The sequence below is a fragment of the Oryctolagus cuniculus genome, chromosome 11 (assembly GCF_964237555.1).
Source record: "Oryctolagus cuniculus chromosome 11, mOryCun1.1, whole genome shotgun sequence".
In the NCBI taxonomy this organism is placed as follows: domain Eukaryota; kingdom Metazoa; phylum Chordata; class Mammalia; order Lagomorpha; family Leporidae; genus Oryctolagus; species Oryctolagus cuniculus.
The window spans coordinates 54,684,344-54,963,333 of NC_091442.1; the positions used below are offsets into that span (position 1 = coordinate 54,684,344).

The 278,990-nt window shown below is 51.9% G+C and overlaps 6 protein-coding genes and 1 long non-coding RNA gene across 21 annotated transcripts; 2 read left to right on the forward strand and 5 right to left on the reverse strand.

The window, feature by feature from the left end:
• The first annotated feature begins 18,014 nt into the window (after positions 1 to 18,014).
• Positions 18,015 to 22,199, forward strand: DAZAP2 (DAZ associated protein 2). 2 transcript variants are annotated; one of them, XM_002711186.5, is made up of 4 exons: positions 18,015 to 18,190; positions 19,219 to 19,337; positions 19,686 to 19,931; positions 20,764 to 22,199. In XM_002711186.5, the coding sequence occupies exons 1-4, from the start codon at positions 18,178 to 18,180 to the stop codon at positions 20,890 to 20,892; spliced, it is 507 nt and encodes a 168-aa protein (XP_002711232.1). In that variant the 5' UTR covers positions 18,015 to 18,177; the 3' UTR covers positions 20,893 to 22,199. The 2 variants fall into 2 exon arrangements, with proteins under 2 accessions (XP_002711232.1, XP_069908348.1); XM_070052247.1 differs by having other exon boundaries at positions 18,037 to 18,190; positions 19,686 to 19,851; positions 20,761 to 22,199.
• Positions 22,200 to 23,024: 825 nt separating this feature from the next.
• SMAGP (small cell adhesion glycoprotein) lies at positions 23,025 to 48,289 on the reverse strand. Of its 3 annotated transcripts, none has more exons than XM_070052249.1 (4): positions 48,151 to 48,289; positions 47,194 to 47,255; positions 24,695 to 24,778; positions 23,025 to 23,724 (listed from the first exon to the last, which is right to left on the reverse strand). In XM_070052249.1, exons 2-4 carry the CDS (start codon positions 47,225 to 47,227, stop codon positions 23,543 to 23,545), a joined length of 300 nt encoding a protein of 99 aa, XP_069908350.1. In that variant the 5' UTR covers positions 47,228 to 47,255; positions 48,151 to 48,289; the 3' UTR covers positions 23,025 to 23,542. The 3 variants fall into 3 exon arrangements, with proteins under 3 accessions (XP_069908350.1, XP_069908349.1, XP_069908351.1); XM_070052248.1 differs by lacking the exon at positions 48,151 to 48,289 and adding an exon at positions 47,974 to 48,113; XM_070052250.1 differs by lacking the exon at positions 47,194 to 47,255 and having other exon boundaries at positions 48,151 to 48,282.
• A 7,039-nt stretch (positions 48,290 to 55,328) lies between these two features.
• On the reverse strand, positions 55,329 to 98,522 carry BIN2 (bridging integrator 2). Of its 5 annotated transcripts, none has more exons than XM_051845477.2 (12): positions 98,363 to 98,522; positions 91,883 to 91,963; positions 76,999 to 77,053; positions 76,139 to 76,233; positions 75,519 to 75,614; positions 73,706 to 73,813; positions 73,317 to 73,402; positions 71,719 to 71,794; positions 70,828 to 70,910; positions 64,155 to 64,902; positions 56,684 to 56,758; positions 55,329 to 55,797 (listed from the first exon to the last, which is right to left on the reverse strand). In XM_051845477.2, exons 1-12 carry the CDS (start codon positions 98,441 to 98,443, stop codon positions 55,768 to 55,770), a joined length of 1,614 nt encoding a protein of 537 aa, XP_051701437.2. In that variant the 5' UTR covers positions 98,444 to 98,522; the 3' UTR covers positions 55,329 to 55,767. The 5 variants fall into 5 exon arrangements, with proteins under 5 accessions (XP_051701437.2, XP_051701436.2, XP_008254693.1 ...); XM_051845476.2 differs by having other exon boundaries at positions 64,155 to 64,905; positions 98,363 to 98,521; XM_008256471.4 differs by lacking the exon at positions 98,363 to 98,522 and adding an exon at positions 95,439 to 95,585 and having other exon boundaries at positions 64,155 to 64,905.
• A 4,236-nt stretch (positions 98,523 to 102,758) lies between these two features.
• CELA1 (chymotrypsin like elastase 1) lies at positions 102,759 to 117,715 on the reverse strand. Its single transcript, XM_002711188.5, has 8 exons — positions 117,538 to 117,715; positions 116,733 to 116,815; positions 115,000 to 115,100; positions 113,458 to 113,583; positions 112,874 to 113,010; positions 111,050 to 111,195; positions 104,010 to 104,159; positions 102,759 to 102,907 (listed from the first exon to the last, which is right to left on the reverse strand). Exons 1-8 carry the CDS (start codon positions 117,575 to 117,577, stop codon positions 102,890 to 102,892), a joined length of 801 nt encoding a protein of 266 aa, XP_002711234.1. The 5' UTR covers positions 117,578 to 117,715; the 3' UTR covers positions 102,759 to 102,889.
• A 4,814-nt stretch (positions 117,716 to 122,529) lies between these two features.
• GALNT6 (polypeptide N-acetylgalactosaminyltransferase 6) lies at positions 122,530 to 163,072 on the reverse strand. Of its 2 annotated transcripts, XM_002711189.5 has the most exons (11): positions 162,816 to 162,948; positions 150,061 to 150,613; positions 147,970 to 148,142; positions 136,216 to 136,365; positions 135,537 to 135,771; positions 128,655 to 128,772; positions 127,496 to 127,696; positions 126,946 to 127,077; positions 126,288 to 126,389; positions 124,471 to 124,623; positions 122,530 to 123,835 (listed from the first exon to the last, which is right to left on the reverse strand). In XM_002711189.5, the coding sequence occupies exons 2-11, from the start codon at positions 150,549 to 150,551 to the stop codon at positions 123,722 to 123,724; spliced, it is 1,869 nt and encodes a 622-aa protein (XP_002711235.2). In that variant the 5' UTR covers positions 150,552 to 150,613; positions 162,816 to 162,948; the 3' UTR covers positions 122,530 to 123,721. The 2 variants fall into 2 exon arrangements, with proteins under 2 accessions (XP_002711235.2, XP_051701445.1); XM_051845485.2 differs by lacking the exon at positions 150,061 to 150,613 and having other exon boundaries at positions 162,816 to 163,072.
• Positions 163,073 to 173,587: 10,515 nt separating this feature from the next.
• Positions 173,588 to 194,791, reverse strand: LOC103348269 (uncharacterized). 5 transcript variants are annotated; one of them, XR_007919455.2, is made up of 5 exons: positions 194,146 to 194,791; positions 188,928 to 189,101; positions 186,341 to 186,412; positions 185,846 to 185,946; positions 173,588 to 185,188 (listed from the first exon to the last, which is right to left on the reverse strand). It is a non-coding gene; the product is annotated as an uncharacterized lncRNA (long non-coding RNA). The 5 variants fall into 5 exon arrangements; XR_007919453.2 differs by having other exon boundaries at positions 173,588 to 184,240; positions 184,811 to 185,188; positions 185,846 to 186,412; XR_516698.4 differs by lacking the exon at positions 185,846 to 185,946 and having other exon boundaries at positions 173,588 to 185,014.
• Positions 194,792 to 194,895: 104 nt separating this feature from the next.
• SLC4A8 (solute carrier family 4 member 8) lies at positions 194,896 to 277,191 on the forward strand. 3 transcript variants are annotated; one of them, XM_051845480.2, is made up of 26 exons: positions 194,896 to 195,089; positions 210,961 to 211,042; positions 221,259 to 221,405; positions 222,115 to 222,250; positions 224,354 to 224,514; positions 229,912 to 230,100; positions 231,053 to 231,144; positions 232,809 to 232,966; positions 234,167 to 234,254; positions 235,150 to 235,296; positions 236,035 to 236,135; positions 242,792 to 242,966; positions 244,202 to 244,335; positions 245,945 to 246,190; positions 248,978 to 249,083; positions 250,691 to 250,852; positions 252,030 to 252,074; positions 252,470 to 252,583; positions 256,625 to 256,786; positions 257,602 to 257,853; positions 262,272 to 262,340; positions 265,322 to 265,495; positions 266,983 to 267,120; positions 269,071 to 269,162; positions 271,231 to 271,326; positions 272,227 to 277,191. In XM_051845480.2, the coding sequence occupies exons 1-26, from the start codon at positions 195,045 to 195,047 to the stop codon at positions 272,237 to 272,239; spliced, it is 3,324 nt and encodes a 1,107-aa protein (XP_051701440.1). In that variant the 5' UTR covers positions 194,896 to 195,044; the 3' UTR covers positions 272,240 to 277,191. The 3 variants fall into 3 exon arrangements, with proteins under 3 accessions (XP_051701440.1, XP_069908356.1, XP_069908355.1); XM_070052255.1 differs by lacking the exon at positions 194,896 to 195,089 and adding an exon at positions 195,279 to 195,436; XM_070052254.1 differs by lacking the exons at positions 194,896 to 195,089; positions 252,030 to 252,074.
• The last annotated feature ends 1,799 nt before the right edge of the window (positions 277,192 to 278,990 follow it).

Below are 278,990 nucleotides of genomic sequence, written 5' to 3' on the forward strand. Positions count from 1 at the left end.
ATTTATTTGAAAGGCAGAGTTACAGAGAGGGAAGGAAAGAGAGAGACTGGGCCAAGTGGAAGCCAGGAGTAAGGAGCCTCTTCTGGGCTTCCCATGTGAGTGGGTATAGAGTCCCAAGCACTTGGGCCATCCTCCACTGCCCCCCCAGGCCACCAGCAGGGAGCAGACTCGGAAGTGGAGCAGCCAGGACTCGAATCAGCGCTCACATGGGATGCCTTGGCATCACAGGGGGTAGCCTAACCTCTAGGCCACAACGCCAGCCCCTCTTGGCTAGTTTTCATAAAACAAGGGAGTGGTAGTCAGTCTTGGCTGGTCTTTCTGAAGTCCTGGGAGGAGACTGGGCCATGAGGGAGAAGGGCCCCACATGCTGGCCACAACGCAAGGATACACTAAGATGAGAAGCCAGAGACTTGACAACTCACAGTGTAGCAAGGAGTACAGCTGTGCAAGCCCCATTTTTTTTTTTTTTAACATTTTAAGCATTTATTTAGTGAGATAGATGCATAGGAGAGTGAGAGCTTTATCTAAGAGAGAGGGGGTAAATCTGGATTCATACCAAGTACCAGGAACCAGCCACGTGGAAGAGCATCTAGGCCCCGAAAGCATAGGGCGGGTGGCCCAAAGGCCACACGCCCTGGAGGGGCCGGGTTACAGCCAGCCCCCTACTAGCAAGAAGCCAGAGCGAGGGAAAGGAAGAAAAAGGGGCCCTATTTTTTTCTTTAAGATTTATTTATTTATTTGAAAGGCAGTTACACAGAGAGAGAAGGAGAGGCAGAGAGAGAGAGAGAGAGAGAGAGAGGTCTTCCATTTGCTGGTTCACTCCCCAATCAGCTGCAATAGCCAGAGCTGCACCAATCCGAAGCCAGGAGCCAGGAGCTTCTTCCAGGTCTCCCACACAGGTGCAGGGGCCCAAGGATTTGGGCCATCTTCTACTGCTTTCCCAGGCCACAGCAGAGAGCTAGATCAGAAGTGGAGCAGCCGAGACCCATATGGGATGCTGGCACTGCAGGCAGCAGTTGCTTTACCCGCTATGCCATAGCCGCAGCCCCATGGCCCAATTTTTGTGGCCTGCACCCCTCCCCCAACCCCTGGCTCTGAAATGCACTGATAGTATTTTATTCTATTTACTTTAATTATAGCAGTGGTGTAAAATTGTGATGCTGGGCTGCTGTGGCTGTCTCTGACAAATCACCCTACTAGCTCCAAAGGTAAACATGGCTCCTTTTTTTTTTTTCTACAATCTTTGTACAGTAACAAGGTGAGGACCATTTTATCTCATAAATTATTTACCAAATCTCACAGGCATAATGGGCCTTGTGCATATTCATCAGGCTGTCATCCATTATTCATAAGAACTTCAACTGTTGGAAGAAAATGAGGCTGTTGATTGAAATGCTGGAGAAATGTGGGCTTTTGTCCTCGCCTCCCATCTGAATAAGTCTGGAAGTTTCCATAAAAAATGATATAATAGGGAAAAAATGTATCCCTGACATGCAGATGTAAAGGTAGAGGGTGAGAGAGCTTGGAATAGGAGATGAACTGGCAGAATCAAACACCATTCATTCAGCTTGGATCAAGGTCTCTGATTCCTATTTTCCAAGGAGGAGCCAAAGGCATCCCTTTTCTGGCAACAAAAGAGCAGCTTCGGCAGATACCGTAGAGTTGTTGCTTGAATGACCCAAGATACAGGTGGCAGTTTGCAGCTCCAGAAGTATCTGTGGGGCTGGTGCTGTGGCGTAGTGGGTAAAGCTGCCACCTGCATTGCCGGCATCTTATATGGATTCTATCCTATATGGCATACTGGGCATCCTATATGGGAATGGTTCGAGTCCCGGCTGCCCCTCTTCCAATCCAGCTTTCTGCTATGGCCTGGGAAAGCAGTAGAAGATGGTCCAAGTCCTTGGGCCCCTGCACCCTCAAGGGAGACCTAGAAGAAGCTCTTGGCTCCTGGCTTCAGATCAGCTCAGCTCTGGACATTGTGCCCATTTGGGGAGTGAGCCATCGGATGGAAGACCTCTCTCTCTCTCTCTGCATCTATGTAACTCTGCCTTTCAAATAAATAAATAATTTTTTTCTTAAAAATAGAAGGATTTGTAGTGACCCTCTAATGTGATCTTCACTCGCAGGAATACTTTTCAAGATGAGAAAACTTAGGCTTGGATGATTTGTCCCAGGCTCGATAGCTCTTGAGTGGCAGAGGTAGGACTTGAACCTGAATAACCTTCCACATCCCACATTCCTTGTACCATCTTCCTTAGCGCCTGGACGGGAAAGCCCACCACACCCGCATTTCACAATGCTGTCCGCGAACCATTCACTGGATTATTTCCTTCTGTTGTGTCTTCATTACTTCCTTGGAGTACAATAGCAATGTAGGCTTGAAAGCATTGTGTAAGATAAAGCTCTGAAAAATCAGAGAAGAGCAGTTGTGCCCGTGTGGAACCAGGCAGTGACCGCCAAGCTCCACTGCCTCCTCCATTGCCGGAGGAAACAGTGGGTGATGTTAGGCTGGAGTCACACCCAGATCCGGGCTCTGATAAGGACACAGTCACTTGCTAGTGTGTGATACAGGGCAAGCTAAACTCTCTTTAATCCCTAGCTTCCCTGTTTGTAAAATGGGAATACACCAATTCTTTGGGGTTCTTGTAAGTGTTAAATAAGATAGTGTATGTGAAATCCAGGAGTCAGCATTACCGCCCCCCCCCCCCGCCCCAGTTTTTATATAGGTAGTGATGGGTTGATTTTTTTTTTTAAGATTTATTTATTTGAAAGTCAGAGTTACATAGGGAGAGAAGGAGAAGCAGAGAGAGAGAGAGAGGTCTTCCATCTGCTGGTTTACTCCCCAGTTAATCACAACAGCTAGAGCTGCACTGATCCGAAGCCAGGAGCCAGGAGCTTCTTCCAGGTCTCGCATGCAGGAGCAGGGGCCCAAGGACTTGGGTCATCTTCCCCTGCTTTCCCAGGCCATAGCAGAGAGCTGGATCAGAAGAGGAGCAGCAGGGACTCGAACTGGCACCCATATGGGATACTGGCACTGCAGGCTGGGCTTTAACCCACTGCGCCACAGCGCTGGCCCCATCTCCCCTTTTAAGGTTTATTATTTATTTATTATTTGAAAGGAAGAGTGATACAGAGAGAAACATGGGGCAGGGGGGAAGACAGAGAGAGAAAGAGAAGGGAGGGAGAAAGAGGGAGAGAGAGAGCTTCCATCTGTTCCATCTGCCAGGTCTGGGTCAGGCAGAGGTCAGGAGCCAGGAACTCTATCCGTGTTTTCCACTTGAGTGGCAGGGACTCGAGTACTTGGGCCATTACCTGCTGCCTCCCAGGTGCATTAGCGGGGAGCTGGATGGGAAGCAGAGTAACTGGGGCTTGAACTGGCGCACTGAGAGGGGATGCGGGCAGCCCCAGCTGAGCCCCCTGTGCTATAATGCTGGCTCTCTTTATATATTTGAGGAAGTGGAGTGGGAGGCAAGCCGCTTTGCCCTCTGTTCCATTCTACCCTGACCTACTACCTTGGCAGCTGGCAGCCAGAGTCACAGTGGGACACAGCTGTCACACATCTCCCATCACCGTGATACAAGGTTATTCTTTTCTGAAGGGTTGGTGGGAAACCAAAGAGAATTACGGTAATGGAAAACATTAAGCTTTGGCTTTCACTTTTCCCATAATCCAGGTGACAAACTGCCAAGAACTTCTGTCTCTATTTGATGCTGGTCACCTTCATGGATGGAGCTCAGCCCCTAACTTGGCTCCCTTGTCCTCAGGCCTCCCTCGCCTCCTGTGAGCCCCCTCCCTTAAACTTCTGGAAGCCCTAAGCGTGTCTCGCTCTGGGCCCTCAGCTGTCCCCAGAATCTGACTTATTCCATCTAGATTCTGCATTAACACCACAGAAGGGAAAGGGGGGCGGCCCCACCACACAGGTGACCCAGTAGAACTGTCTAGGGGAGGTGGGCAGCGTGCTTCAAGCCCTGACCCTTCCCGGTGTCCAGTGCAGGCTGGGAAGCTGATGGGGCTCAGTTCTTTTGAGTGCCCAAGGGAATGTTCGGAACACACACGTGAACACACGCACGAACATACACATACGTGCACACACACGTTAAGCATGCACGCTCCACACACACGTGTGCATATCCACATGCATGCCCATATACGTACACACACATACATACACACACACCTCTCAGAGAATTAGATGACATCTCAACCCCCAAGCCCACGAACTTCGATGTGTACTGCTCCATTTCATCCGCAGTTTTAATAAGTGTGGGAAGCAACTCGGACTAGACTAAGTTACTGGAATTAAGACTTATTCTATGCATCTGCTCTCCCACAATATGGCGCTGAGAAGGGAGAAACAGCTTCTACACAGCTGCCTCCAGTTCAACCAATAAACAGCAGGACCTGCTCCTGATTGGAGGAGAGCAGCGTACTCGGCTTGTGGGTAGCAGAGTTGGGATTGGTGGAAGAGGACTATAAAGGAGGAGAGAGACAACATGCACCAGGAACATCTAAGGGGAATATCTATCTGAATAACACCTGTGCAGCCCCCGAGAGAGCCGGCCGGCAGTGTGCCGCTCCCCCGCGGAAGTGGGGAATGTGGCAGGGGGAACCGCCCTTCCATGGAGGTGGAAGGGTCGGTAGCCAACCCGGGAAGAACCAGCAGCAAACCCGGGGAGGGCCGAGCAGACGAAAGAACAGTGCAGGGTCCTGTGTCGTTCCTCCACGAAGAGGGGGAGCAACATAATGGTGCCGTGACTCGGATAGGAAACCTAGGAGGGAAGAAACGGGAAGAAGTGGAAAATACCAGAGAGAGAGACTAGCAAAGAGCCTAGGGAAAAGCCGGACAGAAAAGGTGCCGGAAGAAGCTATCGAAAGCCTAGGCATAGACTCGGATACGGACTGTGGGAAAGAAGTTAGGATTTAAAGTGAAAGCAAGAGGAAACTTAGACTCAGATACGGACTGCAGGTTGAAAGTGAAAGTGAAACCTATAAGAAACTTAGACTTGGATACGGACTGTGGGGAGAAGCCAGGAGAAATGAGAGGGGAATATTGTTGTTGGAAGAAAAGTTAGGGAAACATACCGGGTAGAGAAAAATGTTAGGGAAATTGAAGCTGCGGGGGCAGGCCGAGGCGGAAACATAAGCTATCTTGGGATTCTTCGAGTCAGCCTGGGGAGCAAAAGGCGAAAATCTGGAACCAGAGGCAGAGACGTGGGCCGCCAGGTTGGAATCCGTCAGATTAGCCCGGGGAGCAAAAGACAGGAAGCCAAACCGTGAGGCGGAAGCGTGGGCTAGGTTGAATTCGCCAGGTTAGCCCGGGGAACTTGGACTGAATACCGGTGGCGGAAACGTGAGCTGTGCTGTGTGACTCGTGGAAGCCGCCGCGTGCAGAGAGAGCACGGGGCGTGAATAGATAGGGAACGTGGGGCTAGTGCAAGGCCGTGGTGCGGGCGCGCGAAGCCGGGAAGCCGCGCAGATGAGAGAAGCGCGGGCTGAAGCGGCTCAGAGCCGGGAAGCCACCGAGAAGCAGCCTCGGGGTGGGCGCCGGGAAGCCGCAGGGATAAGAGAAACAGAAGTTTAGAAGTAAAATGAGAGAAATAGGAAGGCTGGCAGATAGAAGTAAAATAGGAGAAATAGGAATGCCCAGAGATAGAGAAATAGAGAAAAATAAGGCCTCCCCACAGCACGGCAGTGAGAGAGCTTGGATTCGGTCTACCTGATTAGGGAGGTGGTGAGCACCTGCGGGCGGCTAGCAGCTTATGCGCCGCAGGTCACCGAAGACAGGCACGAATTAACATCAATAAGTCTCCCCACAATACCGCAATGAGAAGGCTTGGATTCGGTCTGCCTGATTAGTAAGGCAATAAGCACCAGTAGGCAGCTCTACTAGAGTATGAGCTGCAGGTCACCGAAGATAGGCACGAATCAACACCAATAAGTCTCCCCACAATACGGCAATGAGAAGGCTTGGATTCGGTTTGCCTGATTGGTAGGGCTTGTAAGCACCTGCAGGCAGTTCTAGCAGAGCAGAGCATGCGCTGCAGGGCACCGAACACAGGCACGCATCAGTGCCTAAAAACCTCCTCACAACATGGCGAAGAGAGGACCCGGATTCGGTTTGCCTGATTGGTAGGGCTTGTAAGCACCTGTGGGCAACTCTAGCAAGCAGAGCAGAGTGTGTGCCGCGGGGCACCGAAGACAGGCGCGTATCAACGCCAAAAATAAAAAGAAAGGGGGATCTGTGGGGAGCAACTCAGACTAGACTAAGTTACTGGAATTAAGACTTATTCTATGCATCTGCTCTCCCACAATATGGCGCTGAGAAGGGAGAAACAGCTTCTACACAGCTGCCTCCAGTTCAACCAATAAACAGCAGGACCTGCTCCTGATTGGAGGAGAGCAGCGTACTCGGCTTGTGGGTAGCAGAGTTGGGATTGGTGGAAGAGGACTATAAAGGAGGAGAGAGACAACATGCACCAGGAACATCTAAGGGGAACATCTATCTGAATAACACCTGTGCAGCCCCCGAGAGAGCCGGCCGGCAGTGTGCCGCTCCCCCGCGGAAGTGGGGAATGTGGCAGGGGGAACCGCCCTTCCATGGAGGTGGAAGGGTCGGTAGCCAACCCGGGAAGAACCAGCAGCAAACCCGGGGAGGGCCGAGCAGACGAAAGAACAGCGCAGGGTCCTGTGTCGTTCCTCCATGAAGACGGGGAGCGACAAATAAGCCCAAGATGATGCTACTGCAGGTGGTTTGGAATTTCGCAGAAAAACTGCTCAAAGCCAAGAGAGAAAGGGCCCTTGCCTCTCAGGCTGGCCCCGCCCCAGCCCCCCAGCCGGGAGGGTGCTAGGACCTCCCTCCCTCCCTGGGCTAGCCAGGCATCAGACAGGAGGGCCTTGTTGGAGCCGTATGTCTTGTAACAGGTGTTCCCTCCATGACACAGGGGAAGCCTGAACACCTCGCTTCCCTGTATTCTTCCTCAAAGCTCCCCCTCCCTCTTTGGGCTGGGAAATAGGTTTTGTTCTTCTCATTGCAAAAGGGACGAGCAGCAGTGGCTGTTCTGTAAGTTATGTGTGACGCAATAATGAAACTGATTGGGGGGGCGGGGGGGCCCAGCAGACTCAGTGGTCAGCTCACCATCTCTAGTGTAGCACCTGTGAATTCTGATCTAATTCTTTCAGCGACTGTCTGGCCTCAGCCACATTAGCAGAATTCCTTAGTCACTGTCTTTGGCTTTTCCCTCTCCTTGATCCCAAAATTATTTTTCAAGAATCTTTTTTTTTTTTTTAATGTGGGGCAGGCATTTGATCTAGCAGGTAAGAGGTCACTTGGGACGTGCACATTCTACATCAGAACACATGGGTGCTGGGTTGCTGGTTCCGCTCCAGATTTCGGCTTCCTGTGAATGTGCTCTCTGGGAGGCACAGGTGATGGCTCAAGGACTTGGGTCCCTGCCACCTACCTGGGAGACCTGGATGGAGCTCCTGGCTCCTGGCTTTGGCCTGGCCCAGCCCTGGCTGTTGCAGGCATTTGGGTAGGGAGCCAGCAGACGGGCAAAATGCCTTCCATCCAATGTTATTTTTTAAAAGCAGTTTCATTGAGGTCTAACTGGTACACATACAATAAGCTGCTCGTGTCTGAAATGTGTAGTTTGATGAGTTGACATTTGTGCACATCCATGGAACCCTCACCACAATCAAGACAAAGAACATATTCACTGCTCCAAAGCTCCCTGGCGTCTGTGTGTAATCTCCCCTGTGCCCCTCCGCTGATCTGCTTTGGATCACCATGTGTTAGCTTATGTTTCCTAGAACTTTACATCGATGGACTCTTATATGTTACATGTATCCTTTTCATTTTTTTAAAATCTGACTTCTTTGACTCAAAATAATTGAGATTTTCCATGTTGCTTTATGGATCCAGAGTCAGTCCCTCTTGGTGTGTGGCAATAAATGTTCTTATCCGTTCACCTGTGGACGGAAATTTCTCTGCTTCCAGTTTTTAGTTATGACAAATAAAGCTTTTATAAATGTCCATTTATAAGATTTTGTTCATTTTTCTTGGGTAAATACCTAGAGAAGATTGGCTGGATCATGTGGTAGGTGAATGTTTAACCCTTAAAGACCCTGCCAAACTTTTCCAAAGTGATTGCATCATGTTAACTTTAATCATAAGTCTGAGAATTCCAACTACTGGAGTCCGTCTTTTTTTAATATTAGCCACCTAATAGCAGGGCCATTCATATAGTTAAAAGATTTTAGAGATCTTCCTTCCTTCATTTATTTGAAAGACAGAGGGGCTGGCACTGTGGCATAGTAGACTAAATCCTATATGGGCACCAGTTTGTGTCCTGGCTGCTCCACTTCCAATCCAGTTATCTGCTATGGCCTGGGAAAGCAGTGGAAGATGGCCTAGGTGCTTGGGTCCCTGCACCCATGTGAGAGATCTGGAAACAGCTCCTGGCTTCAGCCTGGCCAAAACTCAGCCATTGCAGCCATCTGGGGAGTGAACCAGCAGACGGAAGGCCTCTCTCTTTGTTTTTCCCTCTCTCTATCCATATCTCTGTCTGTAAAATAAATGAATAAATCATAAAAAAAGAAAAGAGAGACAGACACAGAGATCTCCCATCAGTTAGTTGACTCCCCAAATATCCACAACATCCAGGGCTGGGCCAGTTTGAAACTGGGAGCCTGGAGCTTCATTTGAGTCTCCCATGTGAAAGGCACAGACTCAGCTACGGCAGCCATCACCTGTTGCCTTCCAGGGTGCACACCAGCAGGAAGCTGGAGCCTACAATGGAGCTGGGACTTGAACCCAGGCACTCTGATACGGAATATAGAATCTCTACTCAGAGTCTTAACCACTAGGCCAAATGCCTGCCCCTAGAAAATTATAAAACATGTAGAGAGGAGTGCACATTTGGCCTACTGATTAAGACATCTGCATGCCATGAAAGAGTGCTGGGTTTGATTCCTGATCTTTATTTATTTGAAAGGCAGAGTTACAGAGGCAGAGAGAGAGGGAGAGAGAGAAAGAAAGCCTTCCATCCCCTGGTTCACTCCCCAAATGGCCTCAAAGTGCTGATCTATTTTTTTTAACAGGCAGAGTTAGACAGTGAGAGAGAGAGACAGAGAGAAAGGTCTTCTTTCCGTTGGTTCACCCCCCAAACGTCTGCTACGGCTGGTGATGCGCCGATCCTGGCAATGCACCGATCCAAAGCCAGGAGCCAGGTGCTTCCTCCTGGTCTCCCATGGGGTGCAGGGCCCAAGGACTTGGGCCATCCTCCACTGCACTCCTGGGCCACAGCAGAGAGCTGGACTGGAAGAGGAGCAAATGGGACAGAATCCAGTGCCCCGACCGGGACTAGAACTCGGGGTGCTGGCGCCGCAGGCAGAGCATTAGCGTAGTGAGTCATAGCGCCGGCCTCAAAGTGCTGATCTGAAGCCAGGAGCCAGGTGCCTCTTCCTGGTCTCCCACATGGGTGCAGGGGCCCAAGGAATTGGGCCATCTTCCATTGCTTTCCGAGGCCATAGCAGAGAGCTGGATCGGAAGTGGAGCAGCTGGGATTCGAACTGTCACCCATATGGAATGCCAGTGCTACAGGCGGCGGCTTTACCCACTACACCACAGTGCCGGCCCCATTACCACATTTTATGGGTATTTTGTGTATCTTTCCAGATTTCTTTACTCAGATCCTAATGAATATTCTTGATTTTCCTGTTCTTTGGCAGAGAAGGCATCCTACTACGCATGCTGTTAGGAACCGTTCCCTTTTTCAGGTAAAACATATCTTGGAGAACTTTCTCACTCTTGGTATATTCTCATACAGTATTTCCTTGGATGAATGCACTAGGGTTTAGTTTTCTGGTTTCCTGTCGATGGACATATGGATTATTTGCAATTGTTTGCTAATCCAAACAACACAGCAATGAACTGCGTTCCGTGCAGTGTTTCTCATGAGTGCAAACGTATCTGTAGGATTTATTCCCAGCCTGGGAATAGCGTATTTGCAGTTTTTATAGATCCTGCCAAATTAACCCTATAGGGCTTGTACCAATTTCTACTCCCACCATCAATAGCTCAGAATGTCTGTTCATCCACAGCCCTGAAAAGAAAGGAAGTCATCGGATGTTGGGATTTCTGCCAATCTGGTGGGGCTTTCAATTTGCCTTTTCATTACTACTGAGGGTGGGGGCCGGTGCTGTGGTGCGGCAGGTGTGGCCGCTGCCTGCAATGCCGGCATCCCATATGGGTGCTGGTTCGAGTCCCAGCTGCTCCTCTTCTGATCCAGCTCTCTGCTGTGGCCTGGGAAAGCAGTAGAAGATGGCCGAAGTCCTTGGGCCCCTGCACCAGCGTGGGAGACCCGGAAGAAGCTCCTGGCTTCTGGCTTCAGATCAGTGCAGCTCTGGCCGTTGGAGTCACCTGGGGAGTGACCCATCAGAGGAAGACTTCTCTCTCTCTCTCTCTCTCTCTCTCTCTCTCTCTCTGCCTCTGCCTCTCTGTAACTCTGCCTTTCAAATAGATAAAATAAATCTTTAAAAAATAAAACTAATAAGAAATACCACTACTGAGGCTGAACATCGTCGGTCTGTTAGGAACTCTCTTAAATGTCATTAGACATTCTTCCTAATGGTTGCTCACGAATTTACTGATTTCTGGGAGTTCTTTATATGCAGGGAGATTAGCTCTTTGTGACATGAATTGCAAATATCTTTTTCCAATTTGTCATTTGTCTTCTGACTTGACAGAGTTTTGACTTCACAGAGCTTTTATTCCTGAAATTAATTCTGTTAATTAACCTTGCTAATTAATACCAATATTAATCTAGCTGTTTCTGCCTCCTAAATCTTTCTATAATCCCACCCCTCCCCCCAACACTTCTCTTTACCCTGCTGCCACTACCCAGGCCAGTCTGCCAACATCACTCACCTAAATGACCACGTTGGATTCTATCTGGGTTCCCAAACACTAGTCGATTGGGGCTGGTACTGTGATGTGGCAGGTAAACCACCACCTGCGGTGCCGGCATCCTATATGGGCGCTGGTTCAAGTCCTGACTGCTCCACTTCTGATCCAGCTCTCTGCTATGGCCTGGGAAAGCAGGGGAAGATGACCCAAGCCCTTGGGCCCCTGCACCCACGTGGGAGACCAGGAAGAAGCTCCTGGCTCCTGGCTTCGGATCAGTGCATCTCCAGCCATTGCGACCACCTAGGGAGTGAACCATTGGATAGAAGATTTCTCTCTCTCTCTTCTCTGTCTGTCTGTCTGTCTCTCTCTCTCTCTTTCCCTTTCTTTTTTGCTCTGTCATTTAAGTAGATGAAAAATAAAATAAATAAACATTAAAAAAACAACAACGGTATGGGTTCTAACACTGTGGGTCAGTGGGTTAAGGCACTGACGTCCTGTATCAGAATGCAGGTTTGCAAAACTGGCTGCTCTGTTTTCAGTCCAGATTTGGGGAGTGAACCAGCATATGGAAGATCTCTCTCTGTCTCTCCCTCTCTCTCTGTCACCCTGCCTTTCAAATAAATCAATAATAAATAAATAAGAGCATCTTCAGCTGCTTTCCCAGGCACATTAGCAGGAAGTGGGATTGGAAGTGGAACAGCGAGGTCTTGAACTGGTGTCCATATGGGATGCTGGCATTGCAGGTGGTGGCTTTACCTGCTACACCACAACACCAGCCTCTAAATAAACAAACATTTTTTTTTTTTAATTTCTTTGAAAGGCAGGCCGGCGCTGCGGCTCACTAGGCTAATCCTCCACCTTGCGGCGCCAGCACACCGGGTTCTAGTCCTGGTCGGGGTGCTGGATTCTGTCCCGGTTGCCCCTCTTCCAGGCCAGCTCTCTGCTGTGGCCAGGGAGTGCAGTGGAGGATGGCCCAAGTGCTTGGGCCCTGCACCCACATGGGAGACCAGGATAAGTACCTGGCTCCTGCCATCGGATCAGCGCGGTGCGCCCGCCACAGTGCGCTGGCCGTGGCGGCCATTGGAGGGTGAACCAACGGCAAAGGAAGACCTTTCTCTCTGTCTCTCTCTCACACTGTCCACTCTGCCTGTCAAAAAATTAAAAAAATTTTTTTCTTTGAAAGGCAGAGTTACAGAGAGAGACAGAAGGAGAGACAGAGATCAGCCACCTGCTGGTTCACTCCCCAAATGGCCACAATGGTCAGCGCTCTCCCAGGCTCAAGTCAGGAGCCACAGGCTTCTTCCAGGTCTCCCATGTGGATGCAGGGGCCCAAGCACTTGGGCCATCTTCTGCTGCTTTCCCGAGTGCATTTTCAGGGAGCTGGATAAGAACTGTAGCAGATGGGACTCGAACCGGCGTCCATATGGGATGCCAGCGTTGGCAGATTATGACTTAACCTGCTACAGCACAGCACCAGCCCCAATAAATCTTTTTTTAAAAAAGGACTTGACTCCTGCCCTGAAAAGTAACGACTCCTTAACTCCACCTGCCAGAGAAGGCAGAGGCCTGCAACCCTCCTGTTTCTGTTGCCAATTCCATTTGGCTCTGCCCTTTCTCAGTGCCCAGGTCCCAGTGTGATATACAACAAACCTACCACCTTGAAGAGCAGGTGCTGGCCAATCTGAGGACAGCTTGCATGAGCAGAAGCGGGTCCTGGAGGGGCCCTGGGTGCCAAGCATTAGCCCTTTCAACGGTGGACCCCAGAGAGGTCCTGGGAAAGACTAGCCAATGGAAGGATTTGAACTGTTAGCTCTGGTAGGGCCTAACCAGAATTGACCAGCCTGTGTCTTCTCAGGCTCCTGTCTGTTCTTCTCTTATCAGCATCTAGATTTAGAACTGGAGGTGACAGAAGCTTGGTGTGACTTTACCGGCAGGTGGAACGGAGGCCTTGGGAGGCAGCAGATCGAAAACAACGAGTGATTTGTCCAAACCTGAGTTTGAACGCTGGCTCTGCAGGTGTACATTTCACTCAGCTACTTGACCTGTCTGAAACACAGTTCCCACACCTGCACCCTCCTCAGTTTGCTATGAACATTAAATGGATGCATCTGACTCACACATACATAGTCGGCAAAAGTAGAAGCAAAGTCAGTTAATTAGTAACAGAGCTAGGACTGGAATAAGTTCCTTGATTTCAAGTCTTGAATTCTCACTGACTTAGACTATATGGTCAGCAAAATTTCTGCATCTCTGAGATCCCAGAAAGAACCGTCAGGGAAGTTTTCTTCCTTAGATTGTGTATTGGTCAGTTTTTTTTTTTTTTTTTAATCGCTGCAATGACATACCTGAAGCAGAGGTTTATGTTGGCTCATGCTCTGCAGCCTCACAGTCTAAGATTCATTGGTCCAGTGGTGACAGCTTACGTGCTGGCAGAGTCCCAGTGTGGCACAGAGTATCACGTGAAGAGAGACAGGGAGCAGGTGCAGAGGAAGGGTCACGTGGCGTGCCAGGAAGCTGAAAGAGAAGCTGCTCAGACAACCCTTCTTCGAGAACTCAAGAGGTCACAGGAGAATGAGCTTCCAAGTGCACGCCTCCCACAAGGCCCCGCCTCCTGAAGGTTCCACCCCTCCCAATAGCGCCGCCCTAGGGACCAAGCCCTTCGGCAGACACCTGAATGAAATCCGACCGCAGCAGGCTTAACCTTTATTTTCTGAGGAACTGAGCACATGGTAAGTGTGGTAACAGATTGGGGACCGCTACAGTTTCAGGCTTAGGAGGGAAATCAGTTTTAGGACCTGATCTGGGAAAACCCACCAGGTCTGACCCCCAAGGAGTTAAAGCCATCCTCACTTACTTGCTGGTTTACCTTCTGTGTTTTTAGGCCCCCGTGGTTGGCCACAGCGTGAAAATATTAATGTTAGTCTTGACTTTTTCCAGACCACATTAATTTTTATTATAAAATATTGTCTTTTTAAAAAATTTATTTTATGTTTCTGAAAGGCAGTGTGATATAGAGGGAGGGAGGGGGGGGAGGGAGGAAGGGAGGAGAAGAGAAAAGAGAGGGAGAGAGAGACCCATCTTCCGTCTGCTGGTTCACTCCTCGTATGGCCCCAACTGCCAAGTCTGGGCCAGGTTGAAGCCAGGAGCTGGGAAGCAGGAGCCCAAGTAGTTGAGCCATATTCCACTGTCTTCTCTGGGTGCATTAGTAAGAGGCTGGATTGGAAACGGAGCAGTAGGGACGATAACCAGAGCTCTGGTATGGGATGCTGGTGCTGCAAGTGGCCGGCACTGTGCCACAATGCCTGCTCCCACCTAATATTATTATAATTGTTCTATTCTTTTTTTTTTAATTTTATTTTACAGGTAGAGTTAGACAGTGAGAGAGACAGAGAGAAAGGTCTTCCCTCTGTTGGTTCACTCCCCAAATGGCTGCTACACAGATCCGAAGCCAGGAGCCAGGAGCCAGGAGCCAGGCACTTCTTCCTGGTCTCCCATGTGGGTGCAGGAGCCCAAGCACTTGGGCCATCCTCCACTGCCTTCCCAGGCCACAGCAGAGAGCTGGACTGGAAGAGGAGCAGCCGGGACTAGAACCTGATGCCCACATGGGATGCTGGTGCTGCAGGTGGAGGATTAGCCAAGTGAGCCATGGCGCTGGCCCCATAATTATTCTATTCTATTGTTGTTGTTAGTCTTTTCCCGTGCCTAATTTATGAACTTTATCATAGGCATGTATGTATCAGAAAAAACATAGCATATGTAAAATTTGGTATTTTTTATTCACTGTTTCAGGCATCAGCTGTGGGAATGCAACCTCTGCAGATGAGAGTAGTCACTGAGATCATTAATATATTCACTAATTACTTCATGCTACAAAGGTGCAGGCCCTGGGGATGACAGTCCACAGAAACAGTGTTTTCCAAGCTACCTGTCCTGACTTGTTAGTGGGATGCCCAACCAGATTTGAAAAAAAAAAAATTTCTCAAGCAGAATTGAAAAAAAAAATAGGAGAGAACAGAAGATACCACAGTCACTGTGCATAGATGGATAAGCACTAGGCCATAACATTTTGTTTTAGTTGCATTAACCTGTGTGTGTGAGGCCTCATGCTTTAAAATGCACCACTGTGGGGATTGGTGCTGTGGTGTGGTAGGTAAAGCCTCTACCTGCTGCACTAGCATCCCACATGGGCGCTGATTCGAGTCCTGGCTGCTCCATTTCTGATCCAGCTTCCTGCTAACACCCTGAGAAAGCAGTAGAAGATGGCCCAAGTCCTTGGGCCCCTGCACCCATGTGGGAGACCCAGAGGAAGCTCCTGGCTCCTGGCTTTGGATCGGCACAGCTCTGGCTGTTGTGGCCATTTGGGGAGTGAACCAACGGATGGAAGACCTCTCTCTCTCTCTTCCTCTCTCTGTAACTCTGCCTCTCGAATAAATAGATAAATCTTTTTTTTAAAAAAAATGCATCATTGTGGATTTGGTCAAAAATGTTTGCAAGCCCCTGAGGCAGGTTTGGCCTAATGGTTAAGCTTCTGCTTGGGATTCCTGCATGCCATATTGGAGCGCCTGGGTTCAAGTCCAGACTACAGCTTCCAGACTCTGAGGGTAGCAGAGAGATGGCTCAAGTGGTTGGGTCCTGGGCGGAGTTCCTGACTCCTGGCTTTGGCCTGGCCCAACCCTTTCTATTGTAGGCATTCGATGAGTAACCAGCAACTGGGAGCTATTTCTGTCTCCCCATCTTTCTCTGTCTTTCAAATAGATATTAATGACTTCGAAGTTTGCAAGCCCCTGCTCTGGAAAGAGAACTCAGAACAAAGCTTTTGCTTTAGACAATCCGTAACATGTGTATGTGTTCTATAAAAAAACCTAAATGTCTAACGTTGTGCCTGCCTTCAAGAGATTAAAGGTTGGTGTTGTGTGGGCTGGCGCTGTGGCGCAGTGGGTTAACGCCCTGGCCTAAAGCGCCGGCATCCTATATGGGCGCTGGTTCTAGTCCCGGCTGCTCCTCTTCCAATCCTGCTCTCTGCTATGGCCTGGGAAAGCAGTAGAGGATGGCCCAGGTCCTTGGGCTCCTGCACCCATGTGGGAGACCCGGAAGAAGCTCCTGGCTCCAGGCTTGGGATTGGCGCAGCTCCAGCTGTTGCGGCCATCTGGGGAGTGAACCATCGGATGGAACACTTCTCTCTCTCTGCCTCTCCTCTCTCTGTGTAACTCTGACTTTCAAATAAATAAATATATATATATATTTTAAAAAGGTTGGTGTTGTGGCATAGTGGGTAAAGCCGTCTCCAGCAACACTGGTATCCCATATGGGTGCTGGTTTGTGTTCTGGCTGCTCCACTTCTGATCCAGCTCCCTGCTAATGGCCGGGGAAAAGCAGCAGAAGATGGCCCAAATGTTTGTGCCCCTGCACCCACAAGGGAGATCTGGTTGAAGCTCATGGCTCCTAGCTTCAGCCTGGCTTAACCCTGGCCATTGCAGCCACTTGGCGAGTAAAATGGTAATCTCTCTCTCAACCTCCATCTTTCCCTGTCTCTCTGTAACTCTGACTTTCAAATACATAAATCAATCTTAAAAAAAAAAGAGTGGGAAATACAGAAAAGATAAATATCACAGGTTTTCTGCTACCAATATGAATCTGAATTAAATTAATGTGAATGCACTGAGAGTGGGAAAATATTAAAAGAATTCCTACAACGCATATTCTTGGATGATCAGACTCTGAGAGCATTTCAGTCATGACAGGCAGCGTGCGAAGAAACAGCAAAATACAAATGACCTGGGAATCGAGCCACAGTCCAGATTCTGCAACCTGTAAATAAAGTGACTCGGGAAGAACCCCCTTAATCAGTCCTCTACTTCAGCCTAAGTGAGTCTGGGCTCTGTTCTGTGCTTTAATTAATTAATCAGCAAATACTGCTCAGGTTCCTAATGCTTACTGGGGTTTTTCTTTCCAAAGCTCTTCCTCTTTCAATGCTTTCCCAACTACTTTTCCTACAGTGAAAAAGACGAACTTGGTGCAAAAACGGTGCAGGGCTGTCTTGTTCAGCTTTGTCCATAGCATGCGCTCAGCAGATGGCTGTGAATGAAGCAAGCCCTTGACTGCAATGTAAATTAAAAATGACATCTCAAAAGCTAAGAAAGAAGGGGCTGGAGTTGTGGCGCTGTGGGTTAAAGTCCTGGCCTGCAGGGCCAGCATCCCATGTGGGTGCTGGTTTGAGTCCCGTCTGCTCCACTTCCCATCCAGCTCTCTGCTATGGCCTGGGAAAGCAGTAGAAGATGGCCCAAGTGCTGAGGCCCCTGTACCTGTATGGGAGACCCGGAAGAAGCTCCTGGCTTCAGATCAGCACAGCTCCGGCTGTTGTAGCCTTTTGGGGAGTGAACCAGTGGATGGAAGACCCCTCTCTCTCTCTCTCTGCCTCTCTGTAACTCTGCCTTCAAATAAATAAATAAATCTGTAATAAAAAAAAAGAATTCTATGAACTAATATCGAGTCTATTTGTATTAATTCCTCATTAACATGAAAACATAAAGTACCGGATGTTAAAGGGGGTTATTTAATTGCTGCCCTAAAGGGTGCCCTTTTTGCCCTGAAAGACAATTGAGTTAGAGGTGCGGAGAACGCATCCCGCCACAGGTGCCAAAGCGTCGGGGTCACAGGCGCCCCTTGGTGCTGTCCAATCTGAGTGCTAGCACTGCGGCCCGCGCCGCCGGCCACAACCCCTTCCTTCAGGTGCGAGACTGCGACAGCCTCAAGCGGACAGGGTCCGATCCAGGGAGGGAGCGCTGTGAGCAGGGCCGGCAAGCATCAGGCCGAAGCCGGGGTCGGTGGGAGGCAAAGGCGCCCCAAACTTGAGCAGCCTGAGGCTTCTCTAGGAACATGGCTGATGAATGAGGTGACCTTGAGTTAACGCGTGTAGCGGGGAAAAAGGTCTCGGGTTTCATCATTCCCGCTTCAAACGCTCAACAGACAGGAGCGTGTTTTCGGACAACACCGGCGCGTGCTGGCTCTTTCTCGGGTTGAAGGACCCAGACCCGGGAATGGCAGATCCGAGCCAGTGGGCGGGGCCTTGCGAGTGGGCGGGGCCACGCGGGCCGTCCCCGGAGCGACCGGAGGCCGGGCCAAGGGGCGGGGCTTCCGGCGGCAGCGGCCCTCGGGCGTCGGGTGACGCTCGGCGGCCGGGTCGTCACGTGACACGGAAGTGACTCCGAACAGGAAGAGGACGAAAAAAATAACCGTCCGCGACGCCGAGCCGAACCGGTCCCGCAGCCACCATGAACAGCAAAGGCAAGGCCACGGGGCGGCTGGGGCCGTCGAGGGAAGTACTGCTGGCCCGGAGAGAGGGGGTTCGGAGCCCAGGGGCGCCGGTCGCCGGGCTTGGGGGTGGGCTGCGCCGCTCTCCTCGGGCGGCTGTGGCCCTGGGGCCGCTCCGGACGTCCTCGTCATCCGCGAGCTTCGATGGCCCGCTTCCCCGCCGGCCTTCTCCCTTCTAAACTCTGTGGCGCAGTTTGGAGCTGCGGGTTTGGGTGGGTGGGTGGGGGGGCTGTCGTGATGGGCACCTGCCAGAGCAAATGAGGCGCTGGAGCAGGGATTTGGGTAGGCCAATGGCGGGCGTGCGGAGGCGGGGCGCCGCTCTCGGAACAACAGGCAGGGCCGCGGGCTTAACCAGTGCGGTGCCGGCAAGTGGACGCCTCCGTCCCGGGTTCCCGCTGCGCCCACGCGTCGCCCTTGGCTGGCGGGGGGGCCCTTTCGCAGCCGTGATGGCGCTTGTGTGTGTGTCTGACGGAGCGTGATGCATCTCCAGCTTCTCCCCGCGAGGGCTTCCCCTCACCCCTTCACCCTTGCCGAGGTCCCACGGGTCACGTCCACGCTCTTCTTTATTTGGAAGTCGACCTCGCGTAGGAATCTGCGAGGGGCATGACTGAGAAGAGCCGTGACCCACGAAGGCGGCCGGGTTGCAGCTGGGCCTGCGGAGCGGGTCAGAACCTCAGGATCCGGGGCCCGGACCTGCTCTGCATTCCGGAGCGAAGCCCGGGGTGCAGCTGGCCCTTGCTCTTACATCACCGTGTGGTGGGTGGGAACGGTGCCGTTCCTGTCCGGTCAGATCCCAGCACCTTTAGCATAAGGGTGCAAAGACAGCACCTACTAGCTCCAGAAATGAGGCCCTGCAGAGCAGTCTGTGCATAAAGCCTCTTCTGCACGCCCCCCACCCCCACCCCCCAGGTTAGCTACCCCGGCCTGTGGCCTGTCCTGCCCCATTGCAGCACTGTCCACAGTAGGCAACCTTCATTTTTTTTTTTTTCCCTGTCTTCCAGGTCAATATCCCACGCAGCCAACCTACCCCGTGCAGCCTCCTGGGAATCCAGTGTACCCTCAGACCTTGCATCTCCCCCAGGCTCCACCCTACACGGATGCTCCACCTGCCTACTCAGAGGTGCGGCGGGCTCGCCCAGCCCGAACTAGTGCATTTGTTAGCTGACTCCGACTTCACTCGCCTGTTCTTTTTCCCCAACACAAGAGGGCTCACGTGAATCACGGGCAACCCTACACAGTTCAGCAGTGGCTTGTGCCATTGAGAATGCATTGTTATCTCTTTATGCTCTGTTATCTGCCATGGGCGCAGGTTAAGAAGATGAGTTTGCATTCCTTGAGCCTAGTATTAGCTGTAGCAGGACGAGAGTAGAATGTTGAATGGCGGGGGCGGCAAGGATTGGCTCATGGAAGGGAACCCAGATAGCACTGTTGTCGGGTAACATTCTGCGCTCTCTCCTGCCTCTTCTAGCTCTACCGTCCGAGCTTTGTGCATCCAGGGGCTGCCACGGTCCCCACCATGTCAGCTGCATTCCCTGGCGCCTCTCTCTACCTGCCTATGGCCCAGTCTGTGGCTGTTGGGCCCTTAGGTTCCACAGTCCCCATGGCTTATTATCCAGTTGGCCCCATCTACCCACCTGGGTCGACAGTGCTGGTGGAAGGAGGCTATGATGCAGGTGCCAGATTTGGAGCTGGGGCTACCGCGGGCAACATCCCTGTAAGTACGCTCTCACCATGGAAAACCCCTGTGTGTGTGTGTGAAGCCTGTGACGTGGCTTCCTGGTCCATCACCACTAGCATTCCGTAGTCTGGCAGAAAGTGTTCGGGGCGGGGGTGGGGGACTTTGGCATGCTCACTGGAGTCCGAGTTGACCAGTTTCCTTTGATTTCCTGTCTTCTGAGTCCTGCTTACCACGTTTCCGGTTCATGTTGGTACAGTGAACTGGCGTGATGCTCTGTGCTGAGTGCAGAAGCACTTAGTGTTTGTCAGCAGCAGGCTGTGGGACTGGGAGCTCTGACGATTGGAAAAGAAGGCCTAGCTCCTCGTATGTAGCTTGTAGCGGGAGACGCGAGGTTTCCGCTAGCATGGTCTCCTGCTTCCTCAGCTCAGCATGTGGGATTTGCAGCCCAAGGGTCCTTGTCAAGGCCATCTCACTCAGTGCAGAAATGGGGTCCCTACCGAGCGCTCAGGTTCCCAGGGATCTGTTCACAAACCACGCAGGCGCCCTGTGGGACTGCTCTGTGGACGTCTTGTTTGGGGAGTGAGTGGCAGAGATCTCCTTCCCTGAAAATGACTGTGGGTCTGGCTTGCCAGTCTTCCCACTGGAGCCGAACCCTTTCAGTCAGATGGCAGGCGTTCATGTTTGTATCCTGGGAGAACATGGTAGCCTTGCTTTAGAACTCCGGTAGGTGGCCGGGCTAGCTGGCTCCTTGGAACGCTGTTAGTGGGCGGCAGATGGCCATCGTCCTGGTGGGCACTCTGTGCCACCTGGGTCACTCTCCCTGGTCTCAGCTGCCCTGTGCCCGGTCTTCCATGTCGTTTCCTTTCAGCCTCCACCTCCTGGATGCCCTCCGAACGCGGCTCAGCTTGCCGTGATGCAGGGAGCCAACGTCCTGGTAACTCAGCGGAAGGGAAACTTCTTCATGGGCGGCTCAGATGGGGGCTACACCATCTGGTGAGGAACCAAGGCCGCCTCTGTGCCGGGAAAGACATCACATACCTTCAGCACTTCTCACAATGTAACTGCTTTAGTCATATTAACCTGAAGTTGCAGTTTAGACACATGTTGTTGGGGTGTCTTTCTGGTGCCCAAACGTTCAGGCACTTTTCAAATTTAATAAGGAACCACGTAATGGCAGCAGTACCTCCCTAAAGCATTTTGAGGTAGGGGAGGTATCCATTCATAAAATGAATGTGGGTGAAGCAGCCCTAAGGATCTTCCTTTTATTCCTCCGGAGTAATACTGTACCATACTGGTCTGTGCTTTTAGTAATAAAACATCAATTAGGTTTGGAGGGAACTTTGATCTTCCTGAGAATTAAAGTTGCCAAATTATTCTGATTGGTCTTTAATCTCCTTTAAGGTTTTGATTTCTATTACTTGTTATAAACGAAATGCATTAGTTGTCAGACTTTTCCCTTCCGTCCTCTATCCACGCCCATGTCCCACGTCCCACGTCCCACGTCCACCCCTAGTCTTCCATCCCCTCCCGCCAGTCTCCACTGAATCAATGGTGCAGGACAGAAAGCCAGGCAGACTAACTTCCTTCTCTCCTTGCACTGCTCCCCGCCCGTCATGTTCTCCCTAGTCTTTCACAAGGATCCTCTGAAACCCCCTCAGCCCCACGCACAGACCCCGAGACGTCTGCTCTCCTTAACTCCTCAGGCAAAAGTGGAGGATACCGTTTGGACTCCCCAGAGGTTATCTGCATATACAGCTCCAACCCAGATTTGCTTTGGTGCCAGGGAAACTGAACTCTGAACAAGAGACGGGTGCAAACCATCCCATAAACCAGTCTGTTTAAAACGTGAGCGGCAAGGAGGGCGCATTTTGGAAGCCCGACTGATGTCTGTAGAGCCAGATTTAAGGGGAGTTTCTGGATCCAAAATTAGTCACCACTGCTTGTCAGAGTGTCCCAAGAATTCCCACACCTGGTCCGTGGGGTCCTGTCGTGAGCGCCTCACTGTAAAATGACTTGAGCCCAGTGAAATCGCGTTAGGGTTAAGAGTATTTCAGGGATCCTTAATATTTTGATTTTTGTTTTTCTGAAATTGGATTTTATTTTATTTTATCTGATAGTTTCAGTTCATCTAAATCTTGTGTTCTGTACATGTGATGTTTGACTGTACCATTGACTGTTATGGAAGTTCAGCGTTGTATGTCTCTCTCTACACTGTGGTGCACTTAACTTGTGGATTTTTTATACTAAAAATGTAGAATAAAGACTATTTTGAAGATTTGAATAAAGTGATGAAGTTGCATTACACCTCACTCCAAGAATTCTTTACTTAGCTTGTTTTTAGGATTTCTTCTGTGCATGCGTCTTTTATATTGCATCTAGCGTGCGGCTAGGTGCAGCAGCTGGTTTGGTTTCCTTTAATGAAGTCTTTGAAATCCATGTAGGAGTACAAGGCTAAGATTTCCATTTTCTTGAGTTCTACTTTAACTGTCCAACTTCACTTCCTGAACTCTTTGGGATCCTGGGGTTCAGAACCTAAACTTAGAAGTAAGAGAACAAAGGGTCGCTTCTTCTAACTTGCTTTGAAATTTGGTTTCAGGAAAATGGTTCAGTGTAAGCCGGTTGTGGATGTTCTGGGTGACCTTTAGCTTCTCCAGAGCTCTGTGTGGAGAAACAGGAAAAACTCAGGGGTCCAGGCTGCCGAGATTGATTCCTCTTGGGTCTCACCTTGGGTGGGCTTGAGTTGGGGTTAGACAATGGAGGCAAAAGGAGACAGATCTAGTTATTTTAAACACTCATTTCGAAACTTAGATGAAATCCAGCAGACTTAGGTGTCAGATTCCCAGAATGTCGGGGAGAGGGTGGGTGGCCTGATTGTTCCTGGTTCTCCCTGTCCCTACACAGAGTAAGTTCGGGGCAAGTCCTGGCCCTCACGGACCAGTGCTGTTGCTGCCGAGGCGCGGCGGGGACAAGCTTCCCTGGGCCACTGTTGCCTCACACTCCTGAGACGGCTCTGGGAACCGCTACTTGTTGCTTGGGAGAGAACACAGAGGAGTTAAGCCAAAGAAAACAATGTGAAGAATCTAAGTAAGCAAGGATAAGTAAAAATGCAAAACCACTGACTGCTGGAACTGAGAGTCTGAGTTATTGAACATTTTAATACAGATAAAAATGGCCTTACGCTTGAGGTTGTTGGGGAATGAGGAGAGGAAGGGATGTACATTTGTCAGAACTAAGGTCTCCATTGTCTCCTCCGCCCCGGCCAGGCTTTTCATGGTGGGATCCTGCCTACGGGAAGCTCCGTGGCCAGTATTTCCTCTGGGGCTATTGCTACGCAACCAGGCAGGACACAGGATGGAGCAGGGAGTGACCCCCATCTTTCTCACTCTCATCAACCTGTGAGAAAAGTGAACATGGCCAGGCGTTTGTGCCAGGGCTCCCTGTTTTAGCCAGGCACGCACACAGGCTCTGTAATGAAGACATCCCAGGCAGCTCTCTCCACGTCCCTGGAATCAGCCACACCAGCACTTGTGCCTATGTCCCGGAAGGAGTTTGAATCTGCCCACATCAATCCGCTTCTCACCGGCTTCACAGAAAACCTTCACCGAATCAACAGGAGACAGGGCTGAGCCTCTGGGGCCCAGGACTCCTTAGATGAAATACTCTTCCTTCTCTCTGTCCTTGGCCGAGTCACTCTCCATCTGGAGCACGGCGCTGGGCTCGCCGCCTTCCGCAGGCTCGTAGGTCACGTAGCTGCCCTTGTTCTTGTACAGGTAGAAGAAGATTAAGATCACCACGGATAGCAGGGTGAGGAAGACCACGGTGATAACCACTTGAAAGGGAAAACAGAGAGAGGTTTCACTAGGCCACGCAGCTTACGGGACTTCCTCACTCTTCCTGAGGGCCCTCTTGTGTAGTTAGCTAGTGTCCACTCAGAAATGCATGATCCAACCTCCCTTGGATGGGATACGCGGAGTCTGTTGGTGTTTGAGCTAAGGACACAGTGCTTTTGACTTCTAACAAAACTCAGCTCCCTCCCAAACCAGTTCCTGATGACTGTGACAGCAACAGGGAGGAGGGAAACAGGAAATGGCTTATCCAGGGGTCAGCGCTGCGGCACGGTAGGTTAATCCTCCACCTGCGGTGCCGGCATCCCAAATGGGCGCTGGTTTGAGTCCTGGCTGCTCCTCTTCCGAACCAGCTCTCTGCTATGGCCTGGGAAAGCAGTAGAAGATGGCCCAAGTGCTTGGGCCCCTGCACCCATGTGGGAGACCCAAAAGAAGCTCCTGGCTTTGGATTGGCTTAGCTCTGGCTGTTGTGGCCATCTGGGGGGTGGCCATCTGGGGAGTGAACCAGCACATGGAAGATCTCTCTCTCTCACTGTCTGAAACTCCACCTCTCAAATAAATAAATAAAACCTTAGAAAAAAAGGAAATAGCTTATCCCAACCAGAAAGGATTTTAAAAACTCCACAGCCTCTCCTGTGTGGGTTTCTCCAATCCTGCTCTTCCTTAGCCACTCAAAAAACCACATAGTTTCCCACCCCCACCCCCAAGTGTAGTATCTACAGACACCAGTGTCCATCCGTGGCCACCTCCTAACCTACCATTTACAGGCAGTGCCTCTAGCAGAAGCCAATGTGTGTGCGATAACCTACGTGCAAGAGTGAGCCTGTTAGTGGTGGTGGTCCCTGAAGTTAGGGTGCTTTGCTAGTGCGGGGACAATCTAGTTCATCTCAGGGGGTTTCAGACTGTGCGGTGAGATGGTCCCTGGTCCCAGCTTTGGCTCAGAGCCTGTGTTACCTGCAATGAGTGCTGTGCTGGCTTCTTCAGCTTCGGGGGACAGGGCCCCAGGGGCTTCCAGAATTGGAGTGGTCATCTGTCCTTCTGCAAAAGGAAATGGGGTGAGCCTTTTGTTCTACAGCACAGGTGTACTCTTCAAATGTTGCCACTCCACCTTCTTCCCTGTGTGAGTTTATCATCGGGCTGCTGATGTGCTGCAGGGGTTATAAGCCACTGCTTGTGATGCTGCATCCCATATTGGAGTCCAGCTGCTCCACTTCCCAATGCAGCTTCCTGCTAATGCACCTGGGAAGGCAGCAGAAGATGGCCCAAGAGCTTGGGTCCCTGCCACCCCTGTGGGAGACCCACATGAAGCTCCTGACTCCTGGTTTTGGCCTGGCCCAGCCCTGACCTTTGCAGTCATTTGGGGGGGTGAACCAGTAGATGGATGACCTCTCTCCCCCTAAAATAAATTTTAAACAAAGAAAAAAAAAAAGGAAAAGATCCTGACTCAAGAGCCTGACTGCAGATTTCCAATCCTAGCTCTGTCAGCTGTTTGACCTTGAGAAAATTACCCAGCCCTTCTGTGCATGTTTTCTCATTGACAAAATGGAGTAATGAGTAGGGTGTGTGCTAAGCAGCTCCGCAGGGATAAGCCTTTAGTAGGAATGCATACTTCTATAAAATCTGATCAAAAGATGAATGTACATGCAGGTATATTTATATAGCAGGTGCATTTTCTTCAATGTTATGAATTCGCTGAAAACACTATTTTAAAATAATGAAATAAGGCTCCTCTCCTAAAAACTCTTTTCTGGACTTCAGGAAAGGCCTTACAGTTTCAAAAAGTCCTAAACGAGGTCTCTCCTTCCCTAAAATATATCCTGCCCCCCACCACAGTTCCTCCTGAATGTTGCCTGCACCCCTCCCCCCCAGCCATGCCCCAGAGTCAGGACAGTAATAAACTGGAGGTCTCCCATGTCCCTTTAAGTGTTTACACAGGAAGTCAGGAAGCCCTTCAATGTTTCCCTAATTAGCATTTTCATAGAGTGGTTAGCGAAGGTAACAATTACACAGAGGTTACTGCAGGGTAAAGGTATCCAGGGGGAAGCAGGCTGGCTGAGCAGGGAACCAGCAACCCCCCCAGGTTCAATTGTTCATCCAATAAATACTCACTCACTGACTGCCTCCTCTGCCAGACACTGGGCACAGGAGCTGCTGCCCGAGGGGGTAACGTGAGCCAGGATCTACAGTGTGAGGGACAATGTCTAAGCAGAGCCACAGCTCTGAGACAGGTGGACTCTAGGGCCTGTGTGACTGACGCAGAATGTGGCAGGTGCAGGTTTCCATCCAAGACCAGAGACTTGAGGTCGAGTGATGGCCTTGGGACGCAGTGGGTTGGGACACCAGCATCCCACATCCAGAATGACCCGCCAGGAGTCCCGGCTGCTCTGCTTTGGATCCAGCTCTCTGCTAGCTAATGCGCCAGGGAAGACAGCAGGTGATGCCCCAACTACTGGGGCCCCTGCCACCCACGGGGGAGGAGACCAGGTGAAATTCTTGGCTCTTGGCTTCAGCTTGGCCCAGTCCTGGCTGTTGCAGTCATTTGGATGGGAGATTTCACTGTCTCTCTCTTTCTCTGAGGCTCTACCTTTCAAACAAATAAATAAATCTTAAGACAAAAAAACAAAGAAACAAGAGAAAGCAGAGAGCAGATGTGGGCTGTCTACATCACTGCCTCTCCAAGGCCAGCTCGAGCCCTTCTCCACTGTTCTTGCTTTTTTTAGGACTGGTAGAACTGTTAGGTAGGAAGTTAGGTATGAGCTTACGTGTGTACGACAGGCCTAAAGAGAAGACATCTATATCCAGCATGTGCATCTACATCTCAAAGTCATCCTGATAATGTTTCAGGGGCATCCTGCCCTGCCCCCTTCTACCTGACAAATCTTCCACAGTCTCCCAGGTGCAGCCCAGTATCTGCATTTCCAACACCCTGCTCCTGTCCCCATTCTCTAGGGGGTCCTTCTCACCCTTCCTCTGAACCCAGGATGGTGCCAGCTAGGCTTCCTTCTGTCTGATACCTTCAAGGGAAAACTCAAATAGAAGATTCTTAATATTTACAGCCATAAATCCTTTGTTTCAGGAGGAAATGTGTGAAGACAAAGATCCATCCCCTTAACACACACACACACACACACACACACACACACACACCGGCCTCCACCGGACTGCGTGCTCAGCCCTCTGCCTCTCTGCTGAGCCGCCCGCCTGGTCAGGTCAGGTATAATCTCTCTACTCAACCATGTAACCTTGCTCCTTCCCACCCCCACCCCCCCAGTCCAAGTGATTGGGCACTCTCAGGTCCTGTCTGGAGAGGTGCCCATCCGTTCTTATGGATGTCCCTACCCTAATAAACCTTGCTATTTTACCTCCCACTACTCTCTGTCTCACGCCTGAATTCTTTCTTGCGCGAAGACAAGAACCCTGCATTTCTCCAGTAACAGAACAGTCAGTCACTTTGTGGCCTTGATTCATGCCCCCTCCTCTGTTACTCATGGGGACTCTACTAACCAACTCTGTAGTTACTGTGCAGGTGAAATGCGTGAACAGGGGCTGGCGCTGTGGCATAGTGGGTAAAGCCACCACCTGCAGTGCAAGTATCCCATATGGGCACCCGTTCAAGTTCCAGCTGCTCCACTTCTGATCCAGCTCTCTGCTGTGGCCTGGGAAAGCAGTAGAAGATGGCCCAAGACCTTGGGCCTCTGCACCCATATGGAAGATCCAGAAGAAGCTCCTGGCTCCTGGCTTTGCATCTCCAGCTGTTGCAGCCAATTGGAGAGTGAACCAGCAGATGGAAGACCTCGCCCTCTCTCTCTCTCTGCCTCTCCTTCTCTCTTTGTGTAGCTTTGACTTTCAAATAAATAAATACATCTTTAAAAAAAAAAAAAAGATGTCACTTGGGATGCCACATCTCATATCAAGGCAGCAGTGATGGCTCAGCTAATGGGGTTCCTGCTCCCCATGTGGGAGACCCGCAGTGAGTTCCTAGTTGTAAGCATCTAGAGAGTGACTAGTGACTGGGGCTCTGTATCTCCTGCCTCTCAGAGAAGTCAGTGTGCAAACATGCAAGCACATGACAGTTGTAACTACTACTTCAGATACGCTGTATGTTGATTTTGCTTAGACACTTAGTGATGACAAAAAAAGCTGCTCGTTTGAATCCTGCCCGACATATTACTGGGGGACCTTGGGGAAGTTACTAACGCTCTTGGAACCTCAGTTTCTTGATCTGTAAAATGGGATTGTGGAGGGCAGGCCCCCACTCAGGTGTGTAGGCTGGACCCAGTGGCATATTTCTACCAAACAGAATACGGCAAAGTGATGGATGTCACTTCTGAGTTCAGGCTGTACGAGATTGTGCCTTGGGGCCGGTGCTATGGCGTAGAGGATTAAGTGACTGCCTGCAACGTTGGCATCCCATATGGGTGCTGGTTTGAGCCCCAGTTGCTCCACTTCTGATCCAACTCCCTGCTAATGCGCCTGAGAAAGCAGTGGAAAATGGCCCAAGTGCTTGGGCCCCTGCTACCCACATAGGAGACCTGGATGGAGTTCTTGATTTCGGGGGGCCCAGCCCCAGCCATTGCAGCCATTTGGGTAGTGAACCAGTGGATGAAGATCTCCTACTCTGCCTTGTGGCGCGGGCACACCGGGTTCTAGTCCCGGTTGGGGCGCCGGATTCTGTCCCGGTTGCCCCTCTTCCAGGCCAGCTCTCTGCTGTGGCCCGGGAGTGCAGTGGAGGATGGCCCAAGTACTTAGGCCCTGCACCCCATGGGAGACCAGGATAAGTACCTGGCTCCTGCCATCGGATCAGCGTGGTGCGCCGGCCGCAGCGCACTGGCCGTGGTGGCCATTGGAGGGTGAACCAACGGCAAAGGAAGACCTTTCTCTGTCTCTCTCTCTCACTGTCCACTCTGCCTGTCAAAAAAAAAAAAAAAAAAAAAAAAAAAAAAAAAAAAAAGCAAATCTTTAGCCGGCACTGCGGCTCAATAGGCTAATCCTCCGCCTGCAGCGCCGGCACACCGGGTTCTAGTCCCAGTCGAGGCATCAGATTCTGTCCTGGTTGCTCCTCTTCCAGTCCAGCTCTCTGCTGTGGCCAGGGAGTGCAGTGGAGGATGGCCCAAGTGCTTGGGCCCTGCACCCCATGGGAGACCAGGAGGAGGCACCTGGCTCCTGGCTTCAGATCAGTGTGGTATGCAGGCCGCAGCGGCCATTGGAGGGTGAACCAACGAAGGAAGACCTTTCTCTTTCTCTCTGTCTCTGTCTCTCTCTCTCTCACTGTCCACTCTGTCAAAAAAAAAAAGCAAATCTTTAAAAAAAAATTTTTTTGGCGCCAACATCGATTTATCTTTTAATCCCATTTTCCTACAAATTGTATAAAGTCCTCTCTTGTTTCGGGGAACAGATAGAGAGTAGTTCTTGGAAAGAGAATTGGGGAGGGAAGGTGATTCCCAGCTGAGGGAGTGTGCACATGACCCCAATCACAACAGCTGCCCTTGACCCAGTTCCGGCTCCCTTGGCTGCAGGGAGAATTAAGTGACAGGTTTCATGTTCACACCCACAGCCACAGTGGCTGCAGCCAAGGCTTGAACCCAAGACGTCCCAACGCAAAGCTCAAGCGAGGTTTTTATACGAAACCCTCCCGCCAACGGGAGGAAGACACAACAGTGCGAGGCAACTGAGGCCACACAGCAAGCTTTCCAGAAAGTTCCACAGTCTCAAAGTCATCAAGCGGGAGGGAAACCAGGTGGGCACCATCCAGCAGAGGCTGTGGTGCGGAGCAGAGAGCTCCTGTGATGACGTGGAAGTCACGTTGGCGGGTCACACACAACCTCCCCCGGCTGACTAGGAGGCCTGATCAGAGACGAGCTTCCTCCCAACAGCAGAGCAGCTCAGCAATACAGGAAGCCCTAAGAAAAAACACCTCAATGGGATGCCTGCCTTGGACGCAGCTGTTGGTCGGTGTCCACTTACGTGACGTCATCTGGTGCAAAGACATTCACTCAATGCTGAAACAATTGATCAGTGAAGAAGGCTGAGCCTACATAAAATTTTTATTTTTATTTATTTATTTATTTAGGAGGAGTGAGGAGCTCCCATCACTGGTTCATTCCCCCCAAATACCGGCAACAGCCAGCCTGGGCCAGGCAGAAGCTGGTAGCCAGAAACTCCATCCAAGTCTGCCCTGTGGGTGGCAGGGACCCAACCACGTGAGCCATCCCTGCTGCCTCCTAGGGTCTGCATTAGCAGGGAATTGGGGGCAGGAGTCAGAATCAGATATTAAAGCCAAGTACTTCAACGTGGGATGTGGGTGTCTTGTTTTTTTTTTTTTGTTGTTTTAATTCATTTATTTTAAAGGCAGAGCTACAGAGAGGCAGAGAGAGAATCTTCCTTCCGCTGCTTCACTCCTGCAACGCCTGGAACTGAGCCAATCCGAAGTCAGGAGCTTCTTCCAGGTCTCCCAAGTGGGTGCAGGGGCCCAAGGACTTGGATCATCTTCCGCTACCTTCCCAGGTGCATCAGCAGGGAGCTGGATAGGAAGTGGAGCAGCCGGGACTGCAACCGTTGCCCATATGGGATGCAGCAATGCTGGCCCCATGATGTCTTAGGTTTCTTTTGTTTTGTTTTGTTTTTATGTCTTAGTTTTAACCAGTATCTTAACTATTACCCTGCCCTGGATTTTTATTTTTATGAAATGATCTCCATTAGAAGTGAAAGCTCTCTGGAACCTACATCTAAAAAGAGGAAACCCACCCAAGATATGAATTGCAAAGGATCACTGGGATTCAAAGTTCCAGTGCTATGCAGATAACTCTGCCAGTATTTTTTTTTAAGATATTCATTTATTTTTATTTATTTGAAAGGCAGAGCTTGAGAGAGAGAGAGAGAGAGATCTTCCACCTATTGGTTCATTTCCCAAATGCCTGTTCAGGCTGAACCCAGGAGCAGCCTGGAACTCCACTCGAGTGTCCCACACTTGAGCCCACAGCTGCTGCCTCCCAGGGTGCACGTTAGCAGGAAGCTGGAGCTGGAAGCCAAGCTGGCTCTCTAACTCAGACATGGGATGCAGGGCACCCCAAGTGGCAGCTTCCCTTGCTGCTCCACAATGCTCACCCTCGGGCCAACATTTTCTATTGGGGTCCTTACTTTATTTATTAGGGCTCTGGTTACAAAGTTTCGTAAGTTTTGAGGGCTTCCAATCCCATTTGTCCCATGTGTTGCCTTCTTTTCAGAATGTGATATTAGACCATGAAACCATGAATCTTTAAAAAAGAAAAAAAAGAAAAAGAAAAAGCAACCAGGGTATGTGGTTGGTGCAGAGGTTAAGACACCACACAGGACACCTGCGTCCCACAAGGGAGTGCCTAGCTCAAGTCCCAACTTTTCTGCTTGAGATCCAGCTTCCTGGGGCTGGCACTGTGGTATAGCGGGTAAAGCCGCTGCCTGCAGCGCTGGCATCCCATATGAGCGCCACTTCAAGTCCCAGCTGCTCCTCTTCCGATCCAGCTCTTTGCTGTGGCCTGGGAAAGCAGTGGAAGATGGCCCAAGTTCTTGGGCCCCTGCACCTGTGTGGGAGACCCAGAAGAAGCTCCTGTGGTTCCTGGCTTCAGATTTGCCCAACATTGGCTGTTGCAGCCATCTGGGGAGTGAACCAGTGGATTTCAAACAAATAGATAAATCTTTAAAAAAAAAAAAAAGTCCACACATTGGCAGGACAGAAATGATTAAAACAAAAAACAAAAACAAAAAACCCAAGATCCAGCTTCCTGCTAACGCACACGCAGGTAGGCAGCAGGTGATGGCTCAAGTTCTTGGGTTCCTGTTACCCACAAGGGAGACCAAGATTGAATCTCTGGCACTCAGCCTGGCCCATCCCTGGCTGCTGTGGGCATTTAGAGAGTAAACCAGTGGAAAGTGGAAGGGAGATTCTTTTTCTGCCTCTCAAAAAAAAAAAAAAAAAAATCAAATGAAAAGTTTTCAATGCACATAAAAGTTTTACAGCAGAGGCCAGTGCCGCGGCTCACTAGGCTAATCCTCCGCCTGCGGCGCCCGCACCCCGGGTTCTAGTCCCGGTCGGGGCGCCAGATTCTGTCCCGGTTGCCCCTCTTCCAGGCCAGCTCTCTGCTGTGGCCAGGGAGTGCAGTGGAGGATGGCCCAAGTGCTTGGGCCCTGCACCCGCATGGGAGACCAGCACGCCAGCCGCAGTGGCCATTGGAGGGTGAACCAACGGCAAAGGAAGACCTTTGTCTCTGTCTCTCTCTCTCACTGTCCACTCTGCCTGTAAAAAAAAAAAAGAAAGAAAGAAAAGAAAAGAAAAGAAAGAAAGAAAACCAAGCAGGGCCGGCGCTCTGGCTCACTTGGCTAATCATCCACCTGCAGCACTGGCACCCCGGGTTCTAGTCCCGGTTGGGGTGCCGGGTACTAGTCCCGGTTGTTCCTCTTCCAGTCCAGCTCTCTGCTGTGGCCCGGGAGGGCAGCGGAGGATGGCCCAGGTGCTTGGGTCCCTGCACCCGCATGGGAGACCAAGAGGAAGCACCTGGCCCCTGGCTTCAGATCGGTGCAATGCCGGCCATAGTGGCCAATAGGGGAGTGAACCAATGGAAGGAAGACCTTTCTCTCTGTCTCTCTCTCTCACTGTCCACTCTGCCTGTCAAAAAAACAAAAAACAAACAAACAAAAAAAAAACAACTCTCACTGTCTATGACTCTTTGTTTCTCTCTCACTGTCTAACTCTGCCTGGCAAAAAAAAAAAAAAAAAAAAAAAAGAAGAAGCAGGAAGTGGAAGTGGATATGGAGTTGGCATGTGGATATGGATTGTAATTTTTTAAAGAGTTTTATTTATTTATTTTAGAGGTAGAGTTACAGACAGTGAGAGTGAAAGACACAGAGAGGTCTTCCTTCTGCTGGTTCACTCCCCAGATGGCCACAATGGCCAGAGCTGCACCAATCTGAAGCCAGGAGCCAGCAGCCAGGAGCTTCCTCTGGGTCTCCCATGTGGGTACACTTGGGCCATCTTCTACTGCTTCCCCAGGCCATAGCAGAGAGCTGGATTGGAAAAGGAGCAGCCGGGACTCAAACTGGCGCCCATATGGGTTATTGGCATCACGGGTAGAGGACTAACCTACTGCGCCACAGTGCCGGCCCCTACAATTTTTTAAACCAAGATATATTTGGTGCCAGCATTGTGTCCTAGCAGGTAAAGCCACCGCCTACAACACCAGCATCTTGCATGGGTTCCAGCTCAGTCCTGGGTGCTCCACTTCCCATTAACTCCCTGCTAATGTGCCTGGGAAATCAGCTTGGGCCCCTACCACCCATGTGGGAGATGGGGATGAAGTTCCTGGCTTTTGGCTTTGACCTGGCCCAGCCTGGCCTTCTGATTAGCAGGGAACTGGATCAGAAATGGAGCATCTGGAAGTCCATTTGGCATGCGGGCATTGCAAGCATGGGCTTAACCAGCTGTGCCACAAAGCCAGCCCCAGGGGGTTGCAATTTTACATTAAGGTCAGGGGAAGCTCCACCTCGGAGGTGACGAAGACCTAAACGGGTGAGGGCACAGCAAGTTCAAGGCAGGGATGAACTGAAAAGCCCCTGTGTTCATGGCAGCTTGGGATGTAAATGGCTCAGCACGGGGACACCTGGAAAGTGAGGGGGTAGGAGAGGAGACGGTCCAGGAAGCTGCACAGTGGGCCTGGGAGCCCACGGTACAGACTTCAGCTTTTCAGGGAGCGAGGTGGGGAGACTTCACAGGTTTTGGTGCAGAGCCTGATCGGGGCATATCTGAAGCAATGCTTCTTAAACTGTGTTGCGCCCAAGAATCCCCTAGCGAGCTTGTTTGAGTGCAGCTCCTGATTCAGCAGGACCTCAAATTCCAAAGACCACACTACCATTGTGAGGAAGCCCAGTCTAGTAAATGGAAGAAGAGAGGCCATGTGGGGGCCAGCACCACGGCACGCAGAGGGTTAAGCTTCAGCATGCAGCGCTGGCTGCACCGCTTCTGATCCAGCTCCCTGCTAATGCACCTGAGAAAGCAGCAGAAGGTGGCCCCAAGTGCTCTGGCCCCTGCACCCACATGGGAGATCCGGAAGAAGGTCCTGGCTCCCGGTTCGTGGCTTTGGTCTGCCTCAGCCTGGCCATTGCAGCCATCTGGGGAGTGAACCAGAGGATGGAAGATCTCTCTTCTCTCTTGTCTCTGTAACTCTGACTTTCAAGTAAATAAAATTTTATTGAGAAGCCATGCATGGGAAAGCTGCACACCCCAGGCCATTGTGGGGGGGGGGGGGACTTCCAGCCCAGCAGACCTGTGGGAAGAGAACCAGGCAAGACCACCAGAAGGAAATCTCGCCAATCCCAGAATTGTAAAAATAACAACCTCTTGTTGTTTTAAGCCACTAAGATTTGGGGTGGTTTGTTATGTACACAATTGATGCAGGGCTAGATTTTTAAAGGGTCCCTCTGACTGAGGTATGGACAGGACTTCGGGAAGTGGGGGGACAAGGGCAGTGTAGGGTGTCTCCTGCAGGCCACAGCTCAGGCCTGGATATCAACAGAGGCACTGATTTTTTCTTTCTATTTTTCAAAGACTTATTTACTAATTTGAAAAGCAGAGTCACAGAGAGACAGAGGCAGAGAGAGAGAGAGAAGGACAGAGAGAGAGAGAGAAAGAGAGAGATGGTGCTTCCATCCTCTGATTCACTCCCCAAATGGCCACAATGGCCAGAACTGGGCTGATCCAAAGTCAGGAGCCAGGAGCTTCTTCTGGGTCTCTCTGGTCAGTGCATGGGCCCCAAGCACTTGCCATCTTCGCTGCTTTCCAAGGTGCATTAGGAGGGAGCTGAATTGGAAGAAGCAGCTGGAACTCAAATAGGCGTCGATAGGAGATGCTGGCACTGCAGGTGACGGTTCTACCCACTATGCCACAGTGCTGGCCCCATTTGCGAAAAAACATTGATTGGCTCCAGCAGTGCCGTGAGACAGTGGTGGGTACTCTGGGGAATACGTGGCAGCAGGGGCCAATGAGGCTGGACTAGGACAAGGTCAAAGGTGACAGGAAACTTTGGAGGCTGAGTAACGAAGAGAAGACAGAGGGAGCCTCAGGAGGCAGAGGGAGCCTCAGGAGGCAGATTGGGAAGGGACACAGTTGTTCATTAGATATCCAGGCGGGCCCCTGCCACCCCCGTGTGAGACCAGGATGGAGTTCTGGGTTCCCGGATTCAGCCTGGCCCAGCCCCAGCCACGGTCACCATTAGGGGAGTGAACCAGCAGATGGATCATTTAGGGAGTGGCCTTAAGGGTGGAAGGTCTCTTTCTCTCTGTCTCTCTCTCAAAAAAAAAAGTAATTAGCATTTTAAGGCCAGGAGAGGGGGTGAGATCACCGGGGAAAGTGCAGAAAAATAAGCCCAAGGACATGGAGGGGGGGGTGGTGGCAGCCAAAGAGATGAAGCCCGAGGGCCACAGGTTTCACACCAAGGTCACAGCCGGCCTCTGCTAGCAAAGTTCTGGGCAAGCGCTGAATATAAACCTGTGGTTTAGGGTGGACTCACCAAAGAAATGGAACGAGAGGAACTGTGGCAGAATATAAATAAACTACTGCAACACAGGGAGCCCAAGCTGCTCCTCTTTGTGTCGTGGGTGGGGGACACCAGTGTGTTTGTGTACAGATGGGCGGGAGCAACAGATGATGGGCAGGAGGGGAGAGTGGCTGGAACCCTGTCTTAGAAGGCATGGGATCAGTGCCTAAGAGGCGGGCTTGGCTGTGGACAAGAGCCGGACAGGACAGTTCAGGCACTGTCTCCCAGCAGGAGGGAGCAGGGAGGAGGTGGGGGCCGGAGCCTCGGGCAGCTCTCCTCTGCGGGGTAAACCAGTTGACAGCGTGGATAAGGAAGGGGCTAAGGACAGCTGAAGATGCCGCGGGAGTGGGCAGTCTCTTGTCATGGATCACACTGTTGAGAATATCTTTGTGGATCAGACAGATAGAAATCAGCCTGGCCGGGGCAGGGATGGGGGTGGGGAGGCAGTACAAGGAATGGAGTGATGTCATCTAGTCAAGAGGCTCTTCCGTTGAGAGTTTCAAAAAATTAATTAATTAGAAAGGCAGAGTTAGAGAGAGAGAGAGGACATGACAGAGGGAAAGAGAAATCTTCCACCTGCTGGTTCACTTCCTAAATGGTTGTAACGACCAGGGCTGGGCCAGGCTGAAGCCAGGAGGCAGGAGCTGCTTCTGGGTATCCTAGGTGGGTGCAGGGCCCAAGCACTTGGGCCACCCTCTGGTGCTTTCCCAGGCACATTAGCAGGCAGCTGGATCAGAAGTGGAGCAGCTGGGACTTGAACCAGCACCCCTATGGGAAGCTGGCATTGCAGGAGGTGGCTTTTACCTGCTACACCACAACGCCGGCCCTTGTTTTGTTTTGCTTTGAAGAGAGACAAAATCGAGAGCTGGTTTACTCCCCAAATGCCCGTGACTGCCAGGGCTGGGTTGGAGCTGGAGCCGGAAGCCTGGAAGTCAACCCATGTCTCCTAGGTCGCATGCAGGGATCCGAGTACTTGGGCCATCACTGTTGTCTCCTTCACTGGTGAGAGCTGGAGTTCCTAGCTGGAGCTGGGAAGTGAAACCCGGGCTCCAATGTGGCAGGCAGGCGTGTCAACCGCAGGCTAAACACTCACTCCCTCTTTAGTTGTTTCTGAATTGATAGTAGGTCAAACCACTCCGGGGAAAATTAAGGCTTTTATGTAATTCAAAATAAAAATATTGGGGCCCGGTGCTGTGGCATGGCGGGTGGAGTTACCGCCTGCAGTGCCAACATCCCATATGGGTGCCGGTTCGAGTCCTGGCTGCTCCACTTCGGATCCAGCTCTCTGCTATGGCTTGGGAAAGTAGTGGAAGATGGCCCAAGTGCTTAGGCCCCTGCACCCACGTGGGAGACCCGGACGAAGCTCCTGGTTCCTGGCTTCAGATCGGTGGCGCAGCTCTGGCCATTGTGGCCATCTGGGAAGTGAATCAGTGGATGGAAGACCTCTCTCTCTCTCTCTCTCTCTCTCTCTCTGCCTCTCTTTCTCTCTCTGTGTAACTCTGACTTTCAAATAAATAAATAAATCTAGACAAGTAAAAAAATAAAAACATTAAATCACAAAACCAGTCTAAGGAAGTCTAATACAGTCACTTTTTCCTATAGTACACTGTGTGTTTTCAAAGTGTTGAGTATCAGGTTATTTGTAAGACGTTCTGCTTTGCTGGGGCATTTTACTGGTGCCTCCTTTAGGAGCATAGTGTGGAAGGGCTCAGCGCCCTTTGAGTGAGTGCAGGCCCAGGGATTCGACAAGCCACAACAGCGACTGGTAAGCTGCCTAATGCAGACGCATTCCAACCGACTGCAGGAACGGGCCAGGTTGAACAAAGAGAATGAACAAAGTCCTCGCTCTTAGGCCCAAGCAAACAACTAACAGGGGAGCATGCACAGGATCCCTGGAAAGCTCCCGCCCCTGGGAGGACAGAGCCTGCAACAGCACCAGGAGCCCAGCCGGGCTGTGGAATTCCGAACGATTTTTACTCTCTTCCATATGCTTTCCTTTAACGTGCAAATTTCCTATAATGAGAAATGCTTTTATAATAAAAAGACACCAATGACTTTAGTATTATCAACATAAATATGTTCTCTAATAACAGAGATTAACAGTGCACCCTGGTTTGTGCATGGGTGTCACAAGATTTTTTAGCTAAATGAATTAATTGTATTTACTTGTTTGAAAGACAAAGATACACACACACACACACACACACACACAGAACTCCCATCTGCTGGTTCATTTTCCATGTACCTACAACAGCCAGGCTAAAAGCCAGGAGCCTGGAACTCAATCCAGGTCTCCCATGTGGGTGGCGTGGACCCAACTATTCAAGCCATCACCTCTGCCTCCCATGGTGTGCACTAGCAGGAAGTTGGAATCAGGAGCAGAGCTGGGACTGGAACCCAGGTACTGTGATACAGGATACAGGTGTCTCCCACAGCCTCTTGACCGCGGTGGCAAATGTGTCCCAGGTGTTTTTTTCTATTTATTTATTTTTTTTTTTTTATTTTTGACAGGCAGAGTGGACAGTGAGAGAGAGAGAGAGAGAGAAAGGTCTTCCTTTGCCGTTGGTTCACCCTCCAATGGCCGCCGCGGCCAGCGCGATGTGGCCGGCGCACCACGCTGATCCGATGGCAGGAGCCAGGAGCCAGGTGCTTTTCCTGGTCTCCCATGGGGTGCAGGGCCCAAGCACCTGGGCCATCCTCCACTGCACTCCCGGGCCACAGCAGAGGGCTGGCCTGGAAGAGGGGCAACCGGGACAGAATCCGGCACCCCAACCGGGACTAGAACCCGGTGTGCCGGCGCCGCTAGGCGGAGGATTAGCCTAGTGAGCCGCGGCGCCGGCCTTGTCCCAGGTGTTTTTTGAAGTGAGCAGGCAAAACACATCCGCTAAAGACAGCTTGCAAGAGAAAAACCTGCGGGGCTGGGTGGTGGTGTAGCAGGGAAAGCCACTGCCTGCAGTGCCAGCATCCCATATGGGCGCCGGTTCAAGTCCCGCTGCTCCATTTTTGATCCAGCTCTCTGCTACAGCCTGGGAAAGCAGTAGAAGATGGCCCACGTCCTTGGGCCCCTGCACCCACATGGGAGACCTGGAAGAAGCTCCTGGCTCCTGGTTTCAGATCAGCTCGGCTCTGGCTGTTGTGGCCATTTGGGGAGTGAACCAGCGGATGGAAGACCTCTTTCTGTGTCTCCACCTCTCTCTGTAACTCTTTCAAATAAATAAAATAAATCTTAAAAAAGGAAAAAGAGAGAGAGAGAATCCTCTTCAGAATCAAAATTTCAAATGAGGAAATCCCAGTGAAATCTGTAGTTCAGTGTATTTCCTGGTCTACACCACCCCCATGCGTCATTACGATGGTGAGTAGAGAACCTGGCTGACGGGTATATGGAAACTATGTACTGTTTTGCAATTGTTCTACAAACCTAAAATTATTCAGGGGTGGGCACTGGTGTGGCAGCTACGATGCTGGCAGAGGGGCCGGTGTTGTGGCATAGCTGGTTACGTCACTGCCTGCAGCCCCGGCATCCCATATGGGCGGCGGTTCGTGTCCCAGCTGCTCCACTTCCAATCCAGCTCCCTCCTAATGTACCTAGGAAAGTAGTGGAAGATGGCCCAATTGCTTGGAACCCTGCCACCCATGTGGGAGACCTGGATGGAATTCCAGACTCCTGGATTCTTTCTAGGCCACCCCCTAACCTTTGCAGGCATTTGGGGAGTGAACCAGTATATGGAAAATCTCCCTCTGTCTCCCTCTCTCTGTCACTCTGCCTTGAAAATAAATAAATATATATATATAAAAAAAAACAAGCTTAGATGTATCTATTTATTTGAAAGGCAGAGTGACAGAGAGAGAGACAGAGAGAACAAGAGAGAGAAGGGGGGAGGGAGGGAGGGAGGGAGAGAAAGAGAGATCGTCCACCTGCTGGTTCCCTTCCCAAATGACCACAACAGTCAGGGCTGGGCCAAGCAAAAGCCAGGAGCCTGGAGCTCCACCGGGTCTCCCACGTGGGTGCGGGGCCCAAATACTGGGCCATCCTCTGCTGCTTTCCCAGGCACAATACCAGGAAGCTGGATCAGAAGTGCAACAACTGGGAACTGAAATGACACTCCGATATCGGCTGCTGGTGTCAGTAGCAGCGCCAGTCCCTGAGCTCTGAGTTTATAAAACACCTATTATTTGATCTCTATCTCCAGCACATGCTGCGGGCAGGGCCTGAGTTATCATTTTGAACGTTCAGAAAATCAAATCTCACACTCCGGTTCTTCCCAGCTGTCTTAGTCCATTTTTCATTGCCAAAGCATCCAAGGCTTGGGAATTTCATAAAGAAAAGAGGTTTAGGGCTGGTGGTGTGGCACAGCGGGTTAGGCCACTGCTTGGGATGCCAGCATCCTTGGCCGGTGCCGTGGCTCACTAGGCTAATCCTCCGCCTTGCGGCGCCGGCACACCGGGTTCTAGTCCCGGTCGGGGCGCCAGATTCTGTCCCGGATGCCCCTCTTCCAGGCCAGCTCTCTGCTGTGGCCAGGGAGTGCAGTGGAGGATGGCCCAAGTGCTTGGGCCCTGCACCCCATGGGAAACCAGGAGAAGTACCTGGCTCCTGGCTTCGGATCAGCGCGATGCGCCGGCCACAGCGTGCCGGCCGCGGTGACCATTGGAGGGTGAACCAACGGCAAAAGGAAGACCTTTCTCTCTGTCTCTCTCTCTCTCACTGTCCACTCTGCCTGTCAAAAAAAAAAAAAAAAAAAAAAAAAAAAAGGATGCCGGTTTGAGCCCTGGCTGCTTGCAGCCAAGTCCCTGCTAAAATGCCTGTGAAGACAGAAGACAGCCCAGTGCTTGGGACCCACGTGGGAGACCTGTGGCGGCCATTTGGAGAGTAAACTGGTGGATGGAAGATCGTTCCTTGTCATTTTGCCTTTTGAATGAATGAGTGAACGGATGAATCAATGTTTAAAAAGAGGTTTGTTTGGGTCACAGTTTTGGAGGCTGGAACTTCAAGGCCAGGCAGCCCTGCCTGTTTGGCTCCTGGTGAGGGCCACAGAACACGGCGGAGAAAATGATTGATGACTGCACATGTGGAGTGGCAATTATTTCTTTTTTTTTTTTTTTTTTAAGATTTATTTTATTTATTTGAAAGACAGAGCTACAGAGAGAGAGAGAGATATCGTCCATCCAATGGTTTACCCCCCAGGTAGCCACAATGGCTGGAGCTGCACTGATCCGAAGCCAGGAGCCAGGAGCTTCTTCCTGGTCTCCCACGTGGGTGCAGGGGCCCAAGGACGTGGGCCATCTTCTACTGCTTTCCCAGGCCACAGCAGAGAGCTGGATGGGAAGTGGAGAAGCCGGGACTCGAACCGGTGCCCATATGGGATGCCAGCACTTCAGGCCAGGGCCTTAACCTGCTGCGCCTCAGTGCCAGCCCCTGGAGTAGCAATTCTTATGAGACCTGGGGGCCTATGAAAACTACAGGAACCCCTCCTGAAGACCTCATCGCCTTGCCCTAGGCCCCACCTTTCAAAGGTTTCGCCATGGCTCAACATCTCCACACCTGCTTCCCACCCGTGCATCCCGGGGGACACGCTCAAACCACACCCACACCACAGCCCCACCCGAGACGACCGACTTGCAAGTTCTGGAGACAACCTGCCTTCCCTCAGCTGAACGTGATACTCAGGTCATCTGCTGGGCTGGGTTCTCTGAGTTTTACTGCAGAATGGAAAGGGTGTTCACGAGGGCACTGTTTGCAAGAGTGACACACACCTGCATGATGACATAAATGACAGCCGTCATCCTGGCAAAGGTTGATAAAAAAATGTGGGAGGGGCCGGTGCTGTGACATAATGGGTAAAGCCTCCTCTGACTGCAGGGCCAGCATCCTATATGGGTGCCAGTTTGAGTTCCGGCTGCTCCACTTCCAATCCACCTCCCTGCTAATGCACCTGGGAAAACAGCAGAAAATTGCCCTCCTGCTTGAGTCCCTGTACCCACACAGGAGACCTGGAAGAAGCTCCTGGCTCCTGGCTTCAGACTGGGCCAGGTCCTGCCATTGTGGCTATTTGGGAAGTGAACCAGCAGATGCAAGGTCTCTCTCTCTCTCTCGCTCTGTCTCTCTCTGTAACTCTGCCTTTCAAATAAAAAAAAAAAAAAGTCTTTTTTAAAAAAGTGTTTTTTAACAAAAATTTCTTGCACCAAAATAAACTCACCCTTTAATTCTATTTTTCTGTGATTTTTTTTTTAAAAAATTACTTATTTATTTATTCATTTGGAAGGCAGAGTTATAGAAAGAAAGGGAGAGGCCGGCGCCGCGGCTCACTTGGCTAATCCTCTGCCTGTGGTGCTGGCACCCCAGGTTCTAGTCCCGGTTGGGGCGCCGGATTCTGTCCCGGTTGCTCCTCCTCCAGGCCAGCTCTCTGCTGTGGCCGGGAGTGCAGTGGAGGATGGCCCAGGTGCTTGGGCCCTGTCACTCCCCCTCTCGCGGAGGAACGACACTAGACCCTGCGCTGTTCTTTTTGCCTGGCCCCTTCCCGGGTTAGCTGCCATTCCCTCACTCGTTGAGGAACGATGCCGTCCAGGGTTAGCTGCCGTGCCCCGCCCCCACCTCCGCGGAGGGGCGGCACACCTGCCACTTTCCCCGCTTCCTCGGAGGAGCGGAGGAGCGGAGGAGCGGAGGAGCGGCACACCGCCAGCCAGCTCGCAGGGGTTGCTCAGATATTCCTCGGTGCATAGTGTCTCTCTCCTCCTTTATAGTCCTCTTCCACCAATCCCAACTCTGCTGCCCACACACCAAGAACACTGCTCTCCTCCAATCAGGAGCAGGATCAGCTCCTGCAGCTTATCAGTCAAATTGGCGAGGCAGCTGCGTAGAAGTTGTTTACTCCTCCCCAGCGCCATATTGTGGGAGAGCAGATGCAGAGAATAAGTCTTAATTCCAGTAACTTAGTCTAGTCTCAGTTGCTCCCCACAGGGCCCTGCACCCCATGGGAGACCAGGAGAAGCACCTGGCTCCTGGCTTCGGATCAGCGCGGTGCGCCGGCCGCGGTGGCCATTGGAGGGTGAACCAACGGCAAAGGAAGACCTTTCTTCCTGTCTCTCTCACTGTCCACTCTGCCTGTCCAAAAAAAAAAAATTAAAAAAAAAAGTACCATCACATATATGCATGCACACAGAAAAGGTCTAGGAGACTATCCCTGAGCAGCCTGTAGTCCTTTTAAAGGTGAAAAAGTAAATCAAGTCCAGGAAGCCTGGCATGAAAGGAGGTGAAACGGCTTGTAGGCTGCCCCATCAACTCCTGTGCCTACCCATTGCTTTCCCAACCTCGCCCATACAAAGGAACACTAATGTTATCATTGGCTTCGGGGAGACAGTGGCACCTTTTTTTTTTTTTTTTTATCATAGGTGGAAGGCCAGGGCAGAGGTCCACAACACGAATCAAGGCTCCACCCAAATCCCCAACCAACAGCAAATGCCCTTTGGATCTATTCTGCCCGTGCCTTTTTTTTTTTTTTTTTTTTTTTGTAAACCCAGATACTGGTTGGTTTCTTTGTGGCCCTTGTTCCCAGGTTGAGCTAAATCCTTTATCACCCAGGCATCAGATCCGTTGCCACCCGAGTCTGCCAACCTACTTATTTGCTCTAGACCTGCCCCACAAAGGGTGGCTCCCTTCATTCTCCTCTCTGTGGGAACCGCGCCTGGAATTCTGCCCCCTTCTCGCTGGCCGAGGGGCGGAGCGAGGCCTGCAGTCGACCATGCCGGGAAGAACACACAGGTGTTGGAGTAAATCAGACTTGGCACAAGACCCTGCCTCTGCCGGGATTAGTGCTTGACCTTGGAGGGCTCTCTTAACCTCCAAAACTTTCCAAATTTCCCCAAACCTTGGCTTTTGCGTCTGTAAAATGAGAATAAGACCTGCTTCATGGGGTTGTGGCGAGGAAGGGGTGCAATGGAAAAACAGACCCGGCTCTCCCCGGCTGGGGGCCGGAGAGCATCGAAGGCAGGGTTCCTGCTGCCCCTACTCCCAGCAGGGTTTGCTTCGGCTCTGGACATTGCGGGGGCCACGGGGACTTTCAAATATTCGAAAGATTTGTAAGATTTTCATTTATTTTAGAATCAGAAGGAAAACAAAATGAGCTTTGAGGTCAAAGAAATAGCACAACTGTTAGGTCAATTCCATGTGAATTATAAAAATCTACGTAATTAGATTATAGCAATGCTATCATATTTTTAAAAGATTTATTTATTTATTTGAAAGGCAGAGTTGCAGAGAGGCAGAGAGAGAGAGAGAGAGAGAGAGAGAGAGAGAGGTCTTCCATCTGCTGGTTCACTCCCTCAATGGCCTCAGCAGCTGGAGCTGAGCCGATCCAAAGCCAGGAGCCAGGAGCTTCTTCCGGGTCTCCAACGCGGGTGCAGGGGCCCAAGGACTTGGGTCATCTTCCACTGCTTTCCCAGGCCATAACAGAGAGCTGGATCAGAAGTGGAGCAGCTGGGACTCGAACTGGTGCCCATATGGGATGCCAGCATTGCAAGTGGCAGTTTTACCTGCTATGCCACAGACCAGCCCTATCATACTCTTCCTTATACAAATGCAGTTGTAAAATATGACTCTTTTTTTCTTTTTAATGGAGGTAGGAGCCCATGAATTCAGAGGCACCAATGGCCCAGGGAAGACCTAATGCAGCACCCACTCTGAACGCTCCCGAGGATACCTGGCTCAGGAAAAGTGCAGGTGGGAGTGAAGGGCTGACCCTCTTAGATTTCTATCCTTCAAAAAATCAGTTTTCAGTGCCGGTGCTGTGGCGTTGCCGGTAAAGCCTCTGCCTGCAGCACTGGCATCACATATGGGTGTCAGTTCGAGTCCCAGCTGCTCCTCTTCTGATCCAGCTCTCTGCTGTGGCCTGGGAAAGCAGTAGAAGATGGCCCAAATCCTTGGGCCCCTGCACCTGCTTGGGAGACCCAGAGGAAGCTCCTGGCTCCTGGCTTTGGATCAGCGCAGCTCCAGCCATTGCAGCCAATTGGGGAGTGAACCAGCAGATGGAAGACATCTCTCTCTCTCTCTCTCTCTCTCTCTCTCTCTTTCTGTCTGTAACTCTGCCTCTCAAGTAAATAATAAATAAATCTTTTTAAAAAAGAAATCAGTTCTCTCTTCCAGTCTGCAAGGTCCGTTCTTTCCTGCATACCTAACTTGGAACTTACATTTGCTTTTACCCAGTAGGCTGGGAACTGCAAATGTGCTTACCTAAAGTACTCCTGCCCTGAGGTGGGTCATGATGTAAACAATAACAATAAACAACAAAACAATCCAGTTATAAAATGGGCAAGGACTTGAGTGTATGCTTTCCCAAGATACACAAGTGCACAAGAAGCATACTAAGATACTCAACATCACTAGTCCTTAGGGAGATGCAAATGAAAACCACAAGGAGATACCACTCCACACCCAACAACCCCTAAAAATAACAAGTGTTGGCAAAGGCGTGGAGACCCAGAAACTTTGTGCATTGCTGGGGAGGAAACAGAATGGTGCAGATGTTGTGGAAAAGAGGATGGTAGCTCCTCAAAAAAAAAAAAGAAAAAGAAAAAATTAAGCATAGGGGCCAGCGCTGTGGCGTAGTGGTTAAAGCCCTGGCCTGAAGTGCTGGCATCCCATATGGACGCTGGTTCGAGACCCAGCTGCTCCTCTTCTGATCTAACTCTCTGCTATGGCCTGGGAAAGCAGTAGAAGATGACCCAAGTGCTTGGGCCCCTGCACCCGCGTGGGAGATCTGGAAGAAGCTCCTGGCTCCTGGTTTCGGATGGGTGCAGCTCTGGCCGTGGTGGTCATGTAGGGAGTGAACCAGCGGATGGAAGACCTCTCTCTCTGTCTCTACCTCTCTCTGTAATTCTATCAAATAAATAAAAATAAATAAATCTTAAAAAAAATTAAGCATAGATGTACTGCATGACATAGCAACTCAGCTTCGGGGAATCCTCACAAGAACTGGACACTGAGACTACAACAGACATGGAAAGCCTATGTCTGCAGCAGCCTCATTCACAACAGCCAACAGGTGGAAGCCTTCCAGGTATACATCAACAGATGAACGCAGGAACACGATGTACCACATACGAACAATGGAATACTATTCAACCTTCAAAAGGAAGGAAATCCTGCCCCATGCGACAACATGAATTCTGGGCTCTTGATGCGCCATGCAAAAAGCCAGACACAAGAGGACATGCATTGTCTGATCCCGCTTATCTGCAGTATCGGGAGCGGCTAAGTTTATAGAGACAGAAAGTAGAGTGGGCGTTGTCAGGAGCCCGGGGCGGAGAGGAGGAATCGGGAGTCTGTGTTTAATGGGTGTGGAGCTTCCGTTTGGGAAGATGAGACAGTGCTGTTGATGGTTGCACAACGGCGGGAATGTACTTAATACCACCGAACTTAACACCAACAATAGTTAAAATAGTAACAGTCAATGGTTAGCCACAGATTGTCAAAAGAAAGAAAAAAAAAGAACAGTTTCCCTTTGTCCAAGTCCTAACCCTCAGCAAGCTGCCAGAGCACCAGGTCTTTCTCTACCCCCCCCCACCCGCCCACCCCACCCCCACCCCCGGCTCAGGGGCAAATCCAGGGGCTTCCTTTATCTGAACTTCTGGGAGCAGCCCTCTGCCTAAACAAACCTCACCCTTGCTGCCCAGAGACCACCTGCTGACCGGTCTGGGCTTCCACTCTCTCTTCTCACACAGACAAGTCTGGATGTCCCGATCTTAGATGGTGCTGGGCTGCCGGGCCATTTCCACAGCAGCAAAAGCAGGGAAATGTTTGTTGCAATGACACCCGAGACTGTGCTGTAAGATCAGGCATTCAGCCCGAGCAGGTAGTTCCTAGTTTCCCTACTGGACAATTGAGGAAACTGGAGCCGAGCTATCTTTAGCATGTTGTCAACAAATTTCATTTCCGTTGTCTTTGGAAGATTCCTTCTCCGTATTTAATTGTGGGAGGTGCTGCCACAGCTATGAATTATTAGAGATGAGAATTAAATCCCCTTTATTTATTTTTTGGTGCAAAAAAAGTTGGAATCCGTGCATAAGAGGGGTATTCATTAAGTTCATGAGAAGTGCATATTATGAAAAAGCTATGCATGAATTTCAACTTCCTTGTACCAATTTTAATTTTTTTTTTTTAAGATTCACATATTTATTTGAAAGTCAGAGTTACAGAGAGAGAGAGAGAGAGAGAGAGAGATCTTCCATCACTGGTTCACTCCCCAGATGGCCTCAATGGCCAGGAATGCCCTTTGCTTTAAGCTTATAAAATAACTCCCTAACTCCATAGGGGCCAGCTCTGTGGCTCAACGGATTAAGCTGCTGCTTGTAGCACCAGCAGCCCTTGTGGGAGCTGGTTCAAGTCCTGGCTGCTCCACTTCTGATCCAGCTCTCTGCTATGGCCTGGGAAAGCAGTGGAAGATGGCCCAAGTGCTTCGGCCCCTGCACCCATGTGGGAGACCCAGAGGATGCTCCTGGCTCCTGGTTTCAGACTGGCCCAGCTCCAGCCTTGGCAGCCATTTGAGGAGTGAACCAGTAGATGGAAGATCTCTCTCTCTCTCTCTCTCTCTCCCTCCCTCCCTCCCTCCCTCTCCCTCTCTTGATAACTCTGCCTTTCAAGTGAATAAATAAATCTTAAAAAAAAAAAAAAAAAAACAACTTCATAAACCAAGGTCACAAAGTTGGAAGCACAGTGCCAGGAATTGGCCCTGACCCAGGGGGACTTCAGGGGCAAACGCCACCAAGACGCACACTCCAGTTGCCTTGTGCTGGGTCTCAGCAGGGCCAGGAGGCTGCCTTTGCTCTCTGGACTCTGTGGGGCGCAGGTGTAACCAGCGCTCTGCCACTGGGATCCGGTGAGGCCGGCCTCTCTTCACCTACCTCCTGGAGAAGGTGTGGCTGGGAGGCCAGTCATCGCAGCTGAAGATCACTCACTCACGCACCTGGAGGGAGAGGCAGATTTGCTGGAGGCTGACCAAGACAGGAATGAGGTGGGTGGGTCCCCGGGGCTGCAGGGCCTGGGAGTCCCAGGAAGTCTATGGAGCCGCATTTCTCTGAGTCCCCTCCCTTCCCGCATCCTCTTTCCCCCTTCCAGCTAAGCTGTAACGCTTCTCTTTGGGTTCCCCCTGAGTATCTGCCCAGGCTCCAAGTGCCATCTCTCCCCCTGCACGTGCTCTGGGGCGTGTCACCTTGGAGACACACCTCTTACTGGGTCACCTCGTGCACCCAAGAGATCTCACCCAAGGCCTGAGAAAGTCAGCCAAAGGCATGATTTAAAAAAAAAAAAAAAAAAAAAAAAAAAAAAAAAAACCGGCCCCGGTTTCCCCAGCAGCGCGATCCCAGGTACCCCGGGCTTCCACCGCGCGGAGCTGGGTGGGGCCATCCACTAGGTGTCAGGAGAGGCCCGGAGGTCGGGACCCGCGCCCAGGCTCAGCTGCCAGGCACGGAGCCGTAGTCCCCGGGCCTGCCTCAGACACCCGGGCGGCCACCGGCCCGGCCCGCGGCCCCGCCGGTCCTCCCTCGGTGGTCCGGGGCGCCGCGCGAGCACCGCCGGCGTCGGCCTGGGTCGGGCGCCCCAGGGTGGTGGTGGTGGGGGGGATCCTCGACGGCTCCGCGCACTCGGGGGCCCCGCCCCGCCCCCTCGGAGCGCTCCCTACTTACCCGCAGCCCGGAGCGGGGCTCGGGGCGCACGCAGAGAGGGCTCTGGGGGCGGCCGTGCGTCCCCGGGCGCCGCGTGCCGAGTGCGCGGAGCCGCGGCCGCTCTCGGTTTCAGTTCCTGGCGTTGTGAGTGTGGGCGACCGGGCCCGCCCGCCGCAGTCCCCTCCTCCGCGTGCTCACCTTTCCAGTCCGACGAGGGCCCCTCCGGCAAGGGCGACGGAGCTCCGCGCGCGCGTCCTTTGGAACTCGACCCGGGCCGGGCACGGCTGCGTTCGCGGACTGGGAGACCGGGCCGAGGGACGCGCGGAGCTCCTGCCGAGGCCGGCCGAGGGGGTGGGGGCCGGGCCGGCTGGGTGGGACAGGAAAAGAGCAGCGAACCGCCCTCTGCAGGTTCCCTGTGGCCGCCGGGCCGCCCCGCTCCCCCGGGAGGAAGGGCTGCCTGCCCTCCTCGGCCGCCGCTTCGCTCTCCATCCGGAGTGGCTTCCTCCCCGGTCCGGAGGCTCCAGAGGGGGCTGAGATCCGAGCCCCGAGCTGGCTGGGATCCGGCCGATCTCCCTGTTCCCCGGGGTGGACGTGATTTGAATTTCAGCACCCAGGAGCCGTTCCATTGGCTTGCGTGGGTGGCGGCCGCACACAGGTGTTCTGTGAGTCCCTGCCGGGGACCCTAAGCTGGCACCCACTGTCGCTGCGCGTCGGCCTGGGGCGGTGCCGGGTGCCAGCTCCGTGCCCGTGGGCTGTGTGACCTCGGGCTCAGCCCTTGACGTCTCTGAAGGCTGCCTGTAAGGACATTTCTTAAGCACCCTTCTCGCCCAGGCCAGGTAACTCCATTGCACCGTGTGTTAGTACCGAACTCCCAGGACCTCCTGACTCACTCCTGTGTGGCAGGAAATGTTCCCATCAGAGGAACTCAGTGACTAAGAGGATGCCATGGTGTGTGACCCAGGCTCTACCATGGGCTTTGCTCTGTCATCTCGGGCAAGCGCCTTCTGGGGCAGTTCCTGTCGCAGGGAATTACTGTGTCCAGGGAATGAGTTAGTGGACTGGTGCTTCAGAATGGACAATTGATGGCATTAAAATGGCATTAAAAGTTTATTTTCTAGCAAAATCTTGGACATCCATGCATAGTTGTTTTCATAATCCACATTTTCGGTGAGCGTTTTAAAGACCCCTCATAGGCATTGGTTTAATTTTTTTGCACCAAAATTTCCTTTTTTTTTTTTTTTTTAAGCTTTATTTCAAAGGCTGAGTTAGAGAGATGAAGAGAGAGACAGAGAGAGAGAACTCTTCCATCTGCTGGTTCACTTCCCAAATGTCTGCCTGCAAGGACTGGGGCTGAGCCAGGCTGAAGCTGAGAGCCAGGAACCCAGTGTGGGTTTCCCAATGTGGATAGCGAGAACCCAACTACTTGAGCCATCGCAGCTACCTCCCAGGGTGTACATCAGCAGGAAGCTGGAACTGGAAGCTAAGCCAGGACTTGAACCTAGGAACTTTGATAAGGGATGCAGGTTATCTCACCTAGCATCTTAACCACTAAGCCAAATGCCGCCCCCCCCCCCAAGGTTTTAAAAGTGCTTTTATACATACTGGTACTAAGCGCTAGAACCTTGACTGATATACAGTAAGTGCTAAATAATTGCTAGCTATTGTTATCTTGGTTGGGTACCCTGTGGTTATTCTGCCTTCCATCCCAGCGAGACTTCCGTACTTAACGTCTTGCTCCTGTGAGTTCTGCAGAAGTGGGAATCAACCTTTATGTAAATCCTTAGGACAGGTGTCACACAGTGTGGGTGTTCGTCTGGGGACCAACCAGTTGGAAGAGGAAGTCTCAAGAAAGAAGCATTAAATGAGAAAAAAAAATAAAGCCTTATATAAAGAAGAGTAGTTGCTCTCATTCTTGAAGTGTTAGTTGGTAAAAGCCAAAGGAGGAAAAAAAGAAAAAGAGAAGTTGATGACATTCATTTTATTTGAATATATATTTTTTAAAGGCATGGAATTGTCAGCGTAGAGGCAGCTCATGGGTGGGAGACCTACTACCCAGAAAGGCAAAGAAAGTGGCACATAGGCAGGATGTGTGCAAGTTACTACAAGGTCGGTCAGCCCGGCCTCAGGTAGGAGAGCATGCAAGAGATAAAGGAAGGGCAGGTGGTCAGAGCTCCATTCCAAGGACGGACAATCGCATCTCCTCGCCCCCGGCAAGGCAGGAAGGCTGGGATCTTCCGTCTGGCTGTCTCTCTCCCATACCACGCACCAGTCCATGTGAAGATTGTTAAGATCACACACTCAAAGGCCACCTGGCCCAGCTGGCTCTGCTGATTTGCTGTCACGCTCAGTCTCACCGGATGGTTATTGCTGATCTCTGATCTCTTATAAGCATCTTTTTTCTCTTTGGAGTGTTACCTTGAAAGGTTTGCTGATACCATTTTTTTTGTCTTCCTTCAGGCACACACCTCATTTTAAAAGTATAAGCCTGCAGAAAACTAGGACCCAATATGCACGTGCATAAAGTAAGGAATGCTGTAATTAGTGTGTGTCCTTTTCTCTTTATATATTCATTTATTTATTTGAAAGGCAGAACATCCGAGAGAGAAAGGGAGAGATCTTGCATCTCCTGGTTCACTCTCTAAATGCCTGCAACAGCCAAACCTGGGCCAGGCCAAAGCTGGAGGCCAGGAACTCCCATCTCTCACATGAATGGCAGGGGCCCAAGCACTTGGGCCATCCTCTGCTGCCTCCCCAGGTACATTAGCAGGGAACTGGACTGGAAGCAGAGCAGCCAGGACTTGAACTGACACTGTGCTATGAGCAGGTGGCGTCCCAAGTGGTGGCTGAATTGGCTGTGCCACAGTGGCTGCGGCAGAGTGTCTTCAGCTCTTTTGGGGTCTCTGGTTCATCCTGGCTATGTCATGTTTCTAGGGTTCTCTGTGTGCCTGCCCCCTGTATCAAGATGGCCTTTCAAATCTTCGGAGGGAGAACAGTGCATTGTATTTGGCTGTGCATATGGTAGGTGATGGATGAAGCTCCTGGCATTCTCTAAGCTTAAAATGCAGAAACTCAGAAACTAGAGCAGGCCTGCAGGGGCCCTGGAGCAGAGAGAGGAGATACTGCCTCCACTCCACACCCCTCCCCAACATGGTACTGCTGTCAGCCCCACCTTGTGCTACTGTCTTCTCAGCCCTAGCCTTTCCCACGTACAACTTTAAAAGCATTTTTTTTTTTTTTTTGACAAGCAGAGTGGACAGTGAGAGAGACAGAGAGAAAGGTCTACCTTTTTGCCGTTGGTTCACCCTCCAATGGCCGCCACGGCCGGCACGCTGCGGCTGGTGCACTGCGCTGATCCGAAGGCAGGAGCCAGGTGCTTCTCCTGGTCTCCCATGGGGTGCAGGGCCCAAGCACTTGGGCCATCCTCCACTGCACTCCCTGGCCACAGCAGAGAGCTGGCCTGGAAGAGGGGCAACTGGGACAGAATCTAGCACCCCGACCGGGACTAGAACCCAGGGTGCCGGCGCCGCAGGCAGAGGCTTAGCCTAGTGAGCCGCGGCGCCAGCCCTTTAAAAGCATTTTTTTAAAAAAGATTTATTTATTTATTTAAAAGTCAGAGTTACACAGAAAGAGGAAAGGCAGAGAGAGAAAGAGGTCTTCCATCCGATGGTTCACTCCCCAGATGACCGCAATGGTCGGAGCTGTGCCAATCCGAAGCCAGGAGCCAGGAGCTTCTTCCAGGTCTCCCACATGGGTGCAGGGGCCCAAGGACTTGGGCCATCTTCTACTGCTTTCCCAGGCCATAGCAGAGAGCTGGATCGGAAGTGGAGCAGTTGGGACTCGAACCGGCACCCGTATGGGATGCTGGCGCTTCAGGCCAGGGTGTTAACCCACTGCGCCACAGTGCCAGCCCCAACTTTAAAAGCTTTGCCCTGTTGTGAATCATGGTGCTCAATCAGGTTCCCAGCCACAGCGTTCCCTCTAGATAAGCACTGTGGTCCTTCCCCTTGCCTCCTGGGAACCTTCAGTTGGCTTGTATGCACATCAAGTTCCAGTCTCACAACTTACTGATCTTTCCCACTTCCGCCATGGGGACTGCTTCTCTCCCCCTCCAGATCCTGGATCCCCAGAAGTCGTCTCTGGCACACTCCGCAGAGAGGCTCGGGAAAGCCCTGGAGAGGAAAGGCTTGAACTGGGCTTTGCTGTGGACAGTGAGGGACCTGCGCTCCCAGCGCTTCCCCTACACTTCCAGTACCCCTGGAGTACTGCTCCCAGCCGTGATTCTCAGGGACAGGGGTGTAGAATGCGTCCTAGGGGAGATTAAAAGTAGGCGGTACGGAGGCCGGCGCTGTGGTGTAGTGGGTAAAGACGCTGCCTACAGTGCCAGCATCCCATATGGGCATTGGTTCGAGTCCGGGCTGCTCCACTACTGATCCAGCACTCTGCTATGGCCTGGGAAAGCAGTAGAAGATGGCCCAAGTCCTTGGGCCCCTGCACCTGCATGGGAGACAAGGCCAGCCAAGAACTCCACCTAGGTCTCCCACATGGGTGGTAGAGACCCAAGTACTTGAGCCATCACTGGCTGCCTCCCAAGGTGCCAAGTGGGGACTTGAACCAGACACTCCAATATGGGATACAAATATTCCACGTGGCAACTTAACTGCTCTGCCATGTGCCCACTCCAGGTCTGTTTTTATAGCTTAAGACATAATTTGGAGGCTGGCGATGTGGTGTGGTAGCTTAAGCCTCTGCCTGCAGCGCCAGCATTCCATGTGAGTGTCAGTTTGAGTCCCAGCTGCTACACTTTTTTTTTTTTTTAATATTTCTTTATTTGAAAGGCAGAATCGGGCCAGCGCCGCGGCTCACTAGGCTAATCCTCCACCTAGCGGCGCCGGCACACCGGGTTCTAGTCCCGGTCAGGGCGCCGGATTCTGTCCCAGTTACCCCTCTTCCAGGCCAGCTCTCTGCTGTGGCCAGGGAGTGCAGTGGAGGATGGCCCAAGTCCTTGGGCCCTGCACCCCACGGGAGACCATGATAAGTACCTGGCTCCTGCTATCGGATCAGCACGGTGCGCTGGCCACAGCGCGCTGGCTGCGGCGGCCATTGAAGAGTGAACCAGCGGCAAAGGAAGACCTTTCTCTCTGTCTCTCTCTCTCTCACTAACTCTACCTGTCAAAAAAAAAAAAAAAAAACGAAAGGCAGAATTACAAAGAGGGAGCGGGGAGAGGTCTTCCATCCACTGGTTCACTCCCCAAATGACTGCAAGGGCTGGAGCTGGGCCAATCTGAAGCCAGGAGCCAGGAGCTTCCTCTGGGCCTCCCACATGGGTGCAGGGGGCCAAGGACTTGGGCCATTCTCCATCACTTTCCCAGACACATTAGCAGGGAGCTGAGATACTCCACTTCCAATCCAGCTCTCTGCTATGGCCTGGGAAAGCAGTGGAAGATGGCCCAAGTCCTTGGGCCCCTGCACCTGCGTGAGACCTGGAAGAAGCTCTTGGCCCCTGGCTTCAGATCAGGCCAGCTGATAGAAGACCTCTCTCTCTGCCTCTCCCTATATCTGTAACTCTGCCTCTTAAAAAAAATTTGACACAATGAACTGTAAATACTTAATGTACATAATTTAATGAGCTTTTATACTCAACCATCACCATGATCAAAATTAAGAACATTTCTCTCATCCCCAAAGGATGCCTTTTTGCAATCTAGCCTCTTCTGCCCTGGTCTCCCTGTCATGAGACACTAGCATGCGTTCCCTCCTCTGCCAATAGTGCCAGCCAGTTACCAGTTTCCCCTGCCCAACAGGACGGGCAGGCACCCAATGACACAGTGGCAGAGGTGGCGGAAGCCGAGTCTCCCACTGGCAGCTGCCTGAAGAGGCAGCCCACATATCCCAGGCTGTTCCTTTAGTGCTAGGAGCTGCTTACTGTCCTTGTAGCGTAAACCTGATTGCTTCACTCTGTCCGTTGCTTGCCTGCAACCAGGGAACCCACAAAAATGCATTTCCTCTTATAGTCACTGTTTCAGGAAATGGCACCACCAAATTGTAGTCTCAGGCCTAACCTAGAATTCCTTAAAACCTCAGTCTTCGTCAAACATCCTCTTCTATCCCATCCCCAAATCCTGTCCATTCCACTCCCTGCTCAAGAATCTATTTTTTTAATTCTAATTTTTGTTTTAATATTTATCTATTTGAAAGGCAGGGTTTCAGAGAGGGAGAGGCAGAGGTAGAGAGAGGTCTTCCATCCGATGGTTCACTCCCCAAATGACTGCCACGGCCAGAGCTGCGCCGATCCAAAGCCAGGAGCCAGGAGCTTCTTCCTGGTCTCCCACATGGGTGCAGGGGCCCAAAGACTTGGGCCATCTTCTACTGCTTCCCCAGGAACATTAGCAGGGAGCTGGATCCAAAGTGAAGCAGCTGGGACTTGAACCACTGCCCATCTTGGATGCTGGCACTGCAGGTGGCGGCTTTACCCGCCAGCCCCAAGTCTGTCTCTTTAAAGACCTCATTTCCCTACTACCTCGTACTGATTGGCAGAGGATGTGCCCAATAAATGCTTGCCAAATGATTGAAGAAATGATATCAGTGCTCCCCAAAACAAGAGCAGAAAAGGGCGGGCATTTACAAGTGTGTATGCATTTATCACAGTGGCCGGGCTGCAGGGTTACTTTGTAATGTTTCCACAAATATTTTCATAGAAAGGAAATAGCAGGTCTTGAATCTAGGACTCTGGACTCCAGATTCCATGCTGTTTCCACTGTTATTGTTATAATTGGCACTCGTTTTGAGTTTCATACCTTCCTTCATCCAGCCCCCTATTCACACACCAAGTGCTAGGCTGCGGACACTAGATGCAGCTCTAAAGCACACCCAGGACCCCTTTCCCATGCGTGTGCTCACGCAGTGACGTATCTGTTAACAGGAGAGGCTCCTGGAACCGTGACGGAGTTTCATGGGCAGTGCTCAGCCGCGGTTAAGATGCCCCCATGCCAGAGCCGAGTACCTGGGTGTGTGTCAATCCTGGCTCTGGATCTCGGTGCAAGGTTCCTGATAAGTGGACCCTGGGAGGCAGCAGTGATGGCTCAAGTACTTGTGTCCCTGTCACCCACATCGGAGACCTCGACTGAATCCCTGGTTTCTGGCTTTGACCTGGCCCAACCCTGGCCATTGCAGGTATTTGGGGAGGAAACCAGCACATAGAAACTCTGTGTCTCTCATATAAAAAAAAATAAGAAAAAGAACTACAGCCAGGAGGTGTGTGAGCTGGGGGTCGGGATGGAAGGAGCCTTCCCAGCCTGGGGCAGAATCAGTCACCTTGGCTAAGTGGAAACCCGGTGCTGGGCTGAGGCAACATCTGTATCAAATAAAGAATCCAAACATAGTCAAATCCTCCTTTATTCAACCACCTGAAAATCCGTTCTTTTGGCTTTAAGTCTTGCAAAACGAGTGGTACGTCAAAGATCCGTTGGCTGGCCTCTGAGTGTGTGTGGTCATGCGTCTGTGTGGATAAGTGTCTGTGTATAGATACTCTGGCTTTTTATAGTCATAATAGCTGCACTTTAACTCATAAAACCTCTCTCTTCTTACAGCGCTAACACCCACATTAAACGTTCCTGGAGTGTAACATCCCCTTCTGCCAGGCCTGCTCGCCCCCTCCCTCCCTCCCTCCCTGAAGGCTGCTCCTCGGCCTCCATGAATGCCAGGTCGATAGAGGCCGCCAGCACTCTCGCTGAGAACCCAGAGTGTGTGCTGGCTCTTCCGTCCTGACCCGCACCCTCCGGCTGGGGAGCTTCTCCGGGGAGGCGCGTGCGGCTCCCTTCAGAGCTGTGCGTTCTGACCTGTGGCCACCTGGAAAGCAAACATCAACAACGCGTCAGGTGCCGACCTGCCCGCCCGCCCGCCGGCCACACCAGGGGGAGGTGACCATCCTGGCTGCTTCTCCTGACTGCACTTCGTGTGCAATCAGTGCCCCGGGCTTCCACGGAGGGGACAACAGGAAACCTGGGCCAGGGTCACGGGAGGGCCTTGGGCCGGCAGCGTTCCTTCCGTCCTCTGCCGTGGCTCTCTCAGCACTTGGTTTTTCATCTTCGTAGCAGCAGGAGTTATCCTGCACTCATCAAGGTTGTCTCACGCTGGATGCTACAAGGTCTGGAAGCCACTCTGTGGTCCATGCGTAGTACGTTTATTTTACAGAACGCATTTCGTAGGCTTGCCTAATTCCTGGCTGCATTTTATGTCACCGTTCTGTCTGATGTGTTTCTGAGTTATTTTGCTATGCTGTGTGTGTGTGTGTGTGTGTTAGTATATTATATATGTGGGTAATTCAAAAAGTTCATGGAAAATGGAATTAAAAGGTGAGTTTATTTTGGGGCAAAAGCCTTTGAAATCTATGCGGTTTTTTCATAAACTGAGTGCATTTTCCTCAAACATTTTGAAGACCCCCTGCGTGTAAAATCTCTAACGTGCCTACAACCTTTTCGTATGGTTTTGCATCCCTTCGCGCCTATGAAGTGCGTACAGACATAATTAAGTGAATACTGAGGAGCGGGTTGGTTGAAAGCTCCATGTTGGGACGTCCCCGTCCATTCTCCGTTTCTCTGGCTCCCACCTGTCTGAGCGGCAGGAGCACGGTGCCCTGCTGGGTTTCCCTTCTCCGTGCAGCCGACAGTGAGGAGCTGAGCTGGGGGCCGAACGCCCCGGCCACCCCAGGCCCCCTGGTCTCTGGTCTCCTTACCTCTTCTGGAGGCTCCGAGGCTGTGAGGGTGTTCTCTCCTGGAGCCGCAGAGGCCGGAAGCTGCAGGTCTTGGCCCTGGAAAGAGAAAACTTCTGCCAGTGAGAGAGGGCTCCACATCCCTGGCCTCTCGGCTCAGAAGGCTCTTGTGTGCCTTCCCCTTTACCAGGGTCCTACATACTGCCCCGCAGAGCCTGCAGGTGTCAGGGAAGGCCTCCCTCCTCCTCCTGTGCCAGTGCAGAAACCAAGGCTCAAAGGGTTAAGAGACTGCTAGGCCAGGAAAGCAGGTCTTCACACTCCAGAGCTGTTTCTACGATCAGACATCATGTGGTTTGTGTGACACACATCAGTAAGATCTTTAAAAAATTTTTTTTTCATTTTATTTGAAAGGCAGAGAGAGATAGTGAGAGAGATTCCACCCGCGTGTTTCCTTCCCACAAGCCCACGACACCCAGAGCTAGGCCAGGCTCAAGCTAGGAGCCAGGAACTCAATTCAAGTCTCCCGCGTGTGCGGTATCTGATACAGAACTTTGAGCAGTATCCTAACCGCTGTGCAAATGCCTGCTCCTCTAAGGCCTTAAAACCACTACCTGGGGCAGGCATTTGGCCCAGGGGTTAAGAAGGCCTATGGGCCGGCGCCGCAGCTCACTAGGCTAATCCTCCGCCTTGCAGCGCCGGCATACCGGGTTCTAGTACCGGTCGGGGCGCCAGATTCTGTCCCGGTTGCCCCTCTTCCAGGCCAGCTCTCTGCTGTGGCCCCAGAGTGCAGTGGAGGATGGCCCAAGTGCTTGGGCCCTGCACCCCATGGGAGACCAGGAGAAGCACCTGGCTCCTGCCATTGGATCAGCGCAGTGCGCTGGCCACAGTGCGCCGGCCGCGGCCGCCATTGGAGGGTGAACCAACGGCAAAGGAAGACCTTTCTCTCTGTCTCTCTCTCTCACTGTCCACTCTGCCTGTCAAAAGAAAGAAAGAAAGAAAGAAGGCCTATGGAGGCCGGTGCTGTGGTGTAGCAGGTAAAGCCGCCGCCTGCAGTGCCGGCACCCCATGTGGGCGTCAGTTCGAGTCCCGGCTGCTCCACTTCCGATCCCGCTCTCTGCTGTGTCCTGGGAAAGCAGCAGTCCTTGGGCCCCTGCACCCACGCGGGAGACCCAGAAGAAGCTACTGGTTCTTGGCTTCGGATTGGCTCAGCTCTGGCTGTTGCAGCCATTTGAGGAGTAAACCAGCAGATGGAAGACCTCTCTCTCTCTGTAACTCTGCCTTTCAAGTAAGTAACAATCAATCTTAAAAAACAACAACAACAAAAAGACTGCTCATGTCCCACATTGGAGTACCTGGTGCAATTCCCAGCTCTGGCTCCTGACTCCAACCTCTCGTTAGTGCAAGCCCTTGTAGACAGGGTGATGGCTCAAGTGATTGGGTTTCTGCCACCTGGGAGACCTGGACTGAGTTCACGGCTCCCAGTTTTAGCCTGGTCCTGTCCCAGCCATTGTGGGCATGTGGGAAGGGTCCCAGCAGACAGGAGCTCACCTTGTCATCTTTCAGGAAGAATAAAATAAAGAAAACACCTCCCTAACCTTTCTCAAGAATGTGCTAAAGGGGCAGGCATTTGGCCAAGCAGTTAAGTCACTGCTCAGGATGTCCACACCCCATATCAGGGTGCCTGGTTGAGTCCCAGCTCCCCCGCCTCTGATCCAGTGTCCTGCTAATAAGCACCCTGGGAGGCAGTAGATGATGGCTCAAGTACTTGGGCCCCTGCTGCCCACATGGGAGACCCAGTGGAGTTCTAGGCTCCTGCCTTTACTCTGGCCTAGCCCTGGCTGTTGGCTGGCATTTGGGGGATGAACCAGCAGACGGCAGATCTCTATTTCTTATCTGTTTCAAAAAAAAAAAAAAAAAAAAAAAAAAAAAAGCACGACACAGCCACTCACACACGTAAGTGATCCTAACAAGCAGTCAGGAGAGGCAAGTGGTATAACAGCTTCTTCTGGGGAAAGTTCCAGGTTCTGACGTGGGAACCCAAGGCCAAGAAGCCTTGTCCAGGAACTGCTATGCCGGGGGAAGACCTGGGCACTCTAAGCTTGAAAACACGTATACTTTTTGACATTGGATTTTAATTCATACACTATACACGTCATCTTTGAAAACAACCAATCTAGGCCGGCGCCGCGGCTCACTAGGCTAATCCTCCGCCTAGCGGCGCCGGCACACCAGGTTCTAGTCCCGGTTGGGGCGCCGGATTCTGTCCCGGTTGCCCCTCTTCCAGGCCAGCTCTCTGCTGTGGCCAGGGAGTGCAGTGGAGGATGGCCCAGGTGCTTGGGCCCTGCACCCCATGGGAGACCAGGAGAAGCACCTGGCTCCTGGCTCCTGCCATCGGATCAGCGCGGTGCGCCGGCCGCAGCGCGCCAGCCGTGGCGGCCATTGGAGGGTGAACCAACGGCAAAGGAAGACCTTTCTCTCTGTCTCTCTCTCTCACTGTCCACTCTGCCTGTCAAAAAAAAAAAAAAAAAAAAAAGAAAAAAAAAAAAGAAAACAACCAATCTGCAAGAGAGTGCTAGCTGGCTAAAATTCTAGGATTTCTCCTCTAGGAAACTTGTCTTAGTCCCCCGCCCCCAGGCCATGAATTAGCTCAAAGGCGGTACCACCTCCCCCAGAACCTTCCTTCTCAGGTTATTCAAATGCTGAGCAAGAACAGACTCTCCCCAGGTCCACTTATTTACTGCTTCCCAGGTGCGCCGTCCACAGTGCTGCTTAAGACATGATTTACAATGATTGGCCAGGGAAGTGGGCATGCACGGTGGCACAGCGGCTCTGAGGATGGGTGACACGGACACGCTCTGTTAACATCATTCTGCAGGCAGCGTCTCAGCTGGTGAGCTAAGCACGGCCACCGGAGAGGAGACACGGAAGCCAACAATCGTAAGCGTGCCAGCTGCCTCAGCAGAAGCGGGTTGTTCGTGCCTCTTTCCCAGGGAAGACAGTACAATGAGCCTGCTCCCTGACGTGCTAAGACAGCATCTGCCCCACCCCAGCTCCCAGAATGCAAATTTGTTTTATTACTCTCCAGAGCCAAACAGGAGGACACTCTCACTACCTCCACACTGAAATCACACAGTACCACTGAGCTGCCCTTTTCAGCGCTAAAGACGAGACGTAACTACACTCGCCGGCTCACAACCCTGCACTTCTCCTGTGCTTATTCACCATCCACGTGTCCTGCATTTTTTTTTAAGAGTTATTTATTTATTTCAAAGGCAGAGTTACAGAAAGAAAAAGAAGAGACACAGCCCTTCCAGCCTCTGGTTCACTCTCCAAGTGGCTGCAATAGCCAGGGCTGGGCCAAACCAAAGCCAGGAGCCAGGAGCTTCATGTGTCTCCCACATGGGTGTGGGGGTCCAAGTTATGTGGGCCATCTTCTGCTGTTTCCCGGGTGCAGCAGGAGTGACTGGACCAGAAATGGAGCACCCAGAGCCCACACGGGATGCAGTGTCACGAGAGCACCTTTACCCGCTACAACGCTGGAACCTGCTTAGCTCTTTGAATTGGCACAGCTGCCCCAGACTAGAAGCCAGCCAAGGGGATTTCCTGTCTTGTTCTGTTAGGGTCTTCTGTGTTTTATCAAAACTGAGGGCATATAATTGTGATAGAGTATTAGAGGAGTCAGTTGAGATAACTTTATTAGTCTCCTCCTTGTCCATCTTCCTTGCCTCTCCAGCCTCTGGAAAAAACTGTGATCAAAGAGCTAGTGTTGGGGCCGGTGCCGTGGCTCACTTGGTTAATCCTCTGCTTGCGGTGCAGGCATCCCATATAGGCGCCAGGTTCTAGTCCTGGTTGCTCCTCTTCTAGTCCAGCTCTTTGCTGTGGCCCAGGAGGGCAGTGGAGGATGGCCCAAGTGCTTGGGCCCCTGTACCCGTGTGAGAGACCAGGAGGAAGTGCCTGGCTCCTGGCTTCAGATCGGTGCAGCACTGGCCATGGCGGCCATTTGGGGAGTGAACCAAGGGAAGGAAGACCTTTGTCTCTGTCTCTCTCTCTGTCTATAACTCTACCTGTCAAAAAAGGGGGGGAGGGGCTAGTGTTATGGTGCAGCAGGTTGAGCCAATGCCTGCAGCACTGGCATCCCAAATGGGTGCTGGTTTGAGTACTGGCTGCTCTACCTCCGATTTCGCTCCCTGCTAATGTGCCTGAGAAAGCAGCAAAAGATGGCCCAAGTACTTTAGCTCCTGCACCTGTATGGGAGATGTGGATGAAATTCCTGGCTCCTGGCTTCAGCCTGGCATGTCTCCAGCCAGTGTGGGCATCTGGGTGAGTGAATCAGTGAATGGAAGATCTCTCTCTCTCTCTCCCTCTCCTCTCTGTCTCTGCTGCTCTCTCCGTAACTCTGCCTTGCAAATAAATAAATGAAACTTTTAAAAGTAAAAATTAAAACGTGAACAATGTAGGGGTGCATGTTGTGGTACAGCAGGCTAAGCCACTGGCCGGTTGCCTCCATCCTGTATCAGAGTGCGGGTTCGGCTTCAGCTACTCTGCCTCCTATCCAGCTCCCTACTAGGGCTCCTGGGAAGATGCAGATGATGGCCCACATCTTTGGTCCCCTGCCACCCAAGTGGGAGACCAAGATGGAGTTCCTGGCTTCTGGCTTTGGCCTGGCCTGGCCCAGCCCTGGATGTGTGGACTTCGGGAATAAACCAGCAGACAGAAGATCTCCCTCTGTCTGTCCCTCTGCCTTTCAAGTAAATAAATGAATCTATAACAAGTGAACAATGTAGGAGGAAGCCCCACACCGTTGAACCCTGGACGCCCCCTGTACCCTTTGTCCATGTTAGCTCTTAGGGGCAGGAAGCTCCCCAGGCAGCATGGTCAGCCTTCAGCCAGGGACAGGCAGCAGTTAGGTGGTGTGACCTGAGGGTACCCGAAATCTCACACTCTTCCTCCAGACACCCCACAGCTCAGGTCCTGGCCTTCATGCAAATATTGCCTTCTCTGAGCGCCCTGTTTAAAACTGCCATTCAACCCCTACTCTCTTTCTCTACTTCATTTTCCTTCATATCTCTTACCACCACTACAGTGAGATTTTTATTTATTTATTTATTTATTTATTTATTTATTTATTTATTTATTCTTTTTCTTCCCTGTCTTCCTTCACTAGTACTGAAGGATATTTCAAACTGTGGGAAAAAAGGCAATGAATTAAAAGGCAAGTGGGATTGGTGCTGTGGCATAGCGGGTAAAGCCGCCACCTGCAGTGTCAGCATCCCATAGGGGCATCAGTTCGAGTCCCAGCTGCTCCACTTCTGATCCAGATCTCTACTATGGCCTGGGAAAGCAGCAGAAGATGGCCCAAGTCCTTGGACCCCCTACATCCACATGGGAGACCCAGAAGAAGTGGATTGATGCTGATCTGTTGTGGCTGACTGGGGAGTGAACCAGCAGATGGAAAACCTCTTTCTCTCTTTCTCTCTCTCTCTCTCTCTGCCTCTCCTCCTCTCTCTGTGTAACTCTGCATTTCAAATAAATAAATATTTAAAAAATAAACTAAAATATGTGGTTTTGGGGCTGATGTAACATAGCAGGTTAAGCCACTGCCTGCGACGCTGGCCTCCCCTATAGGTTCTGGTTTGAGTCCCGGCTGTTCTATTTCTCATCTAGCTCCCTGTTAATGTGCCTGGGAAAACAGCAGAAGATGGCCCAAGTGCTTGGGCCCCTGCACCAAAATGGAAGACCTGGATCCCTTCTGGGCCCAGCCCTAGCTGTTGAGGCCACTTGGGGAGTGAACCAGCAGATGGAGGATCTCTTTCTTGTCTCTCCCTCTCTTTAACTTTGCCTTTCAAATAACATAAATAAATCTTAAAAAAAGAGCTATAGCCAGAAATTGAACCTAGGCACTCCAATATGGGACACAAGCATCTTAATACTAAGCCAAGAATGGGGACTAACAGGCTCACGGGCCACCTAAGGCCCACAAAATCAATTAGGTTTGGGCCTGCAAAGACAATCAAGGCGGGACTTGAAATTCCACAAAGCTGCCGGCGCCCCGGCTCACTAGGCTAATCCTCTGCCTTGCGGCGCCAGCAGACCGGGTTCTAGTCCCAGTCAGGGCACTGGATTCTATCCCGGTTGCCCCTCTTCCAAGCCAGCTCTCTGCTGTGGCCCGGGAGTGCAGTAGAGAATGGCCCAAGTCCTTGGGCCCTACACCTGCATGGGAGACCAGGAGAAGCACCTGGCTCCTGCCTTCAGATCAGCGTGGTGCACTGGCTGTGGTGGCCATTGGAGGGTGAACCAACGGCAAAAGGAAGACCTTTCTCTCTGTCTCTCTCTCTCTCTCACTGTCCATTCTGCCTTTAAAAAAAAGAAAAGAAAAAGAAAAAGAAATAAATAAATAAAAAAAGAAATTCCACAAAGCTGCACAGGCAATAGGGCTCGTGAGTGATGTCCAAGTTGAACTCGTGGAAGAAAGGTCCCCATCCCTGCTGCTAGACACCTGCTCCTCACTGTGTCCTGCCCCCTTCCACCTGCTCCTGTATTTACAAACTTCTTTTTCATCCTACTTTTTAAAAAATATTTTATTTATTTGAAAGGCAGAGTTAGAGAGAGGCAGAGAGAGAGAGAGAGAGAGAGAGAGAGAGATCTATCCACTGGTTCACTTCCAAAGTGGCCACAATGGCTGGGGCTAGGGCCAGGCCAAAGTCAGGAGTCGGGAGCTTCATGTGGGTCTCTCATGTGGGCACTTGGGCCATCCTCTGCTGCTTTCCCAGGTACATCAGCAGGGAGCTAGATCAGAAGTGGAGCATCCAGGACTCTAACTAGAGCCCACATGAGACGCTGGAGTCGCAGGCAGCAGCTTTACCGACTACGCCGCAACACCAGCCCCCCAACCCCGCCCCCATCCCACTTTTTAAACAGAGCTAATTGTTAACAAGTGTCTCTTGTACTAATCCAAAATGTTCTGCTTTTAGAAAATCTGCACACAGAACCCAAGCCCTGTGCTCTGGAGTCTTCCAGAACAGGTCAAGTCTCCCTTGCGTAATATGCCAGTCTGAACAGAACAGAACTTGATTTCCAGTTTCCTCACAGAACAGCCTGCTCTCCGGCAGGTCAGTGCCTCGGAACGTTTTCTCATCTATTATCTTTCAAAAGCCAGCCCTTTGGCTTCCCTCCCTCAGAGTTCTAGGTCCCTCTCATCAAAGATGCACTTCGGAAATTTGCTGCTATTTTTCTTGGGGTCTATATGCCATAGCCACAAGTGGAAGAAATTAGTAAGAATATTCCAATAACGCTAGAGATAAGCCCGTTGTAGGCGTCAGCTACCCCAAGGGTAGATACTACAGCAGCTGCTAAGAAGACATGAAACAACCCCCAGAACCCAAAAGAGGCTTCTAGAGTACTAAGACATCTTACCACGGCCGGCAACCTGACTGCGGCGAAGGTGAGCTACACGGAGGTCACAAAGGGAATCAAGACTCAGCCAGGCAACTCCTACCTGAGACACCGAGGTGGGGGAGGCACAAGGTTCTGCGCTTGGAACAGGGGCGTCTTCCATTTCTCTGGCCCCAGGAGCTCTGCCTGGCTTCTCTGGTGGCTCTGCATGAGGAGAGACCTCCAAGGAGGCCCTAGGACTTGGAGTCCCAGTGCCCAGGACGCCCCCGGGGCTGGCGGGTGAAGCCCCTTCGGAGGCCGGCGGGCTGGGGGGTACATCCCCTGAGGGGGGCCTGGGGCTCGGAGTGGCGCGGGGTGGAGGCGGCCTGCTCGGGGGCGCTGAGGCCCGCTGGGTAGAAGCTCTCTTCTTGGGTTGTTCGGCTCCTTCGCTGGAGGCGCGGGTTCGGAGAACTACTTCCGGGGCAGGAGATGAAGGCTGCACCGACAGGGTCAGGACTCTGTCTGGTGATGCAGGCGGCGAGCGAGGGGGAACCTCCTCCTGGGACGCCTCGGCCTCGGTGGTGGCGGAGGGCTGGACCTCGCTCGGGCCGTTGCAGGCTGGTAGAGGCTCTTCCTCCTCAGAGCTGGCTTCCGACTCTTCCTCCGCCATTTCTTCATCTTTTGAGGGCTCCTGTTTCACTTCACAGTTGTCTTCTCCCTGGGCTGCACCAGGGGCCAGCTCCTCTTCAGTAGCTGATTCAGATTCCATTTCACTCGTCAAGGACCGTGCAGAGGGACTGGTGGGAGAGGTGAGAGGGCTGGAGACTGCAGACGTTCGAACGGGAGCAGAGATGACTAAAGAGCGCCTGCTGCTGCTAAAACAGGAAGGGAATTCAAACTCAGAACAGCAAAGACCGGAAGTAACCAAAACATCCAGAACAAATTATCATGCATGCACATCTAAGAAAACAGAATAAACCAGCTTAAAATGATTTTTAGAGGGGGCTGGCGCTGTGGCGTAGTGGGTAAAGCTGCCGCCTGCAGTGCCAGCATCCCATACGGGCACTGGTTTGAGTCCTGGCTGCTCCACTTCGGATTCAGCTTCCTGCCGATGGCCTGGGAAAGCAGCAGAAGATGGCCCAAGTACCTGGGCCTCTGACACTTGCATGGGCGACCAGGAGGAAGCTCCTGGCTCCTGGCTTCGGCCAGACCCAGTCACAGTTGTGACCATCTGGGGAGTGAACCAGCAGATGGAAGATAGCTCTCTCTCAGTCTATTCCCCTCTCTATAACTCTTTCAATAAATACATAAAGTTTTTTTTTTTTTTTTTTTGACAGGCAGAGTTAGACAGTGAGAGAGAGAGAGACAGAGAGAAAGGTCTTCCTTTTCCATTGGTTCACCCCCCAAATGGCTGCTACGGCCAGCGCGCTGCGCAGATTCAAAGCCAGGAGCCACGCGCTTCTCTTGGTCTCTGATGCGGGTGCAGGGCCCAAGGACTTGGGCCATCCTCCACTGCACTCCCGGGCCAAAGCAGAGAGCTGGCCTGAAAGAGGAGCAACCGGGACAGAATCCAGCGCCCCAACCGGGACTAGAACCCGGGGTGCCAGTGCCATAGGCGGAGGATTAGCCTAGTGAGCCGCGGTGCCTGCCTAATATATAAGGCTTTAAAAATGATTTTACAAAGCTTGTACAATTGGAAATTCTTCTTCTGTTATCAAATGTAATAGAAAAGGCTATACAGTTTCATCTATACCTGATTTTCCTTAACATGTAAAGATGGGTGGGCATGTGGGCTGGTGGTGAAGACACTGCTTGGGATGCCCACATCCCATATTGCAGTGCCTGGGTTTGAGTCCTGGCTTGGCTTTTGATTCCCGTTTCTTGCTAATGTGGACCCTGGGAGGTGGCAGGTGATGGATCAGGTACTTGGGTCCCTGCCCTGCCACACAGGAGACCCACATGGAGTTTGAGCTCCTGGCTTCGGCCTGGCCGACACTTGGATGTTACAGGAATTTGCGGAGTGAACCAGCAGATGGAAGATCTGTCTCCCTGTTTGTATCTGTCACTCTGCCTTTGAAATTAAAAAAAAAAAAAATACAAACAAAAAATAAAATATTAACAAATAGTTATTCTGAGGAAAAAATTGGTGATATGCAGTTGATTCATACAGATTCCATATTTACAAATTTGCCCACTTATTTGTGACCCCAAAGGTCAGTACCCACAGTACTCTCCTAGTCATTCATGGACACGCACCAGGTGGGGAAAGGTGAGGTGCCCGCCCTGCACCTTCTCAGCTGAGCTCCAACAAGTGGCGACCTGCCTTTGTTGCAGCTCTCCCAGTGTACGTAAGTGCACTTTTCAGCATGATCTTTCCCTTTTTGTTGGTGATTTTGCTATTTAAAACTGGTTTTCAGAGCTGAAGTGCTATCTAAGCAGACTCTGGTGTGCCTCACGGAGGAAATATGTGTTGGGTAAGCGTCATTCAGGCAGAGGTTAGTGCTGTTGGCTCCAAGTTCCACATTGATGAAGCAACAATATATACAAAAGAAGGTGTCTTTAAATAGAAACTCACATAAAGAACACTAAGTATTGGTTAATGATAATGGGACCAGAGGCTCACAGGAAAATAACCCTGTGTTCCCCGGATGAGCAACAGTGCAGTATTGTTTGTGGTGAGTTATGCAATGTAACCACCATGAATAATAAGAACAACTCCAGCATTTGTTGAACATCTACTATATGCTGGAGACCATGTTGAATACTTACAGGCTGACTCCTCGAGTATTGCTGGGTACTGCCCACCAATGACTAAGCAACCCACAGATACATACTTGACAGTTTCCAACCACATGCTGTGTCCCAGGCACAAGGATGGGAGATGGGGAGAGGAAAAGGCAGAGGGAAACTTAGGTCTTGCACTCCGGGACTTTCTGACGTGGGATACCTTGTGTGGCGTAAGGTTCTTTACTGCACTGGCATTCCCGGAATCAGGAAGTTTGAAAGGCTCAGGACATGGCAAAGTAAACAAGAAATTTCCTTCCCAGCTTCTAGGACAACTGTGAGTACATGAAGACAAGTCTGTGAAGCGTGGATAGTGATGAAGAACTCTGGCTTTTAAGGCTGGGAAGAGGAAAAATAGAGCTTTCCTTTTGGGGCAAAAGGAAATTTGTCTAGGAAGCCTACTTTGACCGGTTATTCTTTTTTAGCCATCTGTAGCTAAGCGCTAAATGAGTGGCACCAACAGCAAACTGAGCCCTTTTCTTTATCCCAGTCCCAAGCTCAGTTCCACCATCTCCTGAAAGCTGTCTGCACACTGGACTTGCTTAGCTTGCTGGGCTTTCTATCGGCTCATCAGGCACTCACTGTGTGCAAGCTTACATCATTCCTTGGGCACATTTTCTGCACTTCCAACTTTTGGGAAATCACTTGAGGGAAACAACAAGTCTCTCATATCTTTGGATCCCTAACACCTAGCATAGAAGGAGCTTAATATAACCCTTTTTTTTTTTTTTTAAAGATTTTATTTATTTATTTATTTACTTGAAAGGCAGAGTTACAGAGAGAGTGGGAGAGACAGACAGACAGAGATCCTCTATCTGCTGGTTCATTCCCCAGATGGCCCTAACGGCCAGGGCTGGGCCAGGCTGAAACCAGAAAACCAGGAGCCAGGAGCTTCCTCCAGGTCTCCCATGTGGATGCAGGGGCCTAAGGACTTGGGCCATCCTCTGCTGCTCTCCCAGGTACATCAGCAGGAAGTTGGATCAGAAGTGGAGTGGCCAGGAGGTGCCCACATGTTATGCCAGCCCGGCAGGCGGCAGCTTTATCTACCATGCCACAGCACCGGCCCCGCTTAACACACCTGTCTAAGCAAAGGCTTTAGACTGAGTAGTGGTCACATTCTGAGGGACAGTGAATTGCTTACACTCATCAGCAGGAAGAATGTGCAAAGGCAAAATCTATCACAAAGAAAATTGGAAAAATCATGTTGGTATAGGCTGGGAAAAGACACTTGGAATGTATATAATTAAAGGAATAGTATTCAGAATATACCAACCAGCCACCAGAAAAAAGAAAATAGTCACATAAATCAATTTTTAATAAATTGTTGGGGGTCGGTGCTGTGGTGCAGAGGGTTAACACCCTGGCCTGAAGCGCCAGCATCCCATATGGGCACTGGTTCGAGTTCCGGCTGCTCCATTTCTGATCCAGCTCTCTGCTATGGCCTGGGAAAGCAGTAGAAGATGGCTCAAGTCCTTGGGCCCCTGCACCCACATGGGAGAACCAGAAGAAGCTCCTAGCTCCTGGCTTCAGATCAGTGCAGGTCCAGCCACTGCAGCCAACTGGGGAGTGAACCAATGGATGAAAGACCTCTCTCTCTATCTCTCTGCCTTTCCTCTCTCTGTATAACTCTGACTTTCAAATAATATAAATAAATCTTTTAAAAAAATAAATAAATGGTTAACAGGGGCCGGCGTTGTGGCATAGTGGGTAAGGCTGCTGCCTGCAGAGCCGGCATCCTGTATGGGTGCTGGTTCGAGTCCCAGCTGCTTCACTTCTGATCCAGCTCTCTGCTATGGCCTGGGAAAGCAGTAGAAGATGGCCCAAGTGCTTGTCCCATGCACCCACATGGGAAACAAGGATGAAGTTCTTGGCTCCCAGTTTTGGGCTGGCCTAGCCCTGGCACTGTGGGAAGTGAACAAGCAGATGGAAGACCTCTCCTCTCTGTCTCTCCCTCTCCTTTTCTCTCTCTGTAACTCTGTCTCTCAAATAAATATCTAAATCTAAAAAAAAAAAAAATAAGTTTGATAATTTCACATGTGAAGCCATGGGGGCTCTTACTGCTGGTAGCTTGTGAAACTGAGTAATCACTTCAGAGAGCAGTTTAGAATATCCAGGAAGCAAGCTGGTGCTGTGGTGCAGTGAGTAAGCCAGCGCCTGCAGCACTGGCATCCTATATGGATACCAGTGTAAGTCTCGGCTGCTGCAAGTCCTATCCAGCTCCCTGCTAATATGCCTGGGAAGGAAACAAAATACCTTGGGCCCCTGCACCCACGTGGGTGTCCCAGAAGAAGCTCCTGGATCCCGGATTTGGCCTGGCCCAGCCTTGGCTGTTGCGGCCATTCGGGGAATGAACTAGAAGGAAGATCTCCCTAACTCTTTCAAGTGAATAAATAAATATTTTTTAAAAATTCTGGTAATATCCACAAGGAGAAATATAAAACCTGCTTGTTTATCCCAATGCCCATTGGCAGGAAGATAAATAAACCATGGACTAGGCACACAGTAGCATCCATAACAGTTATGGAAAGGATGCAGAGAGCAACATGTAGCAACAAAGATAAATCTCACAGTGATAAGAACAAGAAGTTACACAAGAATATATACAGGGGCTGGCGCTGTAGCGTGGTAGGCTAAGCCTCCACCTGGGGCTCTGGCATCCCATGTGGGTGCTGATTCGTGTCCCAGCTGCTCCACTTCTGACCCAGCTCTGTTCTATGGCCTGGGAAAGCAGGAGAAGATGGCCCAAGTGCTTGGGCCCCTATATTCACGTAGCACACCCAGAACAAGCTGCTGGCTCCTAGCTTTGGATTCGATTGGCCCAGCTCCAGCCATTGTGGCCATTTGGAGAGTGAACCGGCAGATGGAGGAACTTTCTGTAACTCTACTTCTCAAATTAATTAATAAAATCTTTAAAAAAAAAGAATATGTACAGAGTAAGTTCATTTACATCAATTTTTTTCTAATTTATTTGAGAGGCAAAGTTACAGTCAGAGAGAGAGAGACAGAAAGGTCTTCTATCCACTGGTTCACTCCCCAAATGGCCCTAACAGCCAGGGCTGGGCCAGGCTGAAGCCAGAAGCCAGGAGCCAGGAGTCAGGAGCTTCTTCCAGGTCTCCCACATGGGTGCAGGGGCCCAGGGACTCAGGCCATCTTCTACTGCTTTCCCAGGCCACAGCAGAGAGCTGGATCAGAAGTGGAGCAGCTGGGACAGGAATCAGCACCCCCATGGGATGCTACAGCCCCAGGTGGAGGCTTAGCCTACCATGCTACAGCGCCAGCCCCTAATCAACTTTTAAAACATGCAAAACTATTTCATGTGGGCATGTGTGTGTGAGGTAAAAGTAAAAAGACCTGCGTAGAGATGATACTAAATTTAACACAGTGGTTCCCTTTGGTGGAGGCAGGAAGAGAAAGTGAGTATGGGAGGGACACTGGGAAATTCATATATATTTATCCTGACAGATTTCTTCAATTTGGTGATAGATTTATGGCTCTGTTATATTACTTTATTTTTATTTTTTTACAGGCAGAGTGGACAGTGAGAGAGAGAGACAGAGAGAAAGGTCTTCCTTTGCCGTTGGTTCACCCTCCAATGGCCACCGCGGCTGGTGCGCTGCGGCCGGCGCACCGCGCTGATCCGATGGCAGGAGCCAGGTGCTTCTCCTGGTCTCCCATGGGGTGCAGGGCCCAAGGACTTGGGCCATCCTCCACTGCACTCCTGGGCCACAGCAGAGAGCTGGCCTGGAAGAGGGGCAACCAGGACAGAATCCGGCTCCCTGACCAGGACTAGAACCCGGTGTGCCGGTGCCGCAAGGCAGAGGATTAGCCTAGTGAGCCGCGGCGCCGGCCTGTTATATTACTAACACCTTCAGTTATATCTCCAATATTTAATGAAAAGAAAGATCAGTTGTACACAGAAGTCGCATCCCGCACGAGGCCAGGATCTCCAAGCTGAGGGAGCTCCCTGTGGCCGCGCACAGCGCGAAGGAAGCTGGGAGTCTCATGTTGCTCACCTTGACAGTCCCTTCACCACGAAGACTTTGTTGGAATGCTGCTTCTCCAGTTTGCTCATCACCTCGTACAGCTGGTGGTTCAGCTGGAGCCAGCCAGGAAGAAAAGGACAGTCAGATGGGACCCCGTCCCCGACCCCTCCTCCAGACAGTTCCCCAGGAAAACCTCCTCGGGCCTCCCACTCTGCTCAGCCATTCCCCCTCCTCTCTGTAGCAGAACAGTCCGGTACTTGTCCCAGCAACCTTCCTGCTCCCTTCTCCTACCCTCCGCCTCTCCCGTCAGCAGACTGGCAGCTTCTCACGGCAGGCTCCCTAAGCGTTTGGTTTCACCTGCTAGCTTCTTTAGTGCTCCAGGGAATGAAAACTCCTTGTCTAATGTTAGCCAGGCAAATCCAACCCGCCAAAAGACACCGCGGCAAGTACTGTGTGTAGCTGAGTGTGAATATAATTAATACTGTAGCAGCAAAGAATCCGGAATTTCCAGGACTAGGAAAGACCTCATGAGGTCACGTCCCCTGCCAGGACCAGTGGTGTTCAAGCCCCATTACCCGGAGAAAGCTGCCTTGTGCTCAAGTCCTGGCATCCCTGCTCCCCAGCACAGGAGAGACTGCACTTGGGTCTAACACATAGGCCTAACCCCTTTACTCATCCTAAGGCTCAAGTTGAGATGTTCGCATTCAGTTGTTAATGGAGCCGGAGAGGGCTCTCTGAGGGAATTTACAAATACATGCATACATATGTACTTTAATACAGAGTTCACCACAGACTATCAAACGCAATAAGTCAAAATCTGTGATGCCAATATGAATGCTAAAATACATTATGTAACTGAGGGCTACCTTCAAATTTACTAGAAAAGCCCACCAGGATCGCAGGTGACCGGATGCTTCTCACCTTGCTCATCTCCCTGTAGAAGACGTCCCTTAGGTTGGAAATGTTCTGGAAGATGGTCACATAACAGCCAACGCGACTACGAGGAAGCAAAATAACAAATACGGGAAAGGAGGTCTTTGAAACAGGCTTGGAGAAGCTTAAGCTAAACTCGGCGACCACCAAGGCTGCTCAGAGAAAGCACCCACATCCTAGATTCGGGGTGCTCTGGCATCTGGGTTCATCAGAGGAGTACGCCCAGCTGTCAGAAGCAGGAGGGCCGGGGAGACAGCACCAGACTAGGCTGAAACCAAAGTTTAACCGACCTCTAGTCCCAGGAACCTATGTGGTTCAAGCACTTGAGGTACTGAAATAGACATGAAAGTGCTTTGAAGAATTTTTAAAAGGGTTGTATAGGCCGGCGCCACGGCTCACTAGGCTAATCCTCGGCCTGTGGCGCTGGTACTCCGGGTTCTAGTCCCAGTTGGGGTGCCAGGTTCTAGTCCCGGTTGCTCTTCTTCCAGGCCAGCTCTCTGCTGTGGCCCGGGAGTGCAGTGGAGGATGGCCCAAGTGCTTGGGCCCTGCACCTGCATGGGAGACCAGGAGGAAGCACCTGGCTCCTGGCTTTGGATCAGCATGGCATGCTGGCTGTAGCGGCCATTTTGGGGGGTGAACCAATGGAAGGAAGACCTTTCTCTCTGTCTCCCTCTCTCACTGTCTAACTCTGCCTGTCAAAAATAAAATAAAAAATAAAGGGTTGTATAAATATAGGGCCATATAATTATAATTATTACAATAAGTAGTTATCCTTTCTCTTCATGCAATTCAGGATTTCTGTGCCTATGTATACATCAATGGAAATTCCCATAAATGAATTGGAAAACTTTACTTTTAAATAAACTGTGTTAAATCTTGATTTGATTTAAATCAGGAGCCAAATAATTAATGCTTTACAATACATGTAGTCATTAAAAATGCTCCATCATACACAGACTCATATCGAGTGATAATAAAAATACTCTGACTACAACTGTATCAAAGTACAAAGTTTCTTTAAAACATTACTGGAAAAATGGAACTAAGAGATAAGTTTATTTTAGCACAAAAAAATTTCACAATAGGTATTTTCCATGTGCTTTTTTGAAGACCCCCTCATCTATCTTGTGCAATAAAAAGAAAATAGGATACAAATGGAGTTTCTGCTCAGATTTCTCTTCCAGTGTTGATCATTAAAGTCTAAAACACTTTCATCTGCTGTGGAGCAAAAACCCCCTCATTAGTGCACGCCGTCATCCCACAGTTTATCTCCTAAGTGAATCTGGAAGTTTCCTAACCAAGCCTGTTTCAAACAATACCCACTTGGGCATGAGAGCAGACACTCGTGACATGAATGACCACGGCTGTTTCCCTGCCAAGATCTCTCCTACCCAAGAAGCAACTTGTCTTCAAACCCTGAACAGCTGGCAGGGTGAGCTGGACTACAGATGAAGCAGCCAGGGTCCAGAAAACAGGTGGCTTGTCTACCATCAGGCAGCAGCTTAGGGTAGGCTGGGGTGGCACCCCGCTCTTCCACTTGTGCGTGAGCTGCAGGCGTCAGCCCTTTCCTGAATCTTACACATTACCTATTGTAAAGAACAGGCAGCTCCTCCAGCAGTTCCTGGTTCAGATCTTCAAACACAGTCTGGGCTTTGTTGAACTCTTCCTCTGCCTAGGTGGGAGAAAAGACAAGAAAACCACCCTCATCCTCAACCCAGGGCTAGAAGTGCCTCCTTTGTTCTCTGCATTTTTTCTTCAGGGAGGAGGCTGACTTGGAGCCACGCTGCTCCTTCCCCACACCCATGCGTCCCCAGCCTCAACACATGACTGGCCTTGCAGCGTCAGTGCCGGAGGGAACAGGATTCTCTTCAGACACCGGGTGCTTGATTATCACTCCCTAGGTCCATCTCAGCCCTTGCACTTGCTGCCCCTCTGCGAGGAGGAAGAGACGGCAGGTCTCAGCAGGTGCTTTTACCTTGGCAGTCTTGGCCTCATCCTTCTTCTTGGCATTCTGCACTGCCTCCAGGTGGTGTCGGGCACTGTCATAGTCCACAAGCTTCCGGCCCCGCTTCGCAATTCTCTCCTGACCCGGGGTAGTGAGAAAGGGTGTGGGTCTTCGTTTCTCGGTAGTATCGGGATGTAAGCAACACAGCGCCAAGCAGAGATGCAAGATGCCTGCGCCCTACTATCAGACTTCATTTTCTAACAGGGTTTCACGTCCAGAGGGTCCTCACTATCTGGGAAGAATAGGGATCCTCAGGGGAGATGGAGTAAGGGTAGTCCTACAGAGCACATGGAAATCACGTTCAACTTTCAAGTTTTCTATGAGCTCATTATACACCGGGTCAGCCTTCAGGAGAAGTAACCTTGAGAAACCCACTAAATTGAAAGTCTCAGTCCCAAATCTGTCATTCATTAACCTGTGGCCTAGGGCACGCATGACACATCTCTTCTGAAGCCTCAGGAGCCCTATCTGCCCTATGTCAGTGTTGTTTTATGGAATTTCTGAAATTGAAAGTCAGAAAGAGAGACAGAGATCTCCCATCTTCAGTTCACTCCCCAAATGACTGCAACAGCCAGGGCTGGGCCAGGCTGAAGCAGGGAGCTGGGAATGCAACCTGGGTCTCCCATGGGGGTGGCAGGGACCCAAGTACTTGAGCCGCCACCTGCTGCTTCCCAGAGTGTGCATCAGCAGGAAGCTAGAACTGAGAGCAGAGCCCAGACCTGAGCCTAGACATTCCAACAGGGGGTGCAGCCGTCCCAAGGGTGTCTTAACTGCTGCACCAAATGGTCATCCTGATTAATTTAAAAATTATTTTGAGAGGGAGAGAGAAGGAGGGAGGGAGGGAGGGAAGGAGGGAGGGAGGGAGAGAGGGAGGGAGGGACTTCCCAAATGCCTGGAGCCAGAAACGCAATCTAGATCTCCCAATGTGAGTAGCAGGAACCCAGTCACTTGAGCTAGCACCACTGTCTTTCAGGGTTTGCATTAACAGAATGCTGGAGTCAGAAGCGTGGAGCCAGGAATCAAACCCCGGCTCTCTGATGTGGGACACAGGCGTCTTAACTGCGAGGCTAAATGTCCACACCCAAGTGCTACTTTAAAGATCAAATGCTCAACATCAAGTGCTTTGACACTAAGGCATAGTGGAAATAGTGAACTATTATGAGTGCTGTAATCAAGTCCACTCAGTCTCATCTGGACTACAAGGAGAAGCAAATCATGGCACTGGCCTGCCTCATTCTCTGAATCACAGACAGAATTTGAAAAGATCTGGGTGATTATCTTGCCCGACTTCCTATCAATACAACAGCTGAGATAAGAAGCAGTTCAACTTCTGCTGGAGCACAGAGCAGACAACTGTACAGGAGTATGTGGTCTATCCATTTGCGTGCATAAGCGAATTCCGACTCCGCTTCCTGGAATAGGCTGAACTGCGCTTTCACCTTACAGTTTCACGTGTTTGAAGACAATTATGACTCCTCCTCCAAATGTCCTCTTCCGTATAATAAACATCTCTAGTACCATCAGCTGTTTCTCACAGCTAAAACAGATACCCTAACCCGGATCTACTTCAAAAGCAGCCCAAATCTAGCTCACTGACACCTAAGTGGAAACACACCATCACGCCACCTCTGCTCTCCACTGTACCTCCTGCCTAACCCTCTAACCTGTCCCCAGCTTCATTTCTAACCATGGGCTCTAACTCTACTTGTAATGCTTAACCCAACATGTTCTCTCACCCACATGGGCCATCCATAACGCAGCCTTGGTTCTGTAAATTAAGTACCTTAATCTCGCCAAACTGGGCCACATAGTTTTCCATGGTCCTCAAGGCCTGGTCAGACAGTTTCTCTTCATAGTCTTCCCAAAGGAGATCATTATTCTATGGGAGAGAAACACAGGGTGGGGAGGGCTCAACTTCTCAGCCACCTACCAGGGCAATACCCAAATTCTACCTGAAACAAACTCTTTTTTTGTAGTACTATATTTAGAATACCATGTTGGATTCTGTGGAAGAGAGAGGAAGGAGCAAGGAACTGGACATTGGTTCAGGGATTAAGAACAGCAACACATGGGCATAGCCCCGAGCCCTACAGCTTGGAGGACAGAGAAGTGTGGGAGCAAATGACTGCACGAGGAGAGTTTTCAAAGCCAACACACCTTCAGGCAGCAAAACTTCTGTACGGAATTAAAGAGGAGGAAAGGTCAAGACCAGAGGAGTTCACAGATGAGGAAAAACTTGTCATTACCTGAAGAGTCGCAGGTTCTCCCTGCTACCCAGTGACGGGGGCTACATACATGGACAGTGAGCTGTTCTCCGGTCTTCTTGCATGGAGAAGCCAAGCTGAGCTGGCGGTGAGAACAGCAGTGAGGGCGGAGGAGCCGCGCAGCCCAGGCTGCCCTTACCCCCATGATGGCCTTGAGCTCCTCGTGGCCGTCCCACTCGCTGCTGTAGATCTCCTGCAGGGTTTCCGACACCCTCTTGGAACTCTCATGCATCACTGAAAGGAGACAGTTCAGTCTTACTCGATGGTTCCCTGAAAGCCGCTTGTTGTAATCACATGGCTGACAAATCAGTGGGTCGCTGTAGGTGGCTTAGGTAGCAGTAAGGGAGCTGGACTAGGTTGAGATCGGAAAAGTCACTTTCTAGGGCCACAGAGACCCAGGAATCCAGAGTAGACAGTGGTAAAGACAAAACAAAACAGAAAAAACGCTGGCATGGTGTGGGGAGCAACTCGGACTAGACTAAGTTACTGGAATTAAGACTTATTCTATGCATCTGCTCTCCCACAATATGGCGCTGAGAAGGGAGAAACAGCTTCTACACAGCTGCCTCCAGTTCAACCAATAAACTGTAGGACCTGCTCCTGATTGGAGGAGAGCAGCGTACTCGGCGTGTGGGTAGCAGAGTTGGGATTGGCGGAAGAGGACTATAAAGGAGGAGAGAGACACTATGCACCAGGAACATCTAAGGGGAACACCTGAGGAACACCTGTGCAGCCCCCGAGAGAGCCGGCCAGCGGTGTGCCGCTCCCCCACGGAAGTGGGGAATGTGGCAGGGGGAACCGCCCTTCCATGGAGGTGGAAGGGTCGGAAGCCAACCCGGGAAGAACCAGCAGCAAACCCGGGAAGGGCCGAGCAGATGAAAGAACAGTGCAGGGTCCTGTGTCGTTCCTCCACGAAGAGGGGGAGCGACAACATGGATGTTTCCCCCAGCCCCTGGGCCTCCTCGCAGCTGCATAAATACCCTGTGCAGCAATACATACCTTTGACTGCACCAAGGAAGTTCTTCAGGTCCTTGTATAGCTTTTGGCCTTCTGCCTGAAAGGAGAAAGCCTTTGGTTTCCAAATATGCCCCAGATGTCCAGATGTCAAAGTCAAAAAGTAGGTTAAAGGAGAAATAACTCCCAGAATTTCCTCAAATATTCACAATTCTTACAAATTGGCCATTGTCTTAAGATTTGTTTATTTACTTGAAAGGCAGAGTGAGAGAGAGAAAGGGAGAGGGAGGGATAGATTCTACCTGCTGGCTCATTCTCCAAATGGCTGCAACACCCCGGGCTGGGCCAGGTTGAAGCCAGGAACCAGAACTCCAACAGGGTCTCCCACATGGGTAGCAGAGACCTACACACTTAAGCCATCATCTACTGCTTTCCAGATGCATTAGCAGGAAGCTGGGTCAGAAGTGGAGTAGCCAGCACTTAAATTGGCACTCCAATATTGAATGTGGGTGTTGTAACTGGCATCTAACCAATACCACCACATAACTACTCCAGTCTTTTTCTTTTCTTTTTTAAATATTTATTTGTTCACTTGAGAGAGTTACAGAGAGAGAGACAGAGAGAGACAGAGACAGAGACAGAGAGAAGGAGGTCTTCCATCTGCTGGGCCAGGCCAAAGCCAGGAGCCAGGAACTTCTTCCAGGTCTCCCACATGGGCCCAAGCACTTGGGCCAACTTCTGCTGCTTTCCAAGGCACATTAACAGGAAGCTGGATCAGAAGAGGAGCAGCTGGGACTTGAACCGGTGTCCATATGGAATGCCAGCATTGCAGGCTGGGGTTTAACCCACTGTGCCACACACCAGCCCCCAGTCTTTACTTTCTTTTCTTTTAAAGATTTATTTTATTTATTTGAAAGGCAGAGTTACAGAAAGAGGGAGAGACAGAAAGAGAAAGAGAGAGAGAGAGAGAGAGAGAGAGAGAGAGAGAGAGAGGTCTTCCATCCACTGGTTCACTCCTCAAATGGCTGCAATGGCCGGAGCTGAGCTGATCCGAAGTCAAGAGCCAGGAGGTTCTTCTGGGTCTCCCACATGGGTACAGGGGCCCAAGAACTCGGGCCATCTTCTGCTGCTTTCCTAGACGCATTAGCAGGGAGCTGGATCGGAAGTGGAACAGCCGGGACTCGAACTGGTGCCCACATGGGATGCTGGTGCTTCAGGCCAGGGCTTTAGCCCGCTGCGCCACAGCACTGGCCCAGTCCTTACTTTCTTTACCAATAAGCTGTCAGTTGTCTGGGGCCAGTTTTTAAGTTGAGGGATTATACTAACATGTATTCTTTCTTGTTTGTTCTCTCATCTAGTGAATCAGAGCCCACGTCAAGTTCTTCTGTTGAGACTTAAGTGTCCTCTGCATGACAATCTTAGTGAGATCCCCTGACTCACGCCCTCCTTTCTGGGTAAATTGCCACCATCCTCTGCGGACCCGTCTCTTCCTTCTCTGAACCCTCACAAAGGCCTCCCTCGCCTCCTCCAAAGTTCTTCTCTACTTCACCCCACTTCACCCTTTCCTACGTCCCCACTGTTCTTCCAAGGAGCCTCACTCACTTTCCTGTTCCAACCTCAATATCCTCGTCTAGGGTTCTATCTGCCCACCCCTACTCCCGTCTTTGTGCCTGTGTCTGAATTCTCATTACTGAAGACTAGGACCTGCCAAGTGCAGACTAGGTCTCCTCCTCTCTCCAAAAAGGAAAGGTGTAGAAAGACAGGAAGGTATCATTAAGAGTTAGAAGTTCAAATCTGGGGTCGGCGCTGTGGCACAGCTGATAAAGCCGCCACCTGAGGTGCTGGCACCCCATATGGGTGTTGGTTCGAGTCCTGGCTGTTCCACTTTCGATCCAGCTCTCTGCTATGGCCTGGGAAAGCAGTGGAAGATGGCCCAAGTGCTTGGGCCCCTGCACCCATGCGGGAGACCCAGAAGAAGCTCCTGGCTCCTGGCTTTGGATCAGTCAGGCTCCTGCCATTGTGGCCATTTGAGAAATGAAACCAGCAGATGGAAGATCTCTCTCTCTGTAACTCTGCCTTTCACATAAATAATTAAAAAAAAAAAAAAAGAAGAAGAAGAAGAAGAAGAAGTTCAAAGCTCAACCTGAGATGAACTGCTTTTATCTGAACCCTGACATGTATTTGTCTAGCTTCTGCTTCTTAAATGCCTCCAGGAACCAGAAACCAAACGTCTTGCCGGACAGCTCTGCTTCCTTTTAGAACAGCTCTTTCTGGAGTTGCGGCCCAGCCGTCTTGGGCTGGCCTCCTTCCTCTTCTGCGTGTGTCTGAGGACAACCTTCACATGCTTTTCACCAAGCTTCTTCCCCAGGTTTCCTCATTGCTCCCCATGGTGGGGTTAAAGCCCCTTCCCATCCTAGTCTCTTTCCTGTGTGTAAACTCTGATTTCTCAAGTGCAGTGGAGAAGTAGCTGAGTGGCATTTTGGAGTGTGGGACTGAACTGACAGGTGCAGGCCACTTCAAGGTACTTTTCAGGGCCAGCCTATAGGTTACAGGATGGCCAAGATGAAAACCAACATACATTATGCGGTATACCATAAATACACGTCATGAACTTGCTATGACAAGTCAATAACTTTGTTATCTGCTGTGTCCATTCCCAGACAGCCATACCAAGAGTATAAAAAAATTACAGGAGAGAAAAATGAAAATTCCATTCTAATGACCTAAATGTTTTCCCTGTGGAGATCTTTGGGAAAAGTTCACTATTATTTGATTTTAGCAGCAGAAAACCCAATTTACTCAAATAAATAAAGAAAACTAGACTGATTATTTCATCCATCTTCTTGCCTCCAGCACTCATTTCTACGCCAGTCCAAGCTTTTGACCATACTTCATGTTAAAACTCTCTCTTAGCAGCCATTTAGTCTAGCAGTTCAGGGACTGTGTCCCACGTCACAGTGCCTGGGCTTGATTCTTGACCCCGGCTTCTGACTGCAGCTTCCTCTAATGCACACTCTGGAAGGCAGCAGTGACAGCTTAAGTCATCATCCGTGCGGGAGACCCGGATTGAGTTCCCTGCTCCCGGCTTCCGTCTAGTCCAACCCTGGCCCTTGTAGGTATTTGGGAGAATGAGAGAGTAGGCAGGAGCTCTGTCCCTCAGACAAACAAATAAATGAAAATTAAATGGGGACCGATGCTGTGGTGCAGTGGGTTAAAGGTGTGGCCTGCAGTGCCAGCAACCCATATGGGCACCAGTTCGAGTCCTGGCTGTTCCACTTCTGATCCAGCTCCCTGCTAATATACCAGGGAAAGCAGTGGAAGATGGCCCTAGTGCTTGTGGCCCTGCACCCACACGCAAGACCTGGACGAAACTCCTGGATCTTGGCTTCGGCCTGGCCCAGCCCTAGCCACTGCAGCCATTTGGGGAGTGAACCAGCAGATGGAACATCTTGTAACTCTGCCTTTCAAAGAAATAAGCAAATCTTAAAACAAAACAAAAAAAAAAAAAAAAAAAGAGAGAAAGAGAAAGAGAAATGACAAAGGAAGAGGCAAATTCAGAGAGAACTGGTAAAAGCCAAGCCACTGAACTTGGTAAATGAAAGTCACTGGTGACCGGGCCGGCGCCGTGGCTCACTAGGCTAATCCTCCACCTAGCGGCGCCGGCACACCAGGTTCTAGTCCCGGTCGGGGCGCCGGATTCTGTCCCGGTTGCCCCTCTTCCAGGCCAGCTCTCTGCTGTGGCCCGGGAGTGCAGTGGAGAATGGCCCAAGTCCTTGGGCCCTGCACCCCATGGGAGACCAGGAGAAGCACCTGGCTCCTGGCTCCTGCCATCGGATCAGTGCGGTGCGCCGGCCGCGGCGGCCATTGGAGGGTGAACCAACGGCAAAGGAAGACCTTTCTCTCTGTCTCTCTCTCTCACTGTCCACTCTGCCTGTCAAATAATAATAATAATAATAATAATAATAAAAGAAAGTCACTGGTGACCTTGAGAAAGCACTTTCAATACCATATTATAGGGGCCAGCACTGTGGCCTGAAGCACTGGCATCCCATATGGGTGCCGGTTCGAGTCCCAGCTGCTCCTCTTCCGATCCAGCTCTCTGCTATGGCCTGGAAAAGCAGTAGAAGACGGCCCAAGTCCTTGGGCCCCTGCACCTGCTTGGGAGATCCGGAAGAAGCTCCTGGCTCCTGGCTTCAGATGGGTGCAGCTCTAGCCGACACGGCCAACTAGGGAGTGAATCATTGGATGGAAGACCTCTCTCTCTCTCTCTCTCGCTGCCTCCCCTCTCTCTGTGTAACTCTTTCAAATAAAGAAATAAATCTTTTTTAAAAAATAGCATATTAGAGACAGATTCAGTCTGCTAACAAAATTCAGAAATACTGAGCACCCGCAGGAAGGAGGTCTCACTTGCTCCTTGTTTTCTTTCCTTCACAGAAAAAAGTACAGATGTCTAAGTTGTTGAATGTGCACAATGCCTTTTATTTTCTTAAAGATTTATTTATTCATTTGGAAGCCAGAGTTATAGAGAGAGGGAGATACAGAAAAACAGAGAGAGAGAGAGAGTGAAAAAGAGTGAAAGAGAGAAAGAGAGAGAGAGAAAGAATTTTTCATCCACTGGTTCACTCCCCAGATAGCTGCAACAGCTAGAACTGGGCTGGTCTGAAGCCAGGAGCCAGGAGCTTCTTCCAGTCTCCCAGGCTGGTGCAGGGGCCCAAGGACTTGGGCCACCTTCTACTGCTTTGCCAGGCCACAGAAGAGAGCTGGATCAGAAGTAGAGCAGCCGGGACTCGAACCGGCACCCATAAGAGACATTGGTATCCCAGGCAGCGGCTTTACCTGCTAACCACAATGCCAGCCCCCACAATGCCACAATGTCCGTCCGTCCATCCTTCCTTCCTTCCTTCCTTCCTTCCTCTCTCTCTCTCTCTTTCTTTTTGACAGGCAGAGTGGACAGTGAGAGAGAGAGAGAGAGAGAAAGGTCTTCCTTTTTTCCGTGGGTTCACCCCACAATGGCTGCTGCGGCCGGCGCACCGCACTGATCCGATGGCAGGAGCCAGGTGCTTCTCCTGGTCTCCCATGCGGGTGTAGGGCCCAAGGACTTGGGCCATCCTCCACTGCACTCCTGGGCCACAGCAGAGAGCTGGCCTGGAAGGGGAGCAACCGGGACAGAATCCGGCGCCCCGACTGGGACTAGAACCTGGAGTTCTGGTGCCACAGGCGGAGGATTAGCCTATTGAGCCATGGCGCCGGCCCTCAATGTCTTTTAAACATGGGTAAGGTTAAGTGTAAGTTTAAGAGTTCTGAAATGTGATAATCTAGGTTTTGAAAGTTTGAAAGAGTTTTGGGGATTACAAAAATTAAATATTTCTAATTATTTTTAATGAAAAGAATGTGGATTCAGCTTTTATTGCTTCACTATAAAATTTTGATTTAAAATATATATTTGAATAATAAAAGCTATTAAACTATCTTGCATGATTTCTACAATGACAGTCTTAATTTTCTCTCCCATTTGATATTACATAGCCTGAAAAATCAGATCAGGAATCAAGGCTACCATGTATGCTTGTTCACTATCTAGACAAGGGGCAGTATCTACATCATAGCTGAGAAAATGTGAATGCCTTTTGCCCTCCACTGTACCTCACGAAAGTCAATCTCCATCTCTATCTTTCAGAATCACACCTCTTAGGGTCCAGTGCTGTGGTGCAGTGGGTTCGCTGGTTCTCATGATGGACTGCTTGTTCAAATTTCAAGTACTTGGCTTCTGATCTAGCTTCCTGTTAATGCCCAGGAAGGCACTGGAAGAGGCCCAAGTACCTGGGCCCCTGCCACCCATGGGGTAGACTAGGATGGAGTTCCTGGCTCCTGGCTCTGGCCTGCTCAGCCCTGGCTGTTGTGGCCATCTGGGGAATGAACCAGCAGATGGAAGCTCTCTCTCTCTCTCCCTCTCCTTCTCCATCTTTCACATAAGTAGTCCTTAACAACAACAACAAAACCATGCGTCTTAGGCACAAAGTTCTTCCTTTATGTACTTGCTCTTTCCTGTGTGTGAGTGTGGAGATGGCAACAGTGGAAGAGGAGCAGAGGGTAACAGGACATCCCTGGGTATCACTGAATTTCTCTCATCCATCTGTTCTCCCCTACAGTGACTCCCAGCTGAATACTCCCAGGATCTTTCTCCTTGCCTGAAAGATCTGACTCCCACAGTCTAAGGTTCTCTTTTGTCTGGGAGAAACTTGGCTCTACCCCCAACGAGCAAGCTAAACCACTTCTCTGCCTTCAGCTTCCTCATCTATAAATGCAGGGTAAGGCTGTTTCTAGCTTTAAATTGTATGATTTTTATCACTTCTGCTCTCTCAATCCTTGCCAAATTCTTGGCACTGCCATTAAGAGTCTGAGTCAGTCTTCCCACCCATTATGCAAACAGTCCCAGCCCTCAGTTAATGAACCACTCATGGGGAAGCTTGCCCTAAGCATGTGGCTAGTCAGAGCTAGGTCCTAGGACACGGCTGTGCTTAGGATGGGGCAGAAGGTACTTGTCCTGGGCTTCCTTACTTGCTAGTGAAAAACAGACCCAGAGAAACCCAGACACCGCAAAACAAGGATAAAAAGCATGACCTGAGCAAGTGCTGAAAGTGTTCCGTTTCATGGAGACCCAGGACGGGAAGATGGAACTAGAGGGTTAGATCTGATTATAAAGGCAATGAGCTGGAAGCAGTTGTCATTATAGAAATAAGATTAAAGTCCTGCTTCAGGAAAATAATTCTTCCTATACATTTTTTAAAAATATTTATTTTATTTATTTGAAAGGCAGTATGTGTGTGTGAGAGAGAGAGAGAGAGAAACTTCCAGTCACTGGTGCACTCCCCAAACAGCCACAACAGCCGGGGCTGATCCAGGCTGAAGCCAGGAGCCCAACATGGAGCTGGATCAGAAGCAGAGCAGCAGGACTCAAACTGGCACACTGCTCTGAATGCCTGCGTTGCAAGCAGCAGTTCCACCCACTGCACCACACCACTGGCCCACTCTGCAACATGTTTTGAAGAGAGGGTACAGGAGAAGCACGCAGAGCCTCAAAGAAAAAGCACCCATGGAGACGTGATCTGGAAGCTGGGCAAATGGCAAGGCCGTGAAAGCCAGCTGGGAAGTCAGGAGTGACGGCAAGAGCTCCTAGTCAAAAGTTGATGTATGGGATGCCAGCACTGTGGCGCAGCGGATTAAAGCCCTGGCCTGCAGCGCCAGCATCCCATATGGGCGCCAGTTCTAGTCCTGGCTGCTCCTCTTCTGATCCACCTCTCTGCTATGGCCTGGGAAAGCAGTAGAAGATGGCCCAAGTCCTTGGGCCCCTGCACCAGTGTGGGAGACCTGGAAGAAGCTCCTGGCTTCAGATCGGCGCAGCTCCAACCATTTCAGCCATCTGGGGAGTGTACCAGCGGATGGAAGACCTCTCTCTGTAACTCCGCCTTTTAAACAAACAAATAAATCTTTAAAAAAAAAAAGTTGATGCACAAGCTGACTATAGGTGAGGGACAGGCACATGAGCAACTACTTCACTTTCCATCCCTTCACCCTGCCTTCCTCCTTCCTGCTCATCTCAGTCACCCCACATCCAGCCTTGGGACCTCACAGCACTGTCACTGCTGTCCTCTTTAAACTGTGACAGCCTCCAGGGCAGGCGTGCTGTTATTCATGTGGAAGCCCCAACATTAGCAAAAGTGGCTGGCATTCAGCAGGTACTCATGAGATGTCTGTTCAATGACCTTACCAAAAATATCCAAGGCCAGCACTGTGGCTCAGCAGGTAAAGCCTCTGCCTGTGGCGCCAGCATCTTATATGGGCACCAGCTTGACTCCCGGCTGTTCCACTTCCTATCCGGCTCCCTGCTGGTGGCCTGGGAAAGCAGTGGAAGATGGCCCAAGTCCTTGGTCCTTTCATCCGTGTGGAGGCCCGGAAGAAGCTCCTGGCTCCTGGCTCCTGGCTTTGGATCGGCCCCGCTCCAGCTGTTGCGGCCATTTGGGGAGAGAAACAACGGATGGAAGTCTTCTCTCTGTTTCTTCCACTCTCTCTCTGTAACTCTGCCTCTCAAATAAATATTTTTTTAAAAGGAGAATATCCAATAACCATAAAGTTATTATTCTCTCAATAAGATGTTTTCTATATTTCCAACCTAAATGCATTTCATTTCTCAAATATAAAAGATTTCAAAAAGTTCATGGAAAACACTCATTTTGTGTGTATGTGTTTTCTTTTAAAGGTTTATCTATTTATTTGAAAGGCAGAGTTACAGAGAGGCAGAGGCAGAGAGAGAGGTCTTCCATCTACTAGTTCATTCCCCAGATGGCCACAACAGACAGAGCTGGGCCGATTCGAAGCCAGGAGCCTCCTCCAGGTCTCCCACGCAGGTGCAGGGGCCCAAGGACCTGGGCCATCTTCTATTGTTTTCCCAGGCCACAGCAGAGAGCTGGATCAGAAATGGAGCAGCCGGTACCAGAACCGACACCCATATGGGATGCCAGCGCTCCAGGCAGCGGCTTCACCTGCTATGCCACAGCACTGACTCCTACTCACTGTGTTTTAATGCCACATTTCCATGCACTCTCTGAAGTCTCCTCAGGTCTTTATTCCTAGAATGAGGTTCAGATGGAGGGCTTGCACAGGGCATTCTGAGGAAACTTCTTTATTTGAGGCTGGTGCTGTGGCACAGTGGGTAAAGCTGTTGCCTGCGATACTGGCATCCCATATGGACGCCGGTTCAAGTCCCCATGGCTCTGCTTCTTATCCAGCTCCCTGTTACTGGCCTAGGTAAAGCAGCAGCAGATGACCCAAGTCCTTGGGCCCCTGCACCCACATGGGAGACCTGGATGAAGCTCCTGGCTTTAGCCCGGCCCAGTCCTGACCATTGTGGCCATCTGGGAAGTAAACCAGCAGATAGAAGATCTCTGTGTCTGTCCGTCTTTCTCTTGTAACTGACTTTCAAACAAATAAGTAAATCTTTTAAAAAATTATTTATTTATTTGAAAGGTAGATAGAGATCTTCCATCCTCTGGTTCACTCCCAAATCCTTTGGTTCACTCCCCAAATGGCTGCAACAGCCAGGGCTGGGCCAGGCCAGATCCAGGAGCCAGGAATTCCATCCAAACCTCCCACAAGAGTGCAAGAGACCCAAACACTTGAGCCATCACCCGCTGCCTCCCAGGATACACATGAGGAAGAAGCTGGATCAGAAGCAGAGCTAGGGCTTGAATGCAAGCCCTCTGCTATGGGATGTGAGTGTCAAAGCGGTGTCTTAACTTCTGTGCTAAAGGCCACGATTCCTGAAGGCCTTCCCTTCATATCTTACCCTCTACCCACACACTTGCTCAGGCAGAGTGGATCAAGTGTCATAACCTTTCAAAGTAGGTGTCGACTTGCTGATTCTTCTTTTCACGCTGGAGTTAGAAGGGTGATTAGAGGTGTGAAGAGGCGCAAGAAGCCCTTCTGGTGTGGAAGACTTAAACCCCTCACCAGGGTTTAAGTCTGAGTCCCAGTTCTGCAGCTTATACGCTGTGTCACCCTGATTAAATTACTGCATCTTAGTAAGATCCTAGCTCCCCAGGAGTCAGACCAGATCAGTGGTTGTTTAATGCCATTCTCCAACTCACATGGCTACATTGTAATTACCTAGAAAGCTTGATGCAAAACACAGACCCCAGAGCCAGTGAGCACCTATGGCTGTTAATATCACACAAAAAGGGAGACAATCAGACACATTCTTCCTGAAGGAGGAATGACACCCATGAAGTATTCCTCTCCTGCCACTCAAACAGGAACCAAAATCTGAACCTCATCAGGTTCCTCAATCTATCAGCTTATGGTAAAAACAAGAGACAGAAGAACAAATTAAACAACACCATGGTGGGAGCAGGTATTGGCCTAGCAAGCAAGACATCTGTGTTCCATGTTAAAGTGCCTGGGTTCAATTCCTAGCTCTGCCTATTGACTCCAACTTCCTGCCAGCACAGAGCCTGGAAGCCAGGAGTGATGGCTAAGAAGTTGGGTCCCTGCTACACACATGGGAGACCTGGACTGAATTCTTGGCTTCTGGCTCCAGTCCCAGCTATGGTGGGCATCTGAGAAGTGAACAAGCAGATGGGAGTTCTCTCTCCTATTCTTTCCTTCTCACTTTCCTTTCTCTTTCAAATTAAAAAAGCAAAACAACATTATGGAGATTCAATCAGAAAATATAGGCTGTGAACAAATTATTGTGTATGAACAAATGAACTGCAATAAGGGAGAGATTAGAAACGCACAGATCAAGAGAATTAACCTTAATCTCAGAGATGTAAACATGTAAACAAATTGTTCACTTAAACTGTAAACAACTGTTGACATTATAACAGGGAAATCTGAACATTGGTATTTTATGATATTAAGGAATGATGCTGTCTTAAAATTTGGTTTTTTTTTTAAAGATTTATTTTATTTTATTTGAAATGCATAGGTACAGAGACAGAGAGAGGGAGATATATATATATAGAGAGAGAGAGGTCTTCCATCTGCTGGTTCACTTCCCAAATGGCTCCAATGGCCAGAGTTAGGCCAGGCTGAAACCAGGAGTCAGGAGCTTCATCTGGGTCTCTTATGTAGGTGCAGGAGCCCAAGCACTTAGGCCATCCTCTGCTGCTTTCCCAGGCACATTGGCAGAGAGCTGGATTAGAAGTGGAGCAGCCAGGACTCAAACCATGGGATGCCAGCATTACAGGCACTAGCTTAACCCACTACACCACAATGCTGGCCCCTTTTCTTTCTTTCTTTTTTTTATTTGAAGGGCAGAGAGATAGAGACAGAGGCTAAAAATAGAGATCTTCCATCCACTGACTTATTTCCCAAATGTCCACAATAGTCAGGCCTGGGCCAGGAGGAAGCCAGGAGCCCAGAACTGAATCTAGGTCTCCCACGTGGATGGCAGGGACCTAACGTGAGCCATCACCGCTGCTTCCTAGGTATACATTAGCAGGAAGCTGGATCAGAAGCAGAGTCCCAAACCCAGGACTCTGATACTGGATACAGATGTCCCAAGCAGCACCTCAACTACTATACCCAATACCAGCCTGAAATGCTTTGGGTTTTGTTGTTGTTTTTGTTTAAGACAGCACCAAAATGTTTCAGTACAATATTTAATCCAAAATATCTGAAAGGTTACCTGTATCATGTTAACCGAAAAAAGCAAGTTGCAAAAGCATATACATGGAATCATCTCACTTCTATAAACCTCACATTCATTTACTGTGGATATATTTAGATATAATACACATACAGAAGAAAGTAATTGTAGGGGCTGGCATTGTGGTGCAGTATGTTAAGCCAAGCCTGCAATGCTGGCCATCCAACATGAGCACTGGTTTGAGTCCTGGCTGCTCCACTTCCGATCCAGCTCCCTGATAACATGCTTGGGAAAACACATACCACCACAATGCCAGCCCCAGTGTGGTTAAAATTTTTTAAGATTTATTTATTTATTTATTTGAATGAGTCCAGATAGAGAAAGAGAGACAAAGAGAGATCTTCCAGCCACTGGTTAACTCCCTAAATGGCTGCAATGGCAGAAGCTGGGTCGAGACGAAGCCAGGAGCCAGGAGCTGCTTCCTGGTCTCCCACGTGGGTGCAGGGGTCCAAGCACATGGGCCACCCTCTGCTGCTTTCCCAGGCAAATTAGCAGGGAGCTGGATTGGAAGTGGAGTGGCCAGGACTCGAACCAGTGCTCATATGGTGGGCTTTACCCACTACCCCACAGCACCGGCCCTGACAATACACTTTTAATGAGGAAAATAATACAGCTTTTGGAATTGGCTTCATCATAATTGTCGCTCCCCCTCTTCGTGGAGGAACGACACTAGACCCTGCCTAGGTTTCCTATCCGAGTCACGGCACCATTATGTCGCTCCCCCTCTTCGCAGAGGAACGACACAGGACCCTGCACTGTTCTTTTGTCTGCTCGGCCCTCCCCGGGTTTGCTGCTGGTTCTTCCCGGGTTGGCTACCGACCCTTCCACCTCCGTGGAAGGGCGGTTCCCCCTGCCACTTTCCCCACTTCCGCGGGGGAGCGGCACACCGCCGGCCGGCTCTCTCGGGGGCTGCTCAGATGTTCCTTCAGATAGATGTTCCTGGTGCATGTTGTCTCTCTCCTCCTTTATAGTCCTCTTCCGCCAATCCCAACTCTGCTACCCATACGCCGAGTACGCTGCTCTCCTCCAATCAGGAGCAGGATCAGCTCCTGCAGGTCATCACTCAAGTTGGCGAGAGGCAGCTGTGTAGAAGTTGTTACTCCCTTCTCAGCGCCATATTGTGGGAGAGCAGATGCATAGAATAAGTCTTAATTCCAGTAACAGTCTAGTCCAAGTTGCTCCCCACAATAATCAAGACCAGAGAAAAGTGAGCCTGGACACAGATGAAACACAACAACCTGTGAATTGACAAATTACTGAAGCTTGGTGATAAAATACATGTGGCTCATTATATAAGCTTCTCTCCCTTTGGACATATTTGAAGTTTTCCATTTAAAAGATTTCCAGGCAGAGACCTTGCATTTTTAAGTATTTCCCCAAAGTATGTGATACATAGTCAACTACTGAATTAGATGATAGCTAATATCCTTTTACTATAACGTAAGAAATTATTTTCCAATAGCTCAACGAACTGATATTGCATATGAAGAACTGGGCTGGGGGTAGGTGCAGTGGCGTTGTGGGGTTAAGCCGCTACTTGGGACACTCACATCCTGTATCTGAGTGCCTGAGATTGAGTTCCACGTCTACTTCCCATCCAGCTTCCTACTGATGCACCTGGAAGGCAGCAGATGATGGCCAAGTACTTGGGTCTCTGCCACCCACACAGGAGACCCAGATGGAGTTCCAGGCTTCTGGCTTCAGGCTGACCCAGCCCTGGCTGTTGTAGGTATTTATGGAGTCCACCAGTGGATGGAAAATCTTTGTCTCTCTGACACAGTGTCTTTCAGTTAGCTGAACATAAATAAAAATAAACACTAATAAAAGGGAAGTTGGCTGCTCTTTGCCTCTGGTTCCAGGGAAGCAATCGCTAAGACCCATGTCTCATTGTTCACTGTGGTTCCCCAGACCACACCTAAGTTGATGACAAACAAATGACTCAGGACGGTGGCTGGCCAGGCTGGAAAGGTGAGCCATACCGTTTGAGGGCTGAAGCTCAACAAAGATGGTATCAGCCTGATCTTCCCGGGAGAGGAGCGGGCAGGACATTGAGCTCAATCACACGCCAGGGATTCAGTACGTAAAGAAATCTCAAGAGCAGCTCTGGACACTGAGTGACCCTATACCATGTGTATGCGGCTGACAAGGTCCTGAAGACATAGACGCTTCACGTCTGGGAAGCCCCCACCTCATATATCTCTTCATTCAGCTGCTCCTGATTTATAACCTTTATAATAAAAACCATAATTATAAGTAGAGTACTTTCCTGAGTTCTGAGAGTCATTTTAGGAAATCATTAAACTTGAGCTGAAATTTGTAGCCCACATGGCCAGATATGCAGGTGGCCTGGGAATCCTGGAGCAGTTGTAGGGGACTGTGCCCTTAACTTGTAAAATTTGGCCTAACTCTGGATAATGTCAGAATTATATCACAATTAGATGTTCACTTAAGGTACTAAATAATGAGATAATGCATGTAAACCATCCAGCACAGTGCCTTGCACGTGGTAGATGGAAAATAAAATATTCCATGAGGTGAAACCTTTGTTATGTGTTTTTTTTTTAAGATTTGTTTGTTTATTTGAAAGAGTTACAGGGAGATGGGGGAGAAGGAGAGAGGGAGAGAGGGGGAGAGGGAGAGAGGGAGAGAGAGGGAGAGAGGGGGAGAGAGGGAGAGAGAAGGAAAGAGAGAGAAAGAAAGTTATCTTCCATCCTCTGGTTCATTCCCCAAATGGCCACAACAGCCAGGCTGAGCCCGGCTGAAACCAGGGATGAGGATCTCTGTCCAGGTCTCCCATGTGAGTTCTTGGGCCATTTTCTGCTGCTTTTCCAGGAAGCTGGATTGAATGTAGAGCAGCCAGGACATGAACCGGTACCCACATGGGATGCCAGTGTCATAGGTGATGGCTTTACCCACTATGCCACAACACTGGTCCCTATTATCTACTTCTTAAATTTTCTACATGAAATAATCTATACAGCCAGTTGACATAGAAGGAACAGTGAGAATAGGAGGTTTATTGGTGGAAGCTACAGAAGGAAGAATATTATCTTAGAGTTAAGAGCTTAGGTAGGGTAGATGGATTGAACAAAAAGGAAATGAGGGTGGGAGAGAGGCATCTTGGGAAGGTGGGGCTGGCACGGTAGCGCAGTGGGTTAAGCTGCTGTCTGCAATGCCAGCATCCTGTATGAGTGCCATTTTGAGTCCTGGCTGCTCTACTTCCCATCCAGCTCCCTGCTAATGCACCTGGGAAAGCAGCAGAAGATGGGCCAAGTACTTGGGCCCCCACACCCACATGGAGACCTGGATGGCATTCTGGAGTTCTGGGCTCCTGGCTTTGGCTTGAACCAGCCTTGGCTTTGTGGCCATCTGGGGAGTGAACCAGAGGACAGTAGCATGCACTCTCATACTCTCTCCCTCTCTCTATCACTCTTTCAAATGAAATAAACAATAAATAAACAAAAACAAACACTAAGGGGACAGGGGCTCACTTTCACGGGCTTTAAGGACCTGGTGATGCCACTGTACCTTAGAAGAGAACCACTAACAGAAAAGAACACTGCTCTGTCCCCTATAGCCCAGAGGAGACACAAGCAGTGGGCCAGCCTGTGGCGTGGCAGGGAGGAGCTGACAGAGATGTGGGCTGCTGTGTTCTCGGCCACCTGGAGAGCCCTCATGTCTTCTTGCTTCCCCCACACTCCCCTTCCCCAACCTCCAGGTTACCTGTTGTTGGTAGAAGTTGTTGGCACATTGTTCAAACCGTTCGTCTTTGGTTTCTACAGTTTTTCCCAATTTCTGCAGTACCTGGGGATACAAGACAGAAAGGCCCATCAGGTTTTAGTCAAGTCTCTCCCTCCCTCCATATGTGTGTATGTATGTTTCCTTTTAAAAAAATATTTATTTGAAAGGCAGAGAGAGAGAGAGGGGACAGAGAGAAAGATCCATGCACTGGCTCATTCCCTAAATGCCCACAATAGCTAGAACTGGGCCAAGCTGAAGCCAGGAGACTGGAACTCCATCCAAGTTTAAAACTATGTGGGCAACAGGGATCCAAGTATTTGTGCCTTTAGCTGCAGCCTTGCCAGGCACATTAGCAGGAAGCTGGAAATGTTGTAGAATAGCTGGTATCCAAACCAGCATTCTGACATGGGATGCAGGTGCTCCAAGTAGTGGCTTAACCTACTATACCACAAAGCCCGCCCCAAGTGTCTCCATTCTTAATCCAGGGCTTTAGGGCCTTGCTTCTGCGCTTTCTGTGTAGTGGTTAAGATCTAGGACTACTGGAGTTGGACAGATACCGGCTTCCATCTTGGCCTTTCCAGTCAATAGCTAGAAGCCTCTGGGCAAGTCATTTAAACCCCAGAGTCACAGTTTGCAGAACCTCCTTTTCCCTTGATAAAATCACATTTATCTCCTAGAGTTGTTAGGACTAACCAACGTTATGCATGTAAACTGTCAGTGCATGTAAACTGTCAGTGCGGCCCTACAGTGAGCACTCAATACAAATACAATATTGTCATATATAGTTTCACTCTCTTGCATATAAATGCTTGTACTTCCTTTTTGGTTTAGCAGCATCTATTTGTCTCTAACTCCATCTCACTCAGCCTCCAGTCCTGGGTACAGTCTGCCATCTCGCCTGGCTCCACCCCTCCCCCTAACAAAACACTGTTTTCTACCAGAAAGTTGCAAAACCACCTTGTTAAGTGATAACTGCAACTCTTACTTCCTTTCTGTTACCCCTCCCTTCCTTTGCCTCAGATTCGGTTCTTCTTGGAGGGGGCAGAAAAGAGAAAGAAGACAAAACAGCCTACAGTCAAAGGAGGGGGGGTGATGACTGGCACAGACCAATCTCTCCAGTTTCTAAAATGCTCAAGGCTAAAAGGCTTGGAAGGTGTGAAGGTGTGTGCTAAGGGCCTCTGAAGGTGAGTAAGATCACACCCTAGAAACACACCCCAGGGCTCCAGGCTGAGTCATGTGTTAAGGTAGCGGTAGGTCCTTGTGGCGGGTATTTACACCATGCTGAGGGTGTTCTTCTGCAAGGAGACAGCGGGCTTCAGGGAACAGGGTGTATGGACGTTTGTTAGAAGAGTGAATAAATTTTACTTTTGGAGTACTTCCTAATGAGAGTCCACATAACATCACTCCCAATTTGTCTGGCCTGGCAGCTGAGAAGTTGGAATACAGATATTTAGAGGGAAAGAATAAGCGCAAGGACAAGTTAAGTAAATGTGGCAAAATGTTAACACTTAGTGAATTTGGGTGAAAACATATTCTGTTATTGACTAATCTATTATTTTAACTTTTCTGTAGATTGAGATGGGGGAAATAAAGCTTTAATGACTTTCTCCCTATAATCATTTATTACTTCTTTTTTTTTTTTTTTTTGTAAATTTGTATTCTTTATTTGAAAGGCAGACTTACAAGAGAGATAGGGAGAGACAGAGAAAGACCTTCCTTCCACTGGTTCACTCTGCAAATGATCAGAATGTCCAGGGCTGGGCCAGGCCAAAAGCCAGGAGCCTGGAACTCCATCTAGCTCTCCGCCGTGGGTGACAGGGGCCCAAGTACTTGAGCCATCACTTGGTGTGTATTAGCAGGAAGCTGGGTTAATGGAATCAGGCATTCCATTATGGGATGAGGGCATCCCAACCGGCAACCTAACTGCTGTGCCACACACCTGGTCCAGTTGAGGCGATCTGGATAGGGCCTAGCTATGGCACAGTATTGTGGACTCATGTTAAAAAGTTTTTCTGGGGGCTGGCACTGTGGTGTAGCAGGTAAAGCTCCCACCTGTGGCACCAGCATCCCATATGGGAGCCAGTTCGAGTCCCAGCCATTCCACTTCCAATCCAGCTCCCTACTGATGTGCCTGGGAAAGCAGAAGATGGCCCAAGTGCTTGGGCCCCTGCACCCACGTGGAAGGCTCCTGGCTCCTGGCTTTGGTTTGGCCCAGCCCTGGATATTGTAGCCATTTGGGGAGTGAACCAGCAGGTGGAAGATCTCTCTCTCTCTCTCTGTCTTTCCCTATTTCTGTAACTCTGTCTTTCAAAAACAACAGCAAAAACTGGACTATAAGCTTCCGGCAGGTAAGAATCCCTCTCACTCACTTCTAAATTTCCTTCCGAGTCCAACCCAGTACCCTGAACAAAGGAGTTTTTTCTGTAAATATTTAGTAAGCTGAATTCTCTGGAATACAAATTGAATAAAAATCAACAGAGGAAAAGCCCCACAAAGGAGTGGTACACAATGACTCTCCTGAGGGGGAGGGGTGTCTGAGGGTTTGCCACAGAGAAATCACAAACAGATGGTGAAAGCAGTAGTTGGAAATGTGAAGCTATCTCATGCTGTAAAATCACAGTGAGGCCAGCTGAGATCCAGCCTCCTGTGGCATTTGGATGGGAACTGGAAAATGGAACAAGAGGAATGTTTAACAGTCACCAGACCTGCACTCCTGCTGTTCAGGAGAGCACCGAGTGTTTCCGTTCTTAGCTCAGCTCCTTCTAAGACAGGGTCAGCAGGAAGTGCGGAGGCCCAGATGTCAGAGGCTTATCAGGAGAGGATTGGAAAGGGAGTGGCCTGAGGGTAGGCAGCAAAGGCAGGACACCTGGGATTCAGCAACTTTTTTTTTTTTAATTTTTGTATTTTTTTTATTTGACAGGTCAAGTTACAGACAGTGAGAGAGACAGAGAGAAAGGTCTTCTTCCTTCCGTTGGTTCACCCCCAAATGGCTGCCACGGCCGGCGCTGTACCAATCTGAAGCCAGGAGCCAGGTGCCTCTTTCTGGTCTCCCATGCGGGTGCAAGGTCCAAGCACTTGGGCCATCCTCCACTGCACTCCCGGGCCACAGCAGAGAGCTGGACTGGAAGAGGGGCAACTGGGACCAGAACCTGGCACCCATTCAGCAACTTTTTAGAACCTTGTTTCCCCATTTCTAAAACTAGGATACTAATACTTTGCTTACAGGATTGAAGAGATAAGTGAGAGCATATGGTTGGAACGCTGGCTCCAAAAGGGGAGAGAGAGTGTCTCTAGTTATATCCCTGTGCCTGGCCCATAATAGGCACTGGGTATTTGATACATTAGCCATCCCATCTTACTCAGATTACATCCAAGTGCTTACAGAAAAGGCAAAGCCCGTTCCAGGGAATCCTTTCTTCCTAGTACAGCTCTCTCCCTCTTTATCTTGCCCTCAATAACTTCCCAACTCTTAAGGACTCTGACTCCAGACTGACTGTGCTAAGCTCCCTCCCATAGTAACAAGCCATTCCCACCTTACCTTTGCTTTAGGGTGCTGCCTGGACTGCGGCAGGTCCATTGTCTCCCTGAACCTATGTCTAACTCCTAGATTCACAGCACCTTGTTTTCTGTTATCAGCCCTGGAGTTCCCCAGGGCAATTCAAGTTTGTCACTCTAGGGTTCAGGGCTGGAAGAACAGGATGCTTACGCCAGGGAGTGGTTCTTTGGAGGAAGTACTTGACTCTGAGGTTACAGAAGTTCCCTCCCCTTTCAACCCAGTGTCCTTATCATCCTGAATGTTATCAAGATCTCATTTTACAGACGCAGGACTGAAGCCCAAAGAAGGACATTATTTACCTAAAGTTTTAAGAGTTCTGGACTTAAGGGCCAGCACCGTGGCTCACTTGGTTAATCCTCCACCTGCGGCGCCAGCATCCCAAATGGGCGGCGGTTCTAGTCCCGGTTGCTCCTCTTCCAGTCCAGCTCTCTGCTGTGGCCCGGGAAGGCAGTGCTTGGGCCCTGCACCCGCATGGGAGACCAGGAGGAAGCACCTGGTTCCTGGCTTCAGGTCGGTGCAACGCCGGCCGTGGCGGCCATGGCGGCCATTAGGGGAGTGAACCAATGGAAGGAAGACCTTTCTCTCTGTCTCTCTCACTGTCTATAACTCTACCTGTCAAAAAAATAAAAAAGAGCAAAAACCTAAATTAAATAGTAGGTGTTCAATAAAGAAAAAGAGTTCACACTTAAAAAAAAAAAAAGAGTTCACACTTAAAAAGGAGAGAAAGTCCAAGTAACAGCATGGTGTTGATGATTGTCTAGATGAAGACAGAGGGGGCAGCGCTGTGGCGTAGTGGGTAAGGCCACCGCCTGCAGTGCCGGCATCCCATGTGGGCACCAGTTCAAGACCTGGCTGCTCCACTTCCCATCCAGCTCTCTGCTATGGCCTGGGAAAGCAGTAGATGATGGCCCAAGTCCTTGGGCCCCTGCACCTGTGTGGGAGACCTTGCTCCTGGCTCTGGATCAGCCCAGCTCCGGCCTTCGTGCCCATCTGGGGAGTGAACAGGTAGATATAATGTCGCTCCCCCTCTTCATGGAGGAACGACACAGGACCCTGTGCTGTTCTTTCGTCTGCTCGGCCCTCCCCGGGTTTGCTGCTGGTTCTTCCCGGGTTGGCTGCTGGTCCTTCCCGGGTTGGCTGCTGGTCCTTCCCGGGTTGGCTACCACCCCTTCCACCTCCGTGGAAGGGCGGTTCCCCCTGCCACATTCCCCACTTCCGCGGGGGAGCGGCATAATGGTGCCGTGACTCGGATATGAAGCCTAGGCAGGGTTTAGTGTCGTTCCTCCACGAAGAGGGGGAGCGACAATATAAGACCTCTCTCTCCCTCTCTGTCTCTCTCTCTGCCTCTCTGTAACTCTGCCTTTCAAATACATAAATATATCTTTAAAAAAAAAAAGGTTGATCTTTAAAAAAATAATAATAATAAAAAAACAGATGAAGACAGAGGGTGAATGAGGCAAAACCAATTGCTGTGTCTTTTATAGATTATTATTATTATGGGGCTGGCATTTTGTGCAGCGGGTTAAGCCAACTGCGACACTGGCATCCCATACCGGAGTACTGGTTCAAGTCCCTGCTTCTCTGCTAACAATCCACCTTTCTGTTAATTAATGCACCAGAGAAAGCAGTGGAAGACGGCCCAAGTACCTGGGCCCCTGCTACCCATGTGAGAAACCAGGAGGAAGTTCCTGGCTCCTAACTTTGCAGCCTGGCCCAGTTCCGGTTGTTGCTATTTGGGGAGTTCTTATTGCATAAGAGGTTAATTGCCCTTAATCCTTCCCAGGGTCTAAGCCACTTCTCCATCTTTAGAAGAATACAAATATTTCAACAGTTAAATACGCATGCACTACTCAACCAAGTGACTAAATACTATGAACCCTTAGAAAACTACAATCTATCCTATTTCTTTCTCCTCTTCCCTCCTTCTGTCTTCCAGCTTAGTCTTCCCACACCCACCCTGTCAACTAGGGTGCAGGCAGGAAGCAGATTCCAGTTAGACACCAAGAAGATACTAGACAGATGGAAATAAAAGTGCCATTAGGGTGCAAAAGGATAGATTGATGCCCCCTTGAGATGTCCACATCCCATACTGGGAGTGCCTGGGCTCCAGCCCCAGTTCTGCCTCAATCCAGGTTCCTGCTATTGTGCGTGTGGGAGGCAGCATCTGGGTATCAGCTACCCGCATGGGAGAGCAGGATGGAGTTCTTGGTGCCTGGCTTTGGCCAGGGGCAGTTAGGGCAAGTGAACCAGCAGATGGAAGATTCTCTGTCTCTCTCTGTCTCTGTCTCTCTCCCCCCGGGTGTTCCCTTTCCCCAGATATGACACACTGTGTTAGAACATCCACACCATGTAGATGGGCACGTTAACATTGGGCAGCTAAATGCTGGTGCTGGATGGAGCAAGACTACCAGCTGCTAAGCAAAAACCACAATCTTCAGAGAGATTACTCGTTCACATCCTGGCTGGGGTAAACTCCAAAACAGAGATAAGCTACAGCAAGATCCGAGAGCGAGGGCTCCCATCAGCCTGCACCGCACCCAGAGGCCAGCGAGGGGCTAGGGAAAGGGAGACCCACGCAGGGAACGTCCTGGTCCTCAGTGAACTCCCAGTCCGAGCTGCACCTGGGGGCGATGCCCCTCCACCTTCTGCATCCCTGCCATACGGATCGACTGCTAGGACAACACCTGCTGCGCAGCGGGCCGCGGGCACTGTTCGGCCACCCTTTCTCCGTCAGCCTTGGAGGTTCCTAAGAAGAGACTGTTGTCTCGTCTGCTCGGCCTCGCCCTGCCCGGCCCAGGACCGGATGGCGGCCTCGGTCCTCTCCCCCGGAAGCCCACTCCTCGCTCCATGCCCAAGACCCTCCCCACCACCACCCGCGAGGGTCCCCGCGCCCGCCGCCCGCCTACCTTCTCCTGGGCCCTGCTGAACTTCTTCTGCACCTGCTTGGCGAAGAGGCCCGCGGCGCCGCCCGCCTTGCCCTCGGCCATCCTGCCGGCTCCCCAGGGGCGGCTGCCGGGCCTGTGGTTTTCTGAGGCCCCTGAGGAGGAAGTGCGGCTCCCTCCCAGCATGCCTCGCTTCCGGCGCGCGGGCCGCCTCGGGCCTGTCCGCCCGCTCCGGCGGCTCAGCGCTGCGGGCCGCGGGACCGGGACCCCCGGCCTGCCCTCAGGCGGCGCTCACTCGGACCACGCGGAAGCTGCAGGCCCGGTTGAACGGGTCTGCTAGTCAGGGCGTTCCGGAAAACCGGGGAATCATGGAAGCCGCTGGGCAGGCGCCGTTGGGTGCTAGCCAGCAAGGGTCTTAACTGTAGGGAAAATTGTGGCTCACAGCACGGGGCTCCGTGCTGGGCCGCCGAGTAAACGAAATTCAATTTTTTCCCCCAGGTGGTGGTTTAGCCACTCCCCGGAGAGTTGGCTCCAAGAAGCCTGGAACAGGGCAGGTGCTGTGGTGTAGCGGGTAAAGCCACTGCCTGCAGTGCCGGCATCACCGGTTCGAGTCCCGGCCGCTCCATTTCCCATCCAGCTCTCTGCTATGGCCTGGGAAAGCAGTAGAAGATGGCCCAAGTCCTTGGGCCCCTGCACTCACGTGGGAAACCTGGCTTCAGATCGGCGCAGCTCCGGCCATTGCAGCCAACTGGGGAGTGAACCTGCGGATGGAAGACCTCTCTCTCTCTCTCTCTGCCTCCACCTCTCTGTAACTCTGCCTTTAAATAAATAAATTTAAAAAAATAAAATAAAAGAAACTAGCCTGTTGCGGGGGGGGGAGGGTGGCTAAGGAAAACCAAACCTCAGCAGAAGCTAGAAGCACACCTTGGAAACAGCCCAGTATTTTACACCACGAAGTCTTACCCATACATTGATAACTTTACAGGTGGTCTCAGCCTCCCCCACCCCCAAGGAAAGCTCTCCAGGAGAATCCTCTCTACTCAGCGCCAAACTGGTTACTTAGCCCGATGACATTGTGCATAAAATCTTCACAGCCTTCCTGCAAAGGGGGGGGGGGCTCCTCTGCCCGGTCCCAGGTGGGCTGCCCAGTCTGACAGCACTGAGTAGTGAAACTTTGAGGGGAATGTTACCTGATCCACACTCAGCAAACCCTTTGTCCTGGAGAATAAGGAGGCGGGGGGGGGGGGGGGGGGGGGGGGATGGACCCCTTTCCCTTATGAGCCCCAGTCTGAATACAAACTGCAAGTCAGCTCTCAGCTGTTTCCTGGGCCGCCCACCTGCCTTGTCAGGTGTCTTCTCTCCGTTGAACCGTGTAACCTTGCTTCTCCGTCTGAATGACCAGAACCGCGTCTGGAAAGGTCTCGCCCATCCATTCTGACGGATGCCCTACCTCATTAGACCTGGCGGCCTTGCTTGTCTCACGTTTGAATTTGTTGTGCAAAGACAATAACCTATTCCACTCTTGTCTGCTGACAGTTGGAGCCCTGTTTTACTTCTGATCCAGCTCTCTGCTATGGCCTGGGAAAGTGGAAGGTGGCCCAAGTCCTTGGGCCCCTGCACCTGCGTGGGAGACCTGAATGAAGCTCCTGGCTCCTGGCTCTGCCCAGTCCTGGCCATTGCAGCTATTTAGGGAATAAATCAGCAGATGGGAGATAACTCTCCTCCTTTAACGCTGCCTTTCAAATAAAAAAAAATTTTTTTAAAGTCTGGAGGTAAAGAGAAGTTGGTAACTAGATGTACCTAATTCAATTTATACAAAACTTTCAGGTAGTAGGTAATTTGGTTTTATTTTTTATGCCGACTTTGGGGTTGGCCTGGAAGAGGCAGAATGAAGAAAATGTTACATGACTTGATGTTGGATGGGAAGGAGTGAGGAGAAACCCAGAGGATGGTGGTACTGTGGGCCCTGAGAGACGATGGCAGTGAGAATGTCACGGAGAAAAGTCCGTGGAAGCCTTGGGGTTCTTGTATCCACGCAAGAAAGAATTCAGGTATGAGACATAGAGCGGAGAGAGAGGCAGAGGGCTGAGCGGGTGGTCTGTTTGGACTCCCTAGGTTTTTAAGGGAGTCTGTTTACCCACCTCCCCCTCTCCTCCAGGACAAAGGAGGGGGAGCCCTGGCAGAAGGGTTTGTTGGGTGAAAATTAGCAAATTCCTCCCCAGGTTTGCTGGTGCCCGGGCAGAGTAGGGGGGTTTCCCTTAGGAAGGCTGAGAAGGTTTTATTGCCCTGTGTTATCAGGTCAGGTATTTGGTCCTGAGGAGAGAATTCTCCTGGGAGCTCTCCCTGGGGGGAGGGCTGGGTCCACCTGGGAGGTTCTCAGGGTCTGGGCAGGACTTTGAAGTGCAAAATGCTGGGCTTCTGGGGCTTCCAGGTAGGTGCTGGTCTTCAGGCCCTGCACACACACATAGGCTGAATTTCTGACTTCCTACCTCACAAGAACAGGTGTGATACCAGCAGAGACCAATACCTGTCCCTCCCAGAACTTGGCAGCACCCTCAGCAATGCATCCCAGCCACTACTTCCCAAGAAAGACCCTTTAGTACAAACATCTTGGGAATTAAAGTTGATGATCACCGGATTGTGCAGCTACCGGGCAGGAGCCACAGTTAACCAGATGGGGAAACTGAGCCTTCGAAAGGATTGGCAAGTTGCCCAAGGGCTATCCCATTCCTCAGTGGTAAAACTGGGACAGGAACACAGGTGTCCTGGCTCCAGTCCAGTCTCTTCCTAGCCTACAGAATGTTCTAGAAGCTGCTGCTGATACTAGCCTGTCTCAGCCACTGTCTTTCTGGCTATGATGTTTATTACCCCTCGTGCCTTTTGTCTGCCCGTCAGGGATTGCTATGAAAAAGCTGCTTTCCATTTTGTCAGACTTCTCCTTTCAAGCCCTCCCCCTGGTCTCCTGGTAGACCATGCTGACAGTCAGAGCCCTGACCAGGATACAGCAGAATTATCTGGTTCCCGGCTCTCTGTGGTTTATAGAACCCTGGATCCGGTTGGCCTATTTTAGTCCCAGCCCCAAACTGCTGATTCACACTTAGCTTGAGGCCTCCTATTGCTGCCTCTTCCTTTCTGCTCTGTCTCTTCCCCTCACCCCTTCCCTTGCTTTGTTTCACATCTTCTTTTCTTTTTTTTCTATGCTTTTTTCTCTAGCCTCCTTTCTGACTTCTCACTTGCATCTGACCCACCTCCTAAGCCTACACTCTTGTCTGTACTGTATCCCAGTTGTTGGCATCACTCAGAAGCCCAGGATGAGCGCTTGTTCTAGGCACTGAAGAGTGAACCAAGAAGTATGAGCCTACGGTCTCCTCTCAGGATCTTTTCCAAGCATTCTATGCCTTTGATTACAGAAAATAGGCACAAGAGAAGACAGGAGACCAAACAGATTAATGGGTGAGTAGATACTAAAATAACTGGAATTGGATGATATAAAACTACTCCCACTGGGCTTAATTTGGGCCCTGGTAAGGATTGCAGCCTTCGGGGGCCAGTGACGGGGTGCAGCATGTTAAGCCTCTGCTTGCGAAACCAGCACCCCACATCAGAGTGCTGATTGGAGTCCCAGCTGCTCCACTTCAGATCCAGCTTCCTGCTGATACACCTGGGAAGGCAACTGAAGATGGCTTGAATACTTGAGCCCCTGCCTTCCATGTTGGAGACCAGGATGGAGTTCCTGGCTCCTGGCTTTGACTTGACTCAGATCTGGCTGTTGCTGCCATTTGGGGAGTGAATCAACAGATAGAAGACCTCTCTCTCTCTCTCTCTCTCTGTGTGTGTGTGTGTGTGTGTGTGTGTGTGTCTGTTTCTGTCTCCTGTCACTCTACCCACTAAATAAATATTTTAAAAATTATTCATGGTGGGGCTGGTGCTGTAGTGTGGCGGGTAAAGCTGCCACCTGCAGTGCCGGCATTCCATATGGGCACCGGTTCGAGTCTTGGCTGCTCCACTTCCAATCCAGCTCTCTGCTGTGGCCTAGGAAAATAGTAGAGAATGGCCCAAGTCCTTGGGCCCCTGCACCTGTGTGGGAGACCCAGAAGAAGCTCCTGGCTCCTGGCTTCGGATCAACCCAGCTCTGTCCATAGCAGCCATTTGGGGAGTGAACCAGCAGATGGAAGACCTCTCTCTCTCTCTCTCTCTCTTTCTCTCTCTCTGCCTCTGCCTCTCAAATAAATAAATAAATAAAGCTTTAAAAATTATTCATGTATTATAATCTAGTAAGATTCTACAAATGGAGACTGTTAATTTTTTTTTAAAGCAGCCCCCAGAAGAACCAGCCCCTAGGTGTGAAATCCAACTTGGGCCCTCTCCTGCATTTCCTCTAGAGGCCTTAATTACAGATGGAAAGACACAGTAGTTTACTGTATATTCAGTTTTTTATTTGCTTTTTGAGTGTGGCGCAGGAGTCTCTTTGAAAGCTTTTTCCTTGTTGACCTTGAGTCTGTGGCAGATGTAGGAGCCATCTTGGGTAGGCAGTTGGACTCAGAAGAAGGCTCAGTTGGAAGCTATGGCCTGAAGGAAAAGACAGAAAAATCCACAGATAGTAACTTCGGCCCACCTCCCTTCTATCTCCTCAAAGCTCCTAGTTAAACATGATCTGAGGGGCTGGCAGTGTGGTGCACCAAGGCGAACTGCCATCTGCAGTGCTGGCATCCCATACGGGCATTGTTTCGAGTCCCAGCTCTTCTGCTTCCAATCTAGCTCCCTGCTAATGCCCCTGGGAAAGCAGCAGAGGATGGCCCAAGGACTTGGGCCCCTGCACCCATGTGGGAGACCTGGAAGAAGCTCCTGGCTTTGGATTGGCCTAGCTCTGGCTGTTGCAGCCATTTGGGGAGTGAATTAGCAGATAGAAGATCTCTCTCTCTCTCTCTCTCTCTCTCTCTACTGTCTTTCTCTGTCTCTCTCTCTCTCTCTTTGTAACTCTGACTTTCAATTAAATAAGTAAATATTTTAAAAAATAAAAGTTGACTTGGTACTGAGCTTCCAGGGAGTTGAGAGGGGGTGGGGGCAAGAAACAAGGCCGAGTTACACCAGGATATTTCTGTGTTATGGGTTCATACCCAGCAAATGGCCATGAGCCAAGATTCATGCGGCTCGAGAAAACATCTAAAGGCTGGAGGGAACAGTGAGATGCGCTGGGTGACTCTCAGATCGGGACAGGCAGAGTCACCTAACCCTCCATCGAGCCCGGTTTATTTAAGATGCGACAACTTCTCTCCAAAGTCAGAGCAAATTTCCACAAAGGCCCCAGACAGAGGCATGAGAGAGGATGTTGACGCCTTGCTCTTGTACCCAGAAGCGTGCAGGCCTTTCTGAAGCTGGTTTTCCCCTGGCTTTGACTTAGCACCGCACTGATACGTGCTTGGTTCAGAACTGCTGATGCCCCTGTCTTAGTGTATGCAGTAAGTTTGCTCAGTGGGTATGTGAAGAGGAACTGGGGGGGGGGGGCAGTGTTACTGGGGGAAATTGTGCTACAGAGGGAAGGGAAAGAAATAAACTCATGAGCGTGGTAAGGAAGCTGCTGGCTTCCCCAACCCAACTTTTGCTCCCCAAACCAATCAGTGCTTGGATCTCCAGTTGAATCTGTGTCAACCCATCATTCAAAAAGACTCACATTATTTATCCAACTGATGTAAGCAGAGACCCGGGTGAAGACTGTGGGCTTCTTGCTGACGTTGCAACCCAGGCTGGATACGAAGCTGGTCACTCCGTGGACAGCGTACTGGCCATTCACCAAGCAATGGAGAGGGCCCCCAGAATCACCCTGCAGAGAGCAGAAGTGGAGTCCTAAAACTCCAGGTCGTCGGCGCTTTGGGTCTTTGTTTTTGCTGTACAGTTTTAAAGTTCTGATTCAGAGCTCCACTTCCTTCACACCCCACAATCAGAATGAATCTTGTCCTTTCTAAACAACCGCAGCACTTCTTCCTCCCCTTTGCAGCACGTATGTCCTGATCTGGCTCGTATTTTGGTTTCATAATTTGTTTCTACCTCCCACACACATCTTTGAGCTTCTTCAGACAGGAACTATGTCTTACTATCTTTCCCCTCCAGGATGCTAGCGTAGAACTTTGCACATCTTAATTTCAATAGCTTTCACTGGCTTGAGTTTGGGGTTGAGCAGGCAGGAATTCTAGTGACTCTGTCATCCCCAGCATTTAAACCAATGGGTCTACATAGATCAAGGATTTGGGCTCAGGGTAGGTAATCTATACTCTTTAAATGAAAAATACAGTGCAGAGGAGAGAAACTGAGGCATTGGGTTGTGGTTTCACGCTGAGGCTTAGAATCAGAGGAACCTGAATTTATAGAATTTGGGCTTGGCATGTTTCTCACTCAGCTCCCAGCATGCCAAGTCTATAACTCCAAGCATAACATTAGAAGATATTTCTCTGGGACATCTGGCCAGGCAAGAGGAAAGACCCAAAGACACTGACATTGACAGTCATCCACAACAGTGGCCTAGCCAAAGAAGTCTGCTATAGACAAATTTCCTCTAAGGCTCAGAGCTACAACTCCACCCTGAAATAAGAGCAGACGGTGAGGGATCACCAAACATCCGATGACGACCTCTAATACAAAAATAAAAGGTCAAAACGCAGAAACAAAATATGAAGGCAACCAAGCACAGAGAAGAAAACAAGCAATGAAGCTATGATTAAGATTATATCCAAGGGGTCTGGCACTGTGGCATAGTGGGTAAAGCCACTGCCTGCAGTGCCAAATCCCATATGGCTGCCAGTTCGAGTCCCGGCTGCTCCACTTCTGATCCAGCTCTCTGCTATGGCCTGGAATAGCAGTAGAAGATGGCCCAAGTCTTTGGGCCCCTGCACCTGTGTGGGAGACCTGGAGGAAGCTCCTGACTCCTGGCTTCAGATCAGCATGGCTCTGGCCGTTGTGGCCATCTGGGGATTGAACCAGCAGATGGAAGACCTCTCTCTCTCTCTGCCTCTCCCCCCCCCCCCCCCCGCCTCTCTGTGCCTCTGCCTCTCTGTGACTCTTCTTTTCAAATAAATAAATATTTCTTTTTTTAATAAAAAGATGATATCAATGATATAAGACCAGTATGCTATTAAACAGAACATTAAGAGAACAAAAATAACCTTTGGAAATTATAAACTTCATAGCAGAAATGAAAGATTAGAAAAGCTAGGACAAAAAGAACACATAAAATATAGAGAAAATCAGAGAACCTGTTTAGGAAGTGAACGTGTAAATAGCAGAAATTCTAGAAACAGAAAACTAAAGATGGAGGGGGAGACATGATCAAATAAACAATATTTTCAGGACCAAAGATTTGGAGTTTCCAGGAAAAAATGTCCCATAATTGTCCCTCACCATGAATGCAGATGAACCCACCGAGACACATGTCAGCTACAAATGACTGGAGAATGTGTGGTGGAATTAGTGGGAACCTGACCACGCATTAACCAGATGAAAGAGCCCATTACTAACCCTGGGGAAGAGAGTGATGTGGGGAAGGGAAGGTAACCCTAGAATACCACACCATTTGTAAACAGCACTTCACATAATTATAATAAACACCGAATGTGGATCTCACCAAAATGATTTCGGGCGATTGAGAAAGTGATGGGAAAAGTTTATGCGTAGGGGAGCAGGTATGTACGCATAGAAAAGGAAACAGCCCCATCTCCCATAATGCCTGAACTGAAAACTTAAGTAGTAATGTAAATATGTTGTGTTTTTTTAAAGGTGAGGAGTGCCAGAGAATTAGCTGAAAAGAATTGAAAAGTGGTCCCCTCTGGGGATGAGAAAGCTAGACAGCATCATGACAGTTGTTTTCCATTGAGTCTCAGAGACTTACTTGCCAATTCAAGCAATTTAATAGGTATAGAGCTTCAGTAAAAATGAAAACTTAAAAAATAAGAGCTAGGGGCCGGCGCCGCGGCTCACTAGGCTAATCCTCCGCCTAGCGGCGCCGGCACACCGGGTTCTAGTCCTGGTCGGGGCGCCGGATTCTGTCCCGGTTGCCCCTCTTCCAGGCCAGCTCTCTGCTGTGGCCAGGGAGTGCAGTGGAGGATGGCCCAGGTGCTTGGGCCCTGCACCCCATGGGAGACCAGGAAAAGCACCTGGCTCCTGGCTCCTGCCACCAGATCAGTGCGGTGCGCCGGCCGCAGCGCGCTGGCCGCGGCGGCCATTGGAGGGTGAACCAATGGCAAAAGGAAGACCTTTCTCTCTGTCTCTCTCTCTCGCTGTCCACTCTGCCTGTCAAAAAAATAAAAAAATAAAAAAATAAGAGCTAGGGGTGGGCGTTGTGGTGTAGCAGGTTAAAGCTGCCCCTTGGGACACTCAAGCCCCGGTATCAGAGAGCCTGGGATGCAGTCCCATCTCTGCTTCCAAGCCAACTTCCTTTAATGTGAACCCTGGAAAGCAGCAGAAAATGGCTCAAGAACTTGGGTCTGTGCCACGCACATGGGAGGCTCGGATGGAGTCCCTGGCTCCTGGCCTTGTCCCGGCCCAGTCCTGGCTGCTGCAGCCACTTGGGGAGTGAGCCGGACGATGGAAGAGCTCTCTCTTTCTGCCTTTCAACTAAACACAAATAAGTAAACTTTAAAAAAAAAATCTATTCCATAATGAAACAAAACAGAAAGAAGAACTAGAGAAAGAGACCAAAAGTTCAAACTGGGGCTAATTTTCTTCTAAAGAGGAACTAGCTGTACCCTACCCTTAGCTGCTACTTTAGGAAAAGATGGTTTTTTTTAGCTTATTGATTTCCATTCTTGTACTCAAAGCAACCGAATCCTTTCCACCCCAATTCTAACAGAGATTTGAGAGTATGTCCGAACGAGAGGAATGGAAGATAATTGAATTGTACATATTGTAATACAATGATTTTAAGCTATTTGAGCTGAAAAGAGACCCAGGCTCTGGAGAGATGGAGGGTGTGGCAGGATTTCACAGCAGAAGGAAGAGCTGCGAACACTCTCAGTGGGCCTGCACTGATGCTGCGGGAAAGGGCTCGGGGAATGCACTGGGAGCGGCAGGGCGGGGACCCAGAACCCTAGCAGGCACAGCCTTCGAGAAACTGCAGCGGGACGGGCCCAGGGACACCACTGACTCAGAGAACTGTCAGCGAGGAGCGGCAGCCAGGAGAAAGCACTCTAGTTTTTCAGAGAGACAGACAGACAGACAGACAGAAGGGCGTGAATGAGCTCAGAAAGGCTGCACCTCAGGTCAGGTGGAGCTGGCTGTAAAGACCTGGAGAAGGTGGTGTTACCTGTTTACCTGTCGGTCCCTCTCCTCCCCACTTCCCTGGTTTTTGCTGCTATCCCCATATATGTAGAGTCCCTGGGAAAGTCCCAAGAAAACTAGGGTGAACCGATCATTTTATTTCTCTGGGCTCACAAAAACCCTTTAAATTCTTTCACTGGATTTCAGCCAGCCTCCCAGTCTCCTACTGGCTTCTCCTCCCCCACCTGGCAGGGACCTGCAACTCTGTTCTTCTTCCACGCCAGTCATGCAAGAGAGAGCCCAGCCCTGGGTTAATCCATTCCCTTACAACCCAGTCTTTGAGTGACGTGCAATGACACACGTCCACGTGGTTGTCGCCCGGTCCTCAACCTCAGCCTGTGGGCACCACCTTGCAGTTCAGTCCTTTCCCCATTCACCTCAGTTACTGCAGATCTGTGCAACCTTTGTCCCTTTCTGCCTTCAGGTAGATGGCTCCCAGTTCATGAGTAACTAGAAGCAATAACCCAGAACCTGCCAGCTCCCCAGGCTGCAAACTCCCCTCCATGCCACACGTGCTGTCTTCCTGGTCAAAGCCAGCTCCCGCTCTGCTCCCGTCTCTGTCTCTCTCCTCCAGGGATCTCGTGCCATCTACTAATCCCTCTGTCTGGCTCGCTAGGATCCTTTCCTCTCTGATAACCAACTTCCTTCCTCTTTTAAAGATCTACCCTGCCCAAGACTTGCTGTCCTTAAAGCGTCTAGGTCTCTTCCGTTCCTCCGTGTCACCCAGGGTTCTTGGGAGAGGAACGTGCATTCCTTGCTGTAGTTCTAGTTGCCTCTTTACTCCTCACCCTTCAATCAAACTCAGTCCTCAATCCACCAAAGGTGCTCTTGCCGCGATTACCAATGAGTCACCAACTGCCCAGGTAGCCATTGGAATTCTTATCTGCAGTGGCTCCTGGCTGGCTCCTCTGTGTGTTGGGTGATGATCAGTATTTCCTGAGATTATGTAAACTCTTCTTCCATATTTTTCTCTTACCTCTCTCTACTCCTCCCTTCTTAAATCCTAGTGAGTTCTTTGTCCTCCACCTACCTCTGGCCACCCAAACACTTATGTTCTCATAGTTCTTCTCCAACCTACTTTCTCTCTCTCTCTCTCTCTCTCTCTCTCTCTCCTGCAACCGTTCTTGGGAGGGCTTTCATTTGCTCTCAAAGATACTTCTAACCCAAGTCTCTCTCTCTCTCTCCCAGGCTCCATTTTCTTTCTTTTTTTTTTTTTTCTTTCTTTTTTTTTTTTTTTTTTGACAGGCAGAGTGGACAGTGAGAGAGAGAGAGAGAAAGGTCTTCCTTTGCCGTTGGTTCACCCTCCAGTGGCCGCCGCGGCCAGCACACTGCGGCCGGTGCACCGCGCTGATCCGATGGCAGGAGCCAGGTACTTATCCTGGTCCCCCATGGGGTGCCCAAGCACTTGGGCCATCTTCCACTGCACTCCCTGGCCACAGCAGAGAGCTGGCCTGGAAGAGGGGCAACCGGGACAGAATCCGGCGCCCCAACCAGGACTAGAACCCGGTGTGCTGGTGCCACAAGGTGGAGGATTAGCCTAGTGAGCCGCGGCGCAGGCCAAGGCTCCATTTTCTTATCTGAATTTCTTAGTGGTCAACCCACCCATGACTGTCCCACTAGGATCTCAAACTCAATTTGTCCAGAACCAAATTTGTCACCTTCCCTCCCTGAATCCTGTAAGTCTTGTGTCACTGGAGACAGGAACTCCCTGTCCAGATCCCTTAAACCACAAGCCTGGAGGTCACTGGAGATTCTCCTGCCCATTCCTACTATTACTACCCTAACTGAGACCTCCAAGCCTTGCCCGAGCCATTGCAAGAGCCGCCACCCAGTCTCCTCGCCTCTCAGCGCTCCTAAAAGCAAATCTGCTCATGCTGTTCTGTTTCCAAACCTTCAGGGAGAAAATGCATGTCTCCAGGCAAGGCACTGGGAGCCAAAGCCCGGAGGCTCCCTCTGGCCTCTCTACTCTCACTTTGACATTGCGTATATGGTAAGGGTTTCCGTCTAGGTCAGGGTCAGCAACCATCTTCCGTAAACGCCCAAACAGGACCTACGTCAAGCCCTGTGGGCCATACAGTCTCCGTCACAGCGTCTGCATGATGGTGCAAAAGCAGCCACAAACAAGAAGAGGAAGAGGAAGAGGAAGAGGAAGAGGAAGAGGAGGAAGAGGAGGAAGAAGAGGAAGAGGAAGAGGAAGAGGAAGAGGAAGAGGAAGAAGAAGAAGAAGAAGAAGAAGAAGAAGAAGAAGAAGAAGAAGAAGAAGAAGAAAGTGAACAACCAGCTGGGTTCCAATACAGTGTTATGTCTAAAAACTAATTTTTTCACACATCAGGAAATATTTTTATTTTTTCCCCCTCTAACCATTGAAAAATGCAACAGCCACTCTTAGCTCACAGGCCATACAAATAAAACAGGCAGGGGGCTGGATCTGGCTTGTGGGCTTCCGCCCTCAGCCCTGCTGGGGCCGTAGGGCGCGCCCTCAACTTCTCTATGCTTTCCAGGTTGTTTCTTGGCCCCTTGCCTTCTTCTACACTCTTTCTTCCCTCTGAATGTCTGTGCTTTTTTTCTTTTTCTTTTTCTTTTTTTTTCTTTTTTTTTTTTTGCCTGACGTTTTCCCCTTGAACCTTTAGAACTCACAATAGATTCCACTTTCTCAAGGAACGCTTCTTTTCTTATTCAGCAGGTAGAGGTAGGCACCTGTTCCCAGGATCTCGCCTCACTCCATGCATACCCATATCACAACACATAGCCACGCTGAATTACCAGCTCCCATTGTATGTCTGATGATCTGTTCCTGTCTTTCACCTTGTTTGGTTCATTTCGCATCCCTAGTATTTAGCGCACTGCCAGCATGCAGTCGATACAGCATGAAGAGTTGTTGAACTGCATTAGAAACCCTGTAATATGTCTGAATAGAAGAGAATTCACCCTGCTATACATAAAACATCATACAATTATTTTGGGTACTTTCTCCTCCCATACTCACCTGATGTGCTGCTATAAATACTAAACACTAAAGGGGTGGTGATGAAGGAACTATGAGACAAATTGGGACCTTTGGGAGTGGGGTCACCTATCCAATGACAACAACCCCTCAGGCCACCCTCATTGCTTCCATAAAAGATGTAGGTCACATGCAGCTTCCAAAGAAACACACACACAAGGGCCAACACGCGAATGTCAGGGCCGTATGTACGCTTTGTGGGGGGGGGGTGGCACTGGGCAAGATGAATTTCAAGCTTCCTTTGGACTTTGACATTCGTGATTGCCACGGAAGGCTTCTCATTCTGATGCCAGGGTAGGAAGTTGAGTCTGCACCAGGGCGTGGGAGCAGATGTGAGACAGGGGATGAGGGCGGAGGCGGAGAGGGAGAGCGGGACCAGAACGCCTCGTGCACGGGCTCACCTGGCACCCAGAGCGGACTCCGTCTCCGCCAGCACACACCATGGTGTTCTTCACGGTGGAGCCCCAGTAGGAAGAGCTGGAGCAGGTGGAGTAGCTCACACTGGGCAGAGAGGCCTGCTGCAGGGCCTGGGCCAGCTGCCCGTTGGCTGGACAGAACACATAACATCAGGAGTCAGCCCCAGTTTGCTGTCCCGGGGAGAAACCTTCAGCACCCCACCCACCAAACCTTGGGCAGACTCCACCTCCCTGCCTGTCCCTCGCCGGGCACCCCACCACTTTCCTCTTTATATGACAGCTTCAGGCCTCTTCCTTTAGGGAGTCCTCCTTGCTTGCCATTCTGTGCTCCAAACTGCCAATCCTACTGCTGCTTCTGTGACGTAGGGAGGTATCCAGGCTGTCCTGTTTGTTGGTAAGCCTGCCTGACTGCGATTACGCACACTTGTGTCTATTGCTTGGCGAGCTTGATGTAGCTTTCCTTTCCCTGGCTCTTTCTCAGAGCTGTTGCACATGAATTATTTCTTTGGTTCGTTCCAACAACCCTTTCGTGACGTCACATGCAGTGAGCACATTTGATGCGGGGAGAAGCCCATGTCCGCTCAGCTCCAGGTTTTCCCAGTAGACTGACTGACTTGTCTTGTCTCTCCTGCAGAAGCCTGGATGCTTGCCTGGTGAGCAACAGACTCCCGTGTCAGGCTTCATGGCTTTCTGCCCTTCTTCACTCTCTCTGTTCATGGCCTCCTCTGCCCTGACTCATCTGAGTTGCCTAGATCCGCAGCTACCCTCGGATCACTCGCTCCCACTCACTGCCCAGTGCGTGTCTGTGGACGTAGCTTGATAGGACCACGGCGGCAGCCGGGATGCCCAGCTTCTGGTCTCAGCTCTGCACTAACAAGTGATCAAGGGCCTTAATTTCTTTAGGCCTCTGTGTCCTCTTGTATAAAATGAGGGGCTGGGGGCTGGCATTGTGGCAGAGGTGGGTTAAGCTGCCACCTGCGATGCTGCCAGTTCGAGTCCCGGCTGCTCCACTTCTGAGCCAGCTCCATGCTAATGTGCCTGGGAAAGCAGTAGAAGATGGCCCAGGTGCTTGGGCCCCTGCACCACATGGGAGACCTGGAAGAAGCTCCTGGCTCCTGGCTTTGGCCTGGCCCAGCACTGGCCGTCCGGCTCATTTGGGCAATGAACCAGCAGATGGAAGACCCCTCCCCCACTCTCTGTAACTCTGCCTTTCACATAAATAAATAATTTTTTTAAATGAGGGGATTGGGATCAGTGTCGTAGTATAGTGGGTAAAGCCACTGCCTGTAACACTGGCATCTTATATGGATGCTAGCCCACGTCCCAGCTGTTCCACTTCTGATCCAGCTCTCTGCTGTGGCCTGGGAAAGCAGTAGAAGATGGCCCAAGTGCTTGGGCCCCTGCACCCACGTGGGAGACCCGGAAGAAGCTCCTGGCTCCTGGCTTCAGCCTGGCCTGGCCCCGGCCATTGTGGCCATCTGGGGAGTGAACCAGTGGATGGAAGATCTCTCTCCCTCTCTTCCTCTCTCTCTCTCTCACCTGTCTCTCCCTCTCCCTCTTTCCCTTTCAAATAAACGAATCTCTTAAAAAAAAAAAAAAAAAGGAGCTAGTATGGAATCTTCTCTGAGGTCAGTCTTTCCTAAGTCTTTCTAAGAATCTCTGCCTCGACGCCTCCATAACCACCTCCCAGTTCGCTTTAACAATCACGCATTTCATCTGTGGTTCCTCACGTTCTTGGTCTTGTACTCCAGAAACCCAGCTGTCTAGTTAGGGTCCCTGAGGGGATTGACGCCATGGCGGGTGACTTACTCTTGGTCCTGCCCCAGCCTGTGATGTAGCAGGGGTTGTTGTTGGGCAGGATGACTCCCGACTGGGGCAAGACACCCAACTTGACGGAGCTATTGAGGGTCACGCTCTGGGCCAGGCGCAGCAGGGCGATGTCATAGCTGCAGGAGGAAAGTGGGAGGGGGGAGGGGGCAGTCAGGCCTTCGCTGGCCCTCTCTTAGCTTTTATGTCCCCGTGGGCTTGGACACAAATGACAAATGAAATAGGGTGCTCCCTTGCTGGCCCCAAACGAGCAGCCAGCAACAGGGTGGTGGGACATTAAGTGTTTAACAGCACCACCTACTGGTAATAGCCCAGAATTGCAGCCTAGCTCTCCTCTACATCCCAGGAAAGAGAAGGGATTGACTTGAGACAGAATTCTCAAAAGAAGAAACACACAAAAGGCTGCCCTGCTCCCTGCAGGATCCGGTGAGGGTTCAGTGGGGCTCCCCAGCCAAAGGCCAGCCCACCACAGCCCTCTAGAAGAACATGGAGAGAAAGCCGAGATCCACTCCCTGGCTAGGGAGCCCTCCACCCCCGCTCCCTTGCCAGCCCGGCTTTGCCCCTACCCTGCAGCCACGTTATTGCTGTTCCAGGATGGATGCTTCACAATCTTCTGGACGCTCACGTACTGCTCGGTGCCGTCGTTCTGGTTCAGGTTGTGCTCGCCAGCCACCACGCGGAAGGTCAATTGGCTGGAGTAAGAGAAGCCTGGCGTGATCCCTGGGGCTCAACCTCTTCCTTCTCCCCTTTCGGTAAAAGTTCACAGACATCTCATCTGGCCCCGGGCAAAGAAGAGACAAAAAAGACCCTCAAAGATGAGGGGTAACAAGCGCTCTCATTTGCTGAGTTAGGCACTTGTGGCAATGAAGCTAACTATTATCGCCTTAATCTGCACAGTTTATTAAGCTAAGCATCGGGAACTGCATAGTTCCTAACTTGGGAGAGGTTAGTGAGCATAAATGAAATAATGGCTTCTTGCCTCAGAGAGACTTTTAAAGGAAATACACATTTCTAGACTATTAGCTTTCTAAAATTTTTACTTGGGGGGCTGTAGCAGGTTGGGCTGCCACCTGTGATGCTGGTGTCCCGTGTGGGCGCCGGTTCGGGTCCCAGCTGCTCCACTTCTGAGCCACAGCTCTCTGCTGTGACCTGGGAAAGCAGTGGAGGATGGCCCAGGTTTTTGCGCCCCTGCACCCATGTGGGAGATCCGGAGGAGGCTCCTGGCTTCGGATCGGCTCAGTTCCAGCCGTTGCAACCATTTGGGGTGTGGACCAGCGGATAGAGGACCTCTCTGTGTGTCTCTGTCTCTGTAAGTCAGCCTCTCAAATAAATAAATCATTTAAAAATTTTTATTTATTTACTTGAGAGTCAGAGAAAGAAAGTTTCTATCTGCTAGTTCACTCCTTCAATGCCTGCCAAGCTGGGAGCCATGAACTCAATTCAGATCTCCCACAGTTGTGGCAGGGACTCAACTACATGAGCTGTCAGGGCTGCCTCACAGAGTCTGGATTAGCAGGAAGCTGGATTCAGAAGCCAGAGCCAAGTATTGAACCCAGGCACGCCAATATGGGACACAGGTGTCTTAACTACCAGGCTAAACACCTGCCCCCTAGACTATTCGTTCTTAAAACATGATGGCTGGCCCAGCATCATCTGGAGTCTTGTTAGAAAGGCAAATTCTCAGGTCTTGCTCTGGACCTACCAAATCAGAAACTCTGCTGGTTTGAGCCCAACAATCTGCCTTCCGGGTTATTCTGATCCAAGTACAAATGTGAGAACCATTGCTCATGACAAACAGGAAAAAATAGTCACCAGTCAGACCTCGAGTAGGCACTTCAATATTTACTCACTTCTCACAACAACTACAAAGAAGGTATTATGACCTCATCTGAGAGAATGGGGCACAGAGCCGCGCACTTCCAGGCTGCCTGGCCAGAAGACTCTGGAACTCAAGCCTGCCTCACTCCAAAGCCTGTCCTTTTTGTTATACGGGTCCTACCTCCCTGTCGACCCCGCAACCCACTGCCCACCCCTTCACAGCATGCTCTGAGACATCAAAGCCAGCCCCTTCCCCTCCCAGGGCCCAGGAAAATGGATCATTTTCTCACGAGTCCACGCAGTGAGCAGCTGTCATCACCCAGTTACTCTTGATGAGGGTCCCTCCACAAGTATGATACCAGGAGCTTCCCGATTTGTACTGGAGAGAGATCTGGAGGGGGGTAGGGGGAGAGAGGAGGGAAAGACTGGTGTTTCTCAAAAAGGATTTCTCCACCCCTTTTGAGCCTGCTACCTCCTTAAGTCCCGGGTATCGCTCAAAGCGTTCTCCGGCACCCTGGGCTATGATGGTGAACGGGTTTCCTCGGCGCTTGGCAATGCAGTCCGTTGCTTTGCAGGGCTTCCCGGAGTGTGGTGCTGAGAAGAGGAATCAGCAGGAAAGAGCTGCATGGCTCACTGATATCCACTGTGTGTACACACCCCGTGCATGGGGCGGGGGTCTCCAGAAATGCGTATCATGAAAAACTAGCCATGGCTGGCCAAAGCTTTTGCTCCAAGGGCAAAGACTGAAGCTGCCACTCGGGACACCTGCATCCCCTGATAAGAGCATCAGGTTTGTGTAGTCCCAGCTCCCACTTCTAGTCCAGCTTCCTGCTCGTGTGCACCCTGGGAGGCAGAGGCTGACAGATCAAATACTTGGGTTCCTGCCACCCATGTGGAAGTCACAGATGGAGTTCCAGGCTCCTGGCTTTGACCTGGCCCAGTTTTGGCTGTTGTGGGAATTTGGGGAGTGAACCAGCAGACTGAAGATATATCTCTCTCTCTCTCTCTGACTTTCAAATACATAAATTTAAAAGTTTTTGCACCAACATAAACTTACCTTTAAAAATTTGTTTACCTATTTGAAAGGCAGAGCATCAGAGAGGGGGGCAGGAGAGACAGAGATAGAAGGATAATAGGTGAGAGAGAGAGAGAGAGAGAGAGAGAGAGAGAGAGAGATGCATAGATAGAGATCTTCCATCCACTGGTTCATTTCCCAAATGGCCACAACAGCCAGTTCTGGGCCAAAGTGAAGCCGGGAGCCAAGACACCCCACATGGGAGGCAGGGACCCAAACACTTGGGCCATTTGCCTTTGAGAAGCCCCCTTGTTTTTGGCACCCCACCCCACCCCCAGTAACTGCCATGGCCCAGGACCCAGGTTCTTCCTCCATTCCCTCTGGGGAGGAAATGCAGCCAAGGACTTGCTCCTCCAGCCCAGCCCCAAAAGCTCAGATCTGCAGAGCTCACCCCCGCTCCCCACCAGAGGGGCCATCATTCTCGACAGTCCGCGGCTCCTCCTCTCACGCCTCCCACTGTACATTAGCTCTGCTCCCGACAACTGAGGCTCACACTTTCGTAAACGGAATCCCATCTCACATCTCATGAGCCCTTCAAAATGTGCCCCATCACCAGCGATGTGGCCAGCATCGCACACTTACACCTGCTCACACCAGGCTCCAGCTGTCCTGTTACAACGGTAGAAACTCCCTGTGAAAATGCACACGCCACACGTGTGTGTGTGTGTGTGTGTGTGTGTGTGCTGTGTGTGTTTCAAGGTATGCAGAGTCAGAGGTGTGAGTCTGGGTTGCTGAGAGTGGTGTGAGTGGTGTCACTGTTCATGCGGGACCCCTTCTTCTAAGAAAGCACCTTACCCAGGGCCATCCATCTTTTTAACATCTGGACCCTAGACAGGCAGAAGGGCACCTGTTGCTGAGCCGCCTCAGACACGCGGCTGTGTGTGTGTGTGTGTGTGTGCGTCCAGCAGGTGTGACTCAGGGTGAAAGTCCCACTAGAGGCACACCCACCTGAGAGGGCCAGGCATTCTTCTTAGCTTCAGTCCCTCCGACAACCCGGGTGTTGGTTTCCGGAAGGTCCTGGGTACTGTGTCCTTTGTGGGGTAGAAGAAAAGTGAGTGATGACTAAGCACGGGTCAGGCCCGGTGGGGGCGGGTGGCGGCGGCTTTGCTTTGAGGCACGTTAGCCATGTCTGCAAATTCACAGCTCCTCCCGGACAAATGGGGGCACCCCCAGCCCTCGCTGGAAGTGTACTGAGCCCCTTTCTGAAAGCAGGGGTGGGGGCCTGAGTGCCTTCTGCTTCCCCAAGCTGTCCCCAGAGCCCTGGCAACTCTGTGAAGGGCTCTGACTCAGGTTCCGCCTCCCCACCACCGGGGCGGGGGGCCTAGAGCCCCAGAGGCTCCCTGTGGTCTCAGTCTGCTCGAGGTCACCCCTTGGCTGGAGAGCAACTCCCCCCACCGCAACGCCACCCCAGGGCAGAGCAGGGCCAACAACATGCACATCCCAGCCGGGCACCTGCTAAGAATGTCCTCTTGTCACTGGGGTAGGGGGAAACCCAATCCCCTCCCTGGAAAGGGCTTCTCCCTGCTTCTCGGCTCAGGGTCCTGGCACGCAGAGGGGCCTGTGTGGCTGGTGGCGCTGACATGTCCTATCTTCAGCTCCAGGAGAGTCAAGCTTTTTCTGGACTCAGAGGCAGACGTACGCACCCCCCACCCCCACCCCTGCAAGCTGGGTCCTGGGCTGGGACTCAAGAAGTTTCCCCGCCCCCTACTCTGATGTCCTTTCTTATCGAACTCAAGCCCTGCAGCCCACTTACCATAGAGGACCAGGGTCGCGAGCACCACGATTCGCAGCATGTTGCAGACAGAATGCCCAAGGCTCCCTAGCCATGAGCACAGCCCTCTTTTATACTCCCCTTATCAGCAGCTTTGTGGGCCTTCTTCCTGCCAGTTGGCAGGGCTGCCCCGTGGAAGGCAGAGAAAAGCACAGGTGACATGGAAACGCAAATGAAAAGATTTCTTTTCAAGTAAACTCTTTTATCTGTTATTCCAAGACACAGAAAGGTCAGGGCCTAATTAATCATATGCTGGTAGTCGACAAGCATCCAACATGTGTGGTTTCAGAATTTAGCTGGAGAACCGGGACTGCTTTGCCCACAGGGTGCTCCCCTGCTCCTGTCCTTGTCATCTGTCACTGCCTCACTGGTGGCACCCTCCACGCAGAGACCTTCTGTGTGCATGCAGAGGTGACAGTGGGGACAGGAGAGGCAGGGGGAGTGACCGGCAAGAGGAAGGAAGACACTAGTGAGGTCTCCCGGCCCCAAGAGGGAGACTGGGCATCGCCCCAGGGTTCAGACACAGGTGTCAGTGTGGGGTCGAAAGCAAAAGGGATGCAGTACAGAGAATTCCTTACCTTTAAAATGTTTTTAGGGGGCCTGGTTCTGTGGCGTAGTGGGTAAAGCTGCCACCTGCAGTGCCGGCATCCCATATGGGTGCTAGTTCCAGCCCCAGCTGCCCCACTTCTGATCCAGCTCTCTGCTATGGCCTGGGAAGGCAGTAGAGGATGGCCCAAGTCCTTGAGCCCCTGCACATGGGAGACCCAGTAGAAGCTCCTGGCTCTTGACTTCAGATTGGCTCAACTCTGGCCATTGCAGCCATTTGGGGAGTGAACCAGTGGATGGAAGACCTCTCTCTCTCTCTCTCTCTCTCTCTCTCTCTCCCTCTGCATTTCAAATCAACAAATCTTTAAAATGGTTTTAAAATGTACTTACTTATTGTTTGAGAGGGGAGGAGGGAGGGAGAGAGAAAGCGAGCGAGATCTCCCATCCACTATTGCATTGCTCAAATGCCTGCGACAGCCAGAGCTGGGCCAGGCTGAAGCCAGGAGCCCAGAACTCCATCCGGGTCTCCCACATGGGTGGCAGGGGCCCAGGTCTTTAAGCCGTCACCTGCTGCCTGCCAGGGAGTGCATTAGCAGGAAGCTGGACTCAGGAGCAGAGGAGGGGCTTGAAGATGCGGGTGATCCAAATGGCATCTTAACCACTACACCAGCCCGCAGCAGGGGGAACTGTGGTGGAGGAAGGTGCTTGGGTGAACTCTCAGGCGAAAAGCTGAAAAGAGAGCCCCAGGGCTCGGGAAGGCGGGGCAGGGTAGGAGACGGAGCCCACAGCACAGGCTGGCTCTCTGAGGGCTCAGAGGGTGTGGGGGTGAGGAGCGGGCGATGCCTCCAGACCTCAGAGTGGGGAGGGGGGGCGGCAGCCGTGCACCCTGAGCTGGGCAGGCAGGGACCCCGGTTGTGCACAAAATGACCAGAGCCGTTGCTGGCAGCAGAGCAGAGAACTGTGGGTGGGGCAGGAACCCTAGCCCAAGCCAGGAATTTTGATCAGGACAGGGAGGAGCTTGGGAACCCACAGGGAAGCAGGACAACCTCTGGCTTGCCTGGGGTTTTTGTCGCCTGAGGCCCCAGAAGCCCAGCTTCTGGGTGCGGGGGTGGGGGGGTGCTGGGGTGGGAGGGCCTGTGAGAGGCTGCGGGAAGGGGTCCCTTGTTCAGGTAACCTCAAGGGCTCCCTTCCAGGACAGCCTCCAGCATTCCCGAAGTAGCCCCAGAGAAGGGACTGAGCCCAGCCAGGGTGCCTAGGGCCACTCTGGTCATTGTCTTCCCTCTTCTCGCTCGCCTCTGGAGCGCAAGGGGACAGGTCTGGGGCCGGGAGGACATCACACACTCTAAAGTGGCAGCCCAGGCAGGACTAATTTCACACCCATCCCTAGACTCTTGTCGCAGCCCGGAGCAGCCCAATCCCTCTTGGCTTTAAAAACCAAACTCTCAGGGCCAGCGCCACCATATGGGTCTCGGTTCGAGTCCCGGCTGCTCCTCTTCCGATCCAGCTCTCTGCTGTGGTCTGGGAAAGCAGTGGAAGATGGCCCAAGTGCTTGGGCCCCTGCACCCACGTGGGAGATTTGGATGGAGTTCCAGGCTTCTGACTTTGGCCTGGCCCAGCCCTGGCTGTTGTAGTCATTTGGGGAGTGAAGTAGCGGATGGAAGACCTCTCTCTCTGTCTCTCCCTCTCTCTTGTCTGTAACTCTCTCTTTCAAATAAATAAATAAATCTTAAAACAAAGCAAAACTCTCAGACTGCTCAGACCCTCACAACTGTGCCCAGTTCTCTGGCTGGACTCTTTGCAGGCTTAGCTTTGGCATTAGGCATAGCCAGTGGCCTTGGCCTACATCTTAACGTATTGCATTTCTTCTGACTTAGAGATTCCAATGTGAGGAATGCATTTATTTTACAATTTTTTCTTATTTATTTGAAAGCAGAATGATAGAAAAGGACACACACTGGGGCCGGTGCTGAGGTGTAGTGGGTGGGGCTAAAGATGGCATCAACATCCCATGTGGGCACTGGTTCGAGTCCCGACTGCTCCACTTTTGATCCAGCTCTCTGCTATGGCCCGGGAAAGCAGAAGATGGCCCAAGTGCTTGGGCCCTTGCACCCATGTGGGAGACCTGGAAGAAGCTCCTGGCTCTTGGCTTCGGATTGGTGCAGCTCCGGCCATTGCGGCCAACTGGGGAGTGAACCAGCAGATGGAAGATCTCTCTCTGCATCTCTTTCTCTGTGTAACTCTTTCAGATAAATAAATAAATCTTAAAAATTAAAAATAAACAAATAAAAGGACACACACATATCCTCCATCTGCTGGTTCACTCCCCAAATGACTCCAAAGGCCAGAGCTAGGCCAGGCTGAAGCCAGGAGCCAGCAACTCCATCCAGGTCTCCCATGTGTGTGGCAGGGGCCCAAGCACTTTGGCCATCTTTTGCTACCTTCCCAGGAGCATTAGCAGGGAGCTGGATTGGAGGTGGAGCAGCTGGGATTCAGAACCAGCGCCCATATGGGATGTCAGCACCCCAGGCAGAGGCTTAACCTGTGTTACAGCACTGGACCTGAGGAATGCATGCTTTTGAAATAAACACAAAAGTATATGTATGGGGATCTGGCACTGTGGTGTAGTGGGTAAAGCCGCCACCTGCAGTGCTGGTATCCCATATGGGCGCTGGCTCGAGTCCCGACTGCTCCTCTTCCTATCCAGCTCTTTGCTATGGCCTGGGAAAGCAGTAGAAGAGGGCCCAAGTCCTTGGGCCCCTACACCCATGTGGGAGACCTGGAAGAAGCTCCTGGCTTCGGATTGGCGCAGGTCTGACCGTTGCAGCCAGTTGGGGAGTGAACCAGCAGATGGAAGACCTGTCTTTCTCTCTGCACCTGCCTCTCTGTAACTCTGTCTTTCAAATAAATAAATAGATCTTTTTTAAAAAGGGGGGGAAGGTTAACTAAACTGGGTTTATCTCTATTATGGAATATCACATAGCTTTAAGAGAAAATGAGTTAGATTTGAATGAGCTGACATGGAAATACATCCTGGGAGAACTGAGTGACCACAACACGTATTTCATTTGTGTAGTCCTTAAAAAAGGAATGAAGGCCCTGCCCAAGCTGGGTGACTGAGCATCATCCCTGGGGAATGAGTGACTAAGTGGGCCCATGATGATGAATCACACTTTTTTAAAGAAACCTCCTATTTTTCTATACGATTGGACTTTTCTCCAGTGGATTATTTTTTACAACTAGAAACAAGGGGCTGGCATTTGGGGTCATGGTTAAGGAGCCACTTGGGGCGCCCACATCTCGTATCAGAGTGGCTGGCTTCAGGCCTCATTCCTGTTTCTGATCTGTACCCCTGGGAAGCAGCAGGTGATGGCGCAAGTGTTTAGGAGGTCATTGCCACCACGTGGGTGACCTGGCTTGGGTTCTGGGCTCCTGGCTTTGGTCTGGTCTCATCTTGGTCTTTGCAGGTGTTTGGTGTGTATGTGTGTGTGTGAATCAGCAGGTGGGTGCTCCCTCCTGTCTGCCTTTCAAACAAATTAAATAAATAAAACTGAAAAGTAAGCGAGGGATAAGCTCTTGGTTGTTTTTAGCTATTTGGGGCCATGGTGCGCACACGGGAGCCCCTCCGCCGCTGAGCGGTTCCCAGAGCCAGCACCTGGCTGGTGGCTGGGGAGTGGGAAGACAGCCACGCTCAGAGGGGTGGCTTTAAAGCAACAGCATCGGTGCTGAATGAGGGCAAGCTGGCCTCGGCTGCTCCTGCCCAGTGCAGCCAGGGGGAGTGGGGTGGGGTGGGGTGGAGAAGGTGGGAGGGCAGGTGGGGGGAGGGTGACTGCACAGATGTGACCCCAGGCTGAGGGGCCCACAAAATTGTTCTCTAAGATACAATCAAAAAAATAAAATAAAATAAAATGAAAGATACAATCAGCCTGGCTTAGATTCATCGTGGCATCTTAGGACCCCTACTGGGAGAGTTTTCCGGTTGTATTTCTCCGAGCGGCGCGGGACCCTAGGAAGGCAGGCTGTCCTACGACCCACGAAGGCGTCCACACTCACAACCCCTCCCCACAGTGTCCCTTTGGTTTCCAGCCCCTGCCCCTTTGCGCCTCCGCGGCTGGGCTGTGGCATCTCTGCTCGCTGAGCCCTTGGCACCATTGGCGGGCGGGCTCAGGTCACACGGAGCCGTCTCGGTGACGGCCGCGGGTGCAAGGAATGGCTCCTTCGCGCTCGCCCTGCGCCCCAGACATCCCTGCCACTCGCTGGCTCCAAGCACCCGCGTACCTTTGGGGTGGGCGTGCCACGCGGGAGGGACCCCATCTCACGTTCGCTCCGTGCACATCTGCTCTGCCCCCAACACCTGGGAGCAGAGGACGCGTAGGGAACATGACACCGTGGCCCCAAACCCAGCTCTTGACAGCTAACAGACAGCAAGGGCCCACGCCCAGAAACCTTTATTCTCACTGCCATCCCGTGTACCTTCTCTTCCCGACAAAGAACTTTTCCCCTTCCCCACGCCAGATCACATCCTGGCCACTAGCTCTTTTCCTTTTGGTGGGCTTGCCCCCCAACCTCGCCTCAGTAGAGGCCTCTTAGCTCCGGTGGGGGGAGGGCTAGGTGGCCACCTGCGGTGTTGGGGGGGGGGCGGGGCAGGAGGCAGATGTGGTCCTAGAGCACCCCCTTGTGGTGCCAGCCTGCTACTGGCATCACCAACAGCCTCCCTGGATGGGCTTGTCCATGCACCTGGGCGCTCTACTTCCGGTAAAGCAGCCAGGAGCTACCGGGTCCGGCTTGCTCAGAGAAGACCTCGCAGGCACTGCAGATCTCTTAATTTTGCCGAGGCTACTCTGCTTTTTATCGACTTTAAATATGGGGCTTAGGGGGAAAAAAAAAAAAAAACGGTCTGGGACCTAAACTTGACAATCACTGGTCCCAGTGAGCTTTCTTTCAACATGAGCATCCCAGGATTCCCTCACCGGGGGCCACCTGGCTCCACTGTCCTAGGCTTCGTGGAGCCAGCCAGCTGGAAGTGACCAGGGCGGGTGGGCAGAGGGGACAGGATGGCTGGTGGCTGGCAGGTGGTGTAGTGTTCTCGTCGCGTAGTGGAAGGAGCCAGCAGCCTCAGCTCTGGCCACCTGCTGGCTAGGGGCCGGCACACATGTTCTTTTACCTCTGCCTCCGCTTGCCCATCTGTAAAACGGGCATGCAGCATCCTGTCCTGATTTTCTCACAGGGTTACTGCGCAAGTGAAGATAGAAGCCACCTGTCAGGCTGCCTTCTGTCTGAACGGTCCAGCAGACTTCCGGCCACGGGAGCCAGGGAGGCTACCTTGGGCCTCAGCTGCCTCCGTGGCAACACGCGGCTTCCGTGGAGTCTGAGGTGCTGTTGTGTGAGGATTCGGGATGTGGCCGCGGGGGCGCTTTGCATGAGCCCGGCAGTGATGTCCTGAGCCGCCCCCCGGCTGCCCTGTTTCCAGGACAGAAGGAGAACCCCAAGCCAAGTCCCTCGTGTCCTGGTGCTAGAGGGTCGGTCCAAGGACCAGGACCTTGGACATCAGCGGCTCTGTTTCTGGAGAGGCTTGTTGGGGTGTGGGGTGGGGTCCCCCCACTGGGGATGATCAGGGAGGAGCCTAGACGAAGAGCCAGAGCTGGTGGGGGTCGCTGGGATTGCAGGGAGCCATGGCTGGCTTTTTGTCCCTGGATGTCAGGCAGGTACCAGACCCTGAGTTCCTGATGAGCTGGTCCTGAAAGATGCAACAGCGAGGGATCAATTGAAGAGCAACGGGCTGGAGTGGGGTGGGGGGCAGCTGAGCAGGGGCAGAGGAGACCCCAGAAGGCACCAGGAGGGCACTCCGAGTTCTGTCCTGGGCCACCAGACGCAGTCCCAGGGTTCCTCCCTTTAGCGAGTGGCTGCAGTAGAGGCCCCCCCTCCCCCACACAGCCAGACCTAAAGACCCGGGACCACCCCTGCCCTGCCATTCCTCAAGGTCAGGCCTCTGTTCTCCTAAGCCACTCACAGGCTTCACCCAGCTCGTCCGTCCGTCCGTCCGTAGCAACAGGAGCACCGACAGCTAGGACACAGCAGTCCCCGCCCTCCGCCCTGCCCCCAAGTCTGAACAGAACCCCGGGCAGGTGAGAGCCCCCAGCACGTGGCACCTGGCCCACGGGGCAGGCAAGAACCACGATGCCTTTTCCACCTGCGTCTCTCTGAGTCCAGCCTCCAGCCCACACTCACCATGTTTCCCACGGAACCCCAACCCGCCCTGCGCGTGGCGTCTCGGGCACATGATGCAACAGAACAAAGCGGGTGGCGGCGGGGGGTGTGTGGTTCAGAAGTGGCCTTGGGTTTGTAACTCAGCTTTCTGAGCAGCGGTCTCACCTGGGTCAATTCCCATTCCTCGTCCCTGGGGACCTGGCTGTGTTTGCCGGTGAAGTGGCAGCCCCTGAGGCCCAGGGTGCTGGCGCTGGCGTGTAGACACAGCTGCTTCGCGATGTTGTGTCGGAGGTCTTTCTGGGTTGTGTACTCAAAGTACTGGGAGTGGAGACGAGAGGGGGCGATTCTGAGGAGCAGGTGGAAATGGCGCGCCCCCTTCCGAAGCCACCTGGCCCCTAAATGCCAACCCAGCTGGGGAGCAGCCAGCGGTCAAGGCCCTGCCAAGGTTTTTAGTGAGTAAGGTGCCACCTTTGTGATTTCCATCAGACCTGGTTTATCAGGAGATGATTGATGGTTACTTAATATAGCTTTCTGAGGTTGGGGCGGGCTTGTGGCGGAGCTGGTTAAACTCTCCCTTGGGATGTGTGTGACCCATATTGGACGATTCACATCCTGGCTGCTCCACTTTTTTAAAGATTTATTTATTTATAGGCAAAGTGATTGGGGGGGGGGCTAGAAATCTTCCCATCTGCTGGTTTACTCCCCAAATGGCCACAATGGCTGGGGCTGGGCCAGGCTGAAGCCAGAAGCCTGGAACTGCCTCTGAGTCTCCCACGCACGTACAGGGGCCCAAGCACTTCTTCTGCTGCTTTCCCAGGTGCATTAGCAGGGAGCTGGATTAGAAGTGGAGGAGCCAGGACTCGAACCGGCGCCCATACGGGATGCAGGTGGTGCAAGCAGTGGCTTAACCCACTGTGCCACAGCACTGGCCTCATGGCTGCTCTGTTTCTGATCTAGCTTCCTGCTGGTATGCCTGGGAAACAGCAGATGACCGTTCAAGCAGTTAGGTCTCTTCCATCTATGTGGGAGACCCGGATGGAGTTCTGGGATCCTGGCTGTTGTGGCCATCTGGGAGTGAACCTACAGATGGAGGTTCTCTCTCTCTGTTTCTCTCTTTGCTTTTCAAATAAAATGAAAATAAATAACATTTATTATGTCTTCTCCATTTATAAAAGTTTTTTAACATTTAATTTAGCTCCATTTTAAGCAACATCTGGGAAAAATGTGTTTGATGGGCTGGTTCTATTTTTAGTATAAATCACTGTTAAAACCTTCATCAATGTATCATCTAACATGATCTGGCAGATCAACGGACATTGGAGAGGTGGGGTGGGAGTGTGAGGAGAGACGCTTCCTCCACTGGTTCACTCCCCAGGCATCTGCAATGTCCAGGTTAGGACCAAGGCTGGAGCTCAGAGCTCAGACCAGGTCTCCCATGTGAGCAGCAGGGACCCAAGCACTTGAGCCATCATCTGCTGCCTCCCAGGGTCTGCCTCAGCTGGGAGTCAGGAGCCGTGGCTGGGCACGAAACCGAGACCCTTGATATGGGACACAGGTGTCCTAGTCGACCCCTTTATTGCTAGGTCTTGCACACCCCTGCTCTGGGCACTCAGGGAGATGGAGTCCTGGGGAAGGGGCCAGCTGCTGGCGCATCCTTTGGGAAGTGCGTGGGAGCTTCCTGGGCATTGGGCAGCTGTGAGATGTCCCAAGGTGGCTGCCTTGGGGTCACTCCTGGGTGGGAGGAGCAGGTTGGTGGCTCCAGGACAGGGGGTGCATCTCAGCCCCAGTGATCACTGAGTAGCTCACCTCCTCCAGGCAGCCTACTGTGGTTCTCCCTCTGGATGTCCCCACTTCTGACTTCAGCCCTTGTCTGTGTCAAACTGGGATCTTCCTAATGTCTGGGGTGCCACCTCCTCCCATTCTAGTCCCCAGGGAAGGAGTCCCTGGAAGGGACAGGGCCCCCTCCCCTTTGGCCTGGGTACCTGGTTGCCGCCGAGGCCGTGGCACGAGTACATGATAAGGGGCTTCCCTCCTCGGTTGTTCTCACCCACGTCCAGGCATTGGCCAAGGCCAAGGTTCTTGATCTGCAGAACAACAAACACAGGAGTGGGGAGGTGCAGGAGAGAGCAGAGTCAGGAACGTTTTAGGTGGGGCCCAACAGAACCAAGTCCTCCTCTGCTCAGTTCCTGTGCTCACCAGCCCCAGGGCCAGGAGTTGACAGCAAAGTGGGGTGCAGAGCCCCCCAGGCTGGGAAGGACAAGCTGGGACACGCCCCGTCTCTCCCCAACCACAGGGAAGGATGAGCAGCCTCCAGGTGCCTGGAAGAAGCCCCCAGCTCTCCTACAAGGCGTGGTTCTCAAAAGGGCCATCCCAGACCAGCAGTGCACCTGCTAGACATGCAGAGTATTGGGCCCCACCCCAGTCCTGAGTCAGAAGCTCCAGGACCCCCAGTGCACGCCAGTGTTTGAAAACCACTGTGATGGGCTGTTTGCTGCCCACAAGGTCTTTGGCTATCTATCTCTGGGCCAAGGAGGGTGGCGGGGAAGACAGTCTCTGGTGGCCCAGCTGCGGGGGTGCGTGCCCTTGGACTTCCCCAGGGCTGCCGGGGTTACGGGCGGGCATGCTGCTCTGCAGACTCACGGCTCCATAGAAGGTGGGGTTCAGGTCGGGAACAAACATCTCTGGGTAGACGTTGTGCAGGAACCAGGAGAAGTTGTGACAGTGCAGTTGCTCCCTGAGCTGCAGCCGTTCCGAGATGTCCCCAAAGGATTTCTGCCAGGCAAGCAGGGCCCCCAGGGGGCAGTGTCACCCCTCCCCCACCGCCACCCTGACCTCCCCGCGTGGGCTGACATCGCCCAGAGAGCACAGAGCTCCTGGGGTTGCTTCCTCTCCTGCGTAGGACCTGTGGGTGCCACTGGCTCAGGGGGTCACACCCAAACCCCTGGCCTGGCTCAGGGACCCCACACACAGCATCCGCCCACTCCCTCATCTGCTGAGACTCCCTAATCAGTGCTCTCCTGGTCCCCAATTCTGAGCCCCTTCTAGGTAGGGACAGCAAGGTCCCTTCCCCCCTGTAAGATCTTGGTGCTCTGATTCACAGAACCTCACAAAGGGGGACACTGCGAGGCAGAGATGGGGGTCCCGGGGGCCCTGCACTCCTCCTCACCCCAGACACCTGCCTTCCTCTCACCTCTTGGGCCATCTTGGCTGCCTGTAGATTTCTCCTGTAGAAAATCTTCTTGTAGTTGTCCATCCAGACCTCAGCCAGGCGCACCTGGTTGCGGGCAATGACGTTGGTGCCCTTGGGGAAGGTGTGGGGGCTCTTGGTGCGGAACACGTGGCCCACCACGGAGCAGGGGATGATCTCCAGCTGGCCTCCACACTGCCACACCTGACACGGAGGGAGACAGGACGGGCGCCTTCAGGAGGGGGGGCCGGGAGACGCTCTCCCCCCAGGCGCCAGACCCTAAGTCCGAGGGACCCAGGCAGAGGCTGGAGAACAGTGTGGATCGGGTTTCTTCCAGGCCAGGCTGAGACACCCCAGACTCCCCCAGATCTAGGCAGAGGACATTGGCAGGGTCTGCGGCTTACAAGGGCCCACCTGAGAGAAAAGACAGTCGGGCCTGTTCGTGCCTGTCCCCGACTGGAGCCCTGATCGCTCAGCCTCTAGGCCAGCACTCAGCCAGGTGGCCCTGGAAGCTCAAGGTGAGAGCAGCAAGGCCACTCAACTACCAGGTGGCCTGTGGCACAGGGACCTGGCGCCCTTGGCACGCCGGCTTCCTGGGAGCCAGGGGCCCTCTCTCGAGTCTTCGGCTGGGAGCCTGTTGCTCCCCACATTAGCGTGGCCGCCATGGCAGAAGTAGCCACGTGCCGAGTACCCACCCATGCCGGATATGGGCACAGGTGGTTTTGCAAGGGATCTTACTGATCACGATTCTACTGGCCCAGGGATTCATGGAGATCCAGGCTCTCCTCTGGACCGCCTCCTAATCTGCATAACTCCCAGAGTCCCTCAGGGTCCTGGCGACCACTGTCTCCTCTCACAGTCACAGGAGTTTGTGACTCCCGTGGGTGCGGTGGCCTCTAACCTGGGAGGAGGGGCCTCATAGTGGCTTTTTGTCACTTCCGGTAACACTGACAATTACTCCGCCCAGTGATTTGTTGCGAGTTGTCCAATCAGATTGCCACGGACAGAGAGGGGAGCAGAGGAAGAGGGGAGCTGTGGTGGGAAACGGCCACCCTCTCGAGTTCAAGTTCCAGAGGAGACATCCCCAAGGCTGCCACTGCGTGACAGCGCCTCCAGCTTCCCCTGGGATGACGCGGCCCCCCCAAGCCCTCTTCACTCTCACCCGGAAGGACATTTCCACGTTCTCCCCTCCCCAGATCTCCATCTGATTATCATAGGTACCGATGTGTTCAAAGTAGGACTTGGAGATGGAGAAGAGGCCGCCAGCAAACGTCGGGGATCTGCAGAGACAGGGAGAGCCGTGTGCATCTTGTGCCTGTGGGGACACCCGACCTGGCTCCCTGGTCCCTTCCCTGCTCCTGGGACGGGCGGGCCCCTCCTCTGCGGACTCGCTCGCCGCCCACGGGGTCTCCCTGCAGGACCAGCTGAAAGGAGACATGGTCACCCCCCCTCATCCAGGGACATGTCAAGCGCCACCCACCACGCCTGCGTGTGGAACACACAGCCCGAGCTGCGCTCATGCTGGGGCAACACAGAGCCTGGAGCAGGGCAGAAACTCAGTCCATTCATGAAAGCAGGCAGGATTCAAAGCACGAATGAACCAGCAGTCTCCGCTGGGCTGGCCCCGTGCTGTTTCAGGGTCCCCAGCCCTTTGCGCCATCTTGGCAGGAGCTTGACCCTGATGTCTTATATTCCCCGAATGAGAAACTTTAGCTTTGGTTGCTTGGAGCAGGGGTGGGGAAGGGGACGTGTAAGAGGGGGCTCCTGGGACCACAAGGTGTGCCGAGAGGTTAGGAGAAGATTCTGGGTTTCCGGAAAAGGCGGGGCGGCATGGACCCGGTGCAAGATAAAAATAGACAGAAACATCTCATGCAGGGGGTTTGGTTATCAGCTTGGTCATCACAGCGGGGCTGAGGGCGAGGGTGCTCCAGTGGACAAAATGGTCATGGAAAACGAAGTGAAAAGCAAAGTTTATTCTGGTGCAGCAAAAGGTTGAAATCCATTGCCCACGAAATCCGTTCAAAAAGTTCGGGACAATGTGCTATGTAAAGGCTTGTTCAGGTAGTTAGCCTAGCTGCTGAGATGCCCAGACTCCGCTCACCAGGGAGTTCCTGGCTTCAATGCCAGGCTCCAGCTCCTGACTCCTGACTCCAGCTTCCTCTGAATGCAGACCATGGTGGGCAGCAGTGATGGCTCAAGAACTTCCTGCCGCCCATGTAGGAGACCCGGATGGAGTTCCTGGCTTCTGGCTTCAGCCCTGGCCATTTCAGGCATTTGAGGAGCGAACTACTGAATGGGATCTCCCTCTGCCTGTATTTCTTTGCCTCTCAAATAAATACATAAGACAGAAAAAAAAAGGATGTGTGGGAATTCAAAAACAATTCTGGCAGCAAAATAAACATCTTTGAATTCCACTTTCCACAAAACTTTTTGAAGTTCCTGCAAGAGAATATAATGGTGGTGGTTGCTTCCGTTCCTGGGCCAAGCCAGCTTGGATTGGATGGGGCTTTGCTGCCCTCATGTGGTACAACCAAGCAGAAAGAGACCGACACCTTCTCCATCACCCCAGCACCTAGCCAGGTACCTCACACACAGCTTGGGCTCAGCCAGGGGCAGCACATCAAAGAGCCTGCCCTTGGTTACCTGTGGCTGGCCCAGTCACCATGGAGGTGGTTCCTGCAGCCACTTTCTGGGCAAAATTTCTCTAAACAAATCCTTGATTTATTCCGTTTCTTTGAAAGGTACAGAGGCAGAGACAGAGATCTTTCACAAGCTGGTTCACTCCCAAGATGCCCAGAGCAGCCAAGGCTGGGCCCGGCCAAGCCAGGAGCTTGGCAACACTGCATCTGGGTCCCCTGCCTGGGAGATTCCCAAGTGGCATCGTCACGGCGCTGCCAACTGCCTGTTCTGGAAGCAATTTTAGCTGGAAACCCTCCTGTCCAGCCGCCTTCCTGTCCCTGGTTTTGGTCTCTTCCAAGGATCTCAAGTCAGCCCACGCAGAGTCCAGAGAGACTGGGGACAGTCTGGGACTCCAGGTGAGTCCCTGACACCACCAGACTTCCTCTGCAGAGAGTTCCCCAGCAGACCTTTCTCTTGCCTTTTACTTATTTGAGGAGAGAGAGAGAGAGAGAGAGAGAGAGAGAATCTCCAATTTGCTGGTTTACTCCCCCAAATGCCCACCAACAGCCAGGTCTGGGCCAGGCCGAAGCCAGGAGCTGAGAACTCCATCTGGGCTGCAGTAGGGCCGCAGGTACCCAACTATTTGAGCCACCACTGCTGTCTCCCAGGCTCTGCACAGGCAGGGGCTGGAGCTGGGAACCCACCCAGGCCTTCTGATGCGGGACGTGAGTGTCTTAACCACAAGGCCACTTGCCCGCCTGCCCTGGTGTCTTGCTTTCTCAGGTTGAGAAGTCCCGGACAAATTAGCTTAGGATAAAACCAACAAGGAGGGGCCTACACTGTGGCATAGCAGGTGAAGCCACTGCTTGCAGCTGACATCCCATTTGGGCGCCGGTTCGAGTCCTGGTTACTCCATTTTCGATCCAGCTCTCTGCTATGGCCTGGGAAAGCAGCAGAAGATGGCCTAGGTGCTTGGGCCCCTGCACCCACGTGGGAGACCCGGAAGAAGCTCCTGGCTCCTGGCTTCGGATTGGTGCAGCTCCAGCCATTGCGGCCAATTGGGGAGTGAACCAGCAGATGGAAGATGTCTCTCTCTCTCTCTGTCTCTCTCTCTCTGTCTCTCTCTCTCTGTGTAACTCTGACTTTCAAATAAATATTAAAAAACAACAACAGCAACAACAACAACAAGGAAAGCATGCTTTAGATCCATGACAGACAATCACTAGAAAACACCCCGAATTCCTTGCCCTCATTCCTGGATCCCCAGGTTCGTCCCCTGCTCCCCTTCGCTGCCCCATCAACTCTGAGAGTGCAGGATGGGAGGGTAGAGGGGTACACAGTCCCTCTGGGGGCATGATGTGCAGTGCCTCGGGCTGGCCACACATGCTAGCGGGCCACTGGAACCAGAGAGCAAATTCATGGCTCAGACACTAGAGCTTTGTCTTACAGTGGAGGCGGGGTTGTCAGCGCCGGGTGAGAGCCAGGTGCCCCATCTCTGACTGTGCCACAGTGTGCCTGGCCCCTGGTGTCCGGGGGTGGGGGTGGGGTGGGCGGGACCTCTGTGCGCACCGAACAAAAGGCATCTGTGAGCGAATGGAGGGGCAGTGGGGAGATTGAATTTCTTCTCTTTCACCTGCTCTGTCTTTTCTCCCTCTCCTGCGAATGGAGACAGAGCAGGTGAGTGTCCAGGAGCCATGGCATCCTGCCTGGGGCACCCACCTGAGCCCTCCCGACTGAGACTTGGGGTGGCACTTGGTAGGATTCTGGGAGGGCTGGTTGGGGGAAGGAACTCCGGCCCTCTCCCCCTTTCAAACTTGACCTCTCATCTCTGGCCACCATGTCCCCAGCCTCTGCTGTCCTCTACCCCAGATGTACAGTCAAGCTCTCCCTTACATGCGTGGCGGGTCCAGAATTCAATGGCACAAACTACCCAAAGGCCACTCCCCATCTCAGTTTGATTGCAACAGCCGTTAAATTCAAGCAGCCTGCAGAGGGATGGGCGAGGTGTGGGGCAGGGGGTTGCTGAGCCCTGGGCATTGAGCAGGGGATTCCCAGCCCACTGCCCACCCTGCATTCGGAGGCGGACCCTCGGGCTTGAGGGCAAAACCTGGTAAACTTCCTCTTTTTATGAGGCTCGAGATCAAAGGAGGGGTTTTACGTTTTTAGTTATTACTGTAGATTTTTTTTGAAAACTTGATTTATTTTGAGAGGCAGAGACAGACACACAGACAGACAGACAGACAGACACAAGGACACAGCGAGAACTCCTATCTGCTTGTTCATCTTCCCCCATGCCTGCAACAGCTGGGGCTGGCCTAGGCTGAAGCCAGCAGCCCAGAACTCAATTCAGGTCTCCCACAAGGGTAGGCGGCAGGGACCCAAGCACTTAAGCCCTCACTGTTGCCTCTCAGGGGACACGTTGGTGACAGAGGTGGACTTGGGAGCAGAGCCTGGACTTGAACCCAGGCACTGATATAGGACACAGGTCTCCCAAGCTACATCTTAACTGCTGCACCCAGTACCCACTCTCTATATACATATTTATATTAGAGATTTATTTACTTATTTATTTGAAAGGCAATTATAACATGGAGCAGAGAGAGAGATCTTCCATCTGCTGGTTCACTCCCTGAAAGGCTGCAACAGACAGGGCTGAGTCAAGCCCAAGGCAGGAATCGGGAACTCCATCCGGGTCTCCCACCTGTGCAGGGGCCCAAGCACTCGGGCCATCTCCTGCTGCTTCCCAGGCGCATTAGCGGGGAGCTGGATTGGAAGTGGAGCAGCTGGGACACAAACCGGTGCCCATATGGGATGCAGGTGTCATAGGTGGCAGCTTAACCTGCTGTGCCACAAAACCGGTTTTTATATTTTTTAAACTTATTTTGAAAAGATTTAATTATTTATTTGAAAGGCAGAGTTACAGAGAAGCAGAGGCAGAGGTGAGAAAGAAACAGAAAGAAAGACTTTCCATCTGCTGTTTCACTCCTCAGATGGCCATGACCACTAGTGCTGGGCCAGGCCAGGCCAAAGCCAGGAGCCAGGAGCTTCTTCTGGGTCTCCCACACAGGTGCAAGGGCCCAAGGACTTGGGCCATCTTCTACTGCTTTCCCAAGTGCATTAGCAAGGAGCTGGATTGGAAGTGGAGCATCTGGGACTGGAACTGGTGCCCACATGGGATGCTGGCACTACAGGCAGAGGCTTTAACCGCTAGGCCCCAATACCAGCCACTCCAGTTTTTACATGTTTGAAAGACTTGTGGCTGGCTCCACGGCTCAATAGGCTAATCCTCCGCCTGCGGCACCAGCACCCCGGGTTCTAGTCCTGGTTGGGGCCCGGATTCTGTCCCGGCTGCCCCTCTTCCAGGCCAGCTCTCTGCTGTGGCCTGGGAGTGCAGTGGAGGATGGCCCAAGTGCTTGGGCCCTGCACCCGCATGGGAGACCAGCAGAAGCACCTGGCTCCGGACTTCGGATCAGCGTGGTGTGCCGGCCACAGCGGCCATTGGAGGGTGAACCAACAGAAAAGGAAGACCTTTCTCTCTGTCTCTCTCTCTGTCCTCTCTGCCTGTCCAAAAAAAAAAAAAAAAAAAAAAAAGACTTGTAAATTTTTTTAATTGATATTTTTTACCCTCATGTTAACCCTGAATTGAACATTATACAATGCATACACATATCACAACATCACATAGCGTCTCATAAATATGTAGGATTTTTATGCCAATTAAAAAATTAAGAGTCCAAAAAGAAGACTATGCAACAGGCTTTATGTAGCCAGCAGAGCCTAAAATATTTTGCTACCTGGCAATTTACGGAAAAGTTCAGGGAGGCCGGCGTTGTGGCTCAGCGGGTGAAGCCGCTGTTTGCAACTGTTGCATCCCATATCACAGTGCTGGCTCACTGCCCCACCCTGGAACTGCCTTTCAGAAAAACAAAGCCAGCTACCCAGCTTCCAATCCCGCTCCCTGCTAAAGCAGCCATTTGGGGAGTGAACCAGCCAATGGAAGATTGCTGTCTCCCAGAAGAAGCTCCTGGCTCCTGGCTTTGGCCTGGCCCAGCCTCAGCCATTGTAGCCACTTGGGGAGTGAACCAGCGGAAGGAAGACCTCTCTCTCTCTTCCTTAAGATCTCTCTCTATCTCTTCCTTTCAAATAAAGAACTAAATCTTACAACAACAACAACAAAAAAAGATTGCTGTCTCCATCTCTGTCATTCTGCCTTTCATATTAAAAAAAAAATCTTAGAAAAGTTCTGGGGCTGGCACTATGGCAAAGCAGGTAAAGCTGCCGCCTGCAGTGCCGGCATCACATATGGGCACTGGTTTGAGTCCCGGCTGCTCCACTTCCGATCCAGCTCTCTGCTAATGCACCTGGGAAAGCAATGGAAGACGGCCCAAGTCCTTGGGCTCCTGAACCCCTATGGGAGTGCTCCTGGCTTCTGGCTTCAGATTGGCACAGCTCTGGCTGTTGTGACCATTTGGGGAGTGAACCAGCAGATGGAGGATCTCTCTCTCTCTTCTTTTTTTTTTTTGACAGGCAGAGTGGACAGTGAGAGAGAGACAGAGAGAAAGGTCTTCCTTTGCCGTTGGTTCACCCGCCGCGGCCGGCGCGCTGCGGCCAGCGCACCGCGCTGATCCGATGGCAGGAGCCAGGAGCCAGGTGCTTCTCCTGGTCTCCCATGGGGTGCAGGGCCCAAGCACTTGGGCCATCCTCCACTGCACTCCCTGGCCACAGCAGAGAGCTGGCCTGGAAGAGGGGCAACCGGGACAGAATCCGGCGCCCCAACCGGGACTAGAACCCGGTGTGCTGGCGCCGCTAGGCGGAGGATTAGCCTATTGAGCTGTGGCGCCGGCCTCTCTTTCTCTCTCTCCCACTCTGCCTTTCAAATAAATAAATAAATAAATCCTCTTTTTTTTTTTTTTAAAAAAAAGCAGATATATGTATAATATTTTTAAAAAAGGAAAGTTCAGGGTAACTGACCTTAGCAGCCCAGGCTGCTGCCTCTGATGACCATGGCTATTCAACAGTGGCCCCCAGCCAGCGTCTCCCACCCCCAGATCAGGCCCCAGCCCTGTCATTCCACATGCAAGGGAGGGACCACATGGGACAACGGGGGTAGAGCTGGCTGTCCAGCATTGGGCATGCAGTAACTGACTGATGAGAGCAAACCACTAGGCTGGAGGGTGGGAAAGGGGCTTTGGGGCAGCCCAGCGTGGGCATCCATGCCACATGGCCCAAAGTCAGCTGTTTATCACTATAGCCCTCAGTGTTCCCACCTGTAAAATGGGCTGATCGTGGTGCCTACCTCCATCGGAGAGAGAAGTTAAGACAGACAGGTCAAGTGCTTGAGAGAGCACCTGACAAACGCTGATGCAAGACGGCACAGGTCCCCGGAAGCGGGTGGCCCTGGAGCCAGGCAAGGGGTGGTCCTTACTTGATGGGGTACGTCTCATCCTTGCGCCTCCGGTTCTCGTGTGCGGGAACAGCCTCCCAGCCGAAGGTCAGGCTCCAGTCGAAGTTGCCCCGGCTGTGGACTCTGCCCCTTTGCACAGGTTTGGAGAATTCAAAAGTGTTCAGGTCTATGGTGACGATGTCAGGGCTCACCACGACCGTCTCGTCCTCGGCGATCCTGGCCAAGAGAGGTTCCAGCCAGCCGGTGAAGCACTCGCCTGCGGGGGGCGTGGGGAGAGACAGGTAAGGCAGCAATCAGGACCCCGCCCACAAAGCCCCCCCACGCCCAGGGAGGAACCCCAGCAGGGAGAGGGGCAGAAGGAGGCATTTCCCCCACCCTGGGTAGGGGGGAAGGCGGGTATTTGCATCCCAAGCTTCAGCCCCAGCTGCAGAATAAGAATTCCTCTCGCTTGCCCGGGGAACTTCCCCTTGAACTTCTGCGAACACGAGGGCGACTCCAGGAAAAGATGGAATTAAAAGGGATGAGGGTCTGCTTGGGCTCAGGTGTGCCTCCTGAGCCCTGGGATCAGGAGGGAAAAAAAAAAAAAGGTAGAAGCAGCTGGAGTGGACCCCCAGCCTCCTTCTGTGCCGCTAAGAGAACGGGATGGGGCCTCCCCGCACGCACGCACGCACGCACACATACCAGCCGCTCTCTTACTCACAGTGGGCATCCAGGAAGGTGAGCACCTCCGCCTGCGCCACGCTGGCCCCCAGCAGCCGGGCGGTGATCAGCCCCTTGCGCTCCTCCTGCCGCACCACCCGCACCACCTGCAGCTGCTTCACGTACTGCTCCAGCTTCTCCTTCAGGTACTCTGCAAGCACAGGGGCCCTCGTCGGCCACGGCCATTTGCTTGCAAACCTGACGCCTGGTGGGCACCCAGTCCAGGTGGCCCTAGGCTTCCAGGTCTGACTTCTTCTGGATCCCTCTCCAAGTGCCTGCAATGGCTGGGGATGGGCCGGAGCCAGAGCCAGCAGCTGGGGGAACTTCACCTAGGTCTCCCTGTCACTTCAGTCCCCACTTCCTGCCTCTTAGCAGGAAGCTGTGGTCAGGACCCAGGCTCCCCAGTTTGGGAGGCAAGCATCCTAGTCCCCCCGCAGCCTGAATCGTAACCCTTGCACTTCCACCGCCCAAAGCATTCCACAGCAGCAGCCTAGGGTGTGGGGTGGGGGAGGCGGGGGACAGGGGCCGCCAGCTTGGCTCCTGAAGTCCCAGACAGCACCCCAGAACTGCTTCTTTGGTCTTGACTCCAGTACACAACTCTGACAAAGGCTCCCCACGCCTCTCTCGGATGCCCCTCCTCACAGGTGGGGCTGCCAGGTTCCTCAGAGTGAGTCCAACAGGCACAGCGCCCCCAAGTGTTGATTTCTTGCTCGCGGAATCAGCAGCAGGGCGTGTAACTCTAACCCTCCCCATTACCCCTCTGCATAGGAGATCTTTAAGAAAAAGCAAATGCTGGGGCCGGTACTGTGGCATAGTGGGTAAAGCTGCCGTCTGCAGTGCCGGCATCCCATATGGGTGCTGGTTTGAGTCCCAGCTGCTCCACTTCCGATCCAGCTCTCTGCTATGGCCTGGGAAAGCAGTGGAAGATGGCCCAAGTCCTTGGGCCCCTGCATCCACGTGGGAGACCCGGCAGAAGCTCCTGGCTCCTGAGGCCAATTAGGGAGTGAACTCTGACTTTCAAATAAAATAAATAAATCTTAAAAAAAAAGAAATAAAATGCAAATGTGCCAAGCAGCTCTGGAGAGGCCCAACTCTGTCTCTCCCTCTCTCTGTCTGTAACTCTGCCTCTCAATTTTTTTCAAAAATTTATTTATTTATTTGAAAGGCAGGGAAACAGAGAGAGAGAGAGAGAGAGAGAGAGAGAGATCTTACATCAGCTGGTACACCCCCCAAATTCCTACAATAGCCAGGTCTGGTCCAGGCTGCAGTCAGAGTCAGGAACTCCATCCAGGGCTCCCACATGGGTGCAGGGGCCCCAGCACTCGGCCATCTTCTGCTGCCTTCCCAGGTGCATTAGCAGGAAGCTGGAAACAGAGTAGCTGGGACTCAAACCAGCATCCCGATAGGAGTTGAGCCAGCAGCCAGGTGTTGAAACCCTGGTACTGTGGCGTGGGATGCGAGGCAGATGCTGCGCCTGAAAAGTGACAGCCGAATCAGCTGTGCGTGACGCCAGCCCCCAGGGAAAGCTTCCTGAAGGGAGGGTGTCTGCTGAAATCTCCAGCGCCCTCTGCGGGGCTTTTCTGACACTTCCGTCTGGCCATGTTGGCTTTTCTGCCTCCTTAACACGCCAAGCCTCAGGGCCTTTCTCAACGCTGCAGAACAGGGTGGCTGCAGCTGCAGAGGCCTGTGGGGTCAGCCCTGGGCTTGGGCCTTGCTCTAGAGGTGGTGTTTGACAGCCTGGGGGTCCGGAACTCAATTTCCTGGTTGCCATTGATCTCATGTACACACACTCAATGTGCACACACGCACGCATGGACACCCTTGTGCACGCATATGTGCACACACACCTATTGTGGTGATATTATTTTCAAACACTTTGAGCACCTGCAGAATGACAGAGAGGCAGAGAGAGAGAGAGAGAGAGAGAGGGAGAGAGAGAGAGAGCGGTCTTCTATCCACTGGTTGATTCCCCAAATGGCTGCAGTGTCTGGAGTTGGGTGGATCTGAAGCCAGGAGCCAGAAGCTTCTTCCAGGCCTCCCACATGGGTGCAGGGTCCCCAGCACTTGGACCATCTTCTGCTGCTTTCCCAGGTGCATTAACAAGGAGCTGGATCAGAAGTGGAGCAGCTAGGACTTGAACCGGCACCCCTATGGGGTGCTGGTGCCATAGGCCAGGGCTTTACCCACTACACCACAGTGCCGGCCCCTCTGTCCCTTCCGATTCAGCCTCCTGCAGGTGTGCATCCTAGAAGGCAGCACAGGATGGCTCAAATACATGGGTCCCTGTCAGTCACGTGGGAGGTCCCAACTGAGACTTGGGTTCCTGGCTTTGGCCTGGCCCAGCCCCAGCTTTTGCGGGCATCTGGGGAGTGAACCAGTACATGGAAGATCTCTCTGTTGCTTTGCCTTTCAAATATATATATATATATATATATATACACACACACACACATATACATATATATATATATATAGAGAGAGAGAGAGAGAGAGAGAGAGAGAGAGAGACTGACCCTGGGAGGAGAGAGAGAGAAAGGGGCTTGCTTGAGCCATTCCTTTTCTCCCTGTCTGGGAGGATGGTGCTCTCAGCAGAGGAAATACTCTTGAACTTGGAACTCTAGTTCTTTAATTTTTCTGGACAGAGGAGTGCTTCCAAAGTGCCGACCTGTGCCTGGGTTCTCAGGCAGGCATCTGAGCGAGGGCCTGTGGCCCACTTACTCCAGGAATCAAGCCTTTTGTCTCTGGGTGTTGGGACTGCGTGAGTCCACATCAGCTTCTTAGGGCAACTGCAGCCCAGTGGGCTCCTAGCAGGCATCAGCTGACGCACTGCCCGGCGCCTGCCTGCCCTGGGCACGGACAGCCTCAGCATCCTGCCCGCAAAGGAGCTCAGAGGCCCGCCCAGCTCCAGCCCCGAGCGCTGGCTCTGTCCGGGAGGAGGGAGGGACCCAAGCAGGCGCTTGCCCTGAGAACTCGCTTCGCTGGGCTCACAGGAAGTTCATGGCAGCAGAGATAACCCTGGGACAGAACATGATAGGAAGTGGGTTCTGTGGTGAGAGACTGAAGCACTGGGCTGCGAACCCCCTGGGGAGGGGGCGGGGCGCGACACGGCCTCCTCCCACACCTTCCTTCCAGTGTCTTCCAGGTCCAGGTGGCCCAGCTGCACCCCGCAGCCCGGCCTCCTCCCACACCTTCCTTCCAGTGTCTTCCAGGTCCAGGTGGCCCAGCTGCACCCCGCAGCCCGGCCTCAGGCCCTACGAGGGGAGTGTAAACATCCGCTCCTGGGCTCCCTGGATGTGCCATCCGGAGCTGAGCACAGAGCCCCGGATGATCCCACCCACACAATGACGCCCCCCATGGCAGGCTTTTTGTTTCAACAGCCCCACACAGCTTCCTTCGTCATCACCTAGGTCTACGACACCACTGTGAACCCGATGCAGAGCCCGCGGTTTGAGGTCTGACGGCTTCCAGGTCTCTGCTCCTGGTCTTGCTTGGACTAACAGAATCACCCACCTGATGTAGGCTCAAACAGAACCCAGGATTTCCACCCCAGATCTCCACCCTCCGTCACCACATCTTTATGTATTTTTTCTTTAAAGATTTCATTTCTTTATTTGAGAGGCAGCATTACAGGCAGAGAGAGGCAGAGAGAGAGAGAGAGAGGTCTTCCATCCACTGGTTCACTCCCCAAATGGTCACAATGGCTGGAGCTGCGCCAATCCAAAGCCAGGAGCCAGGAGTTTCTTCTGGGTCTCCCACATGGGTGCAGGGGACTGAGCACCCGGGCCATCCTCCACTTCTTTCCCAGGCCATTAGCAGAGAGCTGGATCAGAAGTGGAGCCGCGGGGACTTGAACCAGCTCCCATATGGGATGCCGGCTGTGCAGGCGGAGGCTTAGCCCACTGCAGCACAACGCCGGTCTCCGCCTTGTCAGGGAACAGTGCCAGCTTCCCTCCAGCTGCTCCGCCCCAGAGTCTGTCTGGGTCCTCCCGTATTCACAACTAAGCGCCCACCAGCACTGCCAGTTTGCTCGTCCCCACTGTCACCCCAGGACACAATGTGTGAACTGATCTCGCAGCCTTGACTCCCCAGTCAGGGAGGCAGGGCTGTGACTTCTAGCTGTAATTCGGACCATGCCACTACAGTGGGTTCCAACTGTACTTCAAGACATCTCCGGGGGCAGGCAATTGGTCCAATAGTTGGGTCTCATATCAGAGTAGCTGGGTGCATTCCAAGCTCTGGCTCTGGATTCCAGCTTCCTGCCAATGCAGACCCTGGAAGAGAGCATGTTAACTGCGCCCCCGACAGCTGTCTGGGAGACCCGCACTGAGTTCCGGCTCCCAGGATTGGCCCCAGCACAGTCCCCGCTGTTGCCCGTGTTTGGGGAGTGAATCAGCAGACGGGTGCTCTCGGCCTGTGTCTTGCTCTCTGCCTCTTGAATTTAAAAAAAGAAGAAGAAGAAGAAGTCCAGGGCCAGCATTGTGGAGCGGTGGTTACGCCACTGCCTGCTTTGAGTTCTGCCTGCTCTGCTTCCAATCCAGCTCCCTGCTGATGCACCTCGGGAGGCAGTGGAAAGATGGCCCCAGTGCCTGGACCCCTGCCATCCATGTGGGAGACCCGGATGGAGTTCCAGTCTCCTGGCTTCCGCCTGGCTGTGCCCTGGCTGTTGTGGGCATTTGGGGAGTGAACCTGTGGATGGAAAATTTCTCTTTCTGTCTCTGTTACTCTGCCTTTCAAATTAATAAATAAATGATTAAAAAAAAAAAAGAAGGAAAGTTCAAATAGCACGACGGCTCTTTATAAAAAATTGAACAGGATGACCACATGATCTAACAATTCCACTTCCTGGGGGCCGGTGCTGTGGCGTAGCAGGTAAAGCCACCACCTGCAGTGCTGGAATCCCATATGAGCGCCGGTTCAAGACCCAGCTGCTCCACTTCCAATCTAGTACTCTGCTATGGCCTGGGAAAGCAGTAGAAGATGGCCCAAGGACTTGGGCCCCTGCACCCACGTGGGAGACCTGGAAGAAGCTCCTGGCTTTGGATTGGCGCAGCTCCAGCCGTTGTGACCATTTGGGGAGTGAACCAGCAGATGAAACACCTCTTTCTCTGTTTCTCTCTCTCTCTCTCTCTCTCTCTCTCCCTCTCTCCCTCTCTCCCTCTCTCCCTCTCTCCCTCTCTCCCTCTCTCTCCGTCTGTAACTCTACCTCTCAAATAAATAAATATTACAAAAAAAAAAAAAAAGAAAAGAAAAGGACAAATACCACGATTCCTCGCATGTGAAATAGAACAGCAGTTAAACTCACAGAGGCAGAGAGAACAGCGGTTGCCGGGGGCTGGCCGAGAGGAAAGGCGGAGTTTCAATTTGGGAAGAAATCTCTCTGGCAAAGGGTAGCAGTGATGGGAGTACAACCACGTGAATGTGGTTAATGCCACGAAACCATGCCGCAGGATTTCAGATGGCAAAGCTGGTGAATTTTATTTATTTATTTATTTATTTTGATAGGCAGAGTGGACAGTGAGAGAGAGAGACAGAGAGAAAGGTCTTCCTTTTGCCGTTGGTTCACCCTCCAGTGGCTGCCACGGCCGGCGCACCACGCTGATCCGAAGCCAGGAGCCAGGTGCTTCTCCTGGTCTCCCATGGGGTGCAGGGCCCAAGCACTTGGGCCATCCTCCACTGCACTCCCTGGCCACAGCAGAGAGCTGGACTGGAAGAGGGGCAACCGGGACAGAACCGGCGCCCTAACTGGGACTAGAACCCGGTGTGCGGGCGCTGCAGGCAGAGGATTAGCCTATTGAGCCATGGCGCCGGCCGAATTTTATCTTATGGATATTTCACCACGCACACACACGAGAAACCCGAACGGTGCCCATCAGCCCCAGAGGGCTCCCCAGAGGTCTGTCCACCTCCCTGAAGCTCCCCCTGCACCAGTGTGCTTTCTGCTCCCTTGCTCACCTCCTTTCGGCCAGGCTGGTTGCTTTTCTGCCCCATTGACAGAGCAAGCCCCGGGGCCTTTGCACATGCTGTTCATGTTGAGCACACTCAGAATAACTTTTCTTGGCTACTCTGACTACAGGAGCTCCATGATTACCCACCAGCCTGTCATCCTGTGTTCTGCTCTTTCTTCCCCTCTAATTTACTTTCTTTGTAATGGCATTATCTGGAATTATTTATGCTCTGTCTTTCCGGCTGAAAAAAGTTGGCTCTAAGAAGACAGACACCCAGCCTGTTCGGTGCAGCATCCCCAGGGTCTGACAGAGGCTCTCATACTGAACAGGCAGCTAACAAATATTTATTTACTCAGCAAATCAAGACATTGCTGCTTTCATGGACCCCTTCCTTGGGGGCTGTCCCCCTCTTCCCTGCCTTCGGAAAAATCTAGAAAGGAGAAAACCTTTCTTACAGAGGCGCTTCCTCTCTCAGTTTTCTTTTTTATTTTTTAAAGATTATTTATTTATGAGAGAGGGAGAGAGAGAGAGAGAGGTCTCTCATCCGTTGGTTCACTCCCCAAATGGCCACAACGGCTGGAGCTGTGCTGATCTGAAGCCAGGAGCCAGGAGCTTCTGGGTTTTCCACGTGGGTCAGGGGCCCAAGGACTTGGTCCATCTTCCACTGCTATCCCAGACCATAGCAGAGAGCTGGATCGGAAGTGGAGCAGCTGGGACTTGAACCCGTGCCCATATGGGATGCCAGCACTGCAGGCGGCAGCTTTGCCCGCTATGCCACAGCGCTGGCCCCTTTCCTTTTATTTTTATTCTACTTTCCCATCTGTCTAGTGCTGTCCGGCCTCAATTCTAACTGCAACTTAGAACTTCGTTAATGAATCACTGTGGAAGGGTAAAAGGAGAAGCGCACAGGTGCAACACTCTCTGGGGGTTATTTTGCAATCCACCTGCTCGGGCACAGCGTTTGGATACCGGGCCGTATCTCAAACCCTAATGCAGACTCATGCTTGGCTGCTTCCCAGTGCATGTGTAAGGAGCACATTGGCAGGTGAAACTGATGTGTGGGGGGCCGGTGCTGTGGCGTAGTGGGTAAAGCTGCCGCCTGCAGTGCTGGCATTGCATATGGGCGTCGGTTTGAGTCCCAGCTGCTCCACTTCCGATCCAGCTCTCTGCTATGGCCCGAGAAAGCAGTAAAAGATGGCCCAAGTCCTTGGGCCCCTGTACCCACGTGGGAGACCCGGAAGAAGCTCCTGGCTTCAGCCTGGCCCAGCCCTAGCCATTGTACCCATTTGGGGACTGAACCAGCAGATAGAAGACTTCCCTGTCTCTGTCTCTCCCTGTCTCTTTGCCTTTCAAATAAATAAATAAATATGTTTAAAAAGTACAAATAAATAAAGTTTAAGACAGAGGGTTAATACAGAGCCATTTGCCTATGTTATAAAACAGAGAGGTGAGAAGCTCAATGACTGGTGGAACAGACATCAAAAAACTGTGATCCAGCGAGAACCAGAGCCCATCAACAGCTCCTGATTCGTACGAGGGGGCTTCAAAACGACAGTGGAGACAACGGAAAATCCCCCATGAATTTTCTGCAGCCCTGTTGTCCTCCTAGGGGTCCAGGAGTCCACAAGGGGAACTGCAGCTCACATCGGTCCTGACCAGGGACTACACTCTTCCTGGGCCCCGGTACCAGTCTGACTCCCTCCATCCCACTGGCAACTCCTTGCGTGTGTGCGTGTGTGCGTGTGTGTGTGTGTGTGTGTGTGTGTGGCAGGTTCCAGGCTGCGCAGCCTCCCCAGGGCAGCTCAGGGCTTTGGATATGAGATACCGGGGTGGGGGGACCCGGGAGACCCACTGGCCTGCAAGGCTAGTTTTCAGAAGCTGGTAGAATGTGCCAGACCAGGAGTGAGCCCTGGTGGCTGTGCCCTGGGTCTGGCTCACAGGTAGGTCACAACCTGCAGCCTGGCACTGGCCTGCTCCCCACCCCCAACCCCGGCATCAGTGCCCGTACACTCACAGTCACAGGGCTGCCACTGCGCCTGGACAGGAGGACAGAGAGCAGGGACTGTGTCTCGGCACAGCCTCAGCCTTTGCTTGTGTGCTTGTAACGAGAGCCGCTTAATCTGATCAAACAGCGAACGCGGGGAATTTTATCCTGCAGAGATTTCTGAACTGGCATCAGAGGTTTTTTGTCCTTTCCCACTAAACCAAACCTGCACCTCGGGAGTCTGGAGGCCCTCGAGGTAAGGGGTCTATCCAGGGGTCCACAGATTCCCCCAGAACGCCACACACATGCACACACACGTGGGTGCTGCCGACCGCCGTGGGCGACCGTGCACTGTTCGAGCCAACAGGAGTACAGCTCTCGACAGATGCAGAGGGAGGCCAGAATATGGGAGGAAACCACGCCTGGTTTAGGTTTTGTTTTCAGGCAGGTGTTTCTTTCATTTAAATTTGTATTTACTTTATTCTTTTGAAAGACAGAGACAGACACATTTTGCACCTGCTGTTTTACTCCTCAATGCCCGCAACAGCCCAGGCTGGGCCAGGCCAACACTGGAAGCCCAGAACTCCATCTGGGTCTCCCACATGGGTGACAGGGACTCAAGTAGTTGAGTCATCATTGCTTCCTCCCAGGGTGCCTTAGCTGGAAGCTGGAATCAGAAACCGAGTCAGGACTCAGTCATAGGTGTCTTAATCTGTGTGTGTGTATGTGTATGTGTGTGTGTGTGTTTGTGTGTGTTTAAAGATTTATTTAATTTATTTATTCAAAAGGGAGAGATAAAGATATCTTGCATGCATCAGTTCACTCCCCAAACAACAGCCAGGACTGGGCCAGGCCAAAGCCAGGAGCCTGGAACTCCACCCGGGTCCCCGACGTGGGAGCAGGGGCACAAGCACTTGGGCCATCCTCTGCTGCTTTCCTAGGCACACTGGCAGGGAGCTGGATCAGGAGTGGAAGGGCCAGGACTTGAACCCATGGCATGTGGATGCTTGCTGTTCCACAATGCCCATCCCCTGTTCAGGCAGGTGCTTCTGAGATGCTGGAATTGGCCTTGAGAGAGAGGCCAGAGCAACAAGGAAGAGACAGCTAGAAACAATGTAAGCACCCAATCTGAGCCTGGGAGGGGCTACGGGGCCTAACACACATTCTGCCCTAGGCACAGGCTGCTCTGCTTTGGGTAGACTGTTTTTTGAAAGTTTTACAATTTATTTATTGTAGAGGCAGAGAGAGAAAGAGCCACAAACCAAAGAGACAGAGGACTCCCATCTGCTGGTTCGCTCCCTAAAATGTCCCTAATGGCTGAGGCTGGGCCAGAGCTGAATCTGGGAGCCAGGAACTCCATCCCAATCTCCTTCCTGGGTAGCAGGGACCCAACTACTCCACCCATCCCCACTGCCTCCCCAGGTCGGGGCTGGCAGGAAACGTGGAATCGGAAGCAGGGTGGGAACTTGGACCCAGACACTCTGATGGGTACGCCAGCATCCTCACTGGTGCCACGCCAGCTACACCGATGCATGCCCCGCTGAGCTCTTCCGAGGCTGCTGTTGCCGGCCTGGCCATATGTCACGTGTCTGGTCTGGCAGAGGAGTTGCCTGGCTGAGCATTTGTACCTTGTGGGCAGGCGTGTGGAATTCTGGGTGGTGAGTGCCAACAGATTGGAACTCCCAGCACCTGTGTTCCAGGGGAAGGAGCGTCCCAGGGGATGGGCAGCACAGGGGTGGGGGTGGGGCTATGAAAGGCTGACACAGCGGGGCTTCCACTGCAGGGCCACCAAGATTGCCCGGAGGCCACTCTCCAGGCCCGCCCTCTCTGCGAGCCCCACTTGCACACTCTGTGCCCACCAGACCCTTTCACTGCGTCCCTGGCCCTCGCCTGCCTTCGCTTGCCAAGCACTGCTGAGTGCCTGTCTTCCCTGGGAAGATGGCGGCTCCCTGAGCACAAGGATTCGATGGCGCTCCCACACAGCCCTTCCTCCACATCCCTAGCCCTCCGTCCAGTAGCCCCACCCCGGCCCTCCTGGAGGATCCCTGGGCACACACTGGGGGAGCCCCAGGCATCAGGTGCCACCTGTGGGGAGCTCCTGCACATGCGCAGTCTGCCACTGCCCCAGCCCCGCAGTCCCTCTCTTAGTCCTGGTCCCGACATCGGCACTCTCAAGTGATCCTAAGAACTTGCCTCTCTGGCCTCTGTTCCAGCCAATTACCTTCTTGCAAAGCTGCCACGCTCACACATTTGGTGTAGAGGTTAGGACACCTACGTCCCACAGCAGAGTGCCAGGGGTTCAAATCCCAGCTCCGGCTCCCAACCCCAGCTTCTTGCTAACAGCAGACCTGGGAGGTAACCGTGACGTAGTAGAGTTCCTGCTACCCATGGGGGCAGATGTGTACTGAGCTCCTGCCTCTCAGCTTTGGCCAAGCCCCATGCCGGCTGTAGAGGGCATTTGGGGAGTGACTGAAAAGCTGTGTGTGTGTGTACGTGTGTGCATGTGTATTCATCTCTCTCCCTCTGTGTCTCCCAAGTAAGATTATCTATATACAAAACCAGCAAAGCAAAACGAAGCTGCTATCGTCTGAAACAAGGTCATTTGGCGGCTTAGACCACATAGGCTGGTAGGAATGATGACTGTCAATTCAGCATCTTTGCAGTTTTACTTCCCGCAACAAACCAAGTCTCAGCCACACCAAACCCACCCCCGCCCCCTAACAAACACGAGCCTGCATATGCCCTTTTCTCTTCTGGAATGCCCTCTGCGCCCTCCCCTCCTCCCAGACACTCACCCTTTAAGACCCAGCTCCAGTGGTACCCCCACCGTGGACCAGCCCAGCTGTGTCAGGTACCCGCTGGGGCACGGTTCCCAAGCCACGAGCTAAACCAAACCGATGCTCGCACAGCTCTTTCTCCAAGCCGAGCAAGGAGGGAGCTGGGAGAGGCGAGGCATGGGCTCCGGCTGCCCCCTTGCTAAAATCCCTCAACCACCACACAAGCGAGTCAGCAGTCCTCACTCCAGTCCGTGCCCCCACACACTTGCTAGAGGCCGCTTGGGTTGGCGCTGCTTGCTGCCCTTGGCCGAGGTCGGCGCCCACATGGAGTGGTGTGGGGGGAGCTGGGTGAGCAGCCTCATCTACTAACAACCACAGCCAAGACAGCTTCTAGAATACTCTGCAAGCAGGAAGTATGGTCTAACCGGTCAGAAACAGGGGAAGGCCTGTCCCTAGCCTCCTGCCCTCACCTCTCCCAGCTTGGACATCCAAGACTCAAAGCTCTTGGAGCCCACTGAGTGGAATGTGAACAAAGTCCACACGCTAGAAGAGGGAGGTACTGGGGCTGGCGCTGTGGCACAGTGGGTTAACGCCCTGGCCTGAAGCACCGGCATCCCATATGGGTGCTGGTTCTAGTCCTGGCTGCTCCACTTCTTATCCAGCTCTCTGCTATGGCCTGAGAAAGCAGTAGAAGATGGCCCAAGTCCTTGGGCTCCTGCACCCACATGGGAGACCGGAAGAAGCTCCTGGCTCCTGGCTTTGGATCAGCGCAGCTCCAGCTGTTGCGGCCAATTGGGGAGTGAACCATGAACAGAAGACACCCCCCCCGCCCCGCCTCTCCTCTCTCTGTGTGGCTCTGACTTTCAAATAAATAAATAAATCTTAAAAAAAAAAAAAAAAAAGAAAAAGAAAAGGGAGGTACCCATCCCTGGTCCCCACCTGCCTTCTTTCCGCTCCTGGATGCCCCGATGCTCCATGATGCCAGGAGCTGGTGCCCGCTCCCCTGAGCGAAGCTGCTCCCTCCCCAGAGAGGGCCCCCGTCGCCTCACCCTCAGTGCTGGCATCGTCCACCAGGATGATCTCCCGCAGCAAGATGGCAGGGGCGGTGTGCAGCACGCTGTACACGGTCCGCAGCAGCGTGGACCAGGCTTCGTTGTGGAACACGATGATGACGCTGGTGCTGGGCAGGGGCGGGCAGCGCCGAAACTTCTGGTCCACACATCTGGAAAGAGCAAGGTGTGGGCGCACAGCCTGGGGTGTGTGTTCCAGAGGTGGGGAGGGCTCTGTCCAGAGAGCCCCCCCAACCACCCCCTGCTCCTCTTCAATGCCAGCTGCATTCTCTGCCCCCTGTCTCCAGCTCCTCCTACATTTGCACCTGCTCCTAGCCCCTCTACACAGGCCCTAGCCAACTAACCCCTCACCACCGCGCGGGGCTTGGAGCCCAGCGCCCCCAGCCCTGCCCCACGGGCAGCAAGGAGCTCCCAGGGCTGCCTCTTCCTCTGTGACGTGTGCGCTGCAGTGTGATCCAATCCCAGACCCCAGAGGGCTAAGTGCAAAAGGGCAAATCTGACGTCTGAGCAAAGCTGCCACAATTCTCTGACTCACGAAGCGAAGCTTTATAATTACAAAGTCTTCCCTTTATAATGTACAGCTCCTCTCCCAGCCATTTCCTCACTGGCTCCCTGCAAAGTGACACTGCTGTCACAAACCGCCCATTTCCTGCAAAACCTCTTCTCTATCCCCATGCCCGCTGCTGCCCAGGGGTGGGGGAAGGAGTGACCTCAAGGGTTCACGTGGCCCAACACCCCGTGGTGACCTCTCTGCTGCTCCGAGATTCTCCGTGGCCCCCCCCAGAGATTCCCCTGTTTCGTCCACTCTCAAGTTGGAAAAGACATAGACCAAGGAGGGAGAGACAAAACCTTTCACCGTGGGCAGGTGCTGTGGCTCAGTGAGCTAAGCTGCCACCTGCAACACCAGCATTCCATATTGGAGTGCCGGTTCGAGTCCCAGCTGCTCCACTTCTGATCCAGCTCCCTGCTAATGCACCTGGGAAAGCAGCCGAAGATGGCCCAAGTGTTTAGGCCCCTGCCACCCACATGGGAGACCCAGAAGAAGCTCCTGGCTCCTGGCTTCTGCCTAACCCCAGCCCCAGCCATTGTGGCCTTTTGGGAGAGTGAACCAGCAGATGGAAGATCTTTCTCCGTCTCTGCCTTTTAAATAAATAAATATTTAGAAAAAAAAAAAAAAGACAACAGTCTGTGGAGGCCAGTGGGAACACAGCCATGGCCAGGCTCACAGGAGGGGCTGCAGCTCAGATACTGAAGTGCTACACTCAAGGCCCAGGACTGAGCACCTGGACAACGTCCCAGCGAGGCTGCAGGGAGGGACCTCAGGACCTTGGGCATGGCCTTGGGCCCACACTGGAGGAGGGGTGGGATGTCCCTGACCTCTAGGGCGCCCCTCCCAGCAGCTCAGCCATGGAACCTTGGCTGGTGTCAGACCCTCTCACCCCTGTGCCTGCAGGGCCTGGCCCCGGGGTTCCGAGTTCTTTCTTCTGGATTTTGTCTCCTTTGCACATCTGCTTCACTCTCCTGGTCTCCCTGGGTGTCTGGCCTGACCGTGTCTTCTCAAACCCCAGTTCCTGGGATCAGGGCAGTTGGTCAGGGAAAGAAGTGAGGGCTTAGGGGCTGGTATTGCAGTGCAGCGCGCTGAGCCGCTCGCTGCCTGCGACACCAGCATCCCACAAGGGTGCCAGCTGGAGTCCTTGGCTGCTCCACTTCCTACCCAGCTCCCTGCTAATGCACCTGGGAGGGCAGTGGGAGACAGCCCAAGTGCTTGGGCCCCTGCACCCACAGGGGAGACCTGGATGGAGTTCCAGGCTCCTGGCTTCGGCCTGGGCCAGCCCCAGCTGTTGCGGCCATTTAGGGAGTGCACCAGCAAATGGAAAATCTGTTTCTGTCTCTCCCTGCCTTTCAAATAAATAAAATAATTTTAAAAAAAGAAAAAAAAAAGGAAAGAAATGAGGGCTTAAAGGAAACCCTTGCCTGAATTCGCAACTCCCTGCGACGCTGTCCCTGGCACCAGGCCCGTGGCCGCAGCCTCACCAGCCACCCAGCTCGAGGACCCTGGCCGCTACTCACTCTGGGGGCCGCGTGTCTGGCCCCAGGGCCCTTTGCAGGGAGATGCGGTCACTGGCGAAGGCATTGAAGCAGTGCTTCTTATAGCCCTCGTCCTTCTCCTGTGTCTCCTGGGGAGTCCACTCGCTCTTCTGAAAGGCCCTGCCGTCCGCCCCGGGGCTCTTGGGGTCCTGTGGTGGCCGCTCCCAGAAAGGCTTCAGCTCGGCGGCGCTGTAGAAGCCGGGCAGGCAGGACTGGTTGGCGGAGGCTTGCGTCTGCTGGGGCTCCGGGGCCCGGATCTGCAGCTTGGGCATTGAATCCCGGAGGTTGTTCACGGCCCCCAGCATGAGGTCCAGCACGTGGCCCTTCTGGCCCACCAGCGACTTGAGCCACGGCTTCTCTGTGGCCTGTTCGCTGCTGCTCATGTCCCTTTGCAGGATGAAGAGGAAGAGGAGGAAGGCGCTGCCCAGCACGGCCAGGCGTAGCGGCATGTGGCGTCTGCGGAACAGCTGCATCCTGCAGGGCCGGCTGCGGGTCCGACCCTGCGGGGGACCCACGTGGTGCACTGGGCCTCAGCCTGAGAAGGGAAGGGGGCGCGAGAGAGAAATGAGCCAGGGCGGGTGCGGGGGGCGGCGTGGGGGCGTTAGGGGCTGGGGCTGCCTGCCTGGTGGAGCTGCTTTGCACGGCTGCCCACTTTCCCGTGCCTGAATCTCCCTCATCCGTAAATCGAGGACGCTGGCCCCAGGGTTTCCTCCCTGCCCTAAGGTTCTGACATCTGGAGGAGCGAGGTAACCGGGGGACACTGAAATTCGACGTTAAAATTCTTTCAGTAAAACAAATTATTTATTCAAGAGACAGAACTCCCATCGGCTGGTGCATTCTTCAAATGTCCACAGAAACTGGGACTGGGCCGGGCTGAAACCAGGAGCCAGAACTCCATCCACGTCTCCTGCATGGGTGGCAGGGGCCCAGTGACTTCAGCCATCACTGCTCTGTCCCGGGTCTGTGTTAGTAGGAAGCTGGAGTCGGAGCCAGCACACTCCCCCATTGCATGCAGGTCTCTCGACTAAATGCCTGCCCCTACAGGGAGATAGTCAATCGACAGAAGCACTTTGGAAAACTACTTGGCACCTAAAAGTAAAATTTTAGATGAAGGCCGGCGCCGCGGCTCAATAGGCTAATCCTCTGCCTAGCGGTGCTGGCACACCAGGTTCTAGTCCCGGTTGGGGCGCCGGATTCTGTCCCGGTTGCCCCTCTTCCAGGCCAGCTCTCTGCTGTGGCCCAGGAGTGCAGTGGAGGATGGCCCAAGTGCTTGGGCCCTGCACCCCATGGGAGACCAGGATAAGCACCTGGTTCCTGCCTTTGGATCAGCGCGGTGAGCCGGCCGCAGCGCACCGGCCGTGGCAGCCATTGGAGGGTGAACCAACAGCAAAAGGAAGACCTTTCTCTCTGCTCTCTGTCTCTCTCTCACTGTCCACTCTGTCTGTTAAAAAAAAAAAAGTTTAGATGAACCAGCATGGGGCCAGCACTGTGGTGTAGTGGGTAAAACCACCACCTGCAGCGCCGGCATCCCATATGGGCACCGGTTCGAGTCCTGGTTGCTCCACTTCCAATCCAGCTCTCTGCTATGGCCCGGGAAAGCAGTGGAAGATGGCCTAAGTGCTTGGGCTCCTGCACCCATGTGAGAGACCCGGAGCAAGCTCTTGGCTTTTGGATCCGGCCATTGCGGCCAACTGGGAAGTGAACCAGTGGATGGAAGATTCTCTCTCTCTCTCTCTCTCTCTCTCTCTCTGCTTCTCTCTGTGTGTAACTCTGACTTTCAAATAAATAAGTAAATCTTAAAAAAAAAAAAAAAAAAGGCTACCAAGGGAACTAAAGGATAGAGCAGGTGTCTGGGGGTTCCCAGATGCCTGAATTCCATGTTGAAGTGCTTGGGTTCATGTCCACGTCCACTTCTGGCTGCAGCTGCCTGATGACGTACATTCTAGAGAGAGCAGTGATGGCTCAAGTCCTTGGGTCCCTGCCACCCACATGGAGACTTGGATTGTGTTCTGGGTTCCTGGCTTTGGCCTGGCCAAGCCCTGGCTGATGCTGGCATTTGGGGAGTGAAAGAGTGAATGATCTCCCTCTGTATTTGTGCCTTTCAAGTAAAATAAAAATTAAAAAAAAAAGTTATACAACTAAAGGAACACTACAACTGAAGTCTCTGAAGAGGTGGGAGAGACGCTGGATTACAGACGGCTACTTTGGCTGCTGTTAGCCAAACCACACATTGATAGCATACACATCCTGCTCTGTCTCCTTGTATTTAATAAAGAGAATTTTTAGAAACATCCAAGACTCCGCGATGACACTGGAAGATGACCGGGCAGGGCGTTCACCAGGTTGCACCTGCAGATGTGCGGTCCCAGGCTCGAGGACGGGTGTTGGAAAGCTTTTGGGCCAAATTCTGGAAGGACCAGCCTCCTGGGTGAGCGGGAGGTGTTGGCAATCCGAGACCTGGCACCAGGCCCGGTCTGCCCCTTTTAGCCATAGCCACCTACCTCGTTGGATTGCTACAAGGATTAAGTTCCAAGAAGCAATTCATGCAAAGAGCTTTGGCGGGCTCTGCACACGGCAAGTTCAAGTTCCCAGAAGGTGTTAGTTCTTATCATTAGTGGTTGAGTAACCCTAGGACGACTTACTTAATCCCTCTAAGCCTCAGTTTCCTTATCTACAAAGTGGGCGTAACTAATACCTAACTCACATCAGGTAACATGCGTAAAATACTCAGCAGAAGGCCTGGCATATACCAAGCCCTTGATAAAACAGTAGCATTTTTATCCTTCGATGATAAAGAAATAAATCCCTGCTCAGCTTCCCATGAGTAACCCTCAGGAACCGGGTCTCATCACCTTTGGTTTTGCTCAAAGGTGACTCTGGTGGAGCTGTTATTCAAATCCACAAGCTCCTGCCTGTGGAGAAGCCTGGTGTTGGGGCCACTTAGAACTGGGAACTGCGTGGGGGTTATGATCTCTGTAGGCAGCAGGGTTCCCTCCGGGCTGGGGGGACATGCGGTTTCTTTGCTAACATCACACTCAGCAGCATCAAAAACTCACACAAGGGGAATCTCTTGGAGCATCTTTTTGTAGGCACTGCTGTCTAGGAGGTGGGAGAGAAGGCTTGCTCATTCGGCCAACACCTGCTCATGTATCGGACACCTGCCCACCACCAGGTCCTCCGTACGGATGCAAGGGATAGAGCGACGAGGAAGCGAACAGGCAGAGTCAGATTTTCAACAGGGATTACCCAGGAAGAAGGCAGCCCGAGAGAGACCCTTGGGAGCTAACAGAGATGGGCGGGAGTGGCATGTGTGTGCATTAGTGTGGCGGGGGGAGCTAGGCTGAGCACTGACGCAGGAGCAGGGCGAGGTGGGGCGAGGCGGGGCGAGGAGGGGCGAGGCGGGGCGAGGAGGGGCGAGGCAAGCACATTGCAAGCAGCGCGAATGGTAGGTGCCGAGGCCACAGGTGGGACGCGGTGTGGCCAGGCAGAGCCCTGCACACGGTTCGGTACGATGGGAGTCAGTCTGATGGGATTAGCGGAAGACGGGCTTGGACAGGTGGTTGAGGCCAGATCATGAGGGCCTTGTTCAGTGTGCCACGGAAGTCAGCCCTGACCTGAGGTATGGGGCGCAACAAAGGATTAGCAGGGGGCAACCTGACAGCGGGTGGCAGGTGCACAGGGCATGCACCTGCTCAGAGGCTGCAGGGCCAGGTAAGATGGGGCCGGGATGTGACTCGGTGCCAGGAAGATGCTCTTGGGGGAGGGGAGGAGACAGTTTACCCTGTTCCGAAATTCCGAAGAATTTTAAGATCTAGTTGGAGAACGAGACCTGGACAGCACCTGTCCCTGCAGGCGACAGGAGCAGGAAGAAGGCCTTTCAGTGAGTAGCCATTTGTCCCTCGAGCACAGACCACATGGCCTATTCCGAAGCTAACAGAATTAAACCTAATATTAGCACAGATGGTGAGGGCCACGCTGAGGAAGGTCAAGAGTGTCCATGAGCTCCGGGAAGGCTTCCAGGAGGAAATGGGGACTCCACATAGAGGCAATTTCCTATCCCAGGGGTCCAGCTCTGCTAGGCCCAGCCCAGAGGGCTCTGCTTGAACTAAATTCATCCATTCTGCTACTGCATCTACTCTGAGCCCAGACCTTGCAGAACAGGGAAACGCTTCCCATCTTGCAGCTGGATCTTTTTTGATAGTTTCTATCAAAGCCCAGTTAGAAACAAAGGCACAGTAACATTGTAGTTACTCCCTATTGCTGTGCTCAAGACTCACCGCCTCCAGGAAGGCCCCCCCCCCATTGATTGACTCAGAATTACCCCCCACCCCCGATCACTCCAACACCTAGCACTGGTCTCTCAGAGTGGGGGGAGGGTTTCTCTTTGCTCCTAAGATTTCCCCCTGGAGAAAGACACAAGCGCTCGAAGGAGCTCTTCCCAGGGAAGCTGCTCTCCCACCAGCCTGGCCTTTTTTTCCTGGAACTTGCAGTTCCTCCAGGTACAAACCACATCCTGAAATGAAAGGAGACACCCATGATTAGCCTGGGCACTCCCTGTTTTGTTTGCTCAGCGCAGGCAACCAGAAACTGGAGGCACAGAAGGAAGACGGAGTCCGTGCTCTGTGTAGGAGGTGAGCCCGGTACATGGACAGCGGGGCCCTCAAGTTCAGGGCTTCATCTTCCGGCTCCCTGGCATGGGCGTCTGCGGCCGCCTCCACTCACTAGCTTCCTGCTGAGTGTTCTTTCCTACAGCCACCTTCAGGCCTGCGAGTCGCCGGCTCACCTCTGCTTTTCTCTTTCTCTTTCTTTTTTTGACAGGCAGAGTGGACAGTGAGAGAGAGAGACAGAGAGAAAGGTCTTCCTTCTGTTGGTTCACCCCACAAATGGCCGCTACGGCCGGCGCGCTGTGCCGATCCAAAGCCAGGAGCCAGGTGCTTCCTCCTGGTCTCCCATGGGGTGCAGGGCCCAAGCACCTGGGCCATCCTCCACTGCCCTCCCAGGCCACAGCAGAGAGCTGGACTGGAAGAGGGGCAACCGGGACAGGACCAGCGCCCCGACCAGGACTAGAACCTGGAGTACCAGCACCGCAGGCGGAGGATTAGCCTAGTGAGCCGCGGCGCCGACCATGGTTAAGTTTTTATTCCAGTTGTCATTTATACGCATTCAGAGTGTACCGGAAGTCTTAGCGCACCTTGAAGCTTTACTAGTTTCTAACATAAAAACGCTGCAGGCCAGCGCCGCGGCTCACTAGGCTAATCCTCCGCCTTGCGGCGCCGGCACACAGGGTTCTAGTCCCGGTCGGGGCGCCGGATTCTGTCCCGGTTGCCCCTCTTCCAGGCCAGCTCTCTGCTGTGGCCAGGGAGTGCAATGGAGGATGGCCCAGGTGCTTGGGCCCTGCACCCCATGGGAGACCAGGAAAAGCACCTGGCTCCTGGCTCCTGCCATCGGATCAGCGCGGTGCGCCGGCCGCAGCGCGCCGGCCGCGGCGGCCATTGGAGGGTGAACCAACGGCAAAGGAAGACCTTTCTCTCTGTCTCTCTCTCTCCCTGTCCACTCTGCCTGTCAAAAAAAAAAAAAAGAAAGAAAACGCTGCAGCATGGAAGAATATAATAGGAAAGTTCTACCCATGTGTCTTGTCTCTTTACTTCGTTTTGTGAATTCTGAACAAATTTATCATTGCAAATGATAAACACTGCCTCATACAAAATGAAAATAAATTTTTTTTATTCAAAAGAGGAGCTTGGGGCTGGCACTATGACGTAGTGTGTAAAGCCGCTGCCTGCAGTGCCGGCATCCCACATGGGCGCCAGTTCGAATCCTGGCTGCTCCATTTCTGATCCAGCTCTCTGCTACAGCCTGGGAAAGCAGTAGAAGATGGCCCAAGTGCTTGGGCCTCTGCACCAGCGTGGGAGCCCCAGAAGCAGCTCCTGGCTCCTGGCTTCGGATCAGTGCAGTTCCAGCTGTTGCGGTCAACTGGGAAGGGAACCAGCAGATGGAAGACCTCTCTCTCTGTGTAGCTCTGCCTCTCCAATAAATAAAAATTAAAAAAAATAAAATAAAAAGAGAGAGTGGAGCTGGTGGTCTCCAAACACGAGGGGAAAAAAAGGGGAAATAAAGGGCTGGCTGCCTGGTTTGATTGGTTTATGCTGTGTCTGTGTGGGGGAGATACTGCACTGGACCCCATAGCGATGCACAAGTATCCACCGGGCAGTTAAGAAGCTGTGTGGGACACTTGCACCCCATATCAGAGTGCCAGGGTTCAAGTCCTGGCTCTACTCCTGCGGATGTATGCTCTAGGCAGGAGCAGGGAGCTGGCTCCCTGTGGGAGCTTTTTTTTTTTTTTTTAATATTTATTTATTTATTTGAAAGTCAGAGTTATACAGAGAGAGAAGAAGAGACAGAGAGAGAGGTCTTCCATCTGCTGGTTCACTCCCCAATTGGCAGCAATGGCCGGAGCTGCACTGATCCGAAACCAGGAGCCAGGAGCTTCTTCCGGATCTCCCACATGGATGCAGGGGTCCAAGGACTTGGGCCATCTTCCGGTGCTTTCCTAGGCCATAACAGAGAGCTGGATCAGAAGTGTAGCAGCTGGGTCTTGAACCGGCGCCCATATGGGATGCTGGCACTGCAGGCAGTGGCTTTACCTGCTAAGCCACAGCGCCAGTCCCTCCCTGTGGGCAAGTGACATGGAGTTCCCAGCTCCTGTCATTGGCCTGGCCCAGCCCCATGCGTTGCGGGCATTTGAGGGAATGTAGTACCAGAAGAAGGAAGATCTCTCTCTCTCTCTGCCTTTCAAATAAGATGAAAAATTAATAAATAAAAATTAAAACATCTAAAAATAGCTTTAAAATGAGTTGCTTGAAATTCAGGAAACTAAAGGCCCAAGACATTTAAACGCTTAAGATTGTTTTTTCAGGCAACGGTGGACAGCACCATGGCAAACACTGAAGATTTTAAATAAGAGTTTGTTAGTTTGTAGAATTTATGCCTGTGACGTTCAAAGCATTAAACTAGCTCGTGGGATTCCCTGTGGCACACAGGTGAGTAGCAGGTCTTGCTGTAAAATGTCTTTCATACGAGTTTGAGAGCCAGTGACGCAGTTCAATCCCTGCATTTTACACTGTCGCCTCTTCCAGGAAGCCCTCTCAGATTTCCCCGCCCTGACTGCTCCCTTAGACTCCTGCGGTCCTTCGGAGTGTAGCCTCACAGCCTGCCTTGTGTCAGAGACATGTCTTTTCCCTCATGCATCCATCGGTGAACTGCCGGAGCTAAAAGGACAGGCTGCCTCCACCTTCTCACCACTTCCAAAGCCTGGCACAAGTTTGGGAGTGTAGCCGGTATTGCTTCTGTGTAAGCTCTTTGTTACAGTCACAGGGATTGAACCGCAAGCCCCGGCCTCACTTCGCAATGTCCCCGGAGGCACCTGCCGCTAATTAGGCCGGGATATTCTACCATGACACATTTGCTTGTCACTTTTATTTATTCATTTCATTTCTTTGAGAGGTGCAAAGAGAGAGAGAGAGAGAGAGGAAAGAGACAACGGGAAATTGTATCCACTGGTTCACGCCCTAAATGCTCACGATGGCTATGACTGGGCCCGGGGCCAAAGGCAGGAGGAGCCTGAAGCTCCATCTGGGTGTCCCTCTGGGTGTCACACTTGAGCCAGCACCTGCTGCCTCCCAGGGGGCCTCAGCAGCAGGACACTGGAATCAGGCACTCACAGGGGTCCCAGTGGACGGCGTCACCGCTACCTGTGCCACTCCCAGGCCCCCGTCCTGGGGTGCACGCCCTCCTTCAGCTGCCACCCAAAGGCACAGATGCTTCAAGGATGGGAAGTCCTGGGCAGGCTTTTGTGACGGCCAGGGGCAGCCACCCAGAGCCCGCCTTTGCTCGCCAGGTCGCCTGCTTTGTAACTCAATTTCTTCCTGTTTATCGGCTCAGCCGCTCACCTCCGGGAGGGAGGAGACGTGGCAGCCAGGAAGCCAGCAGCCCCATCACAGGGATGTTTGCTCAAGTAACTCAGGCTCCGGCTCAAGTACAGGTTTCTTCCCAAAGTGGCGGCTGTCCCCACTCTCACTGGGGCCGCAGGTGCGTGCAGCCCACGTCGCGACGCGCACTGGGGAGGGCCCCACAGCTGGGGGAAGCTCCTGAGGACTGGTCAGCCCAGTGGTGGTCCCGCCTCCCTTCCCCTCCAACACAGCGTTCTGCCTACCCCTGCACTCACGCCACGCAAGGCTGGGAGCCCTGTGTGTCTTCCACCTCCACCCTCTTCTGTCACATAGAGCTAAGACGCTTCCAGCTTCCTGCCATGACCCCTATGGGATGGATGCTCCAAGCTTTTTCCACAAGTCTGCAACTGCAACCTTGTGATAGCCAGCCTACCAATTTCTTTTCTTTTCTCTTCTTTCTTTCTTTCTTTCTTTCTTTCTTTCTTTCTTTCTTTCTTTCTTTCTTTCTTTCTTTCTTTCTTTCTTTCTTTTTGACAGGCAGAATAGACAGTGAGAGAGAGAGAGAGAGAGAGAGACAGAGAGAAAGGTCTTCCTTCTGTTGGTTCACCCCACAAATGGGTGCTACGGTTGGCGCACTGCGCTGATTCTAAGCCAGGAGCCAGGTGCTTCCTCCTGGTCTCCCATGCGGGTGCAGGGCCCAAGCACTTGGACCATCCTCCACTGCTTTCCTGGGCCACAGCAGAGAGCTGGCCTGGAAGAGGGGCAACCGGGACTAGAACCTGGAGTACCAGCACTGTAGGCGGAGGATTAGCCTAGTGAAGCACGGATTAGCCTAGTGAGCCGCAGTGCTGGCCATACCAATTTCATCTCCAGTTCAGCCTGTTTCCTGTGAAGTGTGCCTGGGATTTTCAGCTTAAGTTATCCACACGGGGGCGGAGGTGAGGGGAGTCGGGGGGGGGCGAGGGGGAGGTTCGGATGGAAAAAGCTGGCCCATCTTTGTTCATTGCGGTATACCCAGAACAGCGACTGGTACAGGATAGGCACTCGCTAAGTAGCTGTTGACTTATTCCAAGGCAAAGTCACCGAGAAACAAAATTATAGCCAAGCAAGCAGGAAGTTCATCAGCTCCCTGGTTACTGGCTGGACAATCTGCTGGCCCAAGGTGGGGCAGAGGCTGGTAACTGTTCACTCCCAGGAAGCTGGGTGGGGGGAGCAGAGGTGAGGTCAGGTGCGGGATTAGAGGCTGGAGACCCTGGGGACAACTTCTCTACTCTTGAGAAAAGGCCAAAAAAGAACTTGGATGGGGGCCGGGTGGCTGGGGCCGCTGCCTGCAGTGCCAGTGTCCCAGATGGGTGCTGGCTCAAGTCCCAGCTGCTCCACTTCTGATCCAGCTCCCTGCTAAGGCACCTGGGAAAACAGCGGAAGATAGCCCAAGTGCTTGGGTCCCTGCGCCCACGTGGGAGACCCAGGGAAAGCTCCTAGCTCTTGGTTTTGGCCTGGTTCTGCCCTAACCATTGTGGCCATTTGGGGAGTGAACCAGTGGACAGAAGCTTGCTCGCTCTCTCTGCCTCTCCCTCTCTGTAACTCTGCCTTTCAAATAAATAAATAAATCTGAAGAAAAAAAAAAAAAAAGAACTTGGATGGAGTTTTCCCATCTGTTGGTTGGCGATGGAGAGGCAGGCGTGGGGGGGCTGAGCAGGGATGAGGACGGGAGGGAATTCCTGAAGGCTGCCACAGGTTGCGCCCAGGGTTGGCGCCCAGCCACCCCCCACCCCTCACCGCTAGCTAGCCAGATCTCCCCACTGCTGCCAGTAGCACCAAGCTGCACCGACCTGGACCCCTGCCCCCCTCCCAGGCGCTCTGCCCTCTCAGTGCCAGCTTCCTGCCACACCCACTCCCAAATCCTGCTGACTCATCCCTGCCTCCCGGCTCCTCCCCTCTCCTCTGCAGTGGAGAGCCATCCTTTGCAACGGAACCCTTGTATCACCCAGCATCTAGAGGTCGCAGCTGCCCGCCCGCCCGCCAGCCCCGGGCTCTCAGGCCTCCTGGCTCCCCCTTGCACAGTCCCCAGAGCACATTCATTGGCATTGGGATTCCTTTGGTGCGGCTGGATTGTGGCAGACGGCCGGCCCGGGCAGCCCAAGCTTCCTGTTTGCTCTTTGCCCCCGAGCCTGAACAGATGCTCAGCAGCCGCTAGCATTTCCTCCTCCAAGACGTCCCGTCCCCTCGCAGGACGAGCCAGGCTGCTTCTTCAGATTGTCACCCCAGGCCTCCCTGCAGCTCTCAGCGCCCCCGGGGGTGGGGGCAGGAGTACTCATGTATCCCTAAGCTGTGCCCTACCTGGTTCTCCCCAGGTAGTCCTCCCTCCTTAGAGTTTAAAGAGGAAGGACCACCAGCAAGCCTGGGTCTTGTTTTCCTTCTTCTCCCCGGTCCTTAAATCCTGCTCTCCAAACTTCTTTCCACAGTGCTTGTCCTGATCAAAGTGCTGCGCTGTCTGCTGCCCTCGGCTCTCTGTCACCTGCAGCGTGAGCCGAAGGACCAGATGTCCTCCTTCCTTCCCCCGCCCCCCCTCCCAGGGCTCAGGACCAGGTGGACAGGGCCCAAGAGACAAACATGACCCCCCCCGGGGGGGCTCAGGTGGCTTAAAAGAGCCCCTAAGAGTCCCTTTCCTCCCTGCACTGCACCCATGCGAGTTCACCACACAAGCCTTTTCTACACAATCACAATTACAGCATCGAGCTCCACGCAGAGACAGGCACTGCCCTGAACTTGACCCCCTGCTATTCAAATCCTCTCTCTCCTCTCCTTCAAGCCAGAACGGACACTTTGGGCTTCCACAGTGGGCAGAGGGCAGGATGAAGCTCACCCAAGCTGTGGCAGGGCCGGCCATGGCCTGGGTCCTGTGACCCCTCCCCACTCTGGCCTCTCTGGTCCCTTGGGGAAACTGCAGGTGCCAGGGGCCCCGCAATACCATCCTCACCATTCTTAACGTGACTGCTTACCCTAGCAGGTCAGGTTGCAGCCAGCCTCCCTGTTGTATACGGAGGGAACCTTGAAGCACAGAGAGGTTTAGGAACTTGGCCAAGGGCGCACAGCGAGGCAGTGGCAGAAGCAGGATTTGCACTCAAGCCCGTACGTTCTCCAGAGCCTGCTCTCTTTGCCGTGACACTACATTGTCTGACTGGGGCTTGGCGCTTAGCCAAGGGACTTCCACATACACCTTCTCCCTGGGCTCCCCACCCAGGGAGTGTTTATGTGATCTGGCCATGGTTCCCCACTGCAAGCTTAGCCGCGGAGCTGAGTCAGACGGCTGTCTTCATCCTACCCAGCGCCTCCCTGCGGGAGGGGCCTTCAGCTCTGGGGTCAGCTGCCCCTCCTAGCGCTGACTCCTGTGCCAGGCATCCGCTGCCCAGACTAAGCACACGGTCCTATCTTCTGTCTGGGTTCCTCCCTGTTGGACCCAGGCCAAGACGCTGCTGATCTCACAGGGCACCTGCCACGCACCAGGGCCTGCCTTCCACGTTGCTGTGGGAGGGAAGCCGTCTGCCCAGCCGACTGGGGGCAATCACTCCTGGGCCGCCCAGCATGCCTCGCCTCCTCTCGCCAGCTCCACACTGCCCTAGCCTGTCCTGCTCACAGCCCTGGAAACAGTTACCGGTCACTTTCAAATGCATGGTAGCTCCTAGAGGCACCTGCAGCCTGGGCAATGCCTGTCCAGGCACTGGCTTTGGCTAGATAAACATGAGCTGCACTGTATTTCAAACCCCGCACCTCGCCTTGCTCAGGGGCCTGGAGAGAAGGGGCAGCGCAGTGCACACACGCACACACACACACACACACACTCACACACACGTGGATCTGGGTAAGCAAGCCTAAGCCCTCCGAGGCTCTTTGGTGTGTCCAGAGCCAGCAACCTCACCCAGCCCTGGACCCGGTGTTTGGAGCCTGGGGTGAGCCACAGCACAGCCTTAACACCCGCCCTGGGGACCATGGCTATGCGATCCAAAGCTTGGCCGCAGCCTGCCCTCCACCACGCCTGCGCACGAGAACCCTTCGCAGAGGCCTGGGTCTTCAGGACTTGGGGGGTGGGGGGCGGTCACAGGCTGTTTCTCCTTTCTGTCAGCCTGGGGTTTGGAACGAGTGAGAGAAACCAGGAAGTTGGTGACAGTCACAGTCATGAACACCCATCACGCTTCCTCCCCCAACGCGACCACATAGCGGACCACGTCGCGCTCCCCCAAGACCCTAGGAGATAGGTCAGACCAGCAGGGCTCAGAGCGACCCCCACGGGCGGGGGCTTCTGCTCGCCTGCACGGCACTGCCCAGGAGCGCCGTGGCAGCGGCAGGAAGGAAGATTTGGGGCCCTGAGCACGTGGGGTGGCCCAGCGTGGGGAGCCAGGCCTGGGAGGGAGACAGGGGCGCAGGCAGGGTGGGGGAGGGGAAGGGGTTGTGAGCCCCGTCGGGAGCGCAAGGGCCAGTCCTCCTCCTGCCCTCCCAGTGCCGGGGGTGGGCTGGGCTGCCCATTCAGGGTCCAGTTCTCCAAGCCCAACTTCCGCGGGTGAGGGAGGCCCGCGGAAGGAGGAGCCGCCCCCCCCCCATGACCCACAGCTAGAGGGGCCGGCTCGGCCCAGCCCCTCGGTTTTACCGTAGGGGGGCGGAGGAGGGGAGTGGGGGCGCGAGGCCTCGGCGGCGGCGGCGAGCTGAGCTACAGGAGGGAAATCCCGAGGAGCCGGAGCGGGGACACCGAGTGCGAGACCGGGCAGGGGCGCGGGCTCCTCGGCCGCTTACCTGTGACGCCGTGGCCGAGCCGCAGCCCCGCATCCGGACCGTGCGCTGATTTCCCGACGGGACGGCTCGGGGGCGGGCCCGGGCCCGGGCCCGGGGCGGGTCCTGCACCGCCGCCCAGGGCTCGGCCGCCCCGCCCCGCCCGCCGCCAGGTGCAGCCGCCCGCCTCGCGCCGGGGAAGATCGAGGGTCCGCGCCACTCCCACCACCCCGGACACCCACGGTGGCCGCCAGCGGAGCGCGCATGGGGCCGGCTCATTGCAGCGCAGCGAGAGCGCTCCGAGCCCCGGGGCATCGGCGCTGGAGGGGACGCCAGGACCCCCGGGGTCCAGTCCCAGGTTTGTTCCCACTGGCGGGGTGTTCTTGGGCAAGCGACTCCTCCCCGCCCTCCCACAAGAGCTCGTGGTCACCACAGACACCTGCTGTGGTGACCCTGTGTCTCCGAGGGGGGGCGGCTGGGAGTTTCTCAAAGTGCGGTCCGCGGACCAGCAGCGTCGCTTGGGAAACTTTGTTAGACACGCAAAGTTTTCGGGGCGCAGCCACTGGTGTTTTTAAAGTTCAGCGGGTGATTCTGGGGCACGCTCACACTCAGAACCGCTGAGCGAGTAGTGACAGGGCTGGAATTAGAAACTCGGGGAATTCAGTTCCCAAGCTTAGCTCCGAATGAACCTGTCAGGACCTGCAGCAATGCTAGGGTTCTGAGATGTAATCTTTTGGGCCCTTATCTCAGTAATTGAGGAGTAGCGAATGACTCCCAATAACCAATAATTTGGAAACTTTCTCTGGTAGGAATTTAGGCCGCCAATTTAGTTTTTCCTTTGTTTGCCTATTTGAGTTTGAACTTCTCTTTTGGGGGCTTAAGCTCCTAAAGAAAGCCTTTCTTTCTTCCTTTTTTTTTTTTTAATTTGCATTTTATTTGCAATATTTGAAAGGCAAAGGGGGGGGGGAGAGGAGAGAGAAAGAGAGAATCTTCCACCTGTTGGTTCATTGCCCCAAATGTCCACAACAGCTGGGGCTGGGCCAGGCTGAGACCAGAAGCTGGGAACACAATTTGGGTCTCTATGTGGCAGGAACCTAATTACATGAGCCTGCACTGGCTGCCCCCCAGGGTGCCCATTAGCAGAAAGCTGGAGTCAGGAGCAAGCCAGGGCTTGAACACAGGGACTCTGCTGTGGGATACAGGTGGCCCAAGCTGTGCCCATCGCCCGCCCCTGAAGAGAGTTTCTGGAAAGCTTCCCTCTGGGCTCCCTGGCAGCCCGTCCCGGCTCATTCCACCTGGCTGCCCCAGCACACCTGCTAGTTTAGCAGCTGTCTTTCTCAAGGGCGGTTCCTTGGGACACGGCTCCTCATTCATTTCTGTCTACCTAAGGGCCAGGTTTTGACCTGTCTTCCTCTATCTGCTCTGTGCCCTCAGGGGTTGGGCGATCCAGCCTTGAGAGGTGCATGGTCTCGCTTCTTGGCCAGGACAAGGTCATGGCCGCTAACCCCCAGCCTGGGGCTCCCGAGGACTGCGATAGCCTGGTTCCCAGGAAGTAGATCAGTGTGTGTTGTGCGTTTTACATTCCAGGAGCAAATGACTCATCCTATTTCACTTGTGCTGTCTCTGATTTTCACCAGGACTATGAGTCCTGGTTTGGAGGCACAGACAGCAGACCTACCTCTCATGTGTCCCACCCTGAGCCGTGCTGTAAGTCACCGGAAGGAAGGCTCCGCTCCCCTAAGCCCCGCCCCCAGGAAGGGCTGGAGATGAGCCAGGGCAGACTTCAGCCTCCTGGATGGCTGGCCACTTAAAAAAAGGGGGGGGGGTTCTTTCTATGACAAAGTTAGGCAGACACATGGTACAAAGAACAGACACTAAGAAAAGGTACCCACAGCTGCATCTCCCACCTCCCTGGACCTTCGGTTCCCATCTCTGTGCCTGTACCAGGCATCACTGAGTGCTTCTGTGGGATGTACCTGGACTCCCTAGGTGCCAAGACCCCAGACAGCGCTTCTCGGGGAGTCCTGTGAATTTCACCCCCTCGCCACCCCAACCGTCTTTTGTTTCTTGGCCAACTGAGGGTCTGTTTGGAGATGCTCCCAATTTGGCTTTCACATCAGTGTGCTTCTGGGGGGTTTCCCCACCACAGGACAGGAAACACGGCCGCAGGAGAGGTAGGGGCAGTGCTGCCAGGCTGGTGACATCAGCTCTGGCACTTCCGCACACGTTTGTCCCGGAGGAGGCCCCACCGCTGGGAGGGGACAGAAGCGGGGCTGACTTGTCCTCAAGAGGGGGAGGTGCTGGCTTCACTTAGCCGTGGGGTTTGCAGAAGGTGCCAGGAGCTTGCCAGGGTGGTGGGGAGGGAGGCCCGATGGCCGGCCCACAGCCCACAGCGCAATCCCTGCTGTAGGGAGTGAACCTCCTTGCGTCTATAGAATGGGATAACGATGCTGAGGATTGTTTTAAAGCTCCAATGAGCTAGCTGATGTGAAAATGTGCTAGTTCACTTCTCCTAATTTGCATGTTTCTTTTCTTTCTTCTTTTTTTTTTTAAAAGATTTATTTATTCATTTGAAAGGCAGAATTACAGAGAGAGGGAGAGACAGACAGAGAATGAGATCTTCCATTCGCTGGTTTACTCCCCAAATGTTTGCCATAGCCAGGGCTGGGCCAGGCTGAAGCCAGGAGCCAGGAACTCCATTCAGGTCTCCTACGTGGGTGGCAGGGGCCCAAGTACTTCGGCCATCATCAGCTGCTTTCCCAGGTACATTAGCGGGAAGCTGGATCAGAAGTGGAGCAGCCGGGACTCTAACAGGTGCTCATATGGGGATGTCGGCATTGCAGGCATGGCTTAACCCACTATGCCATAACCCTGGCCCTTCCAACTGTTTCTTCACCTCTTTCCTCCCCATTTTCATGCATACTCCTTCTCATATTATTCCTGTGCCCAGAAAAAGAAACAGTCAAATCCAGGCCATGTTTTAGGAGCCCAGAAAGAGCTGCTCAAATTTCTGCCATATACACCTACACCTGATGATTCTTTGTGAGCCTCCGTCTTTTCATCTGTAAAATTTTATTATAAAATAAAGTGTTGAGTTGTTAGACTTAATAGCAAAGTGTCTGACCTGGTCCCAGTGTATAACCAGCACTCAATAAATGTCCAAATGCTATCATTCCTTCCTTCAACAGAGCACTGTGCGAGCCTCTGTGCTAGGAATTGGGTCAGATGCAGAGATCCAAGGATAAATATGTCCATCAGGGGAGGCTGATAAATGGAAACAGGGTTATGGCCTGGGCAGGGCCAGGATGAGAGTGGGACAAGTGAGCCATTTGCCTTGGATGCAAAATTTAAGGAGGCACCAACAAATTCAGTCATCAAGATACATAAAATGCTTTAATGCCATATTCTATATTATTTTTTGCTTTATTTGAAAGGCAGAGTGATAGGAAGAAAGAGAGAGAATCATCTACAGGTTCACTCCCCAAATGGTTAAAACAACCAGGACTGGGCCAAGAGTAAGTCAGGAGCCCAGAGCTCCATCCAGGTCTCCCACATGGTTGGCAGGGGCCCAGGCATTTGGGCCACCTTCTACTGCTTTCTCATGTGCATTAGCAGGGAGCTGGATTGGAAGCAGAGCAGCCAGGACTTGAACCGGTGCTCCGATGCGGCATGCTGTAATGTGGCACTATAAGTGGCAGCTTAGCTCACTAGGCCACATTGCTAGCCCCAATTTTAAATTTAAAAATATTGAAGCCTGTATGTATTTTCACTTTATTTGAAATCTATAGAGACAGACACAGATTGTGAGATAGCTTTCACCTGCCATTTCGTTCCTCAAATGCCTGGACCAGGCTAACTCCAGGAGCCCAGAACTCCATCTAAGCTTCTCACGTGGGTGACGGGGACCCAACCACTTGAGCCATCATCTGCTGCCACTTAGGACCTATTAGTAGGAAGCTGATCAGGAAGTACTAGGAATCAGTAGGAAGCTGGGGTTTAAACCCAGCAGGGGATGTGAACATCCCAGGCAGTGGCTCAACCCTCTGAGCAAAACACCCATCACTGATGCCATATTTTTTTTTAAGATTTATTTATTTCTTTAAAAGTCAGAGTTACACACAGAGAGAATGAGAGGCAGAGAGAGAGAGAGAGAGAGAGAGAGAGAGGTCTTCCATCTGCTGGTTCACTCCCCAAATGGCCGTATCCAGGACGGGATACGGCCATTATAACCACCGTCTTAGCCTCTAGGCTCAATGTCCAGCTTATGTATTTCATTTTCAGTTGAGAGACTCCCATGTTTGACAATTTCTCTTGACCAAGGGATGATCCTAAATCAATATTAATTAACTTAAGCTAAAATAAAACCCTAGTAAGTTTGCTTGGGTGTAAATAAAATATTTAAACATAACATTGTTGTGAGTTTTATTTTTTTCTTCTGTTTTCCATTAAATATTTAAATTTAAAATATATTTGACAGGCGGAGATTCAGAGAATCTCTGCTATGGCCTGGGAAAGCAGTAGAAGATGGCCCAAGTCCTTGGGCCCCTGCACCCATGGGGGAGACCCAGAAGCAGCTCCTGGCTCCTGGCTTTTTGGTTATAATGGCCGTATCCCGTCCTGGATACCTGGGTTTGAAACCTGCCTCTGGCTTCCCACTCCAGCTTTCTACCAGTGTAGACCCTGGGAGGCAGCAATGATGGCTCAAGTGATTGGGTTCCTGGCACTCATGTGGGAGACCTGGATTGTATTCCTGGCTCCCAGCTGCAGCCCTGGCTCAGCCCTGGGCTTTGTAGGCAACTGGGGAGGGAACCAGAAGATGGGAACTCTTTTTGTATATCTACTTTTTTCCCCTCTCTTTCTCTGTCTCTCTGCCTCTCAAATAAATAAATCAAAAAGAAAATTGAATTAGAAAAGAGGCAGATTTTAAAATATATTACCAATGAGTTTATTTGCATTAAAGCCAGGAGTTCCTATTTTCCCTTTTGCATCAAACTCCAGCTGTGGTTCAGCTTGGCACTGGAGACCTGGACAAAGAACTTGAAGAGAACAAAGAGGGGATAAGAGAAAGGGAGAATAAGAGTGGGGGCCCAGGGTTGTGGCTCAGTGGGTTAGGCTGCTGCTTGCACCGCTGGCATTTCATATAGGAGCACTAGGTTGATTCCTGGATGCTCTGCTTCTGATCCAGCTTCCTGCTAAAGAACCTGGCAAAGCAGCAGGAGGTGGTACAAGTGCTTGGACCCCTGCCACCCATGTGGAAGACCCAGATGGAGTTCTGGCTCCTGGCTTCAGCCTGGTCCAGCCCTGACTGTTGCAGCCATTTGGGGAGTGAACCACCGGATGGAAGATAATCTCTCTCTCTCTCTCTCTCTCTCTCTCTCTCTCTCTCTCTCTCCATCCCAACTAAAATCTTAAAAAGAGAATGGTTGGAAATACTCTAATTATACAGACATCCCATTTTCAATAGATTCTGTTCTCTTTTTCTATGCATACGTAATTCATATGCACATATGTATTGAATGACTTCTAGGGCATATTTTTCTACTTATTTAACATCTCTGAAATTGGAATGTCTTAAAATCAACGGTGTCATAATTTTTAGCAGGAAAGTGAGATGTTATCAGTTTGTGAGTTAAGACGATCTCAAAGGAGAAATGCTACACCCCCTAGCGGTGAGTCGGGGAAGGGCAGCCGGTTTTGGTGGGTGGGTTGGGTTGGCTCTCTAAGGCCTGGTAGAGCTGGACAGTGACTGTGATGGCTAATTTTCTGTGCCAGCTTGGCCAGGCTGTGCCGCTCAGCTATTTGGTCAAACACAGATCTGCATGTGGTTATGAAGGTTTTTGTAGATCCACAGTCTACCGCGTGAGTTATAAACAGGTTGTCCTCCTGGCCACGGGCACGGCCATCACACGGTCAGCTGAGGTTTCCTGGGGAAGAGTCAATTCTCCCTCAAGACTGCAACTTACAATCCTGCCCACCTGAGTTTCCAGCCTGCAGGCCTCCCTGGCAGATTTAGGATTTGCCAATCGCCAGGATTATGTGAGCCAATTTCTCAACATTCACACCCCACCCAGAGAGAGTGAGGCATCTGGTAAACTCATACAGACTTGCATACAAGGGGCCTTCAGAAAGATCAGGGGAAATGCACTTTACGAGAAAAATATACCTGGCTTTAAAAACTGTTTGGCACCAAAATAAATTGATCTTTTATTTTTTTAAGAAAGTGTTTGTATGTTTTTATTCATTTGAAAAAGCAGACAGACAGATCTTCCATCCGCTTTTTCACTCCCCAAATGCCTGCAACAGTCAGGACTGGACCAGTAGCCAGGAGCTCCATCTGAGTCTTCCATGTGGATGGCCACAACAGTTAAGGCTGGGCCAGGCCAAAGCCAGAAGACTAGCACTCCATCTGGGTCTCCTGTGTGGGTGGCAGGGGCCCAAGCAGTTGGGCCATCCTCTGCTGCTTTCCCAGGCACAATAGCAGGGACCTGGGTCAGAAGTAGAGCAGCTGGATTCGAACCTGTTGCACCAAGATGGGGGCCCTTCTGTATATCTTGCAGGTACATCATTGCTCCACAGTGACAAGGAGGCAACAGCATTCTAGTGAATAGTCCTATTCTTGAAGTGCAAGCCTGAAAGAGTAGTAGCTTCTGCCATCAGGTACTTCCATTCCAAAATCAGAAGAAGAGTCACTGAGACTAGATCTTTGTAAAAATTGAGAGTGGGGAGGGGGCGGCGCTATGGTGCAGTAGGTTAATCCTCCGTCTGCAATGCAGGCATCCCATATGGATGCTGGTTCGAGACCCAGCTGCTCCACTTCCAATCCAGCTCTCTGCTATGGCCTGGGAAAGCAGTAGAAGATGGCCCAAGTCCTTGGGCCCTGCATCTACGTGGGAGACCTGGAGGAAGTTCCTGGCTTCAGATCAGCTCAGCTCTGGATTTTGCAGCTATCTGGGGGAGTGAACCAGCGGATGGAAGACCTCTCGCTCTCTGTGTCTCCCTCTCTCTGTCCGTAACTCTGCCTCTCAAATAAATAAATAAAATCTTAGAAAAAAATAATGCAAATTAAATGTGGGAATAGGAGAGGAAGGAGGAAGAAGGGTGGGAGTGTGGGCGGGAGGGAGGGTAGTGTTCCGGGAAGAATCACTATGTGCCTAAATCTGTATTATGAAATACATGAAACTTGTATACCTTAAATAAAATTTTTTAAAAAGAACTAGAGTTAAGACTTCACATGGGGCTGGACATAGCATTAATCTGGGTGTGCACATCCTGGAAAGCTAAGGGAGTGTTTCCAGAGCTCTCAGGGATGCAACATGCAGTGTTCTGGTTTTTGTTTTTATTTATTTGAAAGGCAGAGCCAGAGCAAGGGCGAAAACATTCATTCCCCAAATGCCTGTAACAGCCAGGTCTGGCTGAAGCCAGGAACTCAGAACTCCTTCTGGGTCTCCCACACCCGTAGCAGAGACCCAAGTATTTAATTTATCACTCATTACCTCCCAGGGTACACATTAGTAGGAAGTTGGATTGGAAGCAGAGCAGGCATCCATAGCAGGGTCTTAACTGCTGTGCCAAGTGCCCATCCCAATGATCTATTTCCACAAGCGCACAAAGTCCCTCTTGTGAAGGCATCATAGCATCTGTAAGCGCATCTGATGATGACATGAACAGCTAATGAAATTGTGAAGACCGTCAGCCCCATCTAAACGAGTGCGGATGGTACGAATTTAATTCCCTGGGGAATCCAAGAACCGGGGAAACAACCTAGTCTCCATGTCTGGGGCTGGGGGAGGAACCGAGGCAGTGAGGTAGCTCATGTGTCAACCCATTTATAAGCGGGGGCACTGGCAACTGCACCTGTCCCTCCCTGTTTAATCCAGAGGTAACCTGATGTCTCTCATTCATAATTGAGTGGTTACGTTCCTAGCAGAGTTTTTCATCTACCTGACCGGTAGGAGCTGACAGGTTTTGAACCATGTCTTGGTTTATGTGGATTCTGGCATTTGGTGTGGGAATATTGAGCGTCGTAGCTGGTCGGCTTCTCTCTGTTGAAGTGACGCTGTCTTTGTCCAGGTTGCCATGCTGGCATGAGTCTTGTGACAGTACCATCCGGCTGTCATAAGACTCATGCATACGAATCCTTAACCTCCCTCCCACTTCATCTCTTTATGTTTGAGGTTGATGCCCATGACTCCACCTGGGCTTGGAGAACTTTTTTTTTTTTTTTTTTTTTTAAGATTTATTTGAAAGAGTTACACAGCAAGAGAAAGAGAGGCAGAGAGAGAGAGAAAGAGAGAGAGAGAGAGGTCTTCCATCCGCGGGTTCACTCCCCAATTGGCAGCAACAGCTGGAGTTGTGCCGATCCAAAGCCAGGAGCCAGGAGCTTCTTCCAGGTCTCCCACGTGGGCACAGGGGCCCAGGGACCTGAGCCATCTTCTGCTTTCCCAGGCCACAGCAGAGCTGGATCGGAAGTGGAGCAGTCGAGACTCAAACTGGCGCCCATATGGGATGTGGGCACTGCAGGTGGTGGCTTTACCTTCTATGCCACAGTACCAGCCCTGTTGAACAACCTTCATATTGCTCCCTTGGGATCAAAATCGCTTTCTGAAATACCCCTGGATCAATCAAAGAGCTTCTTGTCGCTCTTTGCTAGGATGGACCTATCCTGGTTGTAGGTCTGGTCTGGAGGGAAATGATTGACAGCCAGGAGCCAGTGTCAGAAACTCTTTTAGGGGCCAGGTGTTTGGTCTAATGATTAGCCTGCCATATGGGACCCCCGTATCCCACACCCGAGTGCCTGCGTTCGAGTCCCAGATTCCACTCCCGATTCCAGCTTCCTGCCGATGCACACGCTGAGAGGCAGCAGGCAATGATCAAGTATTTGGATCCTTGTCACCCATGTCGGACGGAGACTCAGACTGAGTTCCCAGCTCTTGGCTGCAGTCTGCTCCAGCCCTGGCTCTTGTGGGCATTCAGGGAGTGAACCGGCTGTTGGGAGGGCTGTCTGTGGGTCCGTTTGTCTCTCTCTGTATCTCTGCCCTTCAAATGAATAAAAAGGAAAGAAAAGAAAAGCCACAGTGAAAAAATCAAGTGATCCTGTTACCTAGGCTTTTAAGACAAAAATTTTTTGTGTCAGGTCCTAATCAAGTCAGAACCAGGAGAAAAAGAGCTTATAGGAGCTAACTATAAAATTGAGGGAGAGTCACTTATATGAAAACTGTAAAAAAAGGAAAAGGAAAAACTGCAATTCAGAAGATGGTTGAGGGGTGGGGGCTGTGGCGTAGTAGGTTGAGCTTCCGCCTGTGGTACCGGCATTCCATATGGGCACCGGTTTGAGTCTCAGCTGCTCCACCTCTGATCCAGCTCTCTGCTGTGGCCTGGGAAAGCAGTGGAGGATGGCCCAAGTCCTTGGGCCCCTGCACCCATGTAGGAGACCTGGAAGAAGCTCCTGGCTCCTGGCTTCAGATCAGCCCAGCTCTGGCCATTGCAGCAATTTGGGGAGTGAACCAGTGGATGGAAGACCTTTGTCTGTCTCTCAAATAAATAAATCTATTTTTTTTTAAAGAAGATAGCTGACAGAAATTTAGAAACCAGATTTTAGAATCAAAGTCACCTTGTTGCTTTAACACAGCCAAACGCTAGGCTTGTGTCTGTGTGTGTACCTTTGGTCATAATGCTCACTTTTTAGAAAACTCTATAAATAGTTCCCTTCTAATCTCGGCCAGCCCGACTGTATAAGATTCATATTCCACAACCTTTTTATAGTCTTCCCACATTCCTTCAGTTATTTTTTCTGTTCTGTTTCTCTTTCTTCTTGTGCAGTGCCAGTCATTCTATGTTGGTACAAAAATTACTCCTTTGCAGTCTTCGCCAAAATGCATCTCTTGTATCCCATGGCTTCACTTACCAAAGCCGTGTCTTACTTTCTCACATATGGAGCTGTTTTCCTTTGTACATCTAGTTTTAGCTTCCAGATATGGATCAGAATATTTTCTTACCATTAGTAATTCTAATTTCTTTTTTTTTAAGATTTATTTTATTTATTTGAAAGACAGAGTTTCAGAAGTAGAGACAGAGAGAAAGGTCTTCCATCCACTGGTTCACTCCCCAGATGGCCGCAACGGCCGGAGCTGTACCAATCTGAAGTCAGGAGCCAGGAGCTTCTTCCAGGTCTCCCATGCGGGTGCAGGGGCGCAAGCACTTGGGCCATCTTCTGCTGCTTAGCAGAGAGCTGGATCGGAAGAGGAGCAGCCAGGACTAGAACCAGCGCCCATATGGGATGCCAGCACTTCAGGCCTGGGCTTTAATCCACTGCACCACAGCGCCGGCCCCCAGTAATTCTAATTTCTATTGGAAATCAGAAAGCAATGATGAACTGTCATGTTCCCGAAGATGTATTTATTAAATCCAAAATACTGTCTCGTTATATAGAATTTAAGAAGTGAAGTGTACATGGATTTATATTTAGAAACAACTCTTCTATTTTCTTAATTTTTAGCAAGTATAGTCCTTGTTTCTGGGGCCAGTGCTGTAGCGTAGCAGGTAAAGTCACCACCTGCAGTGCCGGCATCCCATATGGGCGCCAGTTCAAGTCCCGGCTGTTCCTCTTCTAATCCAGCTCTCTGCTATGGCCTGGGAAAGCAGTAGAAGATGGTCCAAGTGCCTGGACCCCTGCACCCATGTGGGAGACCCGGAAGAAGCTCCTGGCTCCTGGCTGCAGATCAGAGCAGCTCTGGCCATTGTGGCCAACAGGGGAGTGAACCAGCGGATGGAAGACTCTCTCTCTCTCTGCCTCTTCTTCTCTCTCTGTGTAACTCTGACTTTCAAGTAAATAAATAAATCTTTAAGAAAAAAAGAAAGTATACTTAGATTAAGAAAGTGAGATATAAACATGGTCATTATTTTCAGTTATCAAAGAAAAACTCTAAAAGCTAAATTGTTGTACTTAATACATTGTACTGCACCTTCATTGTATTACTTGTTCCCAAGTCAACATTCTACTGTTACAGTTTTAAATATCTTACAAAGGTAAGTGTAATATTTTTCTGGCCAGCAAATATAGGTACAAATGTATGTTAACAGTTCTGTAAAAATCTTCATCTATTTTCTTTTTTTTGTTGTTGTTTTAAAGATTTATTTATTTATTTGAGAGGCAGAGTTACAGAGAGAGAGAGAGGTCTTCCATCTGCTGGTTCACTCCCCAGATGGCTGCAATAGCCAGAGCTGAGCTGATCCAAAGCAAGGAGCCAGGAGCTTCTTCCAGTTCTCCTACATGGGTGCAGGGGCCCAAGGACTTGGGCCATCTTCCACTGCTTTCCCAGTCACATTAGCTGGGAGCTGGATTGGAAGTGGAGTAGCCAGGGCTCGAACTGGTGCCCATATGGGAGGAAACTTAACCTACTATGCCACAGTGCTGGACTCTCCCCCCTCCCATTTTTTCTTTTAGCAAATTTAAGCAACTTATTTATCAAAGATTTATTTAAGTTATGTGAACCAACAGGATTTGGGTTAATTTAATTTTTCTGCACCACTATTCTAGATAGATTCCATTTTGTTTTTTCTATATTGGTTCACTTTGATAGAGAGGTATATAAGCGTGCACATATGGACTTCCTCTCATTTTCCTTTCTCTTCATAAAGCAACTGTAGCTGGAAAATAGTGACATGACCTGCAGAGCTGTTAAGTGTCTGCTTCTCATCTGATCCCAGGGAGAACGGTGGCCGAGTAGTATTACAGCAAAATACCATCTTTTAAAAAAAATATGTATAGGCTTTTTGCGAAAATCTTGTAAAATACACCCTGAGGGGTTTGCAAGAACAGAGCTCTCTGAATTCTCATTTCTATTTACTGCCAGACCTATCAACAAAGAACTATGTTACAAAAAGCAATTATGTTGCCCTTGGTTCTTTCCTGAGCTGCCTGCCTGGTCCATCAAGTGTGTTCTCTCCCTTAAACCTGGTGACTGCTAAAAACAAAAAACAGGAAACAAGTCTGTCAAGTGGCAGGGCAGTTTCGCCAAATTCAAATCCAGGTTTTTTTTCTTCCCACCCAAAAATCACCTTATACCAACAACACCTGTCAGCGGTCAGCAGCTAGTGGCCTGTCTATGAAGGTGACAAGTGTGACTGTCATCCAGGAGTTGTGAGCCACGGGTGAGATGTCCGCTGGGGACGAGAATTCATTCATGGGCACCAGTTTGTCGTAAAACTCCCAGAACATTTGTGCACTCACCCTGCACTCAGCAAGCCAATCACTGATGTTAGGGAGGTGGAGAAAATAGGTATTTATTGCGAAGTGCAAAGCAAAGAGCTGGCTAGCTCTCGCCTAGTTCCCAGACACTCCGAGGAGTTAGGAGTCGGCGAATCGTACACACTGAAGCTGGGATTGAGAGGCTCACGTTCAGCATGTGTGCAGGTCTCTGGTTGGTCCACAGTTCTCATGGCCCATCTTTCATTGGTCAATGGTATTGTGTTCTTTCTGGAATTTTGATGATGGCAAAATGGGCTTTGGTTAGGTGGTCATTACTTCTTGCTTGGGGCCTGAAGTTCGTGGAACAGCTCTCAAAAATGAAAATCAAGGCGTTATTGAAGAGATAAGGGACCCCATGAGTCCTGTGATCAAAGACCCTTGTGGGACTGGCTACACACTGCCTCAATTTAGTGAATTGATTGTAGGAAGAGATGGATTTGCAAAGAGACTTTTTTATTTAAAAAGATTTTAAATATTTATTTGAGAGGTAGAGTTACAGAGACAGGGAGAGACAGAGAGAAAGGTCTTCCTTCTGTTGGTTCACTCTCCACATGGCCGCAACAGCCGGAGCTGCATTGATCTGAAGCCAGGAGCCAGGAGCTTCCTCGAGGTCTCCCACGCGGGTGCAGGGGCCCAAGGACTTGGGCCATCTTCCACTGCTTTCCCAGGCCATAGCAGAGAGCAGGATTGGAAGAGGAGCAGCTGGGACTTGAACCAGCACCCATATGGGATGTCAGTACTGCAGGTGACAGCTTTACCCGCTATGCCACAGTGCCAGCCCTTGGAAAGGAAACCTTAAGGGAGGGAGACTGAGAGACTGGGGGAGGCGAGAGCATCTGCATCAGAGACACTGTTTGGGCCTTGGCTTCAAGGATGCTTAAGATCTGTGTGTATAGTTTGCAAAGGAGAAATTTCTTAATTGCAATAAATACGATATCTGATAAGGCTTCGCTGTGAAGATTCTTTCCGCCCCAAATTATTTCCTTTCATTTAATGTCCCTTTTAAAAAAGAAAGAGATATGCACATTTAAGCTTCCAAAATGAGGAGTTAACTGCATCTTAGTTACCTGATCGTTTTGCCCAAAGGCAAGTAATAAAAGGAACAATGAACTTTCCTCCTGGAAAAAGCTATCCTCTAACTAAAAGCAAAACCTCTCTCATGAAACCACAGAGAATTTCCTGTCTTTGTAGACATTTAAAACATTGTAAATTTCAGTAGAAGTGGGTAGAAATCTAATTCCTAGCATCTCAAGGTTGCTGAATTGAAATGGTTTGGATTAAAAGTGAAGGAGAAGGTTGGCGCCGCGGCTCACTAGGCTAATCCTCCGCCTTGCGGCGCCGGCACACGGGGTTCTAGTCCAGGTCGGGGCGCCGGATTCTGTCCCGGTTGCCCCTCTTCCAGGCCAGCTCTCTGCTGTGGCCAGGGAGTGCAGTGGAGGATGGCCCAAGTGCTTGGGCCCTGCACCCCATGGGAGACCAGGAGAAGCACCTGACTCCTGCTTTCGGATCAGCGCAGTGCGCCGGCCGCAGCGAGCCAGCCATGGTGGCCATTGGAGGGTGAACCAATGGCAAAAGGAAGACCTTTCTCTCTGTCTCTCTCTCTCACTATCCACTCTACCTGTAAAAAAAAAAAAAAAAAAAAAAAGTGAAGGAGAGAGGCCGGCACTGTGGAACAGCGGTTAAAGCCCCAGCTTGGAGTGCCAGCATCCCATATGGATGCCAGTTCAAGTCCCGCCTGCTCCACATCTGATCCAGCTCTCTGCTATGGCCTGGGAAAGCAGCAGAAGATGGCCCAAGTGCTTGGGCCCCTGCACCCACATGGGAGACCTGGAAGAAGCTCCTGGCTTCTGGCTTCAGATGGGCCCAGCTCCGGCCATTGCGGCCAATTAGGGAGTGATCCAATGGATGGAAAACCTCTCTCTCTCTCCCCTTCTCTCTCTGTGTAACTCTAACTTTCAAATAAATAAATAAATATTTTTTTAAAAAAAGGTGAAGGAGATTTAATAGAATAACCCATTGGCAGGCCTAACATCCTTTTGAAACCTTGAAATCTTTGCCTTATTGCTTGTTAATTCCTATGGAATCTTCTTTACTTATTTTTAACAGTTAATGTGTGCATTCGGCACAATCTAAAGTTTAAAAGTACCGTGAAGTCAGAGTGTCCCTCCCACTGCTGTTCCCTAAGCAAATAGTTTGCCTCCCCAAAGGCAGCCACTGTGACTGATTTCTTTTGATTCTTTCTAGAAATATCGCCTGGAAAAGGAGTCACGCAAGAACCCTTGATAATGACATTTTTCATTTCATTGTCTGAAACACTTGAAGCTATTTTATGGAGTTCTGTTAGAATGCCAATGGATTCTCTTGGGTTTTCTAGGTAGTATACGATTTTGGCAAAGGGAAAGCAAGTTTGGAGTGAGACCTGTGTTGAATTTTTTTTTTTTTTTTTTGAGAGGCAGAGTTACAGAGAGAGAGAGAGAAGGAGAGACAGAGAGAGTCTTCCATCCACTGGTTCACTCCTCAAATGGCTGCAGTGGCTGGAGCTGTGTTGATCCAAAGCCAGGAACAAGGAGCTTCTTCCAGGTCTCCCATGTGGGTGCAGGGGCCCAAGGACTTAGGCCATCTTCTGTAGCCAGCACAGGAACGGGAGCCCATATGGGATGCCGGCATCACAGGCCGATTCTTAGCCTACTACACCACAGTGCCAACCCATCCATCCCCTTTTTATTTACTTGTTTTAAGGTTTATATTTGAAAGGCAGAGTTACAGAGAGAGGGAGAAACAGAGACAGAGAGAAATCCTCCATCCGCGGGTTCACTCCCTAAATGGTTGTAACAGCTGGGGCTGAACCAGGCCAAAGCCAGGAGCCTGGAACTCTATCTGGCTCTCTCCTGTGGGTGCAGGGGCTCAAATACTTGGGCCATCTTCCACTGCTTTCCCAGGCACATTAGTAGGGAACTGGATCAGAAGTGGAGCAGCCAGGACTCAAAATGGCATCCATATGGGATGCTGGTGTTGCAGACTGTGGCTTAACCCACTGTGCCACAACACAGATCCACTGTGTTGAACCTTTTTTTTTTTTTTTAAAGATTTTATTTATTTGAAAGACAAAGTTACAGAGAGAGGTAGAGACAGAGAGAGAGGTCTTCATCTGATGGTTCATTCCCCAGATGACCACAATGGCCAGACTGCACCAATCTGAAGCCAGGAACCAGGAGCTTCTTCCGGATCTTCCATGTGGGTACAGGGACACAAGGACTTGGGCCACCTTCTTCTGCTATCTCAGGCCATAGCAGAGAACTAGATCGAAAGAGGAACAGCCAGGACTAGAACCGGTGCCCATATGGGATGCCGGCTTCAGGCCAGGGCTTTAACCCGCTGCACCACAGTGCCGGCCCCAGTGTGTTGAATCTTGAGTCTTGCAGCCACTGGCTCTGTGATCTTAAGTCCAGTCTGCAGGGCCTGGTGCTGTGGTGCAGTAGATTAAGCCTCCACCCCCGGCAGTGGCATTCCATGTGGAATCAAGTCCCAGCTCCTCCACTTCTGGTCCAGCTCCCTGCAGAAGTGCCTAGGAGGGTGGTGGAAGAATCTGGCTCCTGGCTTTGGATCGGCCCAGCTCCGGCCATTGCAGCCATATGGGGAGCAAACCAGAGGACGGAAGACCTCCCTCTCTGTCTCTCCAGCTCTGTTTGTGACTCTGCCTCTCAAATAAATAGGTCAATCTTAAAAACATTTTTTGATAAGGTGTTAGACTGAAGACTTTTAAAAAAAATCCCGTCTTCAGGAAATGTTGGCATTGTCCAAAGGCAGCCTGTATACAAAGTTCTCTCTGAACCTCCAGGTGTGGAGGGTGGGGTAGACAGAGGCCACACAGAGCCAACCACTGTCCCTTGGCCCTCTCCTGGGTGTATTCCACCTGAACCTGAAGATAAATCTGGAAGGCTTTTTTTTTTTTTAATGATTTATTTATTTATTTGAAAGGCAGAATGCCAGAAAGAAAATGAGCGAGAGATCGATCTTCCACCCACTGGTTCACTCCCCAAATGACCACAACAGCCAAAGCTGGGCCAGGCTAAAGCCAGGAGCCCGGACCTCCATCCTGGTCACTCACATGGCTGGCAGGGGCCTGAGCACTTTAGCATCATCCACTGCTTCCCAGGCGCATTTACAGGGAGCTGGCTTGGGAGCAGAATTCTCTGGGATGGAATGCAGGCAGCCCAAGAGGTGGCTTAGCCTGCTGCACCAAAATGCTGGCCCTGGCAGGCTTTGATCTCAAGGAGGAGAGACTGCAAAGGATGCCCTAAAGAAGAACAACATTCCCTTTCCACGAATGGGTGGTGGTTCTGACAGCAGATGAAAGTGGGCTTACCTTTGGAAATCGGGGATGCACAGAAATGTGACCCAGGGCAGTGTCTGCACAGCCCCACCCTAACTTTCTCTTTGAGAACAGGAAGACTTTTCAGCAAGAGTTCCACACCCCCCACCCACCCCAGCCAACTGGTCTGAACCAGTGAGATCCAAGATGGCTGCCAACATGACCTCAAGCCGACTTCAGCCTCATTAGAATCTCACTTCCATGCTAGAAGTCCCTCCCACTGGCACCATAACAGCGGTCATCACGAGCACAGCGGAAGAGACAAAAGGACAAAAGGAAGGTGGCTCCCCGAGTCTGCCTCCTTCCTGCAAAACCCATGCTCTTCCCTCCCTCTTACTGACGTATTCCTCCCCCTCCTCCTGTTGCCCTGTGTCTGTGCCTTCTCAGCCCATAGCAGGCTGAGACGTTGAGTTGCAAGCCAGGCCCCTGCTTCACCCTTTGGCCACTGAATAAAACCTATGCTGCTGCTCTTAGCTTTGGATTCATTATTGGCTTCGTGACTCCAAATGAACATCGGACCTGATTTGGGGGTCTCTTGCCCCCTCCAAAAAAAGGAGGGACAGCAGAAATTCTTTAAAGAGCTACTTACCAGCAAGGCCCTGTGGACGCCCCAGCATGGTGTAATGGGCAAAACCATGGGCCACATGGGCTGGGTATAAATCTCCCTAGCGGAAGGGTCCCCCTGGCAGGCAGGGAGTTGGTGCTATTTGGGGCTGGTGTTTGGTGAGGAGTGGTACCAAGGGAAGTTCAGAGTAGAGAGGGAAAAATACTTGTTCATAGAGTTCTTGGGGCTCCAAACATCTCAGGGGCCCTGAATCCCTTGAAGCACTCTGGAAAATTGATAGGGGTGTGAATTATCTAGTTTGTTTACATGACATCATTTTTTTCCCAGCAGAACCCTAGAGGAGCATGAACGAACTCCTGTGTATCTGATACTACAGGAGACAGGAGTGCCTTGATATGTGTGTGCTCTGTCAGACTATAGTACCATGTGACAGGCATGTGTCACAAGCAGTGAGCTCAGACACTGAAAAGGTGTTGGCTCCCCTCACACATGAGCAAGACTTGAATTTCAGCTGTCAGAATTCAGCCTGGATTTCAGCTGTCAGACCTGCCAAATCACTGAGGGGCATAAGGGGTGCAAACCAAGAACACCTCAAGAATAAAGGGAGAGGGGGCCGGTACTGTGAAGCAGCGGTTAAAGCCCCAGCCTGCAGTGCTGGTATCCCCATATGAGCCACGGTTCAAGTCCCGGTGGCTCCACTTCCAATCCAACTCTCTGCTATGGCCTGGGAAAGCATCAGAAGATGGCCCAAGTCCTTGGGCCCCTGCAACCACATGGGAGACCTGGAATAAGCTCCTGGCTCCTGGCTTCAGATCGGCGCCGCTCTGGCTTGCTTGAGTTTGAGGCTGTGGCTCCAGACTCCAGCTTCCTGCTAGTGCAGATCCCTGGCGACAGTGGTGATGGCGCAAATGATTGCATCCCTGCCACCCACGTGGGAGACCCGGATTGAGTCTTTAGCTCCTGGCTGTCACCCCAGCCCAACCCAACCACTGTATCTGGGGAGTGGACCAAGGGATGGGAACCTATCTCTCAATTAAATACTAAGAAAAAAAACAAAAAAGCTTTGAAAGAAGAACAAGCAGCAGCCCCACTGTGGGGAGCTAGAGATGGGACTTTCAGAACCCTGGTGGGTTCTGTCATGTGTCATCCTTTCATTGGTCTCTTGGTAGTTAGTCTCTGCTTGTCACGATGAACCCATTCTCCTTACCAGTCAGGGGCAGAGAGGTGTGTCCTGGGGGCCTCTGGGAAAGCCCTTTTTCCTTGGAAAGAGATACAAGAACAAGGGTGCCCCTCAAGGGCCCATCTGAAGACAGAGCTTGTCCAGTGCCCTGGGGGGAGCAGGGGGTGACAGAACTGGGCTCCGTGGCCACTGTTTCATCTGGAGCTTATACTGCTGATGGCGATTGTGAGAGATGACTCAGTGGCTGTTCTGGAGCTAAGGGAGAGGCTAAAAGGGAACGCAGGGTACACCAGCCCAGAGGACCTGCACCTCCTTCCAAGGACACTAAGATTTTGCTCTGAGCCTACAAAGCTAGAATTTTCAGCAGAACCTGGAATGCAACAATGGGAATAATCCTGCCAGAGGAGTTTGGAGACAATGAAAACTAATCTTAAAACCTAATCTTTTAGCCAGCGCCGCGGCTCACTAGGCTAATCCTCCGCCTAGCGGCGCCGGCACACCGGGTTCTAGTCCCGGTCGGGGCGCCGGATTCTGTCCCGGTTGCCCCTCTTCCAGGCCAGCCCTCTGCTGTGGCTAGGGAGTGCAGTGGAGGATGGCCCAGGTGCTTGGGCCCTGCACCCCATGGGAGACCAGGAAAAGCACCTGGCTCCTGGCTCCTGCCATCGGATCAGCGTGGTGCGCCGGCCGCGCGCGCCGGCCGCGGCGGCCATTGGAGGGTGAACCAACGGCAAAGGAAGACCTTTCTCTCTGTCTCTCTCTCTCACTGTCCACTCTGCCCGTCAGGAAAAAAAAAAAAAAACAAAAAAAACAAAAAAACTAATCTTTTAACTCCAGTGATCAAGCACATCATGTCTGATGGGAAGTTTAGCCTGCTGTTCCTGGGTGAGAGTGGATCAGAGACCTGTATCCTTGGGGGCCGGTGCTATGGCGTAGCTGGTAAAGCCACCACCATTGGTGCTGGCATCCCATAAGGGTGCTGGTTTGAGACCAGGCTGCTCCACTTCTGATTCAGCTCCTTGCTAATGCGCCTGGGAAATCAGTGCAGGACGGCCCAATTGCTTGGGCCCCTGCACCCATGTGGGAGACTCGGAAGAAGCTCCTGGCTCCTGGCTTCATACTGGCCCAGCTCTGGCCATTGGAGCCATTTGGGGAGTGAACCAGCAGATGCAAGATCTCTCTGTCTCTGTCTCTCTGTAACTCTGCCTTTCAAATAAAAAATAAATCTTCAGACACTTGCACTCTCCAAAAGGTGAAAACCTCGAGCCGGGGCTTGGGTACTTCTTGTCTCTGGAGCCCAGTGAGCACCCTGGAGGTGCCAGGCCAGGCCACCTGTTCTTCACAGGGTCATCCCACACCCAGATGCCTCCTCCGTATGTGGGGCTGGGAGCCGCCTGCCAGGACTGCGTGGAGTCCCTCTGTTAGCCGGCAGTTCTGCAGTTGTGGGCAGGTTGCTTAACCTGTTTTCTCTTTTCAGCAAAGAGGATGTTGATACGGATCTGTTGTGAAATTTAGGTGAGATAATGGATGTGAATCACTGAGAACAGTGCTCAGGGCACAATCAATGCTCTTTGTTCAGCAACAAGAGCTTGCGCACCCAGGGCTGCGCCACCCTGTCTCCATGGAAACCCAGGGTAATTGAAGTTTCCAGACACGCCTGTTCAGGCCGCTGGGTAAGTTGACTTACTGAACAGGGCCAGTGGGGCCAACACGTGGTGTTCTTGACCTATGCCTGTCACTGCACAGGTCAAGTTTTACCTGCTGGTTTCTAGAGTACGGGCAGCCCCGCCGACAGCTCATGGGGGAAACCGTTGCTGAGCTGTAAAGTTTGGTTTGAGTTTGAGAGTGGCCAAGAACGGAGGCCACCGAGTCCTGCTCTCATTTTGGTTACGCCCACAGCAACCAAACGCAGCACAAAGGATAAAAATGAGACAAGGGTGGGGCCGCTAGCCTGCAGTGCTGGCATCCCATAAGGGTGCTGGTTCGAGTCCTGGCTGCTCCACTTCTGATCCGGCTCTCTGCTATGGCCTGGGAAAGCAGGAGAAGATGGCCCAAGTCCTTGGGCCCCTGCACCTGCGTGGGAGACCTGGAAGAAGCTCCCGACTCCTGGCTTCGGATAGGCGCAGCTCCAGCTGTTGTGGCCAATTAGGGAGTAAACCAGCAGATGGAAGACCTCTCTCTGTGTGTAGCTCTTTCAAATAAAAAAAAAAAAATGAGACAAGGGTACATCTGGGCGGTAGCTGCTGCTGTTCTCTGTGAGCTCTTGTACTGAGTCATAGAGACATCCCCCCACCCCACCTGAGTGTGATGGCACCGGTGGTCCATGGGGCTGCAAGATGCCTGGCTGACTGTGGGAGCACAGAACTGCAGCTTCACTGCCTTTATGCCCAGCCACACCACACCCAGAAGCAAAGAAACACCTCATACGACAATCATTCTGTTCCTCGAGCCGTGTCACCAGGTGTAAAGTCCAAGCCTTGAAATTCTTGCCTGGAAACAATCACCCCTTATCTGTACCTGTGCTGTAGGCAGGGCAGGTTGTTAGCCCACAAAGAGCACCGTGGGACGTTGTTTTTCTTTTTAGTTAATTTACTTATTTTCGCTTTATAGAAAAGGTAGAGACAGAGACAAAGATCTTCCATCTGTTGGTTCACTTCCCAAATTCCTACAACAGTCAGGACTAGGCCAGGCCAGGCCAGGCTGAATCCAAGAACCAGGAACTCACGTGGGTGGCAGGGATCTAAGTGCTTGAGCCATCACCTGCTTCCCCCCAGGGAGCTGAAATTGTGAGCAGAAGCGAGACTTGAACCTGGGCAATCTGATATCGGATGCAGGTGTCCCAAATAGTGTCTTTTTTTTTTTTTTAAGATGTATTTATTTATTTGAAAGTCAGAGTTACATAGAGAGAGAAGGAGGGGCAGAGAGAGAGGTCTTCCATCTGCTGGTTCAGTCCTCAGTTGGCCACAATGGCCGGAGCTGGACTGCTCCGAAGCCAGGAGCCAGGAGCTTCTTCTGGGTCTCCCATGCTGGTGCAGGGGCCCAAGGACTTGGGCCGTCTTCCACTGCTTTCCCAGACTATAGCAGAGAGCTGGATTGGAAGTAGAGCAGCCGGGACTCGAACCGGTGCCCACATGGAATGCCGGTGCTTCAGGCCAGGGCATTAACCCACTGTGCCACAGCATCGGCCCCCCAGTAGCATCTTACGTGCTGTGCCAAATGCTGCCCTTTACTGTGGTCATTGGTAAAAGGCCCCCTTTCCTCTGCCACTTGAGGGACCTTTACATGGGGATACTTGGCCTGGAAGCTAAACCCCTGCAGGATACAAGTTGTACAACCACGTGGTGCAGCCATGGCTAGGGCCTGGGAGTTCCCATTTCTGCCCCAGTGATCTCTGCCTTAGGTTAGGCAAGGCAAGGGGTTTGGTTTTACTCAGAGTGAAGCCAGACCTCCAGGCTGTTACAGGACGGTTACTGTGTAGCTACTGTTGCTGCTTGCTGCAACCCAGGAGAAGACACACATATGGTATCAGGGGTTACTTGAAGGGTATGGGAGGTGGGGGACCCCCCCCCCCCCCCGGGCTACCTGGCAACCGAAGATTGTCACTCTGGGGAAGTGGACTCTGAGCAAGTACAGGAGACTGTGGAACTTGACCACGTACAAGGACAGGCAGGGATTGAGGCAGGCCCAGTGCAGTGTCCAGACCTGCTTCTTTCCATATTCATTCGTAGTCCATGCAGTTTAGATGGGGCCCACCTCTCTCCCCAGCGCTGGCGGTGAATCCGCGACACCTTGGTCTCTGTGATTGGCTCTGGGTTGAGCACATTTCCCCAGCCAGGCCACTCCGAGGTTTCTGAGTCATTTCCTGAAACCAGCAAACAAGATGAACTCTTGTTCCTACCTTAGACCAGCCCCCCACCCAAACCCCCACAGACCCACAGGACCACTCATGGAACCATTGGCTGGGAAGGTGATGAGAGCTCGTGGCCCTCTTTGCTACTGCGCGAGGAAGGAGAATCGGCCTGGGCACAGAGCAACACTGAGGGGCAGAGAAAGGCGATGAGTTAAGGACCCCAGTCTTTTTGGATTCCTGGATCCTGCTACACCTGAAGTCATTAATCCTGGAAGTCTCCCTTCTTCCACTCTCTCTCTCCCTCCCTCCCTCCCCTCCCCTCCCTTCCCCTCCCCTTCCTTTCCCTCCCCTCCTCTCCCTCCCTCTTCTCTCTCTCCTCCCCTTCCCTCAGCTCCCTACCCCTCCCTTCCCCTCCCCTTCCCTCCCTCTCCTCTCCTCCCTTTCCCTCCTCTGCTTTCCCTTTCCCTCCCCTCTCCTCCCTCCCCTCCCCTCCCCTTCCCTCAGCTCCCTACCCTTCCCCTCCCCTCCCTCCCCTCCCTTCCCCTCCTCTCCCCTCTCTTTCCTCCCTTCCCTTCCCCTTCCTATTTCTTTCTCTCTTTCTCATTTTACTCAAAACTTGAGTATGTTGTCTGTTTCAACCCAAAGCACCTGGCCAGTAAGTCGAACACTGCACTGAGCTGACTTACTGCTCCAGGAGAGTGGGTGAAAGGGCTGACTCCATTCCCTTCCACTCCGGTCCTTGCCGCTCAGGGAGGAAGCAGAGAGAAACTCCCAGGAAGAGCTTCGGGAATGGAGCTGCTAAATCTCCAGGGAGCTGAGCAAGGAGGCCGGGTGGTGGCTCACCGTGGGAGGAAGGAAGGTACTGGTCCAAGAGAGAGGGATCACCTTGCCCCTTCTAGGCTTCTTCCTGGGAGATGCCCTTGAACAGGAAATTTCTCAGAGGTCTGGGAGGTAGAAGGGAGACCAGGGAGCAAAAGTTCCCCTTGGGAGAGGTGACCTCAAGAAGAGTGAGGCAAGAGGCCAGTCCAGTGTCTGGCCCGTTCCTGACCCCCTCGGGTGCATATGTTGCACCTCAACCTCTCTGAGCACTGGCCAGGTCACCACTTCTTCCCCTCCTTGCAACCTAAGGCACTGGCATGCAATGCGCTATGGCTAACGCACCCCTCATATTTGTGCCCACATTCCACTGGGGGATATCCCCGGATGTACGAGGGTGCTGCTGGAACCCCATGCACGTACATCTACAGCTGTTTACGTAAACTTCTAGAAGATGAGCTCTCTGGGCCAGAGACTCCAAACCTTATTACGGGTTTTGGTTCATATTCTGTTATCGCTTACCAGAAGAGATGAGAAAGTTCCGACTGTGGCTAACCAGGAGGAGGCTGATTGCCAAGCAAATGAAGAAGTGACCTGTTTTTCGGGAAAACAGAGCCACATCACAATATCTATAATGAATTAAATTAAGGCCATAAAATGTGGTGTAGGTATAGTAAATTATGTGGCATTAAACAGATCTGGCTGTCTGGTTCCCTGGAGACACACAGAACAGAAGGCATGAAAGAGATGACATAATGGGGTTATCGGGGTGCTGCCTGGAGAGCATCCAGGGGAAGCAAGTGTGCCGTCCATGGGTGGCAGGAGCTATGGCTACATTTACTTCTGTGTAAATGGGGTCAGAAGAACTAGTAATGGGGTCAGAAGAACTAGCATTACTAGTCAGAGAATCCTTTGTCTAATGTGGGGGTTCAGCAGCTACTACTGGCATAATAAAGTTATCCCAAGACAAAGATTTTGTCCTATGACTTGGGCCATCTTCCACTGCTTTCTCAGGCCATAGCAGAGAGCTGGAATGGAAGTAGAGGAGCCAGGTCTTGAACCAGCGCCCATTTGACATGCCGGCGCTTCAGGCCAGGGCGTTAACCCACTGCACCGTAGGCTGGTCCCCCGTGGAAGTCTTTTTAAAGTTGGCTTTCTGTTGCTGGAGTTCTCCTGATGGTTAGGAACCACCACCAAAGAGTTGCAACTGGTTTGCCAGAGACGGTAATCCCATTTGTCCCAGGAAGACAAGAGCCAGGGAGGGTATGGCAATGGGCTACAAGGAGGGCTGCCCAGGGAGCCACAGAGGAGAGCACTTGGAATGAGGCAAACCGTACCCGGCATCGGGCTGCCAGCCTCATTCAGTGGCAGTTCTGTGTCCCTGGAGGTATCCACGGAACATTGGCTGGCCCCTTCTCGGGGATGCTGCGGGAGAGAACTTGTGTTGGGTGGAAAACGGTCAGGAGGATTTAAGCCCCTCTCAACAATTCTTAGGGGACAGGCACGAGAAGTTCTGGGACGTCTTCAGCTGACATGGGATGCAAGCTGCCTGTAATGGCTTCCGTCTACTCTGCCTCCCCCAGGCTCTGCTGATTGCATTCTAAGTGTTGAGTCCTGAATTCTTTTTTTTTTTCTCTCTGCTGACCATTTTACCTTTTTTTTTTTTTTTTTTTTTTTTTTTGCAGATCTAACGAATACTCCAATTTTCTGTTGGCTTGTGGAAAGGACAACTCTGCCTTCAAAGAAGAAGCTGACCTTTTCAATTTGGCGAACGGTTAGAGAAAGCGCAAGATAAATAAGCGGAATAAATTCAGATTCTGTGTCTCTTCCCTTTAGCCCAGTCGTCCGAATGGGCCTCTTTTTTATTAGCTGCAAAATAAAAGGCCCTCGGGGAGGTATCACTGGGAGTCAGAGTGGCTTGGGTTGAATTTATATCTGTGTCTGATAGCACGCATCTGGAGATAAGAAGCAGTAACAGTCACGTTCAGAACTGAGTTTGCTCAGTAAGCTAATGAATGGGTATCACTTGCAAGCTTTCCATGGTGGAAAGTGCACGACACTCTCACCTGATGAGGAGCCCGCGCTTCTGATTGAGTGGCAGGGTGAGCTGTTCTGTAGATGCCACGTCGGGAGTCTCCTTCGGGAAGTCACAGCATGAGGCCGAGAGCTTCAGCAGCTCTCCACCGGGCTCCACTTACTGTGACAGGCCTGGGCAAGTCTCCGGACCCAGCCACACTTCAGCTTCTTAGTCTGCAAGACGTTCTGTGTATGGGAGGCACAAACGAGGTAGTGGGGATGAAGCAGTTGAGTGCGGAGCATTGCACGCCTGTGAGCCCCTGCAGCTTCGCCCACCTTAAGTCCCGCCCTCTCGAGCGGATTGGTTGAAAGCCAAGTCTGTACCTCCTTACTCAGGAGGTCCTAATCCCCAGGCAGATAAAAATGCAGGGAGAAACCGCTGTAATCGGGCTTCATTTCTAAGCAGGGCTAGGCTGGGTAGAAGCAGGTAAATGCATTGGATACAAACGTGTTCAGATCTGGTAACCAAGGACTTGGCAGGTGGTCCGTGGTGAACACCTGCTCCTCTTCGTTTCCTGAATGGCTTCCCATCCGGAGCTGGAAGTCTAGTCTTGCCTTGCCTATGGCATTTTATTTTTATTTTTTACAGCTTGTTTTTCTATTTTCTTCTGTTTCCTCTGGAGTCCTTGCTGTCATTCTGCCTCTGTCCAAGTATCTTAATTTTTTAAACTATGTATTTATTTGAAAGGGGGTGGAGGAGAGAGAGAGAGAGAGAGGGAAAGAGAGAGATTGTCCATCTGCTGGCTCACTCCCCAACTGGCTGCAATGGCTGGGGCTGGGCCAGGCCAAAGCCAGGAGCCAGAACTCCACTGGGGTCATCCAGGTCTCCCAGGTGGGTAGCAGGGGCCCAAGAACTTAGGCCATCCTCTGCTGCTTTCCCAGGAGCATTAGCAGGGAGCTGGATTGGAAACAGAGCAGCTGGGACTCAAATTGGCCGTCCAGATGGGATTCGGGCTGCGCCATAATGCGGGCCGCTGTCCATGTATCTTAATGGTGATTCTAAAGAAGGCAGGGCAGGTTTCTACTGTCTCACCTGTGTTCTGCCTCAGAGCCAGGTGTCACTGAGTGCCATGCGACCAAGTTCTGTGGATGATGTTGATGATGAATGCGGTGGTGGTGGGTGATGCGATTCCAACAGTCGGTTTTCCTGGTGCTTCAGGATTCTTCCCTGTGGTATGTGGCTGTGGCGTTCCAGGCTGGCAGTATACTGTGAACAGAGGAAAAACTGTCTTCCGCAGGCTCTGGAAATACGCTGTGACTTGGCAGGGCTGAAAGCCGATGACGCACCTGTGTGACAGAACTCGGTGTCTCTCTCCCACTCCCCCCGCCTCGCGCTTCCCTGCCACAGGAGACGCTCACCAGGCTACAGCACAAACAAGCCCTCATTAAGTTCCTCCTGGGTTCCTGACGTCTTCTCCTGCAGCCTTTTCTTGGTTTTAGATGTCTAATTAGGAGGCAAAAATCAGGTAGAAGCAGCAGCTGGAAACTGGGCGATAGGTTGTAGTCCAGGGAGTAATAGCCACTGTTGCCATGGCTACGTCCCAAATCAGAGTTCAAGGTCAGGTCTGGCTGCTCTGCTTCAGATCCAGCTTCCTGCTAATGTGCCTGACAAGGCAGCTGAAGGTGGTTCAAGTAATTGGGCCCCTGCCGCCTGTGTGAGAGACCAGACTGTAGTTTCTGGTTCCTGGCTTCAGCCTGGTCCAGACATGGCTGTTCTGGCTGTCTGGAGAGTGAACCAGCAGATGGAAGATCTCTCTCTCTCTCTCTCTCTCTCTCTGACACTCTGCCTTTCAAATAAATAAGTAAATCAATCAATTATTTTTTTAAAGGAAGATACATAAAGGCAAGTGAAGATTGGGAACTCTCCCATGCGGACCCTTGGACAGTTCAGAGCCAGAGACATGGCAAACTGTCAGAAGAATTAGAGTGCTTTTAATGGAAACGTCGGCAATTGTATGGGAGCGTTTTCTCGGATGTTCTGAGTTTCTCGCATTTATGCCTGTTTATCTCCAGATGAGAGAAGTTCGGTGCCCTTTGGGCAGTAGAGCTGTGCACTTTCTGGTCAATGATGGGAAAGTCCCGCCCAGAGGCATTGTAGCTCTCCCAGCTTGTGTAAGTGCTCCCCATGAGAGTCGTGTAACAGTCACATTGCCAAACAGTGCGCTACTCAGAATGAATCTGTCTTAAGTAACTCACGACTGGATAGCTAGCACTTTGTGTCCTGTGAAATTACCTGAGAAGAAAGAGAGCCCATGGGGCCAGCGCTGTGGCATAGCAGGTTAAAGCCACCACCTGCAGTGCTAGCATCCCATATGGGCACTGGTTCGAGTCCCGGCTGTTGCTCTTCCGATCCAGCTCTCTGCTATGGCCTGGGAAAGCAGTAGAAGATGGCCAAGTTCTTGAGCCCCTGCACTGGTGTGGGAGACCCGGAAGAAGCTCCTTGCTCCCAGCTTCGGATCAGCTCAGCTCTGGCTGTTGCGGCCAACTGGGGAGTGAACCAGCTGATGGAAGACCTCTCTCTCCCTCTCTCTCTGCCTCTCCTCTCTCTGTGTAACTCTTTCAAATAAATAAATAAATCTTTAAAAAAGAGAACCCAGCGACTTTATCATCTCTCCCGGGGGCTCAAGACCTGCCTCTTCCCCCGAAGTGTAGGAACCAGTGGTCCTAGAGAGAGAGAGGAGGGTAGAGACGGAATGTAGAAGGTAGACTCAGTTGGCAGCAGAGAGTGGAGCCTTTGACAGTTAGAGAAGGGTAGATCCCCAGCAGCCCCAGGGGAGGCAGGAGGATGGTCAGACTCATGCAGTCTGGACCCGAGGACGTCTATGGCGCTAAGCCCCAGTCTTCTCATCTGTAAAGTGGGATTATAGAACCTCTGAGTTGCTGTAAGGATTGAGGCAGTTCCTGTCTTGTGCCTCCCTGCTTCCCTGTTGATGTGATGATGATGTGTGTGTGGTTGTTGTCACCACACATTCATTTGACATTTTCTTCTCCACTTTATGCCTTCTTCCAGGCCAAATGCTGGCCCAGAAAATCTGAGTTCTGTTCCTGTTATTTAATTTTCATAATTTTATTATTTGTTAAAGATTTAAAAGGCAGAGTTACGGAGAGAGAGACAGAGAACGAGATCTTCCACCTAACGGTTCACTCCCCACATGGCCACAATGGCTGGAGTGGGGCCAATCAGAAGCCAGGAGTCAGGAGCTCCTTCCAGGTCTCCCACATGGGTGCAGGGGCCTAAGGACTTGGGCCATCTTCTGCTGCTTTCCCAGGCCATTGGCAGGGAGCTGGATCGGAAGTGGAGCAGCTGGGACTGCCCATATGGGATGCCAGTGCTGCAGGTGGTGGCTTTACCTTCTATGCCAAAAAGCCAGCCCCACTGATTTTCTTGGCTTCTTTAGAAGAATAACCAATGGGAGGTGGTGGCGTTGGCCGAATATTCTCCATGCAGCTCCTTGAGGGCTTCATTGCTGGCCCTGCTGAGAACCATCATTTGCATTTTTCCAACATGCATAGGGAGCGGTAGAAGCTAAGAGCCTGCTGTCTGGACTCAGGAAAGAGAGAGAGACCACATGAGCCCTGGGAAGGGAACGCCTGGCTTCCACAGTGCCCCAGAGGACGGCAGCCTCAGGCGGCCGCAGAGGCAGCTCCGTGGCCCACCTCCCTTTGTAATTTGCACAGTAGGCCAGAAGGTGGGGCTCTTAACCCTGGAACCCCAGGGCCAGAGGCTCTGCCTCCACCGCAGCCACCAGGGCTCCTGGGGATGAGTCTCCCTCTTCATTCTCCTTCCTACCTTGCCCTGCCTATGGCCAGGACCAGCCTTTGGGGGAGTGGGGAGTGTGGGCGCCATCCTTGGCCCCCTCCATCCTGCCTCTGTGGCAGATGTCATAGACGGTGCCATTTTTATAGGACAGAGTGACATGGTGGCCATGAACTCTAGGATCAGACTTGAGCTTGACATACCTCGCCAGATGAGACTTCCCCTTTGTTCTCAGTTTACCCTCATAGGAGCCATCGGAACCTGTAGTGTGCTGTGGGTTTACTTGCTTACTATCCCCGCGCTAAGCTGTAAGACTCAGCTAAGGGCAAAAGCACACAAACACAGGGCTGGATCTAGGTTCTCAGGCAATGTCAGGCAATGTGTTCTGAGTTCATAATGATTGAATTCCAGGTGGCTTCAGTTTTCTTAAACACACACACAGAGATAAATCTTTCATCCACTGGCTCCCCAAATCCCTGCAAGAGCCAGGGCTGGGCCAGGCTGAATCCAGGAGCCAGGAACTCCATTTGGGTCTCCCATGTGGGTGGCGAGGACCCAAGGACCCGAGCCATCACCTGTTGTCTCCCAGGGTGCACATCAACAGGAAGCTGCAATTCCAAGTGGAGTCAGGACTCAAACTCAGGCACCCTGATATGGGATGCAAGTGTCCCCTGTGCTGTCTTAACCACTGTGCCAAATGCCCACCCTATATTATATTTCACATTTATCGACATCTTCTGTGCTATCTGGGTCTGGCCATAGTTAATGTTCAATAATTTTTTAAATAAAGATTTATTTATTGGAAAGGCAGAGTGACAGAGAGAGAGGGAGATCTTCCATACACTAACTAGTTTATTCCCCAAATGGCCGCAATGGCAGGGCTTCGGCGAGGTAGAAGCCAGGAGCCTGGAACTCCATCTGGGTCTTCCACATCAGTGGCAGGGGCCCAAGTACCTGGGCTGTCCTTTGCTGCCTTCTCAGGCACAGTAGTTGGGAGCCGGATCACAAGTGGAGGAGCCGGGACTTCAACTGGTGCCAGTATCCCATACTGGTACCATAGGCAGCAGCTTAACCTGTGGTACCATCACACCAGCCCCAATGTTCAGAACATTTAAAAAAAAAAAAGATTTGTTTGAAAGGTAGAGATACAGAGAGAGAGAGAGAGACAGAGAAGGAGATCCTCCATCTGCTGGTTCACTCCCCAGATGGCTGCAACGGCCGGAGCTGTACCAATCCGAAGCCAGGATCCAGGAGCTTCTTCTGGGTCTCCCACGTGGGTGCAGGGGCCCAAGCACCTGGGCCATCTTCTGCTGCTTTCCCAGGCCATAGCAGAGAGCTGGATCGGAAGAGGAGCAGCCAGGACTCGAACCAGTGTCCATATGGGATGCTGGCACTGCAGGTGGTGGCTTTACCCACTATGCCACAGCACTGGCTCCCAAAAAATTTTTATTAGATTAAATTAAAAGCATAAGATACTTCAAAAAGTCTGTAGAAAATGGAATTAAAATATAAGCTTATTTTGGTGCAAAAAAAATCCTTGAAATCTCTCTTCATCTTTTCATAGTATGCATTTCCACAACCTTTTTGAAGACCTCTCTTATATTTGCCAACTACTTTCCAGCATTCTTCAAGGTTCTGTGGAGTACACAGAAGGGCAAAAGAAGAATCCTTGCCAAGGTGGGCATCTGGTGCCATGGCAACATTACTGCTTGGGATGCCCGCACCTCATATTGGAGTGCCTCATTCAAATCCCCACTCTTCTGCTTCCTATCCAACTTCCTGCTAAGACGCTCTGGAAAACAGCAGATGATGGTTCAAGTCCTTGCGTCTCTGCCACCCACATGGGAGACCTGGATGGAGTTCTGGGCTCCTGGCTTTGACCTGGTCTAGTCTTGGCTGTTGCAGGCATTTGGGGAGTGAACCAGCTGGTGCAAGATCTCTCTTTTTGTGTCTCTGCCTTTCATATACAAAAATGGACATTAACTTTAAAAAATTGCTTTCAAAGAATTTATAATATTGTAGTAAGCTAAAGTCAACATTAAAAAAAAAAACCCAACATTTTAAAAATGACTGAAGCCCAGAAACTCTGTTAAGGTCTGAAATACTGTTAAGGATTCCAAGCAGGAAGAGTTGACATCTGTTAGGGATGTCACAAAGGGCATAATAATGAAAGGCTTCTTGGAGGAGGTGGCCTTTGATAGTTTGGAGGATGGTTAAAATTCTGGCAGGTCAAGATGAGGAGGAGGGTGGGATGTGAACTCCAGGTGCAAGGGACAGGGTTCGTGGTGAGATGGACAGGGAGTGTGGCGATGGACCCTAAGACTCACTCCAGACAAGGGGCTCAGACAGGGGCTCAGACATATGGCTCTGTTCAGGGACACAGAAGTCCAGCCGTGTTTGTTTCCAGTTTCAGGGCCAATGCAAGATCCAGGATGCAGGAGATGGAGCTTCAACACGTGCTAGGATGCTTTCCCCACCAACAATGCACACCCACCTACAGTCGGAGGTGATGGGGCAGCCTCCTCTGCAGGCTGGATTTTGGCCGTCCTTTCTGTTCTCATCCAACTCAAGTCTTGCTATATGCGTTCGTTAGGACGTTCTAACCTGGCCCTGGGTCGGTGGTTCTGTTGTTCAGTGATCACCGGCTTTCCACCATTTTCTGGACAAGCTGGAAGCATTTCTTGGCTACATTCTGTCTGGGCTCCTGGTGCGGGGAGCAGACCCGGGGCAGCGCCGAGTCTGCTGAGGAGGCCCCAGCGCTACCGGCTTCCTCCTCTTCAATCTGGCCCACTAGCTCAGGGGTTCACCAAGTCACCCGACCAGGCCCTGGCCCCTCACCCCCAAATCACTTCCACCTGCAACCGGCAGGGACGTCCCCCCACCCCACTACCTCCAGAACGGAAAAGCTCATCCCCCGAGGATTAAACTCAGAAGAGGCAAAAGGCAGCACTCGTCCAGTTTCCAAGGGTCAGGTGCAGCCGCAGCCCGCTGGCTAGGAGTGGGAATTGTTCAATTTCTAGCAAGCAGTTGAAAGGACCTTCAAGCCCGGGGCGGGGGCTGAAGGGAGGGAGGCGGTTTCCACGGCAACCGGGCCCCGCGGTGGTTGGCTCCCGAGCTCTGGCTCCGCCTCCTCTGGTCGCCCCGGGTACCGCCGGACGGCGTCCTCCCGTGCTCCGCGCCCTGATTGGCTGCCCAGGCCGCTCGCTGATTGGCTGCGGCGGACGCCTCGCGGGCCGGTGGCTATGGAGGCGGCGGCGGCGGCGGTTGATGGTTGACCGTTGGCTCCGGGAGCGGGGTCGCCTACGGGGGGTGACCCGCTCACACCCGAGCCCGGCGCGCGGGCTGCGGACGCGCGGCCTGGAACCCACCGGCGACACCTAGCTCGGGGCCGCTATGCCGGCCGGGAGTAACGAGCCGGACGGCGTCCTCAGCTATCAGGTAGAGGGCCCCGCCTCCCGCTCCTCCCCGGGGCGCAGCCTCTCCCGGTCCTCGGCCCACCCTCCTCCTTCCTTCCTTCGGCCCCCCGAGCCCGGACTTCCCGGGCCACTCCCTGAGGGCGAGGGGGAGGCCAGCCCGGGACGCCAGGGGGCGCTCGGGCCGAGTGGGTGGGGATCGGGCCGGGGCTGGGTGACCTTGGGCCGAACCGGGAGCCTGGCCGGTCTGTGCCGCATCCCTGGCGCCGCCACGCTGCCCCGGTTCTCTCCGGGTCTTCCCTGCCAGGAGACGCCGGCTCTGGGCTCGTCGCGGGCCGAAGGATAGCCAGGGACCTGGCTCTGATGGGGCAGGTCTTGTCTTTGTGTTTTTCTTTTTTTCTTTTCCTTGGGGGCTTCTGGTTCCCCGGGGTGGCTCCCACAGAGGAAGTGCTGGGAAAGGCTGTAGGGGCTGTGCGCCCCCCACCCCGCCCCGTGCACAGACCAGGACAGGTGCAGGGGAGGGGAGCACAGATGGGGCTGAGGATGCATTGATGGGTCAGGAACAGGTGTTTACTGAGGGACGAGAAAGCCAAGTTTAAGTTTACCGCGAAGGAGACTGCTAATGGCAAGGAAAACTCCGGACTAAGGTGTCAGGGGGTTGTAGGTGCTCATCTTAGGGCTGCCTCCCACGGACTGTGTGACCTTGTGCGACTCGCGAGGCCTCTTGGAACCTCAAGTTTCCCAAGCGATTACAACAGGACAGGGAGTTTGTCTCAGGGATCTGTCTGTGAAAGGGCTATAAGGGCTTTGCAGGATGACCATTGCTTGTGTGACCGGGAGTGAGCGGTAGTGGATTCTCTCACTCCCTGCACCTCTCCTGTGCTGGACATCGGAGGGTTTGGTTGCTTGGGGGTGGGGGTGGGGAGCCTGGGGCTGACGAGGAGGCTGAGAAGGGGATGATGGACCAGCTCAGGAGGAATGACAGGTCTTGGAAACCAATGCTACGTTGGCGTCAGCCATGTTTTCCGGGAAGAGGCAAGGAAGACGTGCTGAGTTTGTAGCCAAGTGGGCATCTAACACTGACTCTCCTTTTCTTCCTGGTCATAGTTTGCTACCAGAAGGTGCATAATTCCTTCTTGGTTTGCTCAGTCAAAAAAGGAATGATAGCTAAGGCTTTATTTTTTGTTTATTTGAAAGGCAGAGAGAAGGAAATAGAGGAGAAAGAAAGCTAGATAGCTCCCATCAGTTGGTTCACTCCCCCAAAGAGCCCACAGCAGCCTGGGTTGGGCTAGGCCAGCCCAAAGCCAGTAGCTGAGAAACCTCCATCTGGGTCTCCCATGCGGGTGGCAGAGATCCAAGCACTTGAGCCATCACCTGCTGTCTCCCAGGGTTTATTAGCAGAAGCTGGATCCTGAAGCAGGCCCAGGACTTGAACCCAGGCGCTCTGACACGGAATGTGGGCATCTGAAACAGCATCTTAACCGTGGTGCCACACGCCTACCCCAGTATCTCAGATTTTAGGGCCTATCAAGACCTGCTGTGGATACAGTGCTGGTGGGCAGCCATTGGCAGTGGTACTTTCCCGGAGCCTACCATCTATTGGGAGGGGAAAAGAAATAACTGGTTTCAAATCATATAGTCACACAAATCCATGTATCATCGTAAACTAGTAAGTGCTTTGAAAGAAAGCCAGCCAGGTCGGTGCATGTATGAACACTCGTTCCAGCTTTAGTGTCAGATCAGAGTAGGTTTTGCTAAGGGAGACATTTTGGTACAGAGCTAAGGGATGAATGAATGCCAGCTGAGGAGGAAGGGAACTCGAAGGGCCATGGGGGCCAAGCGAGCAGCATATACGAAAGTCCTGTGGCAGGAGGGGACGAGTCTGACCAAAGACCCGAAAGAAGGCCATGTGCTGGAGCCCCAGGAGCCGCGAGAGGAGTGGTGGGAGGTGTGTTCTGGGCCACACCTCCAGGGCCCTGTAGCCCATGCTGAAGATGTTGCTGTTTTCTGAGGACGAAGGGGAAGACGTTGGAGGGGGTTAAACAGGAAGGGAAAGGGGAGGCAGAAGAGAGAGTGAATGAGATCATGATCAGATTTTTCCTGTTGAAGCTTTCTGTGGGGCCGGCATTGTGGCACAGCCGGTTAAGTTGCTGCCTACAACACTGGCGTCCCGTGAGCGCCGGATCGAGTCCCAGCTATTCCACTTTTGATTCAGCTCCTTGCTAATGCTCCTGGGAAAGCAGTAGAAGATGGCCCAAGTGCTTGGGCCCCTGCAGTCATGTGGGAGACCCAGAAGAAGCCCTGGCTTCTGGCTTCCGCCTGGCCCAGCCCTGGCCATTGCAGCCATTTGGGGGAGTGAACCCATAGGTGAAAGATCTCTCTCCTTCTCTCTCTCTTTCTGCCTTTCAAATAAATAAATCTTACAGAAAGAACACTTTCCCTGTCTGTGGTAGGGAGAACAGGCTGGAACAGAGGAGGAGACAGCGCCCTTAACTTGCAGAATGTGTGCAGGTTGTGTTACTGAGAACCTAATGACCTGTGGGCTTCCATTAGTGTTCTGGGAAGTTGATAATCTGAGTGCTTCTGGGTAGGATGGATAATAATTGTTTCCTTTCTATGCAGTTTGTGGAACTTTCACGGGAGATGGGGTGAGGAGAGGCACTGTAAGAATGGGAACAGCAGGACCTCCTGAAGGCTGGAGTCGGGCGAGAAGCAAATGGGCACTTGAGATTTAGGGAGGTGAAGGGAATGGAGAAAAGGAGGAAAGGAGGTAGGAGTGATGCAGAAGAGGCACCTGCCGATTGAGCCTCCTGGGTGCCAGCTAAGCTGGGTGCAAGGCAGCCTTGAAAAGTGAGTGAATTGCCCTTGGTGAAATACAGAGGTTCCAGACTCACACCCAAATATACCCAGTCTGTGTCGTCCTCTCTGGGGTGGCCTGCTGCCCTAGCCTTCTAACTGTGACCTTTGCTTTATTTCTCTGCTCTTTTAAGAAGTTATCATTACTTTTACCTTAAATTTATCTATCTATCTTTCTATCTATCTATTTGAGAGAGAGACCGGGGAGCGGGAACCTTTCATCCACTGGTTCACTCCCCAGCTGGGACCTGAAGCCGGAAGCCAGGAACTCAATCTGGGATCTCCCACGTGGGTGCAGGAACTACCACTGAGCCATCACTTGCTATTTCCCAGGGCCGTGGGGAAGTCGGGAGCCGGGAATTCTGATAGGAGACAGACATCTTAACTGCTAGACCAAACAACTGTTCCTCTGCTTTCTTTCTTGCCCTACAGTTCCCACAAGGAAGCCACTGGGAGTTTTAATTTTATTTATTTTTTAACAGATTCATGTTATTTATTTGAAAGGCAGAATTATAGAGAGGGAGATCTTCCATCCTCTGGTTCATTCCCCCAAATGGCCCCAGTGGCCGGGACTGGGCCAGACGGAAACCAGGATCCAGGACCCAGGAGCTTCATCCGGCTCTCCCAAATGGGTGCAGGGTCCAAGCACTTGGGCGTCCTCTGCTCCTTTCCCAGATGGAGCTGGATCAGGAGTGGAGAAGCCAGAGCTCTCCACCTGTGGCACTCTAGGTAGCGGCTTAACCAGCTAAATAACAGAGCCGGCCCCCAGGGGGGAGCTTTTAAAAGCACGAAGCAGGCTGGGCAGCAGGTTAAGCTGCCACTTGGAATGCCTGCACTCTAGATGGGAGTACTAGGATCAGATCCCCCACTTCTGCTTCCAGTCCAGCTTCCTGCTGATGTGAGCCCCTGGAGGCAGCACACAAGGGCTCAGGTGCTTGGGTTTCTGCCGCCCATTAAGGAGATCTGGATAGAATTCCTGGCGTCCGGGTTTGGCCTGGCCTAGCTCAGGCTGTTGTGGGCATTTGAGGAATAAGCTAGCAGATGAAAGGTCTTTCTGTGTCTCTCTCTGGTTTTCAAATAAATAAACACAAACAAACAAACACAGGTGGGTGTTGTGGTGACGTGGAATAAGCCGCCACTTGAGAAGCCCACATCCCCTATCAGAGTGCTGATTTGAGTCCCAGCTGCTCCACTTCCAAACCAGCCTCCTGCTAATGCACCTGGGAAGCGGTAGATGCTGGCTCAGTGCTTGAGTTCCTGCAACCCCAGTAGGGGAACTGAATGGAGTTCCAGCACTGGCTGTTGCAGCCATTTGGGGAGTGAACCAGCTGGTAGAATATCTGTGTCTCTCTGCCTTTCAAATAAAACAAAAATCTAAAACAACACAAAACAAAAAACAAAAACCACAAGTCAGATTATGTTGTGGCCCATCTTTCTTTTCTTTTAAAGATTTATTTATTTGAAAGGCAGAGTTACAGAAAGGCAGAGGCAGAGAGAGAGAGAGAGAGAGAGAGGTGGAGAGATCTTGCATCCACTGCTTCACACCCCAGATGGCCGCAATGGCTGGAGCTGCGCCGATCCAAAGCCGGGAGCTTCTTCCAGGTCTCCCATGCAGGTACAGGGGCCCAAGGACTTGGGCCATCTTTTTCTTCTTCTTCTTCTTCTTTTTTTTTTTAACCCAAATAAGCCTTTTATTTAATGAGTACAAATTTCATAAGTACAACTTTAGGAATATATTATTCTTCCCACCATTCCCGCCTTCCTGGCCCTACTCCCACCCTTACACCTCCTCCCTCTCCCATTCCCAGTCCCATTCTCCATTAAGATTCATTTTCAATTAACTTTTATACACAGAAGACCAACTCTATACTAAGTAATGATTTCAACAATTTGCACACACAAACAAACAGTTTGAGAATAACTCTTACAGTTAATTCTCATAATACAACTCTTTGAGGACAGAGGTCCTGCATGGGGAGTTAGTGCACAGTGACTTCTGTTGTTGATTTAACAATTAACACTCTTATGGATGACGTCAGTGGTCACCCAAGGCTCTTGACATGAGCTGCCTAGGCTATGGAAGCCTTTTGAATCCAGTCTCCAGCAGTATTTAGACAAGGCCATAAGCAAGGTGGAAGTTCTCTCTTCCCTTCAGAGAAAGGTACCTCTTTCTTTGATGGCATGGCCCATCTTAAAATCCCTCACTGGCTTACTTCCCAGTGCATTTTAGAATACAACCCAGTCTCCTTGTGGCCGATCTCCCAGAGTGCCCATGCTGCCCTCTCGCCATGCACCCCTGCTCTAGTTTCTTTCTGTATCACCAGCATGCCAAGCTCATTTGGACTTCCGGAGCTTTGTCCTGATCCTCCCCACCGTGTAGGGCACCCTTTCTACCTAGGCCTTCTCATAACTCAAATGTCACCTCTCTGGAGGGGCTTTCCCTGACCTCCAGCCCCTGTCCCTCACTCTCTGTCTCATATGGCCCTGTTTTCTTTCTGAATAGCATACGTAACTTATCGGAAGCATTCTTGTTTTGATTTTATTACCTTCTCAGATAGGAGCTTCATGGGAGTGGGGACCAGGATCGAACTCTTGTCCTCCACAGCAGTATGGCCGGCTGTAATGCTGGCGCCCGGTGGCCATATCTCAAGGCAAGATGCTTGTTCTTGAAGCGCTCCTGGGCAGTCAGGAACTGCACAGAGCAGCAGATGGTCACTGCTGCCATGCCTTTGCTCAGGTGTGCAAGCCAGAAAGTTGTAACCCTCCCTCTCCACCAGGAAAATGCTGTTTTGACCTTCCAGGTCTGACTGCGTGTGGAGTTACTCAGAATTCCTCGTCCAGTCTCGTCGGTCCCCAACGTCTCCCCAAGTCCCATCCTTTCTCCCGCTCCTTCTCTGTGGACTATACATGTGCATCTCTGCTGGCACTGTTTTGTTTTTGTTTTTAAAGATTTGTTTAATTATTTGAAAGGCAGAGTTAGAGAGAGATCTTCCACCTGCTGGTTCACTCCCCAGATGGTTGCAACAACTGGGGCTGAGCCAGGCTGAAACCAGCAGCTTCTTCCAGGTCTCCCACATTGGTGCAGGGGTCTAAGGGCTTGAGCCAGCCGCTGCTGCCTTCCCAGGCTACTCGCAGGGAGCTAGATCAGAAGTGGAGCAGCGAGGACTCCAACCCAGGCCATGGCTTAACCCGTTCTGCCATAGCACTGGCCCCTGTGTTGTTGCTGTTAACTTCTGTTGAGTGCTTGTTTTCTGTGCATTATCCCATTTAATTTCTAGATGTCGCAAATGAATTTTGAGGAAACTTTGACGTAAAGGGACCTAGAAGTGGCCAAGCGGCCTGTGGCTCTGCAGAATCCAGGTCTGCCTCCCTCCAAAAGACACGCCCTTAATCACTGTGCCTAGCTCTGAGTGAGCACTGAGGGAGTGTGTGGGAAGACACGTGTGGCAAGGTGCACAGAGGATGCACCAGAGGGCAAGAGGCCAGCGAGGCGGCCGCTGCTGTAACTTAGGGTGAGTTAATGACCTCTGGAGGTGGTTATTTAAATTTGAAGTCGGTGAGCTCTTAGAGGGAGAGATAATAGAGGAAGATGAGGAAGCTTTAGGGAAAGCCCCATGCTTTGGCCTGGAACTGGGGCCATCTCGTAGCTTCACAGCTCTCCTGGTCACCACGCTAGGAACCAGGCAGAAGGAAATGCTGGCGGAGCAAGCTGGAGAGATTGGAACCCTCAGAATTGAGCCAAATGGTGCTGGGAACTGAAGAGACGTTCAGGGAGGGAGCAAGTGGCACAGGGAACCCAAGTGACTGTGGGCAATCCCCAAGGCTTTTATGAGCACCAGGCCTGCCCAGAGTGAACAGTTCTGTAGAACTCTTCAGAACAGCAAGTGCTGGTAGAGGGCTGAAAGCCACACCCCATGTAAGGCTGAAGGAGACCTGGACTCCAGTGCACTTGTTGGAGCTCGGCAAGTATTTGCTGAATGAATGAGTGAACGGATGTGGAAAATGGGACAGCTCTTCTGAGGCTTATGGTCATGTTGTGGTAGTTCGTAAATATTTGTCCAATGTTAAGGAGTGAAAGTATTAACCAGACATGGCAGCCTGTCCGCACACGGCTTAGCAATGTGTGATCCCTAGCCTCCCTGGCCTCTGCCAGCACACACTGAGTGTTCTTCCCGGACGGGAGGACTGGGGAGCTGAGGGCGTCCTATTCCCCTGGTTTCACCGGCTGTGCTGGGGGGCTTCACCGGAGCCAGGGGGGCTGACCTGCCCAGCAGAGACCTGAGCAGGAACAGGTGGATAGTGCACACACAGTTGTCCTAGCTCATGGTTTGCCTCGTCAGGGTAGACAGGGGTCACAGTAGGAATCGGGGTGCAGTAAAGCTGCTGTATGTGTTCTAAATGTGCCGCCAGGTAGCAGGAGCAGTTCTTAGGCCATGGGTGGTTTCCCACAAGGTGTAGCAGTACGTTTGCTCTGCTGGTGGGGGTTAGGAAGTCATGATATATGTCCAGTGTTAGTTTTCTAGCATATTCCCACTGATTGGCTTACACAATGCACATTCCTCGTCTCCCAGTCAGAAGTCTGACTCAGGTCTTTCTGGGGGTTTGCTTTGCTTTCCATCTTTTAGAGACAGCCTGCATCGCTTGGCTCACAATTCCCTGCCTCTGCCTTTCCTCTCTCTCTCCAGAGCCAGGAACTTAGCATCTCCCGGGTCTTGCACGTGTCCTCCCCTGCCTCTGCTCCCATTTTTGAGGGTCCTTGTGATTACATAGAGATTATTACACGGCGTTGACGAAATCCAGGATAATCTCTTTATTGTAAGATAGTGACTAGCAAATTTACTTCCCTCTGCAACCTTAATTCCCCTTTGCCTGCAGGGTGACACACTCAAATTGTTGCAGGGTTAGGGTGTGTGTCGCTTTAGGGGACCACCGTTCTCTCCATCAGTGATCTGTACTGCGGAGGAGTGGATCCTGGTGGGGGTCCCTGGGATTTTAGGTCCCTCGCAGGCTGCTGAGGGGTGGGGATGGGCAGCTCATGGCCCTGGAGGAGAGGCGGTGTGGGCACGAGTTCTCGTGGAGTCTTTATTTCTTCCCCTGGGTGTCTACATTCAGGAAGTAATTGAGGGCATCAGAAAGTTAGGGTTCTGTGGGTCAGGTTTGGGGGCTCTGCTGGATGGAGAGGAAGATGGAAACGAATAAGGAGATGGAGGAAGGGCACTTCAGAGCACAAGGTTCTAGAACACTGAGGATTTGAGCAGATGAGGGTATGGACCTTGAGCTATTTTCACTGCAGGCATTAATCCAAGATTACGTCACCTGAGCTCTCCAGAAATGACCGGGTTCTTGGATTTTGCAGTATTAGCATGTGATGTTAGTAGGAGCACAGCCAGGCTTGAGTTAGAATTCTTCCGATGAACTCTTGTGAGATTTTGCCCAGTCTTGATTTAAGGCTGTTTTGAGGATATGTAAATACATTGCTAGGCATATAGTGAGTGTCCAACAGCAAATATTTGTTGGTACTACTGTACTGGTTGTATTGACTTGGTTTGCTGATTAGAAACCCTGGAAATCATCTCTGTATTTATTGATTTAAAAATGGTCAAATGGGGCAGGTGTTTGGCCTTGTGGTTAAACTTAAATAACCGAGTCCTTGCCACTCAGGTGGGAGACCTGGATTGAGCTCCTAGCCCTCAGCTTTGGCCTGGCTCTGGCCTGGCTGTTGGGGGTATCTGGGGTATAACTCAGTGGTAGGGGCACGGGGTTCTCTCTCTCAAACAAGTAATTTTTAAAAAACCCATATTTCAAATGTGGCTAAAAGTGCCAGAACTCAGTAAACATTAACCTCTTTATTTTTGGTTCTGGTGGGGATGGAGATATGGGGAATGGGAGGGCTTTATAGAAAATCTCTGAGAACATTGAATTTTTTGGGAAATAAATGAAAGAGATCTTGAGGTAAGACATCAGAGAGACTGCAGGAAACGAGGCGGGATTCAGCTATGCGGGTCTGCACCTGATAGGTCCTGGGAGGAACAGCAGGGAAGGTGTGTGGGACACGGGGCTCAGACACACTGTGCTGCCCACGCTTCCACCGCCCTGAAGCTGTGGCTGCTCCCAGGAGCTGGAGCCATTCAGGAAGACCCAGAGCTGCCTCCACTTTTTAATTCCTTCACTAACGTCCGTGAGAATCTGGTTTGCTACTCAGCTAGAATTCATTTATTTTTCAAGGCTCCTAGCAGTACTTCCTCTCTCAAGGCCTGTCTTGCAGTTTCGACGTTGTAATGTGCCTTCATTCCCTTTTCTAGCCTCTTCCTTGAGGCAGGCACCTCAGGTCAAGTCACATGTAGTAGTGGGTCCCTGTCGGCGGGCAAGGAAGGAAGTGCAGAGAAGAGAGACTTAGTACAGGGCATTTTCTGTAGATTTCCCTTCCTTCTCTCCCTCTCCCCTTCCTTTCAGTTTCTTTCCAGCTTATATAATGTGGTTCTCATGATTCACATCTTTCCTGAGTCAGAAACCTTTTTGGATGAATATTGCGGACGCTTTCCCAAGAAAAATGCACATTTGCATTCCCATGTGCTACCCCAACTCTGTGAATGCCATCCACACGTCCCCTGGAAATCCACAGATCCTGGGTAGGAAGTCTTCTTGGTCCTAACTAATGATGGCATCAGAAGAAATGCTAGCCAACTGGCGAGTTCTCGGCAGACAGCCCAGATCAAAGAAGCCTAATGTCCTTTTAGGTTCATTTTGAATAACTTCAAACAAACTTTGAACAGCCTGGAAATGTATGGAACATTTCCAGCGTATACCAAAGTAGGGAGATTTGCATAATGATCATCATGTACCCATAGCTTGGCTTCTGAAGTGAACGCGTCATTGTGTTTCATCTGTGTCTCCATTCAGTTGCCAAATCCCAGACGTCTTTCCATTTCATCAGTAACGACTTCAGTGCCTGTCACTAAAGATTAAGGACCTTTTAAAAATAACGTAACTGCTGTATCACACGATTATCTTCCTACTTTCAAAAATAACAATTATCCTTCAATGTAATCGAATATCCCTTCTGTTGTTTCAATTTCTGTGAGTGCCTTGCAATTCTTCTCCTATTTTAATAGTTGGTATATTTGAGCCAGGATCCAAATAAGATCCACACAGGTGCTTTTTTTTTTTAAGATTTATTTATTTATTTATTTGAGAGGTAGAGTTACAGACAGTGAGAGGGAGAGATAGAAAGTAAGGTCTTCCCATTCACTGGTTCACTCCCAAAATGGCTGCAATGGCTGGAGCTGGGCTGATTCGAAGCCAGGAGCCAAGAGCTTCTTCCGTGTCTCCCACACAGGTGCAGGGCCCAAGGATTTGGGCCATCTTCCACTGCTTTTCCAGGCCATAGTAGAGCTGGGACTGAAAGAGGGGCAGCGAGGACATGAACCATTGCCGCAGGAGGAGGATTAACCTACTGCACCACAGCGCTGGTCAGGGCCCCAGTTGCATTTTTTTAAATGTCAAACCTTTTAATGTTTTGGCTAACAGTGCTCTCTCTCTCTCCATCTCTCAGCAAGACAAAGAAAGTAGATAAACAATTACTTGGTGGATATGGGCTGTAGTGAACCAATCTAAATTAAAGAAACTAACAAAGAGGTCAGTTTTCAAACAATGTTTCTGATGATTGATTCTGTGCTTGCCTTATGTTTTGTTTTTGTAGTCTTAGGGTCAAAAATCAATGATCTCTCCCTCCCCCCACCCACTTTTGTAATCCCACTGTGCTCTGTGCTGTGTCAGATGGCTGAGGACAGTACCAACTGTTGTGATTGAGCTCTGGCCTCTTAGTACCAACTGTTGTGATTGAGCTCTGGCCTCTTGATTTTAAAAACCAATGGGAAGGCTGGCACCGTGTCTCACTAGGCTAATCCTCCGCCTTGCGGCGCTGGCACACCGGGTTCTAGTCCCAGTCAGGGCGCCGGATTCTGTCCCGGTTGCCCCTCTTCCAGGCCAGCTCTCTGCTGTGGCCAGGGAGTGCAGTAGAGGATGGCCCAAGTACTTGGGCCCTGCACCCCATGGGAGACCAGGATAAGTACCTGGCTCCTGCCATCGGATCAGCGCGGTGCGCTGGCCGCAGCACACCGGCCGGGGTGGCCATTGGAGGGTGAACCAACGGCAAAGGAAGACCTTTCTCTCTGTCTCTCTCTCTCACTGTCCACTCTGCCTGTCAAAAAAAAAAAAAAAAAAAAAAAAAAAACAACCAATGGGAAAGCCAACATGAATAACTATTTATATCCATATGTGGTTTTATGAGAAAATATTGAATATCAATCAAAGAATTCACAAAGCTAATAAACATTCATCGAAATCTATTCTTGATGTGACATTACACATCATTCTCTCCCAAAGTCCTTGGTTCACAGTAGGGTTCACTCTTGATGTTGGCCTTAGACAAATGGGTACTGACATACATCCGCCAAGATAGTATCGCTGGAGTATTTTACTGCTCTCAGAATCCTCTGTGCTCCCCCTGTTGAGCCCTCCCTCCCACCCGCGCCTGCAACTACTGAGGTTTTACTGTCTGCATAGCGTTGTCTTTTCCAGGAAGCCATGTGATTGGAATCATACAGCACGTAGCCTTTTCAGACCGGCTGCTTTCACCTAGCAGTGTGCATTTAAGGTTCTTCCGTGTCTTGATAGCATATTTCTTTTTAGCCCTGAATACCATCATCTGGTCGTATCACAGTTGACCCCGTTCACCTACTGAAGGGTATCTTGGTTCCTTTCCAGTTTTGGCAATAATGAACAAAGCTGCTATAAACACTTGTGTTTAGGTTTTTGTGGGGACATAAGTTTTCAGTTCTTTTGGGTAAATACCAAGGAGCATGACTGTTGGATTGTACGGTAAGAATGTGTTCAGTTTTGTGAGAAACTGCCGTGCTGTTTCGCATTCCCACCAGCAGTGAGTGGGAGCTCCTCCTCAGCGTTTGGTGGTGGTGGTCTGCATCTTGGCCACCCTAATATGTGTAGCCAACTGCAAAACCCTTTCGGGGCCGGTGCCGTGGCGTGGCGGGTAAAGCTGCTGCCTGCAGTGCCGGCACCCCATATGGGCGGGCACTGGTTCAAGTCCCAACTGCTCCACTTCCAATCCAGCTCTCTGCTATGGCCTGGGAAAAGCAGTAGAAGGTGCCCAGGTCCTTGGGCCCCTGCACTCACATGGGAGACCCAGAGGAAGCTCCTGTCTCCTCGCTTCAGATTGGCACAGCTCAGGCCGTTGCGGCCAATTGGGAAGTGAACCAGCGGATGGGAGACCCCCTCTCTCCCCCCTCTCCCCCCTCTCCCCCCCTCTCCCCCCTCTCCCCTCTCTCCCCTCTCTCCCCTCTCTCTCCCCTCTCCCCCCTCTCCCCTCTCTCTCCCCCCTCTCCCCTCTCTCTCCCCTCTCTCTCCCCTCTCCCCCCTCTCCCCTCTCTCTCCCCCCTCTCTCCCCCCCTCTCCCCTCTCCCTCCCCTCTCTCCCCTCTCCCCTCTCTCCCCTCTCCCTCCCCTCTCCCTCCCCTCTCCCTCCCCTCTCCCTCCCCTCTCCCCTCTCCCCCCTCTCCCCCTCCCCTCTCCCCCTCTCCCCTCTCTCCCCTCTCCCCTCTCTCCCCTCTCTCCCCTCTCTCCCCCGTCTCCCCCCTCCCCTCTCTCCCCCCCTCTCCCCTCTCTCCCCTCTCCCCTCTCTCCCCTCTCTCCCCTCTCTCCCCGTCTCCCCCCTCCCCTCTCTCCCCCCCTCTCCCCCCTCTCCCCTCTCTCCCCCCTCTCTCCTCTTTCCCCCTTTCTCTCCCCTCTCCCCTCTCCCCTCTCTCCCCCCTCTCCCCTCTCCCCCCTCTCCCCTCTCCCCCCTCTCCCCCCTCTCCCCTCTCCCCCTCTCTCCCCTCTCTCCCCTCTCTCCCCGTCTCCCCCCTCCCCTCTCTCCCCCCCTCCCCTCTCTCCCCCTCTCTCCCCTCTCCCCTCTCTCCCCCGTCTCCCCCCTCCCCTCTCTCCCCCCCTCTCCCCTCTCCCCCCTCTCTCCCCTCTCCCCCTCTCTCCCCTCTCTCCCCTCTCTCCCCCGTCTCCCCCCCTCCCCTCTCCCCCCTCTCTCCCCTCTCCCCCTCTCTCCCCTCTCTCCCCTCTCTCCCCCGTCTCCCCCCTCCCCTCTCTCCCCCCCTCTCCCCTCTCTCCCTCTCCCCTCTCTCTCCCCTCTCCCCTCTCTCCCCCCTCTCCCCTCTCCCCCCTCTCTCCCCTCTCTCCCCTCTCTCCCCCGTCTCCCCCCCTCCCCTCTCCCCCCTCTCTCCCCTCTCCCCCTCTCTCTCCCCTCTCTCCCCCGTCTCCCCCTCCCCTCTCTCCCCCCCTCTCCCCTCTCTCCCCCTCTCTCCCTCTCCCCTCTCTCTCCCCTCTCCCCTCTCTCCCCCCTCTCCCCTCTCCCCCCTCTCTCCCCTCTCCCCCTCTCTCCCCTCTCTCCCCTCTCTCCCCCGTCTCCCCCTCCCCTCTCTCCCCCCTCTCCCCTCTCTCCCCCTCTCTCCCCCTCTCCCCTCTCTCTCCCCTCTCCCCTCTCTCCCCCCTCTCCCCTCTCCCCCCTCTCTCCCCCCCTCTCCCCTCTCTCCCCCGTCTCCCCCCTCCCCTCTCTCCCCCCCTCTCCCCTCTCTCCCCCCCTCTCTCCCCTCTCCCCTCTCTCTCCCCTCTCCCCTCTCTCCCCCCTCTCCCCTCTCCCCCCTCTCTCCCCCCCTCTCCCCTCTCTCCCCCGTCTCCCCCCTCCCCTCTCTCCCCCCCTCTCCCCTCTCTCCCCCCTCTCTCCCCTCTCTCCCCTCTCTCCCCTCTCTCCCCCTCTCTCCTCCCCCGTCTCCCCCCTCCCCTCTCTCCCCCCCTCTCCCCTCTCTCCCTCCCCCTCTCTCCCCTCTCCCTCTCTCTCCCTCTCCCCTCTCTCCCCCTCTCCCCTCTCCCCCCTCTCTCCCCCCCTCTCCCCTCTCTCCCCCGTCTCCCCCCTCCCCTCTCTCCCCCCTCTCCCCTCTCTCCCCCCTCTCTCCCCTCTCCCCTCTCTCTCCCCTCTCCCCTCTCTCCCCCCTCTCCCTCTCCCCCCTCTCTCCCCTCTCCCCCTCTCTCCCCTCTCTCCCCTCTCTCCCCCGTCTCCCCCCTCCCCTCTCTCCCCCCTCTCTCCCCTCTCTCCCCTCTCTCCCCTCTCTCCCCTCTCTCCCCCCTCTCTCCCCTCTCCCCCCTCTCTCCCCTCTCCCCTCTCTCCCCCCTCTCCCCTCTCCCCCTCTCTCCCCCTCTCCCCCTCTCTCCCCTCTCTCCCCTCTCTCCCCGTCTCCCCCCTCCCCTCTCTCCCCCCTCTCTCCCCTCTCTCCCCTCTCTCCCCTCTCTCCCCTCTCTCCCCCCTCTCCTCCCTCTCTCCCCTCTCTCCCCTCTCTCCCCTCTCTCCCCTCTCTCCCCTCTCTCCCCTCTCTCCCCTCTCTCCCCTCTTTCCCCTCTCTCCCCTCTCTCCCCTCTCTCCCCTCTCTCCTTCTCTACCTCTCCCCCTCTCCCTCCCTCCCCCTCCCTCTCCCTCCCTCTTCCTCTCCCTCTCCTTCTCTCTGTGTAACTCTGACTTTCAAATAAATAAAATACAATCGTTTTTTAAAAAACCTTTCAGTTGATTTGTTTGAATCAGGATCCAAATGAAATCCACATATTGCATCTGGTTCATTGTCTCTTTAACCTAACTGTTGAAAATGGTATTTTAAGAGCTTACAACTTAGATGTTGAGGATACTTGCTGTTACTGGTTGGTCACTTTTTTCTAGGTCTTTTGTGTGGACAGAATCTGAATTTTGTTGATTATATTTCCCTGGGAATGTTTTTTGTGGAACTCTGTTTCATTGTATTTTCAGTAAATTGGTACTTGGATTTAGAAACTTGATTAGATTGGAGATGATTTATTTGGTAAGATTACCTCATGTGTGATGATGTGGGTCTCCCACGAGGAGGTATATGATGTTCAGTTGTCTTTTTTTTTTTTTTTTGAAGATTTATTTTTTATTTGAAAGACAGAGTTACAATGAGGCAGAGGCAGAGAGGGAGAAGGAGAGGGAGAAAAAGAGAGAGAGAGAGAGAGAGGTCTTCTTCCGCTGATTCACTCCCAGTTGGCTGCAACTGCCAGAGCTGTGCAGATCCAAAGCCAGGAGCCAGGAGCTTCTTCCAGGTCTCCCACGTGGGTGCAGAGGCCCAAGGACTTGGACCATCTTCTACTGCTTTCTCAGGCCATAGCAGAGAGCTGGATCGGAAGTGAAGCAGCCGGGACATAACCTTAACGGGCACTGCAGGTGACGGCTTTACCCATTATGCCACAGCGCTGGCCCCTGGTAGTCTTTTTTGTGATGTTAGCAAAACTATTAAAAATCATTACAATCTGCTAGGGCTTGCAAAATGGTGAGGTTCTATCATTCGTTTTTTATTTCTCCTCTTCCGTAATGAGAAACTTCCCTCATCTGGTCTATGGAACTACTCTGCGGTATAATTTAAGCTGGAAAGCCGAGGTAAATTATTTCCCAGTTTCCACACTAATGAGTTGGTTTATTTACATTATCCTCCAATGGTGATCAGTAATATTTTTTTAAGTAATGTTGTGAACTCCTGAATCTAAACATATTTGATATATCGCGTCTGTTGCTGATATCATCATTATTTTCCTATTTTTGGCAAGGTCACTCTTTAAGTTTGCTCCTGAGTCCTTTTTAAATTTTTACTAATTTTCCTTTTATTTGAAAGGCAGACAGAGAGACAGATGGAGAGAGATCTTATATCCACCTGTTCACTCCTACAATAGCCAGGGTTGGCCAGACTGAAGGAAGGGCCCCGAACTCCAGCCAAGTCTCCTATGTGGATGGCAGGGATCCAGATGTTCTCTGAGTCTCAGGTTGATGGCTGGCTACTCTATTTGCATCTCAAAGTTACTGTGAAGTTCAAATTTCAAAGTACACATAAACCATTGTGTGCTGCCCCCCCCCCCCCCCAAGTAACTCTAACGGTCTGATATATAAGGACCTACTCTGACTGCTTATTTGTGTTTAAACAGAGAGCAGATGAAGAGGCTGTGGTGGATCAGGGCGGCACCAGTACCATTCTTAACATTCACTATGAGAAGGAAGAGTTGGAAGGTAAGAACCGCTGAGGGATCAGAGGATGGGCGAGACGCAGCTGGTGTGGGAAACAGACCTGGCTCTGCTGCCAGGACACTGGACTGGAGTGCTAACTCTTTCTCTCTAGCTTATGACCCTGAGGGAGAAGCATTTAAATTCCATTAGCCTCAGGGCCCTCATCTGGTCAGTAAACTGGGGCTGTATCTCCAGTGCTGGCTGACAGCACGGTCACTGGGATGTAATTGCAGCACCTGACACGGTGCCTTGAGAAGCTCAATGTCGTCTGTATCAATGTTAAGAAATAATCTGTTCCTCGGGAATGCGAAGCACTTGACCCTTGACAACTGGGTGGAAAATAAATGCGCACAGAACATGTAAACAGACAGCAGCAGTAAAAGCAGAGAGTTGTAGCATCTCAGGTTGGCTGTAAAACCATTGTGTCCCATTTCCAACACTAGCGTTCTCTGTCCTAACTATTCCAGTTTCCTGCTGGTGTTCTCATCTAAACAAGAAAAGGGGAAACAGAAGCTCACCTTTAGGAGTTCACAACACAAATTCTGTGAAACCCTAGTGTCGCTCCCCCTCTTCGCGGAGGAACGACACAGGACCCTGCGCTGTTCTTTCGTCTGCTCGGCCCTCCCCGGGTTTGCTGCTGGTTCTTCCCGGGTTGGCTACTATCCCTTCCACCTCCGTGGAAGGGCGGTTCCCCCTGCCACTTTCCCCACTTCCGCGGGGGAGCGGCACACCGCCGGCCGGCTCTCTCGGGGGCTGCTCAGATGTTCCTCAGGTGTTCCCCTTAGATGTTCCCGGTGCATGCCGTCTCTCTCCTCCTTTATAGTCCTCTTCCGCCAATCCCAACTCTGCTACCCACACGCCGAGTACACTGCTCTCCTCCAATCAGGAGCAGGATCAGCTCCTGCAGGTCATCACTCAAGTTGGCGAGAGGCAGCTGCGTAGAAGTTGTTACTCCCTTCTCAGCACCATATTGTGGGAGAGCAGATGCATAGAATAAGTCTTAATTCCAGTAACAGTCTAGTCCGAGTTGCTCCCCACACCCTAGGAAGGGAAGGGATGGAAGAAGCACTTTGTTGTCAGGCTCTGTCTGGTTTATCCTCCTAATGCCTGTCTTCCTTTCTCTGCTCCCCACCGAGAACTGCCACCTCCCTCCAGCCAGTGTGTGGCATCCTGCTTCCCCTTTTCCCAGGGGGCCTACTTGGATCCATACCTAGCCGTGGCTTCCTGACTAGTGGCGATGCTCAGTTTCATTAGGGAAGGCGCATGCCCAGCCCAGCCTTGGTCCCGTGCCTGTTAAGTCCCTGCAGCATCCCCTGCGTGGCTGAAGGCCATGATGCAGCGACGTTCTGGTGCTGAGACGGCGGGTGAGACCCTCTCTCTGTAACGCGTGTTCTGGGACGGGTTTTTCATCCACGCTGCGCAACCCCCAGAGAGCACTTGTCCTTTGGATGGGGTGAGGCTGTAAGGCTGACTCAGCCTCTCTGTTACCATGAGAACTTATGTGGGTGGCTCAGCGGAGGGCAGTGGTGTTTGGGTGTGCCAAGGTTAAGTTGTCCAGGTTATTTTGAGCTGATGGGGGAACAGCAGTGAGGGCAGGGGCGTGTGGCCTGGGAGGCTTCCATTTGCTCAGTGCCCTCTGTTAGGCGTTAGATGAGGCACCTATGCAAGCTGTCGTCTTCATCTTCATGGCACCCCAGGCAGGTAGGTGTCATCGCTGGTCTGCGTGTGGACAGCCCAGCAGCTGGTGCATCGGGACTAACCTCCTATTCTGTACTCATATCTTGTTCCATCACATCAATATTTTCTTTGTCTTTTTGAAGATTAATTCAAGTGCTTTAAAAATTATTTACTTATTTGAAAGGCAGGGATACAGAGAGATCTTCTACTGCCCATTCACTCCCCAAATGCCAGCAACAGCTGGAGCTGGGCCAGGCTGAAGCCAGGAGCCAGAAATTCAGCCCGAGTCTCCCACATGGGTGGCAGGGCCCCAGCTGCGTCAGACATCGCTGCTTACTCCTAGGGTGTACATTAGCAGGAAGCTGGAATTGGGAGCAGAGCCAGGACTTGAACCCAGACATTCTGAAATGGGACGCAGACATCTTAACCACTGCACCAAAAGTCACTCCCCCATAAACGTTTTAATCTGTTGCTCCCTTCATTCTGTCTTGATAATCCCGTTGTCTCTCTACCTCTCACTGCACCTCGGAGGTCCACGTGAAAACCCACTGGGCCTTTGCTCCCAGCAAGGAAGCAACCATTTATGAGCACTCTTGTCTGCTTGGGAGTAGAATAATAAGCTGGGGCAGGTGCTTATGGATCCTGAGGACACACTTCCGTCCACAGTGGTCAGCGAGTCTTTGGCAGCGGGAGCAGCTTCTGCAGGTGACACAGCCTGTCCCTGACACATGCTCTACCTTGCTGAGAGCCACCCAGGGTGATGGCGTTATGGCAGGATCATTGTTGGGAAGCAGTCCTTTATTCATGGAGCTTTCTGAAAGCCAGAATCTTAGTTCTCTTTACACCTTGAAGATGAGTGCTGTGCGCAGTTGGAGGACACGTGCCCACTCTGGAGAGGAGAAGAAGAGTGGGATTTGCTGTGGGGCAGCCCAGGATCAGTGAGGCTGCACTCAAGGTGCTCTTGTGTCTTGAAGGTGGAGGTTAAGGTCAGGCCCTTGTGTTCTGATTCAGCATTCATGCCATGGCAGAAGGTTCTGGGCCTGTGGAGAAACCTCTGGGCCTGCAGAACCTTCCCTTTTTCTATACCTGGACCCACATGGCCATCCCTTCCCTTACCCCATTTCCAGACCTGCTTCTGAGATCTAGTCTCTGGATATTGTTAGAAACTTTGTGAATAGGGCCGGCGCCGCGGCTCACTAGGCTAATCCTCTGCCTGCAGCACCGGCACACCGGGTTCTAGTCCCGGTCAGGGCGCCGGATTCTGTCCCGGTTGCCCCTCTTCCAGGCCAGCTCTCTGCTGTGGCCAGGGAGTGCAGTGGAGGATGGCCCAGGTCCTTGGGCCCTGCACCCCATGGGAGACCAGGAGAAGCACCTGGCTTCTGGCTTCAGATCAGCATGGTGCACCAGCCGCAGCATGCCGGCTGCAGTGGCCATTGGAGGGTGAACCAACGGCAAAGGAAGACCTTTCTCTCTGTCTCTCTCTCTCACTATCCACTCTGCCTGTCAAAAAAACAAACAAACAAACAAACAAAAAAACCGAAAAAACCCAAAACTTTGTGAATAGGAGACTTTTTTTTGTATAAGTTAATCTTATCAGTAAGGGAGGGTACATTAAAACGTGACATTACTTTTTTTTTTTTAATGTAAGGGAAAAACTCAAAAGTGGACGTTACCACAGCTTTCCAAAGATAAACTCAAGAGAAGTCACAGCCTGTGACATGCTTCCGTGAGCTCACAGCCCCAGGGGACTCAGGACAGTTGTTTCAGTTGGAGGAATGGCTTTTTCTATATTTTCTGGAGATCATTATACCTGATTAACTACTAGATTTCTGATTCCTGCAGTAAGCTTAATGCCTTCTAATAAGGTTTTTTTTTAAGATTTATTTATTTATTTATTTATTTGAAAGAGTTATAAAGAGGCAGAGGCAGAGAGAGAGAGAGAGAGAGAGAGAGAGAGAGAGAGAGATCCTCTATCCACTGGTTCACGCCAATCTGAAGCCAGGAGCCAGGAGCTTCTTCCGGGTCTCCCACACAGGTGCAGGGGCCCAAGGAGTTGGGCCATCTTCTGCTTTCCCCGCTATGCCACAGTGCCGGCCCCAATCTAATAAGGTTTTAAACAGAGGCCAGAGCCAGTTGACCATTTTACAACTAAAAAAAAAAAAAGAAGAAGAAGAAGAAGAACGACGACTGCCTCTGTTGCACATGTTAGAGTCCCACTGTGGTTACTGACTTTGAGTCAACCTGTAAGCTCCCGGCAGCATCCTGCCCTCTGCTACAGACTAATGAGCTCTGAGAGAGTGCCTGGTAAACAGCACGTGTGTAGTGCACTGTGCACTGACGCCCCAGTCACCGTGCGTTCTGTTCTGCTTGGCAAGGGTCAGTACCAGTTCACTCCTAATGACTGTTCTCTGGATGGGTATATATACTTATTTTAAAAAATATATACCATGGGGCCGGTGCTGTGGCGTAGCAGGTAAAGCCTCCGCCTGCAGTGCCGGCATTCCATATGGTTGCCGGTTCGAGTCCTGCTTCTCCACTTTCGATCCAGCTCTCTGCTATGACCTGGGAAAGTAGTAGATGGCCCATGTGCTTGGGCCCCTCCACCCACATGGGAGACCTGGAGGAAGCTCCTGGCTCCTGGCTTTGGATTGGCACAGCTCTGGCTGTTGTGCCCATCTGGGGAGTGAACGAGTGGATGGAAGTCCTCTCTCTGCCTCTCCTTCTCTCTCTGTGTAACTCTGACTTTCAAGTAAATAAATAAAATATATATATATTGTATATATACACCTACATTCCATCTCTCTCATAATTTTTACTAAATTAGAATACTTTACTTACACACAGCCCCAGAAGACTAGGTGTGACACGGACTGCAAACATAAATGGGTAGTGAGAGGGGAGAAATGACGTTTGGGTACATTGTAGGTTAGGAGACTCTGGAAGGAGAGCAGTGACTGGCTGGCACAGTGACCGCAGGGTCAGTTCTGTGAGGTCACAGGACTACCCGAACCAGATGATGCACTGCATTTTCTGGTGCTATGTGCATCTCCTGGTGTCCGTCGCTCATTTCTCAGAAGACCCAAATTCCTGCTCCGGAGCCCTGGTCTAGACATCCCGGCCTGATTTCTTCTCGGGAGAAAGCACCTTCCTTCTCCAAGACTCGAGCTTTCCCTGCAGCAGCAGCACAGGCTTCTGCGGGCTGGCTCCCCAGCCATGCCTCAGAGCTGCCTCGGGAGTTTAGAAATCAAGCAGAGGCATACGTTATCCCTTGCCAAACATTTGCTGAGCGCCTCTGAGCAAGGAGTAAGGACAGCTGCAAGAATGGAACCATTGTGTCTCCTCCAAAGAATGGCCTAGCACGAACATTTCCTGGGACTTGCACATCAGGACCTGGGCTCGACCAGTATCTCTACAACACCCAGGATGCCACTTGCTCCAACCTCTTTGCTTTATTTTAATGGTAACAGTGAGGAAATGAACCAATAAGATGTGAGCTAATAAAATGGGCTCTAATGGCCTGGGCATTGCCTCTTCAATTTCCCTGCAGAGCATACATCAGCCCTCTTAGCAGTGCGAGCCCTGTGAGCCCTGCAGGCGCGCCTTTCCCTGCTGTGCCACAGTGCTAGTCCCTAGGATCCAGTTTTGTTTCCCGTGGTCCACTGATTCTTCATGATCTGCCCCTGCCTGCCTGTCTGTCCCCTTCCTCCTTTCCTTCTTGTCTTTTCTACCTCACTCTGGCCTTTTTGCCTTGGAACCAGCCCTGCCTGTTCGTACCTTAGGGCCTGTGCACCTGCTCGTCCCTCTCCCAGGGATACTCTAACGCCCTCCCCCCGTGCCTTCCCGTGGCCTCTCCTTCTCAGGCATCCTCTCTAAGCATCTGAGCAAAAGCCTCCCTTCTCCAGCCCTACCCCGATGCTCCAGCACTTTACCTGGTTTGATGCGTGGCACCCCCTGATATTTGATGTGATTTTGTCTGCTTTCCTGACCACTGTGTCCCCCAACTACAAAACGTGTCCTGAGGACTTTGTGCTGGTCACGACTGGATCCCCAGCCTTGGGGACAGGACCTGGCACCGTTAGGTGACTGCCGCCGCCGCCAGTGATCTTCACTGACACTTCAAGTGGAACGTTGTTGGTTAACAAGTGGCGTGTGGGGTTCTGATTAAGACAGGATGCAGTTTAGTCAGATTCGGATTCTGAGAGGGAGGTAGGGCCTGAGACCTCGGGAACTAGCCAAGGAGTAGTGGGAGACAGGACAGATAACTGCCCGCCTTTACTGCAAGGCAGAGTAAGTGTCTGGGAGAAGTGCTAGTCAGGGCCCTGGGGACTCGGGGGAGGGGCCGGCACCTCTGATCAGGGAAGTCAGAAATGCTACTGAGGACAAAGGCGCAATGGCAGTGCGTCTTGGATGAATGGGCCACGGCGCTTCCAGGAAGCTCAGGCACGATTGTGGAATGGCCGTTTGGCTCAGGCAGCGAAAAGTGTGAAATGAGAGTGGGTGCAGCAGCGGAGGCCATGGGGAGGAGACGGCTGTTGTGCTGCTGGGGTACATCCAGACTTCCCCCCGAGAGTGTGTATTCTCTGTGAGCATGCGGTATGTCCACTTTTATGTCTCTTGAGCTGACCGCTCAGGTCTTTCCAGTGTCTTTCCTTTTATTTTCTCATTGAAGTATAATTGTCCTAAGGGAAGAAAAGACTAGAAAGGAGACGGAGGCCTGAGTGAACACAAAGGGGTCTGAGCTTGTAGGGATGAGCTGTACCAGGAGGATCAGTTTGCAGTGTTAAAGTAATGTGGGAGGCCAGCACTGCGGCTCACTAGGCTAATCCTCCACTTAGTGGCGCCGGCACACCGGGTTCTAGTCCCGGTCGGGGCGCCGGATTCTTTCCCGGTTGCCCCTCTTCCAGGCCAGCTCTCTGATGTGGCCCGGGAAGGCAGTGGAGGATGGCCCAAGTGCCCAACCCGCATGGGAGACCAGGAGAAGCACCTGGCTCCTGGCTTCGGATCAGCGCGGTGCGCCGACCGCAGCGCGCCAGCCATGGCGGCCATTGGAGGGTGAACCAATGGCAAAAGGAAGACCTTTCTCTCTGTCTCTCTCTCTCACTGTCCACTCTGCCTGTCAAAAAAAAAAAAAAAAAAAAAAAAAGTAACGTGGGAGGCCAGCGCTGCGGCTCACTAGGCTAATCCTCTGCCTGCAGCGCCGGCACACCAGGTTCTAGTCCCGGTCAGGGCGCCAGATTCTGTCCTGGTTATTCCTCTTCCAGTCCAGCTCTCTGCTGTGGCCCAGGAGGTAGTGAAGGATGGCCCAAGTGTTTGGGCCCTGCACTGCATGGGAGACCAGGAGGAGGTACCTGGCTCCTGGCTTCGGATCGGTGCAGCACGCCGGCCTAGCGGCCATTTTGGGGGTGAACCAATGGAAAAAGAAAGACCTTTCTCTCTCTCTCTCTCTCTCTCTAACTCTGTCTATCAAAAAAAAAAAAAATTAATGTGGGAGGGGCTGGCGGTGTGGCGTAGTGGGTAAAGCCACTGCCTGCTCTGCTGGCATCCTATATGGACACTGGTTTGAGTTCTGGCTGCTCCACTTTGGATCCAGCTCTCTGCTATGGCCTGGGAAAGCAGTAAAAGATGGCCCAAGTCCTTGGGCCCCTGCACCCACTTGGGAGACCCAGAGGAAGCTCCTGGCTCCTTGCTTTGGATTGGCGCAGCTCTGGCTGTTTCGTCGTGGTCATTTGGGGAGTTAACCAGCGGATGGAAGACCTCTCTCTTTCTCTGCCTCTCTATAACTCTGCCTTTCAAATAAATAAATAAATCTTAAAAAAAATAAAAAATTAATGTGGGAGCAGGAAGAAAGGCTTGGCTCTGTCATGGGGGGGAGGGGAGAAACACATGACTGCCCCACGCCAGAGGGTGTGCAATGCAGGGACAGAGGGGTAGGGCTGGACGTCTGGGGAAGCTGAGAGAACGGCAGTGCCACGGAGAGAAGCATGGGAGAAATGGGACCACGTGTGATTGGCGTGGAGGACAGTGAGGTTGCTGTGGGACATGTTGGATCACTGTAGTAAGGATTTGGGGGTGTTCTGTGCAAGCGAGCTTTGAAATCGGAAGAGTGGCTAGCACTGAAAAGAAGGCTGAGGATGAGAAGCCAGGCAGCCTTCCTGGGGTGGACTGTGGAGGGCGCAGAAGCACGGGGCGGGAGGAGAGTAAGCCAGGGAGGGCAGGGACACAGGAGCCAAGGGTGCCCCGAGCCCCGAGCCCCGAGGAGGAGGAGGAAGTCCAGGGATGGTGGCTGGCTCAGGCTGGGCTCTGGAAGGTTCTTTGAATTGGATGGAGAGTGATGTAAGGTGATTGTTGGAGTTGATGACTAAGTGGTGTCAGGTGTCCCTAATGAGGGCCGCTTCAGTAGAGAGTGGGGTCAGAAGCCATACACAGGGGCAGGCATTTGGCCTAAGTGATCACATTGCCGGTTGGGACACTTTTGTCCCATATTGGAGTGCCTGGGTCTGGTTCCAGCCTCCACTCTTGACTCCAGCTTCCTGCTAATGGCAGGGGTGATGGCTTATGTGATTGGGTCCCTGCCAGGCAACTCCTAGGTTCAGCCTGCCTCAACCCCAGCTGTTGCGGGCATTTGGGAAGCGAACCAGTGATGGAATCTGCACGTGGGAGCAACATTGAAACTACCGATTCTGGGCCCCAGTGTTGGCAGGAAGGCAGGTGAAGCAGGTGGAAAAAAAAAAAAAAAAAAAAAAAAACAGAACAAAACAGCCCACAGTATGTTTATGGAAAGAATGAGGAAGTAGAAGAGGGGGAACTGGAGAGAATGCTGTTGGATCACTGGTTTTCTCATGTTCCCCTCCTCTGTGAAATATTTAATTCTTGGGGGGGTCATTTGGCCTAGTGGTTGAGACACCCACATCCCATATTGAAGTACCTGGTTCCACACCCACCTGCATCTCCTGTCTCTAACCAGCTTCCTGCTTGTGCAGCCCCCGAGGGGCAGCAATGATGGCTCAAGTAATTGGGTTCCTACTGGATTACATTCCCAACTCCTGGCTTTGGCCCTGCCCAGTCCTGGCTGTTGTGGGCATTTAGGGGGTGAACTAGCAGACAAGAGTGCTCTCACGCGCTCTCTCTCTCTCTAATAAATTTACAAAAATTTTCTTTGACACTAGCCTCATGTTCCTTATGATTTGTAACTAGTCATTCAGTGCTATTCTAGGTGGTATATTCTACAATACAGAAAAAAAAACAAAAAGTAGAATCACATGGTAGCTGATCCTAGAATGTACAGGCTGTTAAAACTTATTCCAGGCATTGTGTTAAGCATTTTACAAGCTTATCTACTACTTAGAAAAACCCTGTACGTTTAGATAGTAAGCTTTTAGTATTCCTTTAAAAAATAATAAAGATTTATTTATTTGAAAGTCTGAGTTACACACAGAGAGAAGGAGAGGCAGAAAGAGAGAGATCTTTCATCTGCTGGTTCACTCCCCAATTGGTTGTAATGGCTGGAGCTGTGCCAACTGAAGCCAGGAGCCAGGAGCTTCCTCTGGGTCTCCCACGCGAGTGCAGGGGCCCAAGGACTTGGGCCATCTTCTTCTGCTTTCCTAGGCCATAGCAGAGAGCTGGATCGGAAGTGAAGCAGCCAAGACTCGAACCAGCACCTATATGGGATGCTGGCACTGCAGGCGGCAGCTTTAACTGCCATGCCAAAGCACCAGACCCTAGTATTCCTCTTAAAAGATGAGTCACGGGGTGGGTGTCTGGCCTACTGGTTAAGGTGCTTACATCTCATGTCTGAGTCCCAGCTCCACTTCTGATTCTGCTGTCTACCAACGCAGACCTGGGAGGCAGCAAGTGATGGCCCAAGTCATTTGGTCCCTGCCATCATCACTGCCTCCCAGGTCTGCATTAGTAAGAAGCTAGATCGCATTTCTGGCTCCTGGTTCCATTGCTGGACCAAGCCCAGCCATTATGGGCATTTGGGGAGTGAACCAGCAAATGGTGCTCTCTGTCTCTGTCTGCCTCTGTCTCTCTCATTTGGTCTTCCTATCAAAAAAAAAAAAAAAAAAATGAGTCGTAGAAAGATTAGGTATCCTCAAGGTCATGTGGCTAATGAGTTTGGGACCCAGGCAGGCTGACTGGCGCCTTCACTGTGCTCCGAGTCGGATTTCTAAGCTGCCTCTCTGGCAACACTCCTGCAGAAGTCATAGAGCACTGCATTGCCTTTTTAAAGAACCACTGGGCCGAATGGTCATTGTAATGACCATAACTAACCACGGCATTGGCTTTTACAGTTTGAAAATCGCACTCATGCGTGTTATGTATCATCCCTGTGAGGCTTGCACCCACAGGCAGGACAGGACAGCTTGAGTTCCCGGATCTCTACATCTTTAGTCTTTGGAAGCCTGCGAAGTCTTGTCATTCTGCAGCTGTGATTAGGCCAAAGAGCTGTCGTCTTTTTTTTTTTTTTTTTTTTTTCCTCTTAACTGTGCTGGGCTCCTTTTCCTCCAGGAACCTTGCCACACACCTTCTGCTTCTTTTCCAGGTCACAGAACTCTGTATGTGGGGGTTCGGATGCCACTGGGCCGGCAAAGCCATCGGCACCACCGCACCCATGGCCAGAAGCACCGGAGACGAGGGCGGGGCAAAGGAGCCAGCCAGGGGGAGGAAGGCCTGGAAGCCCTGGCCCACGGTAACCCCCTCCCGGGGGAGGGCCTGGGAGCTTGGGGATGCCATGGGAATGTGTGACAGACACAGCCCTTTCATAGGGTTTCTTCTTTCTTCCAAGAGAAGAAACGCTCAAATAGTAAAAACTCTCCACGTGAAAACTTGGCAGTTCATGCCCAGCAAAGTCAGCACAACAGTCAGGAAATTCATTTGCTAGAGAATTCGTCATTCCTTTTGACTACAATTCTTTCTAGGTTCTTGTGGGGTGTTCTCCAGGTGTGTGTTAGTCATTTGGTCACTATAACAAAATACCCGAGGCACCTAACTTATAAATGGAAAAGGTTTCTTTGACTCAGTTTTGGAGGTTCAAGCCCCAAATTGGCCTCTCGTGAGGACCATGGATGGCAGTGGCAGAAGAAAGATCACACAGGCGGGGGGGGGGGGCAGGCTGGTCCCAGCTCAGGCTTTTGTGGGAACTATTGTCCTAGGCCCCACCTCTTAGGTTTAAACCCCTGGGTGAGTTCAGGAGCCATTACCATAGTCAAGCCACAGCCAAGTGATCTCAGTTCATGAAACGGCTCCCACAGAAGAGCCTTTTCTCTGAAAGCAAAGAAGCCTTAGGATCTGCATCCCGGATTTCGTTCCTGTGTTCCTGAAGTTAGCAGGTGAGGCAGGCTGCTATTTGTGTCCCACGCTCGTGGCTGAACCAGCGCTGTCTCTGCTGGATTTCCTAGACACGCCGTCTCAGCGCGTTCAGTTCATTCTTGGCACCGAGGACGACGAGGAGCATGTGCCGCACGAGCTATTCACAGAGCTGGATGAGATCTGTGTGAAGGAAGGAGAGGACGCCGAGTGGAAGGAGACAGCCAGGTGAGATGCCATCGAAAAGAGCCTGGGTGGGCGGATGGGTCGTATCTCTTTCCGCAAGGGACAGACCTGCTTGCCCTTTCTTTCTTTTTGGGAGAAGCAGGGGCCTGATGCTCCAGGGTCCCCCATGGGGGGTCTTGGTGTTGGTCTCTTTCTCATGCCATGCTAAAGGTCAACTGGTATAGAGAAGCCAGAACTTTCAGGAGGTTCTCTCTCCTTTGTTTGGGGCCCAGAGCAAATTCATGGGCCATCTTGGTGTTATAGGTCTGGCTTAGAAGATGCCAAACAAAGCCAAATGGTTGGAACCTAGCCCTGCAGACACAGTACAGGTCCTGAGTTTTCTGCAGGTGAGCGTTATGGTCATTTGGTTTTTTTTTGTTTTTTTTTTTTTGTTTTTTTTTTTTTTTTTGACAGGCAGAGTGGACAGTGAGAGAGAGAGACAGAGAGAAAGGTCTTCCTTTGCCGTTGGTTCACCCTCCAATGGCCGCCGCGGCCGGCGCGCTGCGGCCGGCGCACCGCGCTGATCCGATGGCAGGAGCCAGGAGCCAGGTGCTTTTCCTGGTCTCCCATGGGGTGCAGGGCCCAAGCACCTGGGCCATCCTCCACTGCACTCCCGGGCCACAGCAGAGGGCTGGCCTGGAAGAGGGGCAACCGGGACAGAATCCGGCGCCCCGACCGGGACTAGAACCCGGTGTGCCGGCGCCGCTAGGCGGAGGATTAGCCTAGTGAGCCGCGGCGCCGGCCGGTCATTTGGGTTTTAATTCACTGGCAAGTGCCAGAGGTTTTGAGGTTTGAACTTCCTCTGGGACAGTTCAACCTCACAGAGACTCTCGGGTGTATGGCCAGCCTGATACTGGACTTCCTGGGGTAGCTGACAGTCAACTCCCAGAAGAGCCCCCATATGAACCAGAGCTGTTTCTTGGCTCCTGATGTAACCGACCAGCGAGCCTCACGAATGACACAGAGCCGGGACCTCAGGGAAGAAGAAGGGTAACTAACACAGCAGAACTGCAGTTTTCACTCACACAGCTGTCCTGATACCGCATTAAAAGGCAGTTAGTGTTTGTCATTCAGTCTTTGTAAACCTCTGCAGGTTACATAGGCACTGATAAAAAGGAAAATATTGTCATTTTATTCACGTGACTTGTCAGTGTGTCCCAGTGATATATAGATTATATCTAGTTTTGATTGAATAGGTAATACATGCTAACTACAGAAAATCAGAAAATAAAGATAAGCGAAAAGAAGAAAGTGAGAGGCTCCTTGTAATCCCACTGCTCCAGGGCTAATGAGGAGGGTACGATTTGGTGTCTTATACACACAGAAGCCAAGTGAAGCGCCTTTGATCTCTCGGTGTCAAGTACTGCAGAGAGGTCAGGTGGGAGGGCTGGAGACGCTCCTGGGATCTAGCACTGCGAAGTTAGTGATGGTTGTGTCAAAAGCAGTTCCACTGGGGAAGCCAAATTGCAAGGGGGCTAAGAAGTTTTTCTTTTTGAGAACTTCTAAGTGATAGGAGAAGAGAAGAAGGAGGCAGTAGATAAAGGGAGATCTGATACAGCCATCCACTCCGTTTCAGATTTCCTTTAAAGAAAGATGGGATTGAGGCAGGCATTTGACACAGGGTTACATGCCACTTGGGATTCCTGTGTCCCATACTAGAATGCCTGGGTTTGAGTTCTGGCTGTACGTCCAATTCCAGATACCTCCTACTTTTCACCCTGGGAGGCAGCAGGTGATGGTTCAAGTGCCTGGATCCCGTAGGTGGGAGACCAGGGTAGAGTTTTGGACTCTTGACTTCTGCCCAGCCCAGCCCTGGATGTTGTGGGTATTTGAGGAATGAACCAGTGGGTAGAAGATACCTGTCAGTCTGTCTCTCTGTCTTTCAAATAATAAATGAATATATTTTTAAATGGAATTACTGTACTCAGTCTTGCACTGTTCTATACGTTTTTTCATTGGCCAACGTACATTGAACATTCGCTTTTACAATGTTCAGTATAACTTTCAGATGCTTTTCTCAGTGGCTGGTTTTAAAGATCTGTCTCTCTTGTCTTGGTTGTCTACCTCATTGTCTACCTTTGGCATCTGTATGTGTCATGCTTTCAGGTGGCTGAAGTTTGAAGAAGACGTTGAGGATGGGGGAGAGCGCTGGAGCAAGCCGTACGTGGCAACCCTGTCCTTGCACAGCCTCTTTGAGCTAAGGAGCTGCCTTATTAATGGAACCGTCCTCCTGGATATGCGTGCAAATAGCATAGAAGAGATTTCAGGTAAGGTCAGGTGAGGGAAAAGAGGCACTCTCGTGCCCATTAAGAAGTGCGCGGTTGTGTGTCCTTGGGCAAGCCACAGACCCTCCGCTGTCGGGTAGGTTTCCAGCCAACAGACAACTTTACCTGTTTCATGTGCTTGTTATGGAATTCAGATGACCAGTCTTTAGACTTCCATTTGCCTTCTCATTTAGCGAGCATTTATTTGGTACCTACTGTGTGCTTGATGATGTGCCAGGCACAGGGAAATAGGAAGAGTCTTCAAAAAGTGGAAAATGTGTTTTAAACCTAAACCAGGCCGGCGCCACGGCTCACTAGGCTAATCCTCTGCCTTGTGGTGCCAGCACACCGGGTTCTAGTCCCAGTCGGGGCGCCGGATTCTGTCCCGGTTGACCCTCTTCCAGGCCAGCTCTCTGCTGTGGCCCGGGAGTGCAGTGGAGGATGGCCCAAGTGCTTGGGCCCTGCACCCCATGGGAGTCCAGGAGAAGCACCTTGGCTCCTGCCTTCGGATCAGCGCGGTGTGCCGGCCACAGCGTGCCGGCCACGGCGGCCATTGGAGGGTGAAACAATGGCAAAGGAAGACCTTTCTCTCTGTCTCTCTCTCTCACTGTCCACTCTGCCTGTCAAAAAATAAAAATAAATAAAAAATAAATAAAATAAAAAACCTAAACCAGGCATAGGTTTCGAAAAGCATTTTGCACCAAAATAAATTTACGTTAACATTTTGATTTTCGGCTGGCACCGCAGCTCACTTGGCTAATCCTCCACCTGCAGCACCGGCACCCTGGGTTCTAGTCCTGGTTGGGGTGCCGGTTCTGTCCTGGTTGCTCCTCTTCCAGTCCAACTCTCTGCTGTGGCCTGGGGCAGCAGTGGAGGATGGCCCAGGTCCTTGGGCCCTGTACCCGCATGGGAGACCAGGAGGAGGCACCTGGCTCCTGGCTTCGGATCGGCATAGCATGCCGGCCGCAGTGCGCTGGCCATAGCAGCCACTTGGGGGGGTGAACCAACGGAAAAGGAAGATCTTTCTCTCTCTGTCTCTGTTTCTCTCTCACTGTCTAACTCTGCCTGTCCAAAAAAAAAATTGTTTTTCCACAAACTTTCTGAAGTCCCCTTGTTGAAATGAGACAGTTCCTGCCTTCTGGGAGTTCACCTGCTGGTGGGAAAGTAGCCCTAGGAGCAGCAGTTAAAGTAAGTGCAACTTGGAAATGTGCTTAGAGAAAGAAGCAGTTTGGCATTTTGCAAAGGAAAGAGTTGCAGAGAATGAAAGGTGTTAAAATACGACATCCAGGGCGGACAAGTCGCAGTGCACCCCTTTCCTCAGCACAATGTGAAAGGCAGAAATGTGTCCGGCCAGTGTCGATGTGATTGAGTATTTAGGGACCATGTTTTGGGAGCTAAGTTGGAAAAACACCTGGTTGCATATGGGGACTTCTCCTTCCAGCTGGCTCTGTTCAGCTGGACAGGTTAAAGATTTTTCCTGATCTTGCTCCATTTCAAGTACCCAGGAGAGGAGTCAGCACTGATGGGATCCTGGGTCCCCTCTTTTCCAAGAAGATGCCCAGAAGTTCCACTGATTGCCTGGGAAAGATGGAACTCACTGGGGTCACATCCACAATTTGCTAACTTTTGGCTCCGTGGCTAAAGGAGAGACCCTTGTGTCAGGTAGAAGAACCCGTGACAGCTTTTCTTTTTATTTATTTTGAAAGAGTTACAGAGAGGGGTAGGGAGAGAGAGAGAGAGAGAGAGAGAGAGAGAGATTGATTGATTTTCCATTTTACTGCCCAGATGGCTTCAATGGCCGGTGCTGGGCCAGTCTGAAGCCAGGAACCAGGAGCTTTATCCAGGCCTTCCATGTGTGTGACAGGGGCCCAAATTTGACCATCCTCCGCTGCTCTTTAGCAGGCCATTCGCAAGGAGCAGGATCAGAAGTGGAGCAGCTGGGACACAAACCGGTGTCCATATGGGGTGCTGGCATCTCAAGCGGTAGCTTTACTTGCTTTGCCACAACACTGGCCCCATCTTTTCTTTTCTTTTCTTTTCTTTTCTTTTCTTTTCTTTTTTTTTTTTTTTTTTTTTTTTTTTTTTTTTTTTTTTTTTTTTTGACAGGCAGAGTGGATAGTGAGAGAGAGAGACAGAGAGAAAGGTCTTCCTTTGCCGTTGGTTCACCCTCCAGTGGCCGCCGCGGCTGGCGCGCTGTGGCCGATGCACCGCACTGATCCGATGGTAGGAGCCAGGTGCTTCTCCTGGTCTCCCATGGGGTGCAGGGCCCAAGGACTTGGGCCACCCTCCACTGCACTCCCTGGCCACAGCAGAGAGCTGGCCTGGAAGAGGGGCAACTGGGACAGAATCCGGCGCCCCAACCGGGACTAGAACCCGGTGTGCCGGCGCCGCAAGGTGGAGGATTAGCCTAGTGAGCCGCGGCACCGGCCCTATCTTTTCTTTTTAAAAATATTATTTATTTGAAAGGCAGAATGACAGAGAAAGCAATCTTCCATCCACTGGTTCACTTCCCAAATGGCTACAACAGTCAGGGCTGCGCCAGACCAAAGCCAGGAGCTGAGAACTCTCCCCACGTCTCCCACATGGGTGGCAGGGACTCAAGTCCCGGCGCCATCACTGCCGCCTCCCAGGTGCATTAACAGGGAGCTGGATTGGGAAGCTGAGCAGCCAGGACACAAACTGGCACCCAGTATGGGCAGTCATCCCAAGCAGGGGCTTAACCCCATATCGCTTCAGCTTTTGAAACTGTTGATAACTCTGTGTGAACAACAGGGAGCCGCTGGTGCGTGGGTGACAGTCAATCTTGCATATTCAGAATGTAGTGATGAAAGCGATACAGAAGGTGAGTTGGAGGGAGAAGTGGGCTGGGCTGATAGCAGTAGTTGCCTGTACCACGGGCAGTTGGCAGGAGGGAGTGGAAGGGAGGGCAGATGATGCCCCGTGAGGCTGCGGAAGTAGAATTAATGCAAACAGTTTGGCAGAATGGGGAGAATGAAAGAAAAAGAATTTAGGATTCTGAGTGTGGTTTTGTTTGTACTTAGTTCTGAAGGTTTGCGGGACGTCTCGATGGTGGTCTACTGGGTAATTGGAGCTGGCACTTAGAGGTGAGAGCTAGGCTAGGATATACTTTTAGGAGGTTACCAGTCCATAGGCAGCTGAGATTAGGAAAGGAGAAAAGATCAGAAGGCTGTGACAGAAACTGGGGAGCTACAGTGTTTAAAGGTGGCTTCTGATAGGTTGGAGTAAGGAAGACCGCCAAGGAGACTGAGGAGTGCTTGGGGAGGTTGGAGGAGACTGGGGAATGGTCATGAAATCTGTGTTTGCTTCCTATGGCTTCCCACATGCACGGTCAGTTAAAAGGACAGAAGTTGTTTTTTTTCTCTTTCTCTTATAGTTCTGGAAGCCAGAAGTTCAAAATCAGAGTATTGCCAGGGCCTTACTCTCTCTGAAAACTCTAGGGAGAATTATTCCTTGATTCTTTCAGCTTCTCGTTTCTGGGGCCCTCCGTGTTCTTGGTTTTGGGCTGCATAACTCTAATCTTGGCCTCTGTCTTCACATGCACTTCTAAGTTTCTCCTGTGTGTCTTTTTTTTTTTTTTCAAGGATATTTTTTCTTGGATTTAGAGCTTACCCCAATAATCCAGGAAGATCTTATCTTGAGATCCTTGACTTAATTACATCTGCAAAGACCCTTTTTTACAAATAAAATCACATGCACAGGTTCTGGGGGAGGTTGGGTCATAGACACATCTCTTGGAGGCCACCATTCAGCTAACTGTAAAAGCCAAGAGAAGAGATGTTGCTGTACCAGTGTCAGAAGCTGCAGAGGAGACAGGTCAGATGAGCACTGGAACCACCCACTGGATTAGCAGCTAGGACATTAGTGATGGCTTTTTCCAAAGAAGCTCCGTGGGGGCAGTCAAATTGCAAAGGGCTAAGACATTTTTCTTTCGAGAACTATTAGGTGACAAGAGAAAACAACAAGGAGGGAGTAGATGGAGGGGGATCTGAGATGGCCCCTGGGGTGGGAGTTCCTGAACCATGATTATAGAATGGAAGGGTGGAATCAAAGAAACAGAAATATGTATCTTTGACATGAATGTGGAGTAGATTTTCCTCACTGATTGCTTCTAGCATTTGGATAGCCATGGGTGAAGCTAGAAATTGACAATAGGTTGAGGTTTGGGGAGAGGTATGTAGGATTGAAGTAAAATGATCATGGGTCTCATATCGGATAGCTGATGCTTTCATAACGTTGGTGATAAGGACAGGTGATCCGTATCATCTGATTTTCCACAGCAGTCTTCTAAGATGGGGTGATTATGTTAGCTCCAAATTACAGATGAGGAGACTGAGTTTAAGAGAAATTACTTACCTTGCCCAAGATCGCATAGCCAGAAAGTTAGAGAACTGGGATGGAATGTGGGCCTGTAGCTCCAAGGCCCCTCGTGTTAGCTGCTGTGCCCACTGCCTCTCAGCGTCAGGTACTGGGATTTTTCTCCCCCTCAACTCTGTTGGTCTGGAAAGGTTAAAGACATGTCTGGTGGTAATTGGGGTGAGCAGCCAGTTAATTATTCTTTTAGGTTCCACTTTCAAGTAGCTATTTGGTGTTCTTCAGTAATAGTTCCTATTTAGTTATGAGAGAGAGAGAGAGAGGGAGGGAGGGAGGCAGGCAGGGAGGATGCAGGCAAGCACTCCCATGTGCTAGTTTACTCCTCAAAGCCCACAGTAGCCAGGGCTGAATCCAGGAGCTGGGAATTCAGTCTAGGTCTCCTGCGTGGGAGAAGCAAACCCAGAAGCCACCGCCACTGTCTCCCAGGGAGGGAAGTCAGAGTCAGCAGGTGGATCCGAGTGGAAACCCAGGTGCTCTGACATAGGGCACAGGCATCTAAGCCAGAGTCTTACCTGCTAGGCTAGTGCCTGCCCCTCTGTTCCTCTTGATAACTACACCAATGCGAAAATTTTGGCGGAAGAGACTGTGGGGGAAGTCTGGCAGATGACAAAGAAGGTAATAATACGGGCTTTCAAGTTAGTCCTGGGTGTGAGTCCTAGCTCTGCAACTTATTAGATGTGCAACCTTGGGGAATTTTGTAGGACTTAGGCCCTCCTTTCCTCATCTGTAAAAATTGTTTTAATAAAATTTATTTCTCGAGGTTATAAGGATTAGACTAGATAATATATGTAAGTTTTGCAGTGTAGTTTCCGGCACATATTACATGCTTAATAGTTTCAATTCATAATCACATGAACAAGGTGTGACTTCCTGCAGCCATGGTCTCAACGAGCTCTTGCAGACCCTGGAGCTGAGCGGCGTCCCCTGCCTCTCGCCCCACCCCCAGCCCCAGGCCCACACCGAGGTGGCCTTTGTGATTGCGCGTTCACACGAGTGCCTGCTTTGCAGACCTGATCCTGGACCAGCAGGAACTGTTCAGTGACCTGAGCGACAGCATGCGGGTGAAGGTGCGGGACGCCCTCCTCAAGAAGCACCACCATCAGAACGAGAAGAAGAGAAGCAACCTCATTCCCATCGTGCGCTCCTTCGCCGAGGCCGGCAAGAGGCAGTCTGACCCGCATTCGATGGATAGGCACGGTGAGCTCACTCGGCACAGCTGCTGTCTCCATTAATGGGCCGCATGGGGACTGGCAGGAGGTGCTGCGTCACTAGGAAGTAGGGGCTGTATTTGTCAAACGTATTTCTGTGTCCGTTTAAGCCATCTGGTGACTGGTGAGATGTTAGGGGCACTGGTGCCCGTCTTTCTTGTGGCGCTAGATCTCTGAGGACCCAAAATAAGGACTTGTTCCCAAGAACTGATGTGGCTGTTGGTAGGTAGCCACACTGGGGATAAGGAGGGACCAGAGAGGGTCAACTGGAGCATTCTGGGAGTAAGCAAACGTTGTAGACCAGGGAGGCCAAACACTGTAGTGTAGGCTCTTGGGTCACTCGTAGGCTCATCATTCTGGTTTTACCCCATGAAAAGTGGGTGACAGTGGGCAGTCTACTAAACCTCTTTCAGGTCCACTCTCACTTGTAAAGGAAGGGTAGCAAACAGACCTAATCCCTAAGTTTATTGTGAGGCTCCAATGAGTGAAGCCAGGTGAAGCCCGAGCTAGTGCAGGGTGGGAGGCGGACACTCAGTGAGTTTCAGCTGCTGATTGGTTCCCCTTTCCGTGGCCAGGCGGGTGCTCATCTGTGGTCTCCTGGCCACCACATGTGCTGCATCACGGTGTGCAGGACACCTGCCTGGACTCCATATTGTGAACAGGTTTTCCACTGGGGCCTATTGTCCGTGCCTCTGGTTAAGGATTAGCGCCTTACTACAAAAATCATAAAAGAGGGTTATAAATGTGTTAGGAAGAAGGGTCCCAAGTTATCAGACCTTACCACTGAGGGGTAGGCAAGGAGCTAGGTGTGGCTTCATAGGCATCTTCTCCAAGTAGGCTCAGCAGAAGACATAGCCAAATGGAGATGGGTGGCTGGTGGGGAACTGCTGGGGGTGGGGGAGGGCAGTGACTCAGGATTCTGCTTGTTTTTCTCCAATTAGGTCAAACTGTGTCTCCTCAGTCTGTCCCAACTACACATCTCGAAGTGAAAAATGGAGTGAATTGCGAACACAGCCCTGTGGATTTAAGCAAGGTGAGCAGAGATGTGGGAAGTTGGCTTCTAGGCCTCCGTCTATCTCCAGTGAGCACGGAGTCGCCTTGCTGGAACCCGGGTGAGCTTCAGTGTTTCGGAGCCTCCCTCCACAGAGCAGGGCATCTTCTGCAGGAAGCGAGGCCCCGTGCTCCTGTGCTCTGCCTCCTGGCTGGGCAGGGCCAACTCCTCGGAGCGTGCTTCCAGATCCAACGTGTTGACATGCTAGACGCACGTGCCAGCCCACGCCGCCTTCCGGTTCTTCTGTCAGTTTTGGTACCTGCTCTCCTGTACCTCCTCTCACCCTCCAAAGGTTTTGCAGAGTAGTGTTTTTGCTGCTGTCTCCTAAACTCCTGAGGCCTGTGCCTGGGGTCCCCGAGGCCGAGGGCAGTAGCAGAGCCACACAGCATCTCTGCCCCAAGCCCTCGTCTCCCTGCCTACAGCCTCTCCTCTCTCCTGTCCACTCGCGCACGATGCTGTCTTTTTTATTTTGTTAAAGATTTATTTATTTGAAAAGCACAGTTACAGAGAGAGAAATTGAGAGACAGACAGACAGACAGACATGTCTTACATCCACTGGTTCACTCCCCAAATGGCCAAGGCTGGGCCAGGCCAGAGCCAGGAGCTTCTTTTGGGTTTCCCCATGTGGGTGGCAGGGGCCCAAGCTCTTGGCCATCTTTGGCTGCTTTTTCCAGGCCATTAGCAGGGAGCTGGATCGGAAGTGGCACAGCCAGGACTTGAATTTTAAATTATACATTTAAAAAATAAATACAAATAAATAAATATCTATTTAAAGTCTTTTTTTTTTTTTTTTACTTGAAAGACAGAGTTAGAGAGAGAGAGGAGAGAGGGAGAGATCTTCCATCTGCTTGTTCGCGCCCCAAATGGCCACAATGTCCAGGACTTGGTCAGGCCAAAGCCAGAAGCCAGGAGCTTCTTCTTGGTCTCCCACGCAGGTGCAGGGGCCTGAGCACTTGGGCCATCCTCCGCTGCTTTCCCAGGTACTTTAACAGGGAGCTGGATCAGAGGTGGAGCAGCCAGGACTGGAGCTGGCACCCATATGGGATGCCGGCATTGCAGGTGGCGGCTTAACTTACTACACAATGCCAGCCCCAAAATAAATCTTTTTTTTTAATTTTTTTCTTTGACGGGCAGAGTTAGACAGTGAGAGAGAGAGAGAGAGAGAGAGAGAGAGAAAGAAAGGTCTTCCTTTTTCTGTTGGTTCACCCCCCACAAGTGGCCACTACGGCTGGTGCGTTGCCGCCGGCATGCTGCACCGATCCGAAGCCAGGAACCAGATGCTTCCTCCTGGTCTCCCAAGCGAGTGCAGGGCCCAAGCACTTGAGCCATCCTCCACTGCCTCCCGGGCCACAGCAGAGAGCTGGACTGGAAGAGGGGCAACCAGGACAGAATCCGGCACCCTAACTGGGACTAGAACCCCGGGGTGCCAGCGCTGCAAGCGGAGGATTAGCCAAGTGAGCCATGGCGCCAGCCAGGTTGTTCCATTTAAAAGAAAAAAAGAAAACAAACCACAAAACCGGGAGTAATGTACTTTATCTAGAGGGTTTTTGCGCAGATCAGATGAACGGTGTGGGGAGGCATGTTACCATAACGTGATGCTTCAGGCGCTGGATCCCAGAGTGCCAGCGGCTTCTTCTGGATCGCAGGTGGACCTTCACTTCATGAAGAAAATCCCCACTGGGGCGGAGGCCTCCAACGTGCTGGTTGGAGAGGTAGACACACTGGACCGCCCCATCGTGGCCTTCGTGAGGCTGTCCCCAGCCGTCCTTCTCTCGGGCCTGACGGAAGTGCCCATCCCAACAAGGTAGGGGCAGAGGGGAAGCTCCACGCGGTCCAGCGAAAGTGCAGGTCTGCCCGAGCGCTCGTGCCAATGGTTAACATCAATGCTCTGGGGATTCGAAAGTGCACGTCTGCCCAAGTGTTCGTACCAACAGCTAGCATCGATGCTCCGGGGAATGGTTTTTGATTAATCACAAGGCAGGTGCGTTCTAAGACTTTCAGGGCTATGACCTCGCAGTACCTGCAGCCTAGAAGTGCAGATCTGAGGGGCATTCAAAGAGCATAGCAAGGGCCAGTCATTTGTTGTCATCAAAGCCCGAGTCTTACTGTCCCAGGTCTCCAAGCCAAGGTAGAGGAGTCTCTGGCCACAGTTCTGCAAAGCTTTGTATGGTTTTCACATGTGCCTGCATTTGTTTGAGAGACTGTCCCTGCGCTCGGAAGTGGGGGCTGCTGGTGATGCAGAGCCCAGTGATCAGAGGGCAGTCAGATGTCCAAACGCCAAGTGGACTCCTCTACAAGGATTGGTTGTTTCAACTTCCTTCTCTCTCTTCTCTCCCTGCTGTTTTCTTGTTAGAAAAATGAATGGGAGTCAAATAACCTTGGATTTGCACAATAAGGCCAAGTTTCTTTTAAAGATTTATTTGAAAGGCAGAGTTATGGGGCGGGGGGTTGGGGGGGGTGGGGGGAGGGAGATCTTCCATCTGGTTCATTCCCTAAGTGGCCACAACGACCAATACTGGGCTAGGCTGAAGGCAGGAGCCTGGAACGCTGTCCAGGTCTCCCACAGGGTGTCAGGGGCCCAAGTACTTGGGCCATCTGCTGTTTCTTTCCCAGGATTGCAAGTGGAGCAGCCAGTACTTGAACTGGCACTCATGGGGGATGAATTTGGCTCATATGACTTAACTGCTGTTCCACAATGCTGGCTCCAGTCAGGTTAAGTTTTTAAAAAGCATCCTTTCTATAGCCGGGAATTGTGTCAACGGACATGCTAAGAAATGTAACTACTTTATTGAATAATGTTAAACAAACAGCTTCCACTGTCCAGAGTAGGGCTGTTAGGTCCAGACAATGCCAAGTGCTCTGTCATTGGTGTGTCTCCTTTGTTTTGGTGGCACAGTAATTATTCTGTTAGATAGCAGAGAAAAATGTCACACTGTTTAGAGAGGAGTAAGCTGTCACCTCTCTGTGTTTGCTTAGTAGTTTCCTCCTCTGTGTGTCCTGCCAGGTTTTTGTTTATCTTGTTGGGTCCAGTAGGGAAAGGCCAGCAGTACCACGAGATCGGCAGGTCCATGGCCACCATCATGACAGATGAGGTACGTGCAACTTCTCCTTTCCTTTCGTGAGTGCTGAGTGCGTGTGTGTTCTGTGTCGGGCGCTGTGCTGGTTTCAGGGGGAGAATCACTGCAATTGCAGCATCTGCCGGCCAGCAAGCGGTTCCGAGCGCTCTGCTGAGAGCTGGCTGAGGAAGGCTAAGTCCTCCGGGGATTTTGCTTCCTTATGGAGTGATCAAGGATGCAGAGAACCTTTTTTTTTTTCCTGGGAAAATTACTGCTGAGTGTGATATAGAGGGAGAGATATTAAGGCTGACATAACTTGCTAGAAACAGAAAGTTAACTAAATGCATCCAAGCTGTTCACATACAGAAACCTCACTCCCTTTCCACGTAGATGAAAGCAGTTGTCTAAGGTCAGGGGTGTGGCCTCAGGCAGGGTAGTGTGAGTGTGCTGACTTGCCTGTGCCAAGGCAACCAGACTGGGTGCATTGTGCATTCCCTGGTGAGGACGGTGCTCAGCCGCAGAGCTGGGCTGAGAACACATGTGTCTTAGTGGACACAGAGAGGCGTGAGCCATGTGTCCCCAGCCCGTCACCATTGGGAAGCTTAGCTCCTTACTCATTAGGAAGTCCATCGTCTTCCCAACCATTAAGATCAGGAGCATTTTCCCTGGAACCTTTCTTTCCTACTTTGTGTAGCTAACAGAATTGTACAACTTGAGAATCACTGCTTCTTACATTAGCATACATATATTTAGTTCTCTTTGACCCATATTCATTTTTAAAAGTCCTTCTATCCTGACATTTTTCTAAAGTTTTCTGTCTCACAGATCCCCATGACAGAGGTAAAAAATAAGAGGCTTTGTGCATCCATCCCTGTATCCTCCGGTGATGGTTTGCCCTTGCAGCTTTCCTGAGGGCTTTTTCTTCCTGTAGATTTTCCACGACGTGGCATATAAAGCCAAAGAGCGAGATGATCTCTTGGCAGGCATTGATGAGTTCCTAGACCAGGTGACAGTGCTGCCTCCAGGAGAGTGGGACCCCTCCATTCGAATCGAGCCACCCAAAAACGTCCCTTCCCAGGTAATGTATGTGCGTTAGCCCAGCGGCTAGTGCTGCCAATGTCACTGCAGGGGCCTGACAAAGCAAAGATCACGTGGGTCTACCCTGAGCCCAGAGACGGCCCTGCTCCAGGGCACCCAGGCCATCAGAACTCTGACACTAGCGCAGCTGCAGGGACACAGACTGGCTCAGGTGTGACGGGGTCAGGCAACCTTGCAGATTTGAAGACTGATGTCGAATGGCAGGCATTCTTAGGAGTATATCGTGTAGGAAGCCCTCCAGTGAAAAGACCAAGTTGTGCAGAAAGGGCAAATGAAGTTCTTTGAAGGTGGAAAGAAAGCTCCCATGGTGCACCAGCACCAGGCCATGTGTTTTGTGTGCGTTCAGCCTCCCCAGCAGCATTCTCCTCCCCCTGCCCCCAGGATGCTGTTAGCCCTGGTTGTACACATGACGGCCAAAGCCATCTCCCAGGGCAAGGTGCAGAGGCAGAATGAAGATCGCACAAAGCAGATTTGCAGCTGAGACTTAGGTCATCTCGGCTGCCCCCATTTCTCTATTTCCAGACAAGACACCAGAATTGACTGCTGGAAAAGAAAGAAAAATTAGGCATCCCCCCGCCCCCCCCCCCTCCGGAAAGTTGATAAACCGCATCACATTAGCAAATGCATTTGAGAGCTGCAGGCGTTTTTTGGTTGCTTTGGGATTACTTCTCCCACAGTAAATGCTGACTCTGCTAACTTTGTGGTCCTCTGTTAACAGGAGAAAAGGAAAATGCCTGGCGTTCCCAATGGAAACGTTTGCCACATAGAACCCGAGCCGCACGGGGGCCACAGTGGGCCAGAGCTTCAGCGCACTGGGCGGTAAGTCTCCCGGCATGCGCAGCTCCCTGGGCGGAGGTTGCATAAAAGAATGAGGCGTCCTCTTTGCTTGCAGCTTTCTCTGCAGTTGGAATTTAACGGCTGGGGATGACTTTAGAAACGAAACCACTGATTATGCGTATTGTGAATATGTCAAATTGTCATTCAGGTTTCTCAAGCCATCATTTTCTATGTCACTTGCACTCCTTCCTGCACAATCTTCCCTGATATGAACCCTTTTCCCTTTCCTCATCTGCTAACTCCTGCTAGCATCCTTTGTCTCAGCTCAGGTGTCACTTCCTTGGGGAGCCATCCAGGCCCCTGTAGATGAAGTTGGGTGTTCCTGCTGGGTGACGCCACAGCACTGAGCTCTAACCCCCTTTTCCCACCGTAGCCTGTATCATATGTTGTGATTGTTGTTTGAGTCGATGTCTTTCCTGTTAGGCTGTTAGCTCTCAGAGGGCAGGGGCTGCGTTCTGTTCTGGCACCTGGCCAGGACCCTGCAGAGTAGACGCTCTATTTGATGAGTGATGCCTAACTGTAGCATGGAATGGACTAGGTGCAGATAAATGCCGAGTGACCATTTCAGGTTAAGGAGCTCCCTTAGGGGAGGAAGACGGAAACTGAGATGCATGTGTCTCTGAATAGGCAGCCTACTCTTGTAGGCCAAGATTTTAAGGACAGATATCTAAGAAGGAGGCTCTTATTGGCAGGGGAAGAAAGCAAGCCCCCGAGTAGGAGGTTTGGTTCCCCAGGTGAGAAGGTGATATTTGGGGCTGGCATGACATGCAGAGGTGTCCCTGGACCTTGGGAGGAGGTTCAGGCTGTGGCTGTGGCTCTGTGAGTTACGCTGTGTCTCAGCAGGATCTGCGGGGTGGAGCTGGGACCACAGAGGCAGCTTTACCTTCTCTACTCTCTTGTTTGTTTGTTTCAAGATTTATTTATTTATTTGAAAGTCAGAGTTACACAAAGAGGGAAGGAAAGGCAGAGAGAGAGAGATTCAATTGATTCACTCCACAGTTGGCTGCAATGGCTGGAGCTGTGCTGATCCGAAGCCAGGAGCTTCTTTCGGGTCTCTCACAGGTCTCCCAGGACTTGGGCCATCTTTTACTCTTTCCCAGGCCATAGCAGAGAGCTGGACCGGAAGTGGAGCAGCCAGGACTTGAACCGGCACCCATATGGGATGCTGGCACTGCAGGTGGTGGCTTTACCTGCTACACCACAGTGCTGGCCCCTCCCTTGCTTCTTCTTCTTCTTCTTCTTCTTCTTCTTCTTTTTTTTTTTTTTTTTTTTTGACAGGCAGAGTGGACAGTGAGAGAGAGAGAGAGAGAGAGAAAGGTCTTCCTTTGCCATTGGTTCACCCTCCAATGGCCGCCGCGGCCGGTGCGCTGTGGCCGGCGCACCGTGCTGATCCGATGGTAGGAGCCAGGTGCTTCTCCTGGTCTCCCATGGGGTGCAGGGCCCAAGTACTTGGGCCATCCTCCACTGCACTCCCTGGCCACAGCAGAGAGCTGGCCTGGAAGAGGGGCAACCGGGACAGAATCCGACGCCCTGACCAGGACTAGAACCCGGTGTGCCGGCGCTGCAAGGCGGAGGATTAGCCTAGTGAGCCGCGGCGCCGGCCACCTCCCTTGCTTCTTTCTTTTCTTCCTCCCTTGCTTGGAGTTGCTTTCCTTATTCTTCTAGCCTCAGTCCTCTGATCACTGGAAACACAGGGTTGTTTTGGAATTGTGGGGATCAATGTGTTTTTCCAGTATTGGAAATTGAGGACGAAGCCAGGGGAGGAGACAGGGAACCAGGAGGCATGGCACTGCACTAGTGGGGTCCTGACCGGAGTACACGTCTGGTTTTAGGTTTGTGTTTGAGGGTGCAGGCAGATAGCTCTGCCCTGGAAGGGAGCATTGGTGGAAAGCAGAAGCCCTCTGATTGGAGGGAGTCTCAGAAAAGAACGACCACCCAGAGTGAGCGAGGCCTTTCCTTGGAAGTTGGGAGAGCTCTGAATTGGGTGGGGAGGCCAGGTCCTGAGCGGCAGGTCCGGGGAAGCATCTGCCCTTGGAACGGATCCCAGGACTGAGACTGTCCTGGGGAGGTAGTGCTTACTTCAGCATGGATTTGATCATTTTCCAGAGTTACAGTTTACCTTTTGTATATAAAAGTTAACTCCCTAGGACTTCCGGAGTTTGAAAGTAGTGGATTTGAGGGCAAGAGGGTGTCTTCCCAAACACAAGCCGTGCAGAGGTGCGGTTTCCAGGAAAGCAGAGTAAACTAGGATCCCAGGCTTTTTGAGAGGGCTCCTTTGTGCTCAGTTGCACACGGGGGGTCAGGAGACCAGGAGGTTGGCTCAACAGTTATTAGATCTCAGAAATGGTACCTGATGGCTGGAAAGAAAATCTCAGATTGCCAGGACCATGCACAAACCATAGGTACTCTGCCTCACAAAGTCAAAGGGGGTTTGAAGGTGTTCTTACATAACGTCGTGTCAGAAATTTCTGGAATTGACAGAGCTGAAAGGAAGCCCTGGGCTCAGAGCTTACTTCTGCTTGGCCTGAGAGACGATGTTTCCTCTTCCTGAGCTGCTGGTGTTTTCCTTTGAGCCCTTGGTAAAGGGTCTCGAGACACATGCCCTTCCTCCTGTGTAGGCCCTTCGGCCTGTTGCCTAATGCCTGCATCAGGCGTCACAGTTCCAGGCCAGCCCAGGTGCCTTTTCTTTCTTTTTTTTTTTAATTATTATTTAAGAAAAAATTATGTGAAAGGCAGAGTTACAGAGAGAGGGGATGAAAGAGGGAGAGAAAAAAAAAATCTTGCATCTGCTGATTTACTCCCCAAATGGCCACAATGGCCAGGGCTGGCCCAGGCCAAAGCCAAGGGCCAGGAACTTCATCCAGGTCTCCTATGTGGGTGCAGAGGCCCCAAGGATTTGAGCCATCTTCTGCTTTCCCAGGCCATTAGCAGGGAGCTTGTTTAGAAATGGAGCAGTTGGGAATTGAACCGGTGCCCATATGGAATACTGGGGTTGCAGGCAGGCGGCTTGACCCACTACTCCACAATGCCACTCCTTCTCTGCAGGTGGACATCCTAGAAGTTTCTGGACCTTCCTACAGTGCACATTCTAAAAACACATTATCTTGGCCAGTGCCGTAGCTCACTTGGCTAATCCTCCGCCTGTGGCGCTGGCACCTCGGGTTCTAGTCCCGGTTGGGGTGCTGGGTACTAGTCCCTGTTGCTCCTCTTCCAGTCCAGCTCTCTGCTGTGGCCCAGGAGGGCAGTGGAGGATGGCCTGAGTGCTTGGATCCCTGTACCCGCATGGGAGACCAGGAGGAAGCACCTGGCTCCTGGCTTTGGATCAGCGTAGTGCCGGCCATGGCGGCCATTGGGGGACTGAACCAACGGAGGGAAGACCTTTCTCTCTGTCTCTCTCTCACTGTCTATAACTCTCTCTCTGTCTCTCTGTCTCTCTCACTGTTTAACTCTGCCTGGCAAAAGAAAAAAAAATTATCTTGGGCTTTATGAATCTTCAGGCCATTTATTGTATTTCTTTGACATGCAAAAACCTGTTTTATGCATATTGTGTTGTACAACCTTGGGCAAAACTTGAGACTAGGGCATTGTTGTCCTTGTTGCATGGAAAGGCACTCAAAGACAGGGTAGAGTAGACTCAGAGGTGGGAAAGGAAACCGAGTTGAAATCAGTACTCCGAGGTCTGCGTTTTGTGACCCTCCGTGCCATCAGACGGGTGTCCTGATTCTCTCTGATGCTGACACTGGCAAGGACACCGCGTGTAGCAAAGAAGAAGGTGTGGCCAGACTGTTCCTGGGCCAGGAGAGCCACGGCAAGTAGGACACCCTAGAAAGGGGTTTTGCAGCATTGATTTATGCCCCTTACCAGGGATGCCCCTTTGGGGAAGGATAAATGAAAAGAAGAATGAGGAGCTTTATCTCGATGACCCCCCTCCTCCCACACACACTTCAAACAGGGGTCCTCCGAGCACACCAGGCAGATGGCGGGCTGGCCGGCCGGAAGCCCTCCAGGGAGGGGCTTCCTGTGACCCTGTGCACGGCTGAGCCCTTTCTTGCATCAAGTGTGAATACGGATGCCTGTGTGCCTTGTGCCCCAACACCAGGACATCAAGGGCGGAGTTGAAAGGGAGGGGACGCCTGAGACCTGGAGAGGAGCCTCCATGCCTGGTTGATGCAATTAGGGTCTGATGTTATGTGTGCATGAGGTATGAGGCTGACTCTGTAAACTGCTCAGATTAGTTTATTGATCTATGGTTATGCTGTCAGTAGGAGCCTCAGATCCCCCCACCGCCACCCCCCAGTCACCACCAGGCACAGATGGCTTCCTCTCTGGCTTCCTCTCTCTGGCTTCCTCTCTCTGGCTTCCCGTGTCTCCTTTTTGCACAAGTCTTTCTTTCATCCTTGCTCACCCTGAAGACACCTCCTGTACCCCGGGCCTAAGTGGTCACAGTGGCCCCTCAGGGGTCTGAGTGGGGCAAGGCCCACTATTGCCGAAGGAGGCCTTTCTCCCAGAATCCTGCGCTTCCGAGGAAGCTTCCTGGTGGTGAGGAGCTGCTCGCCGTGCAGTAATAAGATGCTGTGTTTTCTGTGGACCAGAAACACTGGAACTCGCCCTCGGGAGTCACTGCTGCGTGGGAAGTCCTTGCGGGGCTGCTTTCCCAGAGGAGAAAGTGTCGCGACCAAGTGACGCTTTATTGCTAACTGGAGCCTTGGTCCCAAGCATGCGGTGGAACTTCTGTGATCTGGCTCAGAGCCTGCAGATGGCTCCAAACTTTACCCGAGCTAGGTGGGGCCAGAGCAGGCCAGACCAAGCAGCTCACAGGCTGGGTTTGGCTCTCTGTCCTCAGCCCAGTCCCAGACTGCCACTGACTGCTGTAAGTTGAGGAAACGTGAATCCCAACTCCACCCACCAACGCCAGAGACAGAGAGCGTGTTGGGAAACAGAACAGTGTCTGGCCTGGGTCCCTGGACACCCATGGTCCCTGACTGGGGGAGGGCAGGGAGGGGAGAAGAGCACTGGCCGAGCCTGCTCTCCTGATGTGCAGATCCCAGGCCGCCTCACTCCTCCAGGCTCCTGGGCGGGAGAGGGAAAGACAGGGCTGGCTAAGCCTTCTCCCCTGAGTGGGCTGCTGCTGTTTTTGCTGTTTTGGTCTCTCTCTATATCTATATCTATATCTATATACACTATATATATACATACACACTATATATATATAGAGAGAGAGAGAGAGAGTAGTATAAGAACTCCACACACCCACTGTTACCAACATTTTGCTAACCCTGTTCCATCCATTTCTTTCTACCTTTATTATTATGTTTTCTAGATTGGTTTTAAGCCAAATCACCAACTTCGTATCATTTCACCTGTAAATACCTCAGTATGTATCTCTGATAAGGACATCAATAAAAATAATTATTATGCCGCTACAAAATCTTACAAAATTAACAGCCATTCTCTAAATTGCCTAACGCTCAGCCCGTATTAAGCTTTTTTTGTGATTATCTTAGTATTGTCTTTTAGAGTTCATTGGTTTGACCCAGGGGTTGCTCAAGGTTGGTGCTTGGTTACTCTGTTCCCATTCGGTAGTAGCCCTCTTCCCCCCAACCCCATACAGTGACTGCCCACATCCAGGAGTGCTCCCCCTCCTCCGAGCGGGATCTCCTGCCCCTGGTGTGTCCTATCCCTGGGGGAGTGGAAAGGACCCTGCAGTCCTTCCCCTAAGTCCTCTAGAATCTCCCCCTTGATTAACCCTTGAATCCACTCACCGCTCCTCCTCCCAGTCCACGCCCCCTTCTTCACATCGGCACAGGAGTGATCCTTCCAGAATGCTCCTGTTGATGGTCTTGCAACAACTGAGCATAGTGTTGGGATAAAGCTCTAATTCCTCAAAACAAGGTGCTTTGAGACTCAGCTCCTCCAACCCCACACACAGGATTATCCATCATGCTTCATGCAGCACCTCGAACCTGTAACGCACTCTCACACCTGGGCATTACCCCTGCTATCTCCTCTGGCCCAAAAGTGCCCCTCCCTGATCTGTGCTGCTGCATCCCCCTCCCGTCAGTGCCTGCCCCCCCCCCCCCCCCCCCCGCCACTGGCTGTTGGTCCTGGGGAGCAGGCTGTGGCTCTGTCTCGCTCACAGCTGCATCCCCGGTACATGGCTCAGTGCCCATGCCTGTATCTGCTACTCCTTGTCAATTGCATGAATGAATCATGCTGATTTCTCAAGAGTAAGGAGCGTAGTTGTTCACAGTAGGAAAGAGCCTGGGATGGAGGTTTTTTAATGTAGACAACACGTAATAAAACTAACAGCTTTAATATCTTGAGTTGGTTTTTCACATTTGCTTTTAACAGCCCAGAATTTAAGCTAATCCTTGCTTTCCTGTTAATTGTTTTTGAGTTCTTTAACTTGGTACCATAATAAATGTATGCAAATTCATTATTTTTATGCTTGGGATAATCATTCAAATTTAGTCTAAGTCCTGCTTTTGGTTGCAAATAGAATCTTTGCTGACTCCAGAGAGCTCTCCTGTACTTGGTGTGGGGTTGAAGCCAAAGCATCCCGTCACTGTCACTGCTACGGAGCACTCTGAAGTGCTTTTCTGAAGGTAGTTAGAGGCCTGCCTGCCGTGTTTCCACAGGCTGTTTGGGGGCTTGGTGCTGGATATCAAGCGGAAAGCCCCCTGGTACTGGAGCGACTACCGGGATGCGCTAAGCCTGCAGTGTTTGGCGTCCTTTCTGTTCCTGTACTGTGCCTGCATGTCACCTGTCATCACCTTTGGGGGACTGCTCGGAGAAGCCACGGAGGGACGCATAGTAAGGACTTTTAATCACTCTTAATCGTTCCAGCCAGGTCCTTTGAGGGGCTGGGGGTGGAGTTAGCTGGGCTTGGGCTAAGAAGGTCAGATTCTTTCTCCTGAATTGCTGTGCCCTTCTGACCACCTACCAAACAGCCATGTGCTTCTCCCCGGAGAACCGACCCTCATCTGCCCAGGGGAAGTGCCTCTGGCCCCAGGGGTGGACAGTGAGTCTATTGATGCCATTTGAAAGTGAGTCCGGGCCGGCGCCGTGGCTCAGTAGGCTAATCCTCTGCCTGTGGCGCCAGCACACCGGGTTCTAGTCCTGGTTGGGGCATTGGATTCTGTCCCGGTTGCCCCTCTTCCAGGTCAGCTGTCTGCCCTGCACCCCATGGGAGACCAGGATAAGCACCTGGCTCCTGCCTTCGGATCAGCGCGGTGCGCTGGCTGCAGCGCGCCAGCCTCGGCAGCCACTGGAGGGTGAACCAATGGCAAAAGGAAGACCTTTCTCTCTGTCTCTCTCTCACTGTCCACTCTGCCTGTCCAAAAAAAAAAAAAAAAAAAAAAAAGAAAGCTTGTGGGGCAGACGGCACCCTTGTCCTGCCCATAGATTTTTTTAAAAAATTTTTATTTATTTATTTGACAGGTAGAGTTACAGACAGTGAGAGGGAGAGACAGAGAGAATAGTCTTCCTACCATTGATTCATTCCCCAAATGGCCACCACGGCCAGAGCCGCACCGATCTGAAGTCAGGAGCCAGGTACCTTTCCTTGGTCTCCTACACGGGTGCAGGGGCCCAAGCACTTGGGCCATCCTCCACTGCCCTCCCAGGCCACCCTCCACTGCCCTCCCAGGCCACAGCAGAGAGCTGGACTGGAAGAGGAACAACTGGGACTAGAACCCGATGTCCATATGGGATGCTGGCGCCACAGGCGCAGGATTAACCCAGTACACCATGGCACCGGCCCTGCCCATGGATTTTTGAGTACTAAATGGAGTCACTGAAGTATAGTCCTTAGTTGGGGAATTGGACACGGATGGATTTGGCCACTTAAATCATTAGAGAGGAATCTGTGTAGTATGTATTACGTGGTGTATACACATCCCTCTTGGTCAGGTGAACTGCAGGCAGGTTGCTGTCGGGGCACCGGGAAAGGGAAGGCAGGAATGGACATAGGCAGACACTGCCTTTTGCTGACGGGCTGTGAGCTGTGGACTCACTGATGCCTTTTCTGCTTTTTCTTTCCCTCCCAGAGTGCAATTGAATCCTTGTTTGGAGCCTCCATGACCGGGATTGCTTATTCCTTATTTGCGGGACAGGCTCTCACCATCCTGGGAAGTACTGGGCCAGTGCTTGTGTTTGAAAAGATTTTGTTCAAATTCTGCAAGTAAGACATTTGCTTTTGTGACATGCCTAACTGGGTCTGGTGATTGTGCTGCCAGGGCTGAGTGCCAGGGTGCAAGGCGGGTCTGAGCAGGCAGATATTATTTAGGAGTGTAAGGAACTGCAAGGGAGAGCATCAGTTGGTCTGCAATCCTGCCCCCTGGGAGCAGCACACCTAAACTAGCAGGCTGTCCCTCGGCCACCATGGAAATCTTGACTTTGCATTTTTTAAAAAAAATCTCCCTCTCTAGTTCAAACTCCTCCATTTCCATCTTCATTTAAAAAATATTTTGTTTGAAAGACAGAGTTACAGAGAGGGAGAGGGAGAGAAGGAAAGAGAGAAAGAGAGAGAGAGAGAGAGAGAGAGAAAGAAAGAAAGATCTTCCATCTGCTTGTTCACTTCCCAAATGGCTGCAATATCCAGAGCTGGGCCAGACTGAAGCCAAGCAGCCAAGAGCTTCATTCAGGTCTCCCACATGGATGCAGCGGTCCAAGCACTTGGGCCATCCTCCACTGCTTTTCCAAGCACATTAGCAGGGAGCTGGACTAGAAGTGGAGCAGCTGGAATTCAAACCAGTGCCCATAAGGGATGCTGGTGCTGCAGGCAGTGACTTAAATCACTGTTCCACACCGCTGGCCCCTCCATTTCAACTCTTAGAAGATTTATTTATTTATTTATTTATTTGAAAGGCAGAGTTACAAAGAGAGAAGAAAGAGAGAGAGAGAGAGAGAGAGATCCGTAGGCTAGGTTACTCCTCAAATGGCTACAACATCCTGAGCTGGGCCAGACCGAAGCCAGGAGCTTCACCTGGGTCTTCCACCAGGAAGTAGAGCAGCTGGACTTGAACCAGTGCCTGTATAGGCTGCTAGTGTCACAGGCAGTGACTTAATCCCCTGTGCCACAATACTGGCCACTTAAGTCAGTTTTTTAAAAAGATTTATTTATGTATTTAGAAAGCCAGAGTTATAGAGATAGAGGGAGAGACAGAGAGGTTCCATCTGCTGGTTCACTCCCCAAATGGCCACAATAGCCTGGCCAGGCCGAAGTCAGGAGCCAGGAGTTTCTTCCAGGTCTCCCATGTGAGTGCAGGAACCCAAGCACTTGGTCCATCTTCCACTGCTTTCCCAGGTGCATTGCTGGGAGCTGGATCAGAAATGGAGCAGCCTGGAGCAGACACAAACACGCGCCTACGTGGAATGCTGGTGCTGCAGGCGGCTTTATCCACTAGGGCACAGCGCCAGCCCCACCCTCCTTTCTATTCTGGTTGCTCGTGATAACAGGGGCTTAGAAATGCCCTAATTTTTCCACTTTCCCTATAAAAATCATTTTCTTCATTTTGTTTAGAAGTGGGAGCACATGGGATTAGGCTGAGCCCCTTTTTCTTACTGCAAGAATAACAGTTGTATGAGACAATAAAGGCAGAAGCATTGTAGTGAGACGATTCCCCCCTCTCTGCCTCCCATAGCCTGGCTACAGGGAGCAGCACTCGACCTAGCTGTGCTCAGGACCTCAGTGGGCAGAGAAGCTGAGCCGCGATGCTGCTCTGGGGATGAGATGAATTAGCGCGTTTCCCACCGCTGTCTCCTGATGCCACCCTGTGGTCTCATTCCAGAGACTACGCACTTTCGTACCTCTCCCTGCGAGCCTGCATCGGCCTGTGGACCGCCTTCCTGTGCATCGTCCTGGTGGCGACAGACGCCAGCTCCCTGGTCTGCTACATCACCCGCTTCACCGAGGAGGCCTTCGCCTCTCTGATTTGTATCATTTTCATCTACGAAGCCATAGAGAAGCTGATCCACCTGGCGGAGACCTACCCCATCCACATGCACAGCCAGCTGGACCGCCTCAGCCTCTACTAGTGAGTGTGCTTTCTGCTCTGGCAGGTTTGGGGAAGCGCCAAAGGCTTGGGTTGAGCGCTGATGTGTGCCAGGCAGCGCTGGGAGCTTCCTTGGGGGCAGTGTCTCGGGCCTCCTGGCAGCAGGGCTCCCGCGTGGCTGAGGAGACTGGGGGGTGGCCAGGGGCCTGCAGTCAGAAGCGATGATGGAGCACTGCTTTCCAGCATGTCTTCCAATTCTGGGCATTCAGGCACAATTAAGCTGCCCAGACGGCAGGGGACTTGTGAGCCCGTGGGTTACAGGATGAGGTGAGAGCTTGCTCTCTCTCTCTCTCTCTCTCTCTCTCTCTCTCTCAAAGTGTATAAGGGCAACTAGTAGAACACTTTAGGTAGAGATGTATTAATCATGCCTTTCTGAGCCAGGGGTTTTTCCCACCAATCACACACACCTAGAAACACAGACTTCAGTATAAGAGACTGGGTTTTCTTCAGGGTTCAACACAGTTGGATCAGCTGGAAAACTGAACCCGTAGCTGGCTGGGTTTGCAGCCACCTGGGCAAGGCTGGCCTGGTAGGTCGTTTCTGCTCTGTAGTAGCGTTCTCCAGATCATGACTGGAGCTCTCTTCCCTCAGCTCTGAACATCAGGTGCCTGCCCCTCTGGCCGTCCAGTCTGTTGTGGACGATCTGGTTGCAAAGCGAACAGTTTGAACCTGAAGCTGCTGGAGAGAAGTGGAGCCATCTGCCAACCAGCCACACACCCGCTTCTCCCTGCTCCGGTTATCCATTCAGTAACCTTTATCCACAGTGCATTCAGCTTCTTAAAGGATTCTGTAAAGAAACAACGGTTAGGGAGTATAACGTCCAGAGCCTGGTGACTTTAACAGATTATTGAGCACCTGTTATGTGCCAGGCACATTGCAGAGGGAGAAGACAGAAGGCACCAGCCCTGGAGGAGCAGGCCTTAGATCTAGAAAGTGTAATTCTTGGATGATCAAACCCAGCGGGGTGTTTTACTGGTTCCTGTGGAGCAGCTATGAAGCCAGAACCCCTCAGCTCTTGAAGTGCTTTGATGTTAATAGATATGGAATGGATTTTTTTAAAGATAGGCTTTTTAAAAAACAGATCTTGAAAAAATAGATATAAAAAGCAGTTTTGGGTTCACAGCAAAGTTGGACAGAAAGTGGTTTCCATATGTTCCTGCCCTGACATGTGCACAGCCTCCCCACCGTGGGCGTCCTGCCCCAAAGGGTGTGTTGGTTATAATCAGTGAACCTAACCTAGACCCACCAGAGTCACTCACAGCCCACAGTTTACCTTTATAGTTTCCTGTGGAGCCCTGGGCCTGGGTTTATACACCCAGGCTTAACTCTGGGTGTTGTGCCCTGTATGGGCTTTGACAAGTATACAGTGACATCTTTCCTGTTGTAATAATGCAGAACAGTTTCACTGCCCTAAAAGCCCTCCCCACTCTGCCTGTTTAACCCTGTCTCCCTCCCCACTCCTGACGACTGTTGACCTTTTTACTGTCTCCATGGTTTTGTTTTGACTTTTCTAGAATCTCATAGAGCTGGATTGGTTGTGTGGCCTTTTCAGATTCCTTCCTTCTCTTACTAGTATGCATTTAAGGGTCCTTCTTGTCTTTTCATGGCTTGATAGCTCATTTTTTAAAAAAGATTTATTTTATTTATTTTATTTGAAAGGTAGAGTTACAGAGAGAGGGACACAGAGAGAGAGAGAGAGGGAGAGAGGGAGGAAGGGAGGGAGGGAGAGAGAGAGAGGGAGGGAGGGAGGGAGAAAGAGAAGAGAGCTTCTATCCACTGGTTCATTCTCCAAATGCCTACAATGGCTGGGGATGGGCCAGGCCAAAGCCAGGAGCCAGGAGTTTCATCCGGGTCTCCCACATGGGTTGTAGGGGCCCAAGCACTTGGATCATCTTTCACAGGCCATTAGCAAGGAGCAGCATTGGAAGTGGAGCAGCAGGACTTGAACTGGTGCCCGTGTGGGATGCTGGTGTCGCAGGCAGCAGCTTAACCCACTGAGCCACACCAGCAGCCCCAGCTCATTTCTCTTTAGTACTGGATGCTTTCCCACTATCTGGTGCACCACAGTTTATTTTCCCTCTCACCTACCTAAGGAAATCTTGGTTGCTCCCAATTTTGGAACTGATTTTTAAACCTGAAGGTAGAGCTTTGTAACTTTCCCTAATTGCTTTTTATTTTCTTAATGACCTTCTATGATTCTAATCTGTTGAAACGTTTTTGAATTTTCATTCCCTCACTGCATTTTAGGAAGTGTGTTGATTAGATTCACAGATGAATTAAAGTTAACAGGTGACCATACCAGCAGGCAGTTCAGAATGAAAGCATGCCCCGATTGGGAGGCAGTGTGGGAGCTGGCGAGACAGGCCTGGTCCGGTCTCGTCTGGTTTCCACGGAAGAGGAGGCCTGGGGATGACAATGGAGTAAGTAGCCAGGAAGTGGCCAAGGCAGTGGGACGTCACCAAAGGATACTGCGGTGTCAGGAGGAGCTTCCCTCACAGTCCCAGGAGACTGCAGTTTTGAGGCTAACAGCCTGATGGGGGCTAAAGGGACTGAGATCTCCAGGCCTGGAGGGAGTTGTGCAGAACTGACTCGGGGGAGCAGGACCTCTGTGCTCTGCAGACTGCACTTCACCTGGGGTGTGGCTGAGCCTACAGATGAGCCTCACCTTAGGGATCTAAAGCACGCCAAGGAGAAGTGACAGCCAAGGCGGCAAGCATTCAACTGAGTGTGGCTGCTTTCCTTAGGCGTCTCCCTCCCTCCCCCCCGCAGCTGCAGGTGTGCCCCCCCAGAGAACCCAGACAATCACACCCTCCAGTACTGGAAGGACCGCAACATCGTGACAGCAGAGGTCGGCTGGGCCAACCTGACCGTCAGCGTAAGTCTCCACACGCGCCCTCACACTCTGGCCACGGGGACTCCCGGGGGAGGAAGACAGGGCAAACTCTGGCATTGATAGAAATAAAGCTTTTTTTGAGGCAGGGATAGAGGGGAAGAAGCCTTATTCTTATTGACTTTGCTTTTCCCTTGCAGAAGTTCTCTTGTACATAAAAAGACAAGAAAATTCCCCCTCTCTTTTCTCGCACTCACGCCCTCCCAGTAACCCTGCCCGAGGGCTGTGCTCTCGTGCCGGGCAGGGGCAGATCCCGGCTCTGCAGGGCCTAAGGACTGTTCGCGTTCGGAACCCCCGTCATACAAACAGCACACAATGCTGCAGCCCTCCCAGGGCCTTGGAAGTGGCGTTTCTTCAGGACAGTTTTGGTTTCTTTTTTTTCTTTTTTCTTTTTCTTTCTTTTTCTTTTTCTTTTCTTTTTTTGACAGGCAGAGTGGACAGTGAGAAGGAGAGACAGAGAGAAAGGTCTTCCTTTGCCACTGGTTCACCCTCCAATGGCCGCCGCGGCCGGCACGCTTCAGCTGGCGCACCGCGCTGATCCGAAGGCAGGAGCCAGGTACTTATCCTGGTCTCCCATGGGGTGAGGGCCCAAGTACTCGGGCCATCCTCCACTGCACTCCCGGGCCACAGCAGAGAGCTGGCCTGGAAGAGGGGCAACCGGGACAGAATCCGGCACCCCGACCGGGACTAGAACCTGGTGTGCCGGCGCCGCAAGGCGGAGGATTAGCCTAGTGGGCCGTGGCGCCGGCCTGGTTTCTTTTCTTTCTTTTTTTTTTTTTTTTTTGACAGGCAGAGTGGACAGTGAGAGAGAGAGACAGAGAGAAAGGTCTTCCTTTGCCGTTGGTTCACCCTCCAATGGCTGCCACGGCCGGCACGCTGCGGCCGGCGCACCGCGCTGATCCGATGGCAGGAGCCAGGAGCCAGGTGCTTTTCCTGGTCTCCCATGGGGTGCAGGGCCCAAGCACCTGGGCCATCCTCCACTGCACTCCCTGGCCACAGCAGAGGGCTGGCCTGGAAGAGGGGCAACCGGGACAGAATCCGGCGCCCCGACCGGGACTAGAACCCGGTGTGCCGGCGCCGCTAGGCGGAGGATTAGCCTAGTGAGCCGCGGCGCCGGCCTGGTTTCATTTTTTAAAAAGAGTATTATTTATTCGAACGGCAGTGAAAGAGGAGAGACAGTTTCTTCATCCACTGATCCATTCCTCAGTTGCCCTCAACAAGCAGGGCTGGGCCAGGCTGGAGCTAGGAGCTGGGAACTCAATGCAGATCTGCCACATGGCTGACAGAGGCCCAAGCCCTTGAGCCAAAGCCTGCTGCCTCCCAGGGTATGCGTTAGCTGGAAGTTGGAATTAGAAAGCACCACCACGCCTACCACCTGCCCCTCTGGTCCATCTTACAAGTGTCTCAGGACTCGTCACCCTGCTTGAAAGGGGCCTGTGCAGGTGCAGGTCCCCCAGCTGCACGGAGGTCCCATGGGCCTGCTCTCCCCAGTGGCTGTGCGGTGACAGCGAGCAGTGGACTCAGAAGGCAGCAGCTTTTCACACCTTCACCTGTGCCTCTTGTCCCCCAACATGCTGCCTCTCTCCCTCCAGGAGTGCCACGAGATGCACGGAGAGTTCGTGGGGTCCGCGTGTGGCCACCACGGGCCCTACACGCCTGATGTGCTCTTCTGGTCCTGTATTCTCTTCTTCACCACCTTCATCCTCTCCAGCACCCTGAAGACCTTTAAGACGAGCCGCTATTTCCCAACCAGAGTAGGTAGCCCGCTCCTGGGTTTCCGTGCTGGTAGAAAGCTGATGCTGGAGAGAAAACCCTGCCGTTCCCCTGTGTGCTGTGCACTGGTCGGCCGGCTGGAAAGCTCCCCATGTCCCTGTGGGGACGCTGTGGCACACTCTTCTCTGGTCCGGCAGCCTCTGTCATAGATGGGCCTTGTGGAATGAGGACACTGCAAACCTTTTAGATTTCAAGGCCTCACTATGTTTAAGGTGGTAGTTTGTTTTGTAAAAGGTACCAAGCCTCATTTCCCCATGCGGGTAAGTTTCCCTTCCAGAACCCTGGGACACTCAGCGTGCAGTCGCTGGAGCTGGCTCGTGACCGTGGTCACCTGGGGTGATTGCCTGGGGCAGCTCCGCCCACGAGAACCCAGGCCACGCTTCACTATAGCGCTGACACGCTCCTGACTTGCTGTTTGGGGCTGAAGCCCCAGCAGCCTTTCCCTGATGCGGCTTGCATTGTGTGTGGGGCGAGCTGGACTTTTGCTGGGTTGGGCTGGGCAGAATTCAAGGCCACATGGAGGGTCGCTGAATGACCCACTGCTTTGAAAGGGAGCCCCAGGTAGGAGGAAAAGGTGGCATTTCCGTGAGTGAGGGCTCACTGAACAGGGTCGTGAATGGGGGGAGAAGCTCCATCGGGAAATAATGTTTCCTGTGTGCATATGCACAGCATAAAGCATCCCTAGACTTTAGGAAGAAAAGCCTTAAATAAGGTCTAGGTCTTTTTTTTTAATTTCTTATCTGGACACATAGTTAATGACTTGCCATCGGGCTTGCTCAGGTCTGGGTTAAGCGCTACAGGGGATGCAGAAGTTGAACAGATGGTGTCCGCCATCAGAGAGGGCAAACATGTGAACCAGTCAGAGGCCACAGGAAGTAGTCAGATGCCACCAGGAGAAGCCTTTCAGGTAGTGAGATGAGCAAGTGCAAAGGCCCTGAGGTGGGAGTGAGCCTGCCATGTTGAGGGAACACAGTGGGTGTGACTGGAGCTGAGCGAGCAGAAGACAGTTAGGAGCTGGAATCAGAGGGCTGGTGATGCCAGCAGTGCTGGCCTCATAGGCCAGGAAGGCCTGGGTTTTTAACTCAGTGAAATGAGTAGCCGCTTTAAGGTTTCACGGGAATAACACGTGAACTGAAGTTTTGAATTCGTCCCCAGCAGCCGCCTTTGAAGAAAGCTGTGGAGGACAAAGTAGAAGCGAATCAGGTGACTTCCGTAGTTGCCCAAAAGAGCCAACGGTGCCTTTGACCTGGAGCCGGGGAGGTGGCAAGAGGGGCTCTGAATCTGAATCTGAATCTGGATGAGCCACAGGCAGCACTGACAGGACCCGCGGGGGACCAGACCCCAGCATGAGGGACAAGGGGAGTTAACGCAGCCACAGAGGTTCTCGGCTAACACCTTAGTCCTTAGCTGGTCCAAGTTTGCAGACCAGGGCCAACCCTGAGCCTGAATGCCCTGAGCAGAAGTCTTCGGTTACTTTGGGTGTACCCACACTCACACGTCGTCTGACTGTGCCTGTGTTCATTCAATAGCAAAATGAAAGCCTTCTTCAAGGACCTTAAGAACTGTTCCCTCACAGTTACTCTCCAATTCTTTGCCAGGTGCGCTCCATGGTGAGTGACTTTGCCGTCTTCCTCACCATCTTCACGATGGTGATTGTGGATTTTCTGATTGGCGTCCCATCACCAAAGCTTCAAGTGCCCAGCGTGTTCAAGGTGAGCAGACCTCAGGGTGCTGGCTGCCCTCTTGAGCTTTCATAGAATCTTATTGCAAATCTTTCTCGAAAGCCTTCGTGTGTCCTCTTCCTAAGATGCGTTTTGCAGTCAAGGAAGCCTGAACCTTGCTCCTGACACCTTGCCATTCAGCAAGGCAAACTCTCCGGGCTTGGCTGAGTTCCAGTGAGAAAAGCCAGAGAGAACAGAGAAACTAGGTTGTGTAATGAGTGGAAAGTACTGCTTATTATCCCTAATGCCATTTACTGTTTTTCATGTTACGATTTAAAACAGGGAGACTTCACAGTTAAGACCCCAGGTCAGATGCCTCATCTCACATCCAAGTGCTGGGTGTGAGGCCCAGCTCTGGTTGCTGACTCCAGCTCCCTGCTAATGCAGACTCTGGCAGGCAATGGTGATGGCTCAATAACTGAGTCCTTGCCGCCGCCCATGTGGGAAAGCTGGATTGAATTCCTGCTCTGGCTTTGGCCTTGGCCAATCTCTTGTTAATGTGGACATTTGGGAAGTGAAATTTTCTTCCTTCCTCCCTTCCCTATTATACTACATGGTCCCCAGCTCCCAAGACCCAATCCAAAGGCCAACACTATTATTAGGGGTTATAAAGTCACAAAGAATTGAAGAAAAGTTTATATAGATCTGAGAACATAACTACCAGTTAGAACATTATTACTAAGGGAACTTAGATTCTATTTTAGAATCTAACTCATTCATAATTTGGGACCTAGTGGTATTGTTAAAGAGTTTGTGGGTGCCGGCACTGTGCTGTAGTAGGTTGATCCTCTGCCTGCGGCATCTGTGTCCCAGATGAGCGCCAGTTTGAGTCCCGGCTGCTCCTCTTCCGATCCAGCTCTCTGCTATGTTCTGGGAAAGCAGTGGAAGATGGCCCAAGTACTTGGGCCCCTGCACCAGCATGGGAGACACAGAAGAAGCTTCTGGCTCCTGGCTTTGGATCAGCTCAGCTCTGGTCATTGTGGCCATCTGGGGAGTGAATCAGTGGATGGAAGTCCTTTGTCTCTGTCTCTGCCTCTCACTGTCTGTAACTCTACCTCTCAAATAAATAAATAAGTAAAATTAAAATTTTTGAACCCTGGAGTCATAACTAATATGGAACCAAATGCTTTAGTCTTTGCCATGGTTGGGCCAACTCGGCCAATTTTACTAGGGTTTCTTCCAGACTGCAGCACCATTTACCAAAATAGGTGAAGGTGCCCTCCCCAGAATACCCGGGGGAGGGGGGGTGAGAACCTGGGAGAGTGTAGATGTGCCCTGAACAGTTATCTTCCAGGGACAGTGCAGAAGGTCCTAGGTCAAGCACGTCTCCAAACTGAGCAATCTTGGGGTCCTTCTCAAGCCTCTGGTACCAGGGCTCCTGTTTCACTTCTGATGGGAGAAGGGCCCTGGAACAGTCCAGTCTAAGCCCGAGAGATTCGGCACAACTGACTCTGCTCTGCTTTTCTCTGTGCCATCAACACACAATATATGGTTTCTGGAGAGAGCAGTGAGTGGGAGAGTCTAAATTTTTTTTTTTAAAGATTGATTTGTTTATTTGAGAGGCAGAGTTACAGAGAGAGGGAAAGACAGGGAGAGAGGTCTTCTTTCCATTGGTTCACTCCGCAAATGGCCAGAACTGCGCTGATCTGAAGCCAGGAGCCAGGAGCTTCTTCTGGGTCTCCCACATGGGTGCAGGGGCCCAAGCACTTGGGCCATCCTCTGCTGCTTTCCCAGGCCATTAGAAGGAAGCTGGATCAAAAGTGGAGCAGCTGGGACTTAAACCCGTGCCCATATGGAATGCCAATGCCACACAGGCAGATGCTTAACCTATTATGCCACAGCACTGGCCCCAAGTCTAAATTACTTATAGTTGTCTCTGGAAGTCTTTAATTTTTTTTTTAAGATTTATTTTATGTATTTATTTGAAAGGCAGAGTTAGGTAGAGACAGAGAGGTCTTCCATCCCTTGATTCACTTCCCACGGAGCCAGGAACTTCTTCCGGGTCTTCCACATGGGTGCAGGGGCCCAAGAACTTGAGCCATCTTCTACTGCTTTCCCAGACCATAGCAGAGAGCTGGATTGGACGTGAAGCAGCCAGGACTCGAACATATGAGATGCTGGCGCTTCAGTCCAGGGCTTTTCTTTCTTTCTTTCTTTCTTTCTTTCTTTCTTTCTTTCTTTCTTTCTTTCTTTCTTTCTTTCTTTCTTTCTTTCTTTCTTTTTCTTTCTCTCTCTTTCTCTTTCTTTCTCTTTCTTTCTCTCTTTCTTTCTTTCTTTTTCTTTCTCTTTCTCTTTCTTTCTTTCTCTCTCTTTCTTTCTCTCTCTTTCTCTCTCTCTCTTTCTTTCTCTCTTTCTCTCTCTCTTTCTTTCTTTCTCTTTCTTTCTCTCTTTCTCTCTCTCTCTTTCTCTTTCTCTCTTTCTTTCTCTCTCTTTCCGTCTTTCCGTCTTTCCTTCTTTCTTTCCTTCTTTCTTTCCTTCTTTCTTTCCTTCTTTCTTTCCTTCTTTCTTTCCTTCTTTCTTTCTTTCCTTCTTTCTTTCTTTCCTTCCTTCCTTCCTTCCTTCCTTCCTTCCTTCCTTCCTTCCTTCCTTCCTTCCTTCCTTCCTTCCTTCCTTCCTTCCTTCTTTCTTTCTTTGACAGAGTGGACAGTGAGAGAGAGAGAGACAGGGAGAAAGGTCTTCCTTTACCATTGGTTCACCCTCCAATGGCTGCTGCGGCCGGCGCAGCAGATCCAAAGCTGATCCGAAGCCAGGACCCAGGTACTTCCTCCTGGTCTCCCATGCGGATGCAGAGCCCAAGCACTTGGGCCATCCTCCACTGCTCTCCCGGGCCACAGCAGAGAGCTGGACTGGAAGAGGGGCAACTGGGACAGAATCCGGTGCCCCGGCCGGGACTAGAACCTGGGGTGCTGGCGCCGCAGACGGAGGATTAGCCTAGTGAGCCACGGCGCCGGCCCAGTCCAGAGCTTTTAACCAACTGTGCCACAGTGTCAGCCCCGTCATTAAAGGTTTTTTTTTTTTTTTTACAGCACATATTGTAGTTAATTATAATTTACTTGGGTTAATGTTGAAATAAAATTGTTCTGTGCCCAGGGGCATGAGAAGTTAATGGAAAGGGGGCCAGCGCCGTGGCGCAGTAGGTTAATCCTCTGCGGCGCCGGCATCCCATATGAGCACCGGTTCTAGTCCCAGCTGCCTCTCTTCTAATCCAGCTCTCTGCTGTGGCCTGGGAAAGCAGTATATGATGGCTCAAGTCCTTGGGTCCCTGAACCCATGTGGGAGACCTGAGGAAGCTCCTGGCTCCTGGCTTTGGATTGGCACAGCTCCAGCCTTTGAGGCCAGTTGGGGAGTGAACCAGCGGGTGGAAGACCACTCTCTCTGTCTCTCCCTCTCACTGTCTGTAACTCTACCTCTCAAATAAATAAATGAAATCTTTTTTAAAAAGAAGTTATTGGAAGGAAGTGCAGGATTAATGAACGTTCCACAGAAAGTTGAGAATTGCGAATTGACTATTTCAAAAGAGATTAGGATCAAGGTCATGGATTTCCCAAGGGATTGCTATATTTCATGCTTTCTTTATTTTTTAAGGAGTCTTCTTCAAGAATAAAAGAGATGCAGGTGTTGTGACTCAATTTGATTTGTTTTGCCCCAATGATTATAGATATTTTTTAAAGATTTATTTATTTGAAAGTCAGAGTTACACAGAGAAAGGAGAGGCAGAGAGAGAGAGGTCTTCCATCTGTTGGTTCACTCCCCAGTTGGCCACGATGGCCAGTGCTGCACCGATCCGAAGCCAGGAGTGGGGAGCTTCTTTTGGGTCTCCCATGCGGGTGCAGAGGCCCAAGGACTTGGGCCATCTTCCACTGTTTTCCCAGGCCATAGCAGAGAGCTGGATTGGATGTGGAGCAGCCGGGACTTGAACCAGCGCCCATATGGGATTCCAGCACTGCAGGCATCGGCTTAACCCACTACGGCACAGCATCAGCCCTTATAGTTAACTTAACGTACGATAAGAATGCCTTGTTTTTCCCTTAGCCCACAAGGGACGACCGTGGGTGGATCATCAGCCCCATTGGCCCCAACCCCTGGTGGACTGTGATAGCTGCCATCATCCCGGCTCTTCTCTGCACTATCTTGATATTCATGGACCAGCAGATCACGGCCGTCATCATTAACAGGAAGGAACACAAGCTCAAGGTAACGAGAAGTTCTGACCTCGCAGGTGCTATGGCAGCCGGCTACACTCTTCATTTTAGGGTGAGCCCGTTGAGACCAGGAAACACAGACTCAGGATAAAGCTCCTTCACAGCGGGGTCATAGAAGGGGCTCCGAAAGGGTCCCATTCCGTCCATTAACAACAGAGTTGTCTAGCGATGAGGCTCCAGGGGAGCGTGTCAGTGTGGTAGGCGAAGGTGTTGGGCTCCAGCCCTCTGCTCTGAAGTCCGTGGAGAAGGTGGATGGGCAGAGGCCCTGCTGGCCCTGAGTCAGGCAGATGCTTAGCTGCTCTGCTAAGCCCAGGTCAAGCCTGCGGCAGATTTTCTCCCATTGGTGTCTGGCACTGAACTTTGAACCCGAGGACCCCAGGGGTATGAGGTCCATCCTGGTGCTCGCAGCAGTGAGGTGCTTCACGCGTTCCATCACTGCCCTTTGCTTACTCAGAGTGGGCAGCATCACGTCCGGCAAGGATCTGGGCGTGGGCTGCGGGAACCCAGTAGGGACACTTCTCTCCAGGTCCTGTCGTGTCTCTCTCGACCTAGAGTGGTCTCCGCTTCCTGTTCCAGGGAAGGTGGATCTTTGTGTGTGTGAGACTCAGAATAAGCTGGAGTCTGCGATACAGTGTGTCCAGGACAGGCTCTCTATGGAACAGGGGCCACAGCCTTCTCTGGGAGCCCTGGACTCCCTCCTTACCCATACACCTGTTCTGCCTTGGGCCCAAGACCCTTAGCTCACTGTTGTGTATCTTGCTTCTGCCTTCCCACTAATGGTGACAGAGACTCTGCCCTCCCCCACAGAAAGGCTGCGGCTACCACCTGGACCTGCTGATGGTGGCCATCATGCTGGGCGTCTGCTCCATCATGGGCCTGCCCTGGTTTGTGGCTGCCACTGTCCTGTCCATCACGCACGTGAACAGCCTCAAGCTGGAATCCGAGTGCTCCGCGCCTGGAGAGCAGCCCAAGTTCTTGGGCATCCGTGAGCAGAGAGTGACCGGCCTTATGATCTTCGTGCTGATGGGCTGCTCAGTCTTCATGACGGCTATCTTAAAGGTAATCCTGCCCTCCCCGGGTAGTGTGGCACATCTTGGGGGTTGATTTCTGCCAGGAATCCTGCTAGGCTGCATGCTGGGCATACAGAAGTGTGCCAAAGACACACAACACACATACACACACACACACACACACACTCACACACACTCCTGCCCTCATGGAGGTTATTCAAGTTGGGTAAGAAAACGAGCATAATTACAGAACGTGACATGTACTACTAAGGAAAGACAGCGTAAGAGAATAGTGGTGTCGGTGCCATGGAGAATTAAGGGTGGCCAGAGAAGGCCTTGCGGAGACGGTGATGTTTGGAGATGAGATGGAGACGCCATGCGATGAGTGGTGGGAGATGGCGTGCAGGGGAGAGTAGTCAGGGCAGCCCTGAGGTGGCAGGGGGGATGACTCTTAGGAGCTCTCAAGGACCCTGTGGCCTGAGGGTGTCGTGGCAGGATGGGAACACGGTGAGAACACGCTGAAGTGTGAGTGGGGGCGGGGCACTGCTAAAGGTGTTTTGGGGTTTTTTTAAAGATGGATTTATTTGAAAGGCAGAGTAACAATGAGAGCAGAGAGACCGAAAGAATCTTCCATCTGTTGGTTCACTCCCCAAGAGACTGCAATGGCTGAGGCTGGGCCAGGCCAAAGACAGGAGCTGGGAACTCCAACCGAGTCTCCCATGCGGGTGACAGGGGCCCAAATACTTGGGACGTCTTCTGCTGCTTTCCCAGGCGCATTAGCAAAGAAGCTGAATTGGAAGCAAAGCAGTCTGGCCTCGAACCAGCACTGTGATTATGGGATGCTGTCGTCACAGGTGACATTTAGCCTGCCACACCACAGTGCCAGCGCCCTGCGAGGGGTTTATCTGCAGTTGGTAATTCACAAAGGTCACTCTGGCTGATAGCCACAGGGTAGGGTTCTATGGGCCAAGGAAGGCAAGAAGCAGAGAGGCCTGTGAGCTACTGCAGGTGAGAGATGACAGTGGCTTTGATGAGGAAGGTGGTGGCAGAAACAGAGAGGAAGGCATTGCTTCTTGCTTTACTGCATGTGAGCTGGGCTGAGCAAAGTGGAAAAATGAAAGGTGCCTGTGAGGTGCCTGACCTGCCCTCTGGTCAGGCCTGCTTTAGGTGGAGGGCACCTTGTGATCTGGGGAGGGGCAGGGCTGTGGGCAGATCTGAGTGACCTCTCTGGGAACCACCTCGGTGGAGAAGCCACAGCGGGGGATTCTGGACTGAAAATAAGAACTTGGGAGTGAACAACTCAGAGATGGTATTGGAAGCCAGGGGAGATCGCTCGGGGGAGGGCAGTTGTAAAAGAGAAGGGGGGTCAGGGAGGAGAGTGGGGGCGAGAGGGTGGGTAGAGGAGGGGCAGTAGGTGAGTTCCCGGGTGGCTGAGGGCCCGGGACGCCAAGTGAGGGGCTGGGTGAAGACCTAGGGAGAGGGGCCGGTACCGTGGCTCACTTGGTTAATCCTCTGCCTGCAGTGCCAGCATCCCATAAGGGCGCCAGGTTCTAGTCCCGGTTGCTCCTCTGCCAGTCCAGCTCTCTTCTGTGGCCTGGGAAGGCAGTGGAGGATGGCTCAGGTGCTTGGGCCCCTGTACCCGCATGGGAGACCAGGAAGAAGCTCCTGGCTCCTGGCTCTGGATCGGTGCAGCGCCGGCCGTAGTGGCCATTTGGGGAGTGAACCAACGGAAGGAAGACCTTTGTCATTGTCTCTCTCTCTCACTGTCTATAACTCTACCTGTCAAATAGTAATAAAAAAAAGACCTAGGGAGAGCCTAGAAGCTGTCAGGGAGATGAAGACACATCCAAGGGTGTGGATTTTGGAACTTAGAGGCCTAGTGAAGTTTGCTAAGAGCAGATTCTGCAGGTTGCATTCATTTCTGCTGCCTTAACATGACTGAGAAGGAGACGCTGATAAAGATTTTTTAAAAAATCATTTTGTTCTGAAATGAAATGATCACAGTAAGTTAAGCCATAGGCTGTCATCTGAGGGCATTGGTGTTTTTAAAGATTTATTTATTTATTTGAAAGGCAGAGAGAGTCTCTACCTGCTGGTTCACTCCTCAAATGGCCCCAAAGGCCAGAGCTGGGCCAGTCTAAAGCCAGGAGCCAGGAGCTTCTTCTAGGTCTCCCATATGGGTGCAGGGGTCCAAGCACTCAGGCCATCTTCTTCTTCTTTTTTTTTTTTCAAAGATTTATTTATTTATTTATTTGAAAGTCAGAGTTACACAGAGAGAGTAGGAGAGGCAGAGAGAGAGAGAGAGAGAGGTCTTCCATCCGCTGGTTCACTCCCCCAACTGGCCGCAACGGCCAGAGCTGCGCCGATCTGAAGCCAGGAGCAGGAGCTTCTTCTGGGTCTCCCACGTGGGTGCAGAGGCCCAAGAACTTGGGCCATCTTCTATTGCTTTCCCAGGCCATAGCAGAGAGCTGGATCGGAAGTGGAACAGCCGGGTCTTGAACTGGCGGCCATAAGGGATGCCAGCACTTCAGGCCATGCATTAACCTGCTGCGCCATAGTGCCGGCCCCAGGCCATCTTCTACTGCTTTCCCAGGCACATCAGCAGGGAGCTGGATCAGAAATGGAGCAGCCAGGACCCAAACCAGCATCCGCGTGGGGTGCTTGCATCATAGGCAGTGACTTTACCTGCTATGCCACAACGCCAGCCCTGTTGGTATGTTTTAACATGGGCTAAAAGTGCTTCATTTGTAGTTACCAGAGACCTGAGGGTAGGAGTGGGAGGGGCCATACCAGAGAAGGAATGGGTGAGGACAACAGGGCAGGAGCCAGCGGCAGGTGGCTGGAGAGAGTGGGAGGGGGGAAGTAAGGAGTGTATGCAGTGCAGCTCCAGAGGCTTCCTGGGACCTGGAACAGAAAAAGACGGCACCAGGCAGGAGAGTGCAGCTGAGAGGAGAGACCTTGAATATGAGAAACTGGGGGGGTGGGGGGGGGTGGGGGGGTTAAGGCCCATGTCTGGGGAGGTGGGTTGAGAAGCAGAGCTCCCCGGCTCTCCCCACTGTGAAACACCGCCTGCTCTCCCTTGGCGCCTCTCCCTCTTTCCAATGAATCCTAGACCACTCCAGACTGCAGTGCAGACGCCCTGCAAGGCGGAGGACCAAGTGTCGTGGTGAGGAGGCAGCACCGTTTTCCTGTCCCCTTGCTGTCCACGCAGTTTCTTCTGCTGCCTCTGTCCCTCTACGTGACACGTCCAGCGCCTTGTCCCCTGCTCTGGCTTCCACCTGGAGGAGCCGCAGAGGCAGGGTGATGGGCATCACCTGGCCTCCCTGACCCTGGCCCTGTTGCAGGAGGGTTTTCTCTGGGGACGAGGGGCTCATGGAGCTGGGCTGTCTGGCTGCTCTTGAGCTGGGACAGTGTGGAACCTAACGGGGCTTGTCAAACTCTGAGCAGATTTGTGTTCGGGGCTGTCTTTGACCCTGGGATAGCAGCAAGTTGAGTGTAGCCTTGGGCTAGGAGACTCCTTGTCTTGATTCCGTAGTCCCTGGTTCACTGCCCCAGACTTGCTCTGAAGGTTGCTCACTGTGATAGGCGTGGTGTGATGGAGTCATGGTGAAGTGCTGTGTGGATAGTCGGGCGTACTGGAACGGTCATAAGGCCCCTCCCCCAGTCGTTCCCCCTCCTGCCCTCAGCTCTGGTGAGCAGAAAGGAAGCTCGGGTAGTCCATGTTAGCTACAGCAAGTCCCTGGGAGGTGCCTGTGTGGTGCCGGGAGGCTTGAATGGCACCAGCTATGTAAGAGGTGTGTTTGTGCACATGTGTGTATGTGCACATGTGTGTGTGCGTGTGGGTGTGTGTCTCCTCTGCCCATCTACCTGGAGGAGGAAGAACCAGGCAGGTGGGAGAGGAGCCTACAGTGGTTTAGCATACTGTGATCTTTCCAGAACAGAATGATTCTTACCATTGTCAGCTTCTGCTTTTGCTTCTACTCCTAAATCATGTACAGGCAGCAGAAACCAACGCCATGTTTATGAAACCATTTTGTGCCTTTGTTTTGTTCTTGGAGATGTAAAAGTTTGTGTTCTTTTGTAAAATTAACACACAAAATTATTCCTATTTACCTGTGTAAATACCCTGTGATGTTTCAGTGCAGGTCAGACGTATCTGTCTCCTCAAACTCTTACGGTGTCTTTGTGGTGAAAACATTACACATTCTTTCTCTGAGCTTCTTTGAAACACACAGCGCACTGTCCGCTGTTGGTGTTTCTGATCACCCTGCTGTGCGACAGAAGCCCAGCCTACTTCCCTGTCTAATCAGGACCCAGCTCCCCTGAGCATCCTCCCCCACCCCGGCCCGCCCCGGCCCTGCCAGCCACTGTTCTGCTCAGTGTTGGTGAGACTGTGGCAGTTGGTATAACCGCAGGTGTACTGTGACACCACATTTGATGTCTGGCCTTTCTCTCCTCTGTCTCCAGTTCATTCCGATGCCAGTGCTCTATGGAGTCTTCCTCTACATGGGCGTCTCCTCTCTCCAGGGAATTCAGGTACTGCGTGGCTCAGCAAGGCCGCTGTCTTCTCACTGTGAGTTCACCTGTCCTGAGCTGGGATGGGCAAACCCCGCCTTCCACCCCCCACTCCGGGGAATTTGAGAATTTGCTTCCCAGTCTTGCCGGGTAAGCTCTCTCAGACATGACTTTGAGCTGGTGGTAAAATGTTGCCCTACTGGGCTGACAGTACAGAAACTTTCCGTATGGATTGCGTGAGGTCAGGATTCCAGCCAGTCATAAATCATTTGGCATGCGTTAAACATGGGTGCTTTGCCAGGTGCTGGTAAACTTGGCTCTGAGAGGTTGGTTAAGAGCCAAACTGGCTTCCACACGTGGACAGCTGTAGGCTCAGTGCCAGGCTGAAGTGTGTGATGGAGAGAGTTTCACTCGGAGGAGCATCATGAAGACACAGGGGAGTGGTGGGACTGCTCCAGGTAAACAGATGTCAACTTTCTGTTATACACATGTCTTTTTCTTAAGCTTTATTTTTATTTATTTGAAAGGCAGAGTTAGAGAAGAGGAGAGGGAGAGGGAGGGAGAGAGAGAGAGAGAGAGAGGTCTTCTACCTGCTGGTTCATTCTCCAAATGGCCAAAACGGCCTGGGCTGGGCCAGGCCAAAGCCAAGAGCCAAGAGCTTCTTGTGGATCTCCCACATGGATGCAGGGGCCCAAGCACTTGGACCACCCTCCATCTGCTTTCCTAGGTGCATTAGCAGGGAGCTGGATTGGAAGTGGAGCAGCCGGGACTTGAACCATCACCCATATGGGATACCAGCCTTACAGGCAGCAGCTGAACCCACTGTGCCACAGCACCAGCCCCTGTACACTTGTCTTTTCCTGCCTATCAACTCATTTCTCCAAGTCTTACAGAGAGCAAATCAGAAGCTCGTCATCGATCACTTGGGGACCCAGATAACGTGAACTGCAGCAAGTTCACGGGAAGTGGAATTGAAAGTTTGTTTGGGGGCTGGTGCTGTGGTGTATTGGGTTCAGCCACAGCCTGCAATGCCAGCAGCTCACATGGGTGCCATTTTGAGTCCCAGCTGCTCCACTTCTGATCCAGCTCCCAAATAATGTGCCTGGAGAGCAGTGGAAGATGGTCCAGGTCCTTGGGCCCCTGCACCCACATGGGAGACCCCGATGAAGCTCCTGGCTCCTGGCTTCAGCCTGGCCCAGCCCAGGCCATTGTGGCCATTTGGAAAGTGAACCAGCAGATGGAAGATCTCTGTCTCTCCCTCTCTGTCTCTGTAACTCTGCCTTTCAAATGAATAAAATAAATCTTTAAATAATATATTTGGATTAAAATTTTTTTAACTTTATGCATACATATATGAGGGCATTTTAAGAAAGTTTATGGAAATGACATTTTATGGAAAAATTATGCAGGAATTAATTCCATTTTTTCATGAAGTTTTCCAAGTATCCTCACATAGTAGCTTGGCTTCTTTTACTGGTGGAAAATTCTCTGTAAGAAATGTCCAATAGTTATTCTTTTTTCTTTTTTTTTTTTTTTTTGACAGAGTGGACAGTGAGAGAGACAGAGAAAGGTCTTCCTTTTCCGTTGGTTCATCTCGCAATGGCCGCTGCGGCCAGCGAACCACGCTGATCCAAAGCCAGGAGCCAGGTGCTTCTCCTGGTCTCCCATGCGGGTGCAGGTCCCAAGCACTTGGGCCATCCTCCACTGCCCTCCCGGGCCACAGCAGAGAGCTGGCCTGGAAGAAGGGGCAACCTGGACAGAATCCGGCGCCTTGACCAGGACTAGAACCCAGGGTGCCAGTGCTGCAGGCGGAGGATTAGCCTATTGAGTCGCGGCGTCGGCCCATTCTTTTTTTTTTTTTTTTCTTTTAAACATATATGCTTTTCTTTGTTTATTTTCATTTTATCTGAAAGGCAGAGAGAGACAGATCTTCCATTTACTGGTTCCCTCCCCAGATTCCCTCAGCAGTCAGGGCTGGGCCAGGCAGAAGTCAGAAGCATGGAACTCAGTCCAAGGCCTCCAAGTACTTGAGGCGTTATTAACAGCTGCTCTCTCCTACATTCCACACTAACAGGAAGGTGGACTTGGAAGTGGAGCTGGACTTGAGCCCAGGCACTGAGATGTGGGATGTCGTGTACCCAAAGGTGCCTTAGTGGCTACACCACACCTCCATGGGCATTCTTGTATACTGAGTCCTGTGTGACCTTGGACAGGTGGTTAATGTTCATCTCTGCATCTTTCATCATCTAAGAATGATCATATCTTCTATATGCGGAATGTCATGAAGGTTCACTGTATCTTTTCAGCTTATTTAATTGATTATTTACTTCATTGGTAATTTAATGACTAGCTCCAGACCCCTCAAAGAACAAGTAAGAGATTTAGTATTGAAAGGTGTAATTGGCTTGTTTTCAGCATTCCCTGAGAGTCCTCTGGAGCCACAGTGTGGGATAGGCTAGAACCTAGAATCAGAAAAGATCAGTTCTGAGGCTGGCATCGTGGCACCGCAGGTGAAGCCACCACCTGTGACACCAGCAGCCCACATGGGTGCCAGTTGGAGTCCTGGCTGCTCCACTTCCGATCCAGCTCTCTGCTAGTGTGCCTGGGAAGGCAGTGGAAGATGGCTCAAGTGCTTGAGCCCCTGCACCCACATGAGAGACCTGGATGGAGTTCCAGGCTCCTGCCTTCAGCCTGGCCCAGCCCCAGTTATTGAGGCCATCTGGGGACTGAACCAATGGATGGAAAATCTGTTTCTCCCTCTCTCTAACTCTACCTTTTAAATAAATAAGTTGATTCTTTGAAAAAAAAATATGGATTTGATCTTGACTTAACCAACCTTGCCCAAATTACTTGTTCTCCCTGGGGCTCAGTTTACTCTGCAGGCTGCTGGAAATGGTGTTTTCTGTCTTGAGTGTAGACACTGTAGGAGACATGAATGGGCAGGACGAGGCTTCTGACCCACAGGAGTCTGCTGAAAACCAATGCCAGCTCCTTCCTTTCAGTTCTTCGACCGCCTGAAGCTCTTTGGGATGCCGGCGAAGCACCAGCCAGATTTTATCTACTTGCGGCACGTGCCGCTGCGCAAGGTGCACCTGTTCACCCTCATCCAGCTGACCTGTCTCGTCCTGCTCTGGCTCATCAAGGCCTCTCCGGCTGCCATTGTCTTCCCAATGATGGTGAGTTTCCGAAGTCCAGTGTGGCCAGGGCTTTTGAAAGTTGCAGTCGAGTGTATGCAGGTGTAGCACACAGCATGTCCCTGTAACCCCTCTGAGAGCACACTTCAGTGGCAGTAAGTACAGGACACTCACACTGCTGTGCAAGCCATCACCGCCACCGTCTCCAGAGCTCTTTGCATCTTGCAAAACTGCAACTCTGCAACTATCAGTACCTCCCCGCGCTCCTCTCTGCCCAGCGCCTCACACCCACCAGTCCACTTTCTAGGTGTAAGTGGACTTGTGCAGGGTTCGTCTGATTTCACTCAGCCTAACATCCTCAAGGTTCATCCGTGTGGCAGCGTGTGTCTGAGTGTCCTTCCTTTTGAAGGTTGAATAATATTCCCTTCTGTGTATAAATTCCACTTTGCTTACCCGTTTATCTGCCGATGTTGACTTGGGTTGCTCCTACCCTGTGGGCGCTGTGGCTAATGCTATTGTGAGCCTGGTGTTCAAGTCCCTGCCTTCAATTCTTTTGGGCTACAGCCAGGAGTGGGCTGGCTAGATCACAGGGTAATTCTATTTGGATTTTTTTCTCTTAATCTCTCAGATACAAACCTGAAATTGAGTTTCTTAATTTTGTCAGAGAAACAAATGTGTGTGTGTTGTGTTCAGGGGTTGAGTGTTTGGTTGAAGAAATAGCAAATTCCTGGGAACTTACAGGAGGGGTCCTGTTGATTTTGGATTTATTGGGACAGCAGTCACTACAGTGAGAGGAAAATGTGCTTGAATTCTAAAGGGCTAATTTGCCTTGTGCTGTGTCTCGGTGCCAGGGGTAGCCGGTGGGCACCAGCGAGAGCAGGCAGGCCATCCGGGGTTAGTACTGGTTCCCCTTTGGCGAAGATGGTCTGCAGGGGCACAGAGTGGGCCAGCAGATAGACACCCTGCACCTGTCTGTCTTGAGGAAATTCGGTGGCAGATTGTAGGCAACTCACTTTCTCTCTGGGCTTGCTTCCTCATCTACAAAGTGAGCGACAGGCCCAGCCAGTGGGCAGACAGGTGACGCAGGATGCGGGCATGAAGCAAGGATGTTGGGGCGGGGGTGTGGTGGATATGTGTAGGCAGAGGACCCGAGGGAATACAGAGGGCCCTCTGTGGTGCCATCATCCCACTGTGGGATAGTGACAGGGCTGGGTGTGGCTGCTGCCGCCCGGGCTCTCACCCTGTGTGGCCCAAGCCAGGGGATGGCAGCTGTTAGGGCCATCTGCACAGAGAGAGTGAAGTCACTCGTCCCCTCAGCTGTCCGGTTGTTAGGATGAGAGTTAAAATATCAGCATGTGGAACGTGCACCTTGGTCCCTGGCGCAAAAAGGATGTTCAGCCAGCGGGAGCCATTAGGATCGGTACGAGTCTGCTTTTGCCTGACTTGCCGCAGTCTGCTGAGATCTCAAGATTTTTGCTTTCAACCCCAGGAAAGAAATCAGCCCCTTTCACCCACTTCTCTTCCTCCAGGTTTTGGCCTTGGTCTTTGTCAGGAAAGTCATGGATCTCTGTTTCTCTAAGCGCGAGCTCAGCTGGTTAGACGACCTCATGCCTGAGAGCAAGAAGAAGAAGCTGGACGATGCCAAGAAGAAGGCCAAGGAGGAAGAGGTCAGAGTCGCTGCAGCCACCATGACCATGGGGTGTCACTGCATGGAGCCTAGGGACGGCCTGGGCTTGAGCTGGGAGTGGGGAGGCTTAGCTCGGGGTGGTCTCAGCTGAGCATGGATGAACCTTGCTCCCATCTGTCCTTCATTTTTGGAGTTGATAATCGGTTCTTTTTCCCTTGGCCTATAGTCTGTTGACCAGGCTCACATCTAGAATAGGAACGTGGAGTCTGCCATTATTATCAGACCCAGTTCTTCCTAAAGGTATACCTGGACAAGTAGATAAAGTGGATGCTTTTCTGAGACTTGATTGCTGGGCTGGGCACCCCGCAAGGACAACCTGCAGAGGGCTTTCCATTCCTGTCTCCCTTCGCACTCGGCCCCTGGCCACCCGCATGGTGGACCCTATGGACACAGCAAACAGAGGACATATACTGAAATGAAAACACCAGCCCGAGGACATAATGAGCTGACGCATTCCCAGATAGCTAGTGTTGCCTGAAATGGGCTTTCCACAACTCTCTGTTTATCATTTGAAGGGCAGGGTTTGAAGGGCAGGGTGACAGAGAGAGAGAGAGAGAGAGAGAGAGAGAGAGAGAGAGAGAGAGAGAGAGTTCTTCCATCTGCTCGTTCACGCCCTAACTGGCTACGAGGGCAGGGGCTGGTCAGGCCTGAGCTAGGAATTCCATGCAGTTTGTGGAAAAGAGAACGCAAAGATAAGTTTACTTTGGTGCAAAAAGATGTTGAAACCATGCACAACTTTCCCGTAATATGCATTTCCATGAATATTTTGAAGCCCTCCCATGTATTATCTGTATAATTTTTGATTTTTTCCTCCAACCTTTCATACTTTCATGTTTCTATACAATAATCATGTTGATTATCTTAATGAATACCAATATTCTATAGTATTGTCTCCTAAACATCCTTCCTTTGTTAAGATTTTTAGTTATTTTGGGTTTTGTTAATTATACACTGGAAGCATCTTTATGCACATTTTTTCCCTCTGAGGTTATTTCCTTTAAATTAGTGAAATTATTTTTTAAAATATTTCATTATGAAACATTTTAAACATATACAAAGGTAGAAAGAACAGTACTCACATTTCCCCAACTGCCTGATTGTTACTATTAACAACATGTTTATTTTATTTTTTAAAGATTTTTATTTATTTATTTGAAAGTCAGAGTTACATAGAGAGAGAAGGAAAGGCAGAGAGAGAGAGAGAAAGAGAGAGAGAGAGGGAGGGAGGGAGGGAGGTCTTCCATCCACTGGTTCACTCCCTAAATGGCTACAATGGCTGGAGCTGGGCCAATCCAAAGCAAAGAGCCAGGAGCTTCTTCCAGGTCTTCCATGTAGGTGCATGGATCCAAGGACTTGGGCCATCTTCCATTGCTTTTCCAGGCCACATTAGAGAGCTGGATGGAAAGTAGAGCAGTCAGAACTTGAACCGGTGCCCATATGGGATGCTGGCACTGCAGGTGGTGGTTTTACCCAATATGCCACAGTGCTGGCCCCAACAACATATTTATTTGAGCAAGGACCTAAAGTCGGTCATGGTCCATATATTGCCATTGCTTGCTATCATTCTTAAATCTCTCTAGGAGCTCCCTTTCCATTTGTTTTCCCTTTTGTTGAAGAAAGTGGATCTTTGACCTCCAGAATTTCCCACTATTCAGATTCTGCTAAATGTGCCCTGTGATGCAATTGAATATGTTCTTCCCAATAAACTAGTTGTGGGATCTCAGGGCTTACTCACATTCTGATTCTTTGTTTTCCCCCCAACACTGTTCCATGTGTCTATATCCATGTGTCTGTGCCCTTTCTGTGATGAGTCGATTCTATGAAAGATCCTGACTGTACTCACTGAGAGTATACGTGAGAGGAAATTAGAAGAATGGGAAGTTAAAGAAGACTCGTGTCTGTCTTGGTCTAATGTCTCCTTTTCTTCTAGGAGGCTGAGAAAATGTTGGAAGTGGGAGGAGACAAGTTCCCCTTAGAGAGCAGGAAGTTACTAAGCAGTCCTGGAAAGAACAGCAGTTTCAGGTGAACTGCCAGGCACCCAGAGTGCCCTGTTTGGGTTATTCTGTATGTCCACCTGCAGGGGGCGGGTGGGTTATCTGTATGTCCACCTGGTGGGGCGGGGGGGGGGGGGGGGCTCGGATGCAGCCGCTGGCATCACAAGCTAAGCATCTGGCCTCCCAGTTTCTCCCCAGTGAAAATATCTTGGCCATCTCATTGCTTACTGAATTCCTGCGATGTGCCAGGCACTGTAGTTCCACACGCTGGGAATCGCAGCAAGAGGAGAGGCGAGGGTAGCGGCGTTCTGAGCGCGTCTGTGGGCTGGGACTGGACTAGATAGAGGCTTCCTGGCCTGCTCCCCTGTACAGCGGCCCCCGGGTGCCAGCCTCCTGAGCCACACTTCGAGGAGTGAGCAAACAGGCCTGGAGGGTTTTGGGTCATTTCTCCAAGGTTACAGGGCTGCTTGTAGAGAAACTAAGATTCAAAGCCTAGTCTGTCTGTTCCTCGAACCGGTGTTCCTTCTGTCTTTGCTACCTTCTGAGAATGAATAGGATAGGGTCTTTATTTCCAGAGAATTCTCAGCCTCAGAGACATGAAATTCCCATGCATGGGCAAACCTTTGGAGATAGAAAGAACTCGTTCCAACCTGGCTCATGGCACCTGGTGCCCTGGAGCTAAAGGGGAACTGTCCTGGAGGAGGGGCGGGTCACAAAAAGTCCTTTTCTCTGTTGCTCACCACAGATCACAGGGAGTTAAAGCCGTCAGTGTGTAGGTTGACTCTTGGCATCTTGTTTCTGCTCAGGAAGAGGTACACATACACTGGGGGAGCCTAGAAGTCCAAGGAAGCCTGAGGGGGAGAGAGCAGGGCTCTGTCCGGGTCATGCAGACCCTGGCAGATTGACTGCTGGATCCTTGAGCTGGTGGTAGTTTATGCCATAGAGAACAGTAGAGAAGTGTTCTCCCTCTTCCTCCCTCCCTCCCTTCTCCCCCTCCCTCCCTCCCTCCCTCTCTTCTCCCCCTCCCTCCCTCCCTCTCTCTCTCTCTCTCTCATTTTTATTAAGATTTAGTTATTTGACAGGCAGAGTTACAGAGAGAAGACAGAGATCAAGAGATCTTCCATCCGTTGGTTCACTCCCCAAAATGGTCACAACTGCCAGAGTTAAGCCAGGCCAAAGCTCCAGGAGCCTGGAACTCCATCTGGGTCTCCCACGTGGGCGCAGGGGCCCAAGCACTTGGGCCATATTCTATTGCTTTCCCAGGCCTAGCAGAGAGCTGGATCAGAAATAGAGCAGCCGGGGCTTGAACTGGCGGCCATAGCGGATGCTGGCATCACAGGCAGTGGCTTAACCTGCTGTGCCACAACACTGGTCCTTTTCTTTGGCTCTTAATAAACCTTCTACAGGTTGTCATGGAAGGAGCCATCAGCTTTGGAGTCTCTGGTGGGAATGTAGGAGCAATGTTCCCTCCCTCGCGGGATGCTGCTTCCTCTCTTGACACTTGAGGAGAGAGTCCGGCTTGGAGAGACCTTCAGGGTACTCTGGGGCTGTCACATCAGCACTGGCCGAGGCCTTGCGTTTACCCCTGCCTGTCGTTTGACCTTGGGTTGTCAGCTCTGTGAGCTTCTGTTTCTTCCAAGTGAGGTGTTAGTCTCCATTGCAGTGCTGGTTAAGATCAGAGTGGTATTGACGGTGCTGTGCTAGTGAGGAGAGCTAAGACAGAGCGTGAGAGTCTTTGTAAAGTACAAATGGAAAAGGCTGGGCAGTGTAAGCGGGAGAATGAGGGAAGGGTGCCTGGCACACAGGGAGCGCTCAGGAAGTGGCCATCAGAGCCAGGGAGGCCCTGCAGGGCGCGCAGCTGGCACACCAGCCCGGCCCTGAGCACCACCTTGTGGCCACCTTGCCTCTTTCCATGTCATCCACAGAGGCTGAAGGAAGAAGGGCCAGCTTCCATCCAGTTCCCAGAGCTCTTGAGAGCTGTTGGCTGGGCTGCCTCACACCCAGCCTTTTCCCTTCTGGTGGGGAGGGGTGGTCGTTGGAGACAGAGGAATGCATTTGGAATGTGTGACAGTCACTGTCATGAGCATTGGTTTCAGATGTGACCCCTCTGAGATCAACATATCGGATGAAATGCCTAAAACCACGGTGTGGAAAGCTCTCAGTATGAATCCTGGAAGTACAAAGGAAAAGAGGTAAAGAGAACTCTAATTTTTACAATTTTCTGTATTTTTAGATGCGAAAGTGACAGTAGTACTGAACCTAAGATATGTTTTAGTTGTACAATTGAATTTGTGTAATAAATAGCCCTTCCTAGACCATCGGTAACCCAACAAGAAAAGCTATAAGCCTAAGAACCATAAAAATGTTTTCCAGATATTTGGACAGAGAAGCTGTGTCAAGCTGCCCATTTACCCACCGAGGTAGACTTATTTGGGGATGTAAATTTGCTTTATCTACTTAGCTCCCATAATCCTCTTTGTGGTTCTCACTTCAGAGTTTCTAAAGGGCATCTTTCTGATTACCACAACCACAGAAACTGGAAAATTGCTAGCATGTTCAGCTAGAATTAAAAGTATTTTAACAGACCTTAACCTATTTAACCTGTTCCACAGTGAGAATGATTGCCAAGCAGAGATTTGAAATGTTAAATTGTAACTGTTATTTTAGAAACAGGTAATTAATCATTGACAAGTAATTCCTGTATAACTGGGCAGGCCGTGTTTCTGGCAATGCACTTACTCAGCAGTGAGCTGGGAGGCACCTCACTGGTCCCACCTCCTACTAAAGTGCCTAGAAAAGCCAAGGCCACCAGTGGGCGGAAGTGGGGGGTCGTTTCCTCATCGAATGGGTTAGAACAAATGTGTGCTGGATATGAGTGAAATATAGAATCCTGTTTCCTGCAGAGGAAAATCCAGGCAGCTGTGGAGATGTATAACGCACGTGGTTATTTTTAGGCGAGAACTAGTCTACTTGTAAATGAACTTAAAATATAGCCAGATCCAAATTGTGGTGACATCTTCAAAAGCATTGTGTTCAGAGCGGGGCTGAGTCATGTGTCCCCCTTTCTGTCTCATTGTAACACTTTTCTTCAGTCTCTTCAACTAAGAGTCTCGGCAGGATAGAAGATTTGGGCCATGAGGTACGTGCCTCGGGGGAAGTGCTGGTTCCAGAGAAAACAGCGGGTCTCTCCGAGAAGAAGCAAGACCAGGTCTGGTCCTGTCCGTGGCCATCTCACCGCCATGCTGAAGCGTTCAGTTCCTCGTGGCGTGCAGCGGAGGGCAGCCAGCCATCCCGACCAGCAGCCGTCCGTCACCAGATGTGAACGCGGGGGACGCCCACCTCCTGCGGGTCCTCCTCCTCCACTTCCTCTTTCACTTCAGAACTGCCGCCACTGAAGACCCAGCTTCCCATGTCCCAGCCATTTTCTGTGGCGTCTCTGCTGGCCTGCTGAGCCCTGTGGACGCACTGTGTCGCTGAGGTCCCTCTTCCTAAAGGCAGGCGTGGGTGGGGAGTTGGAGAGGGACGGAGAGAAAAGGGAAGGCTGTCCAGTTCTGTCAGGGTCTGCAGGCTTGTGGGCAGCCCTGGGGGACACTGGTTAGAACAGAGGCAGGCAGGAGGGCCAGCCATCGGGGCACTGGTCACACCTCCTGCTGTAGCCAGGGAGACGCCTCGCAGCTGGCTGCGTCTCCATCATGCCCCCACTGAGCACCTTGGAAGAAACAAGGGCTAAGAGGCACCCTGAGTTGTTCAGCTTAGGTAGGAAAAGGCTCGGGAAAATCCATGGTGATGAGTGAGGATGGGCAGTTTCTCCTGATTCCCCTTGAGTAAGAGAACGAGCGTAAGCTGTCTAGAAGGAATTAGTTTAGACGCCTGCAGGAGCGTCCTGGGCTGACGATTTGTCGTAGCATCTGCCTTTTGGATAGCTAGGGGAGATTTGTGTTTGTGAGTAAAGGGGGAGGGTGTGTCGTCGCTGACCGTTCGGTGGGACTGTTTGTGTCTTGAAGATACACTTGGATGCCATCTGGAGAGAGCTCTCGTGTCTGTCTCCTTAGCTGCCTCGGTGGCGGGCCAGCAGGAGCCCAGCGGCCCAAAGCCACTTCAGCCGTTTGGTTTCTTTTCATGATGGATTTCTTGTCGCTGACGAATGTGTTGCCTCTCAGAGGTTAAAAAGCAACACTGGCGAGGGAACTGTAAGTGACGGAATTCATGTTGGTGTTCAGTTCAAGGCTGCGTTTATGGGTTTTCTCTCCTCCTCTGTGTCGTGGTGGATGCCAGGAGCCTGCAGACAGAGCCTTCGTCCCTTTGCACACAAAATGAGAGCTGGAGCATCAATCACGCTTCCAGTTTCTTGTCCTGGAATATCGTGGCGTAGTGGGAAATTCTGCTGGTGTGATTTCCTTGCATAGGTGAAGAACCGACATCACTTTATTGAATTCTGAATCCCTTTGCCTCTTAAAGCATCTTAGTGCATTCTAATCTTACTCTAAAGACCCGACGTTTAAAGAATCCTGCATTTTTTCCATATTTCCCTATCTCTTAGGGTCACAATGATTTCAGCACAGCGATGATTTTTAAGGTGTTTAACAGCTGGTACAGGACAGACACCAACCACTCAGAACGGATGCCTGCCGTGAACAAGCAGCCTCGCGGCCGGGTGTCGTGCTGCGGTCTTCCTGGTCTGACCGATTTCTGTTCACAGGCTCCGGGAGGGGCTGCCCTGGCCTCCTTTCATAAGGTGTGATGGGATCAGGCAGGCTGCTTTGAAACAGGAGGGCAGTAAAATCTCGGGGAGCCAAAGCTTTACATCTTACTGCTTCAGTCTGGACGTGAGAACTGTACCCCTTGACCTCCCGAATTTGCAGAAATTAGAAGCAACCTGTCAATGGGAAAAGCTCTCTCGCTGACTTTTCCCTGTCTCCTCTGGCTGATTCCTCTAGGCTTGCCTCTTTTTCATCTTCTTTGTTCTCTGAGAACATTTGCCCTTTGCTACTCCATCTTGATCCTTCCATCTTTTCCTGCCACCCTCCTGGGGTGGGGGGAGGCATTGGTGATACTTTACCCACTTCCCTAGCCCCAGCATGGCCAGAGGATGTAGCACAGGTGTTGCCTGTGATGCAAGGAAGCCGGATGACAATGTCACTGAGAAACGGCTGTCTGATGGCTTTCGCTGCCTCCCGTCTGCTGGGCTGCCCCAAGGGAGTGCTGGGCAGTGCCCATCCTTCCCCAGCCACCCTCCCAGGTCACTGCACCTGAGGAACGTGAGCTACTTGGAAGGCTGTGCCAACTCTCAAACAATAACCACCCTCACTTCTGCCACATCTCAGTGGGAGGAACCATTCCCCACTCTTATTTTCTGCCCTTTTTCAACCCCACCAAACACTCAGCCCCATTCCTGCTGCTTTCTTGGGTAGGCCTGGAGAGGAGCTCAAGTTGAGTAGCACTGGGGGTATGAAGCTGGGAGTGGGAGAAAGGCAGCAACGTGTGTGTAATGTGTGTGTTCATGCACACGTTATGAGTTGGAGAATGAGAGTGTAGCCATGAGATTTCCTGGTTATTAAGCTTTTTGCACCTAGCTGTGGGACGGTAGACAAGTGTAATCTCTCTTTGAGCCAGGGAATCCGATCTCAGAGTTCTCTGCCCAGTAGCACGAGGTCAAGTTCATGCAGGTGCAGGTATAGGAAATGGCGCGAGGAGGCACTGCTTTAGGGGAAGGAGGCACACAGGGGTTTAGATGGTTCCTGTGCCTAACTCTTGCAGGACCGGGGCCCTGGGAGCCAGTGGGGTGGAGGCAGGAGGGGAGAAGCTGGAGCGGTCACGGCCCTGAGGGAAAAGAGCTACAGCTGCTAAGTAGCGGGTCACTTCCAAGCCAGGACTTTTAGGGGGCAATTGGTCTAGAAAGAAGGGGAAGCCAGCAGAATACGCCACGCTGTGTTTGGTGGCCAAGACTCCATACGGGCTCTTTGTGGCTACAGGTGGGTGGTGTCCTGCGCCTGAGGGCAGGACTCAGCTCCTGGCCCCCATTCCCTTGTTTGTAGAAACTCGCCCATAGAGGAGAGGGGCTCCCTAAGACGGCAGTCACTGCTTCTCTTCGTCTGGGATGTGGCTGGCCTCTAAATTCATCCCAAGTCTTTTTAAAAATCTGGCAAGTGCTAAAGCCCAGGCGTGGCTGGCAGGTGAGGCTCTGACCACTGTGACTTTCGGGAGGTCTCTGGAGAACCTGTGGTTTCTGCTCATCCAAAGCCGAGTTGCAGTTCTGCTCCATCTGCTCCTGCAGCTCTGCAGCCTGGGCCGTGAGCAGAGCCACCTGCTGCTGTGCGAGCCTGGGCTCCTGACTTGGCTCTCGGGGCAGTGCAGGGCCCTGGCTTTCTTCTCAACTAGCAGCAGAAGTGCCGTGCGCCGTGCGTGGACTCCCGGCCGTTGGCTCAGCTCCTTGGCATCTCTTTTGCAAGGCAGTACGCACCGCCTCCTAGGATTTGTAAACAGTCGCTCTGCCAGTTTATTACTACATTGTCCTCTGACTTCTCAGGTTTCCAAGCCACATCCTCGCAAGATGTCCAGGAACTCTGCATTGGCATTGAATGTTGTCAGCCACCGCCGCCGCCTTCTTTTTTTAAATCTACATATTTGAGATCGAGAGAGAGAGAGAGAGAGGTCTCCAATCTGCTGGTTCACTACGCAAATGCTTACAACAGCCTGGAGTGGGCCAGGCTGAAGGCAGGGGCCGGGAACTCCATGCAGGTCTCCTACATCGGTGGCAGGGGCCGAGTGTTGGACAGTCACCTGCTGCCTCCCAGGGCGCACATTAGTAGGAAGCCTGAATGGGGCTCAAACCCAGGCCGCCGGACCTGGGATGCGCCACCCACCGCACCGCGTGCCCATTCCCAGCTTTCTCGACATTCCTTTGACTGCAGCCGCTGGGCCTCCCATCAGGTAGGAATCCTTGGAGCGGGCCAAGGACTGGGACATCATCCAGCCCCCCCACCCCTTCACCGCCTCGGCTTTTTCAACCCCTCCTCTCCTCTGCCTCCCAGTTCTCCGTCAGCGGCGGAGGGTGGGCGCCGTGCGTGCCGGGAGCTTCTGAGAAAGGGGCTTCCTGGTTAGGCTCCTGGGGGCGGGGGGCTGAGGATCCCCCAGGCCACAGGCTCAGCCGCGTTCAGTGTGCACAGGAGAAAGACATTCCAGAGCCAAGTGGAAGCAATTTTTCTGCTGAGGCCATTCTTCCTGGCTGTCGGCACGTTGATCTCGGAAGGCCAACTAGGGCGATGGCGGTTGGCCGAGTCAGCATTTCTTTATCAGCGAGGAAGGTAACTGTCCCAGTCCAGAGAGACGCGGGGCCGCTCCATCACGCGGAGAGGGGGGAGGGACGCTGCAGGAAGCTTCGTGTAGGAGAGTTCAGGGGGAACGCATGGTTCCGGATCTCTTCAGAGAGAGCCTGGCGTTTGTCTCGGGCTACCGCCTGTCGGCCTTCTCCAAGGCGGGACTTCCTGTCAGCTCCTGAGTGACAGGAGCCCCGCCCGCGTGCGCAGCGGAAGTGGGCGGGGCTCAGGGGTCTTTGACAGGTGCAAGAACATTGGCAGCCGCCTCAGCAGCAAACTGAGCGTGCGAGTCCTTTCCTTCAATAAGATACCAGGACCCTCCTCGTCCTCTCTTCCCCGGACTCACTGCTGTCTTTCTGTGTCTGTCGGGTTGTCTAGATCCGGCTGCCCTCCCAGGCCCCGGGGCGGGCGGCCAGCGGGAGGGGACAGCCCGCGAGCTGGTACGTTTCTGTGTTTTCTACGTCCTTGTTTCTAGTAGCCCTCACGTAGACATAGAGATATTTTTGTTTTAGAGAGTCCAAAGCATATATTTTTGGCGTAGGAAGCGTCCCCTGTCCGCACTCCCTGGTGTAAATAGAACCTTGTGACAGTCCCGTAGCTGTGTGTGCTAGCGACAGAGCCCCCTCCCTTGCCCTCCGCGTGCGTAGGGCTGGGAGCCGGGACGCGCCTCGCGTGGACCCGGCCTGCCCACACTCGTGCGCTGGCCTCGATGGGTGGGAAATAAAGTCTGTATAAACTGTCTGTGCTGTGGTGTTGTTTCAGCCCAGAGCCCACTGCCTGGGTGTGCGCTGGAGACCGGGTGGGGTGGGGGGTCAGAGCCGGAGGCGGCCCCTGGGTGCCCGACCTTGTGGCTGGGGCAGCAGGACCGCGGCACTGAAAGCCAGGCCGAGAGCAAGCACTAACATTTAGGGACTTCCCTGCCTCCAAGTGCAGACTTTAAAATCCGCTGGCCCGCCAGAGCAGGGTGGGTTTGCTTTTGTTTTGTTTGCAGAGGGGTTGCTCTGGTTTTCTCTCTCAAATTCTGCTATTGGAGAGCAGGAGAAAGGGGCACAGGGAGGCCATGCAGTAAGTGGGTGGAGCCAGGGTGCACCCTGACCACCAGCGCTGCGGGAGCACCTGGTAGAGAGGCAGCCAAGCCAGGCCTGCGTGCTGCAGACACACAGCTCGCCAGCTCGGAGCCCTTTCATTGTCTTTGGGCTGTTTTCAAAGCACCCCATCCGTATATACCATGATGCCTTCTGCGCTCACAGAGAGACCTGGTTAGATTGCAGTGAACTGTGCGCTATATGGGGAAACCACTCTGGTGGGAAACGGCCAGTTCCCACACTTTGGGCCACTGGGCATGGGGAGACAGGTGTGGAACAGGGCACTTGTCATTCTCACAGCCAGGCTCGTTAAGGATGCAAGAACTGATACGTGAAAAGAGCTTAGAGGGACAGGCGCCATGGCGTAGCATCCCACGTGGTCGCCTGTTTGAGTCTTGCTCCACTGCTAATCCAGCTCCCTGCTAATGCATCTGGGAAAGCAGTGGAAGGTGGCCCAAGCCTGCACCCATGTGGGAGACCTGGATGAATTTCCTGGCTTTTTCCTGGCCCAGCCCTGGCTGTTGCAGCCATTTGGGGAGCCAAACCAATGGACAGAAGATCTCTCTCTCTCTTTCTCCACCCCCAACTCTAACTTTCAAATAAATAAATCTTTTTTAAAAAGTACCTTGAACGCTCCCTGACTCATGGCAGTCACATGGGTGGGGGCTCCTGGGCTGGTTCACTCCGTGGTACCCACACCAGGGCTGTGGATAGTCCTCTCGGGGTTGCAGGGTGGCCTGAAGCACCAGGCCTCACATCAGGCCTCCTAACTTGCAAATGCAGGATGGCATGGGGGGAAGGGGCATTTCCCAATGTTTCTCTCTGCCCCTCCCCCCACCCCGCACTCTGCAATGGGAGAATCTTCCAGAAGGACCCTCATCGCAATCCTTGGTCAGAACTGGATGACTTCCCTCTCTAACAGGGGCAAAGCAAGATGAGTGTATGATGTTTGGCTTGGGCCCATCTTCCTTGAGCACAATGCTGCCCCAACACTTGCACAAAATCAGGATTCTTTTATGGGGTGGGAGGGAGGCAACCATTGCAAGCGATTAAATATCCAAAAGTGCCTGCCAGGGAACCCAGGAGCAAGCAACCCAGGGGGCTTCCTGGCAGAGCTGGGGCCAGGCTTGGGGGGTGGGGGGCTCTCCTCTGCGTCTGCTTCCCCTCGAGCCACCTCACACTCACCCTCCCCTGCGGCAGCAGCAGCTCTGCCACCGTGTTGGGTTCTCACAGCCTCCGCCTCCGTGTGCTTGCAGCTTTGGAGCCCCCACCACGTGCAGCCTTGCTGGCTCTGGGTTTCCAAAATCCCATTTCCAAGACTGACAGTGCGACGGGCACCTCTCATCATGTCTCAGCCTGGGGCCTGGGGACCTTGGGGTCTGGGGTCCCCTTTGCGCCCACTGGGGAAGAGTGAGGGTGCATGGTACTGAGGTGGGGCACAGAGCGCCGCTCCTT

Excerpts from the sequence above, each read along its gene's own strand:
- DAZAP2 (XM_070052247.1), top strand. Across the intron at positions 19,338-19,685 it reads CTCCACCTGCCTACTCAGAG|CTCTACCGTCCGAGCTTTGT; the intron begins GTGCGGCGGGCT and ends TGCCTCTTCTAG. Across the intron at positions 19,852-20,760 it reads AGTTGGCCCCATCTACCCAC|CAGCCTCCACCTCCTGGATG; the intron begins CTGGGTCGACAG and ends GTCGTTTCCTTT.
- SMAGP (XM_070052249.1), bottom strand. The coding sequence starts at position 47,227 with ATGACTGGCCTCCCAGCCACACCTTCTCCAGGAG. Across the intron at positions 24,779-47,193 it reads AGCCACACCTTCTCCAGGAG|AAGGACAGATGACCACTCCA; the intron begins GTAGGTGAAGAG and ends TTCCTTTTGCAG. Across the intron at positions 23,725-24,694 it reads CAGCACAGCACTCATTGCAG|TGGTTATCACCGTGGTCTTC; the intron begins GTAACACAGGCT and ends TTCCCTTTCAAG.
- BIN2 (XM_051845476.2), bottom strand. The coding sequence starts at position 98,443 with ATGGCCGAGGGCAAGGCGGGCGGCGCCGCGGGCCTCTTCGCCAAGCAG. Across the intron at positions 73,814-75,518 it reads CCCAGTTTGGCGAGATTAAG|GAGAGAATTGCGAAGCGGGG; the intron begins GTACTTAATTTA and ends ACCCCGGGTCAG. Across the intron at positions 64,906-70,827 it reads GTGGTGAAGGGACTGTCAAG|CAGCAGCAGGCGCTCTTTAG; the intron begins GTGAGCAACATG and ends TTCCTGTTTTAG.
- CELA1 (XM_002711188.5), bottom strand. The coding sequence starts at position 117,577 with ATGCTGCGAATCGTGGTGCTCGCGACCCTGGTCCTCTATG. Across the intron at positions 116,816-117,537 it reads CGCGACCCTGGTCCTCTATG|GACACAGTACCCAGGACCTT; the intron begins GTAAGTGGGCTG and ends TACCCCACAAAG. Across the intron at positions 115,101-116,732 it reads AGAATGCCTGGCCCTCTCAG|ATCTCTCTCCAGTACAAATC; the intron begins GTGGGTGTGCCT and ends ACCCCCCTCCAG.
- GALNT6 (XM_002711189.5), bottom strand. The coding sequence starts at position 150,551 with ATGCAGCTGTTCCGCAGACGCCACATGCCGCTACGCCTGGCCGTGCTG. Across the intron at positions 128,773-135,536 it reads GATGAGACGTACCCCATCAA|ATCCCCGACGTTTGCTGGCG; the intron begins GTAAGGACCACC and ends CTGTCTCTGCAG. Across the intron at positions 127,697-128,654 it reads ACGTGGAAATGTCCTTCCGG|GTGTGGCAGTGTGGAGGCCA; the intron begins GTGAGAGTGAAG and ends CCTCCGTGTCAG.
- SLC4A8 (XM_051845480.2), top strand. The coding sequence starts at position 195,045 with ATGCCGGCCGGGAGTAACGAGCCGGACGGCGTCCTCAGCTATCAG. Across the intron at positions 195,090-210,960 it reads ACGGCGTCCTCAGCTATCAG|AGAGCAGATGAAGAGGCTGT; the intron begins GTAGAGGGCCCC and ends GTGTTTAAACAG. Across the intron at positions 257,854-262,271 it reads TCATGACGGCTATCTTAAAG|TTCATTCCGATGCCAGTGCT; the intron begins GTAATCCTGCCC and ends CTCTGTCTCCAG.